Here is a 288358-nt window from a genome sequence, read left to right on the forward strand (position 1 = left end):
TTCTTGTTGCATATTGTTTAGAGATCTTCATTGAATAGTTAGCTCCACTTTCTCTGCAAATCCACTACCTTCAACTTCCAGGGTTTAACATAAGATTCACTGATTTGATTCCGATTGCAGAAGATACTTTGTATTTCAACAGTTGTTACTCAAACCACCCTGCTTGTGGAAAAATCATGAAGGAAAGGGATAAAGATGCTCCACTGGGGTGTTTAGAAATGAACAAACAAAAATCACCCTGCACTCAATCTCCTCCACCTTAGTGGTCTGGTGCCACAAATATGTAAGCACATGAGAACCTTCATGGGCTTGATTAATCTAATTGAAGACCCAAGTAATTCAGGGAAGCCTGCAGATACTCACATGGGTAAAAATATTTTTGACGTGACTGTGACCTTCAGTGGAGTGTCAGCTGCACCTGTGTCAGGATTCACAGCTGACCACACCACTTCCTCGTGGCTCTGTAGCATTTCTGCAGTGCAGAGATGTATGATTGTGTCACTTGGCTGCATGGCAGGTCTGAAATCCTCTCTGACCCCCAACCAGTACTTCTTGTACTGGTCTGGTTCCATTTTACAGTTTCCATGACAAAAGGGAGAATGTACCCAAATAAGAATTTGTGTGTTGTAGTCAGATGCAAGATTTTTGCAGTCTTGACAGACTCTTTCTGTTGACCATGAAGAGACCAGAAAGAGTCTTTGGGATGACCTAGGCAGTGCTGGGAAAGAGAGGTCTGTAGGGCCATCATCTTGGTCCTGAGTGGCTCCTAGGTGGCCATGGCTATGGAAGTAGGCTGTCTATCTTCTAAATTATACTGTTTAAAGTTTCTAGTCACTTAAAAGTGACCACCCCCCCCCCCCCCCCCAAGTTCCTGGTAGCTTTCAATTGAAAATACTTCCATGGCTGGACATTGAATGAAACAAAAAGGAAAAACTGGTTGCTATCTGTCACACTCAAGAAAAGCCTCTAAATGCACAGCTGCCATCCTAAGCATGGGATAGCTAAGTGCTTTTGGTTTAAGATCCTAAATATAACAATTGCTATTCTAGCCAATTTCAGAGTGTGCTTAGTTTTCAAGTACCTTTTCATTGTGTCCCTCAAAATTTGCCACTGACCAAAATTAATGCTAGTAGAAGTTAAATTCTGATAATGCAGAGTGGACTAAGAAGTTAATCTGGATTGATGGCAGATGTGGCTGATGCTTTTATTTTCATATATAGCTTGTGAATTAAGTTTTTGTTTCTCTGTGATAAGCATGCATGCTCTCGTTTCCATAAATCTGAAAGCTTCCAGTACATTAAAAAGATCTGAGGAAATGCAGCTGGATAACCTACTTTTGAAATTTTGGCTTTAATAGTTTCAGTAGCTTTACTACTTAAAACCACTTCAGTGCTAGAGGTAAACTTTATATTTTTGAAAATAATGTTAAAGCATTACATTCATTACATTGAACAGTAGTCGTGACTGTTACTGATTCAGCTCACTTCTGGATTAGCAGTCGTGAACCAAGTTTGTGTATTTTTTTTCTAGGTTTCAGTTTCTCTTTTGCATTTCATATTGTCTTATTGGTACTAATGAGCTAATATATGTAGGTATAGGTCAAGTTTTTTTCCTGATGAAACTACCAAAATAATTTTCTGTAAAATCACCTTTTTGAACTCCCTGTGGTTTAGCAAACAATCCAGTGAAGCAGCCATTTGTCATGATTGGGCCATCCTGCATCAGCTGTAAACAGTCCTGATGGGGAGCCAAAGGAAGGCAGGTGTCCCAGAGCTGCTCTGGTGCAGGCATTGATGAACCTCTGTGGAAACCCTTCAGTGCTCTTGAAACTCAACTAAAGGGTGGCTTTGGTTGTTCCAGAGATCTCTCTTCCCTTGGAAGGCCAGTTTACTTCTGGTGGGCATCACAGTGTTGCTTTTATAAGGGCACTCTGTTGTTTTATATAAACATTTGCTTTTGGAAAAGGCAGTTCATTTCCTGGAAGAGTCAGCATCCACGGACAGCACTGGGCTTGTGCAAGGAAACAGGAACAGGGTGCTGTGAGCCCGGTCCCCATGAGCGGCCTGGGTGGGTGTGGTGGCAGAGCTGCCCTGTGCCTGCCCAGCCTCCAGCTGCCTCACCAAGGCAAAGGTGTTCTCAGCACTGCCTGTATCCACTGCAGGCAGCTGGCCACAGGTAAGGCTGTCCCTTGGCTGTGGGGCAAGGAGGGGCCCAAAAGAGCAGGATCTGTTCTCCTGCTGTTGAGATTTTCAAAGACATTGTACTTCGTGTGCCGGCTTTCTCAGCCCTGGTGGCTCTTGGTGCAGCCAGGGTCCTGGAGCCAGTATCCCCACTCCTGCCCTCAGCAGGTGACAGCAGAGCTAAAATCTTCACAGCAGGCCCCCTTCACTCTGCTACAATGATCAGGCATTCATGATCATTTTTCACTTCCAATTGATCCAAATAGACTTTGAGTCTTGACTGAGTCATTTTGCAGAAAAGTTCAAAATCTATGAGATCACCTGGTGAATGCTAAGGCCATTCCCAGTTAAAATACAACTTCAGCCTCTCCCCAGCTGTGGAGGATGTAGGGATTGGATGCACACAGGAGGACTAACTCGAGGGTGCTCTGTCACCCAGTGAGCTGTTGCCTTAATTTCCGCCTGACAGCACTTGATGTACAAGGGACTGCAGGGAGTTGGACCGAGTGCGGAAGGCCAGCTGTTCAGGAGGTAAGACAGAAAGAAGCTGCAGCTCATTTACACTGAGAAAGCAGAGCTGGAGCTTCTCTTTCAGGTGGTAAGTGACCAATAAACCTGATTATAATTTTATTTTTTATATTCTGAAAACTGTATGCAACAAGCCTCTACCATTAGAGACTGCTGTCACCACAAGTGCTAGCAGCAAAACCTGATGATGGGAATGAAGGAATGGAGCTAAGGACTAAGCAAGAGGAGTTGTGTTTCTAGTATTAACACCTGTAGGAGGTTTAAGTGAAAAACCCATAATTCTGGCTCAGAGCTGGTATACTTTTTCAGAAACCCTTTGATAATCAGGGCAGGCTACTGCAAAGCAGCTGGCTTGAGAGGAGTGTGGTAGTGCACTTGTGCAAGCAAGGACAATATTTACATCCATCTATATTCATGGCACAGTGTGGACTCCTAATAGCCTTCCTGCCAAACCTTGCTTAATAGTCCATTTGGAGAACCTATGGATCAGCTTCATTTATAAAAGTTTGACGTTGCACTCTGCAGTGGGAAAGAGATTGAAAAAGGAAAGTGCTATTTCCCGAACTTTTTCTGTGTTTCTATGCCTTCTTGTCTGCTGTGTCATCAAGTTCAGCTATCAGCTCTGAGGCTCACATTTTGTTCTACCTAATTACCTGTGATAAAGATGACAGAATAGAACTATAAGTATTGCTTATGGTACTTTGGCACCAAAGAACTTGTGTTGCCACTGTGGGAAATGCTGGGTAATAACCAAACTTTATTTGCCAAATAAATGTACTTTCTTGAATCAGCTGCTTTTCTTGCAAACCTGCTTGGAAGAGAGCACTTCTTAGGGTGAACCTTCAAAGGTCAATACCTTCCTGTTCAAAGCAATTCCTGTGTGTGATAGCCATCATCTTGCTTGTCTGTTTTCTCTGTCACTGCTGTGCAGATGGCCGTTATGGGGCTGGCCAGAATACTTTACCCTGCACCCCAAAAATGTTAACATTTGGCCAATTCCCATTATGTCCCTTCTTAATTAATAAGGTAAATATAGAAGCTACCTTCTCACTTTAATAGTTTCAATAGCTTTACTGAATATTTCAGTATTTTTACTGAAATATTCAGTAAAGCTACTGAATATTTACTGGCTATTTCAGTAGCTTTACAGGTATTTAATTTCTTTAATTTTGGATTAGTTTCCTCCTCTACTCATAGACACCCTGCAGACTTTGATGCCTTGGGGGTACTAAATGGGACTTTACACAAGATCTCCAGGATTTAACCAAGCCAGTGGTGAGATGTTGCCTTAGATGGGGGCCACAATGCACCCAAAGGACCCCACCCACCCACTCCCTTCTAGATATTGTACATTGCATGATGGTACCCAGTATTAATCCGGACTAGCCCTCCGCACAGCAAATCTCCAGGGTCAGATAATCCCGTTGCAATCTGTCCCTTTCCACCCCCGGAGGGCCCTGAATTAGGTCAAACGGGATTACATTTGCATTTTATTTATTTATCTTTTTTTTTTTTTTTTTTCCGTGCTGGTTACACGCACAGTCAGCCTCGGAGGAGGCGGGGAGGGAGGCGGGGAGCGGCGGTGGCTTTAGCCGATGGCAGTGGTTGATGCCCGGCGGCGGATGCCAGCGGCAGCCGGGCGATGGCGAGGAGCCGGGCGGCTTACGAGTACACGGAGGCGGAGGACAAGAGCATGCGGCTGGGTTTCCTGCTCATCGCCGCCGGCTTGCTCTCCCTCTTGGGTCTGGGTTGTTGCTGGCTTCGCCCGGCGCTGCAGGAGCGGGGCGGCGGCGGCTCCGCCAACTGCACGGTGCTGGCGGTGCGGCAGCTGGGGGAGCGCTTCGCCTGCACCTTCTCCTGCGGGGCCGCCTGCCGCGGCACCGCCCGCTACCCCTGCCTCCAGGTGCTGGTCCGCACCTCCCGCTCCTCCGCGCCCGCCCTGCTCCATGAGGACGAGCGGCAGCTGCGCACCAACCCCAAGGTGAGACCCGCGCTCCCTCCTCTCCCACCGTGCGGGCGGGGGTCCCGCCGCGGTCGGTGCCCTTTCACCGCTCCTGCTCCCGCCCTCTGTTCAGTGCGCGGATTTCTCTTCTAGAAGTGAAGGGTGGTAAGTGAAGTGTGGGGGCATCCGTCCGAAATGCCGCTCTGCTTGTTGCTGAGCAAAAAGTAGTGCGTCTCTACAGTGTGTATCTGTAAACATGCTATACACTGTACATCTATATTTATGTGTTGTGTTTATATCTATATAATCTCAGGGAAGGTTTAGGCTCGATACTGGGAAAAGGTTTGTCACCCAGAGGGTGGTTGGGAGCTGGAACAGGATCCGCAGGGAAGTGGTCACAGCACCAAAGCTGACAGAGTTCAAGAAGCGCTCGCTGCCAAACACATGTTGTGACTCTTGGGGCTGTCCTGTACAGGGCCAGGAGATGGTCTTGATTATCCTGGTGGGTGCCTTTCAATTCGGAATATTTTGTGATTCTATACAGCATAGTATAACATACTGTGTATAATCTATAATATACTATCTAGCGTATTGCACTGTACTATGTACTATACTAAGTATGATACATGCACACACAGACACACACAGACACAGACACACACACACAGACTCTCACACACTCTCACACTTCACTGCCATCCCCGTTCCGTCCGTCCCGCCCGCGTCCGGAGCGCAGCCCCCGGGCGGTGGCGCAGGGACAACAGCGGAGGCTCCTCTGCTCCTCTCCCGCCGGAGCCCGGGACGCCGGCGGGAGAGGAGCAGAAGCTCCTGCTGCAGGCAGGAGAGGAGCAGAAGCTCCTGCTGCAGGCGGGAGAGGAGCAGAAGCTCCTGCTGCCGGCGGGGCGGTCTGTCTGTCCGGGCAGCGCCCGGTGCCGCTGCGTGGCGCGTCCCGGAGCGTGGGGACCTCGCAGCGCCGCTCCCGAAAGCGCACGGAGACACGGTAATGGAACTGCTGCTGGCGGGGCGCTGGGGAAGCGGCTGCGCCAAAACAAAAGTTTCCCCCGTGCTGTTTTGATTCTTAAACTCCTCCATCACCCACACGAAAAGGGACCAAATGAAGAATTCGTGAAAGTTGCATCTTCCAGCAAACTGGGGAAGTCAAATGTATGACTTGTGCTTTCTCTTTCTTTAAAGGCAGTTACTCTGCCTTCTCCTTTTTCTTTTTATGCTGGGTAAGGATGACAGCACACACCTAAGTGGTGGAGATCTTATTAAGGAGTTTGAAGAAATAAAAAACATGTCAGAATACTCCTACTCCTGAAAGAACTTGAGATTAGGAGTGTATTGGAGAAGGAAATTTCAGCTCTTTGACTGAGATATGGATGCAACATAGTGCCAAGGGCCATGCTCAGCACGATGCAGGGACTGGGAAGCACGCTTGGGTGTCCAGCTGGGATGTGCAGCCTCACATCTCCTCAGTCATACTTGTGCTGGTGTGCTCCATCCCTTGGAAGGCAGGTTAAGTTTCACACTCAGGGTTTGAGGGTTGCTTTTTCCCCCTTGGCAGCTTGGAAGGGTGGTGGGGGTAAAAATCAGCAGAGTAAGTAGCAGGATGGTAAATCTGGCAGGATTTGGATTAAATTGTTGGCACCGCTAAGAAGTGATGAGTGATTGAAGCTGCAGTGCTGGATGGAGCCTGATCACAAAGCAGATGAAATGCTGGCCTGTGAGGGAGCTTTGCAAACCTTTTCCTGGGAGTGCTGCTGCCAGGCTCCCTGTGCAGAGGACTGTGGTGGCAGAGGTGTGCCAGCAGTGCCCTAGCTGGCCGAGCCGCAGGACTCCTCTAAACACCTCTCCATTTTCAGGTGGGCAGGGGGAGTTGGCAAAATGCAGGAGAAAATCCTTACCCTTTGAGAGGGGGTAAGGATGACGTGGCTCTGCAGAGGACGCAGCGTGGCTGTCCCCGAGCACGGCCCTATGGCCCTGCTGTGGCCATTCCAGCAAGGATGGGAGCTGGGAGATGGAAAGTGGGAGCTGGGAGATGGAAAGTGGGAGCTGGGAGGTGAGTGCTGATTGCCACCAGAGTGCCTGGGCTCAGCAGCTCTGGCAGCACCCGCAGGTTCAGCAGCAGCTTTCAAACTGGACCGTGACCACACTGCCTTTCTGAGTAGTCCAAGGGCTTTGTTCTGTTTTTACTTCTTGATCTTATTTTCTTCTGCCTTTCTGGAAGTGTGGTGGGAAGAGAAGGATTGCACCTGGCTGAATTGCAATTGCAGGGAGGCACTCCGAGCTTCAGAAGTAATGCCTGTAAATGTCACTCAGAAAACTATTTCCATTTAACAATTAATTTCATGTTAACTCTACATAAGAAAACAGGGCTGTTGGCAGTGTGTGGTACTTTCCCGCTTTTACAAATATAATCTGTTTTCTTTACCTTCCACCTTGCATCTCTAGATGTGGGCTGTTTACCCTGGGATATTGATTGCTGAGGACTAAATCTGATTTACCAGATTTGACCAAGCAGAAAGGATGCATTTTTTTTTTGATGTAACTGTAATCTTTGGTAGTAATTGAATTTATCTCAGTGGAAAACTGTGTAGAAAAAAAATGTACTCTAATTATTTTTCCTACTTTGAGAAGCTTATGTAAAATAAAAACAAAATAAGAAGGAAAGTTGGTTAGGTCTCTTCAGGAAAAAATACCTTTGTAAGGGATTGAAGTCTGCATCTGTTTCTTTGGTTTTCCCTTTTTTCCCTACTTCAATGCCTGTGGAGCCAAACACTTACACCCTCCTTTAATTTTTGATTTAAAGTCTTGCTTTCTTTGAAAGCTTTCAGGATTTTATGCTGGAACACATTAGCTAGAGCCACAGAGTAGGAATCTGCAGGATTTAATGCTCAGGATCCTGTATGTACTGATGAACAAACACTTAGAGCTGTTTAACCCTTCCTGTTCCCATCATATTTTTACATTATGCCTCCTTATGTTCATCCATTTAGACATACATACAACATGTTAATCAGTTCTCACTAGCTAGAAGGGAAGAAGAAGACCAATTTTTTTTTGAACATTTTTTAAATTTTACTTTCTGCTTAGGTGCTTCTCTTTGTGGGGTAGCAACTTTTCCCTGTAAATCAATAGTGTTGAAAGGGCATAGTTCAAGCTCCTTACAGCACACAACAATAAAAAATCAGTTGGTAGCTTCACTCCACCCAAAAATCCCCAGTGTATTTGATTAAAAATCTACTTTCTGTAGTAGAGCAGGCTGACATATAAACATATCACAGATATGAATGTCTGTTCCAGTGAGGAAAAATATTTTTCTAGATGCAGGAAAAAGAATTTTTTTTTCTTCTCTTGCTTTCTAAGATAATCACATCATTGTGCAGCCCAGGATTCATTTTAGCTCTTAAAAGATTATATAGCTGGGTCAGAGATAATCCAGGAATGTATATATAAAGCACCGAACACGATTACATTTGTGTTCAGTCTGAGTGATCTGTGGATTTCCTTTTTTTTTCTTTTCTGATTGCTGTCTCAGAGGAAGAAATTCATTGGAGTGACTGTAGCCTTTCTTCAGCTGCCTTGATAGCAACAATAATCTGGGAGATAAGGCTTAAGCAGGATTAATTCCAAAGTCAATTTGTCGCTGTTCCTCTCTGGCCATGGGGTATGTTGGTGGTGCTCACAGCCAGCGCAGGGACCAGGCCCAGGGGAGTGTGGCAGCTGCTGAAAATGTCTGCTTTCTGGCTTTTTAGACATTTCCCTTTCTACATCTGCAATTAAGTGTAGGGTTGGAAGAAGTTGCCCCCTGTTTTGCCAAGGAAACTTTTAGGGGAGTGACTGGTAAGACAGATGTTAGCAGCTGTGCAGAGGACCTGGTTCTCCCCCTCCTTGTCCCCAGGCAAGGGGCAAAGCAGCTGCTGCCCCTTGTCTGCTCTCCACACCTGCCTGTGCTCCTGTCATGCTCCTCTGTGTAATGGCTCCACATGACAAGATGATGTGCAGTCATCTCTTCTGTACACCTGTAAATAGACTTGGGCTTAATTTTTGGACTCTCTTAAATAGGGCTCATGGCAGAGGAGGTATCATAACAAAATACAACTTGACAATAATTTTGTGAGAGTCTGGAGCCTCTGGCTGGTGAAGCATTCAGATCTGTGTTTGGGCTGGTACCTGTGACAGGCAAACTCTGCAGAGGCTGCCAAGCAATTCCTCTGGAAGTGGGCCCAGGGGCCATGGATAAACCCTATAACCCACTTGTCTCACCTGGGCACCACTCCCTGCCTCGAGCCTCTGTGAGGGGTCATGGGTTTGATCACTCCTGGTGGGCTGTGCTGCTGATGATCATTTGCACTGACAGATGCAGGTGAAAGCCAGGCCTGGTGCTCAGCTCCAGTTCCCTCAGGACACTCAGCTGGGAGGGGGCAATCTCTGTACTAATGGAGCGAGTGCCCCTGCTCATGCCCTGCCCAGTGGGATGGTTGTGGCAGCCCTGCCTCCCTTCCACGCCATGAAGGTAACCCAGGAGTGCATGGAGACGCACACAGAGTTAGGAGAAGCTCATCTATTACTTGCTGTGGTGGGTTGACCCTGGCTGGACTTCAGGTCCCCCCCCAAGCTGCTGTATCACTCCTCAGGTGGATAAGGGAGAGAAAATATAATGAAAGGTTTGTGGGTTGAGATAAGGACAGGGAGAGATCACTCATCCTTTATCATCATGGGAAAAATGGACTTGACTCAGGGAAATTAATCAGCTTTATTGCAAATTAAATCAGAGAAGGGTACTGCATAAATAAAATCAAATCTAAAAATGCTTTTCCCCTACCCATCTTTTCTTCCAGAAAGAAGAAAACTTCTTTACTTCTTTACTTTACTTCTTAACTTCACTCCTGATTTTCTTTACTTCCTCCTTCCCACCAGCACAGAGGGACAGGGAATGTGGGCTGTGGTCAGTTCATCACACACTTGCACTCCTTCCTGTTCACACTGTTTCCCTGCTCCAGGGTGGGGTCTCTCCCACAGGAGACAGTCCTGCATCACATTCTCCAGCGTGGGTCCTTCCCACAGGCTGTAGTTCTGTATGAAGTGCTCCAGCATGGGCTCCCCTCTCCTGCCAGGACCCTGCTCCCATGTGGGCTTCCCTCAAAGCCCCAACCTTCTTTGGGCATCCCTTTGCTGTGTTGGGGGGTTCACCATGGGCTGCAGGTGGATCTCCACTCCAGCAGGTGTGGTAGGGCTGTGCCACACCAAACAATGGCACATGCTCTGTCCCACAGCTCACCAGGAGCCAGCAGGATGATCCTCCACAGGTCACTTGGAAACTGAGTTTGAAATCTTGCTCCTGAATTACTTTGTCTTCTGTTGGGTTGAATTGCTTCTACTTTGGGCTGGGATGTCTCTTCACATTTGAAACTTTCTTTGACTTGTAGTCTGTCAAGTCTGTTTTTTTTAATTAAAAACGTGACTGAATTAGGCAAGAATTGATCTTTGAAAAGCATGAAATTCAACCTGGAACTTAAACCATAGTCAAGAGTTCATGCATCTGTTCTTTCTCTGTGATTTGGAAGAATATCTGTCCTCATTAAGTGTTCAGAAGTACCAGAAATCTTTCCAGGCACCTGCAGAGACTGAAGTGGGAGCATCCAGCAGCAAACACAGATACAAATCCTACAAAACCTTGGTGTAAAGATGTATTGGCTATTAACTGACATTTTTACTGGTGTCCTAGCTTGCTTTCAGTTGGCATTTGTTTATGTTTTGATATCAGTATTTCATGCCATGTCCTGCATGGGAGGACTACAGATTTAATGTTTCAGAAACTGCCTATTGCCAAAGTAGAAATTATTTCACATCCATCCATCAAGTCACAGCAGCAAAATTTGTGAGGACACGATTCCCTTTTATCTGCCTGCTGAATCTGCTTTGGAGTGATAGAGCTGGCTGAGCAAAGTGCCCTAGAAGTGTGCTTGGGAGGCTGAGTGAAGAGAGATCCAGCCCCTGTGTGGGTCAGAAAGGGACAAAAATCACCTTGGATTGATTGGTAGGGACAGTGCTGGCATCCTGGGGAGGCAAACGAGCTCCAGCGTTTGTGCAGCAGCTGATAATATTCACCCTGGGATTGCATCTTGGGTGTTTTCTGGGGCTCAAGGCCTTTGTCACATTGAGTTGATGTTTCAGGGTGGTCCCTGGGATTCATATTTGGACAGGGACAATTCCTCTCCTCAGGACTCTTAATCCTCAACAGGCAGAAGCCTTGAGGCCACGTCAATTTATGGCAAGACCCCAGGCATCTCCTTTGTGTTCTCCACATGGAGACAAAGAGGAAGAGGTAGAAATGTATCCAGCATGCTTTCTGTCAGCTGGGATTATGTGTGCAGAGAATGATGTAAAGTTTGGGCTGTGGAAAGCATTCACTGTTGTGCCCAACTTCCAGGGGTCCCTCCTGTAGGTACTGGCAGCACTCCTATACACTGCCTTGCTTTGGCACAGGAAAACACAGAAGTGCTGCCCAGAGAAACTCTGTGGGCCCCTTTACATCTTCCAAACCAGAAGAAAAATCCCTGCCCTGAAAAACTCAATTTCTAATATCTTCATATTGAGCATGAGGACTGATGGGAAAAAAATGTGAAACTCTCTGTGGTGAAATGTCCTGGGAGATTGCTAAGGCTTGATACTTGTCTGTTCAGATGGACATCTCTTGGGGAAAGAGACCTCTCTGGTTGTTTCTAAGCCTGAAACTCAGCTTGGGGCTTACCAACAGCTCACCAGGTTATGAACTTTGTGAAGGATTCAAGTAATATTTTGTGGGGTGGAAGGTCTCTGAAGGATCCAGAGAAAGTTTAACCAGGACTGGTGGGGCACTGGTTGCACTTTCATAGAGGACAGCAGCAGGCTCAGCCAGGAAGAGGAAACATTTCAGAGGATAGAGGAAATATGTGTACTGGAGCCAGGAACACAGGAATAGGAGTTTTGAGATAGCTGGGTGTGTTTAGGCAAAATAATCTCTATTAGTACTTAGCTGGTTTGTCTAGTTGTGCATTTTGTGTGCTGGCTAAATAGTGTCTGGTTTGGGAGCTCTTTCTAGAGCCCCTAAAATCTGGGGGCTGCCTACAAGCTGGGGCTGGGAAGAGCAGTGTGGTGATTACTGTCAGAGGGAGGCAGTGAGTGCACAGCTCGTGGGATTTGGGGCCATTTCCAAAGCAGGAAAAGTTCCCTACAGGAAAACATCGGAGTGGAGGATGTTGGAAGCGCTGGAGCCCGGGCCAAGCAGGGAGGAGGGGACCAGGTGGAAAGGTGCAGCACATTGGTGCTGGCAGGGGGTCAGAGCAGAGCCAGCAGTGCTCTCAGGTGTCTTTGTGCCAAATTTGCTGACTCTGCCCAGCTGCTGCACAATGTGTTTGTGCACTGGGAGTGTGGAGGAAAAAGGGGAGTGTTTGATGCTTCCAAAGTGGACAACCAAACCAAAAATTCTGCTGACCAAGGAATATTATCTAAGATGGCAATAACAGCATGTGATAAGCCCTGCATTCTGGTTTCTGAAGTAGAGCGGTGTTGCCCTCATTTCTGTCCTACATCATCAGCAGTGGGACAACCCTTGTTCAGGGTCCTATGAGCAGGGAGCTAAATGGAGCTCTGTGCCATGGCAACACCAGCCAGGAGCCCATGTGAAAATGAAGATCCTTGCATGTGGAAAGGTAGGTTTCAGTCTGGAAGCAGCAAGGAAGACCTTGCAGATTCTTTCATTCTGAAGCATGCAAAACACTGGCAGCAATTGCAGGTGCTGGCAGAAGTGGTCAGATTTTACATGATCAGGGGAATAAAATCCTGAGATTTCTCTCTTGCCATTGGAATGGCAAATCTTCAAGCTGTTGTATGGTGAACACGGTCTTGTAGGTCTGTACATCTTAGGTATAGTGTGCAGCTGGGGGCAAGGTAAGACCCTGTGAAACCTCAGCAGGAGGAGAGGAAGCAGTGTTAGGCCATGGTGATGTTTATGCTCATGTCAGAGAGGGTATCACTCTCCCTGCTGTTCCTGCCTTCAGGACAGAGGAGAAATTAATGTTGTGATCAGCTGTAGGCCCCCCTTAAGGAGCTTCCCACACCCTTCACCTCCTGCTTCCTCATCCTTCCTAAGCAGGAGGCCTTTTAGCTCCCTTCCCAGTCACACTTTTTTCTGTTTGCAGCTCCCAGTTTTAAAGGCATTGAAAGTCAGTGTGTTCAGTTCATTTGGCATCCGTATGTCCTGCAGGGTGAAAAGCCTCTGTGTTATGGGAGGATCAGCCAAGCTCTGTCACTCAGTGGGGTTCAACAGCTCCTGTCATGATCTCCTGTGTGGATGCCTGGTAAAAATAAGAGGGATTGTGCTTGGACACTGAACTCTGATAGGCTGACACTTCATTCAGTGCACTGTTTGTTTTCTGTTGTTGAACTGCCTGTGGCTAGGACTTAAGGGTGGTGTGGCAGAGACTTGGAAACAAGGAGTGTGTGTGTGTGGGGGGTTTGTGTCTGACCCAGGGGGAGACTCTGAAAGCCCAGTCCCAAGGGCACCAAGCTATGGGAGGAATCTCCCTTGCTCTCTGGGCTTTGAAGCAGATGTCTGAGGGTGAGATCTGCAGGTAGCTCAGCTGCATGCTCAACTCTCCTTGACTTCTGTACAGCAGAAGTAGATGCTGAACCTTTCTGCTGAAGCAGGGCTCTGAGCCTTTTTTCTTCTTTCCATGTGTTGTACACAGTGGAAGAATACCTTCTTACATCAGTGGACATCAGCCAGATATCCCATCATCTGGGAAAGCTTGCTGGACTCTTTGGGATATTTATTAGCATGATACTTAGCTAAAGTTCTGATTATGTGCCTCACTGAAAATAGGAAGTTATGCAAATCCAATCCATGCAGCTGGCTCGGAATACATCAAAATGAAATTATCATTTTTACATTCATCATGCCAAACCCCAAAATATTATGAGGTGGTTTGGTTTAAGAGTGGAACAAACATGGCAAAGCCTTTATTTTCTTTCTGAATGCTACTACATTCTTTTCCAGTACCCGCACAGAATAATTAGCAATTGAAATGAAGTTCAACAGATATTTCTTTTCTGTTTCTTTGGAGCTTTTGTTTATTATTCTCAGTCCATTTCAGTCACGCTGGTATCATGAGGAAAAGGCAGAGAAGTGATGCCCTGAGTTCTTGAGCACAGCAGTAACCCTGTTTTGCAATGTGTCTTGGCAGTGCTCGTACATCCCTCCCTGTGCAAGAGACGATCAGGAGAACTCTGAGAATGTCACGTACAAGCAGAAATACTGGAAAGAGAAAGTGGGATCTCAACCGTTTACGTGCTACTTTAACCAGCACTTGAGGTGAGTAATCTCCATTTGGCTGGGCAGGAGTGCATCTGCTTAACAGCTGTCCATTGGTTCTGTTTGAACATACATATAAATGCATGCATATGTACATACACACACAGACCCCCTCCAGGGCAATGTGGTTTATCACACAGAGCTCAGTGAAGAACTTTGCAAGACAGCTCTACTGATGAAAAGCTGTATAGAAAGGAAAGGAGTATTTTTACAGCTTGAAGTAAAAATATAAAACTCTGAGAAAAGTTTTTGCTTAAAGCATGCAATTCTTATAGCAAAAAACATCTTGCCTTTTAACACATAGATGGCAGATTTCTGGTGTGGATATTAACATTCCTTTCCTCCACAGGAAAGAAACCCTACTGTGCTCATGGAAGAAAAGGGGAGATCAGTAAATACGACAAACTAACTCAGCAATTGTGTTCATAGAGGGTTAATGGATCAGATAAAAATAAACAGCAACAAAACTGCCAGGTTTCATACATGCTTGCAGAGTAGAAAAAAAAAGAATCTCCCCTTCTGTCTGAGTTCTTAATTTTGCTGCCAGTGTTGATGTGACTTCCGTGTGTATGACGTGTGGTTTCCTTCCTCCAGTAAACAGAAAGGGGAGGGAGTCCTTTTTCCTGTCTCTTTCTGATGTGATATGCCAGGAAATAAAAGGTCATGTGGCTGCAGGAGGAGGTTAGTCCTGTCCCACAAACACTAGAAAGTTAAATAGATGAGGGAATAGCCCATGACTTGCAGGTGCAATTCAGGGCTCAGTCTGGGAGTGTTGGCACCAGATATTTAAGTTCAGAAAGACAATCAGGAGGAAAATGGATGGCAGGTGGAGAAATGCCTGACTCACTGTGAGTGTCCTGCCGAGTGCCTTGGGGGCTTCAGCTTTGTCCTAGGCTGGCTATAATAGCTGTTGTCCTGAAGAGACTGTAGACCCAGTCAGCATACCCAGGATGAGTTTGTTGTCCCTGGTTAACCCTTTGCAGAGGGATACCACCAAAACTTTGTAGCAAAACTTTTTCCTTTAGAAGGGAAAGAAACATTGATTACAGCATGCAGAGGTTAACACTTAGGGCACTCTGAGTGATGGCATCAGACCTAGTCGGGGACCTTCTTGGGAGTCCTCTGGTCCACAAGGTGCCAAAGCTTGGATCTGGTAACCAGGAGCTGAGTTATGATTCTGGTTTGTATGGGCAGGCAGGTGTTGCCTGTTCCTTGTACTCCTGAGAACTGGGACTTGCAGCACCCACTGCCCAAGTGAGCAGGTGAGTCAGAAACATGGGATTGTCTGCAGGAGAAGTCATGGCTAGGATGCATCTAAACTGGTGTGGAAAGGATGATGTAAAAGGTAACTGTGTGACTTTTTTAGCCAGTGGAGAGAAGCAGGAGCCTTTTAGCTTACCCCAAAGTAAAGCCTGATACAGGTCAGATGCCCAGAGATGTTTATTTCTCTCCTGTAGAGGAGTGGAGGGTGATAGGTGTCCAGAGCTATGGGAGCTGATTCTCACCTTACATTTTGGTGTAGCAAAGACAAACCTTTTCTTTCTGCCTAGCATCTGACATTTATGTAAGCTGGCACTGAGAAATTATGCAGCATTCAGGAAGGGTTTTTTTTCCCTAAAGATGCTGAATCCTATACTGCTAGAAGTTTTTGCCAGCACAATGGCTGCCTTGAAACACTGCCTTTTGCTGATCATGCAACAATTCATACACAGGATGAGAGAGGCTTGCTGCCAGAGATACTAGAAGATAGTCTAAGCTGAAATGTATACACCATCTATTTTCTTCTGGAGATAGCAATGAGCTTTGGGAGATAAGTTCTGCTGACTGGGAATGTGCTTGCTTGGGTATACTTTTAGAGCAGTGATGACTAAGCAGCCTGAAAAGCAGTGAAAAGAAACCACAACAAAGAGGGAGAAATCTGTTCCCCTCAAAATGTTTTCTGACAGTATTTTTTCACTGTGTGGATAAACGAACTGTTCTCTGTCAGTCTGTATAAAATGTATGGTAAATAGTTCCTTAGAGAATGTAGTGTTTGTAATATTAATACTCCCTCTTTTGAAACAGCAGAATAAAATTCTAGGTAAATATGCAGGCAATGAATGAACATCTTCTCTTCATAGAGTTTACTCAATTTTCATTGTCAGAACTGTTGCTGCATGCAGAGTGTCCTGTTGGGTAACTTCTCCCTTTCAGTTTGGTGGGTTCAACAGGTTATTTTGAAAAGATGAAAAAAAGGGGTGCCATTCTCACAGTTCAAGCTAATGTAAAAGGGATGAGAAGCAGACTTGGCAATTTCAACCATTCTTAGTTACTGTAAATCAAACTACCCAGCAAAATTAGCTTCCTCACATTTGTCTTAGGGAACCAAAGTACAGCTTATCTTGGAGCTCAGTGCTTTACTGAAGAGTGAGGTTTTGCTTTGCCACTGAAGGCACTTAATTTCAATGTTGCACTCTTCTCTGACAAGATTTGGGACAAGGGGTTCAAGCTGCATGTTCAAGTTGCTTTTCTGGATCTCTGGTGAAGGTGCCCGTCTGTTGGCATGATGATACCCCAGTCTGAAGGAAGCCCAGCACAGCAGAAACCAACCTTCAGTTGGTTTCAGACTCTAAAATAAAGGACAAATCCAGATGAAGTTCTCAGGCTGTTGCCAAAGGTTTGAGAAGGAGCTGAGCTCTAGGGCTTTGGTGTTCTGGGTCCCACACCCAGTGTCCCAGCAGTCTGCAGTCATGACCTCATGCAAACAAGGGCCATGGCTGCATGCCCTAAAGTGGGAGGCCTGTGGGAAGAGGCAGGATGGGGAAGATCCTGTCACTTTATTCCTTCATGTTCCAGGTGCCATTGACATCCATGACAAGAACAAAAAAGAGAGAAGCCAAGATTGCCATGAGCTGAGACATCACTGTCTCATGCCATGCAGAGACAGGCAGAGCAACCTGTGGCAAGTCATTTCTTATTAGTGGCTGATTTCTATGGCACTATTGCTTGTTAGCTCTGGGTTTGTCCCATACACAAGAACACTCTGTGTTTCCTTTGCTGTGGCACAGCAGATGAGCCAGCCATGCTTTAACCCTCTCTGTGTTTGCTGCAGGATGCTGTGCATAAATTCATCAGAGATTTGAAGAGGAAACCCTGTCAAGTGATTAGTGACAACCTGTGTGTTGTTGGGGTGCCCTGCAGGGTTCCCACTTATCTCAGAATAATTATGTGTGCAAGCCAAGGGTGCTCAGGTAGTAAGGCTGCTCATCCATAAAATGTTGGAATATAAATCTTGGTTTGCTCTGTTACTTCACAGTTTTCTAAATTAATTCCCTCCACCTGTGGAGCAGTGCTTGGGCCTGAGGGGGAAAGGGCTTGACTGTCAGTAAGACACTGTGCTGCCTCTGCATGCAGCCATCCAGCTGAGGATCTCTGCAACTTGCAAAAATAAGGGAAAAAATGACTGCTTGTCAGAGTGAAGGGATGTGAATATCTGGGGGGGAAAAAGCCAGTGTATTTCAACCATCTTTAAATCCAGATTGTGTGAATACCAAGATATTAGTAAGGTTTCCCTATCCAGCACCTCCACCTCTGTCAGCTATTGTTGTGTGACATTATGTTCATAAGTGATGACTGAAATGCTTATGTGCCTGTAACCTTTTGGTCCTACATGACATTTTGGTAATCTGTGCCCTCCAATTCTCCCCATGATGTTCAGTAATTGCTCTGCAGGCTCTGATGGAGGCCTGTTTTATTTGGTGTCTGAGCTACCTGGCAGAACCTAACAGGGATGTGTTGTATAATGCAACTAATCCAGTTATCCCTGCTCAAAGCTTCACAAGGGTCTAGCCCTGAGCTCAAAGTCCTGCTAAAAATAAGTCCTGGTCTCACCTTTTAGCAATGAAAACAAAATTCCTTCCTCTTTGTCTGTTCAGGGAAAGGGAAAGCTGTGTTTTCAGGGGTAGGGCAAAGGCTTCTTCGGGGATGTTTTTTTCCGTTTGTTTGTTTTTTCACCCTGGGGCTGTTGCTGGGCAGAGGTGGTGCTGCACAGTGGCCATCACTGCTGGCAGCAAGAGCCAGCTCTGGATGCCTGAGCATGGCTTGCAATCACTGCAGGGTTTCCTCCCTTTGTCCCACTAGGCCTTTTTCTTGCCTCTGCCACTGTTTTATGCATGGATAACTGGTGGTAGGATTTTGGGTGCATCTCCTCAAGAGGCTTTACATTTACTGGAAACCTGATTGGCAGCATTGCTAGAAAGAAGAGACTGCCAATAATCGTGCTTAGGGTGAATATGCACAACCCCTCTGCCAACATCTTTGAACTGAAGTACTGTAGAAAGTCACAGAGCAAAGATGGGTTTATTGAAGACACTGTACTAACAGGGGCAAGGCAACAAATTTAATTATATCAGCTGATTTTCATAGGGAAAAGAAACATGTTTCTAGGCATGATGTACCTCCTTTTGGTTCAACATCACTGCCTCAGCACCAGGGGAGTGATGCTCTTAGGCTTTCCAGCAAGGACTGGTCTTTACCATGAAAAGTCTTCCCTTGGGGACAGAGCCTTTCCATTTCTGTTTCTAAGTAAAACAACAAGCCTTCAGACTGTGGGAGCAGGCAGGTCACCTTTAAAAAGGTAGCATGAAAAGTCAAAACTGCTAGGTTTGCCAAGCAAACCCAAAGCAGCTACATTACTGTGTTTCAAGTGCTGCAGAATCACAGAACACTCTGAATTGGAAGGCACTCGCAAGGATCATCCAATCCAGCCAATGGCCCTGCACAGCACCATTCCGAGTCACTCCATGTGCCCAAGAGCATTGTCCAAATGCTTCTTGAACTCAGACAGTCTTGGTGCTGTGACCACTGCCCTGCAGAGCCTGTTCCAGTGCCCAACCACCCTGTGGATGAAGAACATTTTTCAACCTGAACCTCCCCTGACAAAGCTTCCTGCCGTTCCCATGGGCTCTGTCACTGGCACCACAGAGAAGGGATCAGTGTCTGCCCCTGCTCTTCCCCTTGTGAGGAAGTAACTGCAATGAGGGCTCCCCTCAATCTTCTCTTCTCCACACTGAATAGTGACCCCAACCACTACTCATACGGCTTCCCCTCAAGGCCCTTCACCATCCTCATGTCCCTCCTTTGGATGCTCTCCAACATCTTAACATCTTTCTTATGTTGTGGCACCCAAAACTGCACACAGGAATCAAGGTGAGGCCACTCCAGTGTGCAGGGACTCTTGCTATACTTAAAAATAGCAGTAATATCCATCTAAACCCAAACCTCAGCTCCAAACTTACTTAAAGGCTTTGTCTTTGACTCTTTTCTAAAAGGGAAACTCTTTTGAATTACTAAGTCATTGTCATATCTATAATGAGTGTTTGACATCCATCACTGGTACCTTTGGTATCTATGTTTTCAAAACATTTAAGATTCAGTCTAAAAGATATCTTACTTTCCCCAATCACACTTTCTTTCCTTTAATTGAATCCAATTTTCTAGGTTTTTGCTTGTCCCTTATTTTTGAACTATCTGCTTAAAAAAATACTTGAAATAATAAGTTCAGAGCTGTGAAGAATGAGTGTTGCCCATTTATGGCCTCCTTGCCAATTAGCACTCTGTTGTTACAGGTGATGATACAGTAACTGTGGGGGAGAAGGCTTATGCCTCTTGTGAGAGGATTTCTCTGTTCAGGTGCACAGTTTGGTGAATTTGCACCCATGAAGTTAATACTGCTTTATTCAATTTATAGTCTCCACCTGTGCCTGCTTATATATCTTGAGGATTTTGGTTGTGCAGAATTCATACATTCCACTACTGAATACACCTGGGATTCTTTTGCTATCTTTTTATGCTGCTGAATTTCAGATTTTATATAGCTGAGCTGCTCACAATCAGAGTTTTATTCTGCTCCTTACTACGGAAACAAAAAGAGATGAATGGTGCTGGCCTTGGAGACTTTCAGGCTGGCACAGTGCAGAGGATTCTCCACACAGCAATTTTGGGTGAGAGACCCCCAAATGCAAATGCAGGTGTAATTAAATCTGGCATCAGGTGTAGCTTGACAGTCTGGCTCCAGTAGCTCCTTAAGGATGGATAAAACTCTGTAGACTTGCAAGCATCTCCATTCAATTTCTCAGTGAAGGAAGAAGAGTTCCTTCTTTTTCCTCGACAGAGAATTCTTTCTTAGGGCTCCTGTCTGATCAGGACAAAGCTATCATGGGAGAGACAGCACAGTCATTGAGCAGGTATCTGCTCCCATGTGCCACAATGTTAGGAGACCTTGATTCCCAGGATGTTGCTGGATGGGCCTGGTTTGCCAGGATTTTAGGCTGTGAGGCTTGTTGCTCCAAGAAGTGTCAGGTGGCATTGGTGAAGCAACAAGCGATGGGAGTGCTCAATGTGAGTGAGGACCAATGTGAGTCGAGACTATAGATATTTTTCTAGTTGGAGAAAGTTCTCTTTCCCTCCTTTGCAGATAGTTTTCCAGCAGACTGTGTGTCTCTGGCTGTAGATGGGAAAGCAAGAGCAAAGTGCAAATGTCACAAGATCGATTTAATAACTATTAAACTGCAAGGGAGAGCAGAAAGAGCCAGAGCTGAGAAAAATCTGCCATCACATTTTGCCAACAACCTTCCAGACTTGGAAGAGGCAGATAGACAACAGGTCTTTCAGACATGTGGCACAGCTATATTTCCAAATGTCTCAAGATACTTCCACCTCAATTCTCCTCCTTCCTTCGTTTCCCTTTGGAAGTGCATAGACCTGTCACAGACCCCACCATGAGTGTGTATTAGATGCTGCTGCTGGAGGCAAGGAGGTTCAGACCTTCGTGGGAGTCTTGACAAATTGTCCCTGTAGGAGCCTACTCAAGTCTACTGAGGCCCTGCTGTGTGCAGCCCCAAATCCCAGCCTATTGCTGAAACAGCCACTGCTGGGAAGGAGCTGACTTGGGAGCCTTGGCCACCCAGGGCAGGCTGTAGCCCTGGTGGGGATGGATTTCTTGCAGCCTGCTGCCTGCCAGTGCAGCTGGGCTAACCTGGGCCACCAGCAGGCCAGTGCTGAGGACAGGGACCAGCTCCCTGCCCAGAGCCAAACCACAGCCAGGGCTTGCTTCATCAGGAACCTCCATGGAGCCCCATGGACACATCAGTGCTCAAAGCTAAAAGTGAAGCTTTAATTACTGTTTAAATCCTTTCACAGGGCCTGATAACATTTGAGGTAGATATGTATAAATGCTGCCTGGTATTATGTTTTTGCCAGAGTGGTTTGGCAATCCACAGTCAGTGTGATCCTGTATCTCTCATGGCTGTTTGTGATGACCACATTTGCTGGAAGATCTAGAGCACCAACACTTTTTTTTTCTTTCTTAATCCAAGTGAACTTGTTAGCCTGTAAACACTGCAAGTGGAAAGCTCTCCCAGTCTGCCGTGAGTGCTGGTGATAAAAAGGCAAATGCAAGCAGTGAATGAAATAATCCACTTAATCATTTTCTAACACTTTGGCAAATAAATCACCTCTACTCTTACCATGCTAGATGGCTCTCACTTATGAATTGGCGGTATTATGTTGATTTATCTTTTCTCCGTCTTCTGTTTCCCAGGCCGGATGATGTGATGCTGAAGCGCACCCATGATGAGACTGTTCTCTTGCACTGCTTCCTCTGGCCCGTGGTGACTTTCCTGGTCGGAGTCCTCATCGTGGTCCTGACCATCTGTGCCAAGAGCTTGGCTATCAGGGCAGAGGCGATAAAAAAGAAGAAGCATTTGTGAGTGGCAAGGCCGCTTGTGGAAAGAGAAACCTGCAAGAAGGTCTGAGGTGGGGCAGCCTGACACACCTGCAGGTCTGCGGGGCACCCAGCTGCAACTCCTTCCAGGGTCTGATCTGTGGTGGAGTAGCTCTTGTCTCAGGACTGTTCTTGGGAGATTGCCCCGTGAAATGCCTGCTAATTGCTTCTTCTGCTATGGCACTAAATAAGTATATTCTACCAAAAAAAAAAAAGAGAAATCTACACTGCACCAAATATGCTGTGTGCTGTTAGTGCTGAAGAGCAGCTACCCAGAAACTGAGACAGTTTATGAAACTCCCTGATGATGTTGCTTTCATCTCTACAAAGCGATCTTTGCTAATGTTTATTAAGAAATATTTAAAATATTTACTTTAGATAGAACATATTTCCAAAATAATAAAAATTTATTGTTTTGGGGGTTTTAACTTTTGGGGGTTTTCTTTTTTTTTCTTTTTTTTTCTTTTTCTTTTTTTTTAATGCTTTAAGGCAAACGTGACATTGTGCTGGTTAGGTTTTTTCCCACTGTGTAGAACTTAATTTTGAAGTTCAAACCTTACCTTCTGTCTAGACAAAATCTTTCATCATCACCCATTCACTGTGATGAAATGTAGAAATCTCTCAGAAATACTTCTTTAAAAAATGAAACAGTTATTGGAAAAGATGATTAAATACTAGATCTACCTTTATTGCCTCAGTGGTATTCAGTCCTACAGTTTTTCTTGCCCCCTCTCAGACACCCTCTTCACGAGTGCTCTGTGCTGTAAGGAGCAGGGATTTTATAGTAGTGGTTTTACAGGAGTATGTTTTACCAGCATCCTGCCCAGCCAGTGGAGTGCCTGAGTGCTTGCTGAGGAGAGCCTGTGTGTCACTGGTGTGACTCACACCACCAGAGAGGGACAGCAGCTCCTTGCAGGGCTGTGGGTGTTTGCTGCGGAGCTGCCCATCCCAGTCACACCAGCGCCACGGAGGCTGCCTCCCAGGGGATGCTCCACAAAACACACGGCACTGTGGGCATGGGGTCTTGCTGGGTCTGCTTCCTCTGCTTGCCCCACCCTTTGCTCTGTGTGATGGGAGCACCAGCTCTAGTCCACTTGCTCAGCACAGAGAGTTCCATGTTTCTGGCAGTCTCCCAGAGCACATTTTACCCTGCTGTAGTCAGGGGCTGGGGCCAGAGCAGTCTCATGGCACTTGTCATTGCCCCACAGGGCCCCCCCGGGACCAGCTGTGCAGCTTGGCAGTGCTGGAGGGCAGCAAATGGAAAAGCCATGTGGCTGGGTCAGGAAAGTGAGTGATTACTGGCAAAGCACTTTAATCTACATTAACAATTCTGCAATTCTAAACATACTGTGCATTATACTAATCTCTGATATTCTTAGTATTATGTGTAAAAACCTTGGGGTTCGTTGTGATTTTAACACATAGCAGAAATATTTCCTGAGGATGAGAAGAGTGCTAGATTTGAAAGGCTGAAAGCTTAGTTGGCACAAGGCACGATGACAAACCTGCTTGTATCGCTCAGTGTCCTTTTCAGATTGTCTTGTGTGTTTTAGAACTGATTTCCATAAGACCTCTTGTACACACTGTGGTGCCCAGTGATGAGGCTGATGCATGGCAAGGGCAGCAGAGTGACTGGAGGTCATTTGCTGCTTCCCTTCTTACTTGCTGTGTGACTTTTGGAGTGTCCTCTGGTCCCAGTCCATGCTGGGATAGCTGTCCCTTCAAAGCAAGTTAAGGAAATGTGTTTGTAGGTGTAGGAACTTGATGCTTCTTGGCACATTACTCTGTATGAAAGATGCAGCTGGCATTGGTTGCGCATGTTCAAGCACCTCCAATCCTGCAGATGAAAAATACCTCTTGTAAGAAAATTTTCCAATTCTTTGCGTTAAACACCACCAATTTGAAGGTGCCTGCTGTCCAGCCCACACTGATACCTTCTGTCTCAGCCTACTGAAAAGAATAGTGCTGGATATCCTGGGTGCAGAGAGGTTGTGAGCTCTCAGCCTCTCAGAGGAAAGCCTGCAAGCTTCTGAAAGAGCTGTCCTGCAAAGGACACTGTGTTTTGTTTCACTCTTGTCTCACTCTTGTGGCCTTGTTTGCATCCACTGCGATTCTCTTGCCTCAGCAACCCACAGAAACACTGCATTGTGGGTCTGATTTGGGGGTTTGGCTGCTGTTTTTTAACATATATATTACTTGCTCCCACTCTGCAAATCACATAAAGCTGCAGGTGGTTTGGTTATCTGAGTAGGGTGATGCCAAATTCTCTTCATCTATTTTCCTTGGTAGCTTCTTACAGTTAAGAGGAATAAGCCTGATTTTCTACATCCATTCGCCCTTTGTTTTCCCAAGGGAGAAGGAAACACAGGGTGACACACATTCATCATGAAATTTTAAACCAGTAGCTTGGGGCTCACAAATCCAGATTAACAAAATCCTCTCTTTCTTTGCTCCAGAAGCTATTGTGAGTGAATCCTACAGCTGGTTCTCTGAGCAAAAGGCAAGAAGCAAATTGGGTGGATGCAGCTCACTTGATTGGCAATCATATATTTAAATCTGTTGGAAATGCCTTTTGCAAAGGCCTCTGGAAGAAAGTAATGGCTACAGAGATGATATTATATTGTTTTGCTGAGAGATTAACACCCCAAGTTAAATACCAAAACAGGTATCCAAAGACCAGCAATAGGTATGAGCCTGGCATGGCAGTATGGGACGCTAAGGGAAAAACTCAAAATCCTAACATTCAGTCTTCTGTCTCATCCCATCCCTCAGTAATTTAGAAATGTCTTTTTAATCCCTGTTCTTGATTGTGGAAGCTGGGGATTTCCCTCTAGTGGATTATTCACTCCTTGGCTTTGCAGATTTCCAAGTTTTGTAGTGTGTTCTCTGAAACATACTTGCAGCCAGAGCGGCTGCTTTTCCCAAAGCCATCTGCAGAGTTGGCTTTTGCATTTTATTCAATATTTATATGCCATTGCTTTGAGGAATTTTGTTCTGGCATGCTGTCTTACTGCTCTGCTTCAGTAAGACCTGCCTTCGCTTTCATGTAGTGCAATTAAATCAATTTGCTGATACAGTATCTCTCTATGTTAATTTCTTACCCTCATTTTAAAAGTTGTAGTAATAGAAACACTTCTTGTTGTTTTTTTCCCTGCTTATGTGTTTCTGTGTTGCCAGTAACAGACAAGATTTCACAAAGTTAGGAAATATGGCTGTTGAATGAACAGCTTAATTCAAATTCAGACAGATGAGGGATGTCATGGGAGAATCCAGGGGCATTTTAGAAGATCTTTACCCATAATCTCTGCTATAAACGTAGCCCTTTGACAGGGGTCCAGCGCAGAGTGCTGGATTTGAAGGACTGTTTTCAGCTCAGCTTTTCGGCAGGTGCTGCAGGATGCAGGTTGGGAAGTGCAGTGGGGAGGTAGCAAGGTCTCAGTTTCCAGACTTGCACTTCCAAGTGTGTTTTGAGGGATTTGTCCTAGAACAGAACAAAGACATCTGCGAGGTGTGAGAGCACAGATCTCTCCATGCATCTGCTGCGTGGCACAGCCTGCTGTGCCCACCACCCCAGCCCTGGTGCTGCCATCTGGGGTGTCCCTGTCTGCAGTTTGCTTCTTGGGAGCCCTCCTGGCTGAGCCAGGCTGTGGTGTCATGTCCACAGGAGAAGGGATGTCTACAGAGGGCTGCCACACAGCTCAGCTCATTTCACACACTGCACGAAAGCATCCATCAAGTGTGTGTTATCCCATCGAGTCCAGCTGGGAAATGCAGAAGGGGAAACATGGGTCAATGTTTAAAACCTTTTAACAGATAAAGTGGTAGGGCTTCAGTATTCCTCAGGAAGTGTCTAATGCAATTTGCTAAGGCTTACTTGGAAAATGAAAACTTTAAAATTGGCAGCGGGGCTGGTCTGACAGCAGGACAGTGTGGATTGTCTGTGAGCAGAAGGGAGGTGCTGTGCAAGCATCTTTGCTCAGCACTGCAAACACAGGAGCTGCCCACCAAATCAGGGCTTCTGCAAACTTTAGCCTAAATGGCCAAAGAATCAAGAACAAACACGTGGAAGAGGAGACACCTAAAACAGTGTTTAATCAAAAAGAAAAACACTCATGCCATGGCTTATATTTCAATAATCAGATGAGAGAAAGCACAGCTGAATTTCTAATTATGATGCCTATTATATCATGCAAATATGGTCTTTCAATCCCTGACAGAAATCCCATAGCCAGAGTTATTGAAAAATCAGCTTATTCCCATGTGTGGTTTTCTCTGAGAATCAAAGCCTGTTCGGTTTGGGGCTTTTTTTCCCCCCTCAGTGTGGAACAGCTGCTGTTCCTCCATTAACTTTCAATCAGAAACAAACCTCTTCCCTTTCTGGCATCTTAAGAGGCTGCTATGCTGATCTGTCAAGCTAACAATCTTTGCTGCAGAAAGCATGAGCAGGAAAACCTCCGAGGGAATATGTGTGCAATTAATCATGCTGCCTTGTCAGGTCACAGCCCCACTGAATGAATCAGCCCCACAGTCTGGTATTTGAGAGGCTGTGCAATTCCCCCTCTGGTTTGATAGCGAGCCCAAATGCTGCCATTGCCTGCACTGGGCTCAATTCACAGCTCCTTGGTGGTCTAATGGTTTGAAGTCTGGTAAGCCAAAATATCCCTCTCTGTGCATTGGGTGCATGGCTGGAGATGCTGTAAAAAGAAAAAATAATAGCTTATTACACTACATAGCTGTAATTTGCATGTAAAATTATATTATAAAATGTGTTGGCATGGCTGTAAATTGCATACACACCTAGAGTACACAGTCTCCAAACAGCACATGCAGCAATCAATTGAAAATAACCCTCCCAGAAATTCAGTACTGCTTCTGACACTGCATTAAAGAAAAGCAAACACTGTAATTTAATTTAATGAGCTAATGGAGCTCAAGCTTTACTTTTAATAATATAACTTGTTCATAATGTTTCAGCTAGCAGAACTTCTATCCTTGTTTTTATTTGCATGCCAATTGCCATTCGCTAAAAGCAATTGGAAAAAAAAATCAACCCGTAAGGTCTTTCACATAATTGCTTGTGCAGCAGCTGAGGGTTTCTGGACAAAATACTTCAATTTGGACCCCATGCAGCAGAATCATTTCCTTTCCCCTCTTGCAGCAGGCTGGTTTGTCTCATGGTACCCACAGGAGAGGGAGCAGGGCAGCCACCCTCTCTGCCCTGCTGTGTCCAGCCAACAGCACCTCTAGGATGCAGTACCTGGGATTTGCCAGGGGCCTGGATATCAGGAGCACTGCCAGGGGGTGGGGCTGTGGGGAGGGAGCATCACCCAGGGGCATCAGGGAGGCAGCTCTCAACTAAGGCAAATGTGGAACATCAGAAGGGGCATGGGTTTGGCAAAGAATGAAATCTTCCATGGAATCCAAAGGGCTGAACTATACTTCTCTGCACTATTCCTCTGAAGAATAATGTTTGAGACAAAAAATTGCTGTGAAAATTCCAAGAAATCCTTTCTTAGGCAGAGGGAGAGTAGTTTGGAAGAACCAAACATACAACAGCACACCTAAACAGCAGGTAACCTAAATCCTTACTAGTTTTTCTGAAAAATCATGAAAAATAGGTCTGATACAAAAGGTAGAAATATATAGAAATTATGGAGTTAGCTAGGGTTTCTTGCTTTTGATAGCATAATTTAAAATCCTTATAAAAGTACAGAGCATATGTTATGAATCTGCAAGTATTTGGATAAGTGAATCACAGGCAGTAAATGATTCTGCTCTATTAAACGTAAATAGTGCCCTGTGAACTTCCCTGCTTTTTTGCTAATGGAGACATGTACGAGAAGCAATACATCATGAGGAGCATTTAAAGTATTATCTCAAGATTTTATTGATAAAGTTAATTTAGTTCAGGCTGGCAACAACAGAGAGGAGACTGAAAATGGGCTGCAGAATTGTCAGCATGAAGCAATAATGAAGAGTGAGCTCCCAAGCACAGGTGTGGGATGAGGTGTCTCAGTAACTTTTTTTCCATTATATTAAATGGCAAGATAAAGGGCAAATTAATTGCATTTTTAAAAATATGCCAGATCAGGAGCTTTATGAGCTTCAGTTTGACGGGCAGGTGATTCAATAACAAATATTAGGAAGTAAGAATACTAGCAGAATAATAAAATGTCTTGTCTATTCTTGGAAAATATAAGGTAATAAATAAAGACAAAAGGTACAGCCCAAATGTTTTGGTGGGAGGAAACATCTCAGCAAGCAAAACTGTGACTGTAGAGCCTTCAGATAGGCTGCTAAAAACACACTGGTGCTAGCTAACCCTGAGTTTTGATGGCATGTAGCTGATGGTTTAGGTCTGAAACTGCAGCCTTTTCTCCAGTAGCTGTCACTAGGTGACATTTTGGGGACATGTGGTGGTACCATGTTTTTTAACCTGTTTCAACCTATTTTTTTTCACCTGTTTTGCTCAGAGAAATGTATTTCCCATTCTTTTTTGTGTTGAAATTTCTGGGAAATTGAGAGCAGTGTTGCATGGTATTGTTTACAGCAATTTGGATGGGTTTTGGTGCCTGAGGAAGGATCTGAAGCAGGCAGAACCCAATGGAAATAGCCCCATCCTGTCTGGGTCTAGGTAAAGCAGAGTAGCAACTTCCACTGCCAGCTTCAAGCTCTGCCAGTGCAGCATCAGGACCATCATGCTGATCTTTGTTTCCAAAAAGCAGCTCAGTTCTGCTGCAAACTCATGCACGACCAGAGAACCCCTGCCTAAAGTCTTGCCAGGGGAAGGAAGTTTGCACAGCTGGATGCAGCAAGCAGGACCTTGCTGGGGGTGAACACCTCAATGTTCACTGGGGTCAATGTCAACAGGTTTGGGGCTAGGGGGCTTTTCCTCCAGACTTATTTTGGACATAAGCCATTTATTCATGCACACAATCTACTGGCCGGTAACCTGTCTTCCTCACTGACAGGACATGTATGTGTGCCCACAGAATTCTTGCTATGCCAAGCAAAACAAAATTGAAAATGGTTTAGGCAATACTCCATGTTTCAAGTCAGTTTTAAAATTATGCCTTGGCCTATATTGAAACCTTGTGGGAATTAGTTGTTTCTGTTTATAGCACCTATACAGATTCACAGCCTGTTTTGTAGGAATAGAACAACTACTGCATAGTGGAAGCTCATCGCAGCACTAACTGTGCCTCAAAGTAAGATGGACTGGAAGTTCTTCCTTCCCTGCATCCTGCTATTGGAGTGATGCACACATGCTTTGATTTCCCTCTGTTGCTTCCTTGTTAAGCACCCTCTCTCCAGGCACACAAATACATATGTATTGTGCAGTAAGTGTTTACCCAACTCGTCATTATTCTGCATTCATGCACACTGAGCTGTCTTTCTCAATAATTAGCTTTGTAATGATCAAAGACATTCTGTACCAACTTGCATTCCTCTTTGTTTTATTGTTCTTCCATCACTCCTCTCTAACTCTTATGCTACATTTTCAAGGTTGTTTTTGCATTCAATTCTCCCTTTATTGATAGCCAAAACAAAAAGACAAAATTAAAAATGAAAAGCCAAATTGATTACTTTGAAATTTATTTCGCAAAGACATATTAGAATGAACTTTTTATTTTGCTTGATGTACATTCTGTGCTTTGCTAAATAACCTTGAAGACTGTGCTGCCAAGTCAAGAGTGGCTATTAGCAATACTCATTATGTAGTTCAAAAGTGTTCTGATAATTTGTCCCTCTATGTTTAAACACTATATTTTGAGAAAAAAAACAAAACAAAACAAAAAAACAAAACAAACACATAAGAGCTGCAGTCTTGTTGACAGTGAAGCATTTGCTTCCTCTTTCACAAGAGCAAATTTCTGGCAAATGTACCATGTAAAAATGTACTCTGACCTTGGATGAGGAAGAGGGCTGGCAGTAGAGTTATTAATTGGAGTTGGGTCTCCTCTCAACCCCAGCAAGCCAGAATTTTTTACAGGAAGCTGAACTGCTACATGCAGAGGTTAGATTTTATATTAAGGGCTGGATACTGAAACAGAGACAGCTATGAACTGCAGGGGACATGGTTCCTCCACCCCAGCCTCAGAGGCTAGCCCAGTTCCCATCCCTTGCTGGAAGCATCTGTGGGAGATGCAGGTTTTGTGGAGCAATTCAACGTTTCTGCACATCAGCAGCCCAGTTAAGTGCCTGGAGTGCTCTGGGGAAACCGGCCGTGCAGGCCAGGCTGTGAGGCTGTGAGTGCCAGTGCTTGCTGCTACTTCCACTGGATACTAGCTTGGCAATGAAGATGTGGCTCTCCATGTTGGCAGGGGTTGGTACTCACACATCTGAGGGAAGGGAGACAGCTTTGCCTCCTTTTTCCTCCCTTTTCCTCCCTCCCCCGTTGCTTTATCCCTTACTGCTCCTCTGAACAATGCCCTCGCAGTTTGAACTCATTTTCTTTGAACTGCAGGCACTACATAACTCATACTTGTGCCTGTTATTCCATCCCTAAACATCTGCCATTATTTATCTGGGTGGTTTAAACTCTTTATGTTCGATTTATTAATCTCCCTGAGAATTACCTCCAGCTTTGAGTGGAAATATGTTCAGCAGTGGAAACAGCTGCAGGGCTCCCCAGCTCCTCCTGTGACGGATTCCATTACAAGGCGACCTCCACCATTCAGAGGGTGGGATCTGATGACTGTGCCATTTTCCTGGACAGAGGCCATAGCTCCATCCAACACAAGCTGGAGCAATCTCTTTTACCACCTATGTGTTGAGTGAAGATGCTTTTAATGAAGATCCAGAGGCAAATGTCTTTGGTGAACCCGTTTCCTCTGTTGTGGTGGCAGAGGAGCTCCAATTCTGTCCTGCTGGACCTGCTGCAGTGGGCTCCCACCACACAGTGCTCCTCCAGCATGTCTGGGGACATCCAGCATGTCTGGGGACATGGCATTTGTGCTGCCAGCAGCTGTGGCAGCTGGTCCTCACCCAGCCTTGCCCACTGTGGTCTTAAATGTAAGGAAGACAGGCGACAAGGGGCCTAGAGCCTCACACAGATTAATGATCTCTTCTTTTTGGTGTCTTTTCCCCTTACATTTCAGACTTGTGCCAGGCTGAAATGCTTGCTTCAGGGCTCCATCTTGCCCAGATCCCATATTTCCTACCATTGTCAGTTTTACCAAAGACCTGGTTAGGTCACACCACATTCTGTGGCAGATTAGACCAGCCACAATGGTCGTAGAAAAGCTTGATTTGGATACTTAATGGTGAGTATCAAGTTGAAGGATGGAGGGCCATTCATTCCTTTTGCTTAAAGGTCAGTGCACAAGCAGCCTTTGAAGTTCAATTACTTCAAGGCCCATATACCACCCAAATCTGTCTGTGTCTCTTCTGTAAGGTTTAAAATGCACCACTGTTTTCTCTAGCATCTTGCATGCCATCTGTTTTCCAAATCACTTTCCTCAGCTGCATAATTTAATTACTGAAGATAAGAACTGCAGGGGGGAGGATATGGAGAAAAATGAGAAATTTGTTTGTGAAGCCTCTGCATTCAATTCTCCCTTTCAATGTGTGGGTACTAGAAGATGTAAAGTGGCACTTCAGGAGCAAAGGGGACCTGGTCACACTAACAAGGCTCTTGGCTTTTCCATCTCCCTGGAGAAAGTTGAGGCAGGGAACAAAGTCTCACCATGCTGGGCTTTTGTGTGCTTGGCATAGCACAGGACATGAACCAGTATCCATCCTCCTGCTGCTATCCAGAGCTTTTCCTTCACTTTCTTTCGAGGCTGGTACCCAGCCATTGGTCATACTTGCATTTTTGGGAAAGTCAGTGTTAGACTAGCCTTTTTTCAAACCCGTCATTCCTGTTCCTCAGGCGGATAGGTGGTAGTCTGGGGGCTGAGGTGGGTTGGAGTCTCATTTTCTGGGGACAGCTGTGAGGGACTTGTGAGTGGCAGATCTTGTTTGGCCAGAGCAGCTGGACTAAGGGATTGGGAAAAGTCTGAGAAACAAAGAGAGTGATGTCTGAAAACTCATGTCCTGTGAGCCTATGGCTGCACAAAAACCTCTGACTCTCTCCCTGGAACAAACTGGGGAGATTAAAAATAGCTATTTGTTTTTGTTGACGACAAGGTAATTTTAACACAGGTCACTTCCCCAGTCTGCTGCACTGCGAGGCAGCACGCAGAGGGATGTGGGAACAAGTGGGCAGCACAGGGGATGGAAAGGAGGAGGTGGGAGAGAGCCACTTCCTTGGGGACAGCAGCATCCCACACAGAGAATTCCAGTGTGTCTTTCCCAGGGGAGGCTGAGTGAGGAAGGAGAGGTGGGCCCCTCTTGGTGCAAGGACCTCATGGGAGAGGTGAGAGTGCTCCTGCACTGTGCGAGCTCCTCAGCTCAGCCCCCTGCTCAGAGCGCAACAGAGACTGTCCCCTGTGATCACACCATATGGCCCTTCACAGGCTTTTTTTTCAGAGAAGGGGAAATAAATAAAAGATGTCACCACAATACTGTTGGAGGTCTTTGGTGTTTTTCCCCAATGAAATGGATGGATCTTCCTTAGACAAGAACAGAAAAATTCACTCAAAATCTTTTCTGTCTTGTCTTCTTTTTCTCTCATGGAGTCAGTGCAATGAGATGTTTAGATCTAATCCCAGCAAAGTAAACACAAATTTGTGGTGAAGAATATTGCCAAGGCAAGGATCTGAAATACATAGCTGACACTAGCACTTCTTTTTGGTTTTTCCCTTCTTGACTTTTGTAATTGAAAGCTCTGGCATTTTAGAGGCAAGATTTCACCCTGGGAACTGCTGGAGGATGCTGGGGGACTTTCTTGTTCACCAGAATGTTTACAGAAAATTTGTCACAGCCTGACCAGATCTAATTGGCATGATGTGTAAAGAAACAAGCTCCTTGGATATTTTTAGTACTCTCCAACCTTTCTAGCACAGAACTGTTGGGCGTTAATTAATTCCAGTTGTCTGACAGTTCATTCTTTCGAGGTTGGATTCTCACAAATAATTTGGCTCCAGGTGTCTTTCAGATCCAATGATAAGACAATAGGATGCTGGCATTTATCATGTCTGGTGTCTTGAGTGTATATTTTCTGATGTTTGATACTTTGGACATTATATATCTCTTTATTGCCTTTGCAACTATCCATCTTTTTCTCCTAGTGGTTTCATTACTGCAACTTTAGTCATTGACAGGCAGGAGAAATGCCCCCAATTAACACATGGACCTTTCTGTAGCTGTCTTTTATTTGTACAACATTTTTTCTCTAGCTAAGATGTGTGGAGCATTCTGAACATCTTCACTTTGCTTTCTGCATCCAATTATTTTTATTCTGTGTTTTTACAGTGTAGCTCCATTCATACCAAAGCTATTTGGGTAGCTTTACTACAGGCCATATGGTCTCTATTTGATTTTCCAGGACATTTGGGTGTTCTTATCTCGAATGCCCCTAGTCTCTTCTTTAACTTCAAGATTCTTTACTCTCTATGGTATGGAAAACAGAATTGGAGGGCTTTCTTCCTGTGCTGGCCACACTACAGCCTCAAGCCCAATCTAGACAAAACCCAAATATATGTATCCCATGTATCCAACAGGACTGGGAGAGATTTTATGATTATAGTGGAAGAGTTAATTCTCAAAACTATTACTAAGTTTCCAAAGTAAAATTTTCTGAGCTAGAATTGGAGACAGGATTTTGAAAGAAAGAAAGAAGTACCAGATCAAAGTCAAATTTATGCTCCTGATAACCCACCAAAGAGTTTTTCTGATGGTATTATAGTAGCCTCATATTCAGCTTTCTTCTGCCCATGTTTTGGACCTATGAATGAGGATGCACTTGGGCATTGCTTAGTAAAACATGGATAGTTTTAATGCTTTGTGCAAACCAGCCCAGCCTAGACAGATACATAGAAAACATCCATGAGATCCAACCTTTGAAAAAGGGCTGCTGGAAGACATGGATCTCCAGGAGGGGTTCACTTAGCTCACCCCTTTATACCTGCCCTGTCCTTTGGAAAAAACAGTTCCTCTTTTTGAAAAATGAGTTAAGATTTTCAGGGGCAGAAATATCCAGGTTTGGGCCCCTTCTTGTCCTGAGAGGACTAAAATTGCAGGTCTCAGGTGTCCTCTGTGAACAAGGCTGTATGCCCTCATGGGTGTCAGGAACACGAGAAATCTCTGCCTTTATCCTTGGTAAGAAGCAGCTGCTCTACCTGCTACTGGTTTGGTTTGGCAGCAACAGCAAGCAACCACCAAAGGCAAGCAAGGACACTGTGTAATTTGGCAGGGATTTTGGCATGAGTGTGCAAAAAGCTGTGTACAATGATGTCTGGCCAAGCAGCCACAGGACTTGCCAGTGGTGCCTGGAGCCTGGCACTCGGCTGCTGCACAAGGCCATGGCTGTTGCCCTCTTGGCTTGGCTCTTGGCACTGATCTTGGCTCACGCTCTGGGCCTCTGGAATGTACAGATTCCTGTCAGCCTTGGGATGGGGCACTGGTAGAGCTGGTGCGTCCCCATCATGCATCTCTGTAGCCCCCACCACGCGCTGCGGCCCCACAGCTCAGTGACTGAAGGCCTCAGCATGGTGGGGCCACACACCACTCACACCAGTGCTGAATGCCAGCTGGGCTACCTCACAGTCCCCTCCCTCCTTGAAGCTGTGTGCACCACCTGGAGCACTCTGTTGGCTAGGACATGCTTCTGCCACCCTTTCTGACTGGAAATTTGAGTCAGGAGGGGTGGAGAGGGCAGCCTGCAATTGGGCTTGGAGCATACCCTCCCTGTGCCAACAGCGGGGACCCTGCCTGGTCAGTGAGAGCCCTCAGGGGAACTTGAGCCTCTTTTGGGGGCCCCAGGACCTCTCAACAGCAAAGCTGTGGGTGCTGAGGTGATGTTTTCCCTGGAGACTTAAAGGTTTTGAGGTCCACAAAATGCTTTGTCCCCTTGGACCAAGGTGCCTTTGTGCCTGCTCAGTGCTGACACTCCAGATCTCTGGGAGCTGGGACCATCTCTCACCCCAAGGAAAGCTGCTCATTGTAGCGAGGTTCTGCACGGTGCAGTCAGCACCCAGCTGGGGTATAAAGAGGATGCCAGGCACCTGCAGGAGCCAGACCCCAAGAAGCTGCAGCTGTGGCCTGAGGAGAACCAACAGCAGGTCAGTTCTGGGGGGAGCCCATGGGTGGCTCAGTGACCAATCCAGCCCAGCCACGCCACGGCTGCCTCCCAGCCTGCCCATGGCCTGTGCAGCCACTGCAGAGCATCCCCCAGCCCCACAGAGCACTGACCTTGGCAACAGGAGAAAGGCTTCTTGCTTTTGGAACATCTCCACAAATTATGAAATGCTTTTTTTCTCTCTTTTTCTCCTGTGGTGTTTTTGTTGTTGTTGTTCTTGTTTCTTCTTTTTTTCACAAGTTGGGAGTGGTATTGTACCAGAGTGATATGCAAAGCCTTGGCTAGTAACATCTGAAATTTTCACTTGTGGTATTTGCTGATATACCAGCATTGCTATGTCCTGCCTGCCATAAGATGTCTAAGCAGCTATTTCTAGGGCATAATAAAGCAACTGAAGACAGGCACAGACAGAAAACTGAGATGAGGGTACAGGAGCTGACTTTATCAGACAAAACCATCAGCTTGTAGGTATGAAGCCCAGGTACAAATCAAGTGCACATAAAAATATCAAAGTTAAAAACTAGATTCTGGGGATATTTTAACAGGAATCAACCACTATGTTCTTGTTGAACTAGAAGAGACTCTTTAGTTTCCTTGCTGTACCTTGTCAAAACATTCTTATCTTTGTCTGCAATGTTGGCCTTGTTTTTCTTGTGTAGAGATATTAACTGTACATTATTTTATCTTTTTCACTTCTCTTTTGTGTCTACATTGGTTTCAGGACAGAGCAGAACTCAGAGATAAACTTTTATATCATGAAGAAAAAATCTCACAACTCCCTCTGCCTTTGCTACACATCCCCTCAGCAAATAGTTCACAGTACAAGTCAATAAATCATCCTTCCTCTAAAGTAAACTTGTCTTAAACACTTCTGATGACCAATAAGGAGTAACTGAGACAGAGCATTAGCAGCAAACATGCTACTGCCAAGCATCCTGACCCCACAAGGACAGTTATGCTATTGGTTTTTAAGACCTGTGGAGAGCAGGAGGAGCAGAAATACATTTGTTAAAAAGCATGGCTCAGATCCTCAAGGGGCAGGCAGCGATGGAAATGCAGTGCCGTGCTAATTGGTGCAACTGCCTGGCAAAATGTCTCTAAAATAACAGGCACTCAAGTTCAAGACCCACTGTGGTTTCAAATACCCACTGCATAACCCAGACAGTATCTGGCCTATTAAAGGAGGGCACAAAACCAGGGAGAAGAGAACAATGGTATCTTTCCACATGGGCACTAATCTGGCCAGCGGGCAACAGCAGAGCCTCTTTTCCCCCAGCAGGCTGAGGCTTCTGATGAATTTAATGCTCTCTGAAGACTGTCTCAATTGAAATCAAACTCACTTATGACCTTTCCTCTGAGCAGCAGGACAATAAAATCCATAATGAAAAGGCAGTCAAACAGAGACAAGAATATGATTTTTTTTAAAATGGATGTTTTATTCATGAAGTATTTCTAAAAATGTGTAAAATACACTCAAATATATTTGATTTGTTGACTGTAGCTAAAAATATAAAAATATACTTAAATGCATAAATTAAATTGACAATAGTAGCACAATTCTGTGTTCACCCAGTGTTTGTTAGAAACACAATTATAAGTAATTATATTGCATATGAGCATGGAATAAATACTGAAGATGTTTTCCAGACCCTTTACTCCAAGCACTGGCAAAGAATTTATGGCTAGCCAAATTTCAAAACTGTGGGGTTTTCACTATAGTGTACTGCCCTGCTCTAGAGCAATATATATTTAGCGTCCTAATGCTACTTACAGTATTTCTGTAGCTTTCAAAAAAACCAAGAAACAACTAAACTGTCATGGATATTAGACTACCAGCATTGCTGACACTGTGTGTGTTCCAGTTCCACAGTTTTTTCTCAATTAGCTGGTCCCTAGTCTCCAGTATTTCCTGCAAGCCTTAAAACAAAAAGTCCCAGTTTGAACCAGCTGTTGATCTGTGAGGTCACTGACAACAAACCAGTTGCTTAGGCCACAGAGGTGCTCCCAACAGGTCAGGAGTTTGATTTTGTCAGCATGAGGGAGACATTTGAGGGCACAGGGTCTATAGTAAGTTGCCCAAATACTGGGGTGAGCGCTCATTTCAATTCAAAGTTACAGCATCCTGGGATTCTGGGTCCCAGAGCTCACAGCTCCAGAGCCCAGACATCTGTGACAGGGCCATGAGGGAGTGGTGGTCATTCTATATTGCATTTTATTTACACTAACTGCACGTCTGAAGTACTGAAAGAAATCTGAATCAATGTTAAGCACCTGCCAAGGCACTCCTTGGGCATGAAGCTGTGGCTGTGGTAGGCTGTATCTCTGAGTGTCAGATGCATTTCTGTTCTGTGGCCTTGGAGAGAGATGCTGATAGAGTGACTTGATGGCTATTGTTCTTATTCCTCTAGCCCATATATTAAACCCCAGGCTGAGGAGCACAGCTAAGTGCTTATGTACTCCTATCTGTCTAGTGTTTAACTTTGTGCTTTCAAAGTCAAAGTGTAAATAACCATATACAATACATTACATAAACTTAAAGCTCACACATTTTCTTTTCTCTGTTCTACAATTGGAAGCAAATTCATTGCATATTATGGCACAAAATAATATTTCTGGCATTTTAGGCATTATTTATTGCTAAATAACTATAGCAGCAGAGAAAAATGTATAAAGTTGCACTTTTTGACATCTTCACAGTATGCCTATTTCTCTCACCCACTTTTGTGTTCCATTAGTAACAAAAAATATCATTTATCAACTCCAGCTATGTAAAATCTATTTTTCCCCCTACAATCGCTAGTGGATCTTGTAATTTTATTGCACAGATTAAAAAAAATATTTATTACAATTTTTTCATTATTAAATAACTTTCAATACAAAAATTTGAATTAACCTAAAAGCCCAACCCTGCAAGTGCTTCAGAAGTGGAACAGTATTGTCTTCAGGCAAGCATTCCAGTTGACTTTTTCATGAAAGTACTCAGGTAGCTTTGTGGACCATGCAGAGATTCAAAGGATGGGCTCCAAGTGTGCAAATCTTAGCTTATGGATCAGCAACAACACTAGCCTTGCTTTCTAACATTATTATTGGGAAACATCAAGAAGGGAATTCTGAACTTCATCAAGGACATTCAAAAGACGTCTTTTTCCTTAAGAGCTGTCTTCGTTCAGCACACAAGCTCCCTCAAATCTATTCTTGTTACATTAACAATTTCCCATCAGTCCTGTTATTCAGCTTAGAGGCACAATAAATATAACTACTTATACTGATAAGTAGGTGTTGTATATTTAAAAAATGCTACATAGATACTTTTTAACTTTTTCTCAGTGGATTTACACTGGTTTCATATGAGCAGAACTGGCTAGAGAGCAGAACCAGAGCAATAATGTGTGTATACATCTCATATGTGACCTACTTGGGCAGAAATGTAAAGCTGCTCAAGAGCATTGTGCCAGAGTGTTTAAGGTCATCTGTCATGTTATGAAGTGATGAGGAGGAAGAGGCTTCTGAACAATGTCCATTATTAACTGAGAGAAAAGGTGAAACTAGCTGTCTGCTATGACATAATTTTGGGTAGATATGTACAAACTCTGTAGCTGCAGACAAGGGAGCTGAGAATGATAAAATAAACTGCAGAATGATGTGTGTCTCTGAAAATGATGAACAACACACATACAGAGCATACAATCAGACTGTTGCCCTCAGAACATATAGCATTGAGTGAGCTCCACTTCCCTCAGCATTAAAAAATGACATGGTGATAGAGAGTGTGAGGTAATGTATAGGGTACACTTGGTGTGTGTTAACAGTGTAATTGTACTGCTGGTAACTAACATGGTGATCCTTGTTTCTTGGCTACCCCTGCAAAAAAGAAAGGACCAAATGCAGTGCATGTAACACAACAGCAGTTTTCACTATGCCTTAAGTGCAGAAGTTATTAGCCTGATCAACAATCAATCTAAAGCTACCATGCTTGTTTGTCCTTGCTTGCTCACCTAGCCATCTAGCAAAGGAAATAGAGAAAAGAAGGCATCTGCAGAAAATGTGCTCATTTCTTTGTGGTTTTTCTTAGACTTTCCTCTGTGAAAATGTCTTCCACCCTAATGCTAGTTGCCTTCTTCTTTGGTTTCCATTAAGGGTGGTGAATTGTGAATTTTGAAGTTTGTGTTGTGCCAAAGAGGATGTGCAGGAGGGATGAGCAGCATTTTCTTCAGAAACACCTAAAAAGAATGACCAAGTTTACATGTTCGGAGCAGCTGTGACAGCTGATTTGAATGGTGGCTTCTGAAGCATGTGGGTGTATTTGGTCAAGAAAGGATGAGATTCCAGATGGAATAGGAAGAGTGACTATCAGGCTGTTACCTTCTCTAGGAAAACTAGAGTAACATGGATATGCACAGTCCTGCTGTGGCACAGGAGTTCCTCAGTTAGGCACTCAGTTAGCTACTTACTGATTCTTAGAAGGCCTTCAGAAGTATTTATTTTTCTCCAAAACAGAAGTGGAATTCAGGCACTTGTCTTCAGCAACAAGCTAAGTTTTCTCTACGAAAAGTATGGGTAGATATATGAAAAAAGAACTATGAATCCCTTCCTTCTTTTCATGGTGGAGATGAACTGTGTACTGGCTTTTCACTATTTGTTTGAGGAGCATTTTCTAAAGATAAGTAATAGCTGAACAGAGTGTTTAGACCCTTGAATGAGATGCCTCTTTGCAGAGGAGAGAGAGGCTGTGCATAATCTACTTGGCTGGGCAGGATACCTCGTAAATGCTCTTTGACTTGTACTTCTTGCTATCATTCAGTTCTTTTATTGATAAAAAATTAAGTTGATATGTTTTGAATTTTAAACATGTTTTCAGTAATGAGCCCCTGCCTGGGGGCATGGGGGTTGGAACTAGATGATCTTTAATGTCTCTTCCGACCCAAAACATGATGATTCTATGATCAGGACAGCCCTGCCAGCCTACATTCCCTGATGAGCCATTTTCCATTCCAACTGCCCCTGTGGTGGTGACATCATGTAACATTCCAGAGGAGAATTCTTCTGTGGAGACATGCTGGGGCCAAACTGTCCCACAGTGAAAGCAAGTGGCATTTGAAAGATACCAGCACTTGGGGCAAAGTGCAGCTTTACTCCAGCTGAGTAAACTGTGGGATATATACCTTTATATGTCTTTGTTTCAATATGTTTGCCATCTCTCTACTTTTCTGGCTGTCATGGTACAGCATTGTTTCAGATCAGCTATGGAAGTTGCCAGACTTCACATCCTCACAGGTTTGTTAACACAAATGTCTGAGGAGTGTCTTTGAACACCTTTCTTAATAAAAATTTTACACACGTGACAGTGCACAGACACAAGTTGTGGTCTGATTCTGCTCTCTTAAATCAGTGTAAAGAAACCAGTATGTGACCTGTCTCCCCCCAGAGTATGTGGTCAGAGAAAGGTCTGCTAGACTTCACTGCAGGTATGTTGTTTGATATTTTTCTACTATGTCACACTAGACTGAAACAGTTGCTTCTAGTGAGGTGAACCCTGTTTTGGTCAGTTATTAATGAGTTCTGTAAAAGGTATGCCACTGTGATATGGGTTACTCCCATTTTTCTCAGATGAAAAGCAGTAAGTTTAGAGTAGCATTGTAATTGCTATACAGGACTACTGTTCCTTGCTTAATAGTAGCTTATTTCAACTCACAAACACTGAATATTTTTTAAAATGAGGTTCTCTGTATAGGACTTTTTCCATGTCATGCCAATAGCGCCCCAAACGTAGCAGTCCTGTTAGCCATACAATTTAAAATAGTTTATGTAGAACAGTTTATAAAAACTGTGATAAGAAAAAAATAGTATTATCTGAAGCATAATATTAATATAAACAATATGGAAAAAATACATATTTACATAATGCCAAAATACAATTATATACATTAATATCTATTACATTTAAATTATATATCTTTAAAAAATCACCAGACCAATAAATTATACACAGTCTCATCCAAAAGGTCTGGCACCTTTCTGGTGCATGAAATACATACATAAAAAAACCAAAACAAAACCCCTAGTTAACAAATGTGTTCACAAAAGCAGATATCTCTAACATTCTTAGTGCCTTGAATAAACAGCATCTGAAAGCAAGGAAAAATGAGATTAGAAAAAGTAAACCAACACAGATTCAGCAGTGCTCTGAGGTGGCTGTGTGGGAGCAGCACTAGCTGGTGATGGATGTTACAGCTAAAGTTCAGATCCTACCTCTGCTTGGTCTCTCAATGTGTGAAACCTGGATGTTTCAGTTCTTGGTCTCCTCCAAGCCTGTTCTACCTGTCTATGAGAACTCTGATTTCTACAGGCTAGATCAAGAAAATTATTTGGATTTCTCATGATATAATCCTAATTCCTAATGTCCAAATTTGTGGAACTACTGAGATCCTTCTGTCTTGACCTTAAAACTTCTACATCCTTTAGGAATCAGCCCTACCAAGGCACAAGGTCACCACTGCTTACAGCTTCTCCACACTGGTCCTCTGGCCATGGGCCCAGGAGTGAAGGGCAGTGCTAGTGCCAGGTTTGCTACTCCTGACACTCTTATCAGCAAGGGACTGGAAAAGGAGTCTACAAGGATGGGGAGTCTGAGGAGAAAGAAAGAGCCCAGCCTAGAACACTTATATTTTCCAGTCAAAGCAGATGGGAAGTCTCCCAAGGCCACCTGTATTGTTAACAGCAGATGAGAGCAATGCAGACAGAAACTGAACCCCACGAATGGCAGAAGAGCCCAGTGAGTGCTGTCAGTGTTCTCAGTTGCTTATGGATAGTGAGAGCATAAAGGTAAGGTGGGAGCAGGAAGTGATGCTATAATGACTACTAATGGAGAAAATAAAGACACAACTGCAAGAATGAAAAGAGCAGAGGGAACAAATGAAGGTCCAGGAAGTAAAGAAATATCAATGGTTAAGGATAGCACAATTCCCCCTCAATTACACTGTCAGTGAGCTACTACATTTGAAGCATTTTACAATTGGATAAACTTGCAGTTACCTCTGTGATACTCTGGATTCACATTTTCATATATTGGAAATAAGGGATTTTCTTGTTCACTGCGAAGTTTTCTGGCTCTTAACACATCTCTCACACATTGATGTAGATACACATATTGACACTGCAAAAGATTTGTTTTCAAGACACTGAGGAATTTTGTAATTTAATTTTCTGTACTGTGAAAAATCATTACAAGCTAACTCCCTCAAAAATCAAGGGTGGTGTTAAAAATTTAAATATAATTCTAAAATTAATCTCCTTTTCACACTACTAATTATAGTAAACTTTTGTGATCACCTCTCTTTAGAAATAATACCAGTAAAACATAAATCACCACAGTATGTTTTGACAGATCATGCCATTAGGGAAAGCTTTAGCAACTGTAAAGAGCAATTTCACATGGTGCTGTGTTGGATAGCTACTAGCTACTAGTTGGATGCTTTGGTATAAAGTATATGTAGAAGAATTAATATGCACAGGGAAGCATGCAGGAAAGACAAACAATTTCCTGATTTTTCTTTTTTGTTCTGAAAAGAAAAATTTTCCACAGAATTTTACAATAACATATAAATATTTCAGACAACTGTGAGAAACCTAAATCTCTGAAAAACATCAGAAAAATCTCTGAAAAAACTATTTTTTTCAGATCCAGCATAAGTTCTAAGATTATTTCTGACTATAGAGCAGATGACAGTTTTTTCTGAAGAATGCCTTTCATAGAATGGAGCTAAGATGACATTCACAACCAAAGTAAGGAGGGTCAGCATGTTATTGACTGTTGATTACTCACCAAACTATCTTGACAGAATAGATTAATAAAATTTCATGCTTTGCTACTCTTTGTGGTTTATGACATAGGTCAGGTCATAATAGTCTTTTGATTAGTATAACACGGTACCCAAATGTCAGGCCGAGCATGTTTATATATCAAGGTGTACCTTTCTAACATTATCTCAAAAACATAATTTCTCCAATAAGTATATGTATTTTCTCCCCTCACATGCTCTGTGTCTTTCTCTCAGTGCTCTGGCTCTGGGAAAGTGAGGATATCTGCCTTTATGCACATGCAGCTGCTCTCTCTGCAGAGCAGAACCCTGCACCCACCAACACCATGAAAGTCGCCCCAGCATGGAGACTTCCTTTGGCAAAGACCATTTTTCAACTGGAATGGTTATAGCTGCTGTAGCATGCTGCCTTTTGAGCTGATGCACAGTTTTCCCTTGCCTGTCTCCACCTCCAGGCCCTTGTCTTAAACAATGCTGAGCCAAGACTGAAGCAGAGGCATTGTTTTGTTGCTGCTGTTTTTCTGTGACCGAATATTGCCAAGTATGATGGTACTGTGGCCTTCAACTTTTGTGTGGATCTCGCTGCCTTTTGACTTAGACGCCATGTCAAGCTCATGCCAAAGGCAGGTTTTGTATCACACAACTTTAGGTGTTTGTAAGTAAAATTTAGGCTCTTGAGGTAGTTGCCTCTTTTTTCCAGCTAGGGAAAAAGAGCCATCCTCCTGAGATGTCTGTCTGCCTTTGCAGACTACAGATGATGGGAATGTAGGAGGATCTGTCTCTGAAGATGCAGAGACTAGGCTGGGAACTCCAAAAGAAGGTCTTCTGTGATTAAGATATTTCCAGGAGCCCCTTTGTTTTGTGTTCCCAGCTGGGCCTCTCTTTATACCCATACGAGACTTTTACATCTATCAGAAAACACTGTCACTGACAAACTGGTTTCCAAATTGCAGCAAAGAGCTCCATTAGTATCAAGCTACAGGCAGATGCATCAAACTTGTTTTCATTCTTCTATTAACGGTTCACAGGGAAAATGTACAGAGTAACTCCACAAAACACCTTTATTAAATCAGCTCCTAAATGTTTAGCTTCTATCAGTATAACATGATTTTCTTGCCATTTTAAAAGCACAGAAAAAAAATACAAAACATTTACTTTTTCTGAACTTTGAGAACAAATGTACTTGCTTTTGCATAGTACATTATATTAGGAGAATGCCAATCAACTTTCCAAAATCATTGTAATGAAAATGACGGAGCAGCTCAATAAAACATAAACAGCAAAGGCACAAGGTCACAGTGGCCAGAATTTTAAAATTGCATACATCTAATTTTCTCTGTCCTGCATTCCTCTTTCCCCTTATGTCAACCTATCTGTTTGTTTTACACTTGTCTTCCAAACCCATCCCTGAAGGACCTATCTCCACTTAAAGCTCATTTACTGGACTCTGCAGTGAAGCAACTGTGAGCTGTTAAGTGCCTGATGCATAATGCTGCTGGGGTGATTATGGGGCTGGGGAAAGAAAAGGGAGAAATCATAAGAAGCATAACTTCATTTTGTTATGGTTTGGACCCTCTCTAAGACAGCCAATGGAAAAAGACCTGAACTGGAAATTCTCACAGAGCTAAAATACATTTAACTTGTATTTCACAGTGAAGTAAATGCAAAGTGCTTTGAGAGCCTTTAAGATGAGATTGATTATTGCATACTGTAGGCATAGCAGGCTATCCAAACCTTACCTCTGTCTGAACCATGTGAACACGGTGAAGCCTTAGATCATGGACTGCTGCATAAATGTCAACAGTGTCCTTCGAATCCAGCTGCTGCAGAATTCGGTCCAGTGCAATGAATGTGCCAGTCCTGCCAACACCAGCACTGGAAAAGAAAACAACCCAAGAGACTTAAAAGCAGATGGATCAAAGCATTCACTATCTTCATGTGATACTTTTGTAAAGTTCAGATCTCCAGGGTGAGAAGCAAGTTGTTCAAATGGCATCTTTGGGCCTTTAAACCACTTTATAACAGAATTTATTTAGGAAGGAGGAAAGGATAGTAATGGTAGAGGTATCTCTGCTACTGCCTGCACTGCTTTCTGCTTTGGATTAACCCAGTCATTGACATACACTGAAAGGCTGCACCTGACTCTAACTTTGAAACCTGTTCCTCCAGAGATGCAGCTGTGGGACACAGCAGACATCTGACATGCTGCAGCCCATGCTGTCCAGGCAGACACAGGCAGGGTCATGTAAGACACAAGCCTCAGCCCATATAATGGTGGAGGGCTCAGATACTACAATCAGGTACTACCAGTGAACATGTGGCTTTATCAGAAGACACAGCACCAATTGCACTCTTTCTCCCTCTGTAGCCCTATACTCTGCTGCAGCTGGCCAGTGGATAACCGATCAGGCAGTTCAATTTTGCAATTTTTTATGCAAGTGTAGTGGTGAACCACAGAACTGAGAGAAAACTGCAGTCCTGTGACTGCCAGGGATGGAAAAAGCAGAAGAGCATGAAAAGGCAGTAGGAAAAGGGAATCTCAGTCAGAACGGGGGAAGGACGGATCTGTCAGCTAGTCTCAACATCCACACACAGTCAGATTTACCCCTGGTACACTTTACCTTTTAAACACCCCTCTGTGATTCCAATGATAGGCCACAACAGCAGCATGTGGGCAATTTAAGAATGCAAAAGCTGATGAACAGTGGCAGCTGCTGACACTTTCATGCTCTGCAGTGGTACCACAGAGACACAGTGGTTCCCTAAGAATAACTTTTGAGCCATCTCCAGGGTGAGGTTGTGGGTGAATGCATGTGCCCTGGGAATACTGCTCTGATGTATCTGGAAACTTAAGACCATCGGCTATCTCTCAGATTCTGCAGCTGCCCATAGTGTAACAGGGATGAAGATCTGGGATCTTCCCAAGGGTAGGCACAAGGGCTCTGTGCCACGGAAGTTTTGGTGCTGCACATACCTGCAGTGTACAATACTTGGTCCTGTGTCTGGGGTCCTGTTGATATAATCTCTCACAGTTCTGACAAACTGGATCAGGGATTGGGTGGTCTCTGGCACACCATGATCCGGCCATACAGTGTAGTGGAAGTGACGAATGAGCCTCGTTGAGTCAAGCTGCTCTTCCTATTGGGATTCAAAAGTGTGGGTCATCAGGACAAGAGAGGAAGGGACACATAGAACAGGTACCATCAGAGAAAATGCTATAGCTTCCACCAGAGGGGAGTCTGGCATGATGCAACTATGGTACAGCAGAATAAACCTTCCTAATTTAGCCTTGCAAGTGTTTTAAGCAAATTAATCAGCAAAGAAAAAAATGCAAACATACACTGCAGATTTTAAACTCTCGTATTGTCCACTCTGGGAGCACCGATTCAGACAGCATCTCAACAATCAGGTCTCCATAGTACAAGGAATCCTGGTCATGTGGCCAGTATTGATCACACTTTACCTGCAGAGACACAAGGAAAGACAGATTTAGTGGTCAAAATAGCTACAAACAATGCCACCATCCTGCACTGGCAGAAGCAGACTTCAGACTCCTTGTGCCTGAGGATGAAGGAAGACAGGCAGCAGCTGAATTCAGAGATGCCACTCTCTGCCATGTCAATAAGCAGGGTCTGGCATGGGAATGGGTTAGCATGGGGGTGGGAAGTGGAAGTTTTCATAATTCATTTGTGATGGGGGGAATGGGAAGCACTTCACTGATACCTTCTTATAGGGCATATTTTCTGTGCCAATATTTCTCAAATCTCTGCTTGGATTAGAGCTATGTCTCCAGTGCCCCTTGCTCATCTTTTGCTGAGACATGGCACTAAGGTCCAACTTGGAACCAGTGAGATGCAGAAGGATACAGATCCTATTCTGTGTTGGCTTTCCCCCTCTCCTCAGGAAAAAATGGTAAGCTGAGAGGAACTGACCCTATATGTGCTACTAGAGGATCACGACTTCAAGTTTGTTTAATCTTCTTACAGATCTAGTCACTGTCTTACAAAGGGACAGGACGTGGTCATAACTGGGGAGGTATGCTACACCTGCATTCAGGAAGAGTGTTAAGTGCATGAGTGGTCTCTTTGCTAACTACATCAGGGCTTATATATCAGAGATAATTTGATGTATTTACTGATCAACATTTGCTCTTCAGAGCTTATTTTAAAGTAGAAGTTGATCAGAGTTGATGTGATAAACAGGCACTTTTTGTTGGTGGTTGTTCTTCTACATGCTGAAGAGAATTGTCTAGTGAACAAAGTCCTGGATTAGAGACCAGAAGCATTGAGTTCTGTTCCTAATTCTAGCCTTGACATGATGCCTTCATCTGTCTCCAGTCTTTATATTACACCTCTTCTTTCATGCTGTGTATCTCCTTGACTGGGCTCTTTTTGGCCTTAGTGTGATGAAAATAAGAAGCAAAATCTTTTAATAGATGTTAAAACAGACATTAATAACAAAGAAGAGTCACTGCTTACCCGGCCCTTCTCAACACACTGGGTTACCATGACAATATTGTGAACATTTTGCTCCCATGCCATCTTCCAGAACTCATCTTTGGTTCCAGGCAAAGGGCCCTGAGTTGCTATGTATTCCCTGCGGAAATTATTGCCCTGCAAATAAAGAGAACTCCATTAGTTTCCAAAAGGGCAGGAAAAAAATCTTCTAAAAACTGAACAAGGCTTGGGATTGCAGACAGGGCTCTGCAGCAACCCTTCCTGGGACAATAGTTTTGAAAGCTAAATTGTTGCCTTGGACCCGAAAGCAAATGACTGATTGGAACAGAGAGAAGGAAGAGATGGTGGCAGTTTATCTAAATACTGTCCCTTTTGTGACAGTCAAAGCTTTCCATTGTTCTTTTGTGTTCAGCACAGTCCCAAGCAATTTTAAAACTGCTAGGGGTTTTTGTTTTATTTATCATTTTTAATAAAGTAGCTGAGTTCTGGCTTGAAATCTGGATTGCTAAAGCCACTGCTATTATCAATCATAACTCTTTGGCAAAGGGCATTAATTTAATTTCAGCCAGTTTTGTCACCCTGCAAGGTGCCAATGCTGTCAGGATGAGCTACAGCTCTACAGTGAGGATGCCACCTGCAGTGATAGCTACAGTTGTTGTGGACACTGTATAAAATCAGCGACCTTTAAAAATATGTCCTTGGCCAATTAGACTTGCTATCTTACATAACTATAGCAATGCTAGAAAGTGTCCTTAAGTGCTGGGTAAATCACTCACAGTTAATTTAATGGTAGTCAGCCACAGTCTTTCAGTACACCCACAAAATGAGTTCTTATTTTTTTAGCGAAAAGTGAATCAAGGAAGGGGGAGGGGAGCCTTAACCATCCAGCTTTATATTCAGCTTTAGATGACGGAAAAATTACCACTGGAAGGAGGACTGCAAAACACCACCCTTGAGTCACTTACTGGTATGTAGCTTGCATTAATGTAGTCTGAGCAAGGGTCATCATCCACATTGGAAAGCTTCACTCTTGATGTATCATCTAGCAAGAAATTGATTACAAGAGGCTTAGGGCTAGGTCTTGATTTTCAGTCCCTCTCAGCACTTACAGAAATGCGTTTGTGAAAGGACTGCCAGCACTATTACAAGATTTTATATGAAGAGCTAATTTATAAGGAATAACTGCTGGTTTTACTGCCTCTTTAATCTGTGAGTGCTGTGGAGTGTTCCAGAGACTAGGAGATAGATGGGTAAGAAGGATGCAGTAAATATACTGAATTTCCTCTGCTGAGCTGCATAGGATTTGTTATGACAACAAAAGGGCCAAAATAGCATCCTCCTTTGATCCTAACAGCAGTATGCTGTATTGAGAAGTAGTGCCCAGCTCTGCCCTTGAAAGAACAGTTGCACTTCAGTGGTATTCTGAGCTAATGCTGAGCAGGCCAAACATCTTCTGTAGGTGAAGGGCCCTCTGTACAGAAACATATAGTGCCTGAGCTGCCAGGACACTGATTCATGAGATAATGCCATGTTGGATCTCAGTCAGGTGTCACTGCTGGCATGAGCAGGCAGGACACAGGAGAGGCTGTGCTGCCAGCACATGCCACATCCATTAGTGGGGATGTGGAGCAGTGAGTTATGTGGTGTTCCTCCTCAATGTTCTACCTCTAAAATGACAGGTAGGAGATTAAAGGGGGAAACTCTCAACAATAGACAGGTCTTGCCTGAGAGGAACACGGTTAACTTACACATCTTACCATGCAGAATCACACTAGCTCTATATTGTATAGTAGGTTTAGTGTACACTGAAGAACAAAGATTTGGCAAGGCTGTCAAAGAGCACTGAATGGATGATACTCTGCATGTAAAAAACCCTACTGTTATTTCTACTATCCTTGTTATCAGCAGTGACTGAATGCCCCTAATAGCTGGAGCTTTTTCTCCCTGGACTGAATGCTAGTCATTACACCTCTAGTGTGAAATTAAATTACTGGTCTGTGTGAAGCCATTCAGGGCCATGCATCATCTGCCTCCTAGCACAAGAACCTGAGCTGGCACAGATATTTCATTGTGGACAGAAAGGAGGGGAGGGATTGGCTGCACTCTTTTCCACTAGGCTTGCTGAAAAAAAAGTGAAAAATAGCTGGTGTGATGCAATATTACACAACCAAAGCTAAAACTCACAAGGCAATATATTATTGTATCGATTCTTCCCTCTGTTCTCTGGCAGAAGTGCTATATCACATGTCTGGTTTCGACCCACATCTTTCAAGTCCTGCAAAAAAGGAATAGGAATAAAATGTGAGGTGAAAATACTTAAAGGACAAGACAACACAAAGGGAAATAGTGTTCATCAGCTCTCAAAGGCCGTGGACAGAAAAGAGGTGCTTTTTTATAAAAACCGAACTGAAATTACATAGATAATCATACTGTTTTAAAGCAAGTGCATGGCTGGCAGGTACCTTCTATACTTAATCACACAGATGTGCCATAGAAACAAACGTTCCTAATCTCCGCCAGACAAGTATCAGGCAGAGGCTGCCAACCAGAATATGCCAAATGAAGAGTTGGTTTCTGCACATGGACAAGTGGAGTTCAAATGAAATGCTCCATTTTTTTTGGATTTGTGTGAATAATACAAACATATGCAGACCTTTCTAATACATTAACCAGTTGACTCAGTCAGCCCGCCCCTTCACAAAGCAAGTCCTTTGCCTAGGTTAGGATCCCACCTCATACTCCTTGGACAGAAGGTAGTTGGAGTCTGCTTGAAGTTTGGTGAAGTGTGCTTCAAAGTGACTGACTTTGATCGGACTGAAATATTCAATAGGAGGAAGAAAATCACAGGATGAATCACAGTCATAATTTATCCAGTTGGCTACCAAGAAGGTTTTAGGTATTAATTTTTTCTTTTTACCTGGAAGTTTTCCGGTACCTGGAAATTATTTCAAAAGAAAAAGAAACACTTCATCAGTAAGTGATCAGATGGCTCTGTTCAGCCACAATGCTATGTTAAAAAAACCAAATTTTTACATTACCCTTTTTGCCCCAAGTTCAAATGGACTGACAGTGGCCTGTCTCTGCGAATGTTCAGCCTCGCTGTAGGTCTCTCATGGCCATTTCTGGAACAAAAAGGAAGGTATTCTGTTATATCATGAAGTTTTGAAACTGGTAAGAGTTGGCACTGATGTAAGTTATACTTTCTTAAATTTCTTTTTTTCCAGTTTACCGTTTTCCAGTGTGTTTTGATTTTTGGCTCTGATCCTGTGACATTGCTCTTAGCTCAGGCTCAGACTTTTCTTGTATTTTAGCTTGGCAATAGTGATGTGGAATGTATGCATGGCACAGGTAGGTAAGACATTTTTCTTGTTCTGAAACACTCACAGCCCAGTCCATCATTAAGGAGGGTGCCCTGTGCTAAGATGGACCCTAAATCAGTTGATTCTCTACATATAGAGCAACACAGAGGTAGATTTTCAGAGCTGTAAAAGGTCTACAGCTTCCAGCACATCCACTCTGCAGACCAAGCCTGTAGCAGATGCCCACATTCATGGCAGGAGTAAGTGGCATAACCACAGCAGGCTCTGGGAAAGCCACAGAAGTGGTACTTACTCCACACAGTTAGTGTTGCCTTTCATCTTCTTGCTGCCATCTCCTCCTTCAAGACACCTACCTTAGAGAACACTTTCTCTTTATGTCTGAGATGTGGGAAAACCATACCAGTACTACTGCTGTCCTGCTGAGTGGCAGCACTTACAACACAAAACCACATTCTATAATGAAGTTTATCCATTTTGGCTAAAAGCTATGACTAGTCAGAAAATAGATTTTGTTTCAATCTGAAATTCTGGCAAATTCATATCAACTTAATTTTGTATCAGTAAAAGAACTGAATTTCAGACTTGCAGTGTTTCCCATGCACTGGAAATGTTGAGGTTTTTTTCTAATTTCAGAAACTACAAAGAATTTCACATTTCTCAGTCATGCAAAATAGTTTAAATGGATAAAGATTTTTTCAGATGACATACAGTATTTAATTTTTTAAAAAGATGTAAGTCCACTATTTAGGATTCATCTGTAATGTCAAACATACAACTATAACTGACAAAAAAATGAGAAGCAAAGTTTGAGCTAAGCTTTCGGACACTGAGGTAATGCCACATTTCAGTATTTTTGAATTGAAATGATAAAGTCTAAATGAACAGTTTCAGAAGCTTCCCATCTACAATGCAGATGCAATTAATCTGAAACACTTCATTTTTTGACAAAAGACATTTTTTTTCCCAGAAGATAAAAGTTTGAATGATAAACCAATTTTTATTCAGAACTATTCAGACTCCTACTGCAAACTAAAGTTACAAGGATCCTCTATGACGTAATTCTGACACCATTTGAATTAAGCATATATAGATTTCTTAATATGCAAGTCATTAGTTGTATACTTAGTGTGTACAGAATTTGGGGGGACATAGATTTTATCTGTTGAACAGTTCAGTGCATCCATCCAATTTTTAGCTAAGCCTTATAAATTGTATTACTTAAATGAATATAATTTGACATGACTTCAGTAACAGAGACTGACAAAGGGAGTCAGCTTACCCAACTTTTTGTCTGCAGACAAATAAAGCAGTAACAGCCACCAACATCACAATCAGAAACAAGCCAGCACTCACACCTTCAATAACTCCAAAAAGAGGCTCTAGAAACAAAACAGTGTATTTATGTATCTTGAGGAAAGGATCAAAAGAATCAGAGAATCAATAACTTTCAGGGAATCTATTATTATCAGCTGAAGAAAATGGCTAAATACAAGGAAATCTAAGGCATTAAAACACTTAGCTAAAACCTGGCCTTGATCTTCTATCCTCATTTTTTCAAACCATTAAACAAAATTTTTCACTCCCAACCACAGTAAAAGAAAGCAAAAACTCCATTACATGGGAGTGATTCTCTTGCAGTTAGAAGCTTTCTTGGTGATAGCCTCACTGAGCATTTTTCCTTTTCTCTACTTTCAGCAGCTCTGTCAAGCAGTCCTCTGAATTTTCCAGTAGAGGTAGATAAGCCGAGTCAGCTTCCTCTCAGAGCAGCTCTCAGGACATGCACAAGAAGCTTTGTTCCACTCCTTACAAATAGCTCTAGATGCCAGAGTATTCTTAGGCACAATATGCAATCACATGGCACAGTCACTGATAACAGCCTGAAACTAACCTGCCTCTGTAGTGATCGGTAAAGAGAAGAAGGTGTCTGCAAAGAGCGGTTTAGGAAGTTCCTTTGGGTCTTCACTGAAAAGTTGAGTAAAAGCTCGTATGCTGATTCTAGAAAATACAGTAAAAAAATGGTTCATCAGATGTTCAGAACCAACAGCAGAAAAGTAAAAACTCATTTGCCCCTTTGAGACAACGAAAACCTTTCCACTGACCACAGATAATTCTTAATATAGACACCTGAGTTAATCAGTCTTCTACCTAATTAATAATACTGATCCTTGAGTTAAATATGGGGGACTACAGCCAGTAGAGGGTGGAGGGCCCTGAGGTACCCTGGCAGAGGTAACAGATGGGGCTCTGGCTGCAGGCACACATAGCCTGACCATGTCTAAAGGCAGGACTAGCAGAAGCTGCAGAGGAGAGAGGACTCAGAAATGCTTCTCAGGGGGGACACACTTTCCCTTCACTTGGCTGGGCACGACTGTGCTAATGGATATATGTTATAGTCCTCTTTGTTCTCCTGGTAATGTGGGTGTTTCCAAGACTGACATTTTGGGAAATGTGCCCTAATGAGAGCACCCTATAGTAGGCTAGCACTGTTTTAATGATGATGAAGAAGCTGAGAGGCACAATGGGCACCCCTTGGCATGTGCCTTCTGTCCATGTGGCTTTTCAGTGAGCAGCTTGCAGGTCTCCTGGAACAGTATTTGCCTGTGGGGGGGGGGGGGGTGTCACTGAGCCACACTGGAGCTCATGTTTAGTCTCACAGCCAGTGTAACTGCTGAGGCTGGTCTTGGCAGTCATCCTCTTCTACACCCTACAGCTAACCTGGACCTAGCTCTGGAGCCTGTGAAGGGTGCCACAGGATAGAATGGCCTCCAGGTTTTTCTAGCTTGTTCCAAAAGAACAAGTGGGGTAGTTCTGCCAGACTGAGTGAAGCATGCTTGCCTTCTTCGTGCCTTAACTAAGCCAATTGTCTTCAGTCTTTCCAAAGAAATGTTGAGCAGCAACAGGAGAGCTTCCCATGAAGTTGATGTAAATAAATAAACCTATTCACTGCACAGAGTTTTGTGCATAATTAATCATATCATTCCCATGCTAGTGGATGACTGGTTCTTACCTATGGAATAGGGCCATGGATAATAAAGCTTTCATAAATTTGCAGTGAAACACACAGAACATTGTACAATGCAGTCACTAATCTACTGAAGCTCAAGTGGATGAGGCACCCAGATGACACCAAGCCTAATATATAAGAGCACAACTACCAATATGAGTCTAACCTGTACGCAGTTCGAGGCTTTAGAGGTCCATCACAGAACTTCTGGTGATCTGGATCACACTTTCCTCCCAGATTTTCCATTTCTCCTCCAAGCTTAATGTCAAAGCTTTTATAGTCACTGTCAGGGTTTTCAGCACAGCTACTGGCAAAATAATTTGTCTGGTAGATGCGTATAGAATCATTGTGTTTGTACTCCAGGTAGGAGGGTAACGGGTGCTGCTCATCGGGCTTTGGTCCTTCACTGCCTATGCCATGTGCAGAGAAAGACAGAAGGTTTAGATGCCACAGCCGTTAATGTGATGAGGTTTATAGGCTCAAGCTCTTGACAGACATGTTCTTATCCAATTTTCTATTTCTGGAGGCTATCTCATGAATACAAAGCTACAATGGTTAGGGTACCTTGTTTCTAGTACCAGCCTTTCTATTATTTTTTTGGCGAACTTCCTCACAAGTCCTCAGTGCAACTTTTGCTGCAATAGGCATGCACAGATCAATTGCTATGACTTTTTTCTGTGCTGTTGTTGGGAGTTTTTGTGATCCAGATTCCTGGATCCTACTACTAGCTATTTTAAAAAGAAGTAAAAAACCCCATAAACGGACAACTCTGCTGTATATAGAGAAAAACTACAGTAGGAAATTGCAGGGACCTCCTGAATGTAAATTCACAATACTGGAAGAGACTCAGATAGGCAAGCTATAGCAATGAGTAGTCCTTCTCAAAGAGCTTTATAGCTTGCCCAAACATGACAGAGCAGACAGTGGAAATATTATCTGTTTTTTTCCTAAGGGCTGATGGACAGAGAGATTAATAACTTTCATAAAGGTCACAAAATATGTCCTGGTATGCCAGTAAATGAAGCCACTTCTAAAAACAAGGTATAAATTGTTGAGACATGTATCTGATTTGCCAGACACACATCTCAACAATAGGTCAGCTGTAGAAAGGGAGGTTTACATGCATGTCACAAGGACCATTTCTGTTCTGCTTTATAGTGCTACATGCAAAGTCATTTTCTTCAGTTAGCAGACATCACCTGGCAGACCTGTGGCTTCTCAGCATGGTTTACTGAGACTCTCCAAGGGGGTTTCCTTTTAGTGTTCACACCTAACATTTAAACTACCTTTCAAAATCTATGCTCAGCAAGGCACAGATCTGTGTTCACTGGCAGTGGCAACCAACATAAGCCTTCGACTACAAAAATTGTCTGAACATACATGACAGTGTAATACAGAGTCTGAGCTTCTGTCTGGCTTCTGTCTGAGCTCTGTAGTTGCTACAGACTCTCTGAGAATAGGACTCTGTACATCCTCAGGCTAGGGAGGAAGTAGAGATCCAAAACCTGTATGACACTCAGCCATTAGATAAGGAGAAACCCTGTTGCTGTGCAGTGATAGGGATGTACTTCCCCATGTAAATTTTATTGGCTATGGAGAGAATAGCATTAAATCATGACACTTACCATCAGCCTCCCTCACAACCACAGTAAAGTACTTCACAGCTCCATTAGTATCACTAAACCAGCTGCAGTTAAAAGTAAAGTTGATGGAGGATTTGGTAATCAGCACCTCTTTTTTGTTCACCCGTACATCTGGAGGTGGCTGAGGAGGACCTGAGTAATTAAATAAATAAAAAATAGATACAAAATAGAGAAAAAGCATTACTTATGTACTTGCTGTGAGCTAGACCTAATAAGGAAAATGCAATTTGTAATAAATCTTGGTTGCCTGGACCTAAGTCTCTGATTCTACTCTCTTTGCAATCAAGAAAGTGTCTTCACCTCCCACAGTGAAACTGCCAGAAGATGAAACAAGCCAGCAGTGTGTTCACCATAATAAGTGTGACACCTCCTCAGTATGAATTCCTGCAGAAGCCCACATGGAAATGCATTAAAGTCGTGTCAAGCCTATGAAAACAGAAATTGTAGCTGCTGAAAACAACACAGTTTTAAGCCAAGCATTTGGAGGCCACTTAACATACTCACTATAGACATTACCTATTTCAAGCATATATATTTCTGCTTTCTTTTCCAGAGGAACAGCCAGGGTTAGCCAGACAGAAGACTCAACTACAGAGTACCATTTTCTAGTCTGACTGCAGAATGTCCATAGGAAATGTTCTTTGTATGATACAAAACTATACTTTGAACATTGACACAGTAGAAGTAAATTGGAAAGTGAAGTTCACAGGGAAGAAAGTGCAGCAAAGGTGGGGATTTTAAGGATCTACATTACTGATTCTTTTAAAAATCTGTAGTACTGAAACTATATTGCACATATGGGAAACATATAAAAACTGTAAGCAGAAGGCTAAATTTCAAAGCTTTTAGAATGCCAAAAGAACCAAAAATTCACACAATTATATGCTTTTTAGCTAGACCTCTTACATCTATGAAGTCTAGCTGCAATTTTTTTTGTTTCCTTGAGGTAGGGCCTCCAGTGTTAACCAGGGTCTGGGAGAGTAGCAGTGTTCAAAACAAGTAAGTGACAATAAACAAACATGAACATAAACCAAATAAGAATAAACATGATCAGCAAACCTTCAAACAGGACTCAGTCTCACCTCTTGTGACATGAATAACTAGGACTTACATCTGGATTTGTAGTATCCTTTGTGATAGGGGAAGGAGATTAAAAGGCAATTGAGGGGCAAAGGAGAAGGCAGTTTGGTGACTGAACTCTAGCTTAGCTCAACAGCTCCCAAAGCAAACATAATTCTTATGATCTAGCATTTCACATAAACGTGGCTTTTAAAAAGCAGCTACAGAGGCGTCCCTGAATATAGGACTCCTGGCTCTCCTCTCATTTTTGAGTTTAGCCCTTGAACAGAGCAGGCCTCTGCATTGTGCTGTGCCACTGAATCCTGATATAGTGCAAAATCTGGGGCAGCTCTAGGGTCAGCAGTGGCAGGCTGTTGACTGCAGTGATGCCTGGCAGTGCAGAGGTACCAGCAGATGCTACTGATACATTCCACTCAGCAGCCTATGGGTAGAGAAACTGAAGAATCTATTTCAAAGCACATGCTATAGATATCTGGATCCTCCCTCAGGCAAAAGTCCTGCAGGTGATTTGGCCAGGTAGCACCTCAGAAGAGTCTACAGATGCCAAAAGAGAATGTGGTACTACAATCCAATGTCCTTATTGATGGATATTTGTGCTGAGGATGGCTACCATCAATAAGGGGTACAGATGGCCAGATACAGAAAGCCAAGCAGCAAGCATGAAGACAACTGATGAAAACAAGGCATGTGATGATGAGGACAAAGTATTTATGTTTCTCAGGCTATTTTTAATGAATAAGCCAAATTGGGTCTGGCAATGTAATGAGAGGCAATATAGTCAAAATCCTGCATGGTCTGTCACAACAGAGACCAAAGAATGGGTTCAGTCTACTTTGGCCACCACTCCACACACTGGCAATTGTGGAGTTCAGAACTCCTTTTACTGTCTAAGTAACACGAGCATTTGCTTATTGCTGCTCAGTGCCTGTCTTCAGGGCAACTCTGAATTGCACTTACGATCAATCATTGTGATGGTGCTGTCTTCAACCACTTCACTCGTCATGTCTGCAGAATGCACCTTGATGGACACCAGGTATCGCTTGTGGGGAACAAGGGTCATAATATTAAGTAGAGATTTGTCTTTTTCTATCCTTTTAGAAAATTCCACTTCATGGGTATCCATCTTCTTGCACTCAACGCTATACCCATCAAAATCAGAATCGGGAGGAGTCCAGGAACACGCGATGGCAGTAGAGGTTTGGGGCCGACAGTGAAGGCTTTGTATCTTGTCTGGCTCTAGAGAAATGTTAAGAAGTTGAAACTCAGAGGGAAAAGGGACAGGTGTCACACACTCTCTGCTCACACTACAGCTCCTAGATTCTGCATCAACCATCAGATCAGAACAGCAGGCTGGGAGTCAGAATTCCCAGTTATCCTGCAAATGTGTGCTGCCTGATTATTATGTAAGGCTGTCTAACTCATTTTAGCCATCTGAAATCAGATCTAGCGACATCTGCCCCATTAGCATTGTGAAGCTCCAGTAATTAATTCTGAAAACAAGGAAAAGATTTCAATCCTACTTGATGAAGTCTTAACATGAACAGCAACACCACAAAGAAATGGATTTCTAGAAAGTTGTTACAACTTATTTGGAGGCTTCATGTGGTCACTTATATCAGTAAATACTGATACTGTCATCTCATGACTGATCTGGTTTCCTGGGCAGCATGTGATATGTCCATATTACTCAAACACAACATAGAAATATGCTTCATCCATGTAATATGGGAGCAACATTTATATCATGTAACCTGTAACAAAGACAGGATTTCAGTCTCAGATGGCAGACATCTACATTTAAGTGATTAAGTACAGGAGAAATTTTAATTATTATGCTGTATTAAAGAGTATATAGCTTACGAAACATAGATGTCAATTTACAGCTGAATCCTATAACATGAGGATTTGCCACTACTCAGTTATTTTTACAATTTCATGTCACTTTTTCAAATCAGCCTTTTACTGAAGTTGCTAGAGACAGCTAGAGATGAAACAGATTCACAGACATGGGCAGAAATGCAGAGCAGTGAAACACTGATTCCAGTTTCAAATCTAGTACAGCACAGTTTCTTTCATCCCTCCTGTCTTACCATTCAGAAACATGATTATTTCAATATACTACCATCAGAGAAGTTTGGATATTCAACCTTATTTTACCCCTGAAACAGACTGATTCAGTCTCTGCAGCCAAACAGCTTGACTCTGGATGTGAAGATTATAAATGTATGTCCATTATCAGTCTTTAAACAGCTGACCTTGCACACAGCAAGAGCTTAGAATCTAGCTGAATTCATCACTGTCATTCATGAATTTATTAATGGAAATTACTGATTGCAGAAGGAATTGGTAGTATTTTACAGTTTTGCATCTTCTTCAGCTGAGTGTTAGGGTGCAAGGGAAATTTTCACTTACTTGTTCTCACAGTTGCAGACTGTGACTGGCTGTATGTCTTCCAGCTGTCGCCACTGACAGTTCTGACTCTGAACTCATAGAGCCTCCCTGGTCGCAGGCCATAGATGATGCGTACTTTAGATTTGCTGCTGCTGTAGGGATTGAATACTGTGAGGGGATCCTTTGGAAGCCACTGCACCTCAAAATCATCATAGTCTGTCCAGTCGGGAGGACCCAGCCAAGTGATTGATAAAGAAGTGTTTGCAACATCAGGTAAATGACACAGTGTTAGGAGGCCTGGGTGCTATGCAGAAAGGGGGGAAAAAAGGAGAGAAGAAAAAGAGATTCTTAACAAATTTTTACACAAGACAAATAAAATGAAACATGGATTATTTTCTTCATGCATCACAAAGTAGTTTGTATTATCTGACATACAAAGCCCGTTACTGCACCTGTGCTGATGATGGTGACTTTCACAGTTGTAACATATTCCTGAGCCTTTGAAAGAAAAACAGCGCTGACTGCTTTTCTTTCACATTCCATTGTTTTAATGTTCTTGAGGTTATCCGTCATCTTTATACCTTCAATGACTCTTATAATAAATCCTCCCTCAGAACAAGTCTGTTGCATAGTTGTGAACTAATGAATTCAAACAGATGGGACAAAAAAAAAATCCCATACCTGTTCTTCCTTCAGCATTTGCTGTGTTGGTCAGCTCACCACTGTGAGTCACCACGACCAAAGTATACTTTCTGCCAGGAACAAGCCCCTGGAAATGCCACTCTTCCAGATCTTTCATTTGCTCAGTTTCTTTCTGTGTCCCATTTGGGTTGTAAAGATTCAGCTCATAGAAGTCAACATCTCCTGCTGCTGGACCCCAAGTGAACCACAGACTGTCTGTCATGTTTCGGTTGGATGCCTTGAGACCAACAACTGGGGCTGGTACTGAAAAAAAGAAGGAATAAATATTACTTTATGTAGAACATCCTTTGGGTGAGAAGAAGCAAAAAGGACAAGCAGACCTTATATCTGTCCTGTAATGATAGTAATTTTATAAACCAGACAGCCACTACAGCTGGCTGAAAAGCATAAAGCATATCTCAGATGCCTCCTTTACTATTTTGAATTGCCACTGTTACCAAAAGAGGTTGCAATGTTTATAATGGACAGTTTTGCAAATATGAAGCAGCTTTTTCCTAGTCAGTATTTGGAAACACCCATTTCTGAGGTAGCTGAAAAATTGCACCTACTTGCAGACGTAGTCCCACAGATGGGTTCCTATATGGTGCCGCAGGAGATTAAAGAAAGGTTACACAGAATGCCACAGCTGCAAGAGCTGCTTAGAAAGCCGCTTCCCACATGTGGCTGAACAAACACAGAGCTGCAGCCAGAGCTTCCCATGGGAAACAAGTTTTATTTCACTGGTAGACTGGCTATCCTATTAACCCTACTTGCTTTGCCTTTTTGCTTTTTCCACTCAGGCCAATATTGCTTTTAGGATGGGAGACAGACATTTTCCTGCTTAGGGAGTGTACACTGGGATGTCTTTCTTCTGACATGAGCTCCTGGGAACTGTTGTAGGGCTCTTCATTTTTCCTGCTGTAACTCCATCATTCAGAATTTATCTTTTCCTATATCTAATGCTTTTTACATATTAGACACGATTTGGATACTTCTAATAGTTGCTCTAATCTAGTATGAGCATCAGACTCAGACCAGCTCACTGGTATCCCCCATGAGCACTACACTGGAGACAGATAGTTTTCTTAGATGTCCTTGCCTGTTCTTCCATAGACAGATGACTCATTAGTGAGGTCTCCACTGTGTGTAACAATGACCATTCGATACATCCTGCCTTGATGCAGGTTCTGGAACGAACACTGCTGGAGATGCTTCTCTCCTGAAATCCTGTCATGAAGGGACTTGTCTGGATTGTACAGGAAGATGTCATACGAATCAAGCTCCCCTTGAGAGGTGGTCCAGCTGAAGGACAGTCGGTCAGTGGTGTTCTCTGTGACTTTCAGATTTGTAACAGCTGCTGGAACTGAAAAGAAGGTAAGAGTACATATCAGAGTCTAGGCACTAAGCTGAACCTTTAATAAGCCAATGGCTGTAACACATTTCAATTAAGCCACAAGTAGCTAAGTAATATCAACAGCAACTGTCAGAAACAAGAGGAGAGCTTTTATGAAATGCCATTGAGTCTCTCCAATACAGTATTTTTATTTCCCAGAAGGCCTGATTCTCTAGACCATGCTTACAGAGAACTGTCCATTATCTTCTACAAGAAGCTATAAATCAGTAAAGACTGCAAGCAAGACTTGACCTTGAATTTAGAAGCGTGTATTCACATCAAATCCCAGACTAAGAACCTTGAGACTGTGAATTAAAAACTTGATGACAATAAAGCATTCAGGTATATCCACAAAAGACAGAGGGAAGCATTCAGCATTTTGGTTTAATATCCTTATTATGAACCATGGTCACAATATTATGATAATAAAGTTCAGATTCACATACAAAGCATGAATTAGGAAAAATGATGCATAAACATCCAGAGTCTGTACCTTACCAGAATCTTTGCAGAATCAGAATATACAGATGGTTCATGTATTTAATGATATCTGACTGAGGGAAACATAAGTAAACCAAGATGTTCTAATTACCTGTTCGGCCAACAGTTTCTGCACGCTTACTGAAGAGTCCACCACTGACTGTCAAAACTTGTATTTTATACTTCTTGCCAGCTAGTAAATCTTCAAATTTGTGTTGTTTGGCAGTAGCTGGCTCTGATTTGTTACTCAGGAGGATTCCTTGCTCGCTCAAGAGAAGAATGTCATATCTTTCGGCTACACCAGGAGCTTTCTGCCAGGTTACTAACAAGGAATGACTGCTGTAGGCATGATGGGCTAATAATTCCTGGACAGAGGCTGGAACTGGAAGCAACAATTAAAGGCAGGATATTACCACGTGAAATACAGACCATTCAATACATAAATCTGAATAAAGTAATTAACAGAACATAACTCTATATATTTTCAGGTTCACTCATGGGAAAAGAAATGTCTGTGCATATGTTTATGTAAACAACTAATTCCTAGACATAAATACAAACAGATGAAGTTACAGAGCATCATGGATATCTGAACCGGGAATGGAGAAGCCACAGATATATACAGACTATCATGAAAAGATGGAGAAGGAGAGTGAAATGAACCAACTGAAACAGTTAAGAAAGGAATATGAAAACTAAAGGAGTGGTAAATTAGTGCAAAATAGTAGCCCAGAATAGAAAATGTTAGCCAGCAGCTGCTGCACAAAAGTCAAGGCCATAGATAACAAATGCAGGTGCTAAAGAGAGAGGATACATTAAAAACAAGGTATTGCATTGTTTTGTATGTTCTGACACCCTGGACACTGGGGCAATATGTTGTCTAACAAGCCTTGACCATGCAATAGGCTCGGCTAGAACACAATACTTGCCTACATGGAGTGGATGTATGTGTCAGATGGGTACAGGCATAGGAAATGAGAGGGATGGAACTGCATTCATCCTATGAAGGAAGACACTGGGCTGGACTAGAATTCCATGCACATTCACCCAGGTAAAGCTACTGAAATGACACATCTCACTGGTATTAACAGACCCATGCCAACATCATGACTCATGCTTTGAGATAAAAACTTCCCATGAGTGTGAATGTCCCCATGCCCTATGGTACATTCATAAACATTATTAAACATTATCAAACAAGGGTCAGTCTATGGGAAGATAAAATGCAACTTTCTCGTCGTCTCAAGCAAAACATACTTGTTCTCCCAAAAGCAGCTAAGCTGTTGTGCAAGGTGCCACTGTTAGATTGCACCAACACCCGGTACTGCTCCCCAGCTTCCAACTTGTGAAACATGTGCTCAGAGATGTGTTTGGAGACACTCTGAGAATCAAGTTGATGGTTTTGTTGAAATATAGTCACTGTGTAGGAATCAACATCTCCACCTCCAGGGGTCCAGCTCACTTTCAGACTGTTTGTCATGCCATTAGGTGACACATGAATGTTTCGGACCTTGCTTGGAACTGGAAAAAAACAGGGAACAAAAAGGCACCTGCTCACAAATTTCCTGTTTGACTCAGGCTTCCTAATTTCTACCTATTTTATGGCCACAAAAAAGTGATTCAAAAGAGAAAGATCATTTACAGGTACAAATAATGTCATTCATGGGTAAACATAAGTAAAGTTGTAAACATTTGTGTGGGATTATTAGAAACACAGTTCTATGTGTAATCTCCCTCTTGTCCATATGATGCCTTAAAATCACCTCAAAAAATGAAGGCTCTTTAGGTACCCTCAGTTAGTAATTTCTCCATCATTATCTCAATCATTCACTTCAGGTAGGTAAACAGAGGTGTAAAATAAGTAAGTGATTTAACTAGAGACACTAAGCAAACAACTGGCATGCATGGGAATAGCAGAAACCTAAATGCTGACATCTCAATACAAATCAGATTGTCTGCCAACAATCAAGTGTTAGTAAATGCGACACTTTTTTATTAAGCATGGGTGCTGGCTAGGGTGATTTTCAATGAGATCTGCTGTCTCTGAGCCAGTGTTACATAAACTTGAATATAATCATGGCTCACCCTTGATTTTGAGTGGTTCATTCTAGAAAAGCCTAAACACATTTTAAATACCACATTATTTCTTACTTGTCAGGCCTTCTATGAAAGTAGCACGCTGTGCATCTCCACTGATGGTCAAAACAAGAATCTTGTATAGACGTCCTGGAGTCAGAGCTGTGAACCAATACTCCTCAATGGTGTTCTCAAGGAAAATGGGTGGGAAGATCTTCATATCATTGAAGAGGAGCTGAATCTCATACTTATCAACATCCCCCTCAGCCTTTGACCAAGTTACCTGCAGATCTTCTGTGCTTCTGTTACTAAGAGTCAGTTCCTTCACTGACTCTGGCACTGAAGAAGTGAGAAGAAAAATGGGAAACTTCTCAGTACTTACTAACAGATCACAGCAAAAAGCTAGTAGCTCTGAAGTCATCCTTCTGAGCTACAATTCTTCATGCAGTTCCCTTGAGAAAGCAGTAGATTGCACTTATTTGGGTATTTTACACCCCATCTAACACTGGAAGGTCCCATTTCAGAACAGATGTCCACAATTTATCAGCATAAAAATAACAAATAAATAATAATGTAGCCTGCAGAGAGTTCACCTAGCCAACAAAAACTGAGTAAGATCTGCACGTACAACAAAGACAGAGAAGAGGCCTGAGCTAGTGCCAAGTCAAGGCAATCCATCTGTGTGATGCAGCACCACAATCCAGTTTCCAACTTGTGCCAGACACAGATGAGTTATTTTTGCCCCATGCTACATCTTTGTTAATAAACTGAGTTTCTCAGCATGGCTTCTTAACTCACATATGGTGCAAGGTGAAGATTGCACCCGGATCCCTGCTAGCTCCCAGTCAGCCACCTTACCACTCTTGCCCCATGCTCTCCAATTCCAGCGCTTGGGGTAGTTTGAATAGACTGAGGTATAGTCTATCTTCTGTCCTATCTATTTCCATGACCAGAGAAAACTGTTTAGTACATTCTGGCATAATTTAATGATAAATACTAAGCTCATGTGGAAAATTGTACAACTGTTTTTTTTGGCTTTTAATGTTTCAAGATTTGCTTTCCAATTGAACAGCACAGGTCTCTCACTTTTTGCTTGTTTGTAACATAAACACTGGTAATAAACTAAATACTGCTTTCTTGTATTATTTGAAATAATACACATTCAAAGAGTCAGAGTCAACATTCTATGTTAAAAATCATATGAGATTTTTGTTCCTGGGTTTGGTAAATAAAAAAAAAATACCCTGGGTTGTCTCAGAATGTTTCCAGGGTGCTTACTTACTTGTTCTGCCATAGACTCTTTCACTGGTTTCGTATGTCCCACTCCTTGTGCTGACCGTAACACTGTACTGCCTCCCTGGGACCAGACTGGTGAACACACATTCATTTTCATCCTTTGGGACACTTTTTGTTTGGATGAAATCATTGTTGTTCCTGATGGTCACTTCATAATTATCAAAATATCCAGATGCATGTAACCAGGACACCTTCAAGTAGTCACTTCTGGCTGAATTGCTGACAGTAAGTCCCTGGACACTTGAAGGGACTGAAAGAAAAAAAAAAGCAGAAACTTCCTGAAGTTACCAGAGTTGTGGCAGAGAGCTGTATTTGTGGTAGTTAGCAGACTTTTGTGAGGAAGTTGCAAAAAAAAAAAAACCAATGTGGATTTAAGTAATAAAGTAGTAGCTGCACTTTCCAGGCTGCTTTACATCTTATGACAATAAAATTGTTTGCCTTTCTAATTTTTGATCTTATGGAACTTGCTCCATTTTTTGAAGAGTAGTGAGTTCCACAGACAAACACTGATCCAAAATTTGGTTCTCATCCTTTTGTGGCTGTTCCCTGGATTTTCACTTAGATCATGAGAAGACTAAAATTGCACCAACTTGATACTCTTTGTTATTTTAACACCCTTTACAATCTTTCTTTTGTTTTACTGGTTTACCAAGTGTAAAGTCTAATTTTTTTCCATTTTTGAGAAAGTTTTAAAAGGTCCTCCATCATTATTGCCATCTTTTTCTGAGATTTCTCTATTCCTGTTATAATATCCTTGAAAATTGCATGACCAAAACCATAGACACATGTGTTACATTACCAAAACCAATTGACATGGGTGTTACTCATGATGAGTGACACCTCACTAATATTTTACTAATTAGCCTATCCTTCTCTGTTCTTTCAGTGCCTGAGTAACTTTCTGACGAGATGCTCTGCAGGATATACTTGAAGGGCCATATAGAGGCATTAAGGGCAGGAAAACACATTTGAGCCAAAACTGACACATTATTTCTGTTGACTCATAAGGACTGACATTTCTTTCATTCATGCTAAAGTATTTTTGCATGAAACAAAGCAGCAACAGGGGCATAAGAATAAAACGAAGTCTATAAAGCTGTAATTTCACGGCTTGACCCTCCAACCCCTAGTCATGCATCCCAGTTTGGTCAGATATTGATAAATCCTTGGTAATGGCCATTACCAACATTAGCCATTACCAACATAACAGTGTTTACAGTGACTGTACTTGCCCAGAGCCTCTCTTTACCTGTTCGTTCCTGGCTGAGGGAGTAGTTTTCATACTTTCCACTCTTGGTGGTTATCATCACATCGTAAAGTGTCCCAGGAGTAAGGCTGCTGAAGGAGCATTCACTGAATGATTTGGAAATGGTGAGAGTCTGAACAATCTTGTCATCATGAGAGAGTGTTACCAAATAACTGTCTACATCTCCAGAAGCTGGCAGCCAAGAAACACTGAGGTAGTCACTCCGACCTGAGTTATTTACTGTTACTCCAGTCACGCTGGAAGGAACTGTGCAATACAGAGGAAAAAACAAACAAAAAACCAGCATTTACTAGCCAATTTTTATTGTTGTGAGTATCCCTGTAATGCCATCCCCTGCAAAATAAGCAGTCTGGGACTCCTGAGAAGTTCTGCACTGACTGCCTCTCAGCAACATTCATCTCCTTTTTTAAATACAGTGAAGGAAATTGTCCTTGGTGGCCTGATCCCAGCATTTCTAAAATCCTAGAAGCTGAGTTATCCTCTCAAATTGCCATTCCTCAGTAACGACAATAACTGGTGAGGCTGGTAAGAGGCTGAGGCCTACAGCTGAATGTTTCATTTCCAGTGGGTTCTCTGACGCCTAGTGGACAAAACACGAATACCACTTGTTTTTCAAGCCAGCAAGGTGAGCTTAAAGGCTCTGCATTGCCAGAACTATCATCACTCAGGTACAAAATTCAGTTTTTGCAGGGACAGAACTTAGACATAATGAACTCCCAAATTTTAACTGGACTCCGTTGGACTGAACTTACTTATCTCAGCAGAGGGGCTGGCCAACAGCTGTCAGAGTCAATCTCCCTCCCACCATGATTTTACAAAATACACTACTCTACTTTAAGCCTTTTAGTATTATTCTTCTCCATTTTTTTTCAGGCTTGTTTTGCCTTTTCACCTGAAAATAGTGGTTTTCAAGGAGAACATTGCAGAAAACTGCAAAATGCCTGGCCTTTGCCAAATTCACATTACAGGTAAAATTGCACTATGTTGCCAAATTTTCCCTCTAAATATCCACAGAACTAGTATTACATTTCATGACTCTTTAAACCTAAAGAATTTGATGCAACAGTAAATCTTGTTCTATGAAGTACAGAAGGACCCCACAATAACTAATTAGCCCTGGTGGACATTCTTTGATGCTGGATTAAAGAAAAAGAATGAGTTGTGAGAAACTGAGACACAAATTCACCCTACCACCTTTAGGCAGGTTCTTGGCACACAGAAGTAAGGAGCAATCATACTACACCACCACCACGTAGCCAATGGAACAAGAAAGTCCCTCCACAGAGTGATTTGCCCAGACAGTTGTTCATTACTCTCAGGGCATACTTTTGTCTTTGTTACAGAGTGATCCTGCTATAGAGTTACCACTGCACTGAGAGCAGTTAGCTCTCTAAAGCTGTATTTACACAAATCTGCATGACAGTGTGCACATATGGAGCTGTACGGATGAAATTCCTGTTTTTCTGAATTCTCAGTGTAGCGGCTTAAACACAAGACCATTCTCTTAGATAAATTCAACTATCAAAAAGCGTGCTGGAGTGTTTTCCTTTTTACCTGTTCTTTCCTCTGCAATTGTTTGCCTTGAAGATATCCCTCCACTGACAGTGGTGACAACAACTGAATAGAGTCCTCCAGGTTTCAGGGCATAGAAATGATATCTGTTAGTTTCACTGGGAACAGTTTCATTTTTAATGACAACATTCTCATGAATCAGTAGCACTTGGTATGAGTCTACATCTCCCAGTGCTCTTGTCCAGTTGGTGAACAAGCTGTTGGTTGATCCCTGACTTGACACAGTCAGACCTGTCACTTGGGCTGGCACTGAAAAGGAAATTGTCATACTGTTACTGAGGAGAAACAAAATAAAACAAAACAGAATCCCCCAAAGAACACAAGTTTAGTCACACTGAGGAAGTGCATCAAAAGAACATTCCAATTTGCAGCCAGACTCAACAGGACTAAAAATACTCTAACTGGGGACTGCTTCCTGTCTGGGATGTGGTCTATGGGAAACTAACTAAGACACAGAAAGGTCTTTCAGCCTTTAGCACAACTTTTCTCAGACAGATGAAAATGATTCAAGATCAGGGAACTGGAAGAGATGGCATTTTATGAATACCATTAAATAAATGCCATCCATTTAGGAAATCATTCAGGGTTTTTGATGACTACTTCAAATATAGTCTGTGCCTTTAATTTTCCCTTTCCTCTCCCATTCCCAATCTTTAATTTCTAATAAATGGCAAACTTGTTTGAAGAATACCTCAGGCACAGTCATCTATGCTGTGTCAGACCCTTTAATTTTGAGGATAATGGAAATGCATGGTTATGGTTTAACTTTTTATGTAAGAAGATCTGCAGGATAGCAACTTTTATAGCATTAAAAGATGAATTGTTAAACAAACATAACATTTATCTAAGCATAAGCTCATGAACTTAGGAAGACCAAAAAGGATCAAGAAATAACAAAGGAATGTAATATGTACCACAAATTTTACACCCAATCCTCTTTTTTAATTTGGTTTGACAATATTTGGTCAAAGCAAGGAAATACAAATACTTCTAAAGATTTCTTTTTACATGACCAAGCACAACTGAAATAAAGAAGACTCTAACTTTATAAAATGTGAATGCACTCTTCCGCTCTTGTTTTTTATCAGCCTTTTTGCACACATAGTACTGGTTTAGTAATCATTAACAAAAGCTAGAAAGTTAGGCACAAAGCTGAAGAAAATGCAAAGTTGACAAAAAACTCGATCAAAAATCCTTCCAGTTTTATAATGTTCTCATAATATAGCTCGCTCCAACAAGACACTAAAATGTCATATTTCTGTGCTAAATGCTCATTTCAGTGCTCTTTGCAAGTAAGACCTACTTCTGTCATGTTTACAGCAATATTTTTAAGCCTAGTAAGCTGTCCTGCTGCAAGGAAGATTCAGAGGTTTGGAACGCTTATTAAAACCCGTGTTCTAGCTAAATAATGTTTGCTCTTTATAACTAACTTTGAATGTAATATTGACACACAATCAGTGCCTGATGTGTTTTCAAGCATTGACTCATACTAGTGAAGTGGGACCTTTATGGTTGAATAGGTCCCCTAAAGGGGTATAAGTCAGATGGAAGTGAAATTCCAGCTATCTAATAACATAACAGAGAAATCGAAGTATAAGCTAAACTTCTCAGGCCTTGGAAGGAGTTGTAAAATTTAAGTAAGGACCACCATCAACCCTAGGAATGCTTTGATTCAAACACAAGCAGCTTATTTTTCCCTGTGCTGTGCAAGGCCAGAGCTACATTTTAAAACTTTGCTTGCACTGGAGAATGTTTAAGTCAGTGCTTAAGCAGAGTAAAGCAACCTGTATGGTTTAAAACTTGCATGTGTTCACAAAATCAGCACCCTGCACGGGGAGAGAATGGGACCTTCCTTGTGACACAGTCATCATCCTCAGTAACAAACACATATTCTGAAATCAGAAGAGCAAAAAGATTAGAAACACATCTTCAAGTTCACATATGTGACCTTGTGTCTGTCAACCTTGGAATGTTCCCCCTAAAGTAACATTTTCCTGTGTGGTGATGTTTCTCTTTTTCCCAGATGATGGATGCTTTGCATCAAGGAAGTGACCCTCCTGAAAATACACAATGAAAATAGTTCTTCTTAAATGGAATCTTGTGCTAATGTAGATTGACTAGATATGACATAATATTTCAGAAAACTGTTTTGCCAGGAATTACACATCTATTTTCCAAAAATCTTAAGTAAGTACAGCAAGATAACAGACAGTCAGAAATTAGAGACTCAGACATGTACCTTTTTTACTGAGGAAACAAACATAAGATCAAGACTTTTGAGATTTAGACACTGAGTTAATTAAGTTCACTGCAAAGCAAAAAGAAAATTGTTAATGGTTGATAGAAGTAAAGATTAAAACACTTTGACAAGATGATACCTGTTCTTCCTTCTACTGAAGTCCAGTTGCTTAAAGTCCCACTAATGGTAGTGATGATTGCTGTGTATTTCCTTCCAGGTATCAAGTCAATGAAGGTGAATTCCTTAGCTTCTTTTGCAAGTCCTTTTTTTACAATAGGGAGCTCACTGACTTCCAGGGAAACCACATAGCTGTCCCATTCTGCAACAGGGGTCATCCACATGACACTAAGTGAAGTTTCATTAGCATGCTTCACACGGAGTTGGAGAACAGGCTCTGGAGCTGGAAAAGCACACAGATATGACAACAAGAACAGAACTATGTGGTGAGCACACATGCCCTATCTCAAGCTGTTGTAAGAAATGTGTTCTGTAAGACAGAAATGTGACAGCAACAGAGTATCTGCAATCAAGAGGAGATTCTTTACCTTTTTCTAGGAAGCCATTGTTACAAATCTAGTATTTGTGCCCCTCTTCCAGTGAAGGACTGTTAGCAGTAGACTTCAGCAATGCACTATGGCTGTAATGCTTAGGTTTAAACTTACACCAGGATATATATTTTAGTGGAAATGGAAACACAGGGAAGTCAGCGAACTTCCTCTTGAACTCTAGGTGCTGAACAGGGATATAAGACATTTGTACTATAAATCAGACCTACAACAATGTACTTCTAACAAACAAGGATGCAAATTATAGGGTCAGAGTGACATTGATTTTGCATTGATTTATACCTAAGCCAAGCTGAGAGACACTTCAAACCTAGAGGGGCATAAAAGAAAGAATTTGATCAGTGAATTTCTCTGTGTGTTCATGTGTGTCTGTGCCTGCATACCCAGCAAGCACGTCTTGCGCAATACAGTCCCTGATCTGATTTTGTCCCTGTCACAGAAATATAACTCACTTTCCAAGTCTGTGGGTTAATGTAAGAGAAAACTAACAACCACAACATGGCCTAATACCTGTACCTTCATAACAGACACATTATGCACCTCACTGTAGGTCAAACACAGTCATGATACACCCATTGCTGGATCTTATTAAACAGACCATGTTTTAATCACAGAATCATAGAATCACTTAGGTTGGAAAAGACCTCTAAAATCATTGAGTACAACTATTAATCACTTAGCTGAGTCAATTAAAAGTAACACCATAAAGTTAAATTAGTTGCAACATATGTCAAAATAAGGAAGATGAGACTGTATCTTTCTCTGATCAAGTTTGCTACAAGTTAGAGAAAGCTTCAGTTCTGTAGCTTCTACAGGTCTTTCTTGAAAAATTAACAAAATTAAGTTCTCGGGGAATGACAGGTAAGGGTATAGTAGAAAAGGCAGGCTGCAGGAAGGGTGAGGATAAAGTAGAATGGCACTCTCCTATCTGACATTTTTCAGTCAAGCAAGGCTTGAGCCTTGCCTGTTATTCCTACTCCAAGTCTTCCTTTCCTCTGAATTGCACTTATTCTGCATTCACTGAGCAGAAATTCTAACAATTATATAAGAATTATTTTTTAAGTTTGAAGCAAATCAGATGCGGCTTTGACTAACACACTGCAAAAGAATTCCACTCATGTCCCTGCAGGGTATATCGGTTTCCTTTGGGAACAAAGGCTTGAACAAACTAAGCCATTTTCTTAATAGAGCACAAAAATAAGAACTGGGATGTTAAAGGACAGCCACACTAAGATACACCTTCACCGTATGGTTAATATTCTTTACACAGACTGGCAAAGAAACATACTGATGAACAATACAGGAAGGCCCAGAGTGCTTTCTTTAAGACCTTTATAGGGTGCCCTACAATTAGCTACAAAATATAGCAGCGAAATGAACATGTAATGTAACACCTGAGTCATGACAGAATCGTGATATAGTTCCCATAACTTTCACTAACACAATATTTACTAAAAAAGTAATCCCGAAAGTTTTCACAGAACTGCTAAAATTATCTCAGTAGTTTACAAAGGGAGCTCCTTTTTACTGTATTAATAGTTAAATTAATTTGTGGATTCCCAAGTACTCTTCCATTGCTCACAGAGCTGAACACTTTGCACTCTCACAGTGCCTGGACAAGCATGCTGACCTGTTCTTCCCGTGCAACTCGTCTTGCTCTGCAAATCGCCGCTCTCCACAATGACTTCCACGCTGTACTCCCTGCCTGGGATGAGGCCCACATCACGGATGAGGTACTCGGTGCTGTCCTTGCCGAGGGTGGTGTTGAGCACCAGGGCTGAGCGGTTCCACAGGAGCAGGTGGTACCTCTCCCAGTCTCCCGCAGGGGGCACCCAGGTCACTCGCAGAGACCGCGGCCAGCCACTAGGACCCGCCTGCAGCTCCAAAACTTTCTGGGGAACTGCAAAAAGAGAAAGCGAAAAAGCAATTCTGAAGTGGGGTATTTCTGATGAGATGTAAATGTACTGGCAAAACCTGTCTCGCAGCACAGCTATTGTGCGAGCGCTTGGACTAGCTAGAGCAACGTGAGTTATCTTGTTGCAAAGGTTGGCTTTCATTTTAAACACAGTTTTTACTCTTCCCCACAAAAACCACTCACTTACTTTCCTGCTGGTTTCTGACATCAGAAATGGGCAACCCGTCTTAGGGCACCCCTGTACACTTCTTGGATGCCCCTTGCAGTTTTCAGTCAGGTTCCCTGTTGTTTCCTGCACTTAAGCTCACTTAGAAACTATCAATTTTTCACTGCTAACATTCAAACTTCAATCTCTATCAGCCCAATTCTGGTACCAGCAGCAGAAATGCAAAGCCTAATGACTTCTTTCACAGAAATAGATTCTTCCACCTTGTATGCCCTAATTCCTCCCAACTGTAAAAGGCACTGAGGTTAAGACACTGGTCTATTAAAGCATCCACTCCATCCTGTCCTGTATTTCAAGGATCCTGAATTTACAAGCCTAACCTTCTCCTGTCTAACTGTATGCTCCTGCAGGTCACATTGGAACACTGAAGATTTCTGATTTTCATGGAATAATTAAATATTAGCCAGACCAAGCAGAGATTAGAGGGCAGATGCAGACCCTTAGGACAGGATACCTGTAAGCTTCATGTTAAGATACTCAGAGATCAGCACTGGAGCCCTGAGACCATCCACAAGTATTAGCTACATAACTACAAGGCTAGCATCATGTTCTTATGCTTTATCTAGCTTAGTTAATATTTAATTGATCAGTAGGATCAATTAGTAGAAGAGGATTGAAACCTCTTTACTAGCATCACAAAATACTCACCGGTTTCACTTCCCATGGGCATAGCTGGCTATCAGACCTAGAACTCCCATATGCCAGTGAATATGGGAAATGTGTTTCAATTTCTGAGTGAGTGGATAAAAGCACACAGTGTATTGTTAGGAAGTACAGATGAACTTACATCATAACAGATTAAGTTCAGCCTTATCAGGCTGACTGGACATCATTATACCCTAATGGCACAAAGTTTCGGTCTCGGAGATGTCTGTATTTCTTACTACAACATTTCTTGCCTGGTTCTGCTGCACCCTCTCAATACACCGCAATGTGTATTATGTTCTTGGGCACCTGGCTCTCTCAGTGAATTACAGAGGGACCTCAAGAGTCTAATCCCTTCAGCATCTGTAGACCTGACAGTCTGGACTTATGAATATATCTTTACTCCACAGAGCTTCTGCTGGAGTGATTGTTTTCAAAGCTCTTGATGTCTGTGGTAGAGGAAGGAATTGCTTATGATCAGCATCCTTGGAAATAGGATTTGTAATCCTCAACTTTGAAAGCACAGGGTCTAGGTCACAAAGCTGGGGATCAGTGTTGTTAAATGAGGGCCTGAAGTTCTCCCTTTAGATTGAAATGGTAATCTTAAAGGACTTTAATGGTAGGTTAAACAAACATAACAGACATGCATATAAACTAGTCCAGCTTTGTACTTTCTGGACATGAAAGACTTCTAGGGCTCTTCCAGCCTGCACTGAGAATGGGGTATCAGCCAGGTATGTCAAGGATGTGACTTTCACATGAGATGTTTAATTGTAGACAATAGATATGTACTAAAACAAATACTCTGCTCTCATACACACACATTTTCTCCCTTTGGGCTCGGAGTCTACTAGATATTTATGTATGCATTCTTCACCGAGTTCATTATTTTTTTTACCATTTAACTTTTGCTCAAGCTAGACTGGTGTGGAAGAGATGACACACCTCTAGGGCCAGTAACACTGTGGGAGAATGATGAAGGATTTTTCAGGTTCAGAACTCATACAAAAGATACCTGAAAGAAAATTATTACTTCTGAAAGAAGATAAAAAACTCATAACTCAGCTGTATCTCAGCTGCCACATGCCTTTGTTAATCCACGCTGCTTGTAGTAAAGAAATCTGAGACATAATCTTTTCTGGTTTGTAGATTTGTCTGGAAGAAGGAATAAGACTAGACCTTGCAAAATTACTTTAAAGTCTGTAAATAATTTGACTACATGCATACTTCCCCATAATGTAAATCAGTTTATGTAGTACGCTGAGCTGAATTCAAGACAACAAAGTTGGTCAGAAGTGCAGTAGTATGCAACAGTTTTGTAACAGACTCACTCAACTATGAAGTCCAACAAAAATTCACGACTATTGCCTGCTCCCAAGATATGCAGGAGCTGCTTTTGGCCATCAGATCAACTGTTGCCACAGAGTCAGCAGGGGGTATTCCTGAAACAATATTGTGCTCTAAATCTCATTTTGCCTGGAATTCAAATAATTTTGTCTCTTACAGTGATTTGCTACAAGGCCACTGTAGGCAAAAATTAGTTACAATGTTCTTACTGAAGCAGAAGACTTACATGTCCTCCCAGTTGCCATCCGATCGGTGAACAGCTCACCACTGATTGTGCGGGCAGTAACCTGATACAGACGTCCTGGAGTCAGCTTGTCGAACTGTGTGTCTGTGACTGGTGGCTGCACACTTTTGACTTCTTTAACTGATCCAAGATGAGACAGAGTGATATTATAGAAATTGAGGTTTCCTGAAGGTCTTCTCCACTTAACTTTTAAAGCATCTAAACTGCCATCATTAGTCACCATCAAATCTAAGACTTCAGCTGGGGCTAAAAAAAGAAAAGAAAGAGAATAAAATACAACTACCACAAAACATATAAGACCTGCTGCCTCCCAAACTCCCATAGTTAAGTTTTGATTTTGAATAGTTATATAAAGTGGAGTATGAATGATTTTGCTGAACAGTGAAGACTGGTCACAGTGCACATCACTTTCCAAAATCACTTCCCTAAATGCCTCCCATGCAAAACCACCACATTTGATAAGATTTCTGTAGAAGAAATTGCATATTACTCTTCCCAGAAATTAAGGAGAACAAAGGCATGACCCTTTTTTTCCCTACACAAGTGTTTTAACCATTGGACTCTAGTAGGATGTCATCTTATCATTATCTCTATGACCACAGAACTCCAGCCCGAAAAATGTTCCTGAAAAAAAAATTCTATAACTCTAGTTCTTTGAATCAGTATTTCTTTGTGAAAAGAAAAAAATCCTGATAATCCCCAAAAACCCATATTAAACCCACCAACTAGGCAAACAAAAACCCCAAACAACCCAAACCAACATTTGATATTGCAATTCTTAACCTACTTTACATTTTTTTTCTGCTTCCCTTTCACACCTTTTCTACTTTCATTTTAGCCTCTAAGTTGTTGCAGTGGTAACTTAGGGAATTAAATAAGCTTATGGTGTCTCTAACTTGGAACACAAATCACATATTATTCTGAAATACATCCTATAATGCTATTAGGTTATGGCCTTAGCTTCTTGTTTTGTTGTGATGAATTCTGAAATCATACCTGTCCTGATTGTTTGAAAACTGCTGCTCTCCAATCCTGCAGCCTGGGTTATGATAGAGAGGTTATACAGGTGGCCTGCTGTAAGTCCTAAAAAGGTGTAGGAGGTAAGGGAGCCTTCCTGGTGAATCTCATGAACTGGCACATGATTATCCAGCAACAGCAGCCTGTAATGATCCACATGTCCCGACCCAGAAGACCACGAAACGTGGACAGTGTCTGTCTTAACACTGACCTGAATATTTTTCACAGGAGATGGCACTGTTGGTATAAAAAGGACACATGCTTAAGGTCTAATGGTTATCTCCATCATTTCAGCAATTTTAAATAGATTTAATCTTGGAATATGTTGGGTTTCTTCAGGATTACTGAAAACCCAACCCCAAATATACAATAAAAATGAGACTCTATTCTTAGCAAACAATTCTTTATGTCAGTCAGAGATTCATATTTTATTTCTACTTATAAATAAGTAGAAATAATAGATACTTCATAAATATATATATATATATATATATATATATATAGCCATGTAGAAGAATTATACCAATTTGCTAATTTCAAAATGCAGAAGTACAGAATACTGTAAGTGGTTTTACTTAGATGAACTACAGGAAAAGAAGTCCTACCAGTGGATCCACTAATGTGAAGTTCTGGGGTAGTCTTATTTCCAGCAACAGCACTGAGGACAATGCTGTATTTATTCCCAGGAATGAGACTGGAAAATGTATTTTCTGTTTTTGAAATTCTTCCTGGTATGGAGACTTCTTGTATCTTTTTATTATCACGATCAAGTAATACTAGGTTATACATGTCCACCTTTCCTGAAGAAGGATCCCATTGAACCTGCAAGCTTGTGTGTGTCGTTTTTTCCTTATTAATTTCCAAACGAGACGGTGGCAAGGGATCTGCAGTTAGGAAAAAAAACCCAGAAAACATAAACCATTTCTTGCTTTGGCATTATCTGAAATTTTACACAGCAGCACAAGAAATCTTCCAAAACTCTCCCTTTATCATCATCATGCTGCCAATACTTTTCTCCTTCTATTTATAAACACTGTACATTGAAGCCAGTCTACAAGAGAGTCTTGAAGAATTCAGAAATATTACTTGTATGTATTTGCACACACTCACACAGACATGCACATAGCAAAACACTTCCACTGTGGATGTATATTGCAAGCTTGGAAACCTGCTGATAGTAAAACTCTAACAACTTTAGTAAGAAACAGCAAACATGTAAACCCAGCAAATTAAACTCAGTGCCTCAGTGTAATGTAGCTTTATAGATGGCAGCAACAGCTTTCATTTCCTAGCACTCGCCCTAAACACTTTATCAGTTAAGGGTATGAGCGTTTATACAATTTTAAGGGCAATGATCTTTTGTCTTTAGTATTAGCTTCAACAACTTCAAACATTCTGATAGAACATGCTTCTGCTCAGTTGTAGTTCTCTTCATAAAAATTTAAAAAAACAAAACAGTACATTGGATATACCTTAAGGAACTAATATTGGAATTACTTCTCTGAAACTCTCAACATTCATTATGTTATTTATTAAGAAGCTCTCCAGTAAAATCACCTGTGAAATAAGGTACATTCTAAAGGAAAGATAAACTGACCAAACCTAAAGAATCTGGTTGATTTTTTTCTCTAGATGCATTTCATGACTCACAAGAATTCATGCAAACCACACAGAATGTATTACGTGTTGATGTACTAAGGTATTGACATTTTTGTCTTCCAAAAAGGCTAAGCAAATACTTGTTAAGATATCATGAAACAACTCAAAGCAGTGAAATCAAGCCTTCATAAGTTGGGACGTTAAAATTTCCCGACAATTTAGGAATAAATTGTACCACAAGAGTACACTCTGTGCTACTCTTTCCTAGCATCAGACCAGGAGTGTAAGGTGCATCCAGACTGAGAACTGTGGTCTCTGTATGAACAGCACCTCAAACACAGAAGAACAAGACTATTTTTCCAATACAGTAATTGCTGCTTGGTTCCCTGAACAAAGAAGACAAAAAAATGTCAATCACACTAAGTTAAAAATGCAATGTAAAGGCTGCAAAGATGAAGTTGAACCTACCTCCCACCTACAAATACATAAGTAGGAGGGCCTTAGCAGCCTTTAAGCTGCTTTTTCTTCAAATTCTGGATGATGTGGAAGGTTTAATCACTTCCTACAAAGCTCTGCTGAGAACAGAGTAGTGCCAAGTTTTGGTGATATACTTTGTCAATCAAATACATTAGGAATGTCAAGGAAGCATCTCCTTCCTTGGAAACATTCAAAAACTGACTGGACATGGTCCTGGGCAACCAGATCCAGGTGGCCCTGCTTGAACCAGGTGCTTGGACCAGATGACCTCCAGAGGTCCCCTCCAACCTCAACCTCTCTGTGGCTCTGAAAGCACTGTGTCCCTTTGAACCTATGTCTCTGCTTAAATTCAGATTCTTCCTTTGGACCACAGAGATGTTAGTGCTCTTCAGAAAGAGATGAAAATTAAACTAATTGATTTACAAAATCAATCAATAAAAGTAACTATCTTTTCTTAACCGCTTTCTTAAAGGCCAAACTAAGTCTGCTTAAATCTGAAAAAGAAGAAAGTAATATTAAAGACCAAGCACATCAAACTTCAGGCAAAATAGTTAAAACTTCACCCAGTTACAGCAACTGAAACATGAGGTTTTAATGAAAAGTGTCAGGAAATCTTAACAATAGGCTTGACTACCAGCTCCACCTATAATATATACTAAGCCACCAAAGACTATTATGTTGGCAAAAGTTAATAGTGGGGGTATAATCTTGTTCCTTGAAGGCAATTGTTCTAATCTGAAAGGTCAGACTTTGGAAGTCAGAAATAAATTCCAGCACTATATATGGTCAGATGCACAGCCAGCTGAAAAAGTTTTAATTTGACTGACATTGAGAGAACAGTCATGATAACTATCAATAAGTTTAACCCTCTTTCTGACTAAGTTAGAACAACGTCAACAGTTCTTTAATCCTGCAAAAGTAATCACCATTGCTATCCATATTATTTGCCAAATTTGACAAAAAAGATATCTGCATTTTCAGAAGCACTTTTACTGTCCTGGGTAATCTATCTCCTAAGGTGCATGAGCAAAGAAGAAAGTTGCGTGCCTAGAAGGTGAAGTTCAGAAATTCAGACTTTATCTAATCTATCTGGTCCAGAAAACAAAACACTCAGTGCTTTGTACATCCGCTAGAACAAAGGAACAATGAGACTGGGAAGTGCCTGGGCTGAAAGAGCCCTGGATGGAAACAAACACTTAAAAAACCATTTACATTGTTAGACAAGTCTCTGTTGGCAACGATACAACACAGATATATCACAGAAATAAAATATTTTCATCAAGATATTTTTATACCATTTGACACTATACAAATTAACGTCCCCTGGTCTACAAAAGCATCTTCCAGAGACTTAATGGTCTTTGAATTATATTGCAACCCATTTTCACTTCTGGGGAAGAGGATATGCTTTCTCTGCACAGCTGCTGCAGATCCAATTTACAGATATGGCTATGTCAAACTCCAGTGACATGACTCCCAGATACAGCCTGTAAGCACAGAAACACACCTGCCTTATGCAGGAGAAAACAAAAACAGCTGGGAGGTATGAGCCCAGGACTTAGTAACGGGGAATTCCTGCCAGTCTCAGTTATCTTCCTACCATATTTTTTCCTACCTTTCCCTCTTCATAAAACAGTAACCTACTTCATAAGGACTTTTCTGAAGATTAAGTAAAGAGGGTTGATTTCATTGTCTTTACTAAGCACAAATATCCATTTCTTTGGGATGATATGCAACTCAGAGAATCTTTAAAATACGGTTATTTATTTTCTTCTTGTACTCTGCCTTTGAAACAATGATCATAACCATTACATGATTACAGATGCTAGGATTATACAGCCTATAGTTAGAGCCATGCCACGTGTTGTTCCTACAGATGGCTAATAAATCAAATTTGTCCCAAATAACTTGAAATTTACAGGAGTCAACACATGACCTGGGTATGCTTAGAAAGTCACATATTACAATGAAAAACCACTCTAACAGTTGTCTCTTGGAAGATAGAATTTTATCTTCTTTTCATTCAAATATTTAATGGATTTTCTTACAAAAAAATATTTACCTATAGTTCTCTCAGTACAGGAGGCTTGAATTGGATAGTAACATAATACAGCACTGCAATATTTTTGTAGACAAAGATTCTGAAAATGGCATTTATAAGTCTATTTTAGAAGACATAGTTGAAAGTGGGGTAATTGCAAAATTGTTTTCCATGGCTCTCTAGACCAGTATCTCAAATCTGTATTTCAATTCTGAATTGAAATTTATAAATTTAACTGTAATTTAGGATCTATTCATATACTACTATTTTTACCTAGACCTAATAATTTGCTGAAATATAGTTATACTGGTGCACAGACATTTGGAGATTTGAGAACTTAAAATTTATCTTACTTATAATTGAGAAAGACAAAATCCTACCATCTTTTGCTGTACATCAATTCTTAATCACAGAAATAGTTTTATTGAGAAAACAATATAACATGAAAGGACTGACAGGTGCATATCCCAGCTTTGCAATGTCAGCAGCATGCTGACTAGTTGTATGGTTTTATGTGCTGTTTAATGTGCATATATATATACATAACTTAGAAAAACCCCAACAATTTGTAAATATTAATATGAAGCAAATATGCATACTTGTGCCCACTGACATCTGTAATCTCAGTTTTGCAGTGGAAAATTTATCTGTAGTTAAGAGCTGATAATTGTGTTATCAGCTTTTTCTTCCTTTCCTATTCTACCAAAACAGCACAAATGTCCCCACTCTGTGTGTTTCCATGTCTATGTATACATGGCTTATGAAGTGCATATGTGACTGTATTTTCCATCATTTTGGATGACCTATTTTAGTTCTGCTCTACAGGATTAAATACTTGCTGTTTTAAATTTACAACCCACAGACCAAAATTTCTCGAGTAAAAAGAGTCACTTTAGAGGATTAGTGTGGATTCTTGTACCACTATTTCATACATCATTAGACTTAAGATCTATGTATCCACAAGTGAAATAGAAGCTGCTTCTCCAAGAAAAGATTCACAAGGGAATCTGGTGTTACTTGAGAGTTTATGGAATCTTCTCGAGCTGCACAATTATTCTATCAGACTATGAAACTTGCAAACAACATAGACCATGATTTTAATGTAACATTATATACTCAAAAGGCCAATATGGTCCTTTCCAACCTTTTACATTACCACTGCAACTGTGGCATGCATTATTCATTGCTTTCACCATGAGTTCCCAGTCAGAAAACATCACACTCAAAATTTAACCAAATGTTTTGGATTTTATGTGCTTAGCGACTCAAGTACTTTATATAAGGAATTTGATGAAAACTAAACTCAGAACTGGCACACAAAGATTTTTACAGGATTGAATATGAGCAAAAAGGTAGTTTCTGAACTAGGCAAACAAACAAACCTGTAACATTCTCACACTTTCTCATGTGTATTTATTTTATTAAGACAATACAGATGTTCAAACATCTTTTTGCAAAAATAAAACACATGAGATGGGATTCCTTTCATTTCAACCAACTACACTTCAGCTTTCTGGTTTAACCTAGCCTTCTTTGATAGCCAGTGGAGAAAGCACCTTCAGTGGACAGCTTAGCCCATCTTCCTTAGAAAAAGAGTTCAGGAAGGGAACCTCACTGACCAAGGTCAGACATTGTGGTTTTAGATGGCCCATAACTCAGTTCCACTGCCAGTGAAATTGGTAGAAATTTTGTTTACAATATGGCTGGAAAGACTGTTTATACTTCCATATTCACAGGACAATTTCCAGGAACGCATGCCTATGGACATTCAGGTTCAGTAGATAGTAAACTAAAACTACGGTCATCAAGTTACAAAGAACAGGTGAAAAAGCGCTTCCATGAAATTGGTTTAAAATGCTGCCCCTAGTGGAAACATATGAGGAATAATCCTCCCTCATTCTGCATTGAAAAGCTCAGTATGGACAATACACCATGGGTTGTTCACAGACATAATTTAGAAAAATTCTTTAGAAAAAAAAATAATTGGGGCTAATTGTGTATTTTGAACACCATCAAGCAATTCAACTCAAGGAAAGCAAGGAACCACAGAGCAATCTCAATCTCAGCAGCTCTCTGCAGGAAACATTCATGGCTCCTCGATTCTTATTTCATGCTTTTGACTGATCTCTGCTATCCAAAACCTAAACGTAAACCTCACTTCAACTATGGCATACCAATTATCAGTATTTGAACTTAAACTTTAATCAGACTTTTCACTTTGATGTCAGCTACATAATATGACTCTAATGATCAGCTGTTTCCAATCACTTTCATCGTACAGCCTTGAAAAATCTATTTAGTGATAAAAAAGTCATAAATGGCACGTACAAGCTTCTGTGTTAATGGTACTCTATTAATCAAAACGTGCTCTAAAGTGGTATCTTCTCACCTTCTATGCAAGTGTTCAATAATAGAACTTTACTATACAGAAATGATGGTGATTTATACCTGCCTCTCTGATATCTATTATTTCAATTTTCACATTACAAGTCATCAATATCAATATTAAAAACAATCAACATGATGCACAACGAATTTAAATCACAGTCTGCATAGGAACTATTACTCATTTTTACCAACTGACATGACTTGTGCTTAATGTACAGCTATGACACCAGCAGACTTGTCAGTGGATTTTTTTAAACTTGAGTTAGCACAGCAAATTAATGGAGAGTATTTAGTGCATTTGTATGGTTAATATAGGAAAAAGGTTCCGACAGAAAGCAACACCTTTGTAATTGTGAAGTACTTGGCTGCTGTAATCTTCAATACTAATATTAAGTACCTCTCTAAAACTAACCTTAGGAGCAAATCAGAGAGGCATTTAATGATGTACATTATTTAAGACATCTTTGTTTTGGGTCTTGAACTACTACTTTTAAGAGGTTGAACAGCATTATATTTTATCATCTTCACAAAGCACAAATACAGGTAGAAAGAGGCCAGTTGTGCCACTGCAGCTGTTGTCATTCAATGTTGTCCATTGCTTCACAGCTGAATTGTTTGCATGCCCACACAAACATGAATGCAGAAGGGGGTCTTTCCTTGGCAGCCCTCTGTCAGGCTCCTGGACCATTTTTTACAGCCAGTCATGGATGTGTCACTGGAAGTGCTCTGTACACAACTGCATATCATAACACCTCACTGGTGATATCCAGGGAAAACATATAAGAAGGAAGTTCAGCCTTACTTTCTTTTAGTCTCTGCTTAGACAGAACCAAAGCATGGAAATGGGCTGAAACAGTGCGTTTCAGTACCCTTAAAGAAGACTTACCTGCTATGAAATAGATTGTATTTTAAACACAGTAAATAAACTGTCAGCTGAGGAATTATGACAACAATGTATTTGCATGAGCACGAAGGATGTTATGGGCTAGTACGACAAAACCATTTTTTTTAACTTAATATCCTCACAGCACCTTCTTTCAAGCCTGGTGGGTTAACTGTCGGCAGGAGTCACTTCTGGCAGTGGGCTAAAGAAAACTCAAGCGCAGGGCTGCTATGTTCAGCAAACACTGCCCACTTGCAGGAGCTGTAAATGCATCGCTCTCCTCCTCCTCTTGGAGCCGGCCGAAGCAAGGGGAGGAAAAGGAAAAGCCCGGCGTCCCTCCCCGCGCACCTGCCGCGCCCGCGCCCCTACCTGTCTGCAGGGAGATGTTGAGAGCCTCGCCGCCGGCGAGCGGCTCGATGCGCAGGTGGTACCAGGTTCCGGCCTCCAGGCCCCGCAGGGTGCAGCCGTAGGTGCCGTTGCCCACGGGGGCGGGCTGGCAGCCGGCTGCCTCCCCGTCCTCGGAGCGCCCGCTCAGGCTGAAGTTGCAGGCGCGGCCCGCGGCGCCCCAGCGCAGCCGAACGCTCTGCCCGGCGACGCTCCGCTCCGTCAGGTTGGCGCTGCATCCCGCCGCCTGCTCCGGCGCGGCCTGCGGAGAGCGGGGAGAGCTCTGAGAGACCCGCCAGTACCCCCGGGCTCAGCCCCCAGCCCCGTCCCCGCGCTGTGCCGCTGCGGGGCGAACCTGCCCGTGTCCCCCAGGCTCGCCTGCGACCTGCGAGGGACGACCCTACACCGCCCCCCTCCTGCCGGCCGCTCACCTTGGTCAGGGCCAGCGCCGTCCACAGGGCGAATCCTGCTCCATAGCTCAGCATCGCCGACAGTTTTTAACGCCAAAAACCCTCGCGGGGAGGGGAAAAGGGGAAGGGACGGCGGGGTTGGGGTGGGGGTATCCGAAGAAGCGAAGTGGCGGCGGCGGGCCCCGGGGGCCCCCGCTCCCCGCCGGGCTCCGAGCCCTGTGCCGGGCCGCCCGCCTGCTGCATGCGCTCGGGGCTGCCCCGGCCGCCGAGCCGCCTCCCTGACACCGGCGTGGGGTGGGGGGGCTGCCCGCCTGCGGCTGAGGAGGAGCGGAGGAGGCGGGGGAGGCGGCCGCCGCTTCCCACGCTGCCATTCTGACCCGGGCTGACTCTCCCGGAGCCCTTCCCGCCGACTTCCGCAATCAAGAGGCGATTTCCTCGCGTCTCGCTGCGGGGGGCGAAGCTCGGCGACTCGGGACCTGCCGCCCACCGGGCAGGCGACCGGCTCCGGGGTGCCGCCCCTCTCTCCTTAAGGATCCCACCTTCCTCCCGGCTCCTCTCCCACCCCACGTCTCTTCCTTCCTCGCTGCCTCCTCCTCATGTCGGTTTCCCCCTCTGTCTTGTCTTCGCAATCTTTCCCCCGGCGCACGGGGTCCTTCAGCGGTGCCGCTGTTGGGGAGCGGCACGCTTGTCGCACGCTGGCTGCACCTCACCGGGCGCTGCCTTGCCTTGTCTCATGGCTGCATCGCCTCACAATGTCTTCTTGCCTCTGCCCCACCTCGCAGCTGCCTTGTCTCATGCTGACCTTGCCTCATTCCCACCTTGCCTCTTGCCTGCCTTGCCTCACGGCCACCTTGCCTCCTGTGGCTCCTTCTCTCCTGCCTGCCACTCCTCTTGGACATCTCGCCTCATGCTTGCTTCATTCCATGGCCACCTCACCTTACATGCCTGCTCTCCTCAGACCGGCCACCCTTCACTGCCATCCCTCCTCCTGGTCCACCCTCCTTTTGGCTTTAGCTATCGGTAACCCACCACTCCAGCTCTCGTGTCCCAAACTCAGATGTTTTTAAGGGTTAACCATAGAGCACCAAGAGCTCCATTCTCTCACTGGCCATGTGGCACTGCAGCCAGGGCCTTGCATCCAGGACAGCCCAGCAGAGCCCAGCTGAGCTCCTGCCTGCAGCAGCAAGTCTGTGGGAGCGGCCAAGTCATCTCCGTTTTCTGTTTCAACTTGTGTCCTCGAAACAATTCCTTCCCACATTGTCTGAATATCTCCCAAGCTAAAATTACACACACCATGGAAAGCAAAAAAGTCTCCCTATTTTCAGACTGCACCAATAAAGATGTGTGCAACTCTGAGTTGGCTACTGTCAAAATGAAAACTTTCCATTTCTGTCATGCATACCTATTTCATTCTTGCTTACATTTCAGCCTCTGAGAACTCGCATGTCAATGTGTGCATGGGCAGACAGAGAAGAAGTGTAGACAGAAGCATTTTTGCACCTTCCGATATTCAAATACACAATAGCAGCCATGGAGTGAATTTGGAGGTGCACAAAAGAGAAGGAAATGGACATTTACTTTCTTCAATGGGAATAGTATTTTTCTGCATCTTTCTGTACTGCATAATGTGTGTGGGATTTTAACTTCTAAAAGCAGTACCTCAAGCAAATTCAACACCATCTGTATCACTTTTGACCTCTTTGAGGGAGAAAAAGGTTCTAGGTTCTACAAACATTAGTCTGCCTTTTAGAGGAGCTGCTGCTCTAGGATTTTTCTGGGCACTACCTGTCAAACAAGATACAAATATCTGAAAAACCTTAGCTGTCCTTCTGTTCTGAAATCAAAAGTCTGAGCACTCAAGAGTGGTACCTGTCCCTACAGAAAACTTCATCTGTCCCAGTGGACCTCTGTGCCTGGTCCTAGGGACGTGGTACTAAAAGTGTTGTGCTGTACTTTGCAAAGCTGAGGGTAGTTAATAACTTTATGATCATTGCCTTAAGTGACAACATAAATCTGTGTTGGTTGTTATGCCAGAGAGGATCTCCTTTGGAAGAGATGTTTTACATACTTCAGACAGAAGGAGGAACCAAACCCCAAAGAGCTAGCACAGGGATAATCATACCATTGATAGGAAACACAAGATGTGTTTCTTAGACCTAAACTAGGACTAAAATGACATAGATGTCTTGTCATCATTTAAGGTGAGAGTTTTACAGTGTGATTTCTTCTTTAGGTGATTGTGATTTTTGGGCTTAACAGCATAAACCACACCAATACTTTTCCAGCACTGGAGAAGTGCAAATCTGAAGGCTTATTGGGATGTTTGGATTACTTCAAAACCCTCTCTGAAAATTAAAACATTCAGGGTAACCTGCCTTTTCTTGAAAAGGAGCTCACATTATTCTAGGGATTTTTGAAAACATCCATGACCTGAACTTCCAGGGAAGATATAATTTGGATATTTAGATATAAGTTTTTTAAAGTAGATGTAATAAGTAAAAGGAAAATGAAGCATAATCAACACTGCAAACATAAAATCCAGGAAAAAAAATGGAACCTACCACAAGTAAAACTTAAAGACTTTTGGACATAAATACCTGTTTGTTTCTTCTAGCTAGCATAAGATAAATTGTGGAAGAAAATTATATTACTGTTTCTCAGAAGTGCTCATAATTCCTACTTTCTTACTCTTATTCTTGATATCATAAAATATTTACTTTTCTGCATTAGTAGGAAAGTACTGGTTTATTACAGGTTTTTACTCCTTCTGTATGTTATCCAGAAAAAGTTGCTACATGGGTAAGGTCTGAGACAGATGTCTATGCCAGCACTGGAATAAAACATGAGGGGTCCATCATTCACTGGTGGCAATATATTTATATAGAATAGCCAACATAATGCCACAAGTAATTATTTCCAGACTAGTATTGAATAAATGGGCTTTTAGTAAATCAGTCACACAGCCTTTAACACTTACTGACCTGTGTGGCAAGCCAAGAAACTAATTAAACTGAAAAAAGAACTGGAAGTGAGTTTTGGGAGTTGCCGGACGTGTCTCTAATAGCAGGCTCCAAAGTCCCTTTCAGACACTTTCCCAAGGTTTCCTGACTTTTTTTTTTTTTAACACCAACCTCTCTGTCTCTCTAATCAAGAGGAAATGGGCTTTGCATAGCTTTTGTCATGGATTCAAAGTGCAAGCTGCAGTTTCACTTGAAATCCAAGGCAGCTCTAAACCAAACATTTTGTTCAATTGAAATGCCACTATTGTCCCCCCAAAATGGGTATGTGCACAGCCAAATAACAACATGGCTTTACTTCTGCAAACAAGAGGCCCCAGCCTGGGCAAATGCACTTCATAGAAGGTATTGTCTTCCTCACAGCAATATTCAGCACTTAGTCTACGTGTTTTCAAAGTATTGTGTTAAATCCAGTTAATCCTTTAAACATCCCTGAAGCTTGACAAAAATGTTTTTAACTCCACTCTAAAGACTGGGAAATAGAGAGGGAGGCCAAAGACTTTAAGTTTGTGTGTCTAAATTGGTATATCTAGATTCAAATGTCCAGAGCCAGTTGGAGGCTACAAGAGAAAGCTACTGCTGATTTTTTTTTCATAGATATGCTTAGACAGCTTATCATCAGAATTCTGGTTTGAAAGTTTTGACCTAAGCAGCTTGTTCAGTGCAAATGTTGTGATTCAGGAACAAGTGGGGTAGAAATACAAGAGGCAGTAGTTTCTGTTAAAATGGTGCCATTTCTCTTGCTTTGGCAGGATTATGTAGTAGTAGTGTTGGAGGCAGTTTGGGTAATACTTGTTTTTATAGGAAATTTCCATTTGGAAAAAACAAGTATTCTGTGCAGGAGGAATGCAAATGAACAGAGGGCATGAGGAAACAAGCTCAGCCTGCATGCACTGAGCCAGAAAGATGATATTTAGAAAGAACTGCATCAGCTGTGGAATAGGGTGCAGTGTGCCCATCCTTGGCTCAGTCCCTTTCCCTTGTCAGCATCAGAACAGCAGTGTTGGGGTCCATAAACCATAAGTTTGTGGACCCTGACACTCTGTCCACAGCCTTCCCAAACATAAAATACATTTCTTAGTCTTATCCGCTTCAGCAAACAGTAGTAACTGAAGCATGTTTGCCTGCCCCAATACACTGAGTGTAGTGTGGTACCCTGGAAGATAAACCACAGGGAATTTAGGGATATTCAGTTCTAAACCACTATGTGATAATAGTGATACAGGGACCAATAATGAATGTCCTGCATGCTTCTAACTGCCTGTGCACATTTTGCCAGTGGTAATTCCAGATTTGTTCTCACATTACTGAACTGAGTCTTACAGAAAAGGAAGACTGGAAATTGATTTGAAGCAAATGGCCTGCCATGTGCTCCTTCTACAGCTGGGCAGGCAGCCCCATTGACCTTCTCTGCCAGGGCAGTTTGTGGCCGGACAGACCAGAGACCAAGAAGTGTCTGTGTGTTTCCACTCTGCCTATCAGCCAGTACATAAGCTGACCATGGCCAAGGCCAGGGTTCCTTTCGAGGCCAGTTAAAGCATTTGGATTTCTCTTGCTTTGATCTGTAAACAATGTATGTAATTATCTGTAAACAAGGGCATTGCATACTGTAATTCTTAGCATGTAATTGGAACTAGACCCTTACATCATATAACAAACAATACCAGAGCCTGAGTCACTGAGAGCAGATACCCAGGCTCCTGTGGGTCCTGCCACACAGGAGCCTTCCATTGCTTCTCACATGTCCTGATCCAATGCAACATTTGCACCAGGATTGGGCTGTACAGAAGAGGCAGAATTTTTCTGCAGCTATGCTTCTAGCAAAGGACACTGTCAGCATAAACATCAAAACAAAGCATCCCACCAAGAAAAGAACAAAGCTTAGTCCTTTAGGTAGTTTGTTTCAGGTTTTGGTTTGTTGTTTTTTTAAGCCCACTTGTAATAGCTATCAGGCTCCACAGAGTGGAGCAGGCTTTATAAAAATCAGTAATTCTTCTGTCTTACCTCTTCTGTAGTGCTAGAGTACTGAAGAGTGGTTGTTGGAATCCAGGCTTTCTCTGTTACTGCAGATTTCAAGTCAAAGTAGAGGTTTTCAATTGGATTTTTACTGAAGTGTTCAGTCACATTTCTGATGAACATCTCTGTGCTACTCTTCAACACATTTTCAGGCCTAGAAGTAACAGTATTTGAAGAGGAGGATGTAGTTCTAGTACTCCACACAGAAGTGTCTGCATCTTGGAGATCTAAAACAAACAAAGGAAAATTATTTAAATTGCCTTAACATTTTTATAAACAATTAATTAGATCAATAAATGTGGCTGATACAGCTTCCAAGTAGTTCAAGTACACCTGTCAGTTCTATAGGTTTTTCGTTTTCAGTGCAAACGTGTTTTTGCATCAATACCAAAGCCTGAGAAACATAACCAGAAAAAAATAATGTCCCTGAACACTCATACCATTCATTTTAAATACAGTCTGTGAGTGATTCTGAAGGGAAGAGAAAGGTTGTACTTTGTCATTAATGGCACAATTTTTTTCATTTGCAACTTTTCCCCTTACTTGTATCTATCAAATGGCACACAGTCATATTGTCAACCCTCTCCTGTCCTTTCTAAGTGCATGGGCCAGATTCACTTCTGCCTTTTTTTGGTGTAAGTTTAAAACAAGTCTTTGTTCAGTATAATTTTTCAAGATAATTTTTTTCTCAACGTATATGTTCAAGTTCCTTGTTCCCACATGAACATTTCTCTTGCTTTCTAAAATCAGTCCTATGCTGACCCCATGCTAGTCCCTGACTGCTGCCTTCCCAAGGCTCAGCTAATGATCTATCACTTAACTGAAGTATCTGTAAATATGGCAGTGGGTTCGCTTTTTTAGTCACGTATCCTTCAGAGAAAGCCAAAGTTGCAATTAGAGCTCAGGAAAGATTTTACTACACATTTTTCCTCCACATTTTCATGGCTCTTCCTCCCCATTGGTATGTATTTAATATCCTTTCTTTGTGGCAGTGAGGGCAGGGTTCAAGCTGTGGTGGCCTCTACATCTGGTAGCATCACATTTCAGCTAAACTATTGGAATTACTCACTGGCCCCTTCTCACAAAAAGCTGCCCAGCCATTGCTGTAACACAGCTAGTGTGTATTGGCTCAATGCCCAAGACACTTTGTCTGTCCTTGAACTGGGGTCTCCAGCATCACAGAACCTTGTTTTGCTGCTGAGCCACTGGGCTGGTTGCCATTTATAACAATTTTAGCTCACAAATCCTTTAAAAACAAAGTAGTGACTGGGTTAAATTGCAGTAGAAGCTTTCAAATGCAATTACTTGGTGTGCAATTATGATGTCTTAGCTGGGCAAGGTGAAATTACCTCTTACCCAAAGGAGCAGTGGGTGAACTTCCACAAAATCAACATTATCAAGTTTTTGTATATGTGTAAATATATATGTTAACATGTTTATGTAAAGAATATTGCAGCACTCTGATTTGCACAGAAAAGTAAGATTGTAAACTCTAGTAGGAAATACTTCCATGCAAGTATTTGCTGTGCTTGACAGCACAATATGTTCATCTGGTACATGATTCTGGAATTTTTTGAAAAGTAGTAGTTTACTGGAATGGGTTAGTATCCAGCGTAGATATTTCCTTTCCTTTTATCTAATTGTGCTTTTCTGGAAATAAATAAAAAAAATAAATCAAAGTCTCCATTAAATTACAAAAAATGTTGATTAAATATTTTTTCCAAATTGCTTGTGCAAGGGTTTTCATTGAAACCTCAGGTCTCATCTAACTGCACGATCATCTTCATGCTGCTGCCTTTGCATAACCCCCTGCAGAGAGCCTGAGGTGCAGAGTCTGCTGTGGTCCCATGTCACATACCTTCATGGTTCCCACCAGAAGGACAGGAACCTTGTGCTCAACCTGACATCAGGTGCTGCAACAAACCCATTAGCTGAGAAAAGTCCAGACTTAGTCTAGATTCCATGACAGTCATTGTTCCTGGAGATATCCTAATTGTCGTGGGTCTCTGAAAGTCTAGAGTAGCAACTAGAAATCCTAGCCCTGAGGACTTGGAAAGAGTTCTATGCCTTTCAGATGTCTCTGAGATATCTCTCTCCTACTTCAGCAGGAAGTAGAACTTATTGATAGAAAGACAGCAAAAAAAGAGTATATCTGCAGTCAGCAATCTCTTAGAGAAAAACCCCTCACATTTGGGTTTCTAAATATATATTTACACACCCAACATGAAAACACTCTAAACATTTTTTTAGCTTAATTTACAGAAAAATAGCAGTGATTCCAGCAGGAAGGCATTTGCATTCCAGTGCAATTGTGCTTTAGGAAAGCTGTTCCTCCATAAAAGGAAGCTGGTGCTGCCAGTGACATTTATGGGACTCAGCAGCCAGGGAATAACTGGCATTCTTGGTGCAGGAGCTGAGGGGAGAGCTCAACATTCCTGGAAGCAAAACACTTGGTCCTCAGAAAAGTTCCAGCATCCCACAGAGATCCCATGAACAAGCATTTGGTCACTGCATGACCCAACCTTTCATGTTAATAAGCTTCAGGCTATTCTGGGTTTCAAGCTAAAGGGTCTTTCCCAGAAAATACTGGTTACAGTCTGTTACCTGTAAGCTGTGGTTAGAAGTGACTTGTGTACAGAACTATGCCATACTGGAACTTCAGATATATGTACCAGTGTTTTCCATATATCCTACAGTGGACTGACTAATGGGGTTCATATCTGTTACCCACTTTAAGAAAGTCAGAATTCATGTTTATATTCTAAGTAAAGCCACTATTGTGATCCTAGCATAAGGACCCTCACAGCCCTTCTTCAGTAGCAGGCACTTAAAAAAAGAAAATTGCATATTATAAGGCCCAGGTAGCAGATTTCTACACAACATGAGTTCCAAATTTTTTAACCAGAAAAAACACACCTCCTCTCTGGACATTTGTGAAGTACACAGAAATCTCAACAGTGGTATTTTTCAGATGTGTTTAGCATTGTTCCAGCAGCCTCTTTGGAAATGGGTCATAAAACTGTTCTTGGGAACAGGACAGCAGCACTGACACTGATGTTGATCACTAGTGGCTGCATGATATACAGTGTGTGAGCATAATATTGTAATAATCAGTAGCACACCCAGGAGAAATGATGATGTTCTGACAAAGTGCATATTTCATCCACGGAGTGTACTGCAAACCCCATCCACCCACACAGCAGCAGGCTGCTGACAAGGAAGGGACTGCCATACATTTCCATGTAGGAACAGCAAAAGTGCTGGTCAGTTGCCAAGAGCTGAGAACCCTACAGTGGTGCTTTCAGCCTCAGCTGAGCTGGCACAGTGCAGCTTTCTGAAATAGCTCACATTGTACTGATTTGCCTACTCTATTAGAGCACAGTTTCAGAAAACTAAGGCTGAACTGCTAGTGAAACATAACTGAATCAGATATTTTGTGTATGAGATACAAAATACTCCATAAAACTGTATCTAACTCTCTGCAAGACTTGAAACAAGAAGGGGCTGCTTTAAGCTCTTTATGTGCGGGACAAAATGAATTATCTTTTTACCTAATTACTTGTAAATAAAAGAAGCATAATTCAGATTTCTGTTGTATGTTGGGGTATGAAAGAAAAACAAAATTCTCTGAATGTCCTTTCTTTCCCATTCAACGTGACTTTTAAAACCTGCAAAATCTGTGCTGCTTAAATTTTTTTTCTTCCTTTATTTGGATGTTGTAGAAGTTAGTACCATTTGTATCTTATGTCAGAGAGGTTGAATGTCTCCAAACTCCAGTCTAATCCTGAGCTGCTGTTTTACTTGCTTGTTTTTGAAATGCTGAAGTTGCCACTGAAAGGTTCTTTCAGCATCAGTGGTAGCAGAACATCCATATAACTATGATGATAACACCATTGCTGTACCAGCCCTATTTCTGACACTATGAGTAGTTCCAGCTCACCCTGAAGTGGATTTTTGGTCACTGGAAGGGGCATCTAGTTCCACTAACTCCATGGATTACACCTCTACTGAAGAGAGCTCAGATATGCAGAAATTACATAGACACCTAGGTCTTGGTTCAGTTGCCTAAACCTAGTGGAATCTGAACTGCCCTAGGGCATCTGGGGCGTTTGCCCAGGCTCTCATAACACTTATGGGAGACCTGTGTCTTTCTGGGCTGGCAGCCAGAGATCATGTGGAATATTGTGGAGCATCTCAAATGAGAAAAAGCACCTTGTTGAGGTAAGTGAAATAATCCCTTCCTTCAGACACCTACATTTAGACACCTGAAAGTTCAAACCCACATGAAGGTCCACACAAAATAGAGATAATGTAATAATGAAAAATACCAGTAAAGTTGTTAGCACTAGCAAAGATGAAATCATAAAGCAGGATATGCCTGATTGCTCTTGGAAGCTGTGCCTATTGTTCCATTTTTTTCCCTATGAAAGTAGCTGAGCTGGTTTTGTTCTATATTCTTTGTGCTGTGGCTCATTGAGGCTTTAGAAATTTACAAAGCCCAAGGACCTAGGCTACACTGCAGATTTCTCCCTTTCTTTTTAGAAAATCTAAACCCATATTTATCTCTGAGCTTCTATCAGTATGCTATTGGATTTTGTACAGTCTTGAAATTATGTCCAAGGATCTGACATTGATACCTCTCCTTAACTAGGTGAAGCTCAGCAGAAGTGGTCAACCATGTATTTCTTTGACGCAAGAAAGAAGATTCAAGTAATTTTTGATATTTCATGGGTTCACGTATGTGTTAGCAAAATCTTATACTTAGAAAACCCTATAAAATAACTTGGAGAGATTAAAATGAATTTCAGTAAAGGTATTTTAGGAGAAAATATTTTGGGTCAACTTAAAGGTGGAATGAAAATATTGTTTATCACTGTTCTAATTTATCCTGAAGAAAATTGTAAAGTTCCACACACAAAAAATTGCAACTGGTAGTGAACTTATGTATGGATTATTGCAGTATCTACAAACACTAAAAGTGTGGAAAGCTTAAAGCCTAAGATATTTAATTTAATTAATTCAAAAATAGGTAAGAGTTTCTGCCTTTTCTGTGCTTCTGCCATCTTTCTTTGGTGCTTCCCCACCTTCCCAAAAGTCCCAAGAAGCCTGTGTCTTCCCATGTTCTGCAGTGCTACTGCTGCTCCAGTGGTTCAGAGCATGCTTGGAGTGTGCACTGCTCTGGTCTATCCTGTGCTCCATCTCAGCCACTGAAGCATCACCAATGGGATGTGAATTTACTTAGCTGAAGTTCTGATTATGAAGCAACTAAACTGAAAGGAGGATAAGGGGAAGAGAGAAGCTTATGTGAAATAAACGATCCCAGACAAGAACCAAGGCTAGAAAAGGGGGAAGGAACAGCATGAACATCAGATGGCACATCAGACTTCAGCTCATACCTGGTATCTGGTATTTTGTCTATTTCAGGCTGGAAACAAACAAGAGATAGAAAGATGTTCCAGTTGTTATTTGAATTCCTTATCCAACATGTTTTATATCTTTGTAGATCCCACTATGGTTCTTCAGTGCTTGGCACACAGCTATAAGCAAACCCTCCACAAAATCAGCTACTCTTTTTGAATGTCCTGATATCCACAGCTTTAGGGTTGTCCCTACCATGTATGATATGATAGAAGAGAAATGCAATGAAGAACATCATATTACAAAACAGTTACTGTCACCTTCTGTATCCAGACTGCTCTACAGCCTGTGTGACAGTGTCTAGAGCTCAGTGCATAACTGCAGCATACAGCTTGGCCTTGTGTCTACTACTCATTTGAAGTAATTCCCTGCTTAGTGAATAATTTTTGGTCAGCAGTGGTTTTGAGGTTTGCTGGTAATATTCAAGATGCCACATAGCATTGCATCTGTTCTTAATTGGATATTTTATTGAAATTAACCTACCCAGAACAAAAGAAGCTCAGGAGTGACATCAGTGTTAGTCTGTCAGCATTAATGGTGGACATTTGTTCCACAAGTGTTATTTACATGCAACATTCTTTGTTCTTTTTCAGTCATCCTGCCTTCTAGCTCTTCAACTGCCCCATCTTTTCCTCTTGCCTGTTTCCATTCCTGTTCCTTCTCCTGGTTTCTGAGCTTAGAGAAGCTCTGAACCCAACAGTGGGCTGGTGAAAAGAAGGCTTTAGCATTACAGAGATTTTTTCTCACTCTGCCCAGAATGTCCTCATGAATTTCGTGGGAAATGAAGTCTCACTTTCTCGAGGGATATTGATACCTTAGGACCATTCTTCATGTTAGCTGTTTCAGCTGGAGGCCTGATTCAAACATGAGTTTGTGTGAGAAGGACTGCTGCTAGATTTGGAATTACCTCTGAGTGAGCAGAGAGGGGTTACATTCCCAAATTGATCCTGGTTTCCACAAATAGTCATTTAGGTTAGGACTGTTACAAAATATGTAAATCCAAACACATCTCGGATGATTTGAAATCCAAATCCAAGCTCAGACTTTCCCCAGGTTTAGAAAAATAATGTTTGATGTTTGAGTAAGGTCCAGAATAAAAGGTAGTTGCAGTTACTGGGTTTGGAGCTTCTACTCTATCTGGGGTGATGTTTGGGATGCAATTCAGTGAGCTAGTCCTATGCCAAAAGAGAACTCTTTTTATGAGAACTGTGAAAATAGAGGGTAAATTATAGCAAAATGTGGTCTTAGTCAGGAGGAGAAAAACTTACAGCCATTTCAGCTCCAAAGATTTTGCTCAATTTTTACTACCTTAGCTAAATATAGACCAAATATGTTATTTTAGGCTGATCCACTTCTGCTTGTACTGAAAGCAGATAGATGTTCTTGGAAGACTAATTTTACACATTTAGCATTGAAGATTTTCACAAGCATATGGATGCCATGACCAGAACTGGGTGCATTAGATATTGTTATCACAGTACTTACTACTATTTGGAAAATTAATCTCTTAACAGTACTTCCACTTTATGAGCTTCTTATAGTCCTAAAATTCTTATTTGGCTATTGAGGATTACAATAATTTCTTGGTTTTTTATCAGAGCTTCCCAGAGCTGTCAAAAATAAGGTAAGTAACACTCTTAGAAAGGATTTACAGACCTGTCTATGGAGAGAATTTCAGGAAAATCAAGGCAAATTCATTTAAGAACTGAACACAGTAAACAAATGAGAAGGTGCTTTAACATCTCATGACAATTGTCTTAGTACTTATTGGTCTTAAATTGCTTCTCCTCTGGGGATGATTAAGAAAAAGTGTGTAAGGTTACTTTAACTTTGTTAGGCCACACTCCACCCAAAGGAAATAACACTACCTGTGCACCTCATTTGAACTGTTCATAGTGTCTTTGAATATGCAAGCCATATGCATCCCACAGGACTTCAAATGATTTTGCCTTTTTAATCTCTAACATGTATGGGAGGACTGGGATGGCATCATGGCCACTTTTCCATTCCCTGGTTCTGCATGCTATCCTTTCATGCCTCCACTCAGGTGAGTAGTCCTATGAGCAGAGTTCTGCAAGTGCAAATTTGCTGAAAAAAATGGTACCCTGCCTTACAATAACTAAGAGTTTAGAAAGAATGAGGATTTGGTTTAAACATTCTGAAAACTTGGACATATGCAACAGTTTTCAGTCATAAAACTTTTTTTTTAACCCTGTAAAGACAAGAATTAATAGTAAAAAGATGTCTGTAGGTTGTTCTTATTTACTGTGAAAAATTGCTTAATACTGCACAAGAACAATATCAACATCTTTTCCGGGAAGCATTGACAATGGGACATTGAAGAAGCATTATCAAGCAGTATTCCAACCACTGTACCTTCCATTTTGTCATGGATATGGAAACCCACAACTACACAGATATACTGTAGGTATATCTGTATGGCTGTAGGTATGTGCACAGACCTTTGCATTTCAAGGTACTATTCCAAGAATTTCTGAGACTTTCAATTCAATTCATTATTCTCAGGATTTTGAGTGCTCTCATGTACATGGCATCTGAGAGCAAAATTACACTGAGTAAACATGCAAATGTATAAGCCATGACTCTTCTAATAATGCATTTAGGTTAATCAGAGAAATAATTGTGCATGTGTTTGATTTTCAGATGTCTTTTTGCTCTTGACAGATTGGATCTGTATTTGTATGATATAATGAATGGGGAGGAGAACTTCTTTGCATCTACATTTTTGAAAAGTACTAGGAATCAGTACCCATAGTTTAGAAATGGAAAAAAGGAAATGACACACTAATAGTGAGCTGAGGTTACATATAAGCTCATTGATCCAAAGATTGGGAGTAGACAAAAGGAGAGACATCCTGAAAATATAAAGTGGATTAAAAACTTCACCAGTTGTGAGAAAGACAGCACTCATCTCAGCTGTTCTTTAACAGTTCTCAAAATGCTTTTCAACTGTGAAAAACATTCTTCTGTATGAATAAAATATCATAATTTTTCACATTTGAGTTAGTATTAGCATAACAGAGACATTTTTGTTACCAAAACTCCCAGGATATTTTCTTGAAGGAATAACTCACCTTGCTTTGAGCACAGATTTACATAAACAGGTTTTCCCGTCTCGCTGGCTTTTAGTTGCATCCATGTATGAAGGTATTTTTTACTCCGCTTGGCCATGACCTTCTGACCTTGTTTTGTGAGGAAAAGGGAGCTGTTGGCCACCTTGAGGAGCCCATCCTCGTGGCAATTCCACCTGACTGCCTGGGGACAATCGACAGTGATGCTGCGAGACGACAGAGCAGAGCGTGTGGAGATGCTCAGGCACTGGGCAGACTTCACATGGAGAAGCCTGTCATCTGCCATCCACTGCCACTTCTGGTTCAGGTCAGTCATATTGCACTTTTCCATAATGACTCCTCTCTTTTCTGAAAGACACTGCTGTTTCTGGACATGGATAATCAGAAACCCTTCTGGAAAAGGAAAATTCCACGAAAATACGATTGATTACACATTTACTTGACAAAAAGCAAATTACCAATGATTTAAAATACATCAGCAAATAAATTTCTCTTCCCACTTTCTGTGTGTTGAACTTTTCATGAAACTTCCAGAAGCTGAACCTATTTAAAAAAACCCTCCAAACACAACACCCACGTGATGCATGTGCTGGTAACATAAATAATGAAAATGCAAAATCCCAAGCTATTGTGGCAAGGTTATCTTGACCTTCATTATACATAAAAATAAGAAAAAATTAAACTGGATATAAAAGAAATCCAAGAACTATTAAATTCAAACACCAGTCCCTCATTTCCCCTGCTGGAAAGCAAACACGTCTACATGAATTCTCAGTCTCTGTTTCAGTTTTACAACACAGACTTTTAAAAATATAATTTACTGCCTAAAAGTTGTTTTAGTAAAATTCATAATGTTTCTGAGGGAAACGTAGGAGGATATTCATAAATTGATGAATCTCTCAATGCCTGTGTTACAGGAATGGAGGTTCTTTACTGGTAGGAAGCACATCTGTTTTACTGGATTTATTCCAAAGTCTCTAGCTGTTAGCTTTGTGACCATTCCAATTCACGTAAGATTAGCTTTCTGTGTCACCACACTTAAAGATCAACACCAGCTACTCAAATGAAGAAAATTACAGTGCATTAATCAAAACCCCACAAAGCTACCAAGCAAAATGTATACTTGTTACAGAACACAGAACTGGTTATTTCAAATGCAGCCTCCCTGCCATATCAAGTTTAGGTTGTTCTTTGTTTTTAATCTCAGTTACTCAAACATTTCCATCCCCATTAGTTACCAAGTGCTAAACCAAATGTGTATTTATTTCCCTCAATTGATATTGTCATTCCCCTGTTTTTACAGACCTGGGAATTTTCTAACTAAGCATTATAGAAAGTTCTTGTCTCTGAAGTTTTATAAAGTATGAATAAAAGACAGGCATCTCCTGTCTGAAGCATTTGTCCCAAAAAATCATCTCCTGGATTGTCTATCAGGAGATCTTCTTAAAAAAAAGAAGATGTATTTCCAGCAAAGAAGAAGGCAGTTTATTTTCCTTTGGAAAGGAATCTAAACAGAATGGGCTGTGTTGGCCCTGCCCTCATTCCTCTGGTATGAAGCCCAGAGAAGAGGTGACTCGGTTTCTTTAAGTCACCGGCTGTGCCGGAGGGCTCTGCTCACTGGCAGAAAGAGCAATTCAGCAGAGGGGAAGTGGGGAGAGACACTTACCTGAGAATGTCAAGGCAAGACAGGTAGAAACCAGGACGTGAAATAAAGAATCCATTTTCCCTCTAGCAACTCCCCATGCTTCTCTTAAAAAAACCCACCTCAGATAAGTGAAGCGAAGGCTAGGAAGGAAATGTGCCTTCACGGGGGAAAAAGTCAGTGACGAGCACTTCCTTCTATTCAATTGTTTTGGGGGGTTTTACAGCACTTTGTCCTTTTAATATGATTCTTCAGTTTACTAGTTGGTTTATTTTGGAAAAATACAAGCAAAAGAGAAGTTTTCAAGCACCTGGGAAATTAAAAGAGATTTTATTGAATCTCTTTAGACTAAAGGAAAGGGGATCATACTTTTGTGTAATTTGTTGCATGTGAACTATTACAAATCTCCAGGTCATCTGGATGGTGCTGACTAAGTATGTTCTATATTATCCAATGAAAAACATGTATTTTTTGTAACTATACACAATCAAGCAAGATCTCAATATATTTCTAACTCTACAAGTTCTAAAAGCCAAGTGGAGGGTAGGGAGGAAGGGGAAGAGGAGGAGGCAAAGCTCTGGCATCTGTACCAGGTCTTACAGAAACTCCCCCTGAGGAACCAAGTGATGCTGGCTTTGCCTTTCCATCAGGTGGTGCACCTTGCTCCATGTCAGCTGGGGATTGCCTGTGCCCTCTGGATTGGTTCCCAAGTGGTCTGAAGCCATGGTGGAGGCTGTCCAAATTGTGCTGGACTGAGCCTGTTTATAGGGGTACAAGAGTGTGTGTGCATTAACTACTCTAAGCAAGAACAGAGACTTCAGTTAATATTTTATATTAAGGGTAATTTATTAGCAGTATGAAGCAAAGTCAACATCACTGCATTAAAAACTCATGACACCCTGTAAACAGACCTCCCAGTGCTGTAAGCCATAATGCCAACTTCGCATATCTCTTAAAAACAAACTTTTACTGAGCAATAAAGGAAACAGTCATAGCAGCATTTTCTTTCTTGTATAACCTGTCATGGAAGAGTCCGTATCACTAAAGGCATCTATCTCTTACTGAAAGAAATAGAGCAGATAAACAACATATGCAAAAATTTCTGTGTTAATAAAAGACAGACAAATATTTAAAATCCTTACCATTTAATATATGCTACAAAGTTTCTTTTAAAAGTAGAATGACTTACACAATTTACAAATACACTGGATTCAGGTCTGTAGCAGAAGCATGTTCTAAGACAATCAACAGTTTAGGGTAAATATATACACACTGAATAACAGACATTGTGCTCTGCAACTGCTCTGTAAGACCTACAGTAAGTACACATTTAATAGTTAATAGGATGAAGAACATATATTTCCATATAAAATATTAACTGCTTTTGAATATTTTCAAAAACAAGATTTTAAAATTTTTTATTATCTCCTTTTTGTAATCCATAGTTGAACACTTGCAATTTTAGCAGCAAGAATATTATGTGGCCAAGAAACAAGCTCACCACATAATCAGTAATAGCACTTTACAGTACAGTTGACAGTCCATTCACAAGACAGTTTGCAAACGTCAAAGCTTTTATACACTTGTTAAACATTTCTTCTGTAGAAGTCCCAATGTCCATCTGACTGCAGCAGTAGCACATACATACATTCCATATGGCAGATATCAGCATTACAGAATTAAACCCACCTTTAGATACATACACAGAATCCATGTGTAATTTCAGTACAGTACCTTCTTTATAAATCATTTTTGGGAAGCTCGCAATACATTCATACATAGTGAGGGTCCAGCAATCTCTGTGCTTTTGCCAAACCATCCATAATCCTATGAGAAGTTGGCCTCAAAGCCGTCTTTCCCACTGCAGTAAACTCCTTGAAGAAGCTGCTGGTAGGTAATGAAATAGATTACCTCAAGAGACTGACATTTGGTTTTACCCTCTTCAGCTTCACTGGACAGCTTCTGCAGAAAGTCTGCTTTCATACAGACTCAGTGCATGGTGCACAAATTCATACTGCTCGCTGGTCTGAACCATTCCACCCCTGGAAAGGAAACAAACTGCACTGAAATCTTATTTCTTAAGAATGCAACACACTCCAGCTCCTGCCAGCCCCATGACCACCAGATGACACAAGCCCTTTTCTCAGTTTTTGATTTACAATTTGCTTGAGTAAGTGGGGATACTTGTCAGAGCAGAATTAATTTCTTCACAGCTTATGGCATCCAGCACATGCCCAACATCAAGAATTCCCGGTTCCATCAGAGTAAGAATTAGAGAAGAAAACATGTGGAATCTACAGTGTTAAAACCTACATTTCAAATACAGTATATTCAAAGAGAATTTTGCTCAATCACTTGGGCAAGGAAGGCCAGATACATGGATGCAGCATTACCACTGATGGAGCAAGAACGTATACAGAATCTGGCCTTTCATTTTTGTCCTTCACTAAAAATGTAACCTTCTGTGACCTGCAGATGGCCTGCGCAGAGAACAGCTCTTCCTGTCCTCTTTCTAACGCCTACAATGCATCCTGTCTGAACAGCCACCACCTACAAAATTTTAGAGCAGTGAATCATTTCACCACCAACAATGCAAAAGAGTTGAACTTAACCATAAAAAGAACTAGTTGCAGCCAGCTTGGATTAAATGCCTACTTCTTATACATTCACCAGGTAACAATTAATTCTTCAGGTCTAAGCATGAGGATCAAGTCCCAGATCTCCAGTACTGGTTACAGTGCGATAGAAAGGAGATGTCCTACAGGAGGTAGGTGGGATAGAAGTGTTACCATTTAGCTCTGAAATTAAAGTGAAACTCTTTCTGACAATACTGAGGTACTCAAGGTCTCCCTTCTCATGGACCAAGGCCTCAAGTTTACTTTATACCACTTCTCTTATCTCACCTGCCAGGGTATTCAAAGCTATCTACTCTGCTTCTAGAAACAAGCCCTTGGTTCCTCCTCAGAGCACCCTGGAGCAGCTAGTTACCTTTGGGATGATGAAAGACCAAATGGCCTTAGTGAGAATGAAGACATTAAGATACGTGTCACATCTGGCTTCAGTTCATTGAAACATTTAAATTTGCGAGGTATTTGGATCCAGAGCACTGTTGGAACCAGATATCTTGCAGGAGCAGGTCTGAAAATCTCATGAGATCCCTAACAACAAATGTAGTACAGATATACCAAGCTATTTGAAAAACGGTAAAACTTCCACAACAAGTATTGTCCTTCAGTATTATTGAAGGTTATCTACAACCACAAGGTCCTTTTATTTTCTTCAGTGCTTCTGGATGGCTAAATGGCTATGGCAGGAAAATCATAATTAAAATAGTATGTACTTCTTTAGGCAAGTGAGCAGCAGTCTGTGTTCCTCCAATGAGCTCAGGCAAATACAGAACACCTTTTAGTGAGCCACATGGCTGTTTATGATATGCTATTACTAGGAAGAAAATCACAGGCTATTAAATGGTCCCATCCAGCCCAAAATGAAGCACTCATAGTTTTGCCAACAAAGACATCCAGAAATTCTTAACTCTTGGCTGCCTTTTGCCTTCAGCTGCTTTCCTCTGTGCTTGTCCCCTGCCTGGAGATGCAGCAAGATACTAAAGGTGATGGGAGGGCTTTGCTCCGGTCCTCTGTGCTGCCTAGTCTCCTTCCTTCCTCCTGGCTGCTGCATCCTGCTCTGCCCACGCAGCCCCTTCCCAAACAGCTTCCCTCCCTGCCTTCCTCATCAATGTTCCCCCAAGATGTTCTCTAAGAGAGTGCACTTCCCAGGTTAGATCTGCTGTGTAGAAGGGGTGGGGGAGGGACCACATCCAGGGAGAAGAACTTAGCAGAAAGGGCAGGTTAAAACAATTTTGGCTGCACTAGGCTGTTTGTGGTGGTGATCCTTGCTCCTTCCTCTTCAGTGCTAAAAACCCCAGGAAAGCATGTGTAAGACTGTAGGGGCTGAGCCCAGCACCATGGTGTCTGCCCTGTCTGCCTTAGCAGGCACAATTTGGAGGTTATGATGCTTCTGAACCTTGTATGGGCAAACAGTCCATATCTCTGCCAGCTTAAGGGCATATGAGTCTTACTCAGAAGTTTAGACTACTTAGCCTTGTCAGTGCCACTATACACAGGATTTATTGAGCCACAGTACCACAAAATGGTTTGGATTGGTAGGGACCTTAAAGAGTACCTACTTCCAAACCCCCTGCCATGGGCAGGGGTATCTTCCCCTAAGATGAGGTTGCTCAGAGCCCCATCCAACCTGGCTTTAAACACTTCTAGGGATGGAAGGTAAAGAATTTCTTCCTATATCTGATCTGAATTTACTCTCTCTAAGTTTAAAGACATTATCTCTTGTCCTATCATTACAGACCCTGGTCGAAAGGCTTTCTCTGTCTTTCTTATAAGCCCCCTTTCATATTGAAATGCAGCAAAAACATGTCCCCAGATCCTTCTCCAGGATGAACAGCCCCACCTCTCTCAGACTTTCTTCACAGGAGAGGTGTTCTGTCCCTCTGACCATTTTCATGTCCCTTCTCTGGATCCACTGTAGCAGGCCCATGCCTTTTTTGTCCCTGGGGAGCCCAAACCTGGATGCAGCTCTCCAGGTGGGGTCTCACCAGAGCAGAGCAGAGGGGCAGAATCCCCTCCCTGGACCTGCTGGCCACACTGCTTTAGATGCAGCCCAAGATACACTTGCTTTTCTGGGCTCTAAGTGCACACTGCCAGCTCCTGTTCAATTTTTCATCTATCAATATCCCAAGTCCTTCTTACCTTCATTCTATGCAAGGCTCACATTTAATAGCAGGAATTATCTGTGATCCCAAGACATTGGCTTGTGGAAATGTCTGTGTGGAAGAGCATTTCAGGAGGAAATTTGCTCAAGGAGGGAGGTTTCCTCTCCTATGTCCCTAGTGTCCAGAAGGGATGTAGCCACAGCTACAGCACCTGTGGGTGTGCACCCTTTGTCTATTTGCTAGCCTGCACTGTCAGCTACTCTGTGAGCTGCTGGGCTCTCTGCCTCTGAGACTCTTTGGGCTGTCGCTTGGAAGAAACAGACCCTGGTATCCTGAGGTCTCAGGGATTGTGACCATCTTTGCTCGGGTAGCAGTGAGTGCATAAAAGGTCCTTTACCCTGCCCTCTGGCTTGCTGCTAGTGCAGCTGCATGCAGTCTGCTCCAGAATTAATGCGATGCAGGGTTTGGGATTATTTTTTTTTTAACCTGAGGCCATTAGTCAAAACACTTAAACAATGAATTGACGCACACTGAAAAGTCTTTTCATCCTGTCTGAGGAGCCAAGAGCAAAGTTATCGGATGTCATTCCAAGAATGTGCCTTTAAGGTTAAGAATGTGCAAAGTTTCTCGATGTCACAGTAAGTCTTGAAGATGCCTCACATCAAACATTTCCTGTTTCTGTTGCAAAATATAAAAAATGAACTGGGAAAAAAAGCAAGCTGAGCAGGCCTGTGGGTCTGTCTTTTTACAAATTCACACAGACCATGGCTGTATTTACATCCTGGGCCAATATTTTGAGTGGATTGTCCATTTTTTCATATCAGCTCAGCACTGATGATTACTGTCAGATCCATTCACCCCTTAACTTACACTAAACAGCTAACAAGGAAGTGGTACCTGGACATACCCTACCTAGGAACAGCTCTGTCCTGTCTCAATCTCTGTTGGAGTGCTTATTTAAAACTCTCTTTCCAGGGAGAGTCACATGGGCCATTAATTAAACTATTTTCCAGCATAACTTTTTGCCACCATATGCAATTTGTCTGGATGCTTGTTTGGTTTTCATTGAACATGCTGGGCAATAGGAATGCATTGGTAAGTCACTACAACACTACTTGTGAGTCCCTCAAGTCAGCTCTTTTCTTTTTCCTATTGCTCGATTCACTTTGGTAGAAATGTGGTCATGGACCCATGTGATAAAAAATAAATCCACATAAGAGTGGACATCCCTGAGTGTGTTGATTCCAAAAATACTCAGTGTACCTCCTCCTAGGCCATCCTACTCTCCTTTCTTTTTTTTTTTTTTTTTTTGAGTGCAATGTGATGCATGAAGAAAAAACTGCTGGCCAGCATATAAATGAATAAATGAGGAAGACAGCCTCAGCACTGATCCTGCTCCGCTCATGACTGTACCTCACTGCTAACATTGGCCATCCTGGCAGTGTAACACCATGATGGCCACAGCCAGCTCTTGCAGCCAGGCCTAGTGGGCTTTAAGTTCATTTTGCCAGCTTCATGGCATGTGTAATGACCCTGTCTCACACATTAGCTGCCAATGACCACCATTTCAGGACTGTGACAACAGGGGGGGCCAGTCTTATTGAGCTTTGTCCATGTAACAATGACTCTTGGCCACTTTATGGACCCATGATCTGATAGGGCTGGCAGTGGCTACTGTAGTCTTAGGGGCTGCTAAGCTTTGCCTTAATAATCATGACTATAAACTGACTGCCTGGTCAGTGAGATTCATTCTGCAATATGCCCAATTGGAAAAAAAAAACCAAGAAAAGAAGACAGGTTTTGGTTACTGAGTTTTATCCAGAAAAATGTCTTTAAAAATTAAAACAGAGACATACTCTTTGTCTCAGGCAATGCCAGCGAATATGAAGCAAGATCTCTATAGTCTATACAACCTGAAACTTGAAAAAATACAGAAATGTACAAATCACAATATTTAACAATTCTTATAACAAGCTTTGTGTCATGGAAATTGCTGTTATGAATGTTATATTTGGGTCAGATTTCCATTCTCTTTCCAAGTTTATCTAGGATACTAATACGTAAAAGAAAGTTCATTAGGCAGATCCACTCAATAAAATTGTGTTGTCAGTTAATAATGCTGAAAATCTGGGTTGTTTTTTTATGTCTGAAACAAGGATATTAAAAGAGGCAGCTGAGACCAGAGTTTGCTTTCACTTCTCTATAATGGATTGCAAAGCAATGAGAAAAAGATTTTTTCATAATAGAAATACTAAAATGGGGAAGAACTCTTCAAACCTTTCTCAATAAGACAGATAGATATTCAGAAAAGAGGTTTGGAAATTTGCAGTCGGTAATTTAAAATAGAGTAAGCATTTTTCTCTCAGCTATTCCTTCTTATTTTGTCGCTGAGATTTTTAGGTCAATAACTCCCCTTGGAGAATTTTACACTCCGAGTGGCTCATGTCACCCTGTAAAGCTCATATTACAATGTCTAGTATGATGAAGCCATATGGGAGGGGAAGGCAGAGGACCTAATCCATAAATACAGTCAACTGTATGGATTCTGGTCCTTCTGCACTTCGTGGTTCTAGTACCTTTCAGAGATTTTCACAACATGAAAAATTCTATATTAACCCTTTGACCTAAGCTATTTTTCAGCATTTGCACCCTATGTATTTTTTTCATTTAAAGAAGACACGCATGTCAGAAGCAGTTTAGATACTTGCAAGGAGATTATATGAACTGTACCTACAGCAGAAGAGGACACTCCTCTATTCTTGGTGCAACTCTGTTTATTTACTTTATACAAAATCCTGTTTCTCCAAGCAGAAGAAGAAAGAAAAGTACAACCCAACCAACAGTTTCCACTGTGCACAATACCCACATCCTCCTTCAAAACACAAATCCCTCTTCAGCCATGGTTTCACAAAACAAAGCACTCTGCAACAATGCTGGCTTACACTGTTCCTGCTCCCAAGCTGTGAATTCACTCAGGGAATTGATCTGACTTCAGAAAAGTCTGGAACCAATGCCTTGGTATTTTCTTAGGCTGAGTAAATCTGCCAACTCAATTCAAAAGGACCCCCAGCAGAGCTGATGAAATAGCAACAACACCAGATTTGTCCTTCTCCAGTGCTCAAAGAACCTACACATTCAGTGAGCCTGGATTTCTTTGTCAACCCAGGCTCAAAGAAAATCCCTTGTCTCCAGATTGCCTCACTTCTCTTGTGTCCCAATGGGATGATGCAGACAGCAAGCAGAAAATTTTACTGGGGGAAAAGAGAAGTGGCAAGTGCCCAGCAACTACAGGGTTGTCATTTCATTCAATTTAAGTTTCACCCAGAAAACAATATGATTCCTTATTCAGGACTTAAATGCATATGTTACCTTGATTATTCAGTTAATGTGGTCATAAAAGTCAGCAAAAGCAATGGCAGCCAGTAACATTCAACTGTGAAAATGTTTTCAGAATCATTATTGAATAATTACTGATCATTACCAAATCATTTTGGTAATTATTTCAGAATCACTGACTGATTTGTGGTTCTTCTGGAACTCACCGATCCATTCGTAGCTGGCAGACAATGCTCAATGCATCTACAACTCCCTCTTCCTTTAACTGCTGACAACCAATGGCTGTGGCAATAAAACATCCAGTTCTTCCTATACCAGCACTGAAAAAAAGGCAAAATTTAAAAGGAGAATGAAGTTCACAGATCCAGAAACTACATGGAAAACACTAAATAGCTATGAAAATAGAATAAAAAAAAGAAACTTGGAATTGCTACAACCCACAGTTCCTGGGTGCATGTCCAGCAAGGATGACTTCTCAGCTCACTTTCATATAGAGAAATGAAAGTGTGCACTGTTCCAGCAGTCCAGTTGTGGGTATCGTGAGGCTTACATTTTTTTCACATTGCTCACAAGTGTATGGTAAGAAAACCAAGTTTCATTAGCACTACAAAATCTGAGTATTCTCAGGCCCAGTCCAAGCAAATGATGGAGATATGTACTGAAAAGGAGGAGAAACCAACCTAAAACCAAAATTCAGTAGGGCTTTATGTTTAAAGTCCTCAAAGTATACAGGGGTTCTGCTAACCATACCTCTAACCATGGAGGCAAAAAGGACCTATACCCATGCTGATGAAGTTAACTCTCTCTCCTGTGATTCTGAAGGATGGTGAAGGACTTGGTGCCATAGCTCCCCAGGTTTTCTTGATGCCTGCTGGGAAGCAGCCATTTTGGCATTTTTTTTATCCCTGAGGCCTCAACAATTTTGGGAATCTCTGCCCCACTTTGTTGCTTGCTTAAGTAATGTAGAATGCAGTGCACCTCATGGCTTTCATGCTGGATGGCAGGAAAATAGGTGGAAAATGTTAAAAAATTAATTTGGGGTCCAGGTCTTCACTCAGACAAAAAGGGAAGAAACTGTCTGACTGGAAAATGGAGTGTGAGATTTGTAGACCATAGTGAACATATAGACAGCTGAGTTGTGACTGAAGAACCATGAATTTTAATCACAACTGGGATGATATCTTAATCACAATTGAGATGATATCTCTCTTTAATCACTAATAAATTGCTGCCCATGCTTAACGACCTTACTGTCATATCACTCATCTCAGACAGACATCCCAATCTTCTGAAGACCTTCATTACGGAAGATCTGTACGAGAAAAAGGGCAATCTCAATAGCTATCCACAGATTTCTGCATTGTTAGGGAAACTACAATCCCTGATAAATACAGCTGCATAAAATTTGGGAAAGTTGCTTATTCATCACATTCTAGTTTTCAAAAATTATGTGTGGTTCAAATCTGTCTTCCATTTCTCTAAATCTCCTAAATATGGAACTGGGAAGAAATTGTTCAAGATGAAAAGTTCTGATTTAATGTACTTCTAGGAAAAAAAAGAAATATTATCCCAACTGTAAGAGATGTATCGTCACTGTTATGACACAAACAAGTAAGAAAATACTGATTTTATTTTTACTTTCTGTTTTGATTCATCTACTTCTTTCCACCAATATAACAAATCCAGTGCTATTTCCCATTATTTAAATTGCAACATGGGGTAATGAATCAATATAAAGCAATAAAATCGAATTATTAGAAGGTCATCCTCTGGTGCATTATAGTTTGTGTGAATAAAGTCTATTCTTGAGTACTGAAAAACACTTTGCTCTTGAATATCCAGCCAACTGCTTTTGTGAAAATGCTCACAAATTGCAGTACTGATGTATTTTGGTCTCCAAATTTGTACCTGATTCTTGCTCCTCAAAAGTGACTTGCTTTGCAATATGCTTTGCCTACTGGTCACTAAAAAAGTCAATTAACATGAAGAGGAACTGGGGAATTTTGTTTTCCCCCAAACACATTCTTTAGGAGGGCTATTTGATGCAATTTGCTGCAATTTGCTGCAGCCTTGCTTTAGGCAGTCACTTAAGAGAAGGGCTGGCTAATTACCTGCAGTGCACAACAACAGGCCCTCTGCCCAGTGATTCCAGCCTGTCCTGTTCCACGTCCAGCATGAGCTGCAGCAGAGGCTGGGCGCTGTCAGGGGTTTTGTGGTCTGGCCAGGACGTGTACCAGTAGTGCTTCACGCTGCGGGACTGATTCCCTTGCTGGAAAGAACACCAAGACTTTATATGAACAACTGTATTCTTTTTATTTCTTATACTGTTATGGTAAAAAGACAGTAAAAATGTTAAGAGAGATTAAACAATTTTTTATATTAGACGTGGAGGATGTAACTGATGTGCTTCCAGGCACACAATTATAAGAAGGGTTTGTGCACCTGAAAACTTGGCCGGTTTTTCCAGCTGTGTATATTCTGTTTTATGACTACTGACTTTTCCAGCTGTGTAAGTTCTGTTCATTTGGCTACTGACTTCATGAGTGTATTGTCAATTGGGAATTGTCAGATGTCTGTGTTATATCAGCAACAACATCTAGAGAGAATAGCTTGATGCGGGCTTCTGAAGGTCTAAATTATTATGTATTTCTTTCTTTAAAGGTCATTATAATGTTCTGATACTAAAATTACAAGAGTTTTGAAGTTAAAGATGTAGAAGAGCTGCCCTTCTAGATTAACAAGATATCCCAGTTTGTTCAGTTATTTTCTCCAAAAGAGTCTGCTACCACTTACTTCAACAGGGGGCTAAATATGGGCTAGGGTAATTAGTACTGGATGATATAATTTCTGCTCACTTCTCAGTGCTGGAGATGAAACACTACACAAATTTTCCCAATACATTATTTATTGTAATGCTCTATCAGGAGCAGCAGGTCAATCTGATAGCATGAGAGTGTAATAGGGAAGTTAACTCAGAGGAGGAGCATCTGTCCTATTTTGCACAATTAATGTTTAGTGAGAACCAGGAAAGCATGAAGATTTCTTTATATACTTCTTTTTAGCCTCTCAGATAGGTTGTAGTTGCACTCAGCACACAACATGAGCAGCGTATCTTTCTTTAGAACGATGCTATGCTAGTTCTGTCATTAACTAAAATCCCTTTACTTTGCCTTGGCAATGCTAAAAGGGCCTCAAAACAAATGCAATTCAAGAAAATGAAACTTGCACTCTTTTTTGAAGCCTTTTTTATTGCCAGAGTCATACAAAGTGGCAATACAATAAGTATTCCAGTACTTTGGCCTCAACCCTACCTTGCAGCTTCATAGCTCCTCCTGCAAAAATTTACACCCTTTAAAAAAGCCAACACTTTATTGTTAAACACTTTTTTAACTTCATTTAGCAATAAAGAAAAGAGAGCATTGTGAATGATGCTTCTCAGATGCAGATTATTACCTTTATTGTAAGCTGACGGACAGTGTAGTTTTTGCATTCTTGCACACTGTTAACAAGGACTTCAACCTTCCCATAGATTCCTCTTTTTTCTGGCCAATAAAGCACACATTTCTGGAAAGCAAGCATCACTGTCATCAAAAAACTGAATCCTGGAGCCATATTCATATCTAATTTTTACACAGAATGTATTTTTCTGCAAAATTCAGATGAATGCAACTGAAGTGTTATTCATGTCAGGAGTATTCCTAGATAAGATTTTGCATAGTTTTTACTGAATGACTTAGGCCTGGTTTTCAGGATCTGAGTTTTACAGTATAGATCTCTTCCACAGAACAATTTGCACAGCTGTTTTTATTCTTAAAAGCTCAGAGAAGTTCAGTTATAGGAATTGTTTTCCAGATTCAAAATTAAAGAGTTTTTTTCCTAGAAAACTCCAAAATGCAACTTTTGAAGTTTTGTCTTTCCAAATGGGATTTCCTTCTGAGCAAGAGATTCAAAATTTGTCCTCTGCTCACAAGACTTTTAATCCTATTTACTCTCCTGGGCCCTGATACAAGAAGCATTTAAATGTGTCTTTAGATCTTACTAAACTCAATTTGACTTAATGTGCATGTTAAAGTATTTTGAAGAACCTGAGTTGTTTTACTGTACAACTTTTTGGAAATTAGTGTTAAAAAAATTCTTCAGTCTTGCTAGAGCTACACAAAATTTTATGCAGAATTCTCAATGAATCAATAGTTTTACACTATTTCAGCAATTTATCTGATGAACTTCTACTAAAAAGAAGATGAAGAAATAGTATTTACAAGGCAAATAATTTAACATTCTCCTTGCAATAATTTGCTTATATTCTTCACTATTCATTTAAATTAGAGTATCTCCACAGGCTATATGAAAGCAAATATCTGTATTGCATAAATACTTTTCTAGAAATGGATGCTTATTCTCTTAAGAAAATATTTCACATTTTCTGAAATAATGCTGCCCAGTCCCACTCATTCATTAAGTAAAAAGACTCCCCAACATTTAAAGGAAACCTTCTATTTTAATATCCAATACACAGGTATAAAAACCCAACCAACCAAATAAACAAACAAACAAAAAACCCCCAAACCCCAAGAGTACAGTTCTACAATAATAGCAGTCCCAGAAAGACCTTGTTTGTATTTCCTCATAAACTCTTGCTGAAGCAACTGGTATACATGTAGATAGATAGTAGCCTACATTATGCAGCAAAATGAAACAATACCTTTAATATAATCAATTGTCATAAAGCATAACTTCCAGTAAATATTGCTAAAAATTATCCAGAAAAACAATCAGTGGAATGCAAGGCTTTACCACCAGGTGTGATATTTAAGTTTCTGCTTGATAACCCAATAGTGGATTGAACTCAATCACCTCAGTTGTATAAATGCTTTTCTAAAAATAGATGCTCATTACCTTGATAGTGTAAGGTGTGTGAAAGCCACATTTCCTGAAATAATGCTGGCCCTTCTGACTGGCTTCGTTCAAATCCTGTCTTTTGCAGAACTACTCGAACATCCTAAATTTGCTGTCTCCCCGAAGAGATCAAGAATGGCAATAAAATACTCAGAAATTTGTATGAAAAATAGTGTTCACAAGTTCCACAGTCTACCCATGTGACACATAGAGTTACTATCATCTGCCAGATCTCCAGTTCATGCCCCTCCCTGGGAGTGTAGTTTTCAGTGCTAATATGGGAAAAAGAAAAGTCTAAATACACAATTGTGCCCTGACAATCAACAATAGTTGAGTAAACTCCTGAGACTTCTTGATAAATGTGAGCATGCAATGCTCACTACAAAACCTTCAGGCACTCCAGAGGAGTGTTTTTCTTGACTCTTTCCCAGAACTGGAATTGGCAACTTGTGCTGGGTGGACAATGAAATGTAGCTGTTCATTAAAATAACTTTCATTTAACAGTCTATCTACATTTAGTGAGATACAATGGATTATTTTTAACACTGTTGCTGTGCATCCTTTAAAAATACTGCTTGTTGCTGCTTTAAAAATAGCCTTGAAAATACAGGTGGGATAAGCTGATGCAAGCACTTCCAAGGAGTGGGGAATGAACATGTTTTTGAAACTTAACTGAAAAAAGGGAAAAAAGATGGTAGTAGGAGTGATAAATTATCAGATATACATAAAAGAATATACAAAATCTCAGGACCATAATAAAAAAAAGTAAACTGCCTCAAGCTGTTACTTGTACATAAAAGAAAATTCTTCTCTGGTAGGAACATTTAAAACCTGTTCAAATATCTGATATAGTGGATGAAGTGTCTGGTGCCCAGCTTCATGTGTGCAAGCAGTAAAAACTCACTGCACACAGTATTTATCAGAAACAACCAAACATGGCCCCTCCCCACCCCCAACTAAACATTCCCTGACAAACAGGAAGTTTATACAAGAAACACTCTCTCACATGACTTTTAATTGATTTCAGCCTTTGCCCTTCCCCCCTGCGACCGGGCTGCAGGCTTGGGTTTCCTTCCATTCCCTCTCCTGTCTCCTGGCATGCCCTATGCCATGCCCACTGGGTGCCAAGCTTCATGGGACTGCTCCTGAGGTGGATCTCCATAACTGAGTGGGATCTGGCCCTGCCATGGTCTGGGGCTGGCACCTGTGATTTACCACAGTCAATGTTTTCAACTTGCCAGAACTGCGCCTACTGCAGCCGGGTGCCCAGCTCTGCCAAATGGAGGGAGGCTGCCCCAGGTGACATGGTGTTTACTGCCTTTACATTCTCTGGATTTGAACCCTGAACAAAATGATTTAAAAAATTCTCAAATATTTGTGCAGTTGCTTAACTTCAACTCTGCTTCTGGGGTATTTCTCCATATAGCTATGCCTGTAAATTTATACATTAAAGGTACGAATAACACAACAGTAAGGAGTAACAACAGCAAAGCTTCAATTCCAGAATCCCTTTTTACTCCTGCCCTCTATTTACTGTCACTACCAACTCATGCATGAGATGTACACTTTAAGGGGGCTTGCAGGATTTGCCTTCATATACTGAAATCCTCACAGTTAGCACCAAATCTTCCTAAGTTTTTTTAAAACCTGTATATGGTACCAACGCTCAACTTTAATAAGTAATCTTCAAGGAGGTTTATGTGAAGTCTGTAAAAGGTAGGATTTCTGAATTCCAAAATCTACTTGGCTGTACGTATGTAGACTGTATATAGACCAACTGGGAAAAAATGTTACATGAAATATGGCATGAGCTTTAAACAGTGAGTTAACAAGATTGTCCTAGATAATTACTAGATTATCTAATTACTAACAAGATTTGCATTATCAGAGTAATCTGATGCATCAGGCAGTATTAGTTCTCTATTCTTGCAGAATGTTGTACAAGATTCTTTACTTACACTTTCCAAAATGTTTCCTGCTTAACAGGTAATGTTGCTAGTAAGTTTTGAAGGCAGAATAAATGCTTGTTATTGATGTAGTACATAGGTCAATGACAAAAATCAGCTGATACAACAGAAGTCTATAAATTTCTCTATGAAATTATATATATATATCTATATATGTCTGTGACATTCTTACATCCCATGTATTTATCCAAATTCCACTGCTCAGTTGTTCCAACTAAACTCAGTAATATATGAAAATTGTATGTGCCTTGTGTATAAAGCTTTGAAAGACTGTGTCTAGAATATTAGTACAGAATTAGAGATGGTCACCTTCACTTAGTGATTTATCTCATTCTCTCAAAATGGGATGGATCACGCTCTGGAAGTGACTACTGCTCTTCAGTGACCACAAAGGGTACCTCAATCACTAGATGAGATGTGTTTTTCCTCATAGTAACTCCAAAATCATGGCCTAGTTTCCAAGTTTCTCACCAGTTATTCAGGCAGAAACTCCTTTGCTCTGGACTCTCCTTGCACAGGGAGATTTTCAATTTGTTCAGACATTCTGCAGTTTTGGGGACAGGTTTTACAAATTCTGCATGCTTCCTTTGTACAGCTGAAATATTTTTCTCAGCACTCTACGCTCATCTCTTAATCAATCTTGCAAAAACTCATACTACAGCAAGTCTAAACCATTTTTTCATCTAAAACATGGAAGTAACCCTATAGTAACCTTTAAACATCATAATTTTGCACAATTCCCATCACTAATGCAAATTTGTTACATCAGTATCTTGAACTAGGACACTAATATCCCAAATAATTTTTTGCAAAATAAATTATTTTATTGTTGAGATTAAGGTTTTTCATGTGTCTCTTATTTGAGAGATCCTTTATTATACATTACTTGATACATTACAGTACATCATAGTTCAAATGAAGACTGAGTGGTGTTACACCAGCTGAAGAATATGGCCTACACGCAGGAGTCATGTATGGAGGTTTATTTGTTCAGGAGTGAACGTGGATGAGTGGATAAATATGCTTGCAGATATGAAGGTACTTGTATGTCTGTATACTGCAGACGTACCTCCCTGAAAATGATGGAAATAAAGCAGACCCCAGAAAGGAAAAAATACCAAGTGTTACTATGCTAAATAAGATCTGCTTTTGCCTTCTCTATAGAGGGCAAGTATTTTAGCAGTGAAGATAATACACTGAGCAAGGCCAGTAAGAGTTTGCTTTCTTTTCAATGGCAAGCAAGGTATCAAGAGGAACCTGCTGACAGTGGGAGAGCTCCTAAGGTTTCTAGACAGGACAGCTTGCACAAACACAGCCTCTCTATATAGCCTGGGAACAACTTGAGATTCCTCACCCTTTCTATGTGGAGGAAATTACCATTGCTAGGCACAACAATGCCTATAAACACCAGTGCCTAGAGCCTGCGTAACTCAGGTAAACACAGAGCTTCCTGACATGATGAAAACCACTGGGCACTTCTTTCAAGTCATTCTTCTTACACAGTGTCAGATGTGAGTGTTTAAACAGTCAGCATTTCCTCAGTGAAATACTTACTCTTTTGGTCTATTAGCTTGGTCCATTGCTATGCTTTCATGATGACTCCTAAATGTGGGATTCTCAACACCTCTTTGAACAGTCTAGTGCAAAATGGCACCTGGTTTGGGAATAGGTCTTGGGACATTTTACAGACTCACCTACTTTTCATATACAGTTTCTTAAAATCCCCTGGATTTTAAGTTCATGTTAGAAGTCCAAACTCATGCTGAGAAAGAGGGAAGCATCAATCAAGGGCAGAAAAAAGAAGACTATGTCTACTGTGTTCATATTTAAATGGAACAGTGAGTTTGAGCCCTCGGAATGCACTCAGACTCTTGGTCCTTGATCACTCAGACTAGAAACTTTGCCTGAATAAACTCTGTTGCTCTACCATCATGCACCTGAGTTTGAATAGCAGGGGTGTGAATATAGCAGGGGAAATACAGCCCTGGTACTTAGGTGGCTGTGTGCTGAGATGTGATTGAGGCACCTACCTGGAGCTGGGAATCATTACTAAGTCTGGACTCAAGAAGAAAGTCCATCTCCTTTATTTCTGACTCTCTCTTGCCCACAAGCCCTGTAAGCCACTTCTTTAGCATTCAGTCTCCAGAACAGGTTTTTTATTGGCCTTCTGCATGGGAGAGTGATTTTTGTTTGCAATTTTTGGTAGTCAGAAATATGGGCACTGGCACTATCAAAGAAAGCCTGACAAAAATTTACATGATTACTAAATAAAGATATTGAAGATATAGTTTGGAATTGATGCAAAAGTCATGGAATGCATAACAGGCAGTTAGTTGGCCATTAGCCACTAAAATAAAATTGTCAAGTCTAATTGATACCAAGGTAAAGAGTATAATTTCAATTCTGTCTAAGTTCTCTGTGGTGTTGGCATCTGGGAGCCCAAAGTGTATTTCTGGGATGGTCCAGAAGATTTGTAACATTGGGAATGGATTAAATCCCTGACATTATAGCAAAGTGCAAACTTCAGCCATGTCAAAAAAAAACCTTCTAATCACAACATTAACCATCTAGTCTTTATATACCAGAATGTAAACACAAAGTACAGAGGTGACCAACAGATAAATGAGGTGTTTTAAAAAGTTAGGAAGCCAACAGCACGGATCTAGAAAATGGAATTCTTTTTTGTAATACATAATGTCCTACAATGGCTATGCTATTACACTTGATGTACTTGGCTACCCTCATTATTTTTCACTTATCTTATTAATAGATTATTTAAGAAGCAGTTATCTGCTAGCTTCCTTCTGTATCTTTTAAAGTCCCTTCTACAGTATGCAGCCACAGGAATAATTTCTCAGTTTTGCCAGTTGTCATACCTCATTTTTTTCTTTCAGCTTTGTGATCATAACAATGACAGGGCTGTCTTCTTGCCAAACCATCTGCCAGAAATCATTCACGGTATTAATCATGGGTCCCTGAGTTGCAATGAAAGCCTTCTCTTTACCTCCATATCCCTAGTTTAGAAACAGACACAAAAGCATTTACTTTAAATTCATGTGATCAATCTATATTGCAGGTGAATAAAAGAACAGAAGGGGCAGAAAAATTAACCTGGAAAAGAAAAAAAAATTAACTGAAAGAAGTTACTACTAAAAGTAGAGCAGATCAGAAATTTTTCAGTAGAACAGTTTTTTCTCTGGAAACCAATCTGATGAACTCCTGAGAATACAACAATTCCTCTCAAATTTCCCTGCTTATTTGGCTTCTTTTAGATAACTCCCTTCTTCAAGTTATTGGGACTTTCCTCATCCAGTGGTACTTTAATCTATAATTTAAATTGCAGCAGTGTTTTCAAGCTAGTTTATAGTCAATAAGCCACAGGAAAGAAAAGAAGAACTATAAAACTCATAATTACAAAGACTCTGCTATACATGTTTTCTAAGGAAGAAGAGCCTTTATGAAACTTTATAGGAAGGACAACCTATATAGGGAGTATAGGGAGTTCCAAGACACACATGAGCATTCAGGAAGTCAAAGAAAGGTCAGAAAAACAGTGAGGAAGCAGAAGAGAGGGAAAGACAAGAAGAAATGGGAAAAACAAGACATATCTTCTTATTTTTTGCATGAAAAGGAGAAGTTATGGTTTTGTGCAGTGACAGGGTGCCCAGCAGTAATGCAGGAGAGAGCCTGGCAATGTCTGAAGGGAATGAGTGAATGGAAAACAGCATGAGGTGGTGTGGGATCCTCTGGCCTTCAGTCTTCCTTTTGGGAGCCTTTCTTCATGACAGCTGCTACTTATTGCATGAACCAGTGGGATAATCCTGAGCTGGCACAAACTGTCCTCCAGCCACTCACCAATCTGCCTGAACATACTTTGTCCAAGCCAGGTCTGTCAGGATCCCAGCAACCCCAATGATTTTGTACACATGGATGTGAAATTTCATTTCATTTCATTGCTGGGTTGCATTTTTATCCACAGTTGCTGGTGGTAGTAGCAGGAGGAATCACCTTATGTGAGAGTGAAGGGTGCTGGCATAGGGAAAAGGGAGACCTCAGAGGACTCAACATATGGCCTGGCTCTTGGATATGAGGTCACTGCTGTCCAAATAGAACCACTCTGCTTACTTACATGATGATGTCTTCATAAGAAATGAAGAAAGTACAGGATGCAAAGTGAGGTAGGGTAAGGGGCATGGTGCTGTGTACCTACACATTATATACTGTTAATTAAAGAAGCAACATCGTTGTAGAGCTCTGTGGCCAAATTTTCATTGCACTATTACTTTTATTCCAGGTGAGGGTCTGGATAATAACTCTATAGAAAACATTTAATTTTGTAGGTAGAGGATTACACTCCTAAAATATGACTGAATTAGTTTCTTTGTAGTCTATTTAGCATATATTCTGTCATGAGTTCAAGAAAGCTCTGTGTGCAGGTGTGTGTGTCTGTGTGTGTGTGATCAAGGACTATAGCACACCTGACACTTAGAAATACTGCTTTTGATCAGGATTCATGCTGGTTATGTCATTGTGTCATGTGACCAGTGTGGCTGGTCATGTGACAGTGTGGCTGTGTTGTGGGCACATGTGAATATTTAACTTGTCTGTTTTTGTTCCTTTTCACAAACTTGTTACAGTATTTATTTAATTACTTAACTGTTAATTTCAGACTATCAACTGGTATCTTGAAAGTACTGGTATCTGTCACTGTTAAAAGGTAGCCCTCTTTACTATAAGGCAGTAGGTCAATATGAAACAGTAAATACAAAAGTAAACAGTAATGAACGCTTTTCTTAATGTTTTTTATAAACTACTTGGTAATTTTTTTTTTTATTAAAGCATTTCTGTACATTCATGACTTTGTGCTTTTTGTTAGAAATGGCTTATGAAACTACTTCTATCACACATATGCAGACAAAAAGATCTGGAATTATCAAGAAGATGGTAAGAATAAAATAAGTGGCACCTCAGCAAACCCAGCTATTCACACAGCAAATAAAATACTTTCTCAAAAGTACATGAAGAGTGTACATTTACTTACCCTAATGTAGTTAGCATTTATGTAGGTACTCAAGGAGTCAGATGGATTTTTTGGTTTCAAATACACTCTGCTTAGAGGATCTAAGAGCACAAGGAAGACTGAAATTAATAAGAAAACCCATAGTTAGAAGATTTCTAAAGAGAATCAAAGACTTTCTGAAGGAAAAAACCTACTGTTATTTGGGGCTGTCAAGCAGTAAAGAATTACACACCAAATACTTCCCTCTGCAAAGGATCATCCCATGTAACTAAGGCAGCCCTGTACGGCACAGTGCTGGGCTGTGCAGAAGCAACACTGTCAGATCCAGGCAATGCCCAGTAAGGTTGGGTCTGCCCATGCTGCCCTTGAGCTGACCTGCCCAGACTGTCTCTGAAACCTGTGTCCTATCATTGGACAGTGGCTCATAATTACACCAAGCTCTTTGAACTTTGGTCAGAAGCTGTAGTGTTCAGTGACTGCACTGGACATTTGGATTTAAATTAAGAAAAGATTCTTCTGCCTGGGATGAAATAAAACATACATCTTTTATACCACTTTAAGTTGACTGTAAGAAGCTTGACTGGGTAATCCATATCCTTCCCTTCAGTCCTGTGTCCTCATCTGATACAATTTGTGACCATTCATGTGTACTGGACTAGAGACACAATGCCAAAATAGAGGAACATTTTTCATTACATTCTTCTTTCCTTCAGTCTTGGATACTCTAGAATGGAGTGGGGACTAGTTCTATTGAGTAAAGAGCTGGGGGTTATTAAATCCCTCCTGGAAAGAAAGGTTTTGCTTCTTGATGATGTGACCCCACCCCATGCAATACCATTTTGGAATTAAAGCAGCATATTCTCAAGTATACAATGTAACAGAAAGGGGGAAGCAGGCAGAGACCAAGATGCCTATGTTGGGGCTTTCTAGGGACACTTGACTTTCTTCACACTTTTTCTGCAAAAATATTCTACCACCAAAAAAATGATACCAAAATATTTTCATGCTGAAAAAAATCTTTTCTTCTGACAATTTGCTTAAATACTTAGTTATAATCAGCAGGGTTTTTTGACAGTATACAGACACATCAGTTTGGAAATAGTCTCTGGATAGCTCCTCTGCTGTGTGCGATCTAGGCAATGCATTTAAAGATACATACATGGGCACTGAGCTGGAAAGAGATACAAAAACACTGTTTAGTGTGTGGCCCTGCTGTTTACACAAAAAATATAGAACTGATGTATATACATATGCTGCAGCAAAACCTAGTATTTTCAGAGTTGCTTCTGGATTTCTTTTGTGACTTTTCATTCTCTTCCTAAGAATACAATAAAACCTTTGCAAACCAGAGGAAGAGGAGGGATGATCCCAAACATACTTTATGTCCTTTTTCCACCGGAGGTCATGGGAGCACCTTGGACAGGAGTGGAGGCTTTGTAGAACCCAGGATAATGTTTTGAAAGTATGTTTCTTAAAATATGCAAATGACTGCATGACTTCAAGGTCTGCACATGGAAGTCTTATCTTCTGTGGTTAATAGCACTACGTGAACCCTAATTAACTTGTGTTAAAATATCTTTGCACTAGTTTTCCTAACTTTTTTCACTTAGAGCTTTTTTTTCCTTTAACAATATGAGGACAGGAAACCTCTCATTTCTTTTCAGCACAGAGTGGTTATTAGCCATTTCCACAAATGCCTCAGGCTACGTGGCCTTGAAAAAACACCCGCTTCCTCTAGCTCACACAATGCCTCTGATTCTGGTGTTGCTTGACCCCTACCTTAAAAAACCTCTTCCAAGCAGACCCAACGTCCAGTTTAATTGCCATGTCTTGAGATAAATGCCTCTGTTACTAGGGAGCAGCTAAATCAGCTTCACAATTTCTGAGACCTCCTTCCAACTCCAATCAATGAAACAAACACTGCTTCCGAACAGGAATCTTTTATAAATTAACAGTCATGATCAGTTATGAAATAGGCAAGTGCTGTAAACTGAGCCCTGAGAAGAGGAAAGCCTGAGCAATGCTAAAGATCCAGACCACTAGGCAATCATCAGACACAAATGGAAGTCATTAGCTTCCTCCTGAATGACAAATACCTTGGACATAATAATCTTATCCTTAAGGATGGCAAAGTCTTGGAGTCTGAAGCTACAGCAGAAAGACAGATGTTGACTGCAAGGTTGAATTCATCAATGTCTATAAAGTATCTGAAAATGCACTGGTGCTGCTAAAGACTTATAATTACTAATAAAATATGTCTTCTATAGTTTTAACTGAGGCAAAATTACTGCTGTTTTTTCCCATGTATCTAGGAAGTCTGGGATAGTTCTCTCAGTAGACTAGAAGGTGCTTCTTCTAACTCCACCTTTAACAAATTAATGTTGTCCTGAATTTATAATGTTGGAGGGATAGGAGGGTGTTAGAGGGAATGTAACTTGCCTCCATGAGAGTGGCTGGTGCAGGGAACAAGCAGGGTTATATGGTAACAGTGCTGGACAGCCTCCTGCCATGCCATGGATACTGGAGGATCATTCACTCCATGAACTCCATTGGTGCTTTCATTAGAGAGCAGAACTGGAGCAAATATGACTGTTTGTAGTCAGGACTGGGGAGTGAAAAGGAGCTCAAAAATTTCAGCATCAGGAGAATAGTTTTCCAGCATCTGTTTATATGCTTTCATAATAAAGTGCTTTGATCATATGATTTAACCTTCTCCTTGTCTTTAGTGGAATGTCAGAGCAAGTGTTAGCACAAGCCACAGATTGTGGGCTTCTGGGTCTGACCCCCTAAGTGGTTTCTATCTTCATGTTAGTGTGAATCTGCTGCTCTGCCCAGGGTGTTTTCATACAGCCTTTTGACTTAAGGTTAATCTTCAGAGGGACAGGGTATGGTAAACTAATGGATGTGTTGCACATAAAAGATACCCACAGAATAGTGTTAATCCACTTGCTCTTTTGTAAGCAAAAGTCCATGCATACTCTGAAATACCACAGGAATTCTGCTTCTGGTTTGAGATGGACAAGTGAGACAGGAAGTAGGAAATATGTAGGGCTGAAGAAGTAGCAGGAGATATAGGAGAAGATAGTAGGAAGCTGAGGTCCTGCTACAAGGACATGTAGTGGGGGCTGCAGGAGACAAGCAGGCAAAGGTGAAGATGTAGAGTAAGAGGATAAGGAATGAGCAGCAGGGCTGCTATTCTGCCACAGGAATGTGGCTGTAGTGAGAGACTGGGAAATCGGTGTGCAGGACTGGAAACCTGCTCAGAGGGTGTGAGAAATACTGTAGATTGGTGGCAGAGGGAATGCAGCTAAAGATACAGAGCAGGGTTTAACAGGAGCTATGGGTGGGGTCACAGTCAGGAGGAAGGATGGAGAAATACTGATCTTAGGGAACTGCTTAGCTGCTCAGCTCTGATCCCACACTGGCCCCTCAGTAGTTGAATTAGAACATGATTGTCATGCAATTAACATTAGAGAACTTAAAGCGGCAGCCTGGTGTTTGCATAAGAGTGTTGGCTATGTTCTGCTGCAACTGAAACATCTGCCATAGAAATGTAACATCTCCTGTACTTTGTAGGTTTCCATATAGAATAATTTTCAATAGGCTTTAGTTGTATTTCACATGAGTGTGTCTGGCTGGGTGGTATCTGCTAACATAAACCTGCCCTCATGCACCCTGTCACAGAATTATCTCTTAGAAAATGAGAATATCCACTACAGCACAGAGGGTGGAGCTAGCAGGACTGGGCATTTTTAGGATGTCACTTGTCATCACAGGTGCCCCGATTCAGGAGACGCACCCAGTGCTGGGAATGGAAAAGCTGATGCGGGTGTACAAAGCAGAGGGTTGATATCATCTGAGCAGGAAACCAGGAAAGCTGCTCTATTTAATCACTCAATTTCCAAACCCTCTCAGACTGGGTGTGGGGTACACGAATATTTATTATGAGCATGTGCCTCAATCCTCAAAATATCTTTGAAAAAACCTGGTGCTAACATACACCAAACATTCTGATTTCTGTCAAGGATGGTTACAAAGTGCCTGTCAGTGGGCAGCTGTGGTGCGCACCAGCAGTGTGCTTGGGTTGAAAATGTGGAGCTAGTGGCACATCCCAGCTAACTGAAGCTGAGGACACACAGACATGTTGGTTCTCAAAGCTCATCAGCATGGAGCACGGCCCAGCTGTTGTGTCCCAATTCAAAACACATGCTACAGTGAAACTGGACTCATTGCACTTGCAAGGCGTTGCTGGAGGTGAACCTGATGGTGGCTGGGGCACCCTGGACATGGGAAGGGAGAACTCCTTCCAAAAATCTGCAAGTAAGGCAGGGGGGGGCTGGTGATATCTTGTCTCCACTGCAGCTGATGGCAAAAGTCCTGCTGTTATCAAAGGGGTGAGGATTTCACCCTCTGTGTACATCCTGTTGACACTGGGCCAGACTCTAGGGGATGCTGAATTGTCTGATTGTTGGTATCCAACTTGCATTCAGTTACCTTCTGACTTTAATTGCCTTCAATATTTCTTGACTGAACTCGGATACACACAGCTTTTGGCTTAAATAGATAAACTAACCTTGAGCACAGTGAAAATATTACTGCAAACTGAAGAGAAGCAAGGATTCCATACAAGCTTCTTTCCCAGCGACATATCACATTTCTGAGATTAATCTAGAGGCTGAAGGCCATCAGTTTTCCTTAGTCTGACTGCAAGGCCTTGGTGTGATATGAACAAATTATGATGTTTTCAGTTTTGGTGAGAGAAACCTCATAATTGAAGATGTGTGAATTTGATGACTAACATATAACATAGGCCTGCAAGGATATTCTAGAGAGGTTTAGAAAGCAAATTTCTAGTTGATAGGATTTGCTGTCATTGTAAAAGTATTCTTCATTCCAAATCTAAGCAAGGGATTTACATTTTTATGTGGGAATGTTCTATAATATTTTGAATCATGAAACTTTTTCACTTTGGTGATGCCAAACATGATAAAAACTCAACTATTCATGTCTATATTTAGTGTAATGTTAAAACTTCTGCAACCTATTCTGAAACAGAACACAAAACAAAATGTTTAATAAAAGTGAAATGGAATATCTTATTATCCACCAACAAATGTTATGAAAACAACTGCATTTCAGAGAAACATGTATTTTGAAGGAAAACTATTCCACTGAAAAGTTTTCAATCACCTCCAATTATAACAAAGCAATGCTATATGAAAATATATACAATGAAAATACAGAAGCAGTATAGCAAGGCAGTAACAAGTTAAGAGCAATGAAGAGATGGAAGCCCACTAAAAGACAAGATAGGTTGCACTTGCTTTTTATAGTCTGGGTTTTTTCAGTCCCAAGTATCTTGACCCAACCAGAAAGAATTCAGTGACCCAACCAGAAAGAATTCAGTGACTGCAGGATGGTTTGGGCTATGATGAGGAGCTACTGCAAAGCATGGCAGACCTCACTGTCCCATCTGCCTGAGTTGCCTTTCAGAGAAAACCAGCATAACCCAGGCTTGCCCTTCAGCACGTGGCAGGGATGCTGCCAACCTGTGTACCTACTAAGGCTTCCAGTGAGAGTTCTGCATTTGCTAGTCCTACAGCACTGGGCTTCTGTTATCTTTCTACATGGATTATAAATACAAGTATGAATGGGTTCACACCAAGCAAATATAAAGACGGTTAGATTTTCACAGCAATACGTTCTCAAAGCAGGACTAAATGTCATAGTAGGAAACCACGAGCTAGCTCACTTACTTGGCAAAATTGTTTTATAGCGGTTTTTAGTTCCATGACTCGGGATGTCAATTTCTTTGGGATCCACAAAATTCATTGGTATTTCCTATAAAAAATAAATTAAATCAGACTGATGTTTCCAAAGGAGCCATGCAGGAAATTATCACCAGAAGGCCATCTGCTGTTACACAACTGTCTCTTAACATCAAAGTTATTAAGAAAAAAAGTGGTTCCCACCTCAAGCCTGTCAACACCCTTCCTTTAATAAACACAAGGAGTTGCATACTGAAGGGGTGACTTCCAAGGAACACTTCTGATGAATTATTTTTTTAAAAAAGTTTTTATGGGATTAAGACTAAGGTTAAAATGCACTATAGTTCCAGAAAATTGGAGCTCAAAAGTATAGTGCTGTGGCAAAAAAGAGCAATACTTTACATAATTGGGGCAGGAACTTCATAAATAATTAAATATAATGGCAAATAATAGAAATTAATATATGGAAAATGTTTAAAAAATTTTGTGCTAAGCCCTTATCAATGAAATTCAAAGACCTCACTTGCCTTTTATTTAAACTACTAGAATGAGATGCCTTAGTATTTTGCATTCAGACTCAAAAGTAATAAAAATCTGAAGCTATTTCTTTTCCTTCTCAATTTCATCTTCTAGTGATTGATTTATATTGCATGTGTTGGTAACTAATGTGACAGTTTCCTTTAAGTTTCAAAAATACACAAATTATAAACTCCTCATAAACTTAAAATTCCTGTATTTCAAACTGTTTGTCAGCACGAAAAGTAAAAATCAAAATTTGCACTGAACAAAATGCTGAACTTGGTTAAAGGGAGAGTAAGAACAACTTTGATTTTGAGGTCCTGAAACAATGTTTCTACAGTTGAATAAAACCAACCCTTTTAAAATGGCAGGATGAAATATTCAGGGGTTGTTTTTTTTTGTTTCATGATTGTGGGGGATGTTTTACCAACTAAAATAATCTGGCAAAATCACATTAAAAATGCTTCAGTTTACTAAAATCTTCCTTTTTATGCTGATTTCTTTTTGGGCCACTATTATTTAAATTGTCTTACAGTAAGCTGGAATTTATTCTTCAGTAAATTAATACTTCTACTTAAAAGAACAGTCATAACTAGAGACCTGGAAACATCATGCTGGCCTGGGACGTTTAGCCTAAGAGATGGTGGCATATTACATAATTGCCTCTTAGGAACCTGAGGAGGATCTGTTGACTTGCATCACTGGAAAATTTACTTACGGATTTTCTCCAAAAATGAGCTGGTTTCTACTCTAGAGGTGCAGGCCTACCAGTACTTTGGTACAGCAGAGATTCCTGGTCCCTGTCCTTCAACACAAGCTATGGTCCTGCCCAGCATGACCAACCTCTGCAGGGATTTTTTTTTAAAGGAACAGGGATGAGGTCTCTAACAACTTGTCAAACAGGCACCCAACAGCAGACTTTTACATGACTTCACCAAACCGGGGAAGAAGCTACACTCTCACTTTACTGTTTGAAGAGATGGCAAAGTTGAGTAAAATTTAGATGGCTCATATTGAAATGCTGTGATTCTCCACTTTCCAGCTTGGCTTCCGAACATCTTCCTATGTTAGGTTGCAGCTGTGTCGATTTTATTTTTCTACCTTCTCTGACTTATGCCCATGCATTTCATGGACCTTCTTTACTCTTCCCCTCTCCCTCACTCAGTTTCTTCCTTGATCTCTTCTTGGTCTTCAGCTGGCTCCTCAAAAGAATGACTTGCTGTGTCAGGCCAGCCAAAGTGTTACTGCTAAGACACACCTTCCTTGCAGGTACTTCACCCAATCCTGTTTCAGATCACTGTACTGCCATCCATATGATGGCTATCCTAAGTTCAGGATCTTCATTTTTTAAGACTTCATTCTTGCATAAACCTCATCCCCACTGCTCAGGTCAAACCATCTCACCTCTGTCCTGCGTCTAATGCTGCTTCCTCATCCACAAAACTACAAAATGAGCTCCCATACCCTCCTCATATTCACCTCTGACTTCTACTGCTTCCCAATGGTGACCTCTGTCTGAGACTTCCCTTGGCCCTTGGGTCTTGTTCCAACTGGCTGACCTAGAGCTTCCCTAGCTCAGTTCTGGCTTAGTACAAACACCACCAGTACATCGCCTCTGAAAGGTTTCTGTGCTAAACAATGCACCAAGTGAGAGAGAGCAAGACACTGAGCTTGTGCTTAATGGATCTCTGTCTGTCTTCGACAGAGACTGGAAAAAATGCGTGAGGAAGAGTCCTCTGCCTGCCCAAGTGATGGTGGTCGGTGAGGGTCTTCCAGATGTGTGGCTGTCTCCCTTACTATGCCTGCTGAAACTTTTTAATAGCTCATCATTTGGCGAGTTACTGACAGATGCAAAAATACCACCAAGTTGAAAACAGAAACACATTTCTTTGGGCCAACCGGGACCATTAATAACATTAATCACTTACATCCTGTAAACACTTTCTAATCAGTGGTCTCCTCCCAGTAGTAAGTACTTGTGAGTCCAAGGGCACAGACAGAAATCTGACAATACACCGTGGATCACAGCCACAGACAAGTCACTTATTCTGAAACTGGCTGTGAGAAAAAAGAGATTATTCCAGAAAAAAAAGATCAGGATAATATGGTGATAACATTCCTGCTAACAAGGGGAGCAAATAAGCCCAGCAGACTGCAAATAGCAGGAACATGTGCAAACTAGTATACAAACTCAGTAGCTGCATAGGCAATATACATATATATATATATAATTATTTTATTAAACATATGTGTTTAATTTAAAAATTGCAAATAATGCATAAACTGCACACATTCCCATGCTCAGCCACTTGCATGCAATTATAGATGCATAAGCATATTGTTCATGGGATGGTTTCCCTCTCTGAGTGATGCCTTCTAATAGCAGCTATTCTGGCTCACATTAAGTTTTAAATGCTATTCATACACCTGAAGAGATATGATTTGGATCTCTGAAAGCATTCAAGAAAATTTGGCAAAATTTAGGAAAATTCAGGCAGGTAGTCATTATACTCATCCCTCTTATTTTTGAGGATGTAATTTTTTAGATTTAATGATCAGGCACTTTCCCATGCAGGACTGTATTTTTTGACGTTTGGGTGTTTTGGAAATGAATTTTATCATCTGTTACCAACTTCAGATATTCTATCCTTTGAAGAGTACCAACTCAGGCTACTAAAGAAAAAATATATGCTGGGAAAATTATGTTTCTTTCTCCTTGCAAAACAGGTATATTCTCCCAACCAAATATAGCCTTTAATTAAGTAATGCCCCTTTAATTGTTAATGAAAAAAAATTGAAGAACTAAAAATAACCTGAAAGAGCTCATGTTTTAATTTTCCACTGAAAACTTCAAAAATTTCTCCACTTCTTTCACATTTGGAAGTTCTTCAATAATTCTAGTCTCCAGAAGACTGCCTTACTTTATTTCTTTAGCTAGTTAAAATGAGCTGTGTGAGCAGAATGGCTGAGGGTTATATACTGCGTTCTTTGCATGCCTCGAGTTCCTACTTGAGCTATTATCTGTAGCAAGGAACATAGTAAACAGATACTGCTCAACAGCTTCATCTTAAAACACATTTTAAAAAATGGTTTAAAAACAGAATAGACGAGTCATGACCTCTTCAATAAAACTCTATGGAAACACTAAATGGCCAGAGCCATGTTGTACCCCCCCTGAGGGACAAATAAAATGTGACTCTGCCTGCACAAAGCTGTGCACAACTGCTGTGTGGGACAATTTGGGTAAGCAGGATTCTATGAAGTGCCAATTTGTCTGTACAAACTGTCTCCTAACATGGGGGGCTTAGGCATGATGAAGTAATTTCTTCTGTCTTTCCTGCCCAAGCAGCAGAATGGCAGAGAACCTAAGGAATAACTGGTGATAAAAATATGTTGGATGATTGTAATTTTTCTGTGTACACTGTCTGTCCATGTTCTGGTAGAAGAACTGAGGGATTTACTTCTCTTAAGCAAATGACTTTTAATAAAAACTTTGGATTTTAAAGGTAATTGAAAGGGCTGCTCCATAGGATGCAATTATTCATAATGAACAGCTATTTTTAGAGTAAAATGGCACTCATCTGTTTATTCACATGCACAGACTGGAAACAAAATGAAGCCTAAAGCGTCACATGCTCTGGCATGTTTAATTTTAATTCCTTACAGTTTCTCTGATTTAGACATCAGATTTCTAGACATACAGTTCTCTGGATCAATTCTGGAACCCTTCTGAAAAATTGCTACCTTTGGCCCTCTGATTCCTCAGCTGCTGAAGCACAACTGCTACATTACACCTCTCCAGTTAATACATCACTAAGTGCACATATGGACTCCTTTAGGATTCCTGGGTGACTATTACTTACTTTTATTTATTTTATCGACTTGTTATAGAATCCCTTCCACTAATGCTTCAATATCAGACAGAACTTCTAGTGGTCTGCTTGAGCCTATCCCTGCCACAGATGAAGGAAATTTCCAAAGTTCTTCTTAGGTCGATGCAGATGCAAATAATGGAGTCACTCCTCACCTACTGGTTCAACTTCTCCACATCAATTTTATACCATTTTGGTCATCAATTGATCTTTGTATTCTTTAGTAAGCTTCATGCTTTGATCTGTTTAAACATGAAGTTATGATTTTTTTTAAATTCAAAACCTTTTTTGTCCTGCCTTACTCAGCTTTCACATTCAAGTGGCTTCAGTTAAAGCTCTTTTCTATTTCCCTTGTAATAAAGGTCTCCTTTTTTTCTGACAACTTCTTTCATCTGAGTGTTTGGCAATACCAGATTTTTTCAGGTCTTCTTAAAGTAATGTGTTGTAATGTGTTTTCCCTGACTGAGTTTATCTGCTCTGACTTTTTTCCACCTGGCCACTTTCTTCATTTTAGATTCTTACCCTTTTTACTAATAAATACACTTGTGAAACACTTCACAGTTTTTTGTCTTGAGTATATTAGGCTGCTGTATGGCATGCTTGTTAAAGGTATTTTGGACCTTGGGAAAAAAGTCCCTTTTGGACAGGGACTGTGGGTATCCCTGTCTGCTCCAAAAAATAATTTATGGTAACTAAAAATTTAGTGCTCAAATTGCAAACATACATGGTGTTTATATGGGAATAAACAAAATCTCCAACTATGATTGTGTTTTCATCATAGTCTTTATGATCTCTTTGAAACTGTCACAGTGTTACAGTTCTGACTGTTTGCACTGTAGTTCTATTATAATATGTAGCCCATCTGTGATGGGACTTCAGACCAAGAGGAATCTCTATTGTCCACGGATATAATTGACTTACTTTTCTGTCTTTAGTGCAAAAACATAAAACACCCTCTTGAAACTATCTAATCTGCCTTTTGGAAACAATTTGTACCTTGAGTTTAAGGTGTTGCCCGAATATTTTTTCCTCCCAGTTCCTGTTGTGCCACTTATGTCAAAAATCCTCATTTCAAGCATGTTGTTAAACTCACCATGAATTCTGTCTGAAGCAAATGAGAACATGCCACTGCCTCTCGAAGCTGCTGCCGTGTCAGGACGCGGCCAGCTGACTGCAGGTATTCCATCGCTACTTTTTCTCGTGGGGTTGGCACAGCGACGAAAGGTTCAACACTTCCCAAGCTGCTCATATCCAAAGTTAGTGACATGTTGGATCCTCGTCTGCATCAGAAAATAATTCAGTGGTTATATGAGATCTGTGTTACTATCCCATACTCATGAAGCGGATCCTGAGTTATTCATGCACCCTGACTTTCTCAATAGTCACTGATGGATTTGGGCATGCAAAGACTGCAAGACTATTTTCACTGGTACAACTGAGCAGATGGAAAACCAAGGACATCCTACTTCTTCAATCTAACAACCTATGCTGCAAAAATGTGTGATTGGGGCAACTATTTGAATTATTCTTAGAAGCAGAAACAACTTCCTATATGCTACTTTATTGTTACGAATGTCAAATGCGAAAGTGGTATCTTGGTAAAGAAGAAATATTTCACAGAAGAAAGTACGGGGCATATATTTCTGACTGACATACATAACAGTGTGAAATAAATTCAGAGTTATGTCAGGTGCATGTTTAAGAATTTACTGAAATTAAATATACATATAAATATACATAATGGAGCAGGAAAATTTTATAAAAACAGCAGAAAGAAGTGAAAGGCAGTATAAACATTGGGACTACCAAGACAGTAGACAACGTCTTATGCTAGATAGAAGAGAAAGGAGAGGCAATAAACCACAATAAATTATCTGTGTCTGAGGAGAAGGAATGGTCATAAACTTAAAAGGGGCTATTTGGAAATGCTATACATTTCTTGCAGGACTATAAAATTCATAACATTTCCATTTCTACAGGAAAATAAAGTTGGATTCAATAACAACTTTGAGCCATGAAAATAAAAATAGACCACACTTGTATGGGGCTTGGTATGAGCCCTATTCTTTTTGAGGCTTTCTTAAAACAATACTTAAGACACCTGGCTTTTTTTTTTTGTATTTTCAACCCATCAATCAAATATTATCTACTTGACCCTTAACTTTAGGCATATTGATTGAAAAAAATCCATGGTCTGCAAACTGATGACTAAACACAAAGTTATAGGCATTTATCAAAGCTATTGTGTTTACTAAGCAGCAATCAGTCCTGTAAGACTGACAGATTCAGCTGAATGAGCTGGACTACAGATGCCCAGCTCAGTTAGCCTTTACCAAGCAGCTATGCACAGATAGAGATGTGAGAACACCAGTTAGATTCCTACCTCTGCAGATTATTGGCTCTCCATTAAGGTGTGTTTACAAGGAAGTTCTTTGAACTCTTCGTTACTTTATCATGCTTGGATATAGACAAACATAACAAAAGATTGTTTCAAGTCTCTCCTAATTGCCATCCTGCCAGATCAGTATACAACCTTGCCCATTTGTAACATCCCATATGCCAATGATTAACTATTTACTGGGTAATCTATTATCCAGTGATTCCAGTTTTTCTGCTGAAACTCTCCTTGGTTGTGTGCATTTCTCATCTGCAGGAGAACTGCTGGGAGAGTGTGACTACACACCTCTCTGAACACTGGATGTTAAGATACAACTGTCCCTTTTACAGTAATACCAGATATTATTTTAATACAGACATCATCTGATAGTATCTATGAGGCAAATGCTACTAATGTTGGGGGAATGCTTTCCTCTGTAGCATCACAGAATCATTAAGGTTGGAAAAGACCTCAAGACTGGTGATTCGAACCTTTGACTGAGCACCACCATGCCAACTAAACCACAGCATTAAGTACCATGTCCAATTATTTCTTGAACACCTACAGGGATGGTGACTCCACCACGTCCCTGGAAAGCCCATTCCAATTCTTGACAACCTTTTCAGTGAAACAATTCTCCCTAACTTCCACCCTGAATCTGGTGCAGCTTGAAGTCATTTTCCCTTATCTGTTCCTGATGGCTTGGGAGAAGAGGTTGACCCCCTCTCAGGTTGTTGTAGAGAGCAATAAGGTCTCCTTTGAGTCTCCTTTTCTCCAGGCTATAGATCCCCAGCTTCCTCGTCACTCTTTCAAAGGACTTGTGCTCCTTCTTCAGCTTCATTTCCCTTCTCTGGACATGCTCCAGCACCTCAATGTCCTTTTTGTAGTGAGGGGCCTAGAACTGGACACAGGACTTGAGGTGTGGCCTCACTAGTGCTGAGTGAAGGGGGACAGTCACTGCCCTGATCCTGCTGCCCACATTATTCCTGACACAGAGCAGCATGCCATTGGCCTTCTTGGCCAGCTGGGCCATGTGCAGCTCCCGTTGACCAGCACCTCCACATCCTTTTCCACTGGGCAGATTCCTAGCCACTTTGCCCCAGCCTGTGGAGCTGCAAGGGGTTTTTGTGACCCAAGGGCAGGCCCTGACATTTCACCTTGTTGAACCTCACACAATCAGCAGATGCTTCAGTAATTTTATTTTAAATTAAGCGATTTCTATCATGTCAGTCTACATGAATAGAAATTACTCCAGTCACTCCCCTGTCACTTAGCAAAGCGTAAAGAAATAATGTCCAAGAGACAAGACCACCCAGTGGAATGGGTGAATCTCACATTGTGTCATTTTGTTCACAAGCCTATTTCAGCTTAGGTGATGGGTGGGTGGCAGCAAGAGCTTTGCTGCCCAGGCCTGTAACAGTGAGTCAGCAGTGGGTGTTTGGCTGCCTCCAGGGGTAGGTGGGGACAATTTCTGTTGGCATAGGGAAGTGGGTGGGGTATGACTCTGCTAGTTGTGCTAGAAGGTAGGCAGAAGTGAAGTAGCATCCTAAGCAAAAAATGATGGGTAAGTGGTACATGCACAGACTACTAGTAGTGTTCTGTGCCTCGTGGCACAGCCTGCATGATACTAGGGTCCCAGTCAGCAGTACCAGCACTCATACCCAAATTCAGAGCTGTGACAGTCTGGGAAGTGGGCACACCATGGTGGCTGCTCTCAGCTGGACCCTACAGGAGGGTTCTGGCTCATATGCCTATCCCATTTCCCTGGGGCCTGCGCCAGACTGTGGGAGAAAATCAGTTCCCAGCTCCACATCACTTCTCAAGAAAAACATCCTGTTAGACCTGTCACAAAACCCCTCCACACAAGCACCTCTTCTGACCACGACTAGCAATTTATTCCATGGAAAAAGGCAGTCCCTAAAACAGGTGGCTCTGAGTGCATGTATTGCAAATCCAATCTTTTGAAAACCATCCAGAAATCTACAGAAGAGCTGTGCAATGAATCCCTCCAAATCTGTTTAGGCTACCTTTGCTTGAGAAATGGGTAGCAATTTAGATTCAGACATACTTCTGGGAGAGCCTCCTGGGATTTCCTAATATAGAGGAAAAGTACTCCCATTGTCCAGTAACAAAGTACAGTGAAAATGCTAATATTTTCTTTGGCTTTTACATTGTTATAACTGACAGTCTTGGCAACAGGACTATTTCCTTTTTAACAACAACAAAAAAAAATACCTGATCTAATTATAACTGTGAGTTTACAGCTTTTACCATTTATGGGGATTATTGATGAACACTGGTCTTGAGGATCTTACTTAATCTGGAAAGAAGAACCAGTTCTTAGGTGCGTATTTAATGCATTAAAAGGTACACATTGACTAAAAACTGAATATAAAGCAATCTTTTTAGTAGTTCATAAGAAGACAAACAATAGATCACAATTCTAAAGGTAATGTTTCCATAAATATGGATATTGCAAAGAACCTTTCTGAAGAATTATTCTTCAATTAACAAAATTTTTTAAATTATGTTTACATACATTAGAAATGCTATAACGAATATTAGATTGATCACAGAGACTTCTTTATTGCATTCTTTATGCTGAGAAACAGGGCTGAAAATAGAACATTTTGCATTGTCTTGAAAGATGAGGGAGGGCCTGAACCATCATGTGTTTATATGTTCTAATAAAAGATGCTTATAGTCTCAGGTCCTCCTCTAGACTCTTTGGATTCTCAATGTTCCTCTAATAGTTAAATTCCTCACTCCCTGTTAAAGAATAGAAAGAAAGAATTCTCTTCTCTTTTACTGCCTGGATGGAAAGAAGTTACCTATTAAGCTCCCCTTTTTCCACCTTACTAGGAGGGACTGCACAAGGTCAGCAACAAGGAGGTACCACCTAAAACAAAGCCCATATTTGGTAATTAGCGCTTGCCTACACTAAGTTTTGAATAAGGAAGTCACAATCTGACCAGTGACACTTCAAATCAGACAGCTCATTTTACTTGGAGATACACACACACATACATACATTACATATATATATGCATATGTATCTCCTGACTGGTGTTTTCCACTTCAAATTAGGATAAGGGACCCATACACATGGGTTTTCCCTTATTTCTCCAGGCCAAGCTTTTTTTTCCCTTTTAAATAACTTTATATTCTTTATGTTTCCCATGGGAATAGTCTGGGCCAAATATGAGATTTTGTTATGATAGACCTACCCCAGCATCCTCTCGAGGTTGTGTCTTAATGGGGAAGAGTACCATGTGAGGAATCTGAGGAATTGTAAACATTTGGGCAACATTATATTAAAATTATCAGGAGACTAATTCTTCTGAAGTTCCACCAGCTGGGACAGCCACCTCATCACTGGGTACGTGAATAAGTGCAATCAGGAAACCACTTGTGTCTGTGTATTGTCTGGAATCCCAGAGGGGAGTCTTACTACATACTCAAAGATCTCTTTTCACTTGGATAATAGGAACACGTTCACTGATGAGAATTCACCAGAGTATTTTAAATAATACATTTATAGAAGCAGATTTTATTACAAGGCATGATAAAATTAAAATTTTAAAAAGCAATGTTTGTTTGAAAATTCTTGAAAGGAAGCTCCACCTGTCCACTTTGGAGGGACACCAGGTTACTAAAGCCCTATTAAACATTAGTGAGGTCATTTCCAGTCTTACCTGACCCTAAAATTAAGCCATAGATTTGATTACAGAAATCCAATTACCCCACACGTTTTCCCAGTTGTTTATTTGAGCTGAATAATTTCTTTAAATACACATGTTTATTCAGCACTTGTGGAAAATGCAACACCCAGATTCCTGAGCCTCGGCCTCCCATTGTGTCCCTAGCCGTTCTGGAAGCAGCGGCGATGGCTGCTGCCCTCTGGGAGTCATTGCCCTCTGACCCAGCACTAGGGACACACACGGGAGGTGCCTCCTCCTGTGCCACCCCTGCAGCCCAGGAGGAGCTGGGTCACCGTGTGGGTGAATAAAGCCATCAATTAGCATGGGGAGCACAGCTGGATGCAGCTGCTGGGGAGAGAGTTTGCTCTGGGTCCTCAGATCCCGCTTGTACCAGGGATCCACAGGGCTGCTCTCCCTGCGTTTTACTGAAGGAAAAAGCACCACAATTCCCCCGTGCCTTTTGTTTCTCTGGTGCTCAGGGATTAGGCCTAGCCATGGATCCTGAGTCTGTCAGTCCATCTCATCAGCAAATGCACTGCCCACAGGTGGGGTTTACTCTGCTGGAATTGCACTAGGAGGGCACAACTAGGTGCAGCCTTTCCAGCACTTACTGCTGCCAGACTCCACCTGCATACCTAGTTTCATGTTTCAACGGAGCAATTCAAAGGGAAAAAAAAGTATATTTGGAAAAAAGAACAATGGAAGTTCTCGGCTTTCTTTCAGCTTTCAGCAAAATAGCTAAAAGAAAACATGGTCATGTAGATGAACTAATGTGATATGTAAAATGTCAGTGAAGTGTGAAAAGTACAGTAAATTAGAAAAGGATTGTTATTAATCTTCTATACCAATAGAAAATAAATAAAAATAGGAAACTCTGACTTCATCAAGAAAAATCAGCGTTGAAAAAAGGAAAAGTAGAAAAGTAGAAGTACAAAGAGGCTAAAATAATTTTTTCAAATGACTGAAGATATTGCTGTTTTCTTCCTGCCTTGGGCAAATTGTAATATGGATCATCTAATAAACAACTGAGACATTTCTTCATAAATGAAGATTTATAATATCCATTACAGACAGTCCTGAGAAGGTTAAGAGATGACTCTCATTTGAAGCAATAATTTGATAAGTTTTAAAGTAATATTCACAGTACTATTAAGTATTTGCTTCCAATGCATAAGAACAATTTCTATTTTTTTCCAAAATCCATATATATGATTCTTGCTCTGTACTTGCTAGACTGAAATATATATCCACCATGTACTGCTAATATTACTGGATATCTTGGGAAAGTAGGGGTGAATGTGAGTATGGTTACATTAATGGGTATGATAATCTCTTGATTTTCTTCTGAGCATCAGCATAATACCTAAAACAAGTCTTCTAAGAATACAATAAAATTCCATTATTGAACATCCCAATTTGAAATATGAAGATTCATTTTTCTTACATCTACATTCTTTCCTTGAAATGTAGAGCTCATAACTTTCAATTTTCTGTTGTGCTGCAGCACATATTAAAGAATATTCTAATACAAAACCCCATGAGTTCTGATAATATACAATACCCATTAATGTAATTATCCTCCTATTTACTTTTCCTTTCCACAAAGGTTAATCAATATCATCAGTATTAGTCTGGGAAAATAATGAACTAAAATATTTAGGTAAGTATGTGAATGTCATCCTAACACATAAATATTTGCACTTAGTATTTATTGCCCATACTGTACTTTTAATTTTTACACTCCCAGGTGCCCTATGAAGCACTGATATACAGATGCTTGGCGGACCCACAATGAAAACTCAGCTTCCCAAATGCTCTCTGCTTTACCTCCTAACAATTCCGGGTTTTACCTGAACAAGAGCTGCGGCTTTTAGGAACCACTCTGATCTGAAGTTATCAACATTTTCAACAAACCAAACCTGTATCACATCCCAAACTGAAGTACTCAGAAATCAGAAGTTGAGATCAACCACCTAACAAGGGCAAACAAGAATTTACTTTGCATTATGACCAATTAGTCTAAACTGATAGAATCCGATACCTCGAAGAATCTATTCTGCTCAGCTCATGTCTGGTTATTTTACAGGTACTTTATTATGCATAAAAATAAAAAGTTCAGGACTTTAGTTCCACCTTCAGCACTTGGGTGTGCAGTAGGTCAAAACTTGACCTTCCCCACTCTCCTGCTATCCCTTGACATAGCAGTGCTACTTAAACCACCAGAAATTACCTATTGACTTCTTACCATGCATGGGAATAGTAAACCTCTCTTTTTCTATGGGTTCCTGGCCTCATTTCCAAAACCTTATTCCTCTCACAGATAAACATTCTTCTGGCTCTGATTTTTCCTCTCCAGAGAGGAGATCCTGGACAGATAGGTATTAGCCCAATTTTCCACAAACATGCTTAACAATTAAATGGTTAATATCACTGATATTTATATTATTTCTACTCTGCCTTGCAGATATCTGTACCTGAGACAAATCCTGTAGCCATTGGTGTAGCAGTCCCATCTCACCAAACCAAGGACCTAATTTATAGAGGCTAATTGAATATAACACTGAAGTTAGTACCTATCACCTGAAAGCCAGAGATGGAATATATTTAAGCTCAGGACTCTAAGAAAGGCAATAATATGAAGTATGGATCTTCTTGAGAAGATGTCTGCTGTTTCTGTTCATGTGTGCTCTGTCACACAGCTCTCCTCACAGTGTTCCAGTGTTGAATTTTTATTTTTCTCTATTTTGATAACAGAGAAAACATCTAACTGATGTTTTCTGATTCTGAGGAAGGGGTCTGGAAATGATGACAGTAAGCAGTGTACCTACTGGGAGAAGAAGAGGGATATATGGCTGCTGTGAGGCAAGACTGCGGCCTCCCAGCTATAAGAAATCTCCTGGCAGTATATTCCATCTCTCTGAGTCCACAGAAACAGGTCTGGAGACTCAGCTATGAAGTTTAAATAGTTTTTTTGAGACCTGGAGGCAGTTCATGTTCTCTCCAGTGGGTCGGATCTTGTTCCCACAGCCATGAGTGAGAGGAGACCAATACATCTAGCACTAAATTGCAAACAATTCTCAGGATCTACTCACAGCTCAGCAGGTCAAAATGAGCTGAGGAAACGGTTTTGACAAGTACTTCTGGATTAAGTTTTAAGCAATCAGTATCTGGTTAGGACAGGAATGGCTCAATATCCTGTAGAGGAAAACAGCTGACATGAGTGTAGTTTCAACTTTCCCTCTTTTAATCAGGCTTTCTAATGTTCTGCCAATTCACTCCTGTTCTGCCCTCGATAAGGCAATGCTGCTCAGCCACGGGAACTGACTGTTCAAAAATGCAAAGCTTAAACAGCCTCCCATCTTTTCCTGTAGATTATTTCTACAGTCAAATTGCATTTTGTCACGCAAACTTACATCTTCAATAAAATTTGAATGGCAACATAAAGCTCTGTTTCTGCTTCATAGTCACATATATGTGTCTGCAGCATGAGTGAAAATTGAGTTCAATGTTCAGAAGCAAAAATCAATGAAGATGCTAATTTGTTGTGCTTATTTGAGCTGTTTATTCCAAGAGCTGAACAAATGTTTACCAATTAGTGGTTAATTTTCTTTACATGGTAGAGCTTTAATTGAATGCAGTATTGTTTATTACTATTCTTATCTGCTTGCATTGTAGCATTGCTCTATTTCATATGGGAGGCCTCATTGCACAAACTTACTGGATGACCTGTTCTCTCTCTGATTACTACAATGAATATAAGCAAAAGGAGTTAAAAGAATAGGAAAAATGAAAAGAGAATGGGGAGTAATAATAATTGACTGCTAGGTCTCCAGATATTAAATAAATGCACAACTTAAGGAGCTCAGATAATGCATTTATTTAGGGTAAGCCAGCAAGGACTGTTAAAAAAACCCCACATATTTTGTCTGTTGTATATTTTGTTTAAAAATAAGAAAAAAAGCAATTTGCATAATATTTTTGTCATACTTGTATAAGTTTCCCCTCTATGCTTCCAGTTCACAAGTACCTCTGTGAGACCTTGCAGAAGCTGTAGCTATGTACCACCATTGCCAATTTAGATCTCTTATCCAGGTGCAAAGCCAGATTACTTTTCCCAGAACATGCAAGGCTCACTTCTTCCTGAGACTTCATGATGCCCAGAGGATGCTTGTCTGCATTATACAGAGAACAGCCTATCTAGGAAAACTGAACTTATCAGTGAGGATGAAGAGGTGCAACACTACAGCAATATCTTCAAGGAAGTGTTTTTTTAAGACTGCTTAACTGACATTTTCTGCTATTCAATTGGTCTATAATCAAATAAATGAAAAACAGATCTTAGATTTTTCATATTTTAGATTAAAAAAAAAGTTGGTTTGTTTTTTTCATAGGAGGAGCCTTAGGTAAGTCAATTTAGCTTCATGTATTCCATAATAATTAATCTCTTGAGCACAAATTCTACTTCCATCCTGCAAATGCTGCTCATTTAAGGAATATAATCTACAACCCTTACATCCAAACAGGCAAATATATAATCAATTTGCATACTGATGTCCTTCAATACTCTTTTGAGACTTTAACCAAAACCAGCTGAGCTGGAAAAAGACATAGGCGGGAATATTCTAAATGTAAATGGGCAGCATCTTCAGACAGTATCAGTAGGAGAAAATTATTTTTTATTGTGACTTGAAGGCTAATCAGTACAATGAGTTCTTTCCTGGTGAGTTTGCCATTTGGGAAAGACAGGAAGGAACATCTGGGAAAAGAGGCGTTTACTACACCCTGTCAACCTTAAGATAATAAAAAAGCACATTCCTTGTTTATTTGACTTGGTCCTCATTATCTTTAGACTACTGCAAGTGTCACACGGAAGATTTCTAAGCAGACAAATGAATTGTTAGTGCACTTTGAAGAAATTACTGAACAGCAGCAGTTTCTGAGGAATGCAAAACCTCCAGACCCACAACGTTGCTCAACAGAGCTGCGCCACCTATGGACGTTTCCAAAGGGAGCCGGCACAACAGCTCTGCTCGATCACACAGCAGACAAAGCACCTGAGCCTGCCTGTACAGAGCCCAAATCCTTGGAGCACATCCACTTTGGAACACAGCTCCATTCCCAGGGTGACTAATGAACCTAAGCTGCACAATGAACTGATGGGATTTAAGCTCTTAGAGACAGGACCCATATATGTGCTCTTAGATCTGCCCTTTCTTTAGCTGCTTCTAAAGTCTCCAGACCTGACACCTAAGCTTTACATATAAACCTTTCTCTTTCCACCTTTTTTTTCTTGATCCACTGGCATAGTCTGGCTTTCTGGCCTTGATTTCTATGGGAAAGCTTGCTCAAACAAGCGTATTAATGTGAAAAATGCCTGCATTCCCTTTGGAAATAAAGTTTAGGAAATCGGCTTAGGCTTGCAATTTGAAAAGCAACGTTTAAATGCTTTTAAGAGAGCTGCAAATGTCTGCATGCCAAGGTGTACTTTATCTGGCACTTCAGAGGTTAGGTAGACCTTTAAAAAATATTGCCAAACTGTGCAGTCCCATTTAGGGCTGAAAAGCTGATGAGGAACTGACAGGTAAGTGATCTGGAGCTCTTTTCTACAGAGCTCAGCAGATCCCTTGAAGTCCATGGCCTTGGACCACCTGCCTTCATCAGAGACATTCCTATAGGGGGCTGCACAGGCAGGACTCTAGAACAGGGAAATGCATCAGTACCTGTGCCCAGAGATGAAGGCCAGAACAAAGGCTTTCTGATCTACTCTTTCTCATATGCACCATCACAGACTAAAAATTTTGGAGTGACATAATAACAATTGCTTCAGATTCACAGTCGGTCCTCTATTAGCAAAGGATTCATAGCATTTAGAAACTTAAACAGCTTGATTTAGATTTACCTCTATGAATTTGAATAAAGGAGAGAAAAGTGAGGATCCTGACAAAAGTAGCATTCCTCTAAATGTACATTGCGTTATAAAATAAAGAGAAAGGAGAGAAGTCATATCTGAAAGATAAACTGAAGCCACTCCCAACCTGACCTCCTCTCCATCTATCTCAGCACAAATGCTTCCAACACACAGAGCTTCATATGGCTGATGATGTAATATAGGTCAGGCTAACATACATTGAAGCAATGTAGAAACATAAATTTGGTATACCCTGTAAAGCTAAAGATTGGCCAGTATCCTGTTTTCAATAGAAAGAGGAGTTTTAGGGAAAGAATGCAAGAACAAAGCAAGCAGGAATTATTGATTACTTCATTAATACTGTTACTTATTTTCAGTATGTTCTCCATCTTCTGCCAATCTGTACTTTAGAATGTTCTGAACCAAAGGGTGCTTTCCCATCTTTGTGGCTGGTGTTTCCCTTCTGTAGTTTTTCCTTCAGACAGTATTCTTAGCCCACCTTATGACCTCTGCACTGACCCTGGATGATGAGCTCTGTAGCTGGGAGCCAGGCAATAGTAAGCATTATACATGGGGACTAGAGGGTTATTGAAACCATCTACCTTTGTGAAAATCCTTGTGATGAAGGAGAAAAAAGATATTTCATTATAATCTTATCAGTAAATTGCAAATACATTCTCTGTAGCTACAGGATTAACTTGAGGATTAATTACAATACCAGCTTTCTGCTTTTCACAATGCTGCCTTCTTTTGTAAACCTATTCAGTATTGTGTTCTGTGGGCCAAACTCTCTTCCCAGATACGTCTATAAATCCACTGAGACCAAGCAGGCTAAACAGAGTCTGGAGTGAAACAAGCCCATGCACATTGCATTTTTTAACTGTTGTGTACTTTTCTGCCATTCTGATTGTTTTCTCTTCTTGTAAGACCGTGCTTTTAGATCCACTATCAAATCCAGGGAAAGGAACTGAAAGCCTCTGGACTATGCAGCAGTCTCCCAGGGGAATTTTTTATGACTCAGGAAGGATTTGAGACATCTCAAAAACAGGAGATGCCACTGTCAGGGGATGGTGGGAAGCAGAAGAGTCTCTCAGCCCTGGCAGAGGGGAAAACTCAGCTGCCTCCTGCCCAGCACCAGCCCCATCTCTTGCTGGCAGCAGCTTTCCAGGGAGCTGCTATTGGTCATCCTGAAGCACTGGGACTGAATTCCCTAGAGAAACATTGTACTTAACGACATTTTTCTGTGTGGGAATTATATACACTACTTCCCTTTCTGATGCCTATCGCATATTTGAGCGGTCATTTGAAGTTGCTGTGTTCTGTTTTGCTCCTGTTATCAAATCACAATATTAACATAACAAGGATAACTACAGATACCATAAATTAATAACAATACTCTCTGTTTGTTAAGCATCAAAGTATATTCTTTGATAGAGAGCTTAAGGAAAAGTCCCAGAAAGAAATATCACTTTTGTAGCTTCTTACAGACTCCCCTGGTTAGAGAAATGAACGGAGAGTTCAAAGGTAAGGTATTTCATGAAGATAGGCACTGATTTGCAACAGATATTGCAACACTTAACCAATTAATGTCCCACTTGTCTTAGTAGGAAAATCACAAAAAGAGTTCCTGAAATGTCTTGGAAACTCAGCTAAGATTCAAAGCCTAACCAAATGGTTGCAACAGCTTGGATGTGACGGTATCAAAGCAGACAATTCTAGCAAGAGCCTGGCTGAAATGTCAGTGTTGCATGGAATCAGCTCTGCCTCTGGGCAGTATTCCTTTGGCTGAGCCATTCCCATGGTATACTTTGGCCATCCTCATCTCTGCCATGATGCTGTTGCTTCTCTGTTTGCTGAGGCACATCTGATTGCCTGTATACATTTACTACTTTTTCTGATGTCTAGAATGTAAGTCTCTTTGATAGAGGAACATTGCAATTTTGTGTACATATGGAGTCTTGCACAGAGGGATCTGTGACCAAGGCTCTCAGAGAGAATGCTAAAGAGAATTTCCAGCAAGAGCTGAGAAAAACCCCAGCCCAGAGATTTACATGCAGTATTCCTTGAGCAAAGGTGTCTGTGCACACAGGAGACATTTCTGCTAGCTAACAATGTTAAGCTTTCTGTACATACTAGCTCTGACTATGCAAGAGATCTCTGCTGAATATCCAGAACAGGATTTTTCAAAAAGGAAGTAGTATAATTAGTCAACTCTCATAATTATGAAGAGTTCCCCTAGCACAGCATAGAAGTAAAATTAATTATGATTGCACTCAAAGAAGAGATTCATGGCCTGGACTGTTAACTGATGGCTACAAGATAAGATGGATGTAAGCACTGCCCAGCACATGGATTCTTGCAATTCAAATAAATACTTGGATATCTTACACTGCAGTTTTGGAGGCACTTTGATTTTTTTCTTTTCTTTCTTTAAGTGTTTTCTCTGTCTGTTCCTAACATTTTAAATTAAGGGGAATTGAACTTTGTTCAGCGTTAGGCTGCCCTGTAAAAGAAATATCATGAACAGAGATAAATGCATTCCAAAACAAGAGGAAAGGGGAATATTTTTGTTTAAAATAAAAGCATTAGTCTTTTCCAGACCTTAATGGGGACACTCAAGGAAACTTTTCTATACAAACCCCAAATGTGAAAAATCAACCTTCCTTCTAAATATCAGAATGCTGTAAATCTGATACGGATGCTTCCTTCTATGTTGTTTGGCTGAAACCAGTACTTGTGGCTACTAGTGAAGGGCTCAGGAGATACTTGCTGCTTACAAACCAATCCCATAAAGAGGCTGGTGCCTTTGTCCCTTAGCACAGCACTTCCAACCTACCATTGTGAAAAGGTGATATATTAGGTTGCAAATGTCACAGATGGACACATCCTGCTAAGGGCTGAGACAAGGTGCTCAGAGCATTCAAGTCCAGCTAATGTGCATCTCCTCACTTTCCCAGATGTCCCACTCTGCTTGCACATTAGGACAGCTGGTGAAGCAGTCACAGAAACCATGCCTGGATGGTCAAGCACAGAAACAAATTAGAGGCAGAGAGGAGCTGAGGAAATCAGTCACTGGAAAGCTGCATCAGAGTTTAACTCTCTGATTTCCAAACAGCACTTAAAGATCCAAAACTGCTGCTGAAAAAGACAAGGGGATCATTCACACAACTCAAATTACTTATGTGCTCAGGGCAACAGCAGTCCCTGTAAATTCCAGGCTCAAAAAGCACTTAAATATTAACATGGATATTTTGCCTTGTGTGACTTTTCAAAAGATCAGCTGGACAAATCCCTGCAAACCCACCAAAACTGTCTACCAGATGGCAGCCACTGATTAATTTGTCTTAACTTAAGCCAAAAAGGAAGAAAATGTGATGGGTGGAGCCGCAAAGACAAGCACAATCAACATCCGACCAAATAGGGTTTCCTGTCACCTTGGGAACGACACTGATTGGCACTGTGGTTTCCTGTGTACAAGCTAAAACCAGTAGCAACTGGAGTAACAAGAATAAACGCCAGATGAGAGACCTGGGAATACAATAAAATTATCATAAAATTCCTGACTAAACCCCAGAGGACAGTAAAGGCAAAACCAAGGGTAAGCACAGACTGCATATGCTGAACGGAGCATTCCACTGTACATGAGAGCAGAGGGCCATGAAGCTGCATCACAAGAATTTCTTAAACAAGGGTAGGCTAATTTGCCTAAATTAACCACTCCCAAAAGTGAGAGTCATGTGCCTTGGAAAGCTTATTTTTCACAAGGGGAGAAAAAAGGGATGTGGGACAATTGAAAACAGAGATAGAAATAGGAGTGGAAACCTACCATCCACCCACACTAATCTGAAGTAATTTTAAGATGTGCCACAGACACGGGGAAATGAACTGTGGGTGTAAGTTTGGGCAATGGTACAGAGTTATTTGCGTTTATTTATTGAGATTACAACTCCCACAGAGTTTTGCTTCAAAGAGCTCTAAACACAACCAAAACAGCTTCTCAAGCAGCCAGGAGTCAAATAGTTAAAATACAGGTTTTAGAGAGTCTTTGTTAGGCTGGTGACTGAGTTCACTTCCTCTCCAGAGAAAGGGGACAATTCACATTCCTGCCCTCTTCCTACACTGTAGATAAGCAAAGATGTCTGTAATGGGTTGGACAGAACAGACGTTCATGCAGCTCAAAGATCTGGCACTTGCAGAAAGTTTTTAGTTTCTGTGCACTCACAGAAGTGTTCCACAAATGCAGGCTGGGGGCACAGTATTATTCTCTCTCTAGTGATGAATCCATGTGCCAGCACAGACCTCTTGGGCATGGAGCAGGAGACCCTGGAAGCTGGATCCCATCTCACGCTCCCCATTACTTAGAGTAGTTTCTCCCACCTCAGTAGCCCAGGTAGCCCAAGGTCCTTGCTTTTACTCTTCACCCAGATTTCAGGTGCCAGAAATCAGCACGGCTTTCAGCTAATTGAGATGGCCTGAGAAGGAGGGAAGCCACAATGCAGGGCTTCAGGGAGACCCTGCACTGAAAAGACAATTACCTAAAAGGCAATAAGCAACTGCTTCAATCAGGATTGGTCCCCTTGCACACCCACTGCACGCTACATGTGCAAGCTACATCTTGAAAAAAAAAATCACAGTGCCAGGGAAACAATCCCAGGCACTGAATGATAGTACTATGTATCAATCATTGCAGCCCTGTTTTTTTTTTAGTCTTTGACAACAAGAGCACTCCAAAGCAATTTATGGTTTGGGAATGAGCACATACACAAACCATTCCCAGGATGAAGTCTGCATCCAGGCCCTGCTTCTCTTGAGGCAAAGAGAGCTTAGCAGTATGGACACAAACCAATGTCTGCTACACAGCCTTAGTGCTGTAAGTGTATCTGGGTACATCAAATTTATAAGTGGATGCACACCCCTGGAGGTGTTCATGGTCAGGCTGGATGGAGTTTTGAGCAACCTGACCAAGTGGAACGTGACCCTGCTCTTGGCAGTGGGGCTGGAACTCTCTCTTTGAAAGAACAAATCTCTTTGAAAGTCTCTTCCAACCCAAGCCATTTTATGATTCTATGATCTTACAGACCAGAATGGAATATAGGTACCAAATGAGAGAAATGTATTTTTAGGTCTTTCAGAAAGTGTGTGTGTGAGGGGGTTGTAATTGTAGTCTCTCACTCTTCTTAAATGATGTGAACAAATAGTAGCAAGTAGGACTTTCACTGCACATCAGGTTAAGGTTCTTATCTTTGTTACATCTTTTCAGATGGACACAACATCCACCCATCCTCAATCTAGTGGTTAGGAATATATCTGGAGATTTATGTGCCATGCCCAAAGTGCTCAAAGGAGTTGGTAGAAGAGACAGATCAGAGCACAGAAATTCCTGCCTCCTGCCTCAAACTCAGTTTACTGGTGCCTGGTGCTTTGCAAATTCCTTCTGATAGGGTATCACCATAAAACCATTCCACAGCTTGTACTTCCATGTTGGCACATAGCTTTGCTTCAAACAATTACACTGACATTTTCCTAAAACAATCCCTACAATTTAAATGAAGAATGCAGAAAGCATATTCAGTGCCACACAATAGGGAAAATTTATCCTCCAAATCTATGCAAAGCTATTTTATTTTAGCCAGGAAATCCAAGGCCCCCTCCTGTAAATATATTAAGTAAGTTCCCATGTTTGTGCAATAAACTACAAAATCTGGCATGTTTACAGTAGCCCAAGTGCAAGGTGCTACTCTCTGAGCATTCAAGTCCAGTTTGATTTTACAGTTTTGTAAAATCATAATGGATCAGCAACACCATAACTATATTTGCAGCAACTGTGCTCTGTGATCTAAAAATCAGAACAGAGACAGAGAGAATTGTTGGAAATTTTTCTCATCTATTAGAGCAGAGATGTGGTTGAACAGTGATATCCTGAGGTGCAGCTGAGGTTATATTAATGAAAAAAAGAGCACATCAGGTTCTTTACCCTGGCTCCAATGTTTCTTATGAGGTTTTATTCAGTATACTGTATTGTTAAGATAATGATTCATTTTAATGAATGCTGCCTTTCTAAAATAAGGAAAACAGGTATTAGAGTTAGTTTTTGTCCTATTTATCATCTGTGGTATTTGTCATCCAGATGGAAATTTACAGTGTACAGAAATTGCCTAAGACGCTGAAGCTATAGTTTAATAATTTGTGTGTCTATTCAGAATGACTAATAAAAGAGAATACTTTTCAATATTAAAAGCAATTTTTTTCCACCTCCAAACCTGAAGTCTAAATTATACAACATTTTCTTTGTAAAGATGTAAAATACAAGATGTTTCTGAGGAAGGATGCTGAAGACAGAAAGAGAATATTATTTGTGCGTGCACCTTTTGCTAATACATTCCTGTTTAAAAATTTACCTTTTGGCACTGAGTTCCATAGACTCCTATGATTATCTGAATCTTTTTTTTTTCATATTATAAAGAAATATATTGCCTTTCTTTCCCACTAGAATATTTCTCTTTCTCATGTTACAAGGAAGTAGACAGAGATGAGCATTATAATGCATGTTATCTTAACTTTTGTTTCATTATACTTACAGGGAGCTGTACTCACTGCATGTCTACTGAACACTTCTTAGAACTGGTGAAAGAATTCTGCTGCCAGTTTACAGGGATCTTCAGGATGGTAAGAGAAATCTCACTGGGAGAGTCTCAACTGTGGCATAGTATTGCTCTGCTTTGTGGGGAAAAGTAACATCACACAGAGCTCTCACAGTCAGAGTTCAAGCCAAATTCACTCATCTGTTATGTTTCTAGAGAGCAATAATTGATTGATTCAGGTGGTTGTCCCCGTACTGTTCTCTATGCTGATGCCTACTGATTTTCCATAGAGGTTGCAGAATTGGTTGCACATTCTGCTGAATGATGCCTGTGAGCAGCCCTCTCCCCTCCAAGTTTTGCTCTTGCTGGCTCTTCTTTTTCACAGAGTATCTTCTATTTTCCTGTGTCACAGATGTTCCTCCATACCATTGCATAATTACTTTATTTCACATTTTAAAATGGTTTATTATTTTACTTATCTGCCAGCTTTTTGCTTTATTTGCCAAACTGTTTTCTATCATCATCTTCACTCTCTTGTGTATATTTGCAGAGGAAAAAAAAATCAGCACAAGGCACATGTAAAATACTATCTGTTCTGAATAAGAGTCCTGCAAACCCCTGGCATCCTGATAGTGATCATGAGGATCCTTTAGACAGAATAAGTTTCTGATGAATATGTAAAAGACTAAGAAAACACAGAGCTGTGATTTTTCCCTCTGATTACTAAAATATAATAGCCAGTTTTAGGATTTTGTGGTTAGAATGGAATACAAATGCTTGAGAAATTTTTCCAAAGCACTGTTTGTTTTCAACACACAGTAGAGGAGACATTTTCCACATTTTCTTTTCTTCCATGTATCTTTGCTCAGTAACTAATTTGAACAAAACTTCATATTGTCCACTAGTTAGTTGAAATGTAATTGTCGTGGTCACAAATAACACTGTAACTAAAACTCACAGCTGCAGTGGCCACAGAAAATGTAAACCCCGTTTGTAATACTGTGCTGGTGTGGTAACATTTGTATTTATTTCTACCATGATTGTGATTTAACAACTCACTGCTTGCACTAAGAATTTTCAATGCTTGATATGTCAGAATGAAATCTAAAATACCACATCCCACTTCACCGGATTCTGCTTTTGGCTGGGACCATTCATATCAACATGAATTTTGGGCCAAGAAACAGAATAAAAGGAAACATTATTCTGCTGAAGGAAGAGTATATATTATTCATATAAACCTATAAAAGCCTAAGTAGAAAAGTAAACACTGATGCAGTATTCACAGATGTGCTCACGGAAGAGAAAACAATTATTTGCATCCGAAAGTCGGGTGTTGGCACTGTGATATTGTGGCAGCTCATCACCAAAGATACCCACAGGAGAACAGCAGCTCTCCTGCTCCTTTGGTGAGCAACAAACATTGTGGGCTGCCAAGGGAGAAGGTCTTTGCTGCAAAGGAGCAGCACTTAAGACACAAAAAAGAGAACACAAAAAGAGAACAACTTCAAAGCATTCTGCACTGAATGATCCAGGGGATGCACACAGGCTGTGAAGAAATAGCCCTTCACTGGCCTGCCTCAGTAATTGTAATAGAAAGGGGACAGTGCCTCTGTTCTGACAGCCCTGTCACCTCCACACCTTGAGTCCACTCTCTACTCTTGGCCACCACTGTTCCCTCCCTTTCCAAACTACATGTGAGCACACATCCATGAGCAGCATCTAGGAAAATCATAGAATCAGAGAATAGTTTGAGTTGGAAAAGACCCTTAAAAGTTATCTAGTCCACTTTCCATGGGTAAGGAAAGCTTCAATTAGAATAGGTTGTTTAGAGTCCTATTTACTCTGACCTCAAATACTCAAAAACTACTTCCTTGTATCTAGTCTAAACCTAGCCTCCTTCAGTTTGAAGCCATTAGCCCTTATCCTATGGCAACACACCCTAACAGACAGTTGGCCCCCATCTTTTTTATAGGCCCTCTTCAAGTATCAAGAGGCTGCAATAAGGTCTCCCTGGAGCCTCCCCTTCTCCAGCCTGAACAACCCCAACTCCCTCAGCCTGTCTTCATGGGAGAAGTGCTGCAGCCATCTGATCATTTCCTGGCCTTCCTTGCTCCAACAGCTCAGCATCCTTCTCATGCTGGGGGCACTGGGGCTGGATGCAGCGCTCCGGGTGGAGTGTCAGAGAGCGGAGCACGGCAGCAGCATCGCCTCCTGCGGCCGCTGGGCCGGTGAATCCCGGCCGTGGGAGCGCCTGCCCTGCTGCAGGAGCTGCGGCTGCGGGGTGACCGCGCTGCCTGCCGGCTCTAGGTGTCACTGTCCCCGCGCTCTGGCACAGCCGCAGCCGGCAAGGCACCGGCCACGCGTAGGTGGCAGAAAAATTGCGGCATCCCACACATTTGATAGTGCAAATTATCTGCCGGGAAGCTGCGTCTTATAGAAATAGCTGAGTAAGAGCATTTCCAGATACACAGAAAAATATGTTCATGGACTTAGCTATCGTATTCAGAAGCACAACATGTTTTAAGAAGCTGGAAAAACTCCCAGAAATATTTTTATCCATGCACAGTAGTCCATTAACAATTTTTTTGCCTCTGTACTGGCCAATGCTATTCCAAATAAAAATGGAAAAGTTCAGAGGGCCAGAGGCTGATGTGGTGCTTTGTGAAAAATCACTTCGGCTATATTTTTGCATTTAGATCATAGAATCATAGAATAGTTTGGGACAGAAGGAACCTTTAAAGGTCACATAGACCCATTCCCCTGCCATGGGCAGAGACAGCTTCAATTAGATCACGTTGCTCAGAGCCCTGTCCAATCTGACCATGAATGTTTCCAGGGATGGGGCATCAGCTACCTCCCTGGGCACACTGTGCCAGTGCTTCATTCTCATTGCAAAAAAAATCTTCCTTGTATCTAATCTAAATCTACCCTCCTTTAGTTTAAAATCATCACCCCTTGTCCTGTCAAGGGTATGTTCCTCAATGCAGGACCTAGTGTACAAAGCAAAGAGAACTTGAGAGGCAGGCACAGATTCATGGAATAGTTTTGTCTAGAAGGGATCTATTAAGGTCATCTAATCAAAACCCCCTGCAATGAGTAGAGACATCTTCAACTAGATCAGGTTGCATTATCTGACTTTTCTGTCCCATCCTTCAGAGAGATTGTCACAAACTTCCCACCTAGATGATTATGCACAGCTCACTATGTGCTCAAAGAGAAATCAATGAACCGTGGCCCAAACCAGGGACAGTTTGGTCTGGATCACACGAGACATTTCAGGACTACGGATTGCTCTTAAGGAATCAAACCAGGAAGTAGTCTGGATGGTTAGAAAATACAGCTCAGGAACCACTGTCACACCATGTGACCAAAGGAATCTCCATGCTAATTTTGTCAAGGAGCCCCCATATCCACTCTAGCCTGCCAAGAGCTTCTTCCCCTGGCAGAAACCAAAATCAGCATAGCAAGAATTATTGAAAGGGTGCCCTAAAGCTGTGCCATGAGTAGTACAGGACCTCCAGGTTTGATTCACTCCATACTATCAGAAGAAGGGCTGCCAGTAGACTGTTTTGAGCCAGTAGACTCTTTGGATCTGCAGTGGGCAGATCCATAGTGTAAAGGTCCACTCCTCCCAAAGGTAATGAGGATGGCCCGAGGCTGCCTAGTGCAAGGGTTTTTTGGGGCAGAAAGGTGGAGAGGAGTTTTCAACTGACCAGTTATCTAGTCACTAGATAAAATCTGAGGCAGAATGGGTCAATGCATTATTACTTTTTGCTTCCAACACTGCTGAGTGTTAGAACGCGTACAAATTTGTTCATAGTAAAGGTTATAGTAAATAAATAAGAAATAGACATAATAATAGCTGCTTATGTCAGAGGAACAGAAGATAAACTATTCCCTACTGTTCTCTCCCTCATATTCCCAGACCTTTGTACACTGAGCTTGAAATAAACAACCATTTCTTAGGAGTGGACTTGGGCTGATAGAGTCTGTGTTAAACATGGCAAAAAAGAGCTGCACAATGGGATGTTATCACAATGGATTTCGCTTTTTCACAACAGTCTGTTAGTGTTCTTTTACAGTAGAAACTGAAGTGCTCAATTCCTTTAACTTCTTTTTCCTTAGTAATAACCTAAATGTCTGATTTATTTGGTCAAATATCAGGTTTAGTTTTTTCTCTTTGTATCTCAGCTGTCCATTTTGTCATATCTGACTCAGAACTTTGTCGCCTCAAAGAATGCAATTAGGTTTAGGAGAATTAAATGTAAAATTCCTATCTGTAGTGGAACTTAATATCCTACATCAATTGTTTTTACTTTCTTTGTTTGAAAAATGGAAAAGTTTTTTCTCCTTATGTACAAAAAGTTTCTTGTCCTTAGGTACGAAATCCCTCTGCAAATTCCTTTCCCTCAATCCCTCTCAACTATTGCATATGCTATGTTAGATATTAAGTATTATAAATTAGCTATGTGATTCTTATGCTTTTGGGTTTATTTTAAGGCTCTTCTGGAATGAAACTATCAAAATGTATTTACTTGCTTCCTCCATTCCTTTTTTTTTTTTTTTTTTTTTCAGTGATATCACTACATATTTTATGACAGCTTTGCCTTTAAGCCTCTTTCACTCACAGAAGAATCAATCCCCCTCCCTGAGCTCTGTCTGTCATAAATCCATTGATAAAATCTCTGCCATTGAAATCCCCATGGCTGAAGCTGAATCAGGGTTACAGCTCAGCTGAGAGCCCTCACAGATGAGGCTCTGCTTGGTCTCTGCATGATGTCTGTTCTTCCATTTATCGTCTGTGCCGGGGCAGCAGAGTTCAGTTGCACAGCTGCATGCTATGTGAGCTATTCAGAGCACTGATGCTTTATGAAAGCAGCCTGCAGCCATCAGACAAGAAATTATACAGGTTTCTAACAGAGGAGAGACAGATGTCAGTGTGCATTCTCTTATGGGAAGAATAACTAGTTTTATAAAAAGAGCACTGGCCCAGTTTTTGAAAGGTACAATGAATGGCAGGGTTTGGTGCCCAAGTATTTCTGAGGAACTGCACACAAGAGTTGGTTTCATTACTCATCACTTCTTCCTTTTTGTAAAGCCTGTAGACTTTGCACAGTATCCTGACCACCATGAAAAGCTGCATTTAAGGAAAAAATATGTCTAAAGGTGATAATGGAAACACTGTATGAGATTGCTAAATGCACTCGGTGTAAATACTTATTTCTAAGTTTTCAGGTGCTAGGGAGTCCCTGAGAATGAGAATGTCCTTTGCTGACAATACATAACCAGCCCTTGAACTCTCTTCCAGGATCTCCAGGATCAAAACAGGCAAAACCAATGAAAAATGAAAAAAATATTTCTTTGGAGTATGGGAAAAATATAATCAGCAAAAAGAATGCCACCAATGCAGTTAATCTCAGCCTAAACCTGAACATTTTCATATGACCTGAATCTTTGGTCATATGTAAAGAAAAGGAAAGGAGAGAATACCTGTGAGATAGATGTTAACACACCAAAATCCCACTTCTCAGATGTCCATATGGCAAAATCTCCCATTCATTAACAGAAGAGAAACATATGAAATCATGAAGGATAAGTATAAAAACCCAGAATTAATCCTGAGCACACCAGGCACCATCCTACCTTTCCTGGAGTCCCACAGGTTTCATTCTGAAAGGAGATGGACTGGCACACAGGGGAGGTTTGAGCTCAGGAACACATTGGCCTTGAGGGTCCACTACAACATTGATAACCTTTGGAGCCTGTTGAGGCTGGACCATGCTGTTGGTGGTCTTGTACTCAGTCTGAGACGTCTGCAGGGGAAGGGGTGAGAGGTGGATCTCCTGCTTCTTTTCCTTCTCTTGCCTTAGTGACAACTGGATCTTCTCCTTTAATCTGTACAGAACCTACAGAAATAAAGAGGACAGCTCAATCTCAATTGCCTGGTAAACAAGGCAAGGAAGGTATCACAAATGCTGGAGAAGATTGCCATAGGTGACTTTCATTCCTAGAAGGTAAGTCACAAGTTGTGTTACACAGCATTTCGCACAACAAGATAAGCATTTCCATTACATAAACTGCAGTGTACACGAGGGCAGCAGGGATTTTAACAGTTCTCACTGTGAGTTAGTACTTATTTGCAATACCTGCAGTAGTATTATTTAAAGAGCAAATAACACAGAATGGAGATTAGTTACAGAAGATATTGTGAAGAAGGAAATACTGATAAATACAGTAACTGTAGAAGATATTTTAAGCATTTTAACACAAGAGAGACAATGACACAAAATAAAATAGATGTTTATGATTTAGCCAGATACAAGTCTTTAATTACAGCAACCTCAATTTGTTTTAGAGCAGATGCTCTTAGAAGCCCTTAGTCATCTGGCATGGAGCTGGTGGTTGAACAGGGTAACTTTACTAGGTCACTTTGGTAACAGTAGGCTGCTATTACTCTGAAATACTCCTCCAGGTAGGGATAGGCTCCAATATCCTGAGAGAAACATTAACTATTCTGAAATAAAGCTGAAGTGATGAGTGGCCTATGAAGCTATTTAACCATCTGTTCAGAAAAGTGTGCTTTACAATCACCAAGAAATTGATTTCTGAACACACTGTAATACGAGGATTATCTGTCCACATATTGCTTATGAATGTGAACATCTGGTATGTGCAACAAAAGCAGAAGTTGTACTGATTTTCTTCCATCAAACCCTACACTGATGTTGCTGAACCGTGGCTTGGTGAGTGCAGGCAGGTCGCTTGTGCTCAGTAATGTCACTCCAGAGGTACCCATGTCACACCTGTTTAACATATCTTATTTCTTTGGAGAGCAATGCAAAAAACAATTTCTGAGCTATAGCTGTTCCATTTCAAAACATGCCTTACCAGCTATGAAATTTATAAGAATTGTAAATATTGCAAGTGGAGATGGAGGGCACTTACACAGTTTTTTGAAGGTGTCTGCAGATACCCTTGTACTTTCCACTTTGCTTTCTCTGTTCCTGTAAAGCATTTGATTTGGATCCTTGAGTAAGAGAAAACCTAGGCCAGAAAATTTTTTTCTCTGCAGGTTAATTCTTTGACAGCTGTTGCCCCTGCTAGCACCACATAAAGATCTATCATTCCCTAGCTTTCCAGTGATGACTAGATATATCTGATGGGTTTGTTTGTTCAAGGATTAACATTAGAGGTTTAGCTGGGAACTGACCTAATGCCATTAGCAATACACATATTAGCAATACACAAAAACAAGACTTGGCTAGGTAAACCATCTGTTCATTCTGAAGGGTTTAGAATTACTAGGATAAGATTTTTTTCCCATAATTTTGCAGAAAAAGAAGTCCTCTGAGGGGTACCTGTGAAGCATGGGCACTGGTACCGGTAAAGAGGGACTTGAAATATTTTTACTGTCTTTTTCTCTAGTGAGTGCTTTCAGTTAATTTGTTTCTGATAACCAGCAGATAAGCAGCTCACAGACTCATGGCCATGACAATGCTCACCATACCTTCTTGTCACTAATATGTTTTGACATAGTTTCACTTCTTGAGGACCCAAGGAATTATGGTTTTGACTTCTAAAATGTGGACAAGTATTATTTAATATACTATTTAATAATCTATTGTTAAGAATCTAGGAAAAAAGATAGCTTGACCCTAGCAGAAACCGAAAAAAAATCTAACCAACAACATTTGATCTAAGCACTAAAACTTTTCCTCAGAAAGTGTTACAGGGCTATAAGAGTTTTAATCAAGTAAAGTAAAAAATCCAGAAATGGCCAAAAATATAGTGACCAACCCACTCTGCCACTCTGCCACACATTAAATGGGATAAAAACAAACATAAGTAATTTGTTAACTTTACAGATTGGACATACCCACATATTATCAGATCCTGGCAAAATCTGAGACAGTGTCCATTTGCAGTTTAAACAGTAGCACATGTAAAGATACAGATTGGACCTGGGAGGAACAGAAAGGGGAATCCCTGCAGAAAAGACCAAGAATAATAGCAATTTCATCTGGAAGGAATTCAAGGAGTCTACTAGTATTGACCTCTGCCCTAACTTCACATCAGCTACACCCAAACTATTTCTGATGTTTGCCTAAAATCAGATGTTTGCCTAAAATCTTAATGGGGGAAACTCCCAAGCTTCCCCAAGCAATGCAATCCAGGGTCTGGTGACACATGTGATAGCAAAGATCTTTCTAATGACTCAGCCAAATCACCTTGTAAAAATTTTTCTCTTTTCCAGTCCCCAATGGAGAAAGTATTATCTTCTTCCTTACAACAGCCTTTAAAATCTTTCCATGTTTGAGAACTATCATGTTTCTGCTTGCTCCTTTTCCCTGTCATAAATAAACCAAATTATTTCATGTCCTCTGTGTCTCTGATCACTCTTGCATCTCCTTCCTCCTATAATTGCCTGAAATTTTAAACAAATGTGGTGGACAGAGACAATAGAAAATGAGTAAGACATGACAACCAAATTATCATAGCAGAGCTGAATTCAGATCTTAGAGATCATATCCTCATTTATATATCCCAGGATAAGAAGTGTATTTTTGCAACATTGATGTTGCTTATCTCCTTATCTACTTCTGTAATACTTTTCTGTGATACTGCTGGAACCTTTCCTACAAAACTATTGTTTTGCCACATATCTCCTACATTGTATTGATGCACATGATTACAGCTCTTGTCCCTGCCAAGCAGCATTGTTGTTCTTTCCCATCTTTTCTCTGGCACCCTAAGAATATTCGAAGTTCTGATACTGTCATACAGAATGCTTTCAATTTCCAATATTGTTGATGCATTCCAGATCATTAATGAAAATATTGTGTGGTACCAGGACAAGGACAGCCAGCATTTTCTATACTCTTCCAGTTAAATAGTAAGTAATGACCAAAATATCTCTTCTCCAAAATAGAAAGTAGAGAAGAGATTTCTAGAGTTATCCTCCTCCTTTTGAGTGAAATGGCATGGAGAGATGGAGACAATAAGAAAGTAGAAATTAAATAAAGCAACAATTTCCTGTGATAAAACAATCTTAATCTTGTTTCCTGTGATAAAACAATTTCCTGTGATAAACAATCTTAATCTTAAACTTTTCAAAACTTAGGGAGACCTTAAAAGATGAAATAACATTTTGTTATAAATTTTTGTGAACATTTATATAACTGTGAACATTTTTAAATAACTTCAGATTAAACATGCTTTCCATCTTAAGGTTGTAAGTGGTTAAAGAAAATTACATGTGTTTGAGAGCAAAATATCTCAAAAACACCCCAAGATACTGTGTCTTCATAAATGCTGACAATTGTCAGAGAATTCAGTTAGCACTTGTATGTGTGCACTGTAGAAGTATCACACAATTTAAAGAAGGAAAATGTATAAGATACAACATTGGACAAAAATGCAAAAATTACCCTACAAAAGTCAGTAGTGGTATAGTGTTCTTCATCTTCTGTGTGACCACTGTACTTCTCATATTCAATATATTAGAATTGTGCCCAATGCTCAGAAACCTAGCCACTGAGCTCATACAATGTGAATGGCAAACCTGCTCAAAAATATTATTATTCATTCATGTTCTTACTAGTTATTTCAGTTTAATTTTTGTGCATTTGATACACAAATACCAACACACACTCTAACAACTGTGCACTGACAACATTCTATCAATGTGGTGTTGCTTTTACTATTGAATAAAACTGAAATAAAGGCAGGTAAGAGGACTTCAGGGATCCTGGGAACTAAGAAAGTTGAGAAGTCATCACTCATGTCCCTACACAGTTACCCTGTAGATTTAAGAACCTGTTATTTATTTCTTCAGCTTCCTTCTAGTTACATTCTTCATTCAACTCAAAATGCATCAAGAAATGTGATTCTTCAAACTTTGGTTTCCCAGCATTACCAGAGTGACCAATTCTTACCTTGGAGTTGAGTTTCTATTAGTCTTGAGAAAACACCCATCATGTAAAGAATTTGTGACCCTATCCTTCAGACTAAGAAAAGCATGAAATAAAAAACAAAATAAGGGTAAAAGGGAAACTTACCATTAAACAAGTCACTAGAATGACAAAGATGCTGAGAAATATGACAACTGCATAAAATCCTTCTTTGCTCCAGATTTTGTCTGCTTCGTGCTGGCCTTGCAAAACATTTTTCTTTTTTAAGCAATGAAACAGAAACAGAAAGAGAAAAAAAAGTTATAGAGTGGCATGTGCAGATTAAATAGCTCTCCTTGGGCATTAATCACTCTCCTCAGCTTTGTCAGCGCTGGAATTCCACAGCACATGGCATGACTTGGAGCGCTGCTATTGGCACCCCTGCCCACACCCAGTCCATGGAGCAGGGCCACCGCGGGCTCCCAGCGCCGCGCCGGGATCTGCAGCCCAGGGAACTCCCACCAGCCAGCACAGGCTGCCTGAAGGTAAAGCAAACAAGGCCCAGCACCATTCTTGGAAGCCACCTGGCTGCTCAGGTCAAAGGGCTGTGCTCCCACAAGGCCTTTGGGAAGTGCTTGCCCTGCCTCCTTCTTCCCAGGGCTTATCTGCAGCCCCAGCACGCACACGCCAGCCTTCCCAGTGTCTACACCTGACACGGAGCAAAGAGCAGGTGATTTGCCTGTTTGCCTTTGTGAGCCAGGAAGCCCTCACACTGTCACCTCTAGATTACACACACAAATACATAAAAAATATTGATTTTGCTGAAAATAATCTCATTATCTGTTTATCTATAATTCTAATTATGCTTAATCTCATTATCTTTGGCTTCCTGCTGATAGAACATTTCTGTAACAGCTGTGCACACTAAAATTTCCAGAACTCCTAGGGAACTCCTGGGAATTATGAAATAATAATGATTGTAAAAGCATTTAATTTTGTCTTTATTGCAGCAGTAGGACTTGATTGGACTATTAAATTACCAGAATTTCACTAAGTTTTCAAATATAGATTTTGTAGCAGAAACAAAGTACATGCACCTTTGGTCGAACTGCAATATACTATTTAGAATAAAGTATGTTGTCTGATGTTTGTGGGACCACAGTTCAGTAGACATTGCCCTTCCAATTTTCAGCTACTTGCTTTTATTTTCTTAATTGTGTCTTTTCAGTAGAGTTCTCAGACTGAGTAAAACCAACTTTCTAAAATTCTGGTTTCCATTGTAAATGGTCAAGGTCTTTGTGTTTCCCTCTTGCTGAGGTTCTTTAATGGCTTTAAATAAACCTCTAGTTTAAATACTGAGCTGTCTTCCCATCCCAATGTGGCCTTTTCTCCTCTCTGGGGATGTTGTGTTTATCACAGAGGTTATCACAGAGGAAAGAGTTCCTGCATACTCAAAGATGAGTGGCTGCTCAATGGGCCTGCAGAACTGCAGGGATGCTCTAACCCTTTGCTTAGCCACCCATTAGCCTGCCCTTTTGCACAGCTAATGTATCAAGACAATTTTGTCTTCCAAAAAGACAAAGCCTCCCAAAACCAAGCCTCTTCATCCTCCCAAACACAGAAAGTCTGGATGATGATGAATTCATGTGGGAAAGCTTCCTGAGGAGCGGGAGATCATGGCCTGAGGAAGAGAACAAGCTGACAAAGAATGCTGGGTGCTGGATCCTAATATAGTTTTCATGGTCCTCTTTTCAGCACAGCATTAGGCACTGCTGTTTTTGAAAAGAGGACAATGCAAGACAATTCACAGATACAATTGCCACAAAATGCAAATATTTTGAGAGGAATTTGGTAGCATGGCTGATTTACAGAGACTTGCTTGCTTGAAAAAATGCTTGTGTTTAACTGGTAGTTGACAGCTTTAGAACTGAAAGCGTAATAAAGAACAGTTTTCTTTGGAAGTAATAGTCCTGGGAGCCAGAATGGAAATCCTTCAACACAACTATAGAAACCAATCTTGTAAAATTAGTATATTTGTGTGTAAGTGTAATCATGCACCATGGTCTAAGCTTTAAAATCTTGCAGGTATTGACAGTTTAAAAAGGCTTATAAAGTGTCAGTCTGATGTTTAATGAGCAACTTAAAACTCAGGGCTTTCAAAGAGAAGCTGGAAATCTTACCAAATATTTCTGCAAAAATTGTTCCTAGACGTATTTAAACACTGCTGCTACTGTAGTGGGGCACAGCTCTCTGTGCAATCTGCTACCTCAGCACAGCAAGGTCATTCTGCTGTGCTCATGGCACAGGACTTGGGTCCCAATACTGGCTCAGAGCCCAAACCTGCAGCTGCTCCATCTCCAAGACTGCTCCTGTTGAGCTCCATGGGAATCCCATGGTGACAGCAGCAGCTGCAGTTGTGGCCTATTAGCTATGAACTCAATGTTTGACCCTGAGTGGGTTACCTGATGGCCTTCCGGTGTTTCATATCTCTCAGGAGGAAATTTAGATAAAAAGCAGGAGCTAAAGGAGAATTGGCCGTGCTGACCTTTTGTAAGTGAGTAAATGGGATGGTTTAATACCTCTTTACTGAATGGACAAGTACACTAAAGAGTAAATGAAAAGCTAATGGGATTTTTAGTCACAGTGGATGAGAGACATATAAACTTTAATTCAATGATGTTACAAAACTTTTAAAATATTTTATAACAGACTTCATACATATAACAGACTGAAGAGAATAAAAGAAGAGAAGACTTTAAGAGAATTAATCTCTATGATGTCTGTCTAGTGCTATGTGTGTTCAGGACATGTCTTTGCCTGACTTGTCTTTCTAACAATAATGTTCAAAGAATATTAACAAATGCTGTAAAAAAGTATACCACGACTTAAATTTACTTGACATACTATTTTGAAACACTTTAGTAGTACCTTCACTTGCTCAGGTAAATCTCTCTCCCAGATCTAGCTGGTGGAGAGCAAAATCATTGCTTAAGCTGCTTCCTAATGACAGAAGAAGCTGTGACCTCCAGTAACTGAGTCATCTCACACCCATGATAAGGAATTGCTTTTTGAAACGTCAATGCAGATCATTCAGAACTTTGTTCCTTTGTCTGGGAAAACTGATAAGAGGGATAGCAACTGCCACACTCACTACAAATTGCTGACACCCAGGAAAAAAGCTAATAGGATGGCCAAATGCAAGGCAGAAACGAGAGGATTCTTGTCCTTCAGATAGTTTCTGAGGAATAGGCTTGAGGATATACTCAGAATAATTTGCAAAGATCTGCAGCTAATAAAAGTGGGGGAATATCAGAGCAGATGGAGTGGCAAGGGAATTTCAGTAGCTCAGGGAGCACCAGATCCTAGAGCAAACAGGGAGGAAGGAATAATTTCCTAGTATCTCCATTCCCTAACGAGTCTCCAATAAGGTGAGTTTTTCAGGCAGAATGAACCAGGTTAATTTAAACTATCTGAATTCAGCAGAATTCAATGTGTGGAAGAATCAAATGTAGTCTTACAATGCCATTCAATTACTAACCTTACTGGAGAGTGCCTGCACACAAGAGTATCTGCTGAACTGGAACAAATGTGTTTTTTCTAAACAATTTTTATAAACTTTTTTTTTTAAAGATACTAAAAATCCATTCTGACTTTTATGGTCTTATTACGGGAAAAATAGTGGAGTATTTCTACAAGCAAGTAAAATGAGCAGCCAGCTTTTGATAAGAACAAGACAGATATTAACCTGAAGTAGTCAGTGTAAAATCTGAGATGGAAAGATTCTGCTGCAGTATCAGGACCTGCCAGAGAGGTAAATTTTCAGTGAAAAACAGGTGAATTTGCAAATTGGGTCAGTTAACCCCAATTAGTCCCTTGGGCTGGAACACTAATGAGTGCATAGCAAGCTGTAGTTCTGAGCTCAGAGGAAAGCTTACAGGGAGCTGGGGGTAGAGCTCAAGATCAAAAAGGGTTCATGGAAGTTCACACTGAATAGCTTTGTTTTTTCTGCTATTTTAACTATGTTAGCTGAAGCACATTAGGAAAGGCTGCCAAGAAACCATTTCCACCCCCAGTGAAAACATGTAGGAATCTGTGTGACCTCTCAGGCTCACAGGACACTGGATAGTAACCACTTAACCATGTCTCCCATGAAGAAGCCACCCCAAAAGCTCCACTTTTGGTACATGTGTGATGAAGTGCTGTGATTCCACATCCACACTGGCAGCCTGCAGGGCTCCTGTTTCTGTTGGGTGCTCTGGGTGCACTGTGCAGGTTTGACACTACAGCTGCCTTGCCTGATCACAGGAGCATGTCCTTGTGCCCTGCTTTGTTCCCAGGTGCCTCTATCAGTCCAGGCTGTTGTGATTTCTAAGATACTGGTTTTGATCACTTGTCCTTACAGCGACTCACAGTTTCTGTATACTTTAAGTGCATGATTGCTTCCTTTGATTTCTTCCCTAATATGTTAATATCACATACTTCAAAGGCGACCTCTTTGTGCAAGGAGGCTGTAATGCTTCATTTTGGGATTGCATAATATTGGTATGAACTCTGGAAATTTCTCCTTCAGTGACACATTTCCAACTGGCAGTCAGCTTAGCTCTCAAAACATAGTAACCCTTATCTTATGTAGTGTAACTTCAGTTATTTTTGTCATTCAAAACCACTTCAAGTTCTCTTCTAGTAAATTCTGAAATCTAGTAAATTCTGAAATCCAAGCAATTTAAAGACTTTAGGAAGTCAGGATTCCCACACCATAATAACAGACTGCCTAACTCATTGAATATAGTCCTACCATCAAGCACAATTTGGTACTTTGTTCTGGAGAATTCTGCTCCTGACTGTGGTACATCCCATGGAGCAGAACTCAGTCTGAAAACCCACTTTAGACCACAATAAAAGAACAAATGCTACAACTACGATAGCCATTGGAAAATCAAGGAGATATGAAAGGTATAGACACTGTCCTAGACCCCTGAAAGGGCAAAGACACCTTTAAATTTACACATTTCCAGTGGTACACATCTCATTTTACACCAGGCAGTAAAGTACTCTCGTGGTTCCTACAGGAAACACATATAGGGAAACTGCTCTTTCAGCAACTGCAGAATAAGAAACAGGGATATAATTTTGAGACAGGCAACTTACTTGAAAATAGATCAAGCAGTGATCAATGCATCAGCAGATGTGAAGCAAATTATTTCTGTAATGAATGGAAATGTAGTTCCAGGTACTGACATCCACTGGGACTTTTGCTGTTTATGGTATAGTATGGGCTGAAATTTTGAGCAGAGCAGTTTTCCATGTGGGTTTTCCTACATAATCTTGGTAAAATTTCTTTAGACAGGCTAATCTCCCACAGCATTAACCCTCTGGGGGTCTAGTTTACACTAAACCTTGTTAAAAAGGGTCAACCAAGCAATCTCAGGAGAGGTGTGTCACACATGGGATGAACTGCCTGTCAAACATATCTCTTTTTGTTTACCACAGAGAGAGAGCCAGAAGACTTTCAAGCCTTAGGCAGCTCTTACTGAAATACAGCTGAAAAAGGAGACAAATTTCAGCCCTAACACCTCTGTGTCTGCCACCCACCTAGAAAGATGAGAGTAATGCTTCTTTTGTGCATTGATACAACATAAAATACTGCTTGTGAAGCATTCATACTTTTGGTAGAAAAGTGTATAATTTTAGCTCATGATTTAATCAGGATTGATAGCTCAGCAGTACACACACACAGAGCATTTTACAATGGGTAAAATCATGCATCACAGCTATGTAAGGCTTTGTATAATTATACCTTCCTTCAAAGGTTTGCCTGTTTTGTTTTGGTTTGCTGTTACTTTGTTTGGAGCAATTTGTTCTTAGAGCAAGTTGAGGGAACATAAATGGTTGGCAGCTGACCAAGCAAAGACTGTATGTTGTTTTTTTGATGTTCTTTTCTCTGTAGTCTTATACATGTAAACTATTTATTGAGATCCACAAGGAATATGTAATTAGTGTATTACATATTAGTGTAAAGCTGCATTATTTTTCAGGATCAATGCCTTAGCCGTATAATCTGCTATCAATTGAAATATTAAAATAATCTCTTGTGTCTCTAACAGTACTAGGAGACTGCCCAGCTTTCATTCTAATAATCCTGTTCTAAATAATTACCTACATTTTTTTCCATATATCTGAACACTCCAGATTATTGAAATGTATGTAACTCAAGATGAGCTCTTGAGTTCAAGGCTTGATTTCTTCCAGCATCTCTTCACAGCTTGATGACATTTCTCCGTTCATATATTATTCATATAAGTTCTTGCCCCATGTCTACCTGAAGTGTTATTTGTAGTACTAGGAATAGATAATTGCCTCTATCCCAACTGTCATACACATGTGCTTCAGATAAAAAGGAAATTCTGACCTAAAGGAAGCTTCACTCAGTTTGCTGATAGGTGATATAAAGACTTGATTTATTTGGAAACCACTGCTTTACTATGTTTTGTATTAGAACAGCTAAAACTTGGGAATCTGAATTTTGATAGTGGAAGGTTGCTGTAGTAGAACATGAATTGGCCTTGTTTTATATTTCATTTTTTTTTTTGTTAAAAAGACATCTAGATTCTTAGAATACTTAAAATGAGAGAAACAATTTCCAATCAGTAGAAATACAGGTAGGCATAACAGCCCAATGGCTGAAACAGCAGTGTCTCAAACACAGCTTTGGATATAAAAAACCCCAGGAACTTTTTACCCATGGAGGGAAACACAGCTCATCAGAGTATTTAATTTTTTTCCCATTTTTTTGGACATGGACACTTCCTCTGCCAAACTGGGAGTTTCCACTGAAAATCTTGATTCTTGACAACATGATTGAAGGGGTTTGGCCCCAAACTGTATTCTGAGAGTCTTCATATGTATGTAAGAGCTTCAGGTAAGACACTAAATAAAATGCAGTGTGATATGGCCATGAGCTCATGTCCATGAGCTCACTGGCTTTTTACCCTTAAGGCTTTTACTTTCTTTCATTTTCTGGTCACATTTCAAATGGTTGACCCCAGAATTAGATATCCATCTCACTGATAATGTCTCAGACAAGCTGTGGAGATGACAATGTTATCTCAACTTGGAAATGGATTTTTTTTTCTTCCAAAAAATGGATGAAGTCATACAAATAATAGCTACAAGTTTTATTTTTATCCTCTTTTTGGAGCACATAAAGAAAATAAATCTGTTGATGATGCTAAAAATAAAAAGAAGCATAGGTGTAATGTACAGATTCAGTTTTTCAAAATCATGTCAGACAAAAGTTCCATGGGTAGTAATGGTGACACCCAATATCTGCATTCCATTTATCTCTCTATTGAAATTATTATGTCTTTCTACCCCCATTAATAGACTGGAATTCCTTATGTCCATTTCCTTTAAGGCAATTAGCGCACACTTACATCTAGACTCTGATTTCAATGATAGCTCATCTGTGTGAGGAGGATGTGGATGTTAAAGGGTAAATAGCCTAATAAAGCACTACTAAAGTAATTTAATAGAGAGGGGCTCTGAGCAATCTGGTCTAGTGAAAGGTGCAGTCCATGGGAGAGGGGTTGGAACTAGGTGATCTTTAAAATCCTTTCCAAGCCAGACTATTTGAGGATTCTATGATAATTGCCTTACACTAGTGATGCTCTCTAAGCTCATACATTTTCTGCCTCATGCTTGAGAACCTCAGCTGGAATACTACCAAGGAAGTAAGTGCCTAATCTGTATCAAAATAATACAGGTTAGAAGATTGAAAACTAACCTCAGGGGAGACCTCTGTTATTCCAAACTGGGATAAACTCTGATGCAAAATGTTGATATTAAGGGAACGCAGCACTTCTTCAGATGGGAGCGCCTCAGAAATTCCTGGCTTCGTGTTCAGTGGGGACACAAACAGTTCCACACAGTTCTTCTTTCCCTAGGGAAAAAAAAAAAGGCAAAATCATAGGAGGGGTCTGGCATTAATCTCTGCTCTCTGTAGATTGCAACTATAATTCCAGAGGCAAAAGCATGGAGTATAAATGTTGCAACCTGCTCTGTGAGCACAGCATACCTTTTGCCTGTCTGTAAATCCCAGCAGACTGTGGAAGAAAATGCAAATCCTATACATGGGCATGAATGCTTTGTCTCAATCAATATTGACAAGGTAGACTTTTCCTGAGTCTAGTATCATTAAACAATCAATGCAACATAGTAATAGGAGGAGCCATTGGATGGGGTCAATGGCAATGCGCCAGCAGGGATTTTAGCAGACAGTTCATCTGAGCTGAGATGAAATAGGAATGCTTAGCATAATGCTGTGATATTTGGCATTACTTTCTAGTCCCTTCTCAACATATGGCAGACACATACCACAATCAAGTCCCATTAGTTGACTGCAGTGCAATTTAGTACGGTCCAACAAAATTAAAGGACCAAGGAAGTCTTATTAGCACTTAATAGGTGACCTGAGAATGTCCACTCCCTTATCTATTAATTCTTGCCCTGGGGTCTTTGATGCAGTCCTGGCAGCCTAAGAGGTTCTGTATTAGAAATGTCAGTGATGCCCACTCTGTTTCAAGGTAGCAAAAGGAAAGAGACTTTCTCTGTTGTGATAGACTTGAAAAGCATGAGAGACAACTCTGATGTCCAAACATGAAGTGGGAACCCTATCTCCCCAGGGCTATGGCCAGTGGAGCTGACAGTGTGGAGCAGACTCCAGATCTGGGGGATCCCCCACACATGAAGTAGGCATGGAGCTGTTCCTTGCATTGCTGCCTGGACAGGCAAGAACCTCAACAATCTGGTTATTTGCTATTCATCATTATGGGATGGGAGAGATCAGTTCAAACAGGGATAATCCTTATTTCCCCTGCCTCCTTGCCATCACCTTGAACGTGTATCATTATCTCTACTGAAGTGAAGAAAAAGCCATCTTTTGCTTTTCTTAAAATACCTTTGCATGAAATACTCTTTCCATAAAATATTCCTTGCATTCAAAATAGAGCTGCACAGAAAGGGACTCTTTCAAACATGTTTGCCCTAAATCTGTCCTCTGTGCTCTCACATGTGCTGCTGGTCCATCTGCTCAATAACAATGGCAAGGACACTGGCTACCAGTGGGAGCTGAAGAAACTGATTAGAGCCTGGGGTTGTAGTCAGTCTCTGACATGGGAAGGGGACTGCTACTGTGTGCAGGTCACAGGCACCAGGCAAGGCTTGGCAGGTATGCAGCATTCCCAGTGTTTTGTGCCTCCTCTGTTTATGAGTTTCTCTATCCCATTAAAGGGACTTTATGGGAGGAGGATGTACTGGAAAGGCTAAGGAGACACTGGAAATAGTGAGTTAATATTTCCTGGCATCTGTGTAACATGTAAGAGGTTAGCAGGGTGTCTCCTCCCTCTGTGCCTGTCCACATCCTGGCTTTCAGACTCCTGGTCACTTCTGAGAGCTGCTCACTTGGGACTGAGTCACCTCACCTCACTTCAGTCACCTACCTTTGAAAGCCAGCAGAGAGGGACTGGCATCTCTTAATCCATCCTAATATAATCGGGATGCATCTCAATGCCTCTTCTCCTGCAGTTACCATCCTCTACTGCTTTTACAGGGAGCCTAGATGAGTAGTTTAGAAACAACACACTGAAACAAGGCAAGATGAATTTTGATTTGCTCTGCTTGCTTGCCAGCACTCTGTGTGAGAGGAACTGTCTCATGTTAGAAGGATGAAAAGTGGGAATAATGTCTCCTAACATGTATTCGACTTCCTCGTGAATTTTGACTGTGCGTGATTTTTAGAGCAAATAGAGGAAAAGTTTGCTTGCTTTCTTATAGAGCTGAAATATTGACTCATAGAAGAACTTTTACAGGTGTTGAAAAGACTAATTAAATAATAGTGCTTACTGTATTCTGGGCTATATGCCGGTGTAAAATGACACTATCTCTTCCCTTAAATCATAAATGAGAGGAGAAAGAAAAAAGCAGTGGAGTCAGTAGGAAAATAAACAGCACATTTCTTCTGTTTATTTATATAATTTCTAAGGAGTATAGGAAGAAAGCTACTAGGTGATTCAGTATATTGAAATACACATCTCAGACTCCAAAACATTTCTCATTTAACTGTGCTTTTCTTGGAATATATCTTTAAACGTTTCATTCTGGTCAATGCAGGAGACAAATGAAATTTAGCATCACTTGTCACAAATGAGTGAGATTCCTGAAGAACAGGGAAAGGGCTGCAAGTGCATTCCTATTGATCTTTCTTGCTATATTTCTTGTGAGATCTTTTCTCACAGAGACATTTCTTGAAGGAGTTTTATAATCCTTTTTGATGTATGCAACCTTATCAAGCTTTCAAGGCAGAAAATACTTTTATGCTGAACCTGTCAGTTTTCTTCCCTAATATTCAACCTGCACGTAGAATAAAAAACCCTTTCTTCCCGCTGCAAAGTGAATTGAAGTCTAGCAATACACACACGATGTTGGGTTTTCTTGCTTCACGGTAAAATTTTCATAAAAAGACAACAGTGCTATTAAGTATGCATACACAAAAAAACCATACAATGACAATTGATTTTAAAAAGTCTTTTTTGCTGGAAGCAAATTTATCACCATCTTTTGCCAGTAGGATACCATAGTCTACAGGATAATTTGTGAGGACAGATTATTATAGCAGAATAACAAAGCATGAATATTAATATCGTAGATGACATTTAATTTACTAATGGAAAGTCTGAGGATAAATTGTGAAGATGCCTTTGAAAGGATGAATCACATGTATTCTTTGAGCAATATTCAACCTTTGAGAAACAAAATATGGATAAGGTGTGAACATGAAAAAGAACTGCATTGGAATGAAAACTAAGGGATAAGCAATCTGCTTATGAATAGGACAAAAAAGAGATTTATCTGGCTTAGCTGGGTGTGTTTTCAAAGAAGGATTTAAATAATTTGTAATGGGGATCTATTTTTCTATAGTGCAGTTGAAGAAATGGAATAATAAGTATTTTTCTGTTCCATTTAATTGCACTCTTCCATAGTGACAGGAAAATTAATATAAGAGAATTTAAATAAACAGGTACACTTTAATACCCACAGACTTTTGGTACTTACAATGAGTCTGTTGATATGAATTTGCTGAGGTAAGAGTCCCAGTGCTGCTGCCACTCCTTGGCGAAATATCCGAAGCAATGTGATATTCAGCTTGTTTACATCCATTTGCAGTGTCTGGAAAACAAAAATCAGTTCAAATGAACTCTTTGTCCAAGACATTTAATTCTCAAGATGACTGATCTCTGGGGCTTTTCACTAATTGTTGTTGGGTTTTTTCCCTGTAACAATAATCTGTGTAATCTATGTACATCACAATATATAATAGGTCTGAAGGTACATTTCAGTACCTTAAATGCTATTCATTAGCAAAGTACCACCTTTGCCCAAGTACACTCAGAATGGGTTCTAGGTGGTTTTGGCTTAATTCCTTGGACAAGTCACAGTGTTAAAGATAACACAATTACTACCTTAGAAATGAAAGTTAAGCATTAAACATCAATGCATCCTTAAAGAATGAGATGTTGAGTTTGCACAATGAAGATTCCTTTGGAATATTGTCTTAGCATATCTCCCTGAAGGTGAAGAATGAGTCACACATAGTGAAATCATACAATTTTAATTTTGATTAGCAGTTTCTGAGATCAGAAATGAAACATTCTGGATACATTCCCCATGTTTGAATTTCCTAAAGCTTCCTCATCCAGGTCACAGGATGAGACAAACTACAGCACTGAAGCATTTTCTCTCCCTGTGTTAGAATTTTAGTGAAATTTAGAAGTTTCCTCAAGTTCAGATCCTTTTTGTGAAGTGAGTGGAATTTTACCCAAGAAATAATTTAGGCTCAAATCTTCTGTGTCCAAGAAGATCCAGATATTGGGTCTTCACATGGTGCTTGATAGACAGTACTTCCCTGTGGTACTTTGGAGTCTGCTTCTTTGTTTTCATATCCCTTTTGCAGACAATATGCAGTGGAGAAGAGAGCAAAGATGACTATGTCAGATGGCCACAGAATTCCAATGCTTCTGGCAACTTCTGACTTAGGAAGTTACTAAGTTCTGCCTGAGCCAGTTGACTCAAGATAAAAAAGATTTTTATTTTAAATTTCCTGTTTAGAGCCATGGGCCAGCTTCCTGCTCTGGGAACCAAGCAGGTTATTCTTCCTTCCTAACCAGAGCTGCATAAAGAGAATTAAATATCGGTGGGTCAGTTATCACACTGGGAATATGATTATGGTTCAGAAAGAAAGGAAACATTTATCTTAAAGAAAAGAAACATCACACATTTTGACTGTTGTTATCAGTGTTTATGAGCTGCAACATAAAACCATAAAATATTTGCTTTCCTTTTCCACCATCGATTTGATTTTTCTGTCAGTACCTAGTGGTTTTCTTTCTTTTCCTCCCTTTTTCTCATTGTTTTACTCTACTGGCATTGTCAGGTCTTGATGCATGAGATTTGCTCTTACCACACAACTGAGCTTTAATTCAGTTGGAAGTATTACAAGATTCTTCCACTTAAAATACCCTTTCTACCCTGGCATTTTCAAAATGCAAAGTCTTCTTCTCTTTACTTCTTCTCGAATTTGACAGACATCCTCAATGGTTACAAAACTGCTCCAACTTTATCACTGAAATAGAGAGATGTCTTGAGAGGGGACATGTGGAGGTCTAACAGATGTGAGCACTTTTTCTTCTGTACCTCAGATTGACTCATGGAATACCTGACAAGAATTGGTTTGGAGCTTTGAAGCTGTGACTACACTGAGACAGCCTGGTCTGGAGGTCTTGAGTAAATGAGAAAGGGAGTTGCTCCTGAAATAGAAAGGCTGTCATGAGGGTCCCTGGAGATACATTAGGATGGCATAAAGAGTGTCCAAGCTGGTGACCCTGAGTTATGGGGTTAATAATAACTGTTGTTACTGAGCAAAATTAGCAGGCATAAAATCAAAATACATTCATTTAAACATACTTGATCCAGGTATCATAACACATTATAGAAATATTATTAAATAGTGTGTTAAAATCTCACTTATGAAGACACAAAAATGAAACAGCCAGAAAAATATCTAGTTTCAGAAGAAATAGAGGACCTTGAAGAGCCTATAAAAAGGTAAATTCTCGCAGATTTAGTATGCTGGCATTGTGGATCATCATAGCCAGGCACAGTAAAATATGGTGAAAGTCCATTACCTTCAGGAGAGTCACATTTCCGCCTACCAGGTCTGAATTCAGTCCACTGTCTCCTTTAACAAGTATTCATCCATGGCTGCAGTGTGTGTGTGTCTGTAACAGCTACATTGTCCTTTGTGGTCCTGAGGGAAGCCTGAAGATGCCAGCTCTCTGTCAGTCTGGCATCAGCCTGCTTAAAAATCTCACCTGGCCTTGCACACAGAGATTACAGCACCCTTTTAGAAAACTTCCTTAGAAATTTGCCCTTATGCCTTATCTCAGGATGTATCTTCTGCAGCTATAAAGATTTGCTATAAAGATTTTCTTATTTTCTATTTTTTTTTGGACTTTTCATCCCAAAAAAAGCTCAAAAATATCTAAGGAAGAAGCATCTCACATTGATTATAAGAACCTTGCTTTGCTGTTCACTGCTTCTCCTTTTCTGCTGTCAGTGTGAATCTTAGCTCCTTGGCAATTATAGCAAAAAATTAACTAAGAGAATTACAGGTCACCTTTTTCTACTTCAGACAGCACAAGGGAGTGCATTTGACTCTTCCTGTCAAAAGGAAAGCAAGCAATCCAGAATATGTCACTTTAGGAATGGAATTTCTAACTCAATCAGTGAAAGGTAATTTACATAAATGCTTGATGGAATCCCAAGAGCACCTACTTTAGAGTGAGGAGAACATCACAAATGTGCTCTGTGCTCTCTATTATCCATTTTTTGGTATTGTATTCATAAGAGCATAAAGCAGCAGTGGACTAGATGGGAGATGTATCAATTCATTACACTGTGGCGAACTCTGGGTGCTTACAGTAAGTGACAGGAACAGGGCAAGATTAAAGTCTTCTCCCAAGTTTCTTCTGACAAGATCACAGCTAATTTATGCCTATTCAGCACAGGCATCAGGTCTCCTCAATAAAAAAAACGTTACCAGACTGGTCTGGGATGAAGGCAACACTTGGGGGCATTATATTCTTGGCTCTAGCATGTGCCTCCTGGAGGTGACTGAAATTTTAGTCTGACCTGAAGGTCTGGTATAAAATTGCCTTTCTGCAAATTCTTAAGTATAACAATTTTTTGTTGAGAAAAGTTAGTAAGAGAAAAAAAAAAGAAAAAGAAAAGAAAGAATATAGAAGAGAGAAAGGAAATGCTACTATCAGAAAATTTTAAAAATGTTATTAATATTTAAATATTTTAATATTATTGTGCCATTCTGATGGCATGCCTAGATACCGTTTTCACTATAGTCCACAAAGGTAAGAGATTAGGACAGGAAACTGCTAATGGATGAAGAACAAATGCAATAATACCTGTACTCAGACAAATAATATGACATGTCATTATTAAGAGAATCACTTGTACAATGGAAACCTGACAAGCCATTTACAGGTTATAATTACAAAAATTAAATCCATGAGTACTAATACCACCTGCAAAAAAAAAGTCAAATTAATCTCTATAAAGTAATCCATCTGAATAAATAAAACAAAGCATTAACAGAGATACACAAGTTATGTCTTACTGTGTTCCTCTAGCTGCTCCTTTTGCTTTGGAAAAGAAGGGGCTGAAACATCCCAGTAAGACAGCACAAATCCTTTACCTTTGCTCATCTGCAGTGTTTATCATGGACTGCAACCACCTCCCCAAGGAGGTTATGATTTTGAATCAGCTGCCTCTGTTGGCAATAGCGACTTGTTGAGCCCAGAGGCGAACCCCCTGGATGGCTCATTTTCCTGAGCAATTACCCACCTGGATATTGCAACTGTGGCGACGGTTTCTAGGTTCCTCTGATCTAAGGAAAAAAGGTAGCTTGAACTGAAGGATTTTCTACTTGAAGTGGAAAACTTGGGAAGACAGAGTTCCAGAAAGGGAAACTCAGCACAGAAGCCCACTAAAGATCATTCACAACTGACATCCTACAGGGGCTATTTAATAAAGATCCTCATGTTAAAGGGACAAAGAAAATCTCTAACATGAAAGGGAATGTGTGATACAGAGTCTGAAATAATACTTTTAGGATATTACAATAAACCTTAATTTGCCAGGTCATGTTCTGCTGCTTAAGAAAAATTCAGAGAAGAACCACCTCCTTACATTTTCCTTATCATCAATAATATTCTTTCTGCAATGGAGCTTCAAATATACGATTCCATTTCTATGCATTGTTGCTCCCTCCAAAACTCCTTCTGGTCCTACCACCACAGATGTTTTCTCAAACCTCCAGCTAAACTGATTATACAGACCAAAAATAATCAAAGATAAAGAAAATTAAAGGTGAAAGTATACATCTTAAGAACACTTTTATGAAAAAAGATGAAAACTAAATCAACAAATTATACATGCTAGGAATTTTACATACTTAAGGGCCACTGGGGAGTGAGTTCTATTTTGTGCTAAAACAAAAACAAAAATAAACACTCTTATTTAGTTAAGCCAAACAAGTGAGAGAGCTCAGAGAAGAGTTTTCTTATCTGCCTGTGCTCCAGTTATTTATATATGGTTTTAAAAATTCAACAAAAATGCTATAAAATGAGAGGGTTTTCTACACTAAAGCAAATATTGCCCTATGGCCAAGCTGTGGGTCCCTCTATCTGAGCACCCTGACCTGCTGCCTGCACAGGTCATCAGTGCCACAGTGTTTCATCCTGTCACTCTCATCAAACAGCCTCAGCTGTACAACCAAAATAAGGATGTATTTATCAGGAGGGAAGCTGAAAGTGTTGCAGATTTATTTGTACATCTTTGGTGCAGGACTACAACAAATACATCAAAAGATTGTGAAAATACCTGCATTTTCTTTCTTTTTCTCCCCCTAAACACATAAGGTTTTCCTTCCTGTCACTATTCAGTATTTGAGATTGCAGCTGCACTGGGCATCAAGTGAGTCCCTTTGGCTGGCTCAGGTGCCTGATACACACCTACGGAAGATTTTGGCTTTCTAAAATTATGTGAGTCATGTGTCACAGCAACTTTAGTGTCTCAGGTAGTCCATGAATCACCTGGAAGGCAGTACATCCTTAGCCAGAGTTATGCAACTACAACATTGCATTCTGCCAAGTGCCACTCCAAAGGAACTTTGCCCTAAGCCAAACTGGCATCTGAGGTGCATTCACTCCTCTCCCATTTGCCTCTCCCACTGCCATATGATCTTCTGCAAGAGGAAAGACCTGCCCTTTTATGAGGTCTACATTAAACTTTGAATTATGTCTGTAAACTAAGATAAAATTCTCATGAGTATAAAATCAATTATTCTTAGTGATTAATTAAAGTAGCTTCATATTTCTCTGTATCAGCAGTTGTCTGCAGTGACCTACTCAAACTTTCATACATAATATATTTCTGCTAAAACACAATATGACTAGAAAAATCAATCTTGGGACATTTAAATACTTCCAATGTCAGGGAGCAATTATTGAATAAAGTGTAGTGAAAATCACCAAGAATAGTAGAAAAATTACAGGCATACATTTGAGTTTATAAGAATCAGTGAAAAGCAATAAGAAACATTCTTGACCTGGAACATGCTTCTGTTTAAGTCATCCATTTTCTACTGAGGAGACACTGAGGCTGCAGAATATGCAAATTTGCCAAACAATCCCAAATATCATATGTAGACTGCAAAAAATATATGTGCTTGTCCTAATAGTATTTGGTGATAAGAAAATACAGCTCTAAGTTGGTTCTGCATAATTATTAGGAAAAGCATGATAGGAATAGGTTACTTTGATTGCTTCAAGTCCTGATTAGTTCAGGGAAGTTTAGTAAGTTTTTATGTTGCTTTTCAAGATGTGACAATGTAAAATTTCACTTGTATTTTTGCTAGCAAAAAAACCCAACCCACATCTGTTATGAAAAATCTTTGTTTAAAGTAAGCACACTATTTCCTGGAATTATGCATTTCTCACATAGTATTAAATAGCAATTTTGGCTCTTGATCAATTTTTCATGAAAGCATATACATTTAAATATTTATGCATGTTATGAGCTCTATGGAATAAGACTGAAGTAACACTGATGAGAAATATAGGATTAATCCAATTAGTCCAGATAGCTGTATGGTCTCCCCTCAAAGTGATTTTCAAGTGAATGTTAATTAAAATATGAGAAAGTGAAAATGTATGGATCAAAGCAGTCTTTTCTACACTGCAATTAATCCACAGACTCCACCACAAGAAGTTGCAGAGGCCAAAGACTGAAAATAAGGTAGGAATAGGGCTGAATGCTCTTATATGGACATTGAAAATCACAAGTGTCCCTGGAAACTGCACAGAAGACATACTACAAGCTTTATCATGCAGTTGGCTATCATACTCTGACTGTCAGAAGCTAAGATGAACCCTAGTGCTACAACAGATGAATGTTCTCAGCCTGCTGTTGTGAGGTTTGAGAGCTGCCCACCATCCCGGGCTAGAAACTGGGTTCCATTCTAGTCCTATTTGCACGGGTTGGCACCAGCTGAAGACAATCCTAGAGACTGCTGCATCACAGAGGTTGAAGACACCATACCAGCTGTTGAGGTGATGCCAGGACACTTCACTAGCTTCCACTGCTCAGACTGGCAAAACTTTCCTGGAGGTGGGTGCATGATATGACTAAACTGTTTTGCCTCAGATTTGTGACAGATTTACATTTCTTTTTCCAGGGAGAAGAACTAATTTCTCAAATGAGATCAGCTGATTTGGGACTGATTTGATCAATTCTGTAGGAAGCACCAACATAAGAGTGAGAAATGTTCCATCTGTGAGGTCTGGCTCTTGGCCACAATTCCCTCAATTCCCTCACTGAGCTTACTTGCACTTGGGCAGTGAGTCAGTCAGCTATAGGAAGACTTTATGACCTTCATTGATGATTGAAGTGTACAAGAATGAAATTCATCCCACTAACGATAAGGCTTGTGTCTTCAAGAGGTGCACTTCGCTTTCTACCAGTCCTATGTTTTGCATTAACCTCTGGGCTTGCAGTCTCTAAGAAAAGATAAGAGCCAGCTCTTCCAGTGTGGTGCCATAAGGTAATATGGATTGACTGATCTCATCTAATGAGAAGACACAGAATAGTTTCCTTTATTCCAAAGGAAACCTCAAAAGGTATATTATTTCATTCTCCTGGCTTCTGAGCTGTGTGGGTCATTCCTGTACCACAATGTGAGGTAGTTAGTGGGGTGAGTCTGAAACCATGTGTCACACTGTCCGCCCAGTGCTCATGTACTCAGTTCCCTTTACCTCCTTCCTGTGGTGTCATTAATGCACCAATCATTAACCACATAGTTGGAAGTCAGAAGATATGTACAAGGTTCCAAAAACTGAATGCACTGCAGATTTTGAGAAACTGCTGTTCCATAGCCCCTACAACTCAGCAGAGGAATAACCTTATTCAAAGCCCAGTAAAGTTAATAGGACCTGTCCTGAGTAAGAATGTTGGAGAATCCCATATCCTAAATGCCCAGGGAATGCATGCTTGTCATTGTTGAGGGGCTGTAGGAGAGGAGAAGGAAAAGTTATCTGCTATCCATGGGACACCAGTTTGATGCAGCCTCACCATTAAATAACACCAATACCAGCAGGTCTCTGTACTGTGGGAGCCCTTGGGAAAGGGGAAGGGAGAGGAGCAGGAGGCTGCAGTAGTTCTCTTGTTCTTCATGGCTATTTTTAACAGTTTGACAACTATTTTTAAAAATACTAAACTGGGAGTGCTTGCAGTTGCTGCCAATTGATTACTAGTATGGATGAGAGGCTGAAATGTTGCTATGTCTCTGGCCTTAGCAAGTCTGCCTCAGTTGTACTGCTTCAGTTCTATGCCTTTAAATGGGAATAAGAGAATTTGACTCTTCTCAGGATTTTTTATATTTGAAAAAGATGGAGGTCAGATATGTAGAATACAACTTTTCAGCTTTTTTCACAGACAATTTCAATGTTGCCCCCAAAAGTTACGTTCTGTCTTTTTTTTTAATCAGGATCTGCGTACCTTCAAGGACTGGGATTTTCTTAATCACAAAGTATTTTAGTCTTCTTTAAATAACAGCTGAAGTTCATTTCAAAGCTCTGATAGTTTTCTAGACTTTTTCCTGCATCCATCCACCTCTCCCTGCCCTCCTCCCTTATGGCAGACAGTTGCAAAGGACAAGATGATGGAAAAGCACAAGACAATTCAGAGATTTGGAAACACAAAGAGAGCTGGGAGAGCTCAGCTGAACACTATTTCAACCTTTTTGTTCTTTGAGAGGCATGTATAATGAGCTACATAAAATTGTCCTATCTGTCCTTATTCAATATTGGCAAAAAATTTATTCCCTGCATTGCAAAAGAAATTCATGGTGCTATTATGTCCAGTACAACTTTTATGCACAGCATGATTGTACCAGTCACATCCTATTTCATCATCACAAAGCCAGCTGTAATCCTCAGGGCAAACAGATCCTTTTGACTCTGTTCAGCACAGCACTTTAGAATATGTTTGGTTTTTCTACCAATTATTAAACTTTTAGGTAAAGCCAGTGTAAAGTCCTAAATGCCAGAAACCCAGTATTGTTTCTTCTTGCTCTTTTTGTAAAACCCTCATTTCAGCTATTAATTCTGTCCAATTATTAAATCTCTAGGTAGAGCCAGGGTAAAATTCTAAATGCCAGAAAGCCAGTATTGTTTCTTCTTGCTCTTTTTGTAAAACCATCATTTCAGTTATTTTTTTCCTAAATGATTTTTAGTTACTGAAGTTTGAATTCCCATTACAACTTTGCATAATGATCCTTAACACAAAAGACAAACAAAATGCCTTCTAAAAAATGGCAGACATTAAACTCCATCCCAAAACCATCCATTTATCTTCAGATTTTAAATTTTGTTTGTAGCAGGCATGGATATAAACATATACATAAGCTTATAAACTAATGAAGAGCAAAAGTAGAAACATAAACAGCAACTTTCACATCTTTCAGGAAGTGATGTGGCCAAAAGACTCCCACTGACTTACTCTTGTTCATAATCTTTCTCTCTGCTTCGAAAATCAAAGTAAGTACTGCTGACATCCTAGCTTTCTCATGCATTTATTTTCAGAGACAATTTTTATTGCTAGTTTCAGATGAACAAAATCTACCTGAACTCATACACAATGGGAATATTATAAAAAGAGGCAAATGCTTTCCCTTTTTTCTCATAATCATCTCTCTGCAGCTCCTGGGCACAGGAAGAGGAAAATTTGAAATACAGCTGGAAGAAAAAAACCTAAAGAGTACCAAAATTCATTTGACTCAACTGGAATTGAGGTATTTACATAATGGCTGTTCTTGTGAGATTCCTGAAGAAGTTTCATGTACCAGGACAGTCTGGATTATTGGTCCAGCACAGCCAAGACTTTGAAAGTAACAAGTGATTCCTTAGCCTTCAACTCTTGAGAGAGCAGAATCCCATTTTCAGGAAACAAATATCCAGTAACAAGGGCTATCTAGCATGATGCAATTCATCAGTATGTTTGGATCCTTATCAGCTTTCAGCCTCTTAGCTCAAAGAAGTCTGTTTATGGACATTATCATCACTATAATCACAAATTATTGAAATGAAGCTTGTATTACTGATTTTACCCCTCCTACTTTAGCACTACAAACCAACACAAATCAAGGACAGACAATACAAGACAATCGTGTAATTCTGGACTTAAGTTCCTTTTACCATTTTGCACTTAAAGAAAGTTAAGCAAAATGAAGCAAAACCCTTGGAGGCCTGCTATTTTTTCTTAGATAAAAACTGAGTTACTTTGGGTTTTATTCTATCATGGATTCACATGACTGATGGAATCAGAGGACTGAACACGTCCCTTTGTCCCAAGTTTTAGCAAAACTATCATTTTAAGTTCAGAAACAAGAAAGCTGATGAAAAGACAGTCTCATGATTTTGGCAACTATCTCAGGAACTTAGACCTTCTGAAGATGCTAATACTGAATGTATTTCAGAAGCTTTTAGGCAAAAATTTGATTTCCTATGATCAGCTGAGCAGACTGGATTTTCCTCTTCTGTCTGGTACTAAAGAGAGGAGGCACAGGTGAAGGGAAAACATTAACACCAAATTTTCAAAGATTTAAGGAGAGTTTTACCTCAACAATTCCTATTAATGTTAATAACAATATTGCATTTTTGACTAGCAGGTTTCTGGCTTTGACAATGCTATGCATACACTGTGACCCAGATGTCCTAATACAGGACAAGATTTCTGACTTAACTATTAGAGAAAAAGTTTTCTAAAATGGCTTTCAGGCTAATTTGGGGGACTTTTCTTTAGAGGGGACTCCACTTGTGAGGTCAAAATGAAGAAATGAGGTCAAATATGAAGAAGCTCTGCTGCCCTGTATTATTGGATGCTACATCTCTAAAATGACAGGGAGACAGGGCCTAATTCATGGATCTTTAATCTCTCTCCTTTATCTTCAGATCAGAAGACCATTCTGTGTTCATTTTTTTTAAACAGGCAACACATCTGTCAAAGCCAAGCTCAGATGTTTAGAATGAGAAAAATGCGTTTTTTCCTTTTATTCCTAGAATTGATCACCCTTAAAAGAGAATATTGAAAAGTATTTGCATATAGTCCTCTCATTCTCACACATACATAAAAGCAAAACAATTTGTAATTCTTTCAGTGAGAAATAGCAGTTACAGATTTGGAGGTCCTTTTCCTTTTCCTTTTCCTTTCCTTCCTTTCCTTTCTTCTTTCTTTCTAATATTCTTTAAACATACTAGAAGCAATCTTCCAGATTCCCCCAAGTGACCACAACCAATGCCATTTGTGTTTGAGAGGTTCTGCTCCCCTGTATGAATGCCACAAGTGTACCTTTGTGTACACTTCCTACCTCTTTCCTGCACTCTGGAAACCCAGGAGATTCCCAGTGGTTTTGTGGCTGCTGTTCCATGTGGGCAGGAAGAGATGCCTGTGAACAAACACTCAACTTCTCAGATACTGAGCGTATGGTTCTGATCCAGTGCAATATCTGTTTTCTACCTGTCATCTCAAAACAATAGGCTGGCAAATGATGGCAAGAGGACTTCTATACTTCATTAAAAAACCCAACAAATAGGACATCTACCTTATATCCAAGGAAAGAGACAACAATAGCATCTATGCTTGTTAATAAAAGGCTTTATGGCTTTATGGCTTCTATCTCAGTTGGTATACAGACAAAATTTATAGCCTAACCTACCAGGGAGTTGTGTTACTTCAACAAGTCCAGAAGTTAACTGGAAAAATAAAATGAAACCAAAAGCTACAAAGCTTCAGGAAAAGTGGAAGAGCATTACTTAAATTTGTATCTTCATGTTACCCTTTTTTTCACAGTGTCATGCAGATAAAGACAGGAATTTCATTGGAGACTATGGTTATTGTTGTCTATGTTTTATACATAATGTCTAACTGATCTTTAGCTAGTTTTGAAAAAATATCTCAATGATTTATCCTTTAAAGATCTTGTTGCTGGTTGCTACGATAAGACAGAAATCCATTTTGCAAATGGTCCCAATCAGCAAAGGTTTCTGGGAAAAAAATCCACTGATAATTTCTGGGAAAATTATCCCACTGGAACACATGACTTCCAGAGAGACACTGGCTGCACACAGCAGAACACAGATGTGCCAGGTCTGCACAGCCTCTGGTCAGTGCACAGGAGCAAACTCAATGGATCCAATCCATGTTGGATTACACATGCACTGTATTTTCAAAGATGTAGATGTGAATTTCCTGGAGAGCTTTAAAGGGCTTTATTTCCTGCACTATCCTAACTTCCCACTTCCCTGCTGTGTTTTATCTTCTCCTCATACCATGCTGGCAAATCATGTATTTTGGACAGTTTATGTGTCCCATCTTTTACTCCTCTAAAAGACAGAGATATCACAGTGTTGTGCAGCAGTCTAAATGTATATATTATATCCATTCATCCCCTCTCTTGTCAGCCCTGCACAGCAGAGCCCTTATCATACAACTCAATATGAGGGTGCAGTCCCACTTCACCACCCAACAGGATGGCAAGACAGAGCACCAGAGGTGTATGTACAGCAATGGGCTCAGCCCCATCTCTTCCATAATTTTACTATCATGGCTTCGCATACAGCAAATTGCCCTATATCCAGAAACCACCATTACACTACAAAGCAGCGGGGTATCATGTTACCTCAATGAAAAATGGGATAGCTTACTACAAATGGAGTTTTGGATTACCAACGCCATTAGGGTTGGCAGGGCTCAGCCTCAGCCTGCCAACTAATCCCTCTTTTGCCTTTTCTTTGAGTTACAACTAAAACAAGCAAACCTGCCTTAACAGCTTCATCACTATATTGTGTCTGTAGTAGTGGAGGAATGTTCATTTCACTACCCAAAACAATGTTGAACAAAAATAATGGACCATCAAAGGAATTAACTCTGTAACTCCACTTTGTTCATTCATTGGGATGAACAAAGAAACCAAAGATTAACTAAATGGCTATTCAGCTTCTCATTTCTACAATCTTTCCCCCATTAAATATAAAATTCCCAGAAAAACTTAGAGAAATTGCCTGATTAAATGTGTGGAGGGGAAAGAGTAGGACCTGTGTTCAGCAAGAGCTCACTTAGCCCCACAAGGACTGATGAAACTCCTGCTGAATTCCTTGGAATGTATTTCTTCAGAGGTATTTTGGACAGCTGCTACACTGACATAACCAACAACATGGGTTTCTAATAGACAGAATCAGAATTGTTATTAATTGTAGAATCATCTTTTGGTCATCCATATAGTGATCTTATTTCTTGGGTTGGGTCTTCTATGTCAGGCAGGTACAACATGGTCCAGGATGCTGCTGTCTCATCTGTTAAAGGCAGAGCTGCTCCTATTTTTTCTAAACAATTTCAACAACACCATGAAAGTTCATGTCATGCTGGGTACAGAGAGAGCAAGAATACAGGAACAAGGAAAACTTTAGCAAAAAACAGTAATTCTCAGTTTACATTTGTCGTTCTTTTCATGTGGACATGTAGTTACTTTCATGGTTCTACTAACAGGGGACTACAAATATTCATTAGGTCTGAATAACCAAAAGTACACTAAGGCTAGTGCTGCCTATCTTAGAAACATGAAAAAGTATGTCATGTCAATGCTGTAAGTAGATTTGGGCACCCAACACTGAATTCTGGCCAACATGCCTCACTATCTCTTTTTCTGGGTTTTTGGAGATATTCTTATATTTTATGTCAGAAAATCTTAGTGTTCTAACCCTAACAAAGTTTGGGTTATCTAAATTCTTTTTATGTAATACCTCCTGAGTTAATCGAGTCATAGAATAGCTTGAGTTGGAAGGGATCAGAGAATCAATTTATACAGAATCAACCCCTTTCCATAGGCAGGGACACTTTCCCCTAGGTTGCTCAGAGTCTCATCCAACCTCTCCTTGAACATTTGCAACCTGTTCCTGGGCAACCTGTTCCTGTGCCACACAGAAAAGAGTTTTTATTTTGGTATCTAATTTAAAGCTCCTCTCTTTCAGCTTGAAGCCATTGCCCCTTATCCTTTCACTACATGGCCTTGTAAAAAAAGTTTCTCTCCATCCTTTTTGTGGGCTCCCTTCAGGTACTGGAAGGTCACCCCAAAATCTTCTCTTTTCCAGGCTGAACAATCCCAATTCTCCCAGCCTTCCCTCATAGGAGAGGTGCTCCATCCCTCTGATCAATTTGGTGGCTCTCTATGCTAGACTCACTCCAACAGATTGGTGTCCTTCCTGTGTTGGGAACTCCAAAGCTGTTATTTTGTACTTAGCCATGTGTGTTACTTTCTGTCTGCAGCATGTATTGTATAAAGATTCTTCTGTTTTATTAAGAACTACTTTTACAGTTAATTGACATAATAGTATATTATATAGCTAATATACAAAACACAAGACAAGCATTTAAATTATTTGCATAACCTGAATGAGATGGGAACTTCATCATGTCAGTTGAATGGTGTTTTTTTTAATGAATATAAAATGAAAACATATTTATGATTATGAGTCTTTTAAAATTAGACTGTAATTAGAGATTCTAAGCTCTAACTTTGCATCTAACTGTGAAGTTTTAAAATTTCATTTAAATTCTGCATTTTGTTTTTTTCTCTGTCTTCTGCACTAGCAATTCATATAGAGATTATATAGATCATAGACCAGCTCACAAATGAGAAAAAATACAATTTCAAAAATATTTTTCCAAACTCAATGAATAAATAATAATATCTTCCCATTCTGTGTCAGAGTCCAAATACATTTAACTTTTAACTTGAACAACCATTCTTCCATTTATGTAAGTAAAAATGCCAATTCTTCATTCAGTAACTCAAACCTTTTAATATTTTTAAGATGGTTTAGTAAAAGAAAGTAGAATTGACAGCTACATAGATAAACCAACAATTTTTGTTATTTAAAGACATTTTTCACAAATCTTTCATGCAAGAAAGAAGCTGCTAGCTGACAGTTTATGTCTTTAAGGAAGATGAATCTTTGGATATATAAGACTTTTAAGGTCATATCCTTAAGATATTTAAGCACACCTGTGTATTCAAACTTCAAGTACAATTGAACACAAGTAGAGCTTTAATTGTTAGTAGGGGATGTAGCTGTTTAGACTGAAGAAGTATTACATCTGGTAGTAAAGAGAAGCTGCAGTGCCATTCTTGGTCCAAAGATGAAGTAAAGGTATGTGATGAGAGCTGTTACTAACAAGCAATAACAGACAGCCTTAGAAACTTGGAAAAGCAGAAAGAGAATTGGGAATACAGACTTAATGTTATCAATCAGTTTGCATCCCACATGGGAATTTTACACTCAAACATTCAAATTCCATTAGGTAAACTTGATGAAAGGCATAATTTCACAGTGATATTGTATTTCTGTAGTGTCTTTAATTTAGGTTTTTTTGGACATGAGTTTTCTTGCATAAAAAGGGTGTAAATCAGTGTTTCCTAAAGAGCCTTATGATGAATATGACCTGAAGCTGGGGCTGCACACCTATCTGCAGTGCAAACCCATTTGCAGGCTGCTTGGAACTCTGACAACAGTGACCATGGCAGTGGCAGTGCTATCCCAGCCTAAGGCTCTTGTCTTACATATTCTGCAGATCAGGAAAAGGCAGTCTGCCCAGGACAGCTCCACCTTGTAAGAGGTTCTGCTGAGTATGGCCACAAATAAAAGAAAAAAAAAAACCTTTAGGAGAAACAGAGAAATACTTTCTGAGCTACAAATACAGTCTGGCCCTCCAGGAAGCCTGTTGCCCTTCTTTCAAATCCAGAGAGTGCTGACATCTAGACATTCCCCATTCATGAAAACCCAAAGTGCTTCCTTGTGCAGAAGACTGTGAAGTCTGTGAAAAGACTAGAAACAGAATAATAGAAATTATGCTGCTGCTGTGAAGAAGGATAATTCTTATTGCTTTAGATAACCATGTAAATACTGCAAAGTCTACATGATGTCCTGTAAAGTCTACATAAAAAAAGAAGGCTACATGAATGGTTGAATGGTTGGCAATGCCTAAAGGAAGAAAAACTATCAATGAGTATCTAGGGCCAACAGACTTAAGTATATGTAAGGTATTTCTGTTTAAATATCAAACAGGGATACATATTGAGATGGCAAAATTTTCATACTTACAGAGAAAAGAAAGAAGGAGATTCTAGGTATTATTTGAGGGATAAGAAATTATGGGTGATAGTAATTTGATGTATGTATTTTATTCCAGAAGTAATCATACTGGATGTTGGAAGACCAAATAGAAGGGTAAACTTGCAAATATGCTGGAACAGATGATCTCTTTCAGAAAACTGTTTGTAGCAATTTTGTGCCAGTCAACATGCTTATTAGAGGTCAATTGAGTCACATAAAGTCATACAGAAATGTGATGATAATGCAGAAGCTTGGAGATAACTCAGAATCATCAGGGATCAGAGGGTAATTAGGTAGGTCAGACACATGGGGTAATTGGTGAAGTTCACCTGAACAGCATGTACTTATATGACTAAGCTCATGATAATAAAAATTTTGGGACAACATATGTAGTTAACCTTCAAATAAACGTATTTTTAAAAGGAGTGATTCATGAAGTGAGTCAGGGTTCATAGGGTTCATATCCAATAAACAAACAGACAGATACTTCCAGGAAAACATGGAGGGGTTATGTGAATACGATCCCTATTTAACCTCTGAACTGACTGAATGATGTACAGCCACATCAGGGAGGTGATAAAATTCATTTATTGTATCTTTTATCTTGGTAATCAACAGAAAGAATTACATGCATGCTGTCATTTTCTACCACTTTTCAATTCATTAATGTCTTGCTCATGGTGGTGATCAGGAGCAGGACCATGACCATGACTGCCCACATTCACAGCACACAGCTTCTATGGGATGTAATGATTTTGTAATTCTCCAGCTGCTTCCAGTTCTGTAAACACTTATTGACTTTGTTTCTACTAATGAGCTGAGACTTACCCAGTGACACAAAACACCTGAGGGGCAACCTGCACAGACTGCAATTAACTCTTGGTTCCTGTTTCTGTTATTTAATTAGTAACATCAATTTTGAACACCACACATACTGATCTCAGAACATACAGGCAATTACCAACAGCCATTAAACCCTATTTTCTAAATTACATGCCAAGGATAAATGATTTCAAAATATAAAAATAATGTAACCAAAACATTTTTAATGCTGTGTCTCTGCTAGATAAGCTTAATAGTTCCTTATATTACATGATTATTCCTACTTCTGTCTAGTATCAGTGGACCCAGGATACAATGATATCATAAAAATCGTTCTGCTCTGCAGAAGTCTCAGAACATGTTTTCCTAGAGAACAATGTAAAGATGCAGAGTGTGCTAAGAAGTGAGTTCAGCCCTGGAGTATCAGGTACCATTTGCTACTCTACATAGATGTACACCGAAGAGGCTGAAGTGCACAGTGGCTACTCAGGGTTTCAATGTCTGTTATACTTTGGATCCTGTTTCACCCACCTGCAGGTAATGAGCACATCTCAGTTCTTGACCCAGAGCTGTTAGGCATAGTCCATACGTGCATACCCTGAATACTGAAGCGAGTATCTGTGCCAGGAAAAGCTGTACTTTCAATCCTATGGTTATATAATGTGGGAAGCCTGGGAACCAGGTCTATGCCTAGGGCTATACGGCCTTCTATGTCATCAAGATGAACAGCTAGGTTTCTCAGGTTAGCTCTTGCCCTTACACCCTAGAGGCTAGACACTGTAAATCAGCAATTGCTCCGCGTTTCTGTTGAGCCTGAAATAAGCCAGACCAGGGGAAGAAGTGCAGATGCCTTTGGAAGTGGCAGAGGTTTGATTTGGGCAAAAGCTCTAGGCTTCTGCTGAACTGAGAAGACTGTGATGGTGAGTGACAGGGATTGGCATTCCCAATGAACTTCAAATAGATGGAGACCTGTGATCAGGGACCCACTGCTGCTCACACAAGCACCAAAACATCACCACTGTGGAGACAATGGCTCCCAAGCAGTTGCTGGAACTTGATGTGGGATTGCTTAGACTGGAGAAGAGAAGGTACAGGTGCATAAATATCTGATGGGAGGGAGTAGAGAAGAAAGACAGCTCCAGGCTCCTCTCAGCGCTGCCCAGTGACAGGACAGGGAAGCAATATGCAAATTATGTGAGTTTGCAGATGTTGACCTCAATAGCAGCGCCCCCAGCAGCTTCTGTAGTGCAGGCTTCAACCCTAAACCTTGCTTCATTCATTAGGAATAGCAGGAGAGCATATGGAAGATGCAGGAAGGCTACCTCCTTAAGTATAGGTATTAAAAAAAGCCCCTTTTTTCACTCCATAGAACTTGCCAGAGATCAAAGCACTATGGCAGAAGCTGTCAGTTTTGGGTAAGTTTTTGAGTCTAAATATGATTTAAACTTTACCCACTGTTTCTGGGTGCCTTCTCACCTGCCTAGTGTTTCTTTATGGCAGGAGCATAAAGGTGCCATGCAAGTACATGGTTTCAGAGTTTTCCTGCTCGATTCTTTCTGACCAAGTCCCTTCCCTTTATAGTTCATGAAATATGAAATTGAACCTAGACCCAGGATGCTAAAGACAATCGCCTATGCTGATGCTTGTTCTAATTCAATCATTACACTAAGTCTGCTTTGTTGCAGCAGAGTTACTATCATTGCAAGGCAGAACACAAATGTATTTTTTCCTTCTGGAAAGATAGATTTAGCACACAGAACTTTTAGACAAAGGATGAAGAGTCACACAGGATGTGGTTTGAAGACAAGAATTCTCCACATATGATACAAGCTATCCCTTTATTTTGGTAGCTTCATCTTACTCTTCCTTGCCCCCTCACCAGCTGTTATTTTTCTGTATGTGAAATGCATCCAAACCATTTCACACATAGAAAACCAAAAATACCTCCAACCCCAAATCATGTTAAGAATAGGGTAATTCAAACATATGACAAGATGATATCCAAAAAAACAGTCACTTTAGTCATTCAACTGGTAAGTCCAATACCACATTGTTAGAATTTAATTAGCAGCCATTGCAAGATTGACAAATGGCACAATGGAGTGGAAAATCTTGGCTGGGAGATGATAACAGAGCTGTAGTGTCTGATGTTGTCTATCCTCACCCTCCACATCCTTTACAGCCTTTAATGACATAAGAGGCATCTTTCAAAATAACATTTCTGTATCTTTAGAATAATTTAAAAATTACCCATGCACTAACTTTGCATGTTCAAAGTCCTCAGAAAAGGATACAATAATTTTATGTACAATTTAGTCATTCATATTTTATGTACAAATATTTTATGTACAATTTAGTCATTCACATAACTGCAAGCTATTTCAGAGAGATAAAGGTGACAACTACATTTTGTCCACTACAACACAGTGTCTTTGCAGCATCAGGGCCTGATAAGTTTTGTCAGCCATTCAGTACTGAATAAATAAAGTTTAAATGACATAAAATAAAATATAAGACCATTAAATTACTTCATTCACTCAGGCTGAGGGCTGCAGAGTACTTTGCTTGGCATGGTACATAGAGCCTTTGCAACAGGAATTTATTAGGGTAATGCTGATTGCTGTGGGAAATCACTTGTGCCTTAAATGTATAGAAACATATTCACAACTATAGCAACATCTTTGTAAAAATCATAACATGGACTGGATAAGATGTGTTTTATCCTCCTCTACATAAGCTGAAGTAATGTGAAAAAATTTTTTTGGTTTAATGGTGTTTGATAACAGCACTCCATCATTAGCATGTATCTTTGTTATGGACTTATTATCACTTAACTCCTACTGCTCAGCTGTCTCTCTGTATGAGGTATATGGAACATATACTAATAAATTAATCTCCATAACAAATGGCTTTTTTTCCTTCTGTCAGTATCTTGGTGGGAAAAACACAAGGTTTGAGAGAGACAATCTTCAGAAATTAGTTGATCAAATCATAAAATATGAGCAGGGAGAAGAGCAGGGAGAAGAGCTGAAACATTCTTTTTTTAGCAGTGGTACAGACTTTCCACCATTTAAATTAACATGACAGATGCGGGGCGAGGAAAAGAAAGACAAAGAAAATTATTAAAATAGTGAGAGGTTAATAGTGAGAGATATAAAGTTTTGATTTTATGATACAAAAATTAAATAGAACTCCTGAGATGCCCTGTTTTTCTAAAACTGCAAGGTGTGGGAGGAAAGTGATTTATGGCAAAAAGTTTCTGCCTCACTGTGACAGAAGCCTGTGATTCACAGAGATAATGGTGAGTACCTTTCATCTTAAAGGATGTTTAAGTACATTACAAACTGATTCACAAACTATACACAGCATTAATTATACAAAATTCTGCCATTTTACACAGAAATTCAGTTATCAGGGGGAGAAACAGACCAAGTAATGAAGGCAGGAAATTCAAAGTACATGTTCTCTCACCTCCGTTGTCACAAACCCACCCTCTAGTTTTCCAGTGAACCTTTCTTTCTCTTTTTCTAATGGTCATGGTGAATAATGACCTGCAATAAAGGCAGGATGTTTAATTTCTGCAAAACAGAGCTCAGCAGGCATATGAGCTGCCCTCTTTTCTGACACATTACAAGTAACAAATGACAAACTGTTTGCCACATCCCCCCAGTTTGCTTTCTGCCACCAAATAATGGATGCCTGCTGTTACTGATACCATGACAGCAGTTATCCTTCCTGCTCAGGTGGAAGAGATGTACATTTTGGAAGTCAGTATTTATTTTCCAGCCCTTACTGACTGTAGGGCTGCAGAAATACTCAGTGCTTTCATCTCTCTGACAAATTGCATAAATGAAGCAAAGCTAGAAGTTTTGACTTCCCATTGAAATTAAATGAAGCTCAAAAAAAAAAAAATTGCTACCAACTGACATTTTTCCCTTAGCATTTCACATTTGGGCACATACAGAAAAAAAATAAAGACAATGAAAAAGTAGATTTGGTCAATGTTTCCACCTCTGCAGAAAGAGCATGGCAGTCAGAAGTCTCCATGGGAATTACAGGATGTAAGGTCTGCCACTCTGCCACCCTCATGGCTGGAGGAACTAATTGCCATCTCCAGGCCTGCAGGAGGAAGGGACCCCCACAGGGTCACTTGGCACTCTTAGCAAAGGAAATCCTGATTTCTCTCTCAGAAACACTTCAGAAACACATTTTATATAAAGCACTTTCAGTCAGTAAAAGGTAGAGAAACACCGTCTAGCCTAGTGGTTAGGACACTACCCATGCCTGAATGCTGCAGAAGCTATTCTAGCAAATTGCCAATTAGCTCAGATTGGGTAAAAAATTGTCAAGGTAAGGCAATGTAAACATCCAAAGCAGAAACCCAGAAAAACAGTCACTAACTTAAATATTCCATTCTACAACACAAATCAGTTTAATTAATATTAGAAGGATTGAACTTGAACGAAAGAAAAAAAAAAAGGAAAGATCTGCATTTAAAAAACTAGCTTTTGCTACAAAATTTTTACTTCATTTCAAGATGGTGCTGCTAACTTGAATACTCCCTTCAGGTGAATTATAAAAGGTCTCTGAATAAGACCTTAATCTAGAATATATTGACTTCGCTGTTGTTACTTAGCTCCTACATTATTATCTCAGCAAGAAATGTCCCTTTACATTTGCATGCTACTTTCATCTATTTTCTTTAATTGCCTGGCTCATTTAAATTATTAACCTGGGAAATTCTGGTGATATTGAAGAACAGTCTCTTAAAACAGTACCTGTGCTAAAAAAAACAAGGTTTCCTAAGCTGTTAGTTCATTAAAACCACTTCCTGCAATTATTTCATCCCTTTTGACTTTGTTTTTAAAAATATATTTTTTGGACTTACAAGGTTAAAAACAATCCCCCTCAAACATGAATGAACTTCAAATCTTTCACAGTTGTCTTCCTGAGTCTTGCAAACACTACTATTTCTTTGGGAAACATTAACTGCTACATTTATCTTTTCTAGAACTGAATAGTCATTATCAATATCATTAAGTACTGCTAAAATTTTACTTTCTTGCTAATACCTCAAAATCAACATGCCCATGTTTCTGCATGTATTTTAGATGCCAAAGCCCATTCTTCTCTCTAGCTGTTCCATAAACTCTGAGACAAGTCTACACAACATTCTTAAACTTCATATAAAAAATGAGAATCACTTAAACAGAAAGAAATGTCAAATGAAAACAACAGAGATGATGTTGTGATGATCATTTTATCCTTACTGAAGAAAAATGAATCCAGAGCTGTCTGCTTGCTTTCCTAATGTGATGCAGAATCTAGCCTTGCCACTGGCTTTCCACACATTATCTGCCACTTTGGCTACACTGAGCTTGAAAGATGAGATTGAAAAAAAAACCCAAACCATCCTTTCCTCCACGACTTATTAAATCTGCTCAGATCATTTGGCCTGATGTTGGATAATGAAAATGGACATGGAACCATTGATCAGAGCTTGCTGATTTGCACTGGGAAATTCTCTTTTCTCCAGTCATGCTAAAGCACAGACTATCTCAGTGCCCCACATGGTTCCTCTGCCTCATCTAGACTCCAAATGCTAATTCTAGGTCAGTGTGCAAAACACTTTCTTCCTTTGTTCTGGACAGCTCCCTAATTAAATCTATCAGTGTTGATTTAATAAAAGGCATTAAAATGAAGATCAGAGTGTTCTAAAGGAAAATGTGAAAGATTTGTCAAGTATGGTAAGCTCAAACATGGGTCCCTGAGTAACTGGCTTATTTATTTCAACGTTCTTCACTGTGCATTTCCTCTCTGGTCTTATCCCATAACTTTAGATATCCCTTCTTTTTCAGCTGCAAGTGCCTGTCTCAAGCTGCCACTTCTGTGGGCTACTTCGTGGGCAATGTGTGGGGTTGTTTAGTGACAGCTCTAATTTAGAATTGAAATCACTTTTGCGTAGGCCTCCTGAAGTGTATTGGTTCATGAGCTAAGGAGTAAGTTGGAATAAAGCTGTTAGTGGATGATGTTATGCTCCATGTCCTCATGTAGCCTAATGGGGCAGAATCTGTGCAGGGGTGATACATATAACGTAAAAATAGTATCTAAATATAGATTTTAGAGGAATGAGCAGAGGCTTTTCTCTAATACCCTTAAGAGTGACTTAATAAAAGCAGTGTCCCTGAGAATAAAAGGACAGTTTTACTTATAAGACAGCAAGCAGAAACTCAGAACATCTTGCTAGATTCAATTAAAACCCCACAGAGGATGCTATTATGAAAGAGTTATATACTAGATGAGCTCAATTTCTTCATAAACTGAGAGGAAAAAACAGAGGAGTGGTTTTTCAATTAGTTTCAGAATCAGTTGGAAGCTGTCTAGGAGCAGAAAAGAACCCCTCAACTGCATTGATATAACAGTGAAGCATACTGAAATGATAAACAAGTACAAATAGGTGTCTGAAAATAGATGTACCTGTTAGGCCACTGGGCTTGTTTTGCTGCAAGTGCAATGTCTCTGCAGTCAATGGTGCTATACAGACACGTAATTCATTCATCATATTTTACCATCTACACTTTGTTTTTTGGAATGATCAGACATATTGTGCGTGGTGGGCATATGGTGTAGTTGCAAACCAGAAGATCTGCCCTGAAACTATTTTGGTTATTTCCTATTTCCTGTCACAAAATCAGAAATCTGTAACAACAAATACTTCACTGAAAGGCTATGTCTACTGCTGCAGCAATTATGCTGAAGTAGCCAGGAATATTAATTCAGTATGCACACAAAAAATCCTCTTTAGCATTTGTCGTGACACTAGATGGTAGTGGCAGTTCATAAAAAATGGTTCTACCTATTGTCCTCAATAGGAAAACACAAGACTGGAAAATGAGCAGGGACAGTAATATAGCTCTTACTTACCACTGGCAAATAATAGAATAGTAGATTTTTTAAGCCCTTTCTAGCATAAAGCAGTAAACTATTCCAACTAATTAACTATTGAAATGTGTCAGAAAAAAAATCTTTCCATGCATCCTTCATGTATCTTTTAAAATTTTTGTATTTAAGAAGGATAATATAAAAATTCTTCTAACATGACAATTAAATAAGCATACTATTATTGCCAGCTACTCACTGGCAAAAAAAGTTTCCAATAAACCAGAGTGTATCATAGCACTGATTTTCTGCATAAATCAGGGTGTTTTAAATTTTTGAGGTTGTCTTATGAACCATAAAACCCCATTCATGTCAGAGAGAAATTTAACTATTTCCTCTCCTTATCTCCAGCTATGATGATCCCTACTCTTAGATTAGATTTATCTAATATTTTAATGACATCTTTGCCCTGTGCATTCCCTCTCCCATCTGCTGCTTAATTGTATTTTTTCCTTGAAACAGGGAGACAAAAGCACCTCTGTGCCAATTTTGCAGTCCTTTTTTGGTAAGGGAATCAAGGCTAATTGAAATACACTCTGACAGTTGGGTTGCAGCCAGTAATGTCAACACTAAGAAGAGTATGAGGTAACAGATCAATCCTTACTGAATAGGCAGAGAGGCACTTTAATAATCTAATAGTATCCCTATGCAGCATCTCATCACAGTTCTTCATAGTTTGGTGAAGTAACCATTCTTTGCTAGAAATGGAAATGTGTGTTAGAATGTTTGTCCATATTATTTAATAAAGAACCCTAGAAAATAAAGTATTCACATAGAAATAATCTTTACACTCTAGGAAAGGATCACTGATAAAATTTCCTTGTCTTAAAAATGTTTCCTTACAACTCTAGACTTCTGCAAATTTGGAAAGTTCTTGGAAAGGCTTAAATCCCTTATAATCTCAGAAGAAACCAGGTTTAGAAATGGTTATAATATAAATCAAATAAGATGTTGAAGGACAGGCAGTTCAAGGCTACTGCCTCAGAGCTGGAAGATGTTGTGAAGGGTAATCAGAATCTCTGTTTCTCATCAACATGTCTTTTTTTGCTCATCATAATCATCTCAAACATGATATAATTACAGCTGAGTGCCTGATGTTTTCTTCTGCATGGGATCACCCTTCCCACTACTGACAGCAGCTTAACCAGCAACTTCCAGACAAGTTCAGACTAGTTCATTTGTATAATCCTCTGATTTTTGAAGCTGTCAGCTCTGGAAGAGCCAGAAGGCCACAAGCAAGTCAGGAAATGGACATCTGCCCTTAAAGGATTTTTTCTTTCTTTCTGTCGAACAACACCCTCAGGCACAGCATGAACTATGTGCCAAAGCAGAAAAGCTGATGACTTCTTCACTTTCCATTTTATACAGTATCATCAGAGATGTTCCTATTATTTATTTATCAGGTTTGCAAGACTAAAATAACTGATAATTTGCTAACAAGTAGAGCTCATTTCATTTATTCATTTATTCTCTGATAATACCTGTGCCCTTCTTATTACCACCCACATTGTCTGAAGGCTGGTGGGAGGATTGCACCAGTCAGATGGGAGATACTGACCTATATCTCATAGGTTTCTCACCAGAGACTTGCTCTGTCACAAGAGAAAAGAGAATTCATTCACTAATGCAGGAAGCATTTGCATGTGGCATTATATCATCTATAGAGAATGAACTTCATTAACACAACCAATACAAAACCAAAAACCCTTTAAAAACATCTGAGCTCCTTTTTTCTTTTAAGGAAATACTATAATTGATTAATTTCCTAGATGTACCCTTTATCAGATTCTTATGGCCATCTTTAGTGTTTTACAGTAAGAAGAAAAAATTCAGAAGGTTTTATTTCCCAGAGGACCACATTTATTGGCACATTTTTTCCCAGGATTTTTTCCTTTTTCTCCAATAATATCCAGCACATGCAATAAAGAAGATGTCTGTCCTCTATATGTAATGTCTTCTAAGTAAGACATTATTCAGTTAACAATTAACTATTAATGGAAGAGAAGATTCAAGGTTTATTTACCCTTTTCACTTCCACTTCTGTGCCATCATGATAAATTCAGTAACGAGTGAGAACAACTCAGCTTGTGCTGGGAGGCTAAGACAACTTTTAAAGACAAATTTTAAGACAAATTTTAAAGACAATTTTTTCCTGCTAAAATAGGTTCAAATAATAGTGTTAAGTGCCCAGTTGGGCTTTCTTCTCCTAGCAGTTAATATAACAATTGCACCTTTCTAAAGCATCATAAAAAATTAAACCATTTTGGAGAAATATTTTCCCCAGCTTACTGAAGAGCTGAGTAGGAAGAAGAGTAGAGAAAAACCCTGCTTGAAGATGATTCTTCATGTGATATCCTTGACTGTCTGCCTTCACATAGCTTTAGGATATATACATACATGGAAGCACTAAAGTAATTCATCTGACAGGATCTTACAAAATTTTTACGAAGAAAGTATAAAGAGAACACAGTGGTGAGTGCAGGACTACACTTTTCAATAGTCTGACACACAATACTTGATGAAAACAACAGACAGTCCAATCATGACACAATTTGGAATGATAATGGAAGCTTTTTTCACAGGGATAAATGGGGAAGACTGAAGACTGGATTTCTCAAATATGTCCACCTGTGATGTCAGCAAAGGAAGAAGTAAGCTTCCTCAGAAAAGGTCTTCTGGACAGAAGAAAGAAGGGATACAATTAATGACTTTTGGAAAAGGAGGATGACTGACTACCTCCACTCATTTACTCTCAGCTGTTAATCTCTGTGGTAAAGTGGAAGATGTAGAAATTTAGTATTAATCCTTAGAGAAGCAGAATAAATGAGTCACATGAATAAATCTAAAGTCAAGGAGAAATACTAGTAGAAATATCCACTATTCCCTTTCCCCTCCCCCATGCCCTATGAAATGAGTAGAAAAGAGGAATGAAATGAGGCAGCAAAAAACCCCATAAGATGAAATGTAACATGGGAAGGCGATGATAGAAAAGGACTAGAAAGAAGTGATCTTTAATCAACAATGAGTAACACAAAACCAACTAAACTAATGTGGGTACGATCTCCTCAAACATCAGTGGAGTGGTGAATTGCTAAATAAAATCCCAAAGGTGCAAGAGATCAGCATACCTTGCAGGACAGTAATTGTATGCCACTAATGCCATCAGGACATTTCCCACTGAATTCAGAGAGTAATGAGACAAAGCCTATAAAAATGAGATTTGTAAATGCACTTTTTACAGAACAGTTTGTCCCGTATCAGGGAGAAGCTAAACCTTTGGCAGACTTACAGTAATGAAATTTTTCCATGACCTTTTACTATGTCTCTTTACATTACAAATAAATGTTAACATCCTACTAATTTGGATCAGTCTGGCCTTCCTAGCCAATATTCTTCTAATATATTTAAACTTTCTATGATGACACAAGCTGGGTGGTTTTCTTTGTTCTGAAGCAGCCTGTTTTCCAAATAATTATTCACTCTGATTCATCAACCTACCAATGAGATAAGCATACAATGTCTGTAGCTGTTTATTTAGTTTTATTACAGGTAAAAAGGACAACAACCAGCAATAAGTGAACAAATATTTGCTGAGACTCTTATGGTTACTGCATAAGAGTTCATGATCACAACCATGAAGACATATGAACTTTAAACACATAAAGGCATGGCAATGGAGATCATATATTAATAGAACTAAATTACCCATGAGGCTGTTAATTTCATTCAGAATAGGCTAGGAAAGTTCTAAGCATGTCTTCCATAAAGGTATTTGCAATACTTATACAAATGCCTCTTTAAAAATTCAAAGAAATTCTTTGTCTCCTAAGAAAGATTTTCACTAGAATTTTTAGTTTTCTTTACATTTTCTTCAAAGAACTTGTGGAAGAATAGTTTGACTCATCTTGGAGGATAGAAACTGCATGCTAACAGTAGAAGATTTAGAGCTAGTTTAGCTACTGGCCAAAAGATTTTGCTACATTTTTGTCTTAGTTTTGGTCAAAAAGCAACCTAAAATTTTTGTCAAAACTCTCTGACATAATAAGTCATTATTAGAAAAGGCTGTTTCTGTAAATTACATTGCTTTAGTAGATTCCCCCTTTTCCCCCACCGCAATTACTTAAAACTTTTAATATTATAGAGACATAATTCTTTATTCAGACTGACAATTTCATTCTTCCACCAGCTTTAAGGTTGAAGAAGACTAATAATTTTATTTTTCATGACCTATTTGGAGACCTCAGTCATCAATACCTTTTATCTATGCATAGATAAAAGGCATTGTTTCCAGTTTTTCTGCAACTTACCAATTATATCTACAAGAGCAGAGCATTCTATTGTCCCTCACTGCCCTCAAGAAGGCTAGAAAAATATCTGTATGCTTTTGAGAGGGAGGCTTTGTCTAGATCAGCTCTGCTGCTGCTGATGCCGCCGTCCTCTGAAATTACTGCAGCATGGATAACACAATTCAATAGCCCTAGATCAAAAGCATTCATATTTTCAGATTACTCTGTTTCACTCCACATGATTTAATGCATGAAGGATAACATAAAGGCCTTGGGGAACTCTCCTATCTCCTTGGTGCTTGTGTGATACTTGCTGTAATGGTAATGGGAGCTACATGTGTGCACCCAGGGAAGAATACACCATGGTTTTTAATACGACAGACCAGGAGTAACGTAGAAATAACTCAGTTTTTACTTCAGTGCAATTCTGCAGTGTATATTTGAAGCACATACACAGCAATAGGTTTTTAAAATGATCACTACTCATTGAGAATTGTGGCTGTAAAATCCTCTACCCCTAAATAATTAGGCAGTTTGAAATCTGATTTGACAGACTTCTTTTATGAAAATTAAGTTTATTAATCATTTATTGTTTATTATTTTAGAGATTTGTACCACAGCAACCATATACCTAGCTGTGATATATATTATTGACTGTATAAAAACATATACATATGAGATTTTACTTATATATATATCTATATATATATAAAGTGCATAGCGATAAATACATACATGTGTATCTGGGGAGCTACATGGGGCAGGACAATTAGGTGCTATTTTCTGCATGGAGACTTTGTGCTACTTTGAAGAAAACAAGCTGTCAAACCATACATATGGGAAACTTTGAAGAATGGTTTCAAAATGGGTGATACCACTGAATGATACCATGCGCATGTATGTATGCATACTAGAGAAAGAACATATTAAATATTGTCTGAATTGCTTTGAATGATGAACTCTTTCCCCTAGAACACTGGAAACTGTACTTTTATTATTCCAGCATGCCTATTTTTCAGGCACACTGACCTTTTCTGATTATGCTCTTCCGGCTTGAACTGACTATGTTGTAAATCAGATACACACACATGCACAGGTAAAACTAGAAAGCAACTGCATGCTTTGAAAGTATTAAATACATTTGGTATAATTTATAAGATAGAGAAACTCTAAAGTAGAGAATACCCTGTGGGGAGACTTTGATTCAAATTCTTTCATCCAGTTACCAAGGCAAGGTCAGGGGTTAAACAAATTAATGTGACTTCCTCTGTTTCTGAGAGAATTCTTTTCTCTGAAAGATGTAGTTTTAATTTTAATCCACTTTCAATTTCTTACCATTCTGTTAGAGAATTAGAAATAGGATAACAAGGCTATTAACAATAACAACAAAATCAAAAATATTAATGAGAACATCTGCTACTCTAAAACATAAATATGTGCATTTAAAAAAAAAAAAAAAACAAAACTGCCTTTTTACTACAAACTTTTTGCTCAAGGATATTGACCTGAATCTTTCATGTGAAGACAACCTGCAGAGCAATACCCCAAGTACACAATCTGACAGTGCACATCCCTCAGTGGCCACACGAACTTCACAGGGCTGCTCTTTCACTTGTAAAACCTCACCCTAGCACTGCCCTTCTTCACCATCATATTGTTACTGCAAGGATGTAGAGTTAACAACATGGTAGAAAAAATTAATAGTTCTTGGGAAAGGTAGAAAGAGCTGCTGGGATACTTAAAACTTCACTGGATTCTCCACAACAGACTCAGTAAGATAAGCTACACTTTAAAGTGTGTTTTCTTGTAGGATGCTTCTTTCTTTCATATAAGACAGCATACAAAGTCTAATATTTCAGAGTTTGATATAGATGAGAATATTTTCTTACTAAGGGAGATTTAATTTTTAGTCCTGAAGAATGCATCATCTACATACAATCAGGGGGCCACGCACAACAATGTAAATCACATACAGAATTCACAGCATCACAAGGCTGGAAGAGACCTTCAAGATCATCAAGTCCAACCCATGCCCTAACACCTTAAATAAACCATGGCACTGAGTGCCACATCCAGTCTTTTTTTAAACACATCCAGGGATGGTGACTCCACCACCTCCCTGGGCAGACCATTCCAGTACTTTATCACTCTTTCCATAAAAAACTTTTTTTCCTAATATCCAACCTACATTTTTCTTGGTGCAGCTTAAGTCTGTGTCCTCTCATGAAATGAAGCCTGGAAATTCCTTTTGCCCAGCTGACCCAGCTGATGATCAATAGACTGTTGGCATTGGCATTTGTAACCTCTCAGAACTGCCACTTGATGCTTGGCAGTTTGGGGATGCTTCTGAGATCACTGCAAAGAGAACAGCTCCTAAACTTTTCCAAATCATGATTGTAATCCACAGGAGCAAAAGAGCTATCAGCCCCAGAAGGAACGAATGACATATTCTGTCTGAAAGTTTACCCACTGGAAAATAACATTGTCTTATTTTTTATCAAAGAAAGCAACATTTGAATGTTCTTAAATTTTTAAGTAACACCCACCCAACAAACACATCGGCAAATTTGACATTATTCCCCTTGGAATTCTTTCATCAATTCCATTTTGGAAAACAAAAAGTATGATACACCTTTTTCCCCCTTTAAGTCTTCGTCCCCGATCCAAGTTTTTTGCCATCTACTGGAATAGAATAAATTATTTCCAGCTTTGCTATTTATTTTCATTTCCTTTCCAGTTTTCCTATTTGGTGTGTGTGTGTGCGCTATTTTTTTGTCACTGCTTATTTAACTTATCCAAAGCGCATCAAGTTTTTAAGAATTACAGAATGCAAAATGAAAGAAAGATTAATAAAGAATAACCATGAAAAAAAGCAAAGGTACAATTAACTTAATGAAAAACAAAATAGCAAAAGAGAAAAATAAGAAGCTATGTAAAACTGGAAGGGGTTTGAAAACTAAGAAAAATGAATTTTGATCTAATGAATTTATATAATTTTCTATATAATATGCAGTGTTGGAGAATAACACAAGGAAGAAATTTCCATTTCTTTCATTTAAATAAGAAAATAATTGAAAAAGAAAAATGGAAATATGTACAGGAGTTTAAAAGCATGCCCCATTACCTTTAGAACTAATATACTTTGCAAGAGAATTGTCACAATTTACTACCAGTATGGCTTACAAAGTTTCTACAGTTTAGGATGATTACCTGCAGTGTTAACCACCAACCTCTGCAAAATACTGAAAGACATGTAATAACAAATAGGCTCTAACAAATAGAGCCTTACCAATCATCCCTTTCTCACAGCCTTCTCTTTCCAAAGAAAACACACTGGAGATGATGCAAGCTTTCTGAAATCAAGGTACTAAGAATGAGGAGAAGGATTTCCCTGACCGCGTAGGATTACAAAAAATAAACACTGACCTACCTGATCTGCCTTGTTTGAAGAAGTAGAATTCAGTGCTGAACAGTTTGTCATTCGATAGTTCACACTGAGCACCACACATTAATCCTGACTTTTAAGTTTAGATTTTAAGAACTAAAAAAATTTGTTGAAATAGATGGAAACTTGTAATTTCTTGCACTGCTTTTACTTAACCTGCCACATCTGCATGCAGCACCTCATCTGCAAATTAGGCCTTTCACTCAAAAAAACCCCAAACATATTTATAGACTGATTCACAGTTTCACTGATAGTCTCAGTAAAACAATTTATTTGCATTGTCATACAAGTAAATGTAGATTTGTTTCTACTAGATACATATCCCCCTATCACATTGTGTCAGATTCTTTATGACTATATAAATGCCATGGGATTTTTTGTAAGAGATGGATTAGTAAAAAATTAGTAAGAAATGATCCATGTTTAGTAGATAAAGCCAGATCAAAACTAGTGTGTTACCTATGACATAATACCAACAAGCCTGCATTTTGATTTTTTGTGTTTTCAGTGTTACAGCTTTAAGGAGATATCCTGTGTATAACGAATGCATATTTGCAGCTATCTCAGTATGTGTCAAAATCAATACCCTACCTAAAAGGAGGGGAAACCAAGGCATAGACATGCACAAAACCCAAATTGGAGCTGATGACTAAACCAAGATCACTGTGGGCAGTGACTGGTCTAACTCCTAGGCCAGAGGTCTGGGGCAGAACTCCATTTACTTACACTTAGCCCACTTTCATACCCAAGACAATACAAGACTTACCATACCCTCACTCCCCCCTTCTAGTAATTTGGAGATTAGGGAGGTAATTCAAAGTAAAAAAGATATGGGTCAAATATTCTCCATTTTAAAAGGAGACTTCAAAGCAGATTTCCCAGGAATGACTGTTGTCTAACAAGCTTGAGGTCATTCCAGGACTTCCAGCATTCTCCATCTACCCTATTGAAGCCAGTTAAGTATAGAGAAGCTGAGCATTCTCCATCTACCCTATGGAAGTCAGTTAAGTGTAGAGAAGCTCAGACTTTTGAGGGAAGAGATAAAGAACAAGTGACTGTGACTCTGCAATTTAGTGACTGCTTTAGGCACAGGAGGAGACAAGTCCTGTCTTCTTTTCCCTGGTTTTAATCTAGCAAATATTTAATCATACCAGTATTTAGTATTTTTTACTTAGCTACCAACAATTAGTAATTCTTTTAGAAAATTATAACTAAACAGATTTAAAAACTACTCATATTCATTTAAAAGCAAAAAAAAAAAAATCTCCCACTGAGTACCTAATCCCATTTTATGCTGAAGTTCCTAAAAAGAATTTCATTCCATCTTTTAATTTCAGGGAATTAAGAATTAATTTTACTCTTGTTCATTATTATTAATAAACATATATCACTTAGCATATATACAATGCACCAAATTTGACATACTGTTTATGACAGAGGCCTTATTTTGTCAACTATTTTATGATCTTGAATCTCAAAGGTCATTTGTTGGGCACCATTCACACTTGGTCTAAGGAGCCAGAAGAATTTTATGGCCACATGGTTCCTTCCTGTTCATCAAATGCCTACAGATGTCACCTCCTGAGTCATGGCATTTTGAGGTGCAGTGTAGAGAAACCCAAAGAGCTTCCTGAAGCTTACAAGTTGACAATGGTTATGGCTACTATGTGATGATGGCACACTGTTTCCAATACCTGATCTGGTTCATTTACAGTCAGTTCTTCATGATACGTATCATAGATATGTCCTTATTTGCATCTCTGGTTTCCAAGAGGGCTATGTGATCAAGACAGAAATCAGATGCTCACGAGAATGCTCTTTATAGAGGCTGAAAACATGGAAATGTGTAAGAGTGTGATAGTTTCTTAAAGATGAGTGCACCTTGGCATGTTTGTGGTTGTGGTCAGAAAAAAATGTGTGTTGGGAAGCTACCTTGCTCCAAAGGCAGAAGATTCCAGCACAGAGCTTTGACCCTCTGCAAAGATCATTCTTCTCCCAGCCTACTCCCCAGGCTGAATCAAACAAGCAGTTTGACATGGCCATGTTTGTCCAGGTAAACTACTGCTCTTCCTCTCTTACATGCCACCCTCTCTGGTACTACCTCTGTCACAGGTATTCCATCTCTACTATTCTAGCAAGAGAAGCACAATCAAAAAGAAAAGGTTAAAATTGAAGTATGTGGGAGTTAAGCTTGAATGAGTGTTACAAGATCAGATAGATGCACTTTTGTTGTATTTAACGTTATTATGTGACATGGCAAGTCATAGAAAGAAAAGCAATTAAAGAATCAGGAACATTTTTTTCATTTATGCTACTCTGCTGAAGGAAAGTTTTTCCTGGATCTATGCCTTTGTGAATGTATTACATCTATCCTGGACTGCAATCCAAATGCTTAGAGAAATAAGTAATATGCTAAGTTAGGAGAATTGCCTTTTTTATTGTGTAAACAACCTTCAAGCACTATTTTGTAAAACTTATGCACAAATGCTCTAAAATACCAAAGTACAATTTAATAGACCTAATACTGTTTGTCATTGATGGAGCCAAGCCAAATGTAAACAGATTAGTTCCCTGAAAATCATTCAGGAGTTAGGTTTGTCCTCCAAAAAAAAAGGATATCATGAGTGCTATAAGCCCACATGGGAAGGAGCAAAGGACAGGACGTGAAACAACGTATAGTTGCATTCTGGGCAGCTCCAGTGGTCTGAAATCTCAGTCAGGGAGGTCTCAGGCAGAGCTCAGTGTCACACTGACTAACAGCAAGTACTGTAACTATCAGAAAAGTATTCTGGAACCAGAGATGTAAACTCGACAGCTATTCAAAACAAAAATGTAGCTGTCCATGCTCACTGAAATCTGCAAGCTTCAAGATAACATACTCATGGTCATATCAATAAGACTCAAGATGACAAGGTATAAGCAGACAGGACTCATTCAGTCCCTTCTACATTCCTCATGCATTTGCAGTGCTGCAATAGTACACTGCGGGATGGGATCTGTCATTTTCCTACATCCTGACATCTCCATCCTCTCCAGGCAGAAATTTACACTAAACTTGACCCATTTCCCACCAAAGTAGAAATGAACACAGTGCCACATCCTGTGAAGCAATTTATCTAAGGTCTGTTCAGTTTGAGCAAGTGACCATAGGCTCCTTTGTCCATAGGGACCTTTGGCTCCCTCTTTCAGTGAGACAGGCAAATAGATGCCAAAAATTTCAACTGATTCCCACAGACACAGAGCAGGTCTGGGTACAACCTAGAACAGAAACACTACGAGCCCAAGGAACACACAGGTATTTTTCATACATCCGCCAAGGAAACATCACCCCACACTAAGGAAATAGAAAAACATCATCCACACCAAGGAAATAGAAAAACATACAGTCATGGAAGTACACTAAGCATGAAAAAAAGAAGTAATAGCTTAAACATTATCTAAGATCTTTTTTCCATTTTATAAATTATCTTACACATTATCTTACAGATAATACTTCAGAGCTGCTGAATTGTTTCACATTTCTTCTAGCCATAGTTTGACTTTAAAATAGTACATAAAATAGTGTTGAGCAAATGCATATATATGAACATACATACACACACACACACATATATATATATATATAGACAGGTGTTACTGTCAGTAAACACAATTCATAGATGTCACAGTAAGAGGATTTTGACTTGTCTAAAAAGATTGTTAAGGAAGAAATTTTATTTAAAATGGCCATTGCTGAACAAAACTTATCCATATTTGTATGAAATATACTTTATAGAAGTTCAGCATAAGTATTGTAATATTTCTTTACTATCACTGTAGAAATAATCAGCGCTACATTGTCTGTAAACTGCAATTTAGGTCATTAAAAGAACAAGATGTAATGAGCAGTCAAGAGTCATTCTATTGCAGCATTAACAACTTATTTCTAAAACAGAGCTAAGTCACAACTTGGTTATTGTACCTTTGCCTATTTTACACCATTCATTCTGGTTTTGAGCACAAAATCTATTTAAAAATTATAAGTACTTAAATAATCAGACTTCATTACTGCCTTTACAGTAGAGGGTGTACATTCCTACATTCAAATTAATTAAGTTGTGTAAGAAATCACCTCTATTTCTTTTTCAGCCAATGCTTTCCTGAACACGTGAGCAGTTTAGTAAGTACAATATTTCATGAGATTAAAGAGCTAGAGGTAATCCAGAAAACTGCCAAAAAAAACCCCCAAGAAGATTAAGTTATAGTTAGCCTAGTGGAAGAGAATTTAGTTCACTCTCTTGGGCTGAAATGCATGTAAAAGCTTTTACTTTCACTAAACCTTCATTCTGAAAGCTTCTTTACATTAAAATCACAAATAGTATATCACAAACTGAAATAACGTTAATAAAATAAATATATATAGCATGGAAAAAATGGATTTAAAAAATAAATTACATTTCAATTGGTCTATGGATTTGGAAATCAGAGTAGCATTTTCTAATACTCAGACTTGGAATAATCTTTCATGCCTTGTTTACTGGGCTATAGCAGTAAACAGTTTTTGAACTGCTATCAAACAAAAGAACACTTCTTGTTCTTTTGTTTGATAGCAGTTCATCAGAGACAATAATGCCTCACAGAAACAGAAAACTTTGCAACCAGGAAGTCAAAAGAAAATACTTTAATGTCCATGCAATACACCATCTTGACATACATACACACAAATATACATAAATATAAGATATATTTTCAAGTAATAAATATGAAGTGTTAGTTGATGTCTTAATACAGGAAAGGCAAGCTCTTGGCACATCCACCAAGATAAGGATGCATGCTTCTTTCAGAAGTGTCTTGTTTTCTCCAAATTATTTAGAATTTTGTTCTATGATACTCCCTTCTGGCCTCCTTGGCTCCTACTGATTTTGCTTTACTTTGAAAAGCTTATAGTGCTTAGGCACCAGACAGCAGAACTCTTAAGACAGAATTCCTAGTGATTAATCAATTGTCAGAGACTGGCATGGTTGATGCTTTAAAGATTGTTACGAAGGAGTTTTGCTCATAATAGCAAAAAACTATTGCCCACCCCTCCTGAAGATGCCTTTGCACTGTGAGTTAAGCTGCCTAGATAAGATAAAGGAGACACTATCGTTCAATTATCTCAGGTCAGAGGCAGTGAACACCCATCCTCCCTTACACAGACCCACCCAGCAGTGAAACCCCCAACCCTGGGAAGGCCACATGCACGGGGCATTCCTGTGAGAGGCAGCTGAGGGGGGTCAGAATCCATCAAAGATCCACCTGAGAGAGCTACCTGGGCATTCCCACCTGGCCTGGACATACATTAATCCATTGGATTCTATGTTTTTCAAGAGGACCCTCATCACCAAGAAGACCAGATGGAGAGCATCACCAGGATGCTGGTGGGATCCACGGAGGGGTGATATTTTCTTTTATCTGTCTTTGTCACTCTCTTTCTGTCCCCCCCACCTCTTTTCTCTTTCATTCTCTCCCTCTGTCTCTCTGTCTTTCTGTCTCTCTCTCTCTGTCTCTCTCACATTTAGTGTTAAATAAAACCCTTACTTGGCATATGGTCTCATTTACACCTTAATTTGAGCAGAGCCATGTCTCATAATTTTAAGAACTGGACGATAACATCAATCTATGTATCTTGTATGACAACTCATATAACTGCTCACTGGTCAGGAAACATGCATGTAATAAAAGAAGGAATCACAAACACATTGAAAAACAAAAAAAAAACTGTATCATTTGCTCTATAATCATTATCCAAAGGCAGTATTAACCAAATGCAGTATTAAGAGGCAATACACATTTACCCAGTTTTGATAGGGAATTTTTAGGTACCATTTTTTTTAAAGAAGGAAAAGATAACAACAGAAATACCCATAAATACATTTGTGCACATTCAACAGAAATCTTAAAGGCGCTGCATCTTGCAAAAGTTTCTAACTACAACTGAAAAGCAGAAGATTGGTTATAGGACCATCATTACAATTAAACATTCTAATGAAGTAATACGTTGCCAAACACAGAAACATCTGGTGGGTCACAATTAGAACTATAAAATAATAATTTTGTAAAATTTAATTGCTATAATTTGCATTAACTTAAAACAGAGAAAACGAAAGGAAAACTTGGACATAGGTTCTGCCACCAGTGTTTGATGCCTCTGTCCAAGGATTTCTCCCCATGTAGACCTGACAGAGGGAATGTCTGGGGTGGGATCTCTCAGTCATGCCAGGTCCCTGCTCCCAGCATGGATTCAAATGCCCTTCTGGCAGCTTATTTCTGCCAGGGAGAAAGAGGACAAGGTGTCCTTTCCATATCGTGGTTTCACCAAAAATTCAAGTTATGTCTTCAAATTAGCCACGATGCTTAAAGCACACAGGCATTGGCAGACCTGCCAGGTCCCGCCGTGGGTATGGTCAGGTACATGGTTATTTACAGATTCGAGGGCAGCCTAAGTCCCCACTAGTGAAGGGATACCTCACAGTCCTGCTAGAGCCACTAAACATTCATGGACAGCTGGTAGCCAAGCATTTGGCTGCACAGCAAGCCAAGGGAGCAGCTGACAGAAATGAAATACATTGCATGAATACAGGTGCCATGACCAAAGTCTGCTCCAATAGCTACCAAAGTTAAAAGAAATCTCCACAAAAGCCACAACCCTTCAACTCACTAGTTCTTCAGTTCTAGTTACTTAAAGCCTTTTATTGATAGGCAGATAGATGAAAACATATTGCTTGGCAATAATTATATGACTAATGTATTTAAGTGTATAAATTTATATAAATGACAAATAGAAGAGATCAATAGTTATTATTTTTACCATGCAATGTGTGATAAAGGTAGACTATTTTCCAAGAGAAGAAAAATCACCCAAAACTGAGTGGCAAGTAGAAACTTCACAGTGAATTCCTGTAATTTATTTTCATAACTACAGTTCTCAATTACTGCTAATAAAATTGCCAGTTATTCATGGTCTTATTATACAAGGTTAACAGAGACTTGGGAAATGCATACACTATCCGAAAATTGCATTTAATAAAAGCAATTAGACAGGTGAATGAATATTGTCCATTACCACCTATGAGTACAGGGACATCTGGTGGACAATATTGTTACTTGATGTATTTTCACTAGACATTTTTCCTCCAAAACTCTACAGAGTACAAATTCAACCCATTCAATGCCTACACTTAAGAAATACTGCTTACTTTTATGTTGTCAAGTAATCTTTGACATGTACACCTTACAACAAATTAATCTTAAACTAATATTTTGTTTAGCTGAGATAACTTTCTTATTGTCTTTGAGCAAGCATCAAGTTAGCTTTGGTTAGTCACAATTCATGTGCAAACATTATCCTTTTCAAAGTGAAAATATATTTTTTCCTGTAACATTTTGTCAAGACCAGCAAACTTTTATCTTGGACTTCAAAGTATATTTTGGTCATGAGTTGAAATAGGATTTTTCAGAAATTACTTATACCATAATTTAATTCCCAGTCTGTAAGTACTTGGGTGTAAGTGCTTTGCAATAATTCCTTCAGCAACTGGAATCCAAAAGTCCATGCAACACTGCAAAAGCAAAGCAACCCTATACCAAAAGCAGGAATATTCTGTAGTTGTTAATTCCAGCTTAACACAAACAAATAAGAAAACAGGTGCACTCACAATGAACCAAAGAAGTTATTTGCCATAAACAAGACAAATAAAAAACCCCAAAAAAACTCAACTACAAAACCACAAACAAACAAACCAACAAGAAAACCAAAACCTCACCAGACCAAAAAAAATCCTAATTCATATCAGAGTTGAGAACACCTGCCATATTGCCTTAGTACAGGATGAGAAAATGGACATTACAGTTCAAGAAAATTTCCAATATCCACAGCATTGTCAGAGATCCAGTAACAGAACAGCTCTGGGCAAAAAGGCGCATTCCCCATGAAGGGGAAGACTACCAAGGGAACTGTATTGGTTTAGGATAAATTTAGGAGGAAATGTGTTGAAAGGGTGGTTTTTTTTGAACAAAGAGTAGGTTTTAATAGAAATAATTTAAATAGCTTTTAAAAATAGTTTTTTGACATGTATTACTGGGAGAAGAGAGAGAAGTGTAGGCTACAAAATATGTGAAAACTGAGAGGAAAACAGTAAAGTGGTTTGAGACTACAAGACTAAAGGAAGGACCAAAAGACAAAGGTGAAAAGAAAGACAAAAGTAGAGTGTGATTAAACAGCAAAGGCAACCCAAGACCCTGGTAACAGCCTGAGGAAAGGGACCACACTTACAGAAGATAAAAGAGTAGAGCATGAGAAGAATGAGAATGTGTGAGAAAAAGAGATGAGTTCACAGGCAGAAGTGTGCAGAAGACCAATAAGGCATGCCAAGGAGGAAAGAAGAGCTAAAATTCCAATGGCTATATGGGGGCATGACCAAGGAAATGTGCTATTTAAGGCATTTTTCCAAGTTTGAATCTATTATGAAAGATTTTGGATAAGATTAGATATTTGCCTTATCATAGCCTGAAACCCAAACACATGTTAAAAAAGAAAAAATACAATAGAAGTGTTGGCTGAGGAAAGGATATCACTTGCACACAGCAGTGAGAGAGAGAGTAGATGAAGGAACAGAATCACTGGGGACTAGGTGAATGGATGGTGAGACAAATGTTTTAAGTAGGCGCTACAGACTAGATAGTTTGGGGACAAGAACTCCAGCAAACTTATTACAGGAATGAAAGAGAAGGGTAAAAAGGGGTAGAGAATACAGTGTGGGAAGTCCCAAATGGTTGGCTAAAACAGGCAAGAATGAAATAAAAAAGGACGTATGAAAAATGCAGCAATGTTCTGAACCATTGCTTTTGAATACATTACATGCCTGATTAACTGGAGAAAAATACAAGTTTTATGCTGGGCAACACAAAGCAGTTTCAAGCAGTTAGGACTCTTATTTTCATAAGTTTCACATCAATTCACATCAGCAGTATTAAGCTGTAAGTCCCAGTAGAAAATATCATTCAGGAAAGAATGAACAATGCAGAAGTAATGTAATGCAAGTCTGGCTGAAATTATTGTCTAGTTGACAATGATTTTAACTAAATTACTCCTGAATATACATTCAATTTTTAAAAAGTAGACAATAACAAAGTGTACAAACTTCAAACAGTAAAGTTTTATTCATTCCTTTCTGTTTATGTAATTTATCTGGTATTGCCTCTGAAAAACAATTTCTGCCTTTCCACTTCACCAGAGAAAGCACATGGACTGCATGTGATCTTGCCTCCCTGTACAAAAACACATATCTGAATTTTTACTTCACAGTGTTTCCTTAATTTTGTTTTTTCTCTACCAAGGGTGCAGAAACTCCTTACTATCGATATCTTGAATGAGCAACTCAGTATAATCAGAATTATCAGGATAATCTGTGTTGAGACTTGTGCTGATACACTGCCTCCTGATTTTGTACAGAATGTTAGCAAAAGAACAGCTAAGAATAGCTTCTTTCTCCTGTTCCTGTCCCCAGAATTTCTCGTCAGGTTTTTAGTTTTATACTGCTGAGAAATAATACATTGCTGATAATCTCACTTAAGTAACAACATACTGAAGATCTTAAGAAGATTGATTTATTTCAGAATAAGTAACAGATATGTGGTAGAGCTTTATATTGCGTGTGGGAGACCCCAGCTCAGGTCCCTCATCTGTATATGCTTCAGGATGAAGAGTTATTGCTTCGTCCTCATATGCCACATGATAAATTGAATGACTAGACTTCCAGACAAACCTTTTTCCAACAACACTACAGATTCCACTCAGCTGAACTAATTAAATAAAATCTAATCTGGAAAGAAGAGCACAACATTTCAGTGTCTAAAAGAGACTTGGCCTTGCAACCCCCATATATTGAAGGCAAGACCAATCTCAAATGTACTGAAAATTCCCCCTCCATCAGCCTATCTCACCTCCATCCTACAATGTAAATAAAAGACACCAAATAACCTGACTTGGATGATTTAACCAATTTCCCCTGTGACTCTCAGCTCCTACCAGGACGTGACAAAAGAGGTGCTGGAACCTGAGCACTCATTGTAGCCTTGAGCTTTGGGATTTTTGTGATACATGACTTTCATTCCCTCCTTACCTCCCAGTTAAAGGATTTAAATAGTTTCATTTTATCCCAGTGAGGTTGTTTTTTTACCTCAAAATTCTCTAAAAAGGGAATTAATTTTCACCTCTGCCTTGAGTTTTTTGACTCAGAAGACTTCATTCATTTCAGTGGTTCTTGATCAGCAGCTCATACAGCTCAATTGCTATAAGGAATGTGTGATCCACTCTATTACTAATGAGCTGTTAGAGAGCTGTTTCACAGTTGATGTGATATGAAAGTGAAGGTATTTTTGCATTGCATCACCATCAAAGTAATTTTGAAAGAAATCCACAATTAAAGAAAAGGGCAAGAAAAAGAAAGAGTCAGCCATCCTCCAGCAGAATAACATTTAGGAAAGCAAAGATGCAGTGTCTATGTTGAAGAGACTTAACATTGTAGACAAGCCAAGAAAATAAATTGCTATGTATTGGAGCCAAAGATTATAGCAAATTCCTTTCTATTACAATTCAAGAAAATACAATTGCAGTAACATGGCCAAAAGAGCAAAGATCAATAGCAGAAGACCATTGGATGGCAAGGGTTATACAACATTATGACAAAGAAAAGCTAGCAGCATTTGCCAAACTTTGCTTGACAATTGCTAGGATCACTGGGACTGGCAACACATGAGTCATTAATGAGGCCACATTGATTGAACTGTCCCTTTAACCATCAGATATGTCTTTCTGAAGCATTTAATTTCATCAGCGATTGATCAGAAAATATGAATATGCAGCATACCAAAAGCACTGGATTTTTTGTTTAAAGTCTCTTACCTTTTATGAAATGAATTTAAAGGGCTGTGCTCATAACAGAAGTCTGGACAAGTGGCACCCCATGAGTCAAACAGGGCATGCAAGGAAATTCTGACTAGCCCCTGGAACATCCCGCAGCTTTATGCTGAGCCTATTTTACAACTCACTGAAAGATAATGGTAGAAATCAAAAGTGAATTTGATGTGGGCCAAGAGAAAGCCTTGAGAAACATTGAACAAACTTGGCTGGTCAGCCAAATAAACTCGTGGCATTGCAGAAGAAGAAAGATCAATTACATGAGAACAAGAGAAAGGGCTTGACTGTGGCATTGATAGTTGGGAACATTCAAGTCTGGCTTGGAAATACAGTCAGTGTTCAAGCTGTCCTTGATCATCAGTTTAATGGCACATAATATGGAGACACCAAAGTTGCCCTTAGGCATTAGTAGCTCAGAGTCAGAGGGATTCCATAACTCAATATTGATATTGATGCTCCTCATGCTCTGCAATACATTCCCCAGCACTGGAACTCTAAGGGATTTTTTTGTTAGAGATGGCCAGCTTTGTGCACTTGTGCTGTCCCTTAGATAGCAAGCCCTGAAAGATGTGACCTAACTCTGTGCCCAGGACATCTATTTCATGTTCCTCACTCTCTACACCCACCTGAAAGGAGGCTGTAGCCACCTGGGGGTCGGTCTCTTCTCCCAGGCAACCAGCAACGGGACAAGACGACACAGACTCAAGCTGTACCAGAGCAAGGTTAGGCTGGACATTAGGAAAAAGTTCTTCATAGAAACGGTGACTGGGCACTGGAATGTGCTGGCCAGGGAGGTGGTGGACTCACTGTCCCTAGAGGTGCTTAAGAAAAGACTGGATGAGGCACTTCTGTGCCATGGTCTGCTTGACAAGGTGGTGTTATGTCACAGGTTGGACTTGATGATCTCAGAGCTCTTTTCCAGCCCAGGTAATTCTGTGATTCTGTGATAGTCTTAATATATTCTATCATAGTTTTACATGACATTATAAGAGTTTTTTTCATTATCTACAACATTCTTTAGTCCTTTACTTTGAATAAAGAAAAATTGAATATAAAAACTAATAACACCTACTCATAACACCTGAACAGAAATAAATATGGCACATGAAAATATACTGCCTATCTCTACTTTTTTGTAGCATATTTATCACCACAACAAAGATGTACTATTATAACTATATAATATTATCGTCAGACTGAATCTTGTATATTTTTAGGACCAATAGTGTAAATCCATTTCCTGGTTAAAATTTTTCTTTAAGTATTTTATCAAAACAACCCTGATCATTTTGCCATAGGTGTACCTCTTTGGCAGAATAAGCTTATAGCTCAAGTCTCACACTGATTTCAGCATTCATAAAATGCTCTCATTTTGCAATGCAAAACATTTAGTTTGGCCATTTTAGTAATGAAATTAGATCACTATTAAAGATTATAAAATGAGAGGTTAAATTATTATGTTTAAATACAAGAAAAGTGAAAAAACCCACAAAAAGGTATTTTCTTCAGTGTTCCCTTGTTCCTACTGACATGAAGTAGTGGGCATAGAATGAACTGCCTAAATAAGGTCCTCAGAATCTCTGCCTTTGGAAGAGCAGGCTCACTGACAGTCACTGTAAATAATAGATTACCTTACTTTTGTAACTTTATCATATAGCCAGTAGAAGCATTTGGAATTGTCTGGGAAATTCAACAGTTAATTCTATAAACACAGTAGTATTCCATCATGCCTGCTGAGCAAGTTAAAGTGGAACACAACTTGCATTGACCAGAGGAAGAGCATAATTAAAATAGAAAAAAACCCCAAACATTACTAAAGTAGCACTGTTCTGCAAGTATTTTTAATGGATCAGGCCCTCAGACTTCTAAAATTAATTAATGCTTTAATGAAAGTTGTCTGTTATCTGACTAGCAAATCTAGTTTTTCTAATATCCAGCTACCCTGGATTTCAATTAAGACTCAAAGAGACAAGAACTGATGAAGAGGACATCATAAATGATTTATGGGTGTCCTACTTTTGTGTATGGTACATTAATTATTCTACTTAATGCATCCATATGGTTTTCTAATTCATTCATTACCAAAAGCCTCACATTACAGTTATTTCATTAAAGTTTATATCCACTTTCAGGCAGATTCTTACAAAGTATATTTAAAAATTTAAACCTCAATCAGATTTTTTATTTAGTCTATGGATTTCAAATCAGATATCTATCTATTAAATTATTGCCCTATTACCCGTTTCTAGAGGAGTCAGTTGCTGTTGTTTTGTTTTGTTTTAGATTAATATATTGATCAGCATTCTAGAGATTTCTTGCTATTTCATTATTTGCGTGGTCTTTTACAGATGCAGTTTATCATTCCCTTTTTGCCCAACTCCAGTCATTTGTGCCCAACCACAAATGTATACAGCATGCCAGAGGGCTGTTCCTACAGCTATTAACCACCATCCCTTCTCCCACCACAGCCTCCCTTTAACAGGGATTCTACCAGGTCAGTCCAGATGCCCTTAAAATTAAGTATACGTCAGAGTAGCCAAGGAAGAAAGGGGAGAGGTCTTTAATTAATGTAGCTACAGTTTAAACAGAAAGGAGGGGGGGAAGGGGAGTATTTTTAATTTTCAAGTTAATTTCTATTGCATGTACACACTTTTATTGTAGCTAATTAGGCAGAGCCACAGCATCCTGTAACCCCATTTCAGAGAAACTCTGTGAGAAAGGTTTTGGGGACAATTATATTTTTCATCTTCAGCCTAAAACAAGGAATATAATTTCTACACTGCTGTAACTTTACTTTGCCTAAAGAACAGAAAGACTCTAAGAGTGCAGTATTTAAGGTCATTCTTCCACTCATCCAAAACATTTATGTTTTAAAGGACTGACAGCTCAGAAAACGTCACCACTCTAAGACTACATGTTACAGTACCTGAAAGTAAATTGTTAAAACATGAAATTGAAATATCACATACATTTGTCAAGAGTAGCCTCCAGAGCTGTGTTCTTAATTAGACAACATACCATGTGTTGCACAAAGAAAGTATATCAACAACAATCTGGCTAAACAAAGCAGAAAGCTGTAAGCACTGCCAGAACACCACAGGACCATACAAGAAGTGATCCTTACTTCCCTGAGTGTGTTTTTGAAAAGAAAACAAGATTACTGGTATAATTAGTACCAGCAAAAAGATAACCTTTATTCACACACAGAATCACACACAGAATGACTAGGCTGGAAGAGAACTTCAAGATCATTGAGCCCAACCCAGCCCTAACACCTCAACTGGATCATGGCACTGTGTGCCACATCCAGTCTTTTTTTTAAACACACCCAGGGATAGTGACTCCACCATCTCCTCAGGCAGACAGTTCACTCTTCTGTAAAAAACTATTTCCTAATATCCAACCTATATTTTCCTTGGCGCAGCCTAAGCCTGTGTCCTCTGGTTCTGTCAGTTGCTGCCTGGAGAAAGAGACTAAGCCCCCTGACTACACCCAGCCTTCAGGGAGTTGCAGAGAGTGATAAGGTCACCCCTGAGTCTCCTTTTCTCCAGGCTAAACACCCCCAGCTCCCTCAGTTGCTTCTCAGAGGGCTTGTGTTCCAAGCCTCTCACCAGCCTTGTTGCCCTCCTCTGGATGTGCTCAAGGTACTTTTGAAAGTACCAACAGAAAAATGGGAAAAAAAATTCAATTCAATCTGTGAGATTGTATAAATTTAGTTTAGCATATTTTTAATGAAAAAAATTCATTTACATTGTTATTGATTTCTATGCATTGTTTATTAACAATGACTATTCCCAAGGAGAACATGTGATCCCAGCCAAATTTGTACAAAGCAGACGTTCCACTATTATTCTCCAACAGCTAAAAAAGGTTCAAATGTAAATCTGTTACAATTCATGTTTAAATAAGCATTGACATAACATATGCAGTCAACCACCTTTCTACACTATGAAACACTATTTAGCAGTCTTGATATATATCCTGACACTCTTCATGATGCATCTATCCTGTACTCAATTTAAAGCACTGTAACCACTAAAGTATTGTCCACCAGTTTATTGTGGTGCATAGACAAGTAAGAATTAGCTCCATTACAAATCATCAGTCATGGCTGACCTTCAAAAAGGACAGTGAACACCACTTTAATGCTTTCAGCAACAAGACAAAAGATAGAAGAATTTGTACCTCTCTGCTTACTTCCCTGGACTATTCCCCTTTCCATGTACCAGTTTGATATTGAGGTGACTGAAGAAACATCATTCACCTGAGAGCTATGCTATCACATTTAAACCCCAATATCATCTGAGCCTGTGCATTTAATTTCAGAATCCAATATTTATTCTTTACAAAAGAGATGCCAAAGTGCAGAAATGCTAGACCTAGGAAGCATTTTAAAAAGTAAATTCAGATGATCATCTTCTGCCCCAAAATATTGTTTGGTATTGTTTGGTTTACTCAAAAATTTAAAACTGTGTTTTAAAATATCACATATTAATGTCATGATGATAGAAAAATAATGTGTTTTTAAATTATTTTTCAAAAGCAGTTTTTAGAAGGCTTAATATTTAATGGAGCACATTATGATCCATCTATTAAGGAACTTTATAGAAGCTGTCGCTTTTCCTAACAATAAAGTCAGAAGTAAAGAAGCAGAAGGATTATTCCAGAGGCTGAACTGCCAGACCCAACAAAACATTGACTGATAAGGAAACACATGCTGTCTTGCTGTCTTTTATCTGAGTGCCCTTTATCTGCCTTTTAAATGTTTCTGTAGGGGATTTGAGCTTTCACAAAAATAGTTTTCTAAGGGTGCTAAAAGAATTTTTAAATGCTTCTGGATTCTTTATTCCTGAACATTATCAACATAATGCATAGATTTATTGTGGGTAGTAGTCACCAATTTTCTATTGGTGGGTCTCATGATCCCAATAGGGCCATCTAGCTTATTTATGATTTTGAACATAAAGCATGTGTGATTCTAGTGACGGCACCTGTAACTCTGCATGCCAGGAAACTTTCCCTTTCCATAGTCCAATTTAGGCAGTAATAGGTTTCCACTCACTTGTAAGAGGAAAAGAGAACATTGATAGAGGTCGAGCAACCTCCTGAACTTCTGAAGTCCAAGCCTGTCTGTACAGTTCTAGGTAATGAAGTCAGTGCAATTCCAGTCACTGAAGAGTCCTCTGAACTCAAATGCCAAAACAACCAAAGTGCAGTTTGGACACCATCATAAAAAAGCCAAAGACTTTCCACTATTGTCTAAATCTCTGTGTCTTCTTCTGGAATCCAGTACAGCATGGCACAGAAAAAGTATAGAAGCCTTTTTCAATCAGAGGAATAAATGAGGCCATGTAAGAAAAAAGGTTGGGGGGGGGGCTCTTGGGGGGCTTTGTTTGGGGGAGGTGGGGGTTGCCTCTTTGGAGACCAAATCAAAACACACACAAGATATTTGTACTGGATCAGCTCAAGAACAACATTTCTCTGAATTTTCAGTTACTTGAAACAATGTGATTTGGGCAAACAAATAATTTCATCTGAGAGTATGAGAAAAGTGGTGCTCTCTACCCCTTAGCTCAGCAACTAGATCATGTGAAATGAGAAAAAGCTCAAATTAAGTTTTCTCCCCTACCTCCTTTAGAGCAAGGCTTTAAGGCAGCTCTCCTACACCTGGGTAAACAGCTTAAGTAACACTGATGATCTTTGCTTTGACTGCAACTGTATCTGAATTTAATTTCATAGAAATGCTTTAAAAAAATTTAAAATTATCAATTAATAAAGATTTTTCCTAGAGGACAAAATTCACATATTTGAAGAATGGGACAACATAAGCAGATTCTGTTCTGCTACACACCGGTATTTAATTTATAGCTGGGATTGGCCAGTAACATGAATACACAGTTGAAAGAAATATGGAACAGCTGACACTTCCTTTAGAGAAACTGCCCAAGGCTAACTGTCAATGACAGTTTAGGCTTTAGTTTAAAAACATATAACATGCCTGCTCCTGAAATCCTCTTTTGATTTAAACAGTGCAGCTTTTGCAAAAAAATTAAATGACTTCAAGAAACATCTTCACTAAAAATGCAGGAAAAGGAATGCTCTGACTGAAGAGGATCTGGGCAATTTGTGAAAGATATGACCAGCTTTTGTGCAACATCCCACTGAATGTTACAAAAGCACCCCCAAAGTTGCCTTCAGTAAGATAATCAATCAAAGCACTAGGTTGCTGAATATCCTACTAACATTCTTTTAACATTTTGCAAATCAGATGGAAAAAAGTGCCTTAAGGAGGTTTTAGTGCATGTTACAACCAACCTAATGCAATCACTCCTGTTTTCCACAAAGACTGACAGCAAACACAATACCATGCTAATGGTTCAGTATGCAATTATCCCTGCTGAAGTGCACAGAGGGAAGCAGAAAGCAAATGAGGCCAACTAATGCAGACTCTCTAGATTTCTTTATGCAAACAAAATCCAGAATGACAGAGCTGCAGGCTATTAGGTCTGTTTGCAGGGCTTGCTGCAGATATGTTATGTCGAGTATAATAACTTAAGAAGTAATGGCGAGCATCAATCTCTTACAAGAAGGTGGAGTTGAGTCTAGAAGCCAAATACTGTGAAGACCTGACATTTGGGGTCACAATGTAAAAAGACACGACAGTGATTAGAACAATCACACTAAGTGTATTGACTGATACTGCCCACTCTTGAAACGTGTGACTAACATTTAGAGCTTGTTAACAATTCAGCACTGTAATTTATAGTAAGATCTTAAAATTTCACTAACAGCATGGAACTCATCCTCTGCTATTCCAAGTATTGCACAAATACATGACCTGGAAATGGAGATGGATACAGCTGATACTTCACTAGGTTCTAAGATCTTACACCTCAGAAAGCTCCTTTGAGAAGTTACTGCAGATACATGATTTTCTATTTATGCCTCCTTGGCCTGGGCTAGTGCCAGCCCCTTTCTTAGGCCAGCAATAACAGATGTTCAGTGACAAAACATGACATTTGACTTTTCGTTATATTTCATAGATAGTTAGCTTGACTGTTTGCCCCAGCACTGTTTGATTGACCTGTCATTTATGGACTACTTGTTCTCCTCACTCATATTTTTTGCCCTATTTTTAATCCATTGTTTTAGCTTCATGTACTTTCAAAAGTATTTTGACCATCTCTTGACAAGGTCTACAAAGGGAGTGAGCTTAGGGTACTCTTACCAGCCAGGAGGAGTAGGATGCAAAGAGCCCTCTGAGTTGCAGCACCAAACTATGCATGATCTGTCCACACACACAGGTAAATGGGTTTTTTTGAGCCAGAATTTGACAGACTCGAGGCTGAGACCACAGGGTCAGGCACAGTATTCAAAAAAGCAGCTCCTTAGTCACTTCTATTATTGCAATATAGCATAATCACATCTGGAAATGCATAGAACTACATATACATATGTTTACATCTATCCCAGTGAAAATCAGGGCATTACTGTACAGGATTGATGGGATGATAAACCTAACATTTTGAATAACTTTCAAACTGACCATAGTATAACATATCACGCAACACATGATGCAAAGCATCAAATCATTTGGTTCAGAAACTGTGCCTCTTCTTTTTTAAGAACACCCCCAATCCTCTTCCCTTCTCTAGGTCCCAAAGAAAATGACTTTTATTCTGTGGTCTCCTAAAAGTAATCCTAAATTTCTGTCGAATGGATCATGCTTAGCTATTGACACTTCTCACAGACTTCTATGCATATTTATCAGACTGAGACTGTAACATTTTAAGATACCTTTACTGATTGTTCAGCATAGCCTTACTGGGCCACTTAACTGGGTGGATGCTGAGCCAGCAGAGGCTGACACAAGAGTTCGAGAGGTGGAAGAGTTCCTAACAAAGAGAACTGAAGAAAGGAAGAGACTTCATCTTATGTCAAGGCATGGTATTCAGGAAAAAGAATAAAAACGAGATTCTGAAAAAACAGTCAGTAAAGTGGACAGCTGGGGAAAAAGTGAAAAAGGCTATAAGTGAAAAAACATTATCAGAGCATCTTATTGTCTTGCAAGGGATTCTCAGAAGGTCATTTAGCTTCTGGCATGCAGAAAGATCACAGGCAACTTAGTGCTGTGACTTGGAGGGCTCTCTCTATCCTACTCCTCTCATTCAGTAAGACTCAGTGACTTAGCCTTGAAAAAGAAGGCAGCTTGTATAACCAAATTGCCACTGAGAAGAAACATCCATTTTTCATTTAAAGAAAAGTAAAAAATAAATTCCACAAAATTATGGAAATTCCATAGTGCTCTTTGTTCATGAAAGGAAATCTACATTAAATGTCTTCACAAAAGAGGCAGCACTAGGGAAAACATTTTTTGGACTGAAAATAATTGTAAGCATTGGATGCCTCCACCTTTTTATCAGGTTCTTTTCACAGAGTTTTTCTTATGGCCCCCCAAACAAAACCAGTCAGTGGAGAGAAGTGCAATGCTTAGCAGAAAGGGTATATAGTAGTGTGGCTCCCATTGTCTCACTGGTCTTTTCAAGGAAGAAGCAAGAGGACGTCTTGTGTGCTCCTAGAGGAACTTAGAGATGACATTTCTCATGGAAGCCATGACTTCATAAAGAGTACAAAGAATTAGAAAAAGAGACATTTCCAGCAGAAAAGAGGTGTGGGAAGATGAAATAAAATTTAGTAACAAGTAATGATAGAAAAATTCTGGGTTTTGACACTGGAAACTAAACCTGACACATCTAAACCTGATATGGGGAATTAAAGGAGAAATAAACTTATACATCTAAGGCCATGTCATCAAGTGAGCAAAAGATGCATCTTTTCTGAGTATGTAGTATGAAGGAAGTTATATAAGAGAAATACAGCAGTACTTGTGGGATGAATGTGACATAAGTGTAAAAGCAGTTCTGCTGTGGTTTCACAGCCACATGGTTTTCAGATACCCAAACCACCCAGAAGAAGCCCACCTACTTGAACTGTGCCTAGATTTGGAAAGGATTTCCACATTATTTCAACATAAAATGTGTTGTTTAAGCTGGGATCAACTCCAGATTAAGATGTCACTAAATGTCTGTGTGTGTGTATGAGTTTATATAAATAGGTAGTAGTGTGCAGCTCTGCCTAAGCACCCATTATCATCAATATGAATCTTGTCACTACAGCCATTTGGAATTAGGGAACTCACTCTGAAGCAGATATCAAGGCTGTATTATACTAGGAGATTAAATGCATCTGGTACTGTTCTCTGGCTGTGAGAAAACTGATGTGGAAATGGTTCATGTCAGTACTAATCTCCAGATCAGTATGATCACATCTAGTCTGCCTATTGGATATGGTCTCCAACCTATATTAACTCCCTAGTAATCCAGAAAGTGTTTAGAAGCATGCTAGATATCTTAATAGATACCAGCCCAAATATCTGGTTTCCACATGAATATCTATTACAGATACATATGTTGTTCTGCTTTATTCTTCCACTGAATCCTCTCTCAAAGTAGTAGCACCTGAAGTTCTTACTTGTGCTCTTCAGCATGCTTGAAAGTAAATAGTTCAAATATTGAGACAAAATAAATGTGATGATATGGGAAAGCTATAGCTCTGAGGAATACAACCCTACACAAAATGCCATGGAAAAGGCAAAGAAAAGCTCTGTATGGCTGTCTGTGAATCATATGTGCCATTGACATTAACTGAAAGAAACTAATTAAATCAATTCAGTTCAGTAACACTCATGTAAATCAAGCAAAAATTAAGAGATGAGCTGAATTTTAGCTACAGTATAGCACTGTGGAATTTCTAAGCTACAGAAAAAGAAACAGATTTCATGTTTATATGAGAAGGTGTATAGTAAGAATGAGGTGTGAAAGGGAAAATTTTGATATATTGAGCAAGTGTATGACCTTTACATTTCTGAAACACTTCACAGGATGCAAGTGAAAAAGCATCTGAGTACCTTGGTTCAATCTTGGTCCAATACACTTGTGTGCCTGAGAGGCTTTGGACAGACCAAACTACATCAGGTTACAATGGATGATGCTTTAGCATATCCATGAGGTGATAATTTAGACCTAGTGTGAGCTGAAACCTTTACTACAAGTCCTTCTGCTTTTCTCTCAAGTTTATATATGTTTGTATTTTGGCTTTTTTTTAATAAGTATGTTAGACAGTATTTTCTATCATAAGTGATTATCCACATTCTGTTCCCACTTTCCATGTACTGTCTTGACCTTTGTGGTTCTTATAGTCAGAATTGGAAAGACTTGGAATAAACACAAATAAACATTTTGAGAACTTGTTCACTGCACTAATAATTCTCTAATACCTTCAATGAGTATATGGTTTCTGAAATGCAAAATAAAAGCTTTCAAATAGAAAACTCAAGTATTACAAAAAATTATGTAACTCTGTATGTTATCCAAGCAATTTTCAGATGACTTAGTCTCACATCATCTAGAGAGACAGCTAAACAGAACATATGGGTAAGCACTAAGGCATTTATAGAACAGTCAAAATGCCTCTAAGAGCTCTGAATTGTCCTTACTTCCTTCAATAAACAAGGTGAACTGAACACCAACACTAACATACACACAAAGGAACTTAATATCAGGTAATGTGATTGCCTTTAATTATATAAAACTCCCTCCCAGAAAATAAATACCTCCTCTTCCTCACTTAGGCAAACAAGAACTACACTATCCCCAGTTTCAGTAAAATTACTTCTTAACATGTTCTTTATTGTTAGAGTCACAAAACATCACTTTTTGATAAAATATCTGCAGAATTCTTGGCTTCATAGCACTCTGCTGGGCATTGGCAATATTTTCCTTGTCAGATGGTTTAGTCCTTAGCACAAAATGCAACCTTGTAATAGTTCTGCATTAGGCATCCATTTACCCTGCCTTTCCACTTTAATCATGAAGAAAATGGACCTTAAGTCACTGAAATTAGCTTGAATTCAGTTTCCTCTCCTCTGCAGAGCTAACAGAGCATAGATTTATTTAAAAAAAAGTTGCTGGCTTTCATACTAAATCACAATGTGCACCAATCATGTAACTGGATTACAGGAAGCACTAACAGTAGCAACTGCACTTTCAAGTTGAGCAACCAGCAACATTGCTAAAGGCTGGAACAAAAAGGGTCAGCCAGGGCAAAACAACAAACACTGACACTTGCCCTACATATTAAAAACCAGAAAGCAGCAACAGGCAGTAAGTGCTAATTCAAAACAAAGAGGGAGCGATACACATGCAATTCAAAACAAACCAGCTTCCCTTGGTAATTACATTAACACTACAATCTACTTCAGGTGACAATCAAGAGGGAGAAACAGAATGTTGAAATACAGAAGCCTGGAAAGAGCAGGGCTGTGCTTGGATGATGGCAACCACTCTGTTGTGGGACAGCTGCCCTTTTAAAGAAGGCATCTTCAAAATTCTGATGGTGGGATTAGTCCAATGCACTGCCTGACTCACAGCACTTTGGCCTCAAACATATGCTTCCCCAAAGGCTTTTTCTGAAAGGATGACATTAGAAACAAACCAAAACCACTGTCCTTCAGCACATCCAGAGACAGCTGAAGAACCCAAGCAATAAACAGCTTTCATGTCATGATTAGCTCATGCTGTTATACCTCCCCTTAAAGCACATATGGTTCTCAGCCAGAACAGAAGGCTTCAGAGCAGCAGTTCCATCCTAGAAATGCAGTAGCAAAGCCTCAGACCAAAGCCACTTAATGAGAACTTAATACAGATTTAATGGACCTTTTTTTACTGTGAATTTATCTGCCAATTGAAAATCTGCCTCATTTAGCTTTTAATGCAGGCACAGAGCCAGTCAGCTAAAATCAGGGTAGCCCTAGAATATTTTGCAGGATTCTTCCATAACTACTTGAGGACCATGGGACTCCAAAACTGTGCAAAACCCTAGTAAAACAACAATTCATAGGTAACAGTGTCATCTAATGAAAAAAAAAAAAGCAGGGCCATGCCTATTCTGAGTTCCTTGCACTAACAGAAAGGTTTCACACCTTGAGCAGAAGTGAAATAATGCTTGCACTGGAAAGAAGGGACCAGGTACCTTCACTACAGGTCAGCCCTGCTGGTTTAGGCTAGCTTTGAGGATAGATATATCCAGTTGCTTGGCATCTCCTTCCCTTGATCAGTACCATTCAGTACTGGGACTCTGCAGCTGGCCTGTCCGCAGCAAAGCAGGACTGACAGTCCCTTATTTTGCTCTGATATGGATACTTCCACACAGCTAGTCCACTAACAGTGCTAGCCATATAAACTCAGATGAGGAGGTCTTGTTTGTATGGGATGCAACAAGTCCAGAGCACAGCTTTTTGAGCCTAGTTCCCTGACAGTACTTTTTATCTGCTAAAACTAATAATGGGCAAATAAAACTACTACCGTCTTTTTCTTTTACCCTGATTATTCTTTTCATTGCCACTACTCTATTGCACTTGGAGCATTCATGAGGGCAGATCTCTAGAGTACCATACAGGGAACTCGTATGGGATTCTGAAACACTTGGTGTGCTAACATGCCCTTGTGTTCTGTGCTTTTTTTCCCTTGTTTGTAAAGTCCATTCTCTTTTAATCTCCCATCTTCCTGAGCAATTTACAGATTTCACTTTAATCTTTTTTAGTTCACTCTAATGAGTGCACAAGCCATTGTAAGTGGCTCTTCTTCCCTCCAGGAATCAAGGAGAGCTGCCCACGCATGGGGGTGAGGAAAGCAGTGTTTGTGCAGAACACATACAGACTGTACCATGCACCCCACCAAGGAAAGCTCTCCTGATAGCAGGCTGCTCCACTGGCCTGAAGGGTGAGGATGCAGCAGGGCAGCACCAGGATATGGTAAAATTGACACGCCCTTCACTGCAGGAGGGAGCACTGCCATCACCATCTTCAGAATGGGAAAGGTCACACACAGAGTTAACTGACACTGGAGGGTCCCCAGTCCATATGTTCCAGAAGAAGTGCATACACCAACAAAGTTCTTACTCTTTGCAAGAAACAGGATCTTTTTGAGGAACAGAAGTGAATGAAACCTTTATGTCACCCTTTTAAAACCTCACTGCCTCTGTAGAATAGTTCTCTGAAGTACATTTTCTTGTGACCTATGCAGAATAAGTTCAAAGCCTGTCCAGTAAAAACTGTGCAAACATCAGTCAAGACAAGAGGATCAACAGCATTTGAGGCAAAGGTAAGGTCTTTACCTACAGAGAGGCTATATTCTGCACTGGTCCACCAGATTGATTGTTAATCAGAGTGTGATTATATAAATGCAAATTCCACCAAAGTGAAGAAATTCAAGACAAGAGGTCATTATTTGGATTTAGATGATCAGTCAGGCTACCCAAAGTTGAAATCCGTCTTTATTTAAATACAGGCATATTTATTCTAAAAAATAAATATTTATTCTAAAAATTTTTTTCTAAAAAAAACCCTCCAAAACCCATAAAAAGTCACTTACCACAATAATCACATTCGTTGTAGGAATGGGAAGATTCTCCACTTCCAAGTCTTCACCAGTCATTGCTAAGAGATTGAGGGATGGGTCATAAACAGACCTGGGGAAGGCTGATTTAACAATTATTGCAGGGTGCAACTTGCTTATTTTGGTGTGGGAAGAAGAACGGAAATTTTGTTTGGAATCCTTATAGCTGTCTGTATCCAAACTTTTCTCCACACTCTCCACATGGTGATAAACAAACACAGGTTTTCCACTCTTTCGCTGATGAATTGCCAAAAAGTGATCACTGTCTCCGGAAAAGCAGCCTGTGGAAAGAGAAGAGTAAGTTTAGAATGTGTCTCTTGGCTATTCTGTACATGACACCGAAAATTCAATGAGATCTTTGCGTTCTGAGAAATTTGGAAAAATATTTTTGGAATACAAGAATTCACTTAACATCTTACAATGTGTTTTCTACAGCAATAGATTAACAGGACTACAGAGTCTATGAAGTATGTGAAGTGTACCACATTCTTAAGCTCATTCTCACAGGGCTTTAAAAATGTTATTTATATTTCCAGCCATGGGTACAGTTAAAAAATATATACAAAAGCAGAACACATGCTGAGCCAAGTTCAACTTCTGTATTGATACCAACTTCAACCGCAAAACTTATGCAGTCAACTTACTGATGCATTTTATCAGCCAGTAATATCAAAGATGAGACTATCAGCGATCATCTGTTATAAATGGGCACTTGAGGAGAAAAGCTAAAGAACCTGATCAAAAAATCAGATTTAAAATTCAGATGAGTCCACAATCCCAATTCTACATTCCTTGCTCAGCTGCTTATATCAGGAGATCTTTTAGCTCCTTATGCCAACTGTTGTTGACCAAAACTTCACTCGAGTATTTCCTGGCCAGCCAGTGGAGCATCTGGCTGTCTGCAGAGGAAATATACTGGTGTGTGGCCATACCTTGCATACCTTGGTGCTGGGCACAAAGAACTCTCTTAGATTAGGGAACTGGAGACAGGGGACTTGAGCATTGCTAACAAGGAGTTAGAGTTGGTCCTGTTCAGCCTCGAGAAGAGATGGCTGAGAGGAGACCTCATCAATGTCTATCAGTATCTGAAGCCAGGGCGTCAAGAGAAGGTTTCCAGGCTCTTCTCAGCGGTGCCCAGCAATAGGAGAAGAGGCAATGGGCAGAAACTGAAGCACAGGAAGTTTCACCTGAATAGGAAGAAGAACTTCTTTGCTGTGTGAATGACTGAGCACTGGAAGAGATTGCCCAGAGAGGTTGTGGAGTCTCCCTCACTGGAGATACTCAAGAACAGTCTGGATGAAATCCTGTGCAAAGTGCTCTCAGGTGACCCTGAGGGAGGTTGAGCAGGGAGGTTGGACCACTGGTCCCTTCCAACCCTACCCATTCTGTGATTCTGTAATTACATGGGTTTAGCTAATTATGTGTTAGTTAAAAAAAAAAAATAAAGTTATCTTTTGAAAGACAAAATACTTCCTGATGATGCCTTTATAAGAGGAACTAAGACTAAATTTTATTTGGTTTTCTGTTTTGTTTTCCTTCTTTTTTTCATGGATGAAACATAGTGAATCTTCAGTGCCTTTATGATGAACAGAAAAGCTACAGTTGAGCTCCCAGTCTGGAAGGCAGTCTATCTGACCACAAAAATAGGCAAGGCTCAGCTGCCTCACAGATAAAAAGTAACTGAAACTGCATTAGTCACCTCCAGAAAAAAACTCTAAGAAACCCAGCGTGGTAGAAAAGGGACTTTGTGTTCTGAGAGAAGTGCACCCAGAGAGCTCACTCTGATCAGCCTGGAATTTCTTCTTCAAATGCTGCTGGACTTAATGGCAATGTTAAATTTGAGAGCTGATTTTTAGTTTAAAAAATATAAAATCAATCTTATTTTAATTCTCATAATGAGCTATGAAGACCAGCTTAGCACCAACAACAGTTCAATTCAGGATGAACAAGAAATCAATTTGTTCTATTCAAACTGAATTTTTCCTCTGATTTTTTTTGCTCCTGTAAGCAAATCAAAATAATCAGTCATTTGCACAGCTCTATCCAGTGCCCTTAGGAGGTTTCAGTGTAGGTAATTACATTCTGTTGACCTAATTTCCTCAAGAAATTTCAGTCAGGGAAATCAAGGACAATACCTTATCTGTGCTATAGTATTGCTTTGCATCATTGAGAAATGCATTCTCTGGAATAAGTGGGTCCCTGTCAGTAGGCAGTGAAGCAATTTATAATATACATGAACAGAAAATCAATAGTAAAAAGACAGAACACAGATCCTCTATTATAAAGTAAAATGCTAAATCTAAGACTACTCTTTCAAATGGCTGAAACAAACACAATCTCCTAGATAACTACTGAGGTCACATGAGCTCTTGTCAGGTTTTGATTGCGAAGACATCTGAAAGCAGGAGAAAAAAAAGGGAAACTGCAGACTATAGTCTTAAAGACAGCTAAACTTCAAAACTTGTTAAACTTGCTGGGTTCTCATTAAGCTTTGTGGGTGTTGGCCTCATTGATAAAATCCTAAGGGCTGGTCTTAACTAGCAATTTAGAGAGTTGTGTCAGTGACAAAATAAAAAAAAGAAGCATCAGCACTTCTCATTGTCACCTACTTCTCACAGTCATCTCTTTGCGGTATTTATTTTCATGTCTCCTTCACAGAAAACCAGTATTTCAAAACTGATCATAGATAAGACAAAGGAATGTAACCACCAACACATTTGGTGACTCTTCTTTGCTTCCTTCATTCCTGCTCCTGTGTTTCTGAGGGTATCAAACGAACTGTGATTCTCCTTCAATTCTTCGTATGGCATGTTCTACCCACTTCAGTATTCCAACTTTCCCTCTTATTTCATTATTTTTGCTGAATGAAGCAGAAAAAAATACAATTAACTACCAGCTTAAATTCTCCCCTGAATATTTTTGACTGAAAAAATAGTTAAAGGAACTACTGAAAAAGCTCATTTGTCCTTGAATCTCAATACTTTCTAACAGCAGAATCACCATTTGCTTCTAAATCCCAGACTTGCTTCCATTAGAACGCTAAGTATCACATCAGTAGCACCAGTCTCTGCAGCCAAACAAGGTCCATTGTAGTAGATTTTCAAGATGGGCAATGAAATATATTGTTTAACCTGTAGTAATGAGAAATTAAAGTCTAATTTCTAATTACATAACATTACACTTTATACTCACGCAATTTTTTTTTCATCAGCTAAGCAATCAGATGTTCAAATATGTTCCAAAAAAATTACCACACTGAATTTGTTTATCTGAGAAGTCCACATAGCCCCAGTATCTTAAGTAGGTTACAAGCATCCACAGTGTCCTATGTGAAAAACTCCACTAAACTTAGATGACTGTGTATAAGGCCCTAACTACTACCAGACTTTGGCTCCCAGACTGCCATGGATGCCTCAGGTGACCCTCAGAAATGGCCACCTTTGATACTACAGGGGAACCTAAACACCTAAACTTCCTCTCAATTTGATGAAGTGATAATATATTCCTTCTCGACCCTCCAGACTTCAGCTCCAAACACAAACAATTAGGCACCAACCAGGCACTTGGAGAATTAAGTAGTTAGAAATACCAGTACTTCTGCTACACAACAGCTTCAAATACTTCCACTCTCCAACCCTCGAGGGAGAGAAGACTGGGATTCCTATATCAAACTATGCACTTCTACAAAAAAAGAATATGCTTCTCTGCAGCCACCAGGGAAACTGTCAGAAGCTATGAAGAACTGATTTTGGTGCCTTTTAAGCTTCAGATATTCCAACACACACAAAAATTCAGTAAATATGGTTTAGGAAAAGGTTCAAAAAATATAATTCCTAGAGGTTTCTCTTCAATAAGCTTAGCAAACTTTATCCACAATTATGTTCTGATATTCTCTTCACACTACCCTGTTTGAACTCTACTTCAGGATGTAGAGTTATTTATGACTCATTTGAAATATTCACTCACTTGAAATATAGTGCTGCTATTATCTATTAACTATAATAATTTTATTCCTTCTCCTAAAATTGTCTCCCCTCAAGTGTATTTACAAAGAATTACGGTTTATTCTGCCTCAGCACTGCGAACAGACTAGATGTTAGATTGTGATTCCATGCTATTTCATCTATCCAAAAAAATGCTGAGTCTTCACCTATCTCTCAGCTAAATGTAGCCATCTTCATGTCAAGGGAAATTTTATTTGTTCCAAAGTGACAAAAATCAATGGTAATTTCAAACCCACATCAGAACTTATCAAGTAATAACCATTCCAGCTTCCTTTAGTAACAGAAGCTGCACTGTGATTCTCTACTGATCTGAACTGCTCATTCCACCCTCCAGTTCTTCTCTGTACAATGTAGTGACTGGTCACAACTCTTTACTAGATTTCAGCTCCTGATGAATATTGCTATTTCTTTCTCTGCTCTTTACCTATAGGTTAACTTTTCCTTCCTCGCAGCTCCACAATGCCACTGCTTTTCCTTAGACTTTTTTTAACAAAAAAGCCTGTCTTGATCTTGCTTCCATGTTTATCCACTGTAAGCCCCTTCTTTAATTTGGCTGCTCCGGTACAACAGTATTCTCTTTACAGATACTCTCAGATTTAGTTACATTTCCAATCCCGGAGCTGTGCTTCTAGAACCTCTACCAAGTATAACACTACATCTATTAAAGTGCAACAAGAAGCTCCAGGGTGATGTAGAATGCATACTTTCTAAATCTGAACATCTTCACTACTTGCACTAGTTTCAGTATATCTATCATTGCCACCATTTGCCATCCTCCTGAAAGGAAAATTGGACAGATCCCTATGAAATCCCCTGTTCTGCATAATCCAGCTGTTCTGCTTAATAGTTAAAAATATGTGCTCACTTGATCTTTTAAGTTGTCTGCAGAAACATACAAGATAAAACTATTTCTGTTATAAACTAAAAAAAAAAAATCTAATCTACAGAAGACTGATGGAGAATGGGAGTTCCATTGGGAATATTCTGTCCAATGGGACAGAATTCTATATCCAATATATACATCATTACAGTATATGGACAGCACAAAATTTCCTCAGATGGGTAAATCACAGGAATGTTCGATGGCACATGCTTATAAGACATGCTTATGAGCCTGTCTACAAAGTTGCATCATATATGCAGAAAGGAAAGCCCATAATAAATAGTAAATCCGATGTGCTAAATGTTGTGGGCACTTTTGATTGTTCCAGTTGGCCTCTGCCTGACAGAGGAAAACCCAAGATTTCTTTAGACTGTCTTGACTCTCTAAATAGTTTTTAAGACAATTGACATTTTATCTCAAAGCAACCTGTCAGAAAATTATTAGACTCCCAATTCCCAAATATCTTCACTTTTGCTAGAATAGACAGATTAAAAAAACTTCAAGATAGTCAAGATCCATTAATCAGTCAGTAACACAGCAGCATGTTTTTTATCTTCTTAAAACATAAAAATATCAGAGCTTTACAGATATTTTATCTTACATCCTTGTTAAGGAAATGATGACTCCCTACTCACCCCACCCTCAGTCAAACAAGCTTTCCTTGCCAGCTCAGCCCCAGGTTTCCCATAGCAGAATCTCAGACCTCTGGTTCCTTTAAATAATTTTACCGTGATACAACAACACAAAAGCCACTCAAGCTGGGTGCCTCCCCCTTAACATCCTCTACAGCCACAAACTAGAAATTTATTTGATTGGAAAAGGAAAAGTCCCAGTGGGACATAACATAAACCTGATAGGGCCACGATAATGGTGTCTAAAGTAATGATGTGTGTCTGGAAAAACAACTTGAGGTAATTTCTTAAATCTTGTTATTTATCTTAATCCGAACAAATTTGGTTAAGTTATGCTCCTGAAAAGTCACATTTTTCTATAATGAGATACATACTCTATATTTGCTACTTGCAAGCAGTGCAGCCACCCCAAACCCACTGACAAAAGTGCTGTGCTGTATCTAACTAGTAAATAAAATGCACAAATGAATATAGATACCTAGTGCATATATTTTAAATGCACAATAGTACCTAATACTCACACTTAACACACTGGCACTATAATAACACTGAAGTCTTTTTATAGTAAAAAGAACTTGGTATATTACACAGCTTGAGGTTTCTATGCTAAAAGCTGGAAATTGAATGGAAAAAAGCATAAAATGCAGACTCATTTCATAAGGGAACAACATGCTGAAACTTGATGGATTGCTTTCAAAGATAAATTTAATTCAAATGCAATTTGAGTTACAGTACTTAAGGCTGTTGCCAAGTAATTTCTCATTTTCAGTAACAAAAATACTTACCAAATTTTGGTAATTAAATTTTGTACCCTGAGCTCCCCATGCTTTTTTCCTTTCTGCTTGGCTCACCACTCTGAAAGAAGCTCTCGTCCCATACAAACTTCCTTCAAACCTATAAATTGGCCCCAGACTGGATAGGCTTGGCTTTATCATCTCTTGCACCATGGTTTATTACCTGTTGAGCAGCTATCCCAGTCACTGTGAGATGCAGGTCAACGTTACTTATGCAGACCAATGATCAATCCTCTCCAATAACACCGAAGTTCTCACAGCTGGGAGATTCATTCCCTGCCTCTTTTTAGAACATCGAGATAGAAATGGACTCCCATTCAGAGCAGAATTTGCAGTTCTCTCTTGTCAATACAAGGACCATGGAGGTCATGTTCCACAGAAAGGAGAAAAAAAATGCTTAAATGCCAAAATGCTTATTCTCATGCTGACCATTTATGAGCATGGTTCTAACCCTCAGGAGTTACAACAGCAATGATCCTAAGGGAAATGCTAACTGTTGGTAATTCTAGACATAGCACAAACACTCCTGCAGGTTTAGAAGACTTCTGTCTGTTCTGGACTGTGAAAGTTGTCTCTTCTGGTGCATGCAACAGGACGTTCCTTTGGCTTTGCCTTCAAAAGACAGAAAATCTATTGCTTTATCCCTATTTCATCTACATTACCAAGAGAAAAGAAAAAACACAAACAAACCAACAAACATACTAAAAGGAGTCAACATATCTGGTGGAAAATTTAAAGGTTTTATATTATGTTGAAAACAAAAATGAAAACAAAAGCTGTCTGGAGGCAATATGCTTTGCATCTGTACTGTCTAGCTAACAATATATCTCGCTGTCACCAAATAGTACATCAATCAAATCTAAAGCTCATCTGGATAAAGTTATGCACTTTTAGCCAAACATAAACTGCTGTTGAGCTTTAGCATGGTGCACCAAAAATTATTGCCAATAAAATTCAGTTAAAACAGTAGCTAAAATACTACTTGAACATTAGCTGGGCAACAGAACATACTTTCATAAGTGCTTTCGTGAGGTACACAAGGGAAACCTGAAAAGGCAAAAAAACAAATCCACTTGCTGCTTTGGTAATACATGAAGTTTTGAATTGACTAAAGAATTCACTTAGGAAAGTACTTTCCATAAATAACAGAGGGACTTGCATGCTGTGACTGTTCCCATCACAGCAGAGACTTATGCCAAAACACCACTGCTTTGTCTTTAGCCAAAACCTGTTAGTGCAATACAAATGAAGCCATTATTTACTCAAAGTAGCTGCTAGACCTAATGATCAGGCATGCTGCTGTATAGCTTCTCACAGCCTCCTTTGGGTAGATTAATTCCTCTGTTACTTTCAAAGTCTTTTTTATAAACAAAGATGAAGCACACCTTACACACGTAAGTGAAGCCAAGAGTTTATAGTTAGCATAGTGAAAATCTTAACAAACTAATTCAAGAAGTGATGTTAGTCTAGATCTAACTTTTATAGAAAAACAAGGAATAGAGAAAAAGTCACAATTACAGGAACAGTAAAATCAAATTGTCTATCCCTTTCCCTGGTATTACTCTAACTCCATGCTTCTCTGGGTCCTCAGATCAGTGGTTTCCCACTGGTGGTAGTGATGGGCACTGTAATGAGGAGTTGTCAGCACCTGGAGTCCTTCATCAGGAGTGATATGATGTTAATGCTGGTGGATTTTTCTTCCTCCTCTCTTCTTCCTTCCTCTTAGGAAGCTACATATATCTATGTTTTCTAATATGCATTTATACTTCCTCTTTCTTCAGTTGGTTTTCAGTTGGTCTGCAGCTCCAGGTTATATCTGAACTTACTATAAAAGGTGCCACATATGTATGTTAGATACAATCTCTTAGTTCTCTCATATGCTAACCAGTTTCTCAAGCTCCAGGTCTGCATTTTCACCTTTTACTGAGCTTTTTCTACCATGGAGTCTTCAGTGCCAAGATTGTGCCCTATCTCTTATCATCCCATACCCGCACTTGGCTAACGAAACATCCTGTGCCTCCACTCTTCAAGCCTCTGCTGCTCTACCAAGCCTTTGTTACTGCTCCTGTGTATACTACAGTTGTACCACACACACACACAAAAAGATCAAAACAGATACAAACGCTTGCTTAAGTAGAAAATCTGCTGTCAGAGCTAACCCAAGCAAAACAAGCAGGTCAAGGAAAGTTTGGACAGACCAGGTGTCCCAAATGATCGTGCTTGAGATTGATCAAAAATCACCAGCAAAGGTATGAGCAAAAGTCAGATTTAATATTAAATATGTCAAATACTAATCATGAGGCCTTTCAAAATCAGGACAAAACTTACAGCCTTGCTACTAGCAATGGCTACATCCCATTACAGAACTACTAGGTCACATTCCTACATAGGAAGGGTTCTGTGCTTTCCTAGCTAGGTCCAGGAACCAAAGGCCAGGCCTTTTCCAGCAGGGGCACAGTACCCATGATAAGTCAAAATTCAGAGCAAATAAAGTACATCAGAGCTAAGCAAGAACAGGATAGGACAATTGTAAACATTCAGAAAAATATTTTGATTTGCCGCTAAAAACAATTTTTTGACCAAAAATTTCAGACAAAATCAAGTAGTACATAATGTATGTATCTATGTGAGCAGGAATATGAATGATTCTTTATGCATGTGTTTGCAGCTGTGAGAGCAAGAAAGGGCACGCACACATGCATGTGTGATGAGGGTGGGAGTACACACAAGAGAAGGAGGAAGGGAGGGAGGAAGGGAGGGAGGAGGGAGGGAGGAGGAGATGATTGCAAGGATTTTTTCCCTTTCTAATAAGCAAGCTGCTTAAAACAGAAACAACTGGAATTTTATTTTTGCTAAATTTGTTCTTTTCTGTAGGAGAAAAAAATGCCCTGGCCAAAAATATCCAAAGCTATAGTGAATCAGGATTAAGCATGAGTGGTATCTTTTTCAAAAAGACACTTTGCATCTCATTTCATGGGCCTGTTGCGTGATACATCAATACTGAAACTGGATACCATAGACCATTGATTTCACTAGGTCTGCTCATGTGAATTAAGAGATGAGCTAGTGGTCCCAAAGGCACTTAAGTATTCTGCCATACTTATGCCTGGCACTAATGTACCACATAGACTCCTGTCAGATTTTTTTTTTCCAGAAGGTGCAAGAAACTGATGCAATAATTTTCTAATTTTTGTGATTACTGTCATTTTTCCAATGAAGGTTGTAGATAAATACTGCTCTGCAAAAGATGGATGTAAATACATAGCATTTCAAGGAAATAAATTGTATTTCCATGGAAATATATAGCTGTTGTGAAGCAAAGTCAACTCCACTCTTAAAGTTTTGGCTTTCTTTTATAGCAGTATTGTTCTAAAAAATCCCACTGAGGATTTCTGAGCAGATCTTATTAACTTCTCCAAGTATTTATTCTGAAGCCATGCTGAAGATCCTACAGCACAATGACTGTGCTTTATGGAGTAAGAGCCCTAAGCTTCCATATAATTCCCCACAGCAATCATTGTAATACCCCTGTGGAGGGGGGCCTGCCACCAAATAGAGCCACAAAGTTATGTCATTAGCCTCCTTCTAGAGAGACAGTCCCCCAAGAGCCTAATTCATGGACTTTCAGCAGCTCTCCTACTTTGCTCTCCAGAGAAGCTCAGACAAGCCTTCAGTGTTTAAGATGTTTTAGTCTTCCTTATAATACAATAAATGGAATTAGTCAGAGATTCCAAGACCACAAACTTCAATAATGGATGTACTGAACATAAATCTCTCATGGAAGACGATGCCTTTTAAAATTATGAATAGCAAGAATTTCTACATGTAAAAATATGATAAGCCTCTTTTCCAACTAAATATTTCCTCAAAAATATGAAGTCAGATAATGAATTATAAAACTGTTTTTTCCCCAACAGAATTTTGAAGAGACAGATGACTACCCTCTGATTATCCATGAGTCCTACTAATAAATACAGAAAAGACTCTTCTAGTAAAAACACCCACTCATGGCCAGCAATGTGTTTTTAAAGAAGGCAATTATAAGAACCAGCTTCATTTAGATTATGTTAGTGTAATGAAACAGCACCCTTATTCATTTTTTAAATCAATAGCTCCTTCACTTTCACTCTAAATGTATTTGGAACCTAGAATTATTCATTCATTAGTATGAGATTACTGAAATGGATCTGATGGCAAATGCGTTTTGTGCAGATCTCACCTCAACCCTAAAAGTACAGTCTCCAGATTCTTTTACTTTTGTTCAGAGCTTGTGCATTTTATAGAAAATAGGCCTGCCCAACACCTAAGTAGAAACTGCAGTGCACTCAATCAATTTCCAACGATGACAATATCACACAGTGCCTGTGTGACCAGGAAGGCTGAACTCAGCAGAACTTAGGACACCCTGTGAGCTGTGTGAGAACCAGTCTAGCATATTTATAACATACATTTCTACCTAGCGAATTCTACCCAAAGGAGTGTTAGTTTGTGGTCAAAGAAACTTCAGTTTTGATATAAGCAATCCTCCTGTTACTACAGCATTGCCCAAAAAAGATAAAATGTGATTCCTCTGGGGGCCTGGAAGAACGAATCCATCAAGAGGTGGAGACAAGGATCTACACACTTCCTCTCTGACAAGGCCAGCAGGAAAGTATTGGTTCATATTGATTAAAGGCTGTCAATGCATGTCTTCACTGCTGGAGAGAATAATAAAATGAGGTAATAGAAGCTCTTAGCAAGATAGTGTAAGACCTTTCTCAAAAAACCATGACGTAGATGACCTGACCAAATAATTAGGTGTTAACTTTCTGCTTTTGCAGGACCAGGATTTGTTCATCCTAAAAGCAAATTCTGCAAAAATGCTTTCTTCAAGAGAGGTTTTTAATGCAAGGTAGGTGATGCGTTGAGACCATGATTGATAGCTGTTAAGTTTTGGAGTACCAACAAGTCAGGTTGGTTTTCCTACTCTATTTCACAGAATCACCTATCTCCAGTAACTGAATACATATATTTTAATTTTATTTTAAAAATTTGCTAAAAAATAAAATTAGGTGAAAGAGGTAATTAATTGAGTAATGTGCATGACTCAAATGGCTCTCTAATTACAAGTTAGTCTAATGCATCATTTTGTGTTTTTCCTACTATCTGTGCCATTCTTTTACAAGGAGACAGTGCCTCCTAGTCACCTTGGGATGGCTCTCTAATTACAAGTTAGTCTAATGCATCATTTTGTGTTTTTCCTACTATCTGTGCCATTCTTTTACAAGGAGACAGTGCCTCCTAGTCACCTTGGGATACACTAGGTTTTTATTGCAAGAACATGTGTATTAGATCATACATACTAAAAGAGAGTATAACCTACGCTGTCATGCACTCTCTCATGCAATGCATAATGTAAGTGGAAGGTTCATGCTGACCTGTAATCACTTGCTACAAATTTAGGTCTTCCTGCAACAGCAAGCTCTATATAGGTTGATTACTTCACCTGCTGCACTCAGCAGAAGGGCCTAATTCTGTTTTCAGAGATGCACACACAAGTGTCTTATTTTAGGTAGCAATGTATGCATATACCAACAGCACAATCATATTTCATTTTCTGATAACATGACTTTCATGCTATATTGGAATCAGTATCTAAGTCAACTCAGTAAAATGGTACCTTCCTGAGCACATGAAAATCTCTGTAAAATTGTAGTTTCTACATTCTACAAAAGGAAACTGGATTTGCTATATGAGCTCTACTTAAACACATTAATTATTTTTGCTGTAGCATTGGCTGAAGTAAATGTAGACTTATGTTTTCTCTAAAATCTATTACCACCAACTGATATCAAGAGAGATTTTCCTAATACCTACTGATGGTGTCTTAAGCATTCTCTAGAAACATGTCTCATAAAAATTCAGCTTCAGAACAAAAAGCCAAGCAGTTTCCAACACATTACACAAAAATTGACATTTGGGATATAATTTGTGACATAGCAAGCAGAATGCATCTTGTGATTTCACATGAACCAAAGCTTCAAAATCACCATAAATAATTCGAAGGTCTAGGCTATACATAAAAGATGTCCATAGTGGTAGCCTGTGTAAGACCAAATTTTCTACTTGTATCAGATGAAACAAAGATATCTTAGGATGTTAAGCTTCCTTTGTTATTTCACTGTTGTGACATCTTCAATGACTTCCAACAAGAGCAAGTTGTATGCAGCCCTGCCTCAGAGGAAGCACAGCTCTTGTGCTCTGTGTGAACCATGCCCAACCGTGCAAAGGTTGAATTCAGCTCCTGTACATCCTCCCCTTGTCTTCTCTGAAATAATTATTTTCTATGATTACTCAGGCAAAACAGTAGCACCATATAAACATCTATTTTCCTCTCTTTTTCTTATGATTAGAGACATTTGAATAATAAAGACAAGATCTCTTTGCAAGAATTCCCAGTAACTTAATGGAACAAGCAGAACTTAGTAAGGAAAGTGAACAGCTTACTGGCAGAATATATACCCAGTTTCCATTAGCAGGATAGAAAAATGAAGCACAACAAAACTAATGTAAATTCCACTGTTAATAGAGAATATACTGAGATTAGATGGCATGTTATGTCAAATAGAGGCTTTACTCTAATTTTGTACAGATGGTAAATTTAATACATGTTGTAAAAGAACAATTTAAAAGCAGCTTAAGGCTTTTATTAAAACAGATCATGAAACGCTCCCATCTTTCAGTCAATAATCTCTTGCACATATGAATATAAGCCAAAACAGCATGAGCATCCTAACTATAGATTTACAGGAAAGAGGCTCCATAAATTTTATGAAGTGTAGCCAAATATTACAGGGTAATAAAATACCAATAACTGAGACAAAGTAATTTCTCCTGACAACTGTAAAAAAAAAAAAAAAAAAAAGCAGTAAAGCAGTTATTTTCATAATAGACCTTATTTGGGATGTTCATACAGCTCTTCTATATTAAGACACATGAAGTTCAATTGCTCCTTTCAATGATTCTGCAGTAAGACAACGCAAATTTGTTGCAGCTTAAAAATCTTTCCTAAAAACAACATTCCCAGGACTGAAGAATCAGTACCTGTGCATTTAATCGTAGTTCCTAATTAAACTTAATGGAACTTGCAAGCGTTTACTACTTCAGAAGTGGCTAAGCTTGTCATAAATGACAAAACAAACTCTTCAACTTTACTAATTGAGAACTTAATTCAATTATACAGTTACCCCAGATTTTATTTCCTTCCTTAGATAATATATGCTGAAGTCTGCACAGGATAAACGGAGGCTCTGAACGATGAGCAGTTTTTCACGGCTTAAAGGAAGCCTGAGATTTGCGCCAGAAATATAAGCTCTGACTACTGGAACGAAACTGGCAGTGGAACTTCACGTACATACTAGGGCGCTCATCGCTCACTGCATTTCTGAATGAGGCACACGTTTTGCCAGCAAAGCAGAGAGAGGATTTATTAGCATCGCTAACAGCCGAAACGCCCGCTGCTGTCGCAGCTGAAATTTCCCTTTCTAAAACCACTGCTGCCACGAGCACATACAAGTAGCGACGCCTCCTCACCAGTATCTAAAAATAAATAAATAAATAAAATAAGAAGAAGGAATACAGGGAGTCCCGATTTCCCCTCGCTGCCGTAGCCCCCGGCCAGGTCCTCGCGATCCGGGGCCGAAGCGCGGCCGCTCCGCGGGGCGCGCAGCGCGGGGCTCGCCCGCCCGGGGCCGCCGCTGTCCGCGGTGCTGACGGGCGCTCCCGCCGCCTCCGGGGCTGGCGGGCTCCGGACCCGGGCGGCCGCCGGCCGGACCCGGGCAGCCGCCGCCTCCCGCCCAACAGGTGCGCCGCCGGGCGCAAGTGGGTCCCCACCGCCGTCCCGCCCGCCCCGCCGTCCGGCCGCGGCCGCCCCCGCTCACCTGCGGCGCGGAGGTGGAGCAGGAGGCAGAGCGCCCGGAGGCAGGCGGCCGCCCGCCGCCGCATGGTGCGAGCCGAGGGCAGCCGAGCGCGGGGAGCCGCGGGGAGCCGCGGGGAGCCGAGGGGAGCCGAGGGCAGCCGGGCAGCGCCGCCACACCGCGTCCCGCTCCCCCCGCCCCCGGCAGTGAGCATGCCTGGGAGCGCGCTGCGCATGCGCAACGCCGCGCGGGCGCGCGGGCGGGCGGCCGCCCTCACCTGCCTCCCCTCCTGGCGCGGAGCGAGGCGAGGGGCCAGCGGCACGGGCGGCGGCTGACAGCGGGAGGTTGGGGCGCGCAGTAGCCGCGGGGAACCGCAGGGTTCAATAGCAGAGGCAGAAAGAGAGATCTCCGTTCCAGTGGTATATTCGGGGAGGAGGCGAGAATGGGTGGCGGGGGGTGATTTCCTCCTGGGTTTCCAGCTGGAGCAGCATTCGGGGCTCCTGCTGAGGCGGCACGGTGGAGATTGTATCTCCCCAATCTTGCAGCGCCGAGGAGGCGATCTCGGGAGTTTGGGCATGTCTGGGAGGACTTCGACGATATGTGGGTTTATGCTTGAGGTACAGGTAATCCTCCTCTTCAGTGTGTTTGAAACACGTGTTGTAAAATAAGCCGTTTGCAAAAACTGCATTGTGAAAAATCACGGTTGATACATAAATAAAGGAAGAACCGCTGAACTCCAGGCAGTGGTTCAGACCAGGCTGATGCAACACCTCCTCAAGAGACACTTAGTGAATTGGATTACACGGGTATCAGTGAGCAATGCAAAGAGGCCAAATACGAAGCAGTCCTGTAACAAGGTAATTTTCTAAAGTTGAGTTTAATTGATCAAAAAGATTTTCTGGAGAGCAACCATGCGAGCTAGTGGCAAATGTGTCACCCAGCAAGTGATCCATCTACAGGAGTCTGTTACTGGGCATGGCAAGCAATGTACAGCCGTGGTCAGGTCTGCAACTGATGTGCCCCAAGTGAAAAATAGCAAAGGAAATTAACAGAGCTTGCTTGGCTCTAACAGGCTTTGAATGAGCCTTTCTGCAGAAATTTTCTTCATACAGAGATGGGAAGGGCTGCGCAGGCCCTGATATCTAGATGGAATTGCAAGTGTGACTGTACATATGCAAACGAGCTTCCTTTGCCAGCCCCCACACGGCTGTTCACGCACGTATAGGCAGTCAGGTCCTCGGCTTGACAGCAATGTAAGTGAGAAAAGGCTTGGGTTGGAAGACAGCACTCAGTCATGAGCTCTGCCGGAAACGGGGAATTAATATGATCAAGGGGATTTTTGAACAAGGAGTGGTATTTTAGCCCTGTCATTTCAGTCATATCTTTTGTAAGTATTGTGCCTCAGATGTCCTGCTAAGCCATGAGATTTCTGGTGCTTCCTCTGCTGTGATGATAATTTGCTGTGGGTATATACAAATTACAGCACATCCTGTTCCACTTTAATCCTTTTAGTCCTGACTAGTTGAAGTGAAAGCTAAAAGAAGTGAAAGAAGTCTTGTCTGTATGGTGCACCACACTTGTACCCCTACAGCTCCAGTTCCTACATGCCCCAGCCTCAGAGGTACATTTGTACAATACCAATTACAATTTAGCCAACTCCCAGGAAGAGATTAAAGAAAAATTCACTGTCAGTTCTCTGATGTTTTATATTTTTTTGTCCACAAGTCCTCACCCTTGTATGTTCCAGGTAAGGATTTAGGGTCAAATATCTCAAGAGGATAACTTTACTGAAGCTAATGGTATTGATTTGTCCCCATGTGGTTACAGATGAGGCAGCTGTGGTTTCATATGATTGAGTGCTGTAGCAATATCTACTCACCTCACTTGCAGAGCCCTAAGGCACAAAGACCAGATGACTCACCACTACCCTGTTAAGGAAATTATTTTCCACTGAGGAAATGTCTTAAGATACTGTTTTGAGCCCACATCCAAGAAAACATTTAAACTCCATAAACATAAAACATCCAACTCATGCATAAGCTGAATTCAGTGGGAAGCCAAGATTAGATTAAATAATTTGCTGAATTTTGTATCAATGCATCCTTTTTAAAAGACAGTCTTGTCAATGCAAAATGGAAGCATTACTATGGAGTGGGAAGTTGTTACACAGAAAGTAAACTAAAACATGTTGCATCAGTTTGAATTCTCTAGCTTCACTGATTTTTAAATTTATTTCCACATGTAGAACACTATATTAACAGAGGGGAGATCATTAGTGAATGACTTAGTTAAAGTGTATTAAGTGTAGAACTGAATTAAATGTTCAGCTGAATATTACAAATAATTCTAAATGAGTAAATGGTGTGGGATATGGCCAGTTCTTTCCAATATTTTTTCCATAGTACCTTCATCTCTGATATGACATGTTGAACATGCTACTGAGAAGTCACACTTGGCGTTGGTTACAATTAAAAGAGACTGGTCTAAGTGTTAGAATTCTTGCTGTTTTCCTCCTGTCACATTGACTAGACCATCTTCCTTGTCTGGGAGTCATTTTGCACTAGCCTTTCATTGACAAATTTATTTTTTTTTTGTTTTAGCTTTAAGAGGAAGCTAAAACAGTGAAAGCCAGATTCAAAACTGATCTTTAGTTTAAGAAGCAGCAATATGCAGATTATCAAGCAGGGAATATATTTGAAGGAGAAAGAATTGTCTGATGTGAATAATAAGGATCCTCATATCTCTTGTCCCTTGACAAGCTCCAGCAAAAAAACTGAAGCAGTGTTTTTTAATAAATGAAAACAAGTTGTAGAAGGAGGAGGAGGGGTGAAGAGGAGGTTATATGCAAAGATCAAAGCATTCTTTTGAGATATTAATGCAAATCAGAAAAATAAGTACTTTTTGGTGAGTGCATGTGTGAATATACAGCAGTCTCAGCAGAGGAAAGCTCATGGCATGTACAATTAGGTCTCACACTAAATGATGTTGCCAGGATGGGAAGAGGGCTTCTTTTTACACAGTGCAGAAAGGTAACTGCTACAGGAAATGTGTATAATAGCATGTGTCCTGCGAGATTGCCAGTGGGCAAAGTCATAATTGCACCAATGCAAATGTATCATATTCCCTAATGAGCACTGTCAATATAGGATTACAGCCTTCTAAAGTGGTCTGAGACCCTCCAGTGTATTTTTGGCATAATCTCTAATATAGACATGCAAAATTGATACTGACTCAGCTGTGAGTACAAAAACTTGGATAGCAAGGAGGAGGGGGGAAGAGAGGATGCAAGGATATTTTAGTCTCTGAGCTACTAATTTGTGACTATGTGTGTAGAACTGAAACGTCAAGACCACGAATCAGAATTTTGCAAGACCATATAATAATTTTTATATAGCTTTTTAAAAAATTTTACTTAAGATGTTGACTATAGCTCGGATGGAAACAATTCAGTCCTGTTTACTGGGGCTGTTGGGAAAGAATCAAATGGATTCAGCCATACCTGTCTAAAATCTGCCTGTTAAAGACACAAGGCAGACTTAATCTCTGCAGCATGAGCAGCTCTTAATCTGCAGCATGAGCAGCTAAGTACTAAATGAGACCATTCAGGGGTTGGTATAGTCCTAACCAGTACTGAGTATCTAACAAATACATGAGTACTTGCAAATGGATTTAGCCATCGCTCAATGTCCAGGTCCATTCAAAGCAAGTATGAGGAACAGGCCAGGTACCATGTCATCATTTTCTCAGATTTCAAGTTTTTCTCTCTTTTATGCTTTTCCTACCATAGGGTAGTGAAATTATCATCCTCCAATATTCTACAAGGGGCATCAGGATTTATAAAGTCAGGTGCTTTCAATAACAACACAGCTATAAAGAGATAAAAAGAAGTTTCAGATTATCCTTAAAAGACCTTTAGTCAAATATACTCTTGAAATATACTTATTTGTATAGTCAGTTATTTAATGTCAAAGTCATTTGATACGATATGGCTTTCTCATGAAATACTGGTAAAATACCCACATATGTGCCTGTGTGTAAACTAACGCACATTTAAATATGGAAGGCAGGTTACCCTTGGTTACTAATAACTATGCAGTACGTCTCTAAATTATGAAGTAACTAAAGTAAATTGCACAGTACTATTTATATGCTAAATGTAAACTTCTCAACACAGAAGTAACTAAATTTTGTAAAGATAAATGAATCAAAACTTGGGCAACTCTGATCAAACCCATGGATGTCAGCTTTAGATTAAAGTCAAGTTCAGATAAGATGAGGGAATCTGGGCATTGGACTATTTTCAATATTAGCCTCAGATGGTTTACTTTGATGTTCTATTTCAAGAAGTGTAGCTTTCCTTGAAATAGGAAATAAAAGAGAAATCACTCAAAATCTTATTAATTGAATATGCAATTTTGTGCAAAGTTGTCTTTCTCATCCTAGCTCAAGACCAAACTGCTAGTCATGTCTCTCAGACTGATTTAATATTCAGTTAAATTATAAAGTTTTTATTGTTTTTTTATTTGCCTGACTTGGTTGCCCGTTGGCTTTTCACACAATGTTGCTAGAATATATTTGCAACGGGAGAAGAGGTTTCAGTGCATCAGAAACTGCAGCACCTCCAACTGGAAGACAAAAACATGAACAGGAGACTGTCATCTGTCAGTATCTAATTGACATTCATGTAACATTAAGGGACAGGAGTCATAGCAGTTGTCCTCAGCAAATAACAAGTAAACATCTTGTATAATTAATATTCAGCCTAACACTGTTCAGAGATTCAGTGGGTAGAAGAATTTTTTCATTAATTATTTTTCTTTAGGGTATCATTTGATTAATTTTTTATTAGGCACATGACATACCATAATTGTAAGATCAAAGTAATTGCTCTAGCTGGAAAGTTGAGATAATTGGTAGGACTCTGTTATCTGTTCATGTCCAGTGAAGTTATACATGCCTTTGCTAAGGGAGAAGATACATGATAACCCCAAGACATCTCAAGTTGGGCCTGATTAAATCTCTGGATAAATTCTGTCCATCTCTGGATATTTTTTTAAAAGGTTCATAGTTGTTTTGAAGTATCAGATCTTCACCTTTCTGCTCACACAGTTCATTATACACAGACAACCCCCTGAAGTACATGGGTGCCCTAAAAACAATCTTTTTCATTGGCCAGTCAAAATCATGGAATGAAATTCCACAGGGATTAAGAGCCATTTTAGAGCAAAAGCTAATTTACTTTCATTCCAAGTCTAAGGCATATTTTTTCAACCTTCCTTTATCCAAGATGAGCCCACAGAATAATGCACATAATATTTGTTCTAAAATCTCTTTTAAACAATTTCCCTCTGGGACAGAAGATGGGTAAATGAATAATATCAGGAAGATGCTAGCTAGGTTGCTTAATATGATTCTGGAAGAAAGAGCAGTCTCACATCGGTGAATTGGTATAAGCTGAACAGTATGCTGCAGGTTTATGAACCTGCAGCATACTCCTTAATCTTTAATGAGGTCACATATTTTCTTATTAAAAATACTGTTTCTTGGGTAGTGGTTTGTTGGTTTGGGTTCTTGGGGATTTGGGGGTTCAGGGAGGGGTTTGCCTGCTTTGTTTAGAAGTATAAACTGGAAAGCAGCAGGCTGTAATAAATTAATATCTCACTTCAATAATACATATAAAATATGTATAATATAATGTTTAAATAATGTTTACAGTTAAATGTGCTTTTAAAGAGAGCAAAAAAGGAATCATCAAAGAGATAAAACTCTACTGTGTGCATTTAAAAAAATTAATTCTTTATATCAAAACACGATTCAAGTTTCAACCTACAGTTTTGGAAGTATTTTTATGAATTATGAGGACTGTATGACAATTTCATAGCAAGCCTAGATACCCAAGTGCACATAGTTTTGTTGAGAGTTGGAAGCATTATGATTCAGAAATAAAACACAATTTCTTCTTTAAGTAAGAGAGCACAAATAAAAATTTCAGAACATCTGCAATTTGTAAGTGTCTAAGATTTCCTGGCATACTCCACTAGAGAGTGCTTTTCTTCTCCAGCTTCTCCTAAGGCCTATATTTTTTTTTAAATTGATATTTGATATTAAATTTTCCATGTTTCTTTTAAAGAGTTTGTCTAATTTTATTGCGACAACTTGACTCTACCTAGTAATGCCAAGTGGTACCCATTGAAATGATACTGTCTCCAATATATCCGAGTTCTCAATGGAATGTAAGAACCATTCTGATGTCACCATGTATCTCTTGTTGTTACTGTAAAATGTTGATCCAAATTTGACAAAGTTGTAAGAACTAAAATTTTGGCTGTGTGATCTTGAGGCTTTCTGGAGGCAGTGACTGCTGTTTGTTTAGAGTTGGAAACTAAATTCTCTCAAAATTTAATCTGCCCTGAATACTATTCCATTCTAGTTGCTGGCTGGAATGCTCATGGGCCATTCCATCAGGTCAAAAGTGTATGATTTTTTGCAAAAGTAGGAGGACTTCCTTAGAACTTCTGTTCTTAGCAGCAGGGAGTCATAATGTGTCAGGATGGAATACAGGGAACTTCCTCTTCCCTGTTTAAAAGGGAAGTTCAAAAGGAAATATTGAAACAGGTATGAGTGAAAAGGAAAATGTTAGTAACATGAGATAGAACAGACATTAATACCCTGATTCAGTCTGACTGCAAAAAGAAAAACTGAAGTACAGCAGTCAAAGGGGGAGAACATGAGACTAGACAAAAAGTGGTCAGGGAAACAGGAGGAGATGGCAATAGAAGAATGAGGGTCTGTGGACAGTAAAGTAAACATTCTCATTTGGAAAAGAATGCCAAATACTTGGTGGGTTGAAAAAAACATGTTCCAATTTGCTGAGCAGCAAATAATTTAATTCATACCAAGAAGTAAATGAAACTCCCCTCTGCAATTTATAATCTGGAGAAATAAAAATGAGAGGCCAACATTTAGTAATTATTTCTCTTAATGCTACTTCAGGGACTCCAGTCCTACTCTCCCAGTCACATGGGCTCCCTCACCAGCACCTAGGGGACACAATGATTAAAGGCAAGGAAAATAATTGTGCTTATTAACCTTGATTTTTTTAATTGATAAAAAAAGGAAAAGGCAAATTAAAAACAGAGCACAAACAAAAGGAATGGCTATTTCATTTCAATTGTTTTTATTTATAATTTTTTGGAAAGGATTTAGTGAAGACTGCGTCACTGCGTGTGGTCTAACCATATGGAGAATATCTACTTCTTCCGAGTAGGAACAACTCTTTTCTTTACATAAGTAACAAAGATAGTTCATAGCTTATGGATCAGCAATTCCAGCAAAGGATTGATCAGATCTGTTTAATGTATCACAGACAACCTAACCTGTAGGGTTATAGATGATCAATGGATAGAAACTTTAAGTCTTGCAAAATCTGAAAAGTGGTTCTGTAAAAATAAGTTACTTGGGTAGTTGTCTGTCTTGGTTTCAGCCAGAGTTAATTTGTCCACAGTTGCTCTGAAGAAGCAAACCTGGAGCTGTGTGGGCATGTCTAGGCAGTTTTTCTATACCACCTCATGTCATTGCTGGGGAGCAGAAATTAGGGACTCTAGCTTCTGAGAAGTGAGTGTGGCTTGCAGTCGGGGAAAAGTGTGATGTAAGGAGGCTCTGTCTGCCCTTGCGTTTCACTGTTCTGGACCTGGTGAGCATATGTGCATGGAAATCACCCTTTATTTGTACACTTTTGTTATTAGTATTGTTGCTGTTACTGTTTGTTTTCCTATCTCATGGCTGTTTCCATTAAATTGCTCTTATCTCAACACATAATCTCTGCCTTTTGTCTCCCACTGGAGGGAGGGGAGGGGACCGGCTTGTGGTTTTCTTTTCAGTGGGAGTATGAAATTGGAGAGTGCCATTCCTAAGACATGACCTTGTGACAAATAATAATCACATAGATATATCTCACTAGTCCTATGAATGTAAAAAAATTACTCTCTCTAATGTTCTCTGTTACCCTTAATATTGAAATTTAAATAGTAAATCAGTATCCCGGTAGGTAATTTAAAATAGGTGTATCAGTGGATAAGAAATTGTCTGGATTGTCAGCTCAAGGAGCTGTGTCATGGGTTCAATATCCAAATGGAGATCAGTGACCAGTTGCATTCCTGGTGGTTTGGAATCGGAATTAGTGCTGTTTTACATCATCAGTGGTGACATGGAACAGTGGAATTGAGTGCACCTTCAGCAAGGTTGCTGGCAACGCTGAGCTGCGTGGTGTGGTCACCATGCTGGAGGAATGGGATGCCACCCAGAGGGACCTTGACAGGCTTGAGAGCCTGTGGGACTGTGCAAACCTTGTGAAGTTCAACAAGGCCAAGTGCAAAGCACTGCACCTGGATCAGGGCAATTCCAAGCATAAATACCGGCTGGGTAGAAGATGGATTGACAGTGACCCTGAGGAGAATGACTTGAAGGTGCTGTTGACAAGAAGCCGGGTGCAGCCCAGGAAGCCAGCCATATCCTGGGCTGCATCAAAAGAAGTGTGGTCATCAGGTATGGGGAGGTGATTCTTCCCCTCTACTCTGCTCTGGTGACACTCCACATTGTGAGATCCCCAGCTGGAGTACTGTATCCTGCTCGGGAGAATATGGATTAGTAGGAGCAAGTCCAGAGGAAGGCTACAAAGATGATCATGGCACTGAAGAACCTCTTCTGTGAGCACATGTTGAGAGACCTGAGGTTGCTCGCCCTCAAGATCAGAAGGGTCCAAGGAGACTTTAGAGCAGCCTTTTAGTACCTAACAGGGGCTAAGAGGACCTAACAGACCCAAAGAGGGACTTTTTACCAGGGCAAGTGGTGAGAGAGCAAGGGGGAATGGCTTCAGACTGAAAAGAAATAGGTTTAGGTTAGATTTGAAGAAATTGCTGTCTGTACAGTGAGGCACTGGAACAGATTGCCCAGAGAATTTGTGGTGGCACCATCCCTGGAGATGTTCTAGGCCAGTTTGGATGAGGCTCTGAGCAACCTGTTCTAGTCGAAGGTGTCCCTGTCCATGGCAGCAGGATTGTAGCAAATGGATCTTATGTTAAAAAATCAATTTTGCTTGCTCTGTCCTCCAAAAACTGACTGGCTGGCCCCCTATTTCCTGGCTGCCACACAGTCTGACTCCTGTGTCATGTTTCCAGTGATGTGTAACAGTTCATTCCCTCCTTATAGCAAACTTCATCAGATCTCTGCAGGAAACCCTTGTTCCAAGAGGAGCCAGACAAAACTTGAGAGCCAGTGTCTGTGTTGGTCACAGTGTGGTTAGGAGAGTCAGCAGTCCTCTTCTAAGTCCAGTTGTACCTATCCAATAAGATGCAGATTCCTTGAGATGTCCAGATACTGTGCTTTTCTTTGAGATAAAACAAGAGCTGTAACACAATGGAGTAGTGTTCAGATTCCTTTCTTGACATTTGAGATATTTGCACAAGTTTTCCTCAGATGTATGCACACTTTCAGCATTTTCAGTGAGGGAAAAAAAGAAAAGAAAAAAAAAACGGCACTGTAAATGCCATGACACAGAAAATGGTCAAAAAATCACATTGCAGTGGGAACTTATTCTATTCAAGTAGCATATCATCAGACATTTGTGTAAAATAAACTTCTCATCCTCCAGCTTTAGAAACTACATAGCACATAAGGTGAAGATTTAATTACCTTTAGTTTTCCACCAGTCTAGGCCTTATCATAATTTCTGAGTTTCTTCAAATGTTGGCAGGTGAATATATGGGATATAATAATCTAGGTGTGAAAGGATTGTGCCTTTTTAAAGTAGCATAGTTACAGAAAGTAGCATAGTTACAGAAAACCTGTTTCTTAGATTGCTTTAAGAAAAACTGCTGAATCTGACCCAGTATTCTTCATAATACTAATATAATATATGTAATTTATGTAATAAAATAGATTTTTACCGACTGGACAGGTAGGATTGGATATAATGGTCTTTTATCATGCAGGTGAAAGGTCACCTCTCTTGATACTAATGAAGTGCTGGAAACTTCCAGTTCGGTGTATGCGTAACTCGAAACAATTTGTAAACCCCAAGATCATAGTGTGATTTGCTGCAATCTGTGAGATTTTTTCCTTCATAGTGACATTTCTAGTTCCTTTTGACTCCCTTTCCTCTGTCCACAGGTCCTGGGAGTATCATCCCTCTCCTCACTTATTCACAGTGCTACAATCTAAAATGAATGGAACTTTCAGTTCCAAAAGCATTTTATTTCAAAGCTCTAACATCTTTGCTCCTTTGTGGATGTGTCCACACACTATCATAGTCCTGGGATGAGCCCCAGGATAGGAGTGCAGGCTTTATACATCATGGATGAATTCAGACTGGTGTCTGGGGAAGTCCATCTGGCTACAAGTGGAAGTGAGTATGGCTACTTGCCCTGGGATCTCCAGGATAAGAAGGCAGCTATGAACTCTGCTGGGAGTTTTCCAGGAGTCCAGAAACAGAAAATCTACCAGGAAAGTGCTGAACTAATGAACCACTTACACTTTGTGGTTTCTGGCTGATACAGCTCCTGACCTTTGACTGACAGCTTGATGCTTGTTGCCTAGGCAACTCTGCTACCACCATAATTCCTCTGCTGCAGCAAATCTGTCCCAGGCCACATACCTACACATTCCTTGACATGCTCTTCAAAGTCACCCCACTCCCTCACCATGCTGTGTCACAGCTACTTTGCTCTTCATGTTCATTAGACCTTGCCAAAGATGAGCAGCACATGCAGTTCTGATTCCAGGAACTGTGAAGTTCAAATAGTAGAAAAAGAAGATAAATCCAAGTAGAAGGCTTAGTCTCAAAGACCCCAGGGAATGCTTAGTTTCAGTCAGGATGCTCACTAGGTGTCACTGTTCTCCAGAAATAAACGTGTGAGCACTTTTTTCTGCCTGCGAGTATGCTGGGTCTTTAGCCATGTGCAGCAATTCATATTTTCAGAAGCTGAGCTCATCTAAAAAGCTTCCATAGTACAGCAAAAGGTTCTCCAAACTCCTTACTTCACTTAAACTGTCTGATTTTCCACTCATTAATCTCAGAGTAAACAAAGAACAACTTCTCTTAAATTTGAATAGAGGGATCCTGACATTTTTCAGTTTTTATAATACCTAACCATACTTTATGACTTTAGAAATGGAGTGATCTCAAAATGAGCAGTGCAGCCTTTTACACTGCATGGCTGCTTGTGTTCTTAACATTTTTTCACTCTGAAGATAAGGAAAATATTTTTGATGACACTTTTCTCTGAGTACTTAATTCTGGGCTCTCAATTTCCTATGTCTAAATTATAAGATATTTTTCTTAGGCTTCTTATATGATGATTAGAGAGTAGCTGTGTCACCTGCTGTGGTTCAGAAAGGAAGCACAATTCACATCCTTCTGAAAGGACCTTTTCTTTTTCCTGTGAGTACATCTGCAGCTCAGAGGAAGCTGGTTTCCTTTACCTGAGGACATAAAGTTACATGATTAAAATTTGCCAGTGTGAGTGCCCCCAGACATACTGGAGTGTGTTGTATCCATGTATTTTAAATTAGAAATTATGCTATGAGCAAGAAAACAGGTAGGAAGAAGAGACAGATGAGTTACTAGAGAGGTAATCATCTGTGAAGAGGATAATGCGGTGAATCACTCTTGTGTTAAGCTAGGCTCTTTGGAAAATATTTCAGAGTGCTGTATGTTTGCAAGCAGGCTACAGCATGGAGTCACTAATAATTGCCAGATTTGGCACTCCTTTCTTCACATTTGCTAAATCAATAAACATTTTAGAAAAAAAGCCCAACCCACCAGTCACCCAAGTGTGTCCAGAACATCATTACTGCATAACAGCATGTTTCAACGTGGGGGGTCAGGCTGCTGACTTGAAGCAGTTAGCTTAGGTGCTCCAACTGCCTCATGCAGAGCCTACTGCTCTCTAGTGACTCCTTTATTTTTTATATAGAGAAACTAGGCTGTGAATCGTCCTCAAGAGTGCAGTTCAACAGCATTTTAAGCTGATCTAAATCAGTGGTGTGGCAAATCCCACCTCCACCTCCAGCTATACATTCCTGCTCTTTCTCCCTCGTGTCTGGTAGGTGGTGATTTGGTTCTTTAAAGAAATCAATCCAGAAGAAAAAATCAGAGTAGTTTTCTACCTTGAATAAGCTCCCTGAAGAGATGTGATGTTTGACCATATTGCTAGTGAAGGGGTAACCTGATGATGTGCCACCAGGATGACAGAAGAAGACCCAAGCCATCGTGGTTTGGGTTTACTCAGACTGCTGGGGTCCTTCCCCTTAAGGAGATGCCTGAGTCGGTCTGTGCCAGGCAATGGGAGCTCCACTCTCACTCACAGAATCATGGAATGGTTCACATTGACAGGGACCTTAAAGATCATCCAGGTCCAGCCCCCCTGCCATGGTCAGGGACACCCTGCACTTGACCAGGTTGCTTAAAGCCCCATCCAACCTGACCTTGCAAACTCCTCTCCTTGCAGTCCTTTTCCCAAACACACCTCCTGAAAAGTAAAGCTTCCAGGGCAGATTCTGGCTCCTGGCTCTAATGAGGTAACAAGTCTTTCTTCAGCACAGCATGGGAAGGGTTTCTGTCAATGGAGAAAGGGTGGGAGGGGGTGGAACAGACAATCGTATTCCCTTGTGAGCAAAACATTAAAGCACAATTAAGCTGTATGGCAGGGAAGACTAAAAGAGCAGTGATGCATTTCTCTGAGTCGCTACAGCTTCCTCAGGGCCATCTTGGCTCCCACTTTGGTTACAAACTGGAAGATTGCAAATGGCTTGGAGTTATCTTCCTTTTTTAAGCTCCAGTTCTAACCAAGTACAGCTTGCGCAGATCAAGGGATCTCTCTCTACGTATTTTGAATTATGCAAAGCGATTACTCTTCATTAACAGCTTGTCTAATTCAATTTCCAAAGATCAAACTGTTTCCTTATTAGATGACCAAAGTAAAAACAAAAACCCAAACAAACCTCTTCAAACTTGTATGTGACTGTGAACTGTATATATCAACTATACTCTGGAGTCATTACTACTTACCTCAGCTTGTCATCTGCTCTCATTTTATCCACAAAATTCGTGTCAGTCTTGACATCCTATCAGAACATTTCATGGATGGTCTTTTGCACTACAAAATGCCAAGTACTGTGGGAGATTGATTCTTTACTTCCATAGAAGCAACTAGGAAAAGGACAGAAATCAAAGCCTTTCAACCCATAGCATCAAGAGTCTTACATGAATTGAAATTCTTGTCATGTGGAATTTCTCAAAGAAATTCAGAGATTTCATTGAAATTCCTTAGGAAGAAGCTAATACAGCCATCTTGAAATACACTGGTAGTTGTCAGATTTGGATTGGTGGGTGCCTTCACCAACCACCTCTAGGTTTTGTCTGCAGGATGCTCGTTTCTAAGATCACATATTCACAGTAGCATTAATTGATAGGCTACAAACAAACAATTCTCTCCTCTTCTTATCTATGTCTGCGAGCCTATGCTACTCAAAGATATTCAGTCTAGGTCTGTATGTCTCCTTGGTTACCCTTCATTGCTGAGAAATAAATGCCAAATGCAGAGGTTTTGAAGGCCCACAAGCATTTGCCAGAGACTTATAACTCTGTGGTCTGTGATGGAGGTATTTATCCTTGCCTGCATTTAAGAAGGCTAAAAATCAAATAAATTCTGGGGTTCTTTTTCCAATTAAGCCATTTCTGGTTTCCCTGCTCTGATATCACTGCATTCATATAAAACTATATCTAATGAACTAGAAGGCACTCAATAAATAGGCATAAGGAAGGGTGGAAGACAATATAGTTTCTGACTGTGACTCACATTCAAAGGAAATGGATGGTCTTTCTTTATTATCCTAGTCTTATTTATTCTTAGAGTGCTGGAAACTTTCTCATATTCAGGGGGCTGGAGAGTGCAGGAAATCGATAGAAATGTAAAATTGTGTCAAGATTTGCCAGAGTTCATAGGACTGGAACAGAGAATCCGGAGAAAAGGAAGTAAGACAGAAAGCAGGGTGGTCTTGAAATGTCAGTCGGGATGTGAAGGTCATGATCTAAATTCCTTTGGTTTTCATTCCCATCAGGGATTTGGTCCAAATTCTTCAATTTCTCCAGACAGTGCCCTGACTGAGGATATCTTTCCTCTCTTTTAGGTTCTTTCCGTAAAAATACTGCACTTTTCATGAGTGCATCTCTCTAGGCCCTCATTTGCAAACAGAATATTTGATGGGTTTTTTTAAAATTCTTTTCAGTTCAACATAATAAAATATATAAATGTAGTGAGTATTGCAATTATGTTCCTTACCAGAGTTTCCTGTCTGTTCTTAGGCTGCCTTTAGTCAGACCTTTATACACCTTGCTATTTCAAACCTTTTTTTTAAAGAAAAGCTGAGGACTGAGTTGCTGTGTGAATAAGTAGCTGTTTAGCAGCCAAAGAGTTCCTGCTTGTTTTCAACTTGTCATCTAAGGTGCAGTTCAGAAACTTGAGAGGTTGTTACTGGCAGAACCTTGACAAAAATATTGCTTCAGACATCTCATAAAAAACATTTTAGAAAAAATACGGAGAACACTGAATTTGTGAGAACTGTAGATGCAGGGCCTTTAAGGCTTCGTGGTCTTCTTGTATTCAGATGATGTCATTCACAAGAGGTGTTTTTTCCTACACTAGTTCTTGGGAAACAGTCTAGCTACGGAGCTTGACCCATGAAATACAAAGGAAGAAGTTACCAACTCTTCTGGAGGAAGTCATATCTGCATGGGGGGCAAGAGGGAAGAGAGATAATATTTGGCCAACCAGGCAAGTCAAACGGCATATACGGAGTTTGGTCACCCTAAGTTTCCTCTGCTATGAATGCATGAAAACAGGTACTGATAAACAACCCTTCTGGCCATAGCTGGGCTACATTAAATGTCAAAGGAGCCCCTTATTCTCCTGCTCTGACTATAGAGAGAGCTTAAAACAACCATTTTCCTCACATGGATTCTCTGTCCGACGAGAATCTACATCACATTAGCTGCCCCTCAATACTTGTAAGACAACAATTTCAAAGGGAGTATTTTCTTCTCTGTAAGTATTGAAGAAAAGTAAGATTTAATAACTCATCCAGGGTCACCCAAGGAGTCTGTGACTGAGACAGATATTTAGGCAATGCAAAGCCTATTTCAGCACTTTTAATATGAGGCAATCTTACCTTTCCGTGTAAAGCTTTCTTGATCTGTTCTGTTTTATTTTTATATAACTTAAAAGGAAGATTTTGAGAGTAGACTCATTTATTAGAACTCATCTGAAAAGAGTAAGTTTCACAGACTAAATTAGTTTCTGAGTATCAGTTTTGGTGTTTCTTATGCATTTACCATTTTAAAATCGTGGTACTACTTCACAATAGAACAAAGATTTCCTTTTTTCCCAGTGAATCAATGCAGATGATTGCTGAATATGTTCCGTTGGCATTTCCATTTTATTATAAAATTATTCATACTTTGGTCTTTTGGGAGGAGAAGGTTGTGACTGAAAGATGATTTGCTTGGCAAATGAGCAGACTCTCCATACTGCAATTTTTCCTTCTTCAAGCCCAGATGCTTTTAAGACTTTACAGTGCTGTCTCACAAATATGAAAAGGCATATTCTCTCCCTACAGGCTCCTTGTGCTCCTCATCCATTGATCTAAGTACCTCTGCTCTTGACTCCAGACTGAAGGCTTCCTTTGACAGTGATTGATGGCCACCCTCTCACAGGAAGAATGACTAACTCCGACCTGTGAGTATTGGAGGCGCTACAGAATATATCTGCTGTGCTATTTATTTTGGGAGGCGGATGTGTGCCCACATTTTTATTCTTGGAATAAACATTCTGACATTTTCTGGCAGGTGTGAATGCTGTAACATACCAGCAGGCAGAAAAAAACCTAAAACGACAGCTTCTAACCTCTCTGATGGAAACAAACTGACTGTTACTAATGTGAAAATTGTACACCCTCACCAGATTTCATATGAATCGTATCACTTGGAAAGCCAGATTTTGATCGTAAGGGTCCCCTGGCTGCCCAAAAGATATGAATATTTTTTTAAATGGTGCCTACTTGCACTTCAAAACCAAATCCAAACCACAAGACAACTGCATAATGAATTATGTAAATTTTAAACCTCAACTTGATTGTGGCCAACTCGTTTTGCCAATAGTCTGAAAAGATTATCCCTAATGTGTAAGTGACAGCATGCAGAACCCTTCTGAAACCTCTTTCAGCTGTTGTCTCATCAAAAGTGCATTGGTGTAGCCGGCCTGATGCAAAGAGACAATTTCACTTTCTATTTAGTTAAAGATCAGCAAAAATTAGTCTTAATTTTACATTGCTTTTTTCCAACACTTGCCTAGAAATTTACATAAGAACTTTTGAAATAAATATGTAAGAAAACCTGTTACAATAATAGTTCCTTCCACATTATTTAATAAGAGATGTCTTGACTGTGCTGTCTTAGAAACTAACAGTATATATATATATATATATCTATATAAAACATTCAAAATCAGTGATGGGACATTTCCTTTTTACCCTGAATCCCACATATGCATAATTCTAGATTATAAATAGTAACTATTTTGATTGTCATTGGTCCATTGAGAGATAATCTCAAATTTTGAATTAAATGAAATCTTGGCATAGCACAAATCTTCTGGTGTCAACCAGGACAACATACAAGAAATAGAAAAATATAGGAATCAAAATAGGAAAATTATAATAAATTACAGTATATAGGGCAGAATAAAAAGAGTTCTGGATGTATTTCAAGAAAGTCTTAGCTAAATTAAAATATTCCCCTAATGATATGTGCTGTATTAACAGTTATATCTACTCCTCTATTACTCAAAGAACATTTTGGTTGTGAAAAATTGCAGCTTAAAAATTAATCTATTCCATATGAGTCCAGCAGTATAAGTCAATAGTTACCCACTTTGGACAAGTACACACAGAACAATTTGTCCAAGAAAATGTCCATTGAATCATTTCAGTGCTTTAACACTACCACAAGAACAGAGTATCCTGAGAAGCCAAGGTTGAGATGTCTGACTGAATGCATAAAGGACTCTCTCACTGACCTATTTCAGTGCTTCAGAAGTCACTTCACTGCTCTGTGCCTCAGTTGCCCATTTCTGTAACTATCATGCCTTTTCACTGTGATAGTCTTCAAGACCTGAGTTATAGTTTTTATCACAACAAATATTTGAGGTTCAGTTTGGGAACTGGTGAAGTCCTGTTTGTATAGCATTTCTGGAACAATACCGTTTCCAGAATGTGTTGCTATTCATATGTGACTGAATAATAAATAATCAGATGTGAATAACTATGGCTAAGAACAAATGGGCTCATCTCTGCACAGATGCCTTGTTCATAAGCAAATTGTTCATATGCACAAATGTCTGAGAGCACAACTGAGCTGAAAAATATTTAGCATTTGAATGAATGTAGGACTGCCAAACCACAGTGTCAGACCACCAACATTCATGGCATTGGTATAAAATACAAATATTAAGAAATACTACATTTTTTGTTTATTTTTATAGGTCTTCTGGTTTTTGAGTCTGACATGATCTTTTTTTTCCATCTTTCCTCAACAACTAGAGCTATTCATAAATGGAATTTCTATCCTCAACACACAAAAAACCCCCATTAAACACAAAACCATTAAATTATTAAAAAGTGTTTTGGAATATAATATCTAAAGAAAAATAAAAGTAGGTATGAAAACACAGGCATATTTCATTCTGAAAACGTTAAAATACTTAAATAATTTGAAGTCCAGATGAACTTTTCAACTTTATTAAAGTAGGAAAGTGGAAATTATTTTCTCTAAGCAATAATCATTAATCTATGAGGATAATGGTGATGATGATGATGTATTTTCCAGGAGCAAGCCATACGGGTAAATATTTTCCTATCTATGTGCATGAGATTTTGAGGTTGATTTTTAAAAGTAAAACATTTTCACTTTCATGATAACAGTCTGTGTAAATCAGAAGAATTTTCCATTTCAATGAGATCCACAGCATTTCTGAACCATCATGTAACCTTCCATTACTGCACTTCAATATTGCTCTGAGAGAACAATTGCCATGGGGTCAGGTGTAGATATGCAATGGAGAAGTGCAATAAATTGTCCTCTTTCCTTTCCCATTGCCATCATTTACACTAGTGATAGGCACTGTCTACCACATCATAGGATATGACCACAGGCTGTGCAGTGCCTGTCATTCAGGTCTGTGCTGGTTCTTGTTGGGAGAACTATGCAGCCAGATTTAGGAGGTCACAGCACAGTTTTCTGTCAGGTCACTGGCTCAACTACATGATAATGGGCAATTTTCTGCACTGCCTCTGCAACAGTCAGACACCTTAATGAGTTGTCCTTTAGTTTTCAAAGCTCCTGGGATGACTTCTTTCAGAACAGCAGCAAATTTGTGAAACTGTCTTCTCATCAACACTGTGAGTCAGTGCTTGTCTATGGAGCCAATGGAGGGAAACATCCACATCTAATTAGAAGGATTGAACTACAGGAGTTATAAAGGCCTAGATTGTCTTGCCTTGCTGCGTTACCTCTCTCATCTCCCACTCCCCACTTGCATAGAGATCCAAATGTGATGCCCTGGAGAGTGGAAAGTTTGAGTTACTCTTTGTTCTCTTTAATGCAAAATGCATGTTACTGTAAGGTATGTGGTAAGTCAGGCGTGGGGGCCATTTGCATACATCCTGCTAAGCCTTCATTCTCTCAAAAAAGAGTGGAAATAATACTCCTATCCTTTCTTAAGAGTGAACATGCATGAGTACATTTGCTCAGTCTATATTCTGCATGTGCTGGAGTGGTACCCTGTTCTTAGAGATTATTGTCAAAGGAAGACACCCAGCCTGAAACACAGAAAGATGTATGGCTAACACTGAAGACAGACCTCAAGCAGTTTTCCACAGGAACAAGTTATGCCTCTAGCAGTTCTTATTGAATACTGTAAAGTAAACATTTATATTGGCTTTTCTTTTGCATTTACATGGGCTGTGTATCCTCCACGTGCACTACAGCCAGCTAATCTGAATGGAACAAAAACATTTGTTTTTCTTCACATTTCTCTATGTACCAAGTCCTTCCAAATAAATACTCAGCTGAAACATCTTGTGCTATTAGGGAAAACAAATAAATCAAATTAATGAATTGATTTGAATGCCAGAAAGATCTATCATTTCTGTGTTCTAAGAATATCCCACAAACAATTAAATGTTCGTGAAACAGAGGCAAGACTGATAAAATGATGAGTCTCTCTGGCGCCAGGAATGGGCCTGGCTGAAAGCCAGCAACAGACTTAGCATTTAAAGCCCTACAGAAAGCATAAGTGACCCCAGAATGGATAAACTGAGGAAGAGCTTTCCTTAGCAGTTCACCATGCTTAATGTTCCTTTAGTCTTTGGCTTCGTTGCCTGGCTCAGACTTGCAGATGAATAACCATATGTATTTTTTGCGTCTTTACAACCCAGCAAAAATTAATCAGACATTTTGATTTTGATTGAATGATTTTTGACTTTTGAGTCAGTGTTCCTTGAACTGATAAAAAGTGATAAGGTGATGGAGAAAATTTCCCAGCACATCAGTGGAGAAGATACTGGGTACCATAAAATTTATTTGTTATGCATCGGTGCCATTAGCTCCTTTGAGTCCCAAAAATGGGCCATTCCACAATGAAGCAGGAGGCAGAAATGAGCTTCTGCCTTCACCGCCTGCTCCAAGTTATGACGTGATTTGGCCCATGGTCAGGGGATCAAGAAACACAGGAGATTTTCAGGGCAGAATGGGAAAAAAAAATTATCTAGCTTTTGAGATATACAGCCCCCGCTAAACCAATTTGATATGTTTTAAACTAGATTTACAGGCTTAAACTTTCTGGCAATGTAAATTATAGTAAGCAACGGGATTGAAGAAGTTGCTTTTTTCCTTTAAGGAATTCTTAATTGCCCTCTGCTAGCAATGGTACTATCATTAATGATAGCTGAAGTAAGCCAAGATTATTATACTGCTGTAAAAAGGAAAAAAAATTACCCAAAGAGGCTGAGAAAATTGCTTTACAGACATTGATGGGTGCTTTGCATCCATTGAAAATCACCCCTAGTAAACAGGCATCACTTGTAAATATCCCCAGACTGGGATCAAAATATCTTGCTTGTAAGATGTAAGCAAAACTTAATATTTTTAATATTTACAATGCATTAGTTACATACTTGTCAATTTTAATTTAAAAAGAAAAATCTGTGCTCCAGTTACTGAACTGAAACTTTAATCTCATTTGAAATGCTCTAGCCTTAGAGATTAAACTCTTTCCTCTACCTCTTGACTTCCTTCCTAATTTCTTTGTTTAAATGGAGCTATGTCCTCTTTCTCAGCCTTTTGCTCAGGAGGGATGCCCTCTGAGTAATGGGCAGGGCAGAGCTTTTGCTGATGCACTCATGGGAGTTGGAAATAGAGATGAAAGCCTAGCACAGGATGCCACTGCAGTTTCCTTCTGTAATTCCATGGGAAAATAGAAGAGTAAAATACCTAGATTTGCTGAAAGGATTGCATGACTACTGTAGTAGAAAATTGCTGAATAATGTCACCCTTTAATTGCACCCTTTAATTCTATGTGACCAGGGCAGCCATCACAAAAGGCGTTAGAGTTATGGACTGTTCAGTTCAAGCAGAGGGAGCTGCAAGCACCCTCCAACATACTCACTCTCCCTGTAAGTACAGCTGGTCCTGCAGGTCACAACTGAGTGACTAACACTTCCATGGAGCCCTGTTCTTGCACTTAAATTCTCTCGTCTTGAGAATCCTGCCCCTTCTCCTTTCAAATATGGTGTAAACTCAGGGATAACTCTACTGCTTCACTTGCTGATAACCTGCCCATAAGAACAAGCACACAAGTGCATAGGAGTTCTCCCATGCTGCAGAAGGTTGCTGTGTGTGATGGGGCTACTTCAGAATAAAATGCCTTGAAACAGTGTCTGACAAACAGAAATTATATTTTTTAATGCCCAAGTTTCTTATAAATCCCATCAAATGTGTTTCAGGCACTTCACCTTCAGTCTACCATGAACCCTAATGTTCAGACATGAATCAGGATTCTTGTGAGGATCCTACAGCAAGATCACGTGCCCTTTCCTTGAGGGACATACCTCTTCAATGCGAACGAGGAAATCCATGTGTTCTGGGCATTCCAAATAAAATAATTCATAATTGTGTTTGTGTATATTCTATCTGGAAACAGTTGCTGGATCACAATCAGCACTTTCTTGTTTGGTACACCCTGTTGTCTGACAAGGTAGAACAGAGATATTTTGGATCTTTGGAGTTAACACCCACTGTTTTTTTTCTCTGTAAAAGTGGAAGAAATCTTACAGTGCCATCAACATTTCCCTTTTTTTATTTCAGGCTATCACTGTAGTTTACTTGGAATGATTACTGAAAAACTGGTTTTGGACATTTTGTGTTTACAGGTGGGTGGCTGATTTGTGTGATTTTTTATTTTAGCACATAGAAAGGTAGCTGAAACAAACATAAAATTCAGCAAACATAAATTGCTGTAAACCTGAGCATTAGACTCCTCAAAAGGAAACAAGAAATATTCTTACTAAGTTGTTAGTTTCAGAGATGAAAGATACATCCTGTATGCTGTAACTTGCAGGACTACCATCCTATCGCTCAGGATACCTGCTTGTAAGTACTAGTAATAATTCTTAGAGTCATATGCAGTTAGTGTAAATGATCGCACCTTGTAGAGACTTTTATAGTAAGTTCTGTTGTTTTGTAACATCTGCTGAAATCTCTGAACTATGTTAGCTTTAGTTTACATTACAGCAAAAAGAAGAGGATACTTTCAAACTGCTCGCCGCAGGTAGCATCTTGGTTAGTGTGGCATACTGTAATAGCTGAAAGAAAACAGTTTTGGAGATGATGTGGTGTCCTCAGGAGTTCTAAAAGAATGGATAAAGCTTCCAGTGTTGCACTGAGTGAGGCAAATCCATAAATAATGTGTGAGATTTTTCATGAAAAAATACTGTGAGGTAGAACCCATGATCCTTCCAGTCACCTGCAGTTTGCTGCTGCATATACTGTACTTGTTTTTCCTTACTGCACACAAAGGTGTAGATATTCTTCATGCAATATTTAATAAGTGGTAGTGTTTTCATAAGAGAGTTGTACTTACTATAAAAACAAAATGTAGTAATGCTGCATCCCTTCAAATTTTGAAAAAACTAAAATATAATACTGCTTAACAGAATTGGTGCTGCTTTTTTTTTAATCAAGAGGGAAATATTGTTTTCAGTTACAACATTTCTTCAAGGTTATTTAAGTATTTGAGTGTTCTGTTTATTGTACTGATTATGACTTGCTTTGCCAAACCCAACAAACTTTAAGTCACTGCTTTGATAGCCTACCATTCCTTCTGTTCGACATGTGGTTTTTCTAGCATATGGATGTAATATTTCATATTCCACTTCATACTTCTTGTTAAAACTCCAGTTCTTCTGCAAATCTTGGTTCTTTTGCCTTCTATCTGTTCTGCTATATCAAATCTGGCCAATTTATGACATGCCCAAGGCTGTCATAATAGTCTGTTCTAAATCCTCCTGTTAAACCTTTATTCAGATCTGGTGAGATTTTCTACATTTTTAAGAACTTAGCTATGTGTGCATCAACTTCTTTCAAAAAGGGCTAGCATTAAAAAAAAAAAAGTTATGCTGGGGCTTTTCTGCCTAAATCTAGTAGGTACCATCAGTATGAAATGTGATGTCTTCCAGATGTTCTGAATGTTTTTCTGATTGTTGAGCCAATTCTATGACATCCCAAATGACAAAATCCAGAAATTCATATTCTGAATACTTCCTTGTGGCATTACTTAAGGGCCTGATCCTGCAACATATTGAGCATGTCATGAAAGGTCATAAATGCCCTGAAATCCCACTCAACTCAGAACTTTAGAATTAAAGTTTGAAACTGTTGAAACTGTATAAGATCTTTGAGCTTTCACAAGTTAAACTCTGGAGCACTGGTAATTGAGGATAGTCAGTTTGGAGACATATGTTACCCACAGTCACAACAGTTGAGGAAATCAGTATATTTAGAACAGGAAATCCCTTTATTACACATGCCAATTAGATCAAAATTCTCTGAGAGAACTGCGAAAAATCATAACTAGTTTAAGAAACATATTGGTTTCCAATGGTCTTGATTTTTGAGCAAAAGCATCTGCTAAGAATACTAATCATAGTAGAAAGAATATCCTAATTAAAAATGCATTTGACATCCAAAAGTTAAAACTCAATTTAAGATTCTGAGGTTTTTTTTAATCACTTGGAAGAAAAAAGCATTTTAACCCTTACATGATGTTCTGATTCAAAACCAAAAGTCCATATAATTCTTTACCTTGACATGGACACACACTTTTTTTTCCCAATAAAAGCAGAAATTAGTTGTGTGTATTAACCTAATAAATTGAATGAAACTCATTATGCAGTGGCAGTTGCTCCCACTTTCTTTTTTACCTGTGTAGCTTTCACATACATGGTGCAATTTTCTTACCGACTGTCCAAACTGCTGCCTCTATGTCTATCATTTAATGGCATGAATTTTTGTGACACATATATCAGTAGGAATAGATGCTTCTGTCATTCTCAGAGATTGATTTTTTCAAGTGATCCACCAGAAACATGCTTTCCAATCTTTGGTCCCTGAGATGTTCCATGGCAAATTTAGTCCCTTTCTGCCAGTTCACCCTGAAATATTTAGCAAGCTTTTATACAGAGCAGAAAGTGGCAGATTTTTACCCTTTAAACTCCTGTGTGTTTGATCCATCTTATGACTTGCAATTTCTCAGGTGACTGTAAAATCATCAAGGCAATGCCACCTATGAATTTTTACCCCTGTATATTCTTCTCTTAGATGTGTGTCATAAATATTTCAGCATTTATTTAAATGATGGCTGATGTTCATCATTGTGAGCTTGCCCTGCTGGTAATTCCCTTGGTCTTCATCCATGTAAAATACAAGCAAAGAGTATGGTTGTGTCCAGTCTTTAGTTACCTCCGAGTTTTCCTGCATGTATTTTATGTAAGCTCATTCTTTTCTGAATTTCTATAAATGAATAGATTTCACTATTGACTACTTCATTCTGAAAGCCTGTGAAGGTTTTCTGTAATCGCTACCTTACTATGATTAAATATTATTCTGCCCTATAAACCTTTCAGAAAAGTAGGAGAAAAAAAAAAGAGATTTTATTAGGTATGAGATTCACAAGAACATAAGACTTATTCTGGCAATTTCCATCTCTAAAATATGTGAGATTAAATATACTTAATATATCCAAAGATTTCACCGTAAATGGCTAGCTCTTTGAATTTGAGAAAGACTTTTACATTTCAGAAGTGTTTCAGGCTGCATTTTCTAGAGTTTAAAATAATTTGGAAAACTTCAGTGATCTATAGTCCTTCAATTTTATCCCTGAGTTTTTTTCTCCATGGCTTCCAAGTATGAATGCCTGTCAACCTGTTTGTACACTCTCTCTTGCTGCATATTGGCAAGCTGGCAAGTAGATCAAAATTTTAAGTGGTTTCCATCATCCAACATTTGTATAGTTCTTAAAAGGAGGAAAAAATACTTTCCCAGAAGTATTATGACATTTTACATTCAGATCTTTACATTATCTGAGGTTTTTAAATGTAATATATTACCACAACATGAAGTTACTTTTGACATTAACATTGGACTGACTATCCACAGAAAAGAAGGAAGGAAAGATGCATCACTACATTTTACTAGAACAAAATTAATCTACTCAAAGGCCTGAAGCACACAAGCTGGGGATGTATTATCATACACTGGTAGAGTGACCTTGTACTATTGACAGAATAGTAGGAGCTCCTTCATAGCATCAAAGTGCTGTAAAATTAACAAAGAATATAACAAGGTGAGAAGTATAACTCCTAAAAAGGCAAAACCTCAAATCATTGATCCTGATCATCCCTCTGATAGGAGCAGAACAGATCAGCCATGCTGGTAACAGATGTGAGAAATATGATCTACTTCCTTCTAGAGAATGGACTATGCAGGACTTCATCTGTTTTCATTTCTTCTGAGGATATGGGAAGGCTTCTGTGGCAACTCAATGAGAAATAGCCCTATAGTTTTTGTGTGCTAAATTATTGCTGCCTCCCTTTGGGTTGCAATTTTTAAATGTAAAATGCTGCATTTATTCAAGTACTTGCTAGCATGTCAAAAGTAGTATAAAATTGGAAGCAAATATGATTTTTTTTTCTCAAATTAAAGCCATGCAATTTTTGTGTTTGGTGAATGTTAGCTATGGATCCTTCTTTTGGATCCACAGAATCCATTTTAGCTTCTAGTATTTTCTTTGCAGAGACTCTGGGTCCCACTTCAGAACCAGTGAGCTGCAGGATTTTAATGGACAGTGGATATGTTTATGGAGCACTATGAGAGGGATACCTCCAGGAAGTTGAAGGACTGTATAGGAGGATTGATTAGTGTGCTTTCCAGAAAAAGTCAAGAAGAAGAAAGGAAAACAAAAGTCAGAGACCTTAACTTTTGACATTACTTTTTGTTTTCATAAATAATGTAGGGTTTTTCCCTACACTCAAATTTAAGAGGCAGCATTCAGTATTCATGGTCACATTCTTGAGTTTGCCTATGTTGTTCAGCATTCATGGTCTATTTGTGGTTCTTCCTAAATACTTTGGCTTTTCCAAACACAGCTAATATGACATGGCTGCCAGTGCTGCGCAAGAGTTACTGGACTCTCTGGTGGATTGCCTTCTTTGACCACTGCTTACAGAAGCCATAACCCAGCAAGTCAAACACAGATTCAGTGAGCAGCGTCACTTGACTAAAAAAAGACATAGTACTGTCTAGGTTGCTGTAAAACTGTCACTTGGGGGTGTCAGTACCTATAGAAGATCCTTATTCACCTATAGGCTAAACAGGATATCCTTAAGGATCCAAATGAGCACAAGACGCCGATGTTTTGGCAACTGATTCTTTAAATGTGTGTTCTCTTCAGAAAATCTCTGCAGTTAGAATCTGCAGTAAGAAACTGAAAAGTATTTTCTCAAGGATGTTAAACATCTAGCTTCTACTTATGAAGAAAAGATGACATCAACTCAAATACTAGAGAAGAAGGTGAACATAACTTTAGCCAAAGCCTTTGGACTGGATCTCTAACTCTTACAGACCAACAGATGACTCTCCACTATATATGAATAGATTGCATGGACAGTCTAGAGGGGTAGATAGGCTTTGAAATACACAGTGCCCTTGTGAAAAGACACTTTTGAATTTGTTTCACTGAAGCAATCTACTGCTTGGCAGGGTTTTGGCAGCCAAGGACCACAGCTAAGTGTTGAGCCTCTGTCACTGATCCAACCCTTGAAAAGACTCCCACTTCTGGAAAACAAGCTTGTTCTGCTCACACTTCCAACTTATGTCCGGCCTTGCTGGACTCTGCTGGGTTGCTTCTTCAATGCCTCCCCCGTTTTTAGCACATCCATGCCTGGAAAGCATTGGTAATTTGGGCACAGCAGCAACTTGGGCTGATTCAACTCTCACTAGTCTCTCTTGTTCACATGGCTCAGCACATGAAGGAATGCTGATCTGTAGGCGAGTCCAGTGCAGGGAGGCTCAAGCTGGTCCTGTGGGAACCAGCTCAGGGCTGGAAACTATCACACTGTCTAGGTTTCTTCATGCCAGGGTGCTGTAACACCCAGATTATCCTGGGAAACAGAGAGCTGATGTCAGTGATGTTATATTGACTTAAAACAGATGAAAATCCAGTTCTTCATGTGTGATTGCAAAAAGAAAATATGGAATAAAGTTTCAGAGGAGATTAAATGAATCTAGAGTCTAACCACACTTTAGAAATTTTGCCAGCCCCATTTATTTGATAGAGTACATTTTATCATAACCAGAACATCTCTCATTCTTTTCCTAAAGAACATTTCATAGCAAAGAGAGTTTAATGGAACAGAAAAAGGAGAAGAGACAGAACATCCATGAGGTCTGTCATAGATTTCACTGTTGCCCTCTAAATTACATAGAAAGGGTTCAGGTAATACCATGGCTGACAGCAACGTTTCTAAAATAAGATTTATGCTGTACTTCAGTGGAGGAAAGGAGTTAGGGGTACAGAAGTTGTCTTAACTCAGATATCAAAAAACCAGCACACAGCAACATCTCCCACAAATAATTACATGCTCTTGAAATGTTAGAATGATGATATCTTCAAAGATCAGACACTGATGGGTCTCTTACGTAGCTAGTGTGCAATGCTCCAAAAATAGTAACAACACTACTGCTGTGATCTGCACCAGTGTCTTCACTGTCATTGATGCTCTCCTCTACTGCAGACTAGGGTTTTACTGCCATACTATTCCTTAAAAGTTATCAGTCCCCATCTCCTCTTCTGGATGCTTTCATTACCCAAGAGCAAATCCCAAACCCTAACTCCTATCCAGTAAGATCACATTCAGTGTTTTACTTACTAAAAAAAAGTGTAGGTGGGAAAAAACAATTTGTCTGAAATGTTCCTGTTTCCAATGAGAACTTTAATTTATTGGGAAACAAATTAAATTAAAGAAAGCAGTATGTGCTGAGAGGTTTAAATTATAATGAAAAGTAAAAAGAGAAATTCCAACCCCTTCCCTTTTTAGAAAAGCAGCCCAGACCAGAGTTGGCATTTATCTCACCTAATCATCAATGCCTGTGTCAAAGCTCAATATCTGGACTTGTTTTGTCATCAGTGGGAAAAATAAGAACCCAACTCAATGCAGAAATGTAGGTTGGAAGTTCTCTGCAGGGAATGACTATCTAGTTCAGGACTGGCAGCAGCAGTAGTGTTGCCTTTGTCTTGAAAAATCCCAGGAATGCAAGGCAAGGTTGGATGGGACTTTGAGAAAACCAGGCTCGTGGCAGGTGTCCCTGCCCTTATCAGGGAGGGGATTGGAACTTGATGATCTTTAAGGCCTCTTCTAACACAAACTCTTCTGCAATTCTATGATTCTATGGAGATTTCACAACCTTTCCAGGAAGATTGTTTCCAGAAAATGTCACCTGTGTGGGTATATGTAATTAGGTAGCTCCTCCAACTTGTTTGAAGTGATCACTGCAGAATGAAGGAATGGCACCTCAGACTGGGAGCCTTCCAGGGATTTTGTCGGATGTGGGTGGCCAATATTTGGTGTTTGGCAGTACAAAGCCTATCACAGGCATATTGTAGCACATTGTCTGTGAATAAGACTCAGGTCTCCTCATTTTAGATATTGAAAAGTTGGAGTGTTGATTTTAAGACCATCACACAGACTCCTTCCTTGATCAGTGGAGAAATGTTTCCAAACAGTAATTCATCCCACCCTAAAGCAGATGTCTCTGAGGTGGAATAAGCTGCCTTCAGGAGATTTGCCCTTTTTTCACCTATGGTGGGAGAGTAGGTGAATGATTTAGACAATGGATATACACTCCAGATGGCAGATATTTAGGTATTTTCAAATAAGATAGACCAAAATTTAGTAATAAAAACTTCTCTTCCACCTAAAGATATATATACATACATATAAATCTCCAACATTAAAAATCCTGGATATCATGTCATTAATAATTATTGCACTTTAACAATGCTTTTCAACCACAGAAAGGAATCTTGTGCTAAAATACTGCTCAGACCTCAATTTTCCAAAAATATCTCTCTAAAGAGACAATTATAGAAATTAAATTCTTTGAGGTTGAATTTATATTTTCTACTTTTCCCATTTGCGGGAAAAATACCAAAGGCATAAATGGCTTTTCTCTATAATTATTTAGGATGATGCACAAATTTTTGAAGGAATTATATTTCAGTGTGTGTAGACTGTGTAGCTAAAAGAATTCAGTGTGCAATGAAACATAAACAATGCATGCTGAGATTCACAGTTTTGTCTATATGCAAACATATAACTTAACTTTTTAACATTTAAAAATTCAATCAGATAAAGCAAATGCTTTTCTAGCAGCTTATGTCACTCAACTGGGAATAATCTAGTTAAAGAAAGTGTATTTAATATAGCTAGTAAAGATTTTTTAAAAGGGTCACCAAGCAAAAAGAGAATTTATTACTTTTTAAAATTAAAATGTTACCATCCTATTCATCTTAACTGCCCCATGACTGAATGGTGCTACTGCTGTTTGCAGCTTCTGTCTCATTTAGTGAAGATAATGCAAAATATTTTAAGTAAAACAGGACCAGTTCATTACTTCAAGGGTTGGAGTGGGGGAGAGAGAGAATTTTGATAGTTTCAAAAAAGATGCTGGTAAAACAAGCAACAGCAGCATGGCTGTGACACATCTGTTGTAGGCTGGAAATACTGCACAGTGTCTAACTGATAATGCTGCTTTAAGGAAGAAGCTCCCAACAGCATATATTTTATGACTGTAGTCCTACTTAGTGTTCTTTTCCATTTATGCCCAATGTTTGTTCACATAAAATGAAGACGACTAGATCAAACATCATTTAAAAGATTTTAAATTCTTCCTAAATAATTTTTCTGCCAATGAGGCCTATTTTTTTCCAGATAATATGGACAAATAGACTGTATGTAACCCTGGTCTTGGCTGGCAGTATGCACCCTTGGATTAATGACTGTTGATGGAAACAGGACATGCAGCAGCATCCCTATCACAAACCATAAAGATCTGCTACTCAATGGAATGAGCAACAGAGTAAAACATTATTCCATGCAGTCATTTTAAAGGGATGTAGCATTTTGGATACTTATTTGTGGTGAGCTGTTGCCTGTATATGGTGTGACAAGCTCAGTCACTGACCACAGGACAGATCTGTGGTATTTGCAGAACTACTTTGTAGACAGATATCAACTCCCTTGGGCCTCTCCTTAAGCACAGTGGTAGTATTCAAGTCACTGGGGTTTGGCAAGTTGAACTCTTGGTTCAGACAGGTCTTCAGTGAACCCTTCACCTTTATTCTGGGCCTCTTCAATTTATTTGGCCTGTAAATTAGTACCAAATTTTTTTCAGCCAGCCCTGCTGACCATGCACTGGCACAGAAAAACCTCAAAATATTATATTATTATATCCCTTTATTTACATTATTAAATAAATATATATCTTTTGTTTTCCTGGTCTGCTTAAGTATATGTTTTTCTCTATTTTCTATGACCAGAATAAACATCATAACTGCAATCTCAATCTTTTAGCTCTGAACAAGATATTAAAATAAGGAGAGCATTACTGTCTCTGCTGCTACTTTTATCACCTCCCTGCTAAACTTTCCTGGGGGTTTACCAGAAACCTACTAAACAATACCACAATAACTACCCCTGAGCATAGTAAAAACCAAAGGGCTGGCTGAAAAAGAGTAATTCCATCTCATGGAACACACTGAGGTTTCAAAGCTTGTTCTAACAGGAACAAAACCACTACCTTCTTTTAAATTAGGAGGAAGGAAAGAAATCTAGCCCAAGAGACAAGCTGGAATACTGTCTATAACCTACAGATTGGTTACTTGCCTTAGGCCAAAAAAGAGCCAAACTTGATGTTCAGCAAGGAACAAGGCAGTGAAGAAGTTACCTTTAAGCTTCCCTTCTTTCAGGTAGATGCTTTTCTCTCTTTCCCCTGTACCCAAGAAGCTCAATCATAAAATTTTCAGAGAATACCAATAAGTTTTACAAAACATTTTGGTTTTAATGAAATCACCATCACGGAGGAAAAGCGCTAATTGAAGCTTTGAAGAAAATACAACTGCAGACAGCAGAATAAACTGCCCCTCAGAGCTTTGGCCTCCTATTCTGCATGCACTTGTCCATGTCAAAAGCAGTCATAGAGGGTGACTGGTTTCAGTCAGACAGGTGTCAACATTTCAGGGCACACAGAATATTTGGGGCTTTTAAAAGCATAAGTATTTTGGGATGCCAGCTCAGCCCTCTGCCTTTCCTTACTTCAGATTTATGGTCAGCAAACCTAGCCACAAATAAGGCTTCTTTCAGCCAGACAAGTATTCACACCTGATGTCTCAGTACTAAATAAAGCTGCACTTCCAGGGTTTAATTCACTTTTGACCTCAGCTACACAGGAGTTTCCAGCACTACAAATCACTGGCTCTTTTGACAAAGGCAGGCTTAGTATTTTCAAGTTGTGTATCTCTGGCTTTTCCTTTCAAAAAGCTCTGGTAAAATGGCATGACAACTGAATATTTTACAAGGTGAAGAAGAAAATGAGAATATGGGATTCAAATTGCTCCACCACAAAACTCTATCATGCTAATAGAAATATAAAATTTGCCTATCCTTAGCTGATTTCCTAAGGGAGGCATTGTTCCCAGGTTCATTCAGTTTTCCTAATTTCATTCCCTAGAGTGTTCAAACCAGTTCTAACCTAATCTTATATTAAGAAAAAGATTTCAAAAGATACCAGAATATGTTGCCAGATGTAGGAAAAAAAGATCATTGTATTGTGACTGATGATAGTCAATATGAATTCCCCAGTGAGTAATAAAGTATGAGCTTTTCTTTCATGTAACTTATTGGAACATTTAGTCAGCTGTAAGAGTACAGTGATTGGAAACTGGGCTTTTACAACTCTGGCAATTAAAAAACTGTAGGTTTTTTTGGGAAACAGATTAGATCAGAAGCCATGCATGTAAGGTGCCACTACACTGAGAGTTTACAGACTGCCTGCATAGGAATCTTTGATTAAATATAAATTCTTTAGGAGCAAAACTTAATACGCTCTAAGTTTGCATGAAGCACATGCCCAAGAAAGCAGTGACAGCACTGAAGTGGTCAGAGCTCTGTATTGACCCAATCACCCAATTTACAAGACAACATTTCTAAAAGGAAAAAAAAAAAGCAGCTATGTAATATTATTTATGTATATATTTATGCCAGGGAAGCTGTGTGATTTCACCTTCTCTATATCTGAGACTACATCTCCTGGAATGCAGGATAGTCCACCACCTCACCAGTCCTCCAGGCTGCAGTGCAAGGCCAGAAGACAGCTCAGCTGAGGGAATGAGCCATAGTCAGGAGAAGTGGTAAGTCACACTACTTTTCTCCTAATCCATTGTCCAGATGTCCTCTGGTTTTGATCAACACTCCCAATATCATTCAATTTGGACATGTTTTATCGAGCAAAAGTTCACAGTTTCTCTTGCACTTTTCATCAATAATATAATTCAACACCAACTCCTGATTGTCATCTAAAATAATTCCAGCAGCAAACATAAAATTTGCCATGTAAATCAGTTTCTTTTGTTTGCACTCTGAAATAAAAAAAAAATCAGGATTTTGAGAAACAATTTTTCAAATGCAAATAATAATAATACAAAAATGGGGTACAAGAAATAGAAAATACAGAATAGTGTCTTGGTAAAATCCTCTGGTTTGTTTTTCTATAGTTTTGAACAACAATATTTGTCAGCAGAAATCTGTGAATAGATGTAGTTAATCCAAACTGTACTTTAAATTGGTCTGCTAAATACCTTGTGCTTTTATCTTTAGGGAAGTTAAAGATGGGAAATATTTTTCCAACATTTAAGACACTCCTAATGCTTTGTAATTCACAAAGACTGACAAGAATTTATGTGCATTTAATTTTATTTAGTATTTAACCTTTTTCCCCCATTCTCTTATGGGAATTACATTCTCACATGCTTTTAACAGTTTTTAAATTATATCACATTCTAACATGAAATCAAAGTAAATTTCTGACCATTATTGTAGTAAACACAGAATTTTCATGACCTGACATATATTGTGGCTTTGATTTTCGGATGTAAGCAAAAGCACATTTGCTTCTTGGTCGCCTTAATAAACTTAGATAAAGAAGTAGCCACTATGCAAGACTAGGGGTATTATGCCTCAGCCTTAAGATGATTCAAATCTCTTTGTGTTCATAAATTATCTAAAAAGCATATTTTGTTACCTTTTTGAATTTCTTTCTTTGTTTTTGAAATATCCTCCTGCTGTCTATGTTAGATTTTGGAATAGATTAGTTGCTAATAAAAATAAGGTTCACTCAGCCAAGATGGTAGTGAGGTAGTGGCTGTTGAACTTCCAGTGAAGGCTTTATTTCCCAGGGCTCCAGTCAGCTCAGAGTAAGCAGATTCAAGGGGTACATTGCTCGGTGTTGATGAGAGATGGGAAAAGGTCATTCTAATATCTTCTTTCCTCTTTCTAACGTAAACATGCAATTGATAGGTCTTAAAATGCCAAGAAATACAGTGATGGGACATCACCAACTCTCAGCTCCTTCCTAAGCAACCTTCTTCATCTATAACCAGGTTATGTGCAAGCTTCCACATTGAGAAGTAGCTCCCCTGTTTAGTGCACAGTATCAGTGCATCAGTCCTGCTTTGTAGGAGTGTGCAATGGTGAGGTGGAGTTTCCAAACTCCAGCTGAACCTGTTCAAGCAGAAGGAGCCCGCGGTTTCTTTGGTTGGCAAGCCTAGCATGTCCTTGTGCGTACTTGGGGAACACCACCAGTACAGCTGTGTTGGCTGCCAGCCATCAGCTGCCTAATCCACAGGAGAGGGTTGATGAACTCTCTTGGATTCTATTTAAACATGGGCTTAATCCCAGTAAAGTCAGTGGTGCTTATACATACACTAAAGGCTAAGCATGTGTCGGAAAAACAAAGATGGTTACAGGAGAAGAACTTAATCTTTTCTGCTGCCTTCTGCTTTGGCTCCTCAACATTCAACCAGGTGGGTCCAACAATAGCTTTAGCATTTTTGGCCAACTCTTCATTCCTCTCTTGGAGAAAGCTCACATTTATTTTGTTATCATTGCCAAATCAGAGTAGTCAAATTTGAAATGGCAAAGTACTACATGAAATGGAATTTCCTTTTTCTGCCCAGTTCTAATAACAACTTAGAGTTGAGTTGAAGTAAAATAATTATATTTTTATTAAACTAAGTGAAATTTGTTAGCAACACTAAAGAGACTAGAAATTGTGTTGCTTCATGCTGCCCAAATGGGTAATAAAATGGTGTTATTTCCCTTTCAAAGGGCTATGATTACTTTTTTCCACTCATTTTTGTGGTATCCCATTATATGTTCCCTGAATGTGCACAGCAGGGTCATTCTGATGAAATATTCTTGCCACGAGATTCCATGAAAATTCACACTTATCTACAACATAAATATTTCTCTCACTCATAGCTAAAAATACAGTATTTAGTGTTCTTCTCTGATGAAAGTAAAGAGGTCTCATGACATGAGGAGAATATGTCATTGCTGTTGGAAATGTGTTGTCAGTTGAACTTTCCACCCTGATCAAGGAAATATACTTATGAATGAAGGCAGCAGAATAATATAAACACATTGCATTTCTCATCTTAACTGATTAGGCAAGTGGTCTTCAAGATGGATTATAGAAAAAATGAATATATATACATTGTTATTAGGCTGATCTTGATCAGAATAATTTATTATAAGGTAATATTGACTACTGATCCTCATCTTTCATACCACTCAGAATGAGTTAGAGTAGCTTATGGACTGTAGCCTAATTCAACCCAATCTTTAGGTTGTATATGAAGAGTCTTTAAATTAAAAAAATGATTGTTCAGATTACAGGATTTTTTTTCTTTGTGGTGGGTGTTTAATCCTCCTTTTGAAGGGAGGGGAGAGAAGAAAGAAGGAAAATTGCATAACACCACTTTCCTGCAACTCAGGCCTTTTCCCTGTCTTCTTCAGCCCCACTGCTGTGAGATACTTTCCACCGCCAGAGCTGAACTGTAGTTAACCCTTTGGGGCAGAACAAACCATCTCCTACTGAAAGTACTGTCGTCATCTTTCATTGTCATCATCTTCAGAGAAAAACAAACAAACAAGCCCCCCCCAACCAACCAACCAAAAATAACAGGACCTGTTGCTCCCAGATTTTATATATTCTCATTTTGCCTGATTTTCACATATATGAAGCAGGTTGCTCAGCTCTGTCATGTTTCTGATATGGCTTGGTGTGCAAAAGCAGTTACTCCTTCTGATATCACTGCTTAACAATTCATAAGTTCAAGTATTTCCTCCCCTCTTTCTTCCATAAATGCCTTTCCTAAAGGCATTTCCTAACTTTAAACTCTATTTAAAAGTTTCAGTTGTTCACGTGCAATTGTCCTTCTAATGATTTTTTGCATTGACTTTTGTTACATTTGCATTGAGTTATACATAAAAATACACACCTTTTGTATTTTATATTTTTTTGTAGTTACTAAGTAACCCCCAAAAAAATGAAACAAAAGTGAAACATCTATATTGGAGAACAACAGGGGCTTTATGCTACAGATTGGTAAAACCCTGATCTCTCTTATAATACTTAATACTCTGCAGAAATCTTTGCTTTAACAACAGCATGATCTCATATTAAGTTCTTGCCTAATTTGTTGTGCAGGATTATCCCCCATTTCACCACTCTCAGCACACCCTCGTGTGTCCTGCCTTTAAGCAAGCATGGTGTTGTCATAGGTCTTTATTCTCAATCCCCCCATATGAAGCAGAGATCAGGCTGCTGGCTGGGAAAACACAGGAAAGACACAGCACTTGGTCAGATGGATCTGTGGAAAGGAATGGAAAAGACCAGTTATGTCACCAGTTATGCCAGACTTTAGCTCCCACAACTGGAACATTCTATTCAGCTAGGTTTATTTCCTTTCAGGAGATTTGTGCAGCTAGCTCAGGGTGAAAGCTAGTAGCCAGTTTTCTGACAGGGTGGATTTTACTTGGAAAGTGCTGACTTACCCAAAATACAGCTTTGTACAGTGTGTGCCAGATTCAATGAAACAGTGATTGGGAAAGTGCTTTCTGCCCAAGAATGAAATTTCTTCTCAGAACTACAGACAGAGGTCCTCCCCCAAATAGCCAAAAATCTAGCTCTCACAATGGTCTCCTAAAATGTCACAGGTCTGGGGCTAAAACCCTTGCTCCAGCCAGGTTCTACTCACCAAACATGAAGATGTGCGGGTCCAAAAGCCAGAAAATTATACGATGTCTGATAGTCAAACATCTACTTTTCTATATCTTGTCATCATAGCCTACTGTAGAAAGTTTTCCCTCAATAGGCCCCAGTAATTACTTCCACTTGATAATTTATGTAAAATTTTATTTGCCATAACTACACATGCACTTGGCTCATTTGAATTAATAGTTTATATATTGAAACTATGTATCGATGCTACAGTACTAGAATGTGCTTCCTTGTTCAACACTGGAATGCATTGTTAAATACGAGAATATTTCTAAATAACTGGCATAACAGCAACTACATTAGGCTACTCAAGCACTGCTCCATTTGTTTGCTTTAGAGTCTTTAAAGGCATGTAAAACACACTTTGATAGAAAATAAAACCCGAAACCCCACTGTACTGCAATAATCCCGCAGACATATCAAACACAGCAGTTTCTGCTAAATGGCTCCATGGCTCCTGTGCCTTCCCAGTTTGTCAAAAAGTCTCTGGAGGATATTTGTGTGTGATTATAGCCCAGAATTACAGGCTCTAGGAAGGCAAACCTTTTTCTTGGTACATCACTCCAGGAGTAGTCCCAGCCCTGTGCTCTCACAGAAATTGTACCACAGTGGCAGCAAAAGGAGGAGAGACTGTGAACTCTTGACCTGAAGTCCCAAGGGGCAGCCTGCAAAAGCTTTTTGCTGCAAGTCTGGGGTTTGTTGCATCTGTTGTTGTATACACTGAATTCATTGTATTGAGTTGTGGGTAAACTTTCTTTGTCTAACAACTTCATGCACTAGAGATAGAAACAACATAATTTCTGTTACCTTGTGTTTGCTCATGAGCCTCACTCAACCTTCTCTCTTAGTCAGTTTGGAAGAAAATATTTTCAGAATATGACCCTTTGATGAGAATGGGGCAATCTGAATGGCTAAGTCTTGTGTAGATGTTTTACCCCAGTCTTGTGGTTTCCATTTAAGCACTAGTACCAAAGAAAAGATAAAATCTGTCTCAAGCATAGAGCTAATGAGGTTTAGATGTAAAACTGTCACTGCACATCAATAATGATCTTCTGTCTATAGGCCACCTTTTATCCAGGGAGATTCCAATTATGTACACAAAACTGTGTTTGTGTTTGCAAGACTTCACCCATTACAAGGCTTCAGGTCCCTCAGGAGTGGAGATCTGCAGTAGTTTAAAAATGCATAGCAGTAGCAAACAGTTCAAATAGGAAGATGTTTTCAGGCTGAGCTTGGAGCAGTAGTTTAGACTCAAGATATATTAACCCTCCAGAAAGTGTGGTTTCAGAGGTATAGCCATGTGCCAGCTTCACAAAGGAACTTGAGTGGAAGCACCTTTATCATCTGACTTGACCTTTCTGTATCCAGTCTCTGAAATGCAGTAAGGTGGTTCTTACAGGTCACTTGGGACAGCCAGCTTCCTCAGACACTTAAAATGGTAAAATGGCTTTCTAACTTTGCTCTCAAATACCTGGTTGCAGACTGCCAGGTTTGTGTACAGACAAGATAAAACACATCTGGGGATTAGGGGAATTGCTAACAAAGCATTCCTGCTATCCTACTATCAACTAAGCCTTGTAACTAAACAAGTAGGACTAGACTGCTGAACACACCGGATGAAGGAAGAATGGGAGATTAATCCCTGGAGCTCATTCAAGCTAAGGTCCCAATTCTGCAACCAAGCTCCCTAGTGCTAGTAGGGTTTCTGCTTGCACTTCTGTTAGCAAATGGAGATTTAGTTATACACTTCTGTTAGAATGAAACAGAACTTGACAGCGCAAACCTTTCCTTATGCTAGAAACCTAAAAATGTGTGCCAAATATGCAAGATAAAAGAATATAATAGAACTGGCACAGTATAAAAATAGTTTACAGTAAGCATACATTTTTATAACTACATATTTTTCCAGTTGTTCCCACCCAGTCCATCTTTCTTCAAATAATCGTCATTAATCAAAAAAAAAATAGGTCCTGTGGGTCTAATGCAGATTTAAAGCTAAGCACATGTTTAAGTGTTTGTTGTTCTGGAGTCTTGGTTTTCACTGTTATATTGAAAAACATTCTACAATAGGTTTTTTCCTTCCACGTCCCCCTCCTTCCACCCAACAAATCAAATTACAGAGGAAGAGATCTAATTATTTTGAAAAATGTTTTCATTTCATGAAATATAGTCTCACCTTCTCCCCTCCCCCCGCAAAAAACCCAGAAAAAAATCTGCTTTATTCCATTGTCCATAGTACCTGCAGTCAAGTCTTGCTGTAAATCTTGCAGGTGGACAGCAGCTTCAGTCACATGCAGTGCAGCAATGGTTACTGAGAAAACAAGTTCACAAAGCATCAGCTCACACAAGTCAGAGAAGGCAGGAACAAAAGTTCAGGTAGGTTCCTGCTCCCTTAGGCAGTTCCCCCAAACACACCAGAGGTGCAGCAGCCTTCTGACAAACAGCAAGTGCCTGGATTTGAGCTTAAAAAAGAGTCAATCTGTACTCTCAGCTGCCAAAATGTACCGCACGCATCTGCTATTGCGGTAGAAAAGCCCATTGATTTCAGGCACAAGCACGTGGCTGTGCTCTTGAACAACTCAGTATACAAACAGCTTTATTCCTAAAGAAGTTTTCAGATGTATGTATGTATGTTCATATATTTAGATCCATACACATATTCTGGTTCTGTGTATACATATATAAGCTACATTCACATGGATACATAGAGGAAAATTATTTCTCAAACCACAACTACAAAGGAGCAAACAAAAAGCCCAGAGCCTGATAACCCTTGACACTCCAACAAACTCAACTTAAGAAAGCAGAAAGAAACAACAGAGCAGAATGTGGCCTCCCCACCAATTGTGAAAAGTCTTGAGTGTACCATTACCATGGTCCTAGGCTGTAGTAGCATCCTCAAACACAGCTTTTTGTGAAAGCCTCCTTTCTGCAACAGGCTCCAGAATTTTAAATTCCTCCTCTCCACAAAAGAGCCTTTGGATACACAAAATCAACCAGCCCTTGTTATTTTTCTTTCCATCTCTTACATCCTGTGGCATGTATTTTGTTCCCTGCTGCCCCATGACTTACTGTAGCAGGAAGAACTGCCACTTCTTAGTATCCCTGTGATAAACCTTTCAGGGAACTGCATTTTGGACATTCTGTTTGTGCTGAAGTAGGCTTTTAACACTTTGGGGGAAACAAGACACGTTCAATCACACCCTTGAAGAAGGATTTGTGCAGGGAGCATTTCAGCATAGAGTAGGCCCTCCACCTTTCCTGTTAGGGATGTAACATTGGATTGAGAACAGGGGTATGGATTTCCAGACAAATAACAAGTGAGTTTGCAGGTTCACGCGATCTGTTTTCCACACACCTTGTGCAAACCTCGGACATCACTGGAATGGAAGATTAATTACTCAGGCTCTGTGAGAGCAAGGAGCAAGGCCCTCCACTAGGAAAAATTGTACAGAGGCTAAGGGTCAAGTTATGCTTCAAATGTTCCCAGTTATCTATTTTACTATGAACAAAAGACGAGCAGAAAAGGATTTCTTAATTCCACTCTTCTTCCCCTTTCTTGTAGTAGGGGGATTTGCTTAATTCTTTACAGCTGACCCAGCCCTTCTTTCTGACAGTCTTTGTGCAGAGTTTACAGCATGCAGCTGCAGTCCTTCTGCTCAGGGCAGGAGTGTTAACCCTTCCCCTGACAATCCTTGAACTGGTTATTATATACAGTTCATCACATGAATCTGATTTGAGACGCTGCCAGATGGTTGTTATTTAGGTGAAAGCAGACCTAGAATAATAGTCAAAGACACAAACACTACATGGTGAGTTTCTAAACTACTAATTTGTGATCAAAAGTTGGAAGGAAGAAATATGTTGGCACGAAGAAGGGGCATGGATGAGAACTGTACGTTCTTTCAGCCCTTTGCCTTCCCCCTCTTGAAGAACTTTCAGACTTCAGTCAAGAGCTTTTCCTTCCTTTAACTGTCTTGTTTTGGGCCTTGGGTGAGTTTGTTGGGGTTTTTTTGTTGGAGTTTTTCTTGTTGGCTTTTTTGTTGTTGTTGATTTTTTTTTCATTAGTTGTTCTGAAACACAAACCTTTTTCAGGAAATGTTGAACTTATGTACAGTGAGCCAGAAAAAGAGAGCCAACCCCCTGCTGGCACTTCTGCATCTGAAACAGAACAAAAATTGACACCTGGAAACACTGACATTGTGGAAAACAAATCTGATACATTTTGAGTACAAGTCGGATGCTGGCAAACAAAAAGACATTGAAGTAGGAGGAATGTAGGAAAACTTACAAAAAAAAAAACCCTGAGAGGAGTGTTTAAGAACAAATAAATAATAAGCATTTTGAATTTGTATCACCATTTTCCCATTGTAGCAAACAACAGAAAGAGCATCGCAATCATTTTGGGCCTGTCAGCTTAAATTTATGCTGGTTATTTTAAAATACACTGTCTTTTGAAAATAAACTCATACACTGCTAAGGTTTTCAGAGTCTGAGATTTGTGGGTCATAACACAAAAACAATCTTTCCCCTGAACCTATTTTTCTCTGTCAGGTTATTGGCTTTTCATCTAGCTATTTACAGAAAAAGTAACCAGAATCCTCCAAGCCTGTCACTGGAGACCACTTTCCCAATTCAGTTGAAAGGTAGTTCTATTTGTGAGATTGAAACTTCTGCAAGGATAGAGGCTTTGGTTTGTTTCTTAAAAGATGGGATTATAGTAGAAAATACTGTTAGACTAAAGAAATAGCACTGGTGGTATAATTTGGCAGAAAAATAAAGGCCATCCAAACAAAAGGGTTTGCATTTCTGGAAATATAATTTTAATTTTGTGCCAACACAATCTGGATGGAGCAAAAATATGATTTACACCTTTCTAAAACCTTTAACCCACTGCCAGATGTATGTAAGAAAAGTCAAAATCCTAAGGAGTAAATTTCTTGGTCTGACATTTCCAATGAGTAACTTTGATAAATAAAACTTAATTTTTACATCTGCCATAGATTCTGAGGTATGATTAATAGCTTGAACATTGTGGCCAGTAGCCAATGTATGTATGTGATTACAGCAATCTTAAATATAGTACATTTTGAATAAATATGCCAAATAAAGAGTATAAAAGCACTCCGTGCATGCTTGGAAAAAATCTTGTCACAATGTCAAATATTAAATCCTTATGAAAGTTAAATACTGCAGGCATCATTAGACATAATCACAGAAGGATGGGGTACCACTGGCATCAGCTCAGCTTTGGGAGGTCAGTCATAGAAACCCCATTTCTGTTCATCTTGTTCTCCACATTTAGTTGGTGCTAGTTTGCTACATATTGAAGTGGGAGGGAAAAAAAAAAGGAAGGGAAAGGAAACCACCGGAACACCCCTGCCTTGGCTAAAGTACCAGTAAGTTAAGCTGCCTTTCAGTTACCTAAAAAAATAGTTTTTTCATTTAAAAACTATACTCTGTTAACTCAGATTCAGATTTTGTGATCAGCAAGTTTCCCTCTCCACTTCAAGGTGTCAGAGACTGAAATGGTTCATTCCTTAAACATTGTTACAAAGGAGTTTGCTTTATACTGCAAAAACTGTATAAAGAAGCTATGACCACCAAAGCCCACCCGTCCCTGAAGATGCCTTTGCACTCTGAGTTAAGCTGCCTAGATAAGATAAAGGAGACACTATCGTTCAACCATCTCAGGTCTAGGGAGAACTAAACAAGGCTGAGCGAGAAGAGTGCATCCACAAGAAAGCCAAACCCAGCACAAAATCTTCCCTGGCTGGCTTTGGGGTGGGGAGGCCATAGCCCAAAGAGACCAGGTTTGCATGGACTTCCTCCCAACCCCAACAAAGCAGGGAGGAGGAGAGTTTTGGGTGTGTGGTGTAACCTCTGGTCAGAGGCAGTGAACACCCATCCTCCCTTACACAGACCCACCCAGCAGTGAAACCCCCAACCCTGGGAAGGCCACATGCACGGGGCATTCCCGTGAGAGGCAGCTGAGGGGGGTCAGAATCCATCAAAGATCCACCTGAGAGAGCTACCTGGGCATTCCCACCTGGCCTGGACATACATTAATCCATTGGATTCTATGTTTTTCAAGAGGACCCTCATCCCCAAGAAGACCAGGATGCTGGTGGGATCCACGGAGTGGTGATACTTTCTTTTATCTGTTTCTCTCACTTCTCTTTCTGTCCCCCCCACCTCTTTTCTCTTTCTTCCTCTCTCTCTTACTCTCTCACACACACACATTTACTGTGAAATAAAATCCATACTATTGACTTTGACTTATGGTGTCATTTGCACCTTAATTCAGGCAGAGGCATTTCTCATAATTTTAAGAACCAGACCGTAAAAAAGGGGCATCATGTTCTCATGTGTGCTGGCAGCAGCAGGAGGATCGTAGAGATCATTAAACTCCCCTGTGCTTGCACCACTCATTTAATGGAATTTTTACCAGGGAGTGTTCACTGGGATTTCAAAAGAAATATAGGTTATCCTCTAAATCTCTATATTTGCAGAACAGGGAATTTTTATTCCTTCTTTCTCCTTACCTTCATGCCATGGCCTGTTCTGCTTTTGCAGTTGGCTCTTCCTTTACTGCTTCCACCCTGCCTCTTCTCTGCAGAGCAAAACTCTGCATGAGGGGATTGGTTTTAGGTGGACACAAATGGTATATAAAGCCTTGGAATTTCAGAGTTTAACTGTTCAAGCCAATCAGTAATTCTAGCCCTGTGGTCTTAGAAATTTTTTCAATTAAAATTATTTGGCACCAGATTTCAAGTGCCTGAATTCTGTAGGTCTCTCCTTTCTCTAAAAATTGGAAAGTAGTGTTGAAGTGATTTTATTTAGAATACTTTATCTATATTTAGTAGAAATTTTAGATGCCAACTTCCCAATTCTGACAAAGACTTCACGGCAGAAAGTATCATCTAGACAAGGGAAGCATAATTGCAAACTTTTCAGGGAAAGGAGAAAACAGTGCCTTTAATAAAAGGTTATTTTTATTCATACCACCAAATGGGTGAGGTTCACTTGCTATAATTACATTCCTTACCTAATTATGTTCTTTAACAATAATCACACCTAAAAAGAGGGCTTGCTGTGCTCTAAGCAGTGAATTTAGAGCCAACATTTGTATTACACAGTATTGACATCCAGTGGAGAGTTAGAATAATTACAGGCCTGCAGATAACCAAGTGCTACTGTCTGGTTTACATCCTGAGTTCAGCTTGAACAGAGCAGTCTACTTGCCTTAATCAATTTCTTATTAAATGTAACTCTTCATCTTCGTGTGTTCTCTTTGCTAGGAAAAAAATAGAATAATATTACACAAAGTCTCCTATTTCTCTGTGAAGAGATTTTCTTCTGAGTAGAGTTTTCTTCCACTTGTATGTGCTAGTTCAGGCTCCAGAGAATTGCTGAACATCTGGTGCTGGTGTAACTGCTCGAAAGTGCAGAAGTGCCCAGCAGTAGCAGATTTTGGGAAGTTGTATGTTCTCTCCTAGTGTGTGCTTCAGAGAGGAAAATGAGGAAAAGACAGCTATATGAAGAAGCTATGCTCTCTAAAGGTGTTGGTGGTTTCCACAGGCTCTTTCGACTCCAAGGCCTATGACGGCCTTGGTCCTGGATGATACCTTGTGGAATTCATAATAAAATGGGATTTCTGAGAAGGAAACCTCTGGTTCAGATGCTCAGGTACCCTCAAGGGTAAGGGCGTGCTCCCTTACACTGTCCCTGTGACTCCTCCATTAGCAGCTCTCCCCAAGGACAACTCGAATAAGGTGTTCACCCCAAAGCTCAAGACATTTGAGTTTTGAGATTTTTTTTTGAAAGGCTTGATAATACATGTGAAGCATGGAGCCACTGTGCTTATGAGACCAAAAGCACTGCCATCAGGAGCACCTGCCTCTCACAAGATGGTCTCACCGCAGGACCTCATCAAAGAAAAGCTACCTGCACAGAAGAGCAGAGAGCTACTTCTGCTCTGCTGTAGGGATCCCACAGGAGCTGATAGGTCCAGGTAGACCATGGAGGTGCATGAGAAAGGCTGCTCACAGCTAATGTCAAGCTGCTGGGCACTGCAAGCAGGCAGTATAGGCACCATTTTTCGAATAAGTGAGGAAAGTAGTCAAAAAGGCATTTCAAAATAGTGTGAATCTTGTGTGATGCATGTAATACATACAAGAGACACTCTGGATGAATCACCAAGACTTGAAGTGCAAATTGCCATGGAAGAGCCTCACTGGGGGAATCTTTCAAAGTGAACTAAGAAAATACTTCATAACATGCTGAGTGGCCCAAACCCACTGTTCTTTGAAATAAGGCCAAGTCTGTGAGATCCTTTGCACAACAGAGGGTGCAATATGTATCTATAGGTGAGAGTGAAAGGTCACTCTTTTTGTGAAATTCAAGTAAGACCACCAGATATTTTCACTTGTAATGGTGTACATGCTGCAGTTTAGTTCTCATGCAGTCATCTGGTGAGTTAGATCATGGCTTTCAGTTAATCATTTCCTTTGTTCCAAGCTTTTGCAAATGAATTGCCTGCATAATTTAATCCTTCCATCTACCCTTTACCTAAACATTTCTTGCTGTAGTCCTAATTGATCCCTACTCTTAATTATGTCTACATTTTCTGCAAGAGAAAAGAATTCAACTGACTGTAATATATTCATTATCTGTTGCATAATTGCTGTTGGTTTTCCCTCTTTGTCTTGTAACTGTTCTGACTGCTATTGACTTCTCCCAGTTAGCTGATTTCCCTGGGACACTTTGAAGTGCATAGGACAGGAAATGCACTAAAAAGACCTGTGTTAATATAATTTCAGGTCTCTGATTAATTTGTTACATTTTGAAGGAAAAATTGCCACAAATTTCAGGGTTTGTAAAACACACAAGTAAAAATTCATGCAAGAGACTGTTTTTAGAAACACAGAGATATTTGAGAAAGAACAGAAAACCACAAAGAATTTTTTTTTTAATTTCTGAAACCGAATATAACTGTTATAATGTATGTACAAAATGCCAGCTAATTTTTGTGAAATACACAGCAGCTAAGTAGCAGAAACATTCTGAGGTCTGACCGCCACAAGAGGTCTGTATCACTCATTGCAGACCCAGGCTGCAGTGCTGTCCACCACAATGAATTGTCCTACATGCTCTTCTTATTTTTCTAATCCTTCCTTCTTCATCAGCCCTGCAGTGTGCCACAGATTCTGACTGAGGGCTTCTCAGTGGCAGAGACAATAACTGTTTGCATTATGAGAAACTTTTGTTTCAGCCAGCATCTGCACTGATATTGCAGCAACATGGCTGAAGAACAAGAGACATTGTCTGCTTCCTTACTTTGCAGAGCTGTTAGATATTAGCAGAACTGCAGTATTAAAAAGCCCTATGTCTGGTTTTGAGGTGTTTCAAATGGAGAGGACACATTCAGCTCTTTATCTCAAGCCACTAAATAAATATATGTGTTTTGTTTTATTTTTGCTTTTTTAATAGCACACTTGAATCCTATTGTCTTTGTTAAATATATCCAAGACAAGTTAAATATATCCAAGACAAAAAAAATCCTGTTTGAGTCTGTGCAATAATTTTTTCCAAACTGCACAGATTGCCACAGTGAGAACTACCTCTTTGCTTTAAAGCCTGTGCTTGTACAACCATTGGAAATGCATGCTTAGGAATGGGCAGTCTATTGTGTAACCAATATTTCTTAACCTGTTGGCAGTTGTCAGAGATTTGGTTTTATATGACAATATAATCCAAGTAAACCTAGGAACTCACCCATTTGTCCCCACTGTAGAGGATCATTATCATTATTAATAACTTATTGCTTTGAGTTAAATGTGAGAGTTGCAAAGAATCACAGGACTTCACTTGGTGAAGACAAAAGTGTCACAAAATAACTTCCCAATTCTACGTACATAAATTTCACAGTGGATCCCTATGGCAAATAAGAGACTCGTTCACAAAAACTAAATTCTAAAATATCTCAGTCATTCAGAAATTCAGTTTAACTCTAGACACTGGGGCAGTGTTGTATAGTTTCTGGTTATGGTCCCTCTCTTGTGTCCATTCGTCTTCTTTTCAATTCTTATGAGAGTAAGTTAACTCCTTAGCACAATTCCCCTTGGATTCCTCCGAGCTAGAAAGAGTTTGTTCACAATGCTGCAGAGAGAGGTTTTGTTCACTGTAGTTCCTCAGCTCCTTGAAACTGACCTCTGACAGGTCCTCTGACCTGTCTTAGACCTCAGAATTTTAAACCACTTCACCAAAAAGAAGGAATTGAAGATTGTATTCTTGACCTCACTTAGTCTTATCATAAATCCTGATGTTTGATAAATGCTTAGCCTATTTTTTCCTTCATGAGTCATACATTTAAAGTACCAGAAAAAAAAAGATTATTCTATTCCACTACTCTCTTGCCAAACTGTTGGAAGTTTTCAGAACATCTATGAAATATATGAGGCACCACCTCATATATGAAATATATGAGGCACCAATCCTTCTCTTCCACACAGAGAAGGATTTGAGACACTGTCAGATAGTTTATCTGATGTAGCTAAAATAATCAACAATTCATTGATCAGACTCCACTTAGAGACCATACAGGCAGTGCAGCTTTTCCTCTGAGGACTTCTCTTAAAGAACAGATGAAATTATATCCACAAACATAGGAAATTGTCTGTAAGTCTTCCCAACATGAAAATACCACCTTGCCCAACCTGTCACTTTTGAGCCTCTGGTCTTTTGCTGCTAAAAGAAGTGCTTTCATTATTAACTATATTTTTCAGCATAAAGCCTCTTGATGGGGTCTATTCTAATAAACAAGAAACAGGCAGGGCACACCTCACACCCTGGTTCACAACAGTGATGAGACAAGCAGCACACTCCTGTCTCTTTCTGGCCAGTGCCCTTTAGCGCCGCCCCAGGCCATGCTCCAGCCTGGTGCCTGCCAGGGACCTGTCCTGCAAAGCTGCCTGACATTTCTGTTTTGAGAGAGCATGTGCTTCAGGTCTGTGGATGGCACCAATGCCATGCCTATAGTACAGACAATGATCTCTGGCTGCCTTTGGTTGGTGGCATAGGCACTGCCTTTCAGACAACACCAAAATATTTATTAAAAGTTACACGAGAATACATAATGTTCTTCAGATGGGCACACAGCCTGAATAAGTGGGACACTGCAATACCAGCCTCACCTTTTTTTTCATAACAGGAAGTGTAGAAGATAGTTTTCAGCAGATTTGATTACAGCAATTGAATTGACTTATCCTAAGCTCCTGAGTTTAGATGAGGTGACCCACTTCCAACATGTTCCAATTTCTCTGCATGCAGGGGGGAAATAGCTTAATTTTTGACACCAAGCTTGACACAGATGGAAAAGGATCTCTGGAGTTTGAAGCTCCTTTTTGTTGAAGTACGGAAGGAAATCCCAGCATTGATGTTGGTATAAATCTTTTGCAGCAGTTTAGCGATGGCACAACTGTACACTCAGTGGGCCAAGACTTGATGGTATTGTGATCTTGTTCTGCTTACTTGCTCAAAGCAGCCTACTAATTTATTAGAATGAGTGGAGTGAGGAAAAGTCTCCTTACACACCCTGCTAGAGGTTGTTCAGAACAAAGAGACTTTTGTACTTTTCATATGTCAGCCACCTTGTTAAAATTCTCTTCAAGAGCTGCAACTATTACTAATTAAACTTCCTTACCATCAAAGTAGCTACATAAATCAGCCACACAATAAAGGTTCTATGAAAAATACTTTATCAAGCCTTCTGAGCATACTTTAATGCAGTGCAACTGAAGAGTAACAGATCAACAACTTTATTTCCTCTGGTCAAATACTAAACCAACCAACTTAAGTTGAAAGCAGCTTATATTTCATACCTACAGCTTTGATTCAACCAACAGTCTTGAATGACATAAGTATATGCAAATAGCCTAAACATCAGTCTTATTTTTCTGTAAAAGTCATGTCTTGCTTTCAAATACCACTCTCAGATGTGTTGCAGTACCTGGTAGAATGAACCTGCAATGCTAGTGATGTATTAGGCGATATTTTTTGTTCATATTACTTTTTATCATCTCTGTTGGTTGTTATAGACCCCTTTCTTCCATTCTATTGGCTTTTATTTTTTATTCACAGTTCCTGAAGATCAAAACCATATGAGTTTTCCATAACACCCATTCCTGCAGAGTTTCGGATTCATAACTACTTGGAACTGATATACTATTTAAATTAACATTAACTTTGGCTCTGACTCTTCTGTGGTTGGCCTGTGCCTCTCTTAGTCTTAAGCACCACCACTGTCCTAATGTAGATTCCTACTGCATGTCCTGAGCTATTGCAGATTGCTGATGTCTCTCTCTCATGAACAGTGGGTATAAATTAAATTCTATTGAAAAACAGAATAGTTTAAATATCCCCAGAAGTGTTTTATACCTCTACTTAAGAGCCGAGTACTAGAATGAGCAAATGAAGACAACTGAGTTTTGGGTTTCTTTTCATTCTGATTAATGCCCTTTCCCATTTGATCAAGGCAGCTGGTCTGGTTTCTTGTCTGCAAGACAAATAAAGTATCTTAATCTTCTCTGTTACCTATTTTCTGTGGTGCCAGTGTCTGTTTCTTCTGGGGATTCCCATATTCACAGTGGTACAGTGATAAAAGCAATACTGTCTTGATTTAAGGCATCTAGACAAGTACCATTTAAATTAACAAGGAAACATCTATTCCCAGCTTGACTCTGTGTAAGAAAGTAGAGGTTGAGAAACTCTCTAGTGAGAAAATTCTTTGAAGATCTACTCTCTGGCATAATATTACTGAAGAAAAGCTTAGACCCTGTGAAGTACATGTCAACATTGTTACTGATTTCCGTCAGCCCAGAGCTGCTTCCAGTGTCTTCAATAGAACAAAGGATTTGGGGCTTGGGAGATGGTTTTTTTTAATAATAAAAATGGAATTTTGGCTGCCTCTTCTGCACAGAGACAGTCATACCAGCAGGTGAAGAGGAAGTCAGAACTGTTTAGTAAATGGAAAAATTATACACTAAAAAGGGGAGGCTGTTTCACAACTTTCAGAGATGTGCTAGAACTTCGTTGATGTACGCACAGGCTATGGAAATGTAACTTTCTTTTTCCTGCCTTTGGATGCCATAGGTGTGTTTTGGCAAGAGAAGGACTGAATAGCACAGTATACTAGCTGATAGAACTGCTGAAATCAACACCAATCATTTCTGGAAAGCAGACAGGCTTGTGGGATGACAGATATAACAGGGATTGCAATGATACTGATTTGATCTCCACCCATCCGGCCTCTGTAACTATAAAATAAACCAAGGGAGAAAACCAAAGCAAATTGGCTGCGAGAGCTGTGGGATTTCTTCTTTAGACCAGTGCCAGCTAACAGACCCCCACAAGAAAACAAAAGAAATTGTTTATAGTTTTTAAAATATTTTCCATTTTTGAAGTTACTTACAAATGAATTTCCTAAAAGGAGAAAAAAAGACAGAGAGAAACAGATTAGGCAAGCTAAACTTAAAGTAACAAAAAGAGCAAAACCTCCAGCTACAGTGAGATGAAAAACTTATTCCCAGAAATGCAATAGATTGTAACTTCACATTGTTCTCTTGCAATAATTTCTGTAACAAGTCCATAGCCAAATCCATAGCATTTTCACCATCCAGCTGTGCTTTGCAGCCCCTGGGGCAAATTTGAACATACCTTTGAGGGA

The 288358-nt window shown here is 39.9% G+C and overlaps 3 protein-coding genes across 3 annotated transcripts; 1 reads left to right on the top strand and 2 right to left on the bottom strand.

Annotated features, from left to right (window-relative positions):
* The first annotated feature begins 4305 nt into the window (after positions 1-4305).
* Positions 4306-22398, top strand: KCNMB4 (potassium calcium-activated channel subfamily M regulatory beta subunit 4). The gene is made up of 3 exons (XM_036401157.2): positions 4306-4689; positions 13881-14008; positions 21588-22398. The coding sequence occupies exons 1-3, from the start codon at positions 4351-4353 to the stop codon at positions 21754-21756; spliced, it is 636 nt and encodes a 211-aa protein (XP_036257050.1). The 5' UTR covers positions 4306-4350; the 3' UTR covers positions 21757-22398.
* Positions 22399-36365: 13967 nt separating this feature from the next.
* Positions 36366-84008, bottom strand: PTPRB (protein tyrosine phosphatase receptor type B). Its single transcript, XM_036400771.2, is given in 33 exon segments — positions 36366-41078; positions 41986-42106; positions 44510-44645; positions 45745-45908; positions 46111-46233; positions 47249-47383; positions 48193-48269; positions 49412-49502; positions 49960-50041; positions 50145-50162; positions 50266-50349; positions 51827-51926; positions 52436-52542; positions 53718-53961; positions 55177-55326; positions 57232-57510; positions 58687-58936; positions 58938-58969; positions 59347-59610; positions 60446-60709; positions 61332-61601; positions 62477-62740; positions 63371-63634; positions 64578-64841; positions 65841-66104; positions 67413-67679; positions 69809-70069; positions 71866-72135; positions 74595-74858; positions 75609-75866; positions 76235-76513; positions 83387-83663; positions 83833-84008. Coding segments are annotated over 33 exon segments (6000 nt in total). The 5' UTR covers positions 83887-84008; the 3' UTR covers positions 36366-41055.
* A 15809-nt stretch (positions 84009-99817) lies between these two features.
* PTPRR (protein tyrosine phosphatase receptor type R) lies at positions 99818-238735 on the bottom strand. The gene is made up of 14 exons (XM_036401080.2): positions 238593-238735; positions 224337-224641; positions 168673-168786; positions 165347-165502; positions 157732-157842; positions 153317-153579; positions 130197-130383; positions 124701-124785; positions 118966-119045; positions 116801-116938; positions 110515-110625; positions 109173-109330; positions 107268-107381; positions 99818-101038 (listed from the first exon to the last, which is right to left on the bottom strand). Exons 1-14 carry the CDS (start codon positions 238654-238656, stop codon positions 100945-100947), a joined length of 1980 nt encoding a protein of 659 aa, XP_036256973.1. The 5' UTR covers positions 238657-238735; the 3' UTR covers positions 99818-100944.
* Between the last annotated feature and the right edge of the window lie 49623 nt (positions 238736-288358).

The sequence above is a fragment of the Molothrus ater genome, chromosome 5, assembly GCF_012460135.2.
Source record: "Molothrus ater isolate BHLD 08-10-18 breed brown headed cowbird chromosome 5, BPBGC_Mater_1.1, whole genome shotgun sequence".
Classification (NCBI taxonomy): Eukaryota; Metazoa; Chordata; class Aves; order Passeriformes; family Icteridae; genus Molothrus; species Molothrus ater.

What these genes read in the sequence shown, in the direction of transcription:
- KCNMB4 (XM_036401157.2), top strand. Translation starts at nt 4,351, where the DNA reads ATGGCGAGGAGCCGGGCGGCTTACGAGTACACGGAGGCGGAGGACAAG. An exon ending in AGCTGCGCACCAACCCCAAG is followed by an intron (nt 4,690 to 13,880) that starts GTGAGACCCGCG and finishes GTGTCTTGGCAG; the next exon opens with TGCTCGTACATCCCTCCCTG. An exon ending in TACTTTAACCAGCACTTGAG is followed by an intron (nt 14,009 to 21,587) that starts GTGAGTAATCTC and finishes TCTGTTTCCCAG; the next exon opens with GCCGGATGATGTGATGCTGA.
- PTPRR (XM_036401080.2), bottom strand. Translation starts at nt 238,656, where the DNA reads ATGCGGCGGCGGGCGGCCGCCTGCCTCCGGGCGCTCTGCCTCCTGCTC. An exon ending in CAACGAATGTGATTATTGTG is followed by an intron (nt 168,787 to 224,336) that starts GTAAGTGACTTT and finishes TTTGTTTTCCAG; the next exon opens with ACACTGCAAATGGATGTAAA. An exon ending in AGCTGAAAGAAAAAAATGAG is followed by an intron (nt 110,626 to 116,800) that starts GTATGACAACTG and finishes CTTGCTTTCCAG; the next exon opens with AAATGTGTGCTTTATTGGCC.